General features: G+C 43.9%; 1 protein-coding gene and 1 long non-coding RNA gene across 2 annotated transcripts; one reads left to right on the plus strand and one right to left on the minus strand.

Annotated features, from left to right (window-relative positions):
• Window positions 1-550: 550 nt before the first annotated feature.
• On the minus strand, window positions 551-98651 carry PGBD5 (piggyBac transposable element derived 5). Its single transcript, XM_061404792.1, has 7 exons — window positions 97969-98651; window positions 41821-42248; window positions 36613-36747; window positions 16633-16813; window positions 13459-13656; window positions 3898-4003; window positions 551-2478 (listed from the first exon to the last, which is right to left on the minus strand). The coding sequence occupies exons 1-7, from the start codon at window positions 98300-98302 to the stop codon at window positions 2283-2285; spliced, it is 1578 nt and encodes a 525-aa protein (XP_061260776.1). The 5' UTR covers window positions 98303-98651; the 3' UTR covers window positions 551-2282.
• Window positions 98652-98721: 70 nt separating this feature from the next.
• LOC133240281 (uncharacterized) lies at window positions 98722-155027 on the plus strand. The gene is made up of 3 exons (XR_009734174.1): window positions 98722-99106; window positions 153259-153371; window positions 154467-155027. It is a non-coding gene; the product is annotated as an uncharacterized LOC133240281 (long non-coding RNA).
• Window positions 155028-288358: the final 133331 nt, after the last annotated feature.

The raw sequence follows: 288358 nt of genomic DNA on the forward strand, positions 1-288358 counted from the left end.
CGGGTCCCTGCAGGCTTTCCTAGTCAGTGCTGCCTGGCATTTTGTCCTCCTAGAAAGAGAAGAGAAATCCCTTTGAACCCGAGAGCTGGTGCTATCACAACAGGCTCCACCAGAAACCCAGCTAACCTGCTGGTCTCTCAATCATTTATCAGAAACCAGGTGGCCACCATCTCAAAACCAGAGCACCAATATGGCGTAATTCCTCTATAATTACTTGGTAATGTGAAGTCACCCACTGTTGGTCACAGCAGCACCTCTGGTGTTGAATGAGAATGACACACGGCCTAGCAGAGGACAGACCCGGGTGGAGGCAGGCATGATGTGTCTGATGGCAGAGGCACCTATCAGTACAACTAAGCAGTCACAGGACAGGGCATCACGTGCATTTCTACCCAACAGTCAACTGGATTTTTCTTCTAAACTGCTCTTGGTTCATGATACTAGAGTGGCAAGATCATATATACTGGATTATACAAGAAATCAAGACTCACAAGAGTGGCCTGGAGTTTTGTCTTTGACCTTTTAAACAAACGCACATATTAACAAAGAGTCAACATCTAAATAGACTTTTATTTTTTCTTTTACTTACTTGGACAGAAAAGAAAATTCATTAGCTTCCATTAGAGTCTCCCTAAGTGTTGGAAATGCATTAAACTCAGAAATAGTGGACCTTGTAGAAAAGCATCACAAATTAAAAATAGATTTCTCCATGTGGTAAAAGTTCTTTCAATCCAATTAAAGGACACGGCAAAGGTGTTTTGAAACACAATTTAAAATTTGGCCTACAATCCGTGGCATCGAATTAAAACCACAGGGCGAGGTGACATCGTGAACTGGGTACAGATACGGTGTGATCTGGAGCATGCTGCCAGCAACACTTGTGATTAACCGGTGACAACAAGGAAGAACATCCCAAAGCCTGAGTAGAGTAGGTTTGCATTTGTAAAAATAAGGGGGCGACATTAACTGGGTTGAAGGGAGATCACGTAACTTCAGAAATTACTCGTTTCTTATCTGTGGGGACAGCCAGACCAGCCGACCACCCTAGCGGAGGTCTCCCAGGGAGACATGTGAACCTTGGTTCAGAGAAGGCCCAGGTGTTCTGAGAAGTAAGTAGAGCCCTTGCTGCCAGCTGCTCATCACGGAGGCCTTTCAGGCTTGTGGTGAGCAGACCCCAGGCCCTGGGAATCACACCCAGCCAAGCTGTACAGGTGGGTCTGCCAATGCCCACCACACCACCACGAGGCGGGCAGTGAGGCTGGCCAGCACTGCCCAGTGACCACATGAGAGAGAGAGAGTGGTCACCCACAGAGACAATCTGTTGTCTCAGCCGTGCTGTGTATTTTCCAAGACAAGTAATTCTGCCGGTGACGGCGTCTGTGCAAAGCTCAGGCCCCCAGGCCCCCATGGTTTGATGGACACAAAGTACCCTTTCTGGCCCAGGTTCAGGCCAGGCCCGTGATCATGCAAGGAGCCACGACAGGGCGGGGTGAGAGGGTGAGGACAGAAGAGGGACATTGCCTTTTACAGAAGATCTTGAGCAACAGTAAGAAAATAACCTGAAGATATATCTAAAAATAAAAAACAGCGTCACACTTCACTGCCATTCTGTCACCGTCTTTCTCCCCATACACCAGCCACTCCGGGACAGGCAGGAGTGCCTCGTGCACACACCAGAGTGGCCCCACTCCCCATGCCAACACTGCCTTTCAGCGATGCCAGCCTGTGTTTTTTCTGCTACGAGCCCCGTTCTGAGCTGCCCACTTGAGGCAAACACTGGCAAACCCTCTGGGTTCCTACACACGCCCAAACAATCCCAGCTGGCTCCCTTCCCATGGCCTTCAGACACTGCGTGACCTGAACCACGTCGTGGACATCTTTCCTCTTCACCAGCTCATTCCATCCCTGGCGCCCATGATGGCAGCAGCCCTCCCAGGTCCCCTGTGCTGAACGGGCTCCCCATGGCCTCCACGGGGATTGTGAGGGTGCCCTGCCCTGCGCTGGTGGCACGGAAGGTCTGGCTCAGGGCCACACCTGCAAGGTGCTCACTCCAAGGTGGTGGCCACTCTCCGGAGGGAAGCCGTGCTCTTCTCTGTGTGGAAACCGGATGGCGCCACCCTCTGACCAGGTCCGTGCTGGCCCCTCCAGAGGCCCTGAGCACCCTGCCTGGACTGCGGCCACACACAGGGTGTCTCCGGGTCTCTGGCCGGCAGGTCAGACGTCAGGCTCCCCCGTCCCTCCCTGGACCTGGTCCTTACCTAGCCTGGGCCACGCCCAGGACATCAGAGGCTTGGAGAGGTATCCTCCAGGCCCAGCAGCTCTTGCACGAGTCTCTCACCGAACTGGGCCCGGCTGTACCTCTTCACGTGATAGGCGTCTGACATCTTGTACAGAATGTAGGCATTATTGACCGCTATGCTGACGGCAAACCAGAACACCTGCTGCCAGGTCTTGTTCGGTTTATGAGAAATGAAATACCTAAGAGGACAGAAGGGTAAAAAGGGCTGACTCAGATGGTGCCCAGGCACCCCGTGCAGGAGAGATTCCCAAAGGCCTCGTTGGGCTCAACAGGGTGCTGTCGGGAGCATGGGGGTGGGAATCAGGCTGGGGAGGGGGGAACAAGGCGGGGGGAGGGCAGCTCTCACTGAGGCTCAGGCATGTGAACTTTGCTTAAGATGAAAACAGTCCCTAGGAAGGGATCAGGTGTGAGGAGGCGGGCACCACAGGGGCCACTGAAACCAGGAGTCAGGCCTGTGTGGTGCGGCTGGAGCTCGGGAGGACGCAGGGCTGCGGGGCTTCCCTGTGTGGCACGTCCTGAGCCTGTGTGGTGTGGCTGGAGCTCAGGAGGACACAGGGCTGCAGGGCTTCCTTGCACAAGTGCCGAGTGTCCCGAGCCCCTCCTGCTGCGACCACCCGCAGCTCCTCACTCTTCTCTTCACCACCCCTCCTTCCCCCAGACGGAGGACAGCTGTCACCTCAGGAGAGCCTTCTCTGCTGGAGAGCCCCGCCTCAGGACCCACCCCTGTGCCGCTGTCCTCTGCATGCACGTGTGTCTCTGCACCCCAAATGCCGGGTACTGGAGGGTCGGCAACCTCAGCACCACTGAAGTGCCCAGCCAGGGCAGCCTGCGATGTCTGCTCCATCACACAGGCTGCCCTGTGAGCACCGCCCAGGCCAGTGAGCTGCCAGGCAGGCCAGGGCTCCAGGAAGACAGTGCAGTGACTCTGAGGGAGTGGGGCGCCCTCTACACCTGGGTTTTTCCAGGAGGCCCAGGTTCCTGCACTGCCCTCCCCACCAAGCAGCCTGGGAGACATCAATGACCCTCAAGGAGGGCTGAGAAAATGCCCACCGCCCTCTGGGTTAGTCTCGCCCTGTTTTAGATTGTGAGGTTCAGGCCCAGTCGTTAACAGGCCAAGGTTCAACAGCTCCCGATGTGGGCATGGGAGCTGCCTGGAGACAGCACTGGGGCATGAACACGTACACACACATGCGTGTGGTGCACACCATGTGTGCACTCATGATGATACCGTGCCTGAGCACACTCACACTCACACGTGAAATGACTAAGTAACCATGGCTCAGCCCAGTGACATGAAGGCCCGCGCCCCGTCTGCGGAGGGGACGCAGGGCAGGGCCCCAGGGACAATAGCGGGCGGGGTCGGCCCGATGGCGGACGTGGAAGAAGGGGAACAGACAGGGCCGCAGTGCAGGCGGCCAGGCGGTGGGAGGCGGGGGTGGCCGCGTGGCTGGGCCCTGGGGGGATGCCAGGCTGAGGGCTCAGGATTTCCTCTCTCAGGGTCTTCATCTGTCAACCCTGATAAGGGCAGCTGACCGCCCAGCAGCCCCCGCTCTCGGCGGTGAGGCCCCCGCGACGCTCACCGGCGCCGGCTCACTTACTTGCTGTACTTGTCGTCGTACTTGCAGATGTAGCTGAGGTGGGCGGCGAAGGCCTCCACGGCCAGGGGGCAGGGGATCTCCCCGCTCCTCCTCTTGATGATCACTCCTGCAGAGACAGGCGGGACATCCCCTCTGAGCCTCCCCTGCAGACCCCCATTCAGATCACGTTCTTCTCCATCCTGCCTGCTTGTCAAAACAGACAGCAGGGGAGAAGATGGGAAAAAACCACTATCAACAACATCACTGAAGCTTCAGGGGAGCTGAGGAAAACAAGGTCAGGTGAGCAAAGAACATGGAGCCACAGCACAGACCAGGGCAGGGCCCGCGGCAGATAATGGCGCAAAGGCGAGTGTGAGTGGAGTAGGGCTCAGCACCCGATGGAGCCCTGAGAGCAGAGAGGAGGCCAGGACTCACCGGCCCCCTCTTCCCTTCCCCAGGCTCCCACTCCTTCTGCCAGGTCTGAGAGCGGTGCGAGAAGGTGGCCACCTCCTGGCCCCCTGTCAGGGGGCCAGGGGACCAGTCCACCTGCTCTGCTCAAGGCAGGGTTCAGAAGAACCAGGAGCCACCTGACCCCAGGCTCCTCCATGCCTCCCGTGGACAGAACCCTTTACCCTTCACTGATCCTCAAATGCACTCTCTCACATGCCTTCAAACACCGTATAACTGAGTCCCAGGGCCATGACCAAAGTCATGGCAAGAGTGAAACATCCCACCGACCAGGAGTGAGAAGCAGAGAGAGATCAGTCAGCCCTCTCCAGCCTGCTGCCCAACAACCTGTCTTCTGAGACTCGCCCTGACTGGGGGGTGCCATCCACTGCACCCTCAGAGGTGATGTGTGGGCCGGAAGGATGGTCAAGTGTGGTGGGGGCTACACAGCATTTCCTCTGAGCAGCCTCCTCTGCAGCAGCACCATGTGGTGGAGAAGACTGCCACTGTTTCCAGGGATTAGTTCACAGGGCTGTGAAATGTTAGCGCTGCTTAAATAAATGTGAGTAGTGAAAGTCGCTCAGTCGTGTCCGACTCTTTGCGACGCCATGGAATATACAGTCCATTGAATTCTCCAGGCCAGAATAATGGAGTGGGTAGCCTTCCCTTCTCCAGTAGTTGAAGTAAAAATGGCTCGTCACCCTCTTCCTACTGAGGGACGGGCGGGAGACAAGAGTCACACAGGTCCATCTGCTGAGACTCAGCCCTAAACCAGAATAGTTTTTTTTTTTTTTTGTCTCCCATCCCTGCTCCCCAAATACTGACTTTCTGCACTGATGAAGTGTCTGGAGATCTTATGAGAGGCTGAGAAGCTCGCTCTGGAGGTGTGGGGGACGCTGGGGCAGCACCCAGGCAACACGCCTTCTAAAGCCTCAAGAGCTCAAAGGACCACGGTGCCCGTCCAGGGCCTTCTCCCAGTCAGAGGCTCCTGGGGCCCAGATCCCGAGAGAGGCTCTCTCCACAGAGACACTCTACTGCCAGGTGCCGCGGCCACACGCAGGTCCTCCAAGGCTGGGCTCTCCACCTCCACGGAGGGCGGTCTCTGTACAGCACCCTTCCTGCAGGGACCTGCCCTGGGCCTCTGCTCACTACCCAACCCCAAACACAAGTGAGCAAACACCCACACCTCACGCCTGGCCTGGATGCATGGCCTGGGGAGGCTTCCCATCACTGGCTCTATTTTAATTTGCCTGACTTTCAACTACAGCCTCCTCTGGGGCTAAAGAGGCCCCTTAGGGCTTCCCAGATCCATGTGGGTATGAGCAGGTCAGGCCGTCTGATAAAATCCCCTCCCTTCTCTCTTCCCAAAGGCAGGGGAAGCCTCGCTGTGAGGCAGCAGGGTCCCAGCAGGTTGGGCCCACTCTCCAGGGATGAGGGCGTGGTGCTGGCCGGGGCCCTGCAGTCCCTACCGGCTGCCCTCAGCACCGGCAGGGCGGTAGTTCCAGGGCTGCTCACCCAGGTGTGAGAGGCCTGCTCCTCTCCTCTCGGGGGAAGAAGGTTCCTCCCTATTCCTTCACACTTTTGAACTTAAATGAGAATTACAGCTGGAAAGAGGAGACTGGCTTCAAAATCCAGGTTTCTGTCAGTCTCTTTGAGCATTTCTCCAAGGTTATTACCAGTCCAGCCTCCTCCCTGGTGATACCTTAGATTTCAGATACTACTCAAGATGAAAAGGGTGAGACTGCAGCCCTATTAATATCCTTTTCTGAGGACTGAAAAACTTTAGACATTGGAAATATTGACAAGAGGTTATGTGATATTTATTGTCTCTGCTGACGTCATAACCAGGGATGATGTGTTCTCTCTGGGAGCACCCTTGTATGTCTGTGGCTGGGTGTGACCCTCTGCACATCTATATTCTAAGAGTTAACCTCTGTGACACTGTAGGTTCACGTGGGCCTATGACAGAACTACCTGTCTTCCTGTTGCAGGGGTCTGTCTCTCCACCTCCTCCAGGTTTTTTTCTGGCTGGGCTGACATCCTTTCTGCCCTTCTCTAAGTCTGAGCGAATGAGTCAAGACCTGACACACAGACCCGATGTCTGATATGCAGACATTCCACACCCACACGAGCGTCATGGACTCCGAACTCTATGGGCAAAGAGGGAGATGGAAGACTCAAAAAGGATTTGGTTCTTCTTGGGGATGACCCTGGGTAAATGACAGCATGTAACTTAAAGAGCCTGTGTACCCTCACACTGAAGACTGAGTGCTGAAGAATTGATGCTTTTGAACTATAATGTTAGAGAAGACTCTTGAGGGTCCCTTGGATTGCAAGGAGATCTAACCAGTCCATTCTAAAGGAGATCAATCCTGAATATTCACTGGAAGGACTGATGCTGAAGCTCCAATACTTTGGCCACCTGACACAAAGAGCCAAATCATTAGACAAGACTCTGATGCTGGGAAAGGCTGAAAGCAGGAGGAGAAGGGGATGACAGAGGATGAGAGGGTTGGACGGCATGACTGACTCAATGGACTTGAGTTTGAGCAAGTTCAGGGAGATGGTGAAGGACAGGGAAGTCTGGCGTGCTGCAGTCCATGGGGTTGCAATGAATTGGGACACAACTGAGTAACTGAACAACGACAGGGCTCACACTTTCTGAAAGAGGGCTCATTCTCCCTTAGAATCTGGAGTAAAGAATAATAAATCAATCCCTAAAATGTTCAGTATGAAAAGGCAAAAAGATATGACACTGAAAGATGAACTGCCCAGGTTGGTAGGTGGCCAGTATGCTACTGGAGAAGAGCAGAAAAATAGTTCCAGAAGGAAAGAAGAGGCTGAGCCACAGTGGAAATAATGCCCAGTTGTGGATGTGTCTGACGATGACAGTAAAGTCTGATGCTGTAAAGAGCAATATTGCATAGGAACCTGGAATGTTAGGTCCATGAAAAAAGGAATTGGAAGTGGTCAAACTGGAGATGGCAAGAGTGAACATCCACATTTTAGGAATCAGAACCAAAATGGACCCAAATGGGTGAATTTAATTCAGAGGACCATTATATCTACTACTGTGGGCAAGAATCCCTTAGAAGAAATGGAGTAGCCATCATAGGCAACAAGAGTCTGAAATGCAGTACTTGGGTACAATCTCAAAAGTGACAGAATGACCTCTGTTCGTTTTCAAGGCAAATCATTCAGTATCACAGTAATCCAGGTCTATGTTCCAACCATTAACGCTGAAGAAGCTGAACAGTTCTATGAAGACATACAAGAATTTCTAGAACTAACACCAAAAAAAGATGTCCTTTTCATCATAGGGGACTGGAATGCAAAAGTAGGAAGTCAAGAGACACCTGGAGTAACAGGCAAGTTTGGCCTTGGAGTACAAAATGAAGCAGGGCAAAGGCTAACAGAGTTTTGCCAAGAGAACACACTGGTCATAGCAAACACCCTCTTCCAACAACACAAGAGAAGACTCTACACATGGACATCACCAGATGGTCAATACCAAAATCAAATTGATTATATTCTTTGTAGCCAAAGATGGAGAAGCTCTATATAGTCAGCAAAAATAAGACTGGAAGCTGACTGTGGCTCAGATCATGAACTCCTTATTGCCAAATTCAGACTTAAATTGAAGAAAGTAGGGAAAACCACTAGACCATTCAGGTATGACCTAAATCAAATCCCTTACGATTATATAGTAGAAGTGACAAATAGATTCAAGGGATTAGATCTGATAGACAGAGTGGCTGAAGAACTATGGATGGAAGTTGGTGACATCATACAGGGGGCAGGAATCAAGATCATCCCGAAGAAAAAGAAATGCAAAAAGGCAAAATGGCTGTCTAAGGTGACCCTGCAAATAGCTGTGAAAAGAAGAGAAATAAAAAGCAAAGGAGAAAAGGAAAGATATACCCATTTGAATGCAGAATTCCAAAGAATAGCAAGGAGAGAGAAGAAAGCCTTCCTCAGTGATCAATGCAAAATAAAGGTAAACAATTGAATGGGAAAGACTAGAGATCTCTTCAAGAAAATTAGAGATACCAAGGGAACATTTCATGCAAAGATGGGCACAATACAGGACAGAAATGGTATGGCTCTAACAGATGCAAAAGATATTAAGAAGAGGTGGCAAGAATACACAGAAGAACTACACAAAAAAGATCATAATGACCCAGATAACCATGATGGTGTGATCACTAACCTGGAGCCAGACATTCTGGAGTGCGAAGTCAAGTGGGCCTTAGGAAGCATCACTATGAACAAAGCTAGTGGAGGTGATGGAATTCCAGTGGAGCTATTTCAAATCCTAAAAGATGATGCTGTGGAAGTCCTGCACTCAATATGTCAGCACATTTGGAAAACTCAGCAGTGGTCACAGGACTGGAAAAGGTCAGTTTTCATTCCAATCCCAAAGAAAAATAATCCCAAAGAATGCTCAAACTACTGCACAATTGCACTCATTTCACACGGCAGCAAAGTACTGCTCAAAGTTCTTCAAGCTAGGCTTCAACAGTACACGAACCGAGAACTTCCAGATGTTTAAGTTGGCTTTAGAAAAGGTAGAGGAACAAGAGATCAAACTGCCAACATCTGCTGGATCATAGAAAAAGCAAGAGAATTTTTAAAAAAAATCTACTTCTGTTTCACTGACTATGCTAAAGGCTTTGATTGTGTGGATCACAACAAACTGGAAAATTCTTCATGAGATGAGAATACCAGACCACTTTACCTGCCTCCTGTGAAACCTGTATGCAGGTCAAGAAGCAACAGTTAGAATGGGACATGTACAACAGACTGGTTCCAAATCAAGAAAGGAGTACGTCAAGGCTGTATATTGTCACCCTGCTTATTTAACTTATATACAGAGTACATCATGCAAAATGCCGGGCTGGATGAAGCACAAGCTGGAGTCAAGATTGCCAGGAGAAATGTCAATAACTTCAGATTCCCTGGTGGCTCAGGTGGTAAAGCGTCTGCCTACAATATGGGAGACTTGGGTTCAATTGCTGCGTCGGGAAGATCCTCTGCAGAAGGAAATAGCCACCTACTCCAGTACTCTTGCTTGGAAAATTCCATGGATGGAGGAGCCTGGTAGGCTACAGTCCATGGGGTGGCAAAGAGATGGACATGACTTACTGACTTCACTCTCTTCTTTCACTTCAGATATGCAGATGACACCACCCTTCTGGCAGAAAGCGAAAAGGAACAAAAGAGCCTCCTGATGAAGGTCAAAGAGGAGAGTGAAAAAGCTGACTTAACATTCAAAACATTCAAACAAAACTCAACATTCAAAAAAAGAAGATCATGGCATCTGGTCCCATCACTTCATCACAAATAGATGGGGAAACAATGGAAACAGTGACAGAATTTATCTTTTAGGGCTCCAAAATCACTGCAGATAGTGACTGCAGCCATGAAACTAAAAGACGCTTGCTCCTTGGAAGAAAAGCTATGACTAACCTAGACAGCGTATTAAAAAGCAGAGACATCACTTTGCTGACAAAGGTCAAAGCTATGGTTTTTCCAGTAGTCATGTATGGATGTGGGAGCTGGACTACAAACAAGGCTGAGCTCTGAAGAATTGGTGCTTTTGAACTGAGGTGTTGGAGAAGACTCTTGAGAGTCCCTTGACTGCATGGAGATCCAATCAGTCCATCCTAAAGGAAATCAACCCTGAATATTCATTGGAAGGACTGATGCTGAAGCTGAAACTCCAATACTTTGGACACTTGATACAAAAAGCTGACTCACTGGAAAAGACCTTGATGTTGGGAAAGACTGAAGGCAGGAGGAGAAGGTGATGACAGAGGATGAGATGGTTGGATGGTAACGCTGACTCAATGGACTTGAGTTTGAGCAAGCTCAGGGAGATGATGAAGGACAGAGAAGCCTGGCATGCTGCAGTCCATGGGATCACAAAGGTTAAAACTCGACTGAGTGACTAAACAACAAACTGTTCATAAGTAGTTACATGTTTTCTGAAATGGGAAATTCTGCTCATCTTTTAGAAGGGCATATATGTTCATAATAGAAGACAGTATAAAGCTGGCAAGCAATCTTTAGAACATAGGAGACTCTGTCATCTGGGTGATATTTAAAATAAGTAGGGAAAAAATAATTATTTGATCAATGGTTCGGGAACAGAGGTGGGGCTGCTTGGTCAACCAATCTTTGCCACTTATCAAAAAAAAATAGTAGCACCTTGACTGATGCCACATACCAAAATAAATTCCAAGTGCAAAGAGCACGAAATCACATTATAAAACAACCAGGTGAACTATTTACTTACCTGGCCTTGGGCCAGAGCAGGGGTTTTTTAAGCATGAGAACAAATAACATGGTTAACAGCAGTGCATGCCTGCTAAGTCTGATTCTGTGCGACCCTATGGACTGTAGCCCACCAGGCTCCTCTGTCCATGGGATTTTCCTGGCAAAAACTGGAGTGGCTTGCCATATCCTCCTCCATGGGTCTTCCCAGCTCAGGGACCGAACCCCAGTCCCTTAGGTCTCCCATATTGGTAAGCAGGTTCTTCACGACAAGTGCCACCTAGGAAGCCCCTCCACAGCTGTGCCGATGTGGAAATGAAAACCCTTTGAATGTTAAAAATACTGACCATAAATAAAAGCAAAAGGAAAACAAATGCATAAAAATACCTGCTATGGGCACAAAATCTTTCATAACGTGTCAAGTTCCTAAGACAAGTACTTCTAATGAAAAATTTAAAAGAACATGACAAAATCATTGAAAATCAGCTAATAAACACATGAAGAGATGTTCAACCTCACCAACAGTCATGGCAATTTATAGTTAAAATTTTATAGCATTTTCAGCCATCTTATTGACAAATTTAGAAAAGAAAACAAATACAGTGTTGGCACAGCAGGAGAAATCTCAGTCTCTTGTAACCACTGCAGTGGTAATAAGTACAGCCTTTTGGCACAGCATCAGAGTCTTAAAACCATTCAGACCCTTCGGCACAACCATTTAACTTTTAGATTTATCCTGAGGAAGCAATCAAAGATGTACCTGAAGATTTATCTATAAAAATCTTCACTATATCACTCTTCCTATTGTGAAAAAAACGATCATTAATAGGGAGCAAGATAAAGAATTATGACACAATCTAAGGATGAAATACTAGGTAGTTTTTAAAAAATCATCTTTTTGAAGCACAGCAGAAGGACAATCACACCAGAACTATCTCCATTAAGCAGCAAGGCCCTTGGATGGAACCAGGAAAAGGACTCCAAGTGGGGAGCATGCCGACATCAGAGCTTCTACTCTGTGAGCCCCTTGGCCATACCCAGGGTCTCCTCTCTCCCAGATGGGCTCACAGTGTCCACAGGCCCTAACGGGGCGGGGAGGGCTCAGGGGCTTGGAGGTGGGGGTCGGTCTGCAGCCAGGTTGTGGACACACACCTCGAGATTTTTAAGGGTGTCTAGGATTTGGAACTTCATGGTTAATAACAGAGAGCACACTTTAGAAAAGGAAAGAATCACTGAACTGAACACGAATACTCGTTTCAGCTTATTTAAAAACCAACCCTCCCAATTTTATTGTCTTTGCCCCTTAACAGCCTCCTGCCTCCTTCCCTTGGTCTAATTAAAGGGCTCTAGTCTTTGAGACTTAGGGTTTTCGACCCTATTGCAGGCTTTTCCCTAACGTTCCCAGATGCAGTCTTTCCTCTGCCACCTCACTGCACCAGTTCAGACATGGGCAATCTCCTGCTTTGGGACATCGCTTCAGAGGCCATCACTTAAAATAATTTGGTGGGAAGCAACTCCAACATCTTAGACCCACACCTTCCAAGCTACTTCCAGGAGATACCTTCCAAGAGATCCTCTGGTCCCGCCCCGAGGCCCAAGCCAAAAGACAGCAGAAGTCCAGGGCAATCCAGCCTTCAGCTGACAAGGGCAATTCCAAAACTCTCCTCTATGTGCCCTTGATATAGAACCTGATGGGTCGGCTTTTGCCACCCCCACCCCCACACCCCTGAGTGGGGTAACAACACCCATGTGCCTTGATTGTAACCTGCACTGAAATGTTACACGAGGTGTGTGTGGAGGTGAGGGATGGGGATAAGTGAACGAGAGATGCTAAATACCACACACACGACATATATACACACATACCACACACATGCATACACGCATAGCAATACACACACTACACACACACCCCTGAGTTCCTTGGCAGTGTTCCTTTAATAGTAAAGACTGCCATGCTAAGTTGCTTCAGTTGTGTCCGAATCTGTATGGACTGTAGCCCACCAGGCTCCTCTGTCCATGGGATTCTCCAGGCAAGAATACTGGAGTGGGTTGCCATTCCCTTCTCCAGGGGATCTTTCTGACCCACCGATCCAACTGGCGTCTCTTAACGCCTCAGGTTAAGGCGTCTCTTAACCTGCATTGGCAGGCGGGTTCTTTACCACTAGTACCACCTGGGAAGCCCAACAGTAAAGACAAAGATGTCTTAACGTAAAGGAACCCAAGGGACGTTTCAAGTACACTCCAAGTGAAAGGCACTCAGCTATGTCTGACTCTTTGCAACCCCGTGGCCTGCTCCTCTGTTCACGGAATTCTCCAGGCCAGAATACTGGAGTGCGTAGCTGCTCCCTTCTCCAGGGGATTTTCCAAACCCAAGTCTCCTGCAATGCAGGTGGATTCTCTGAGCCACCAGGGAAGTTGTAAGTACTTTTGTAAAGGGTCCCTTTGTCATTGCAATTTCCTTTTCTGCTGTTTAATAATGTTTGAGCTGTGGGTTCCCTTAAATACAAACATTGAAAGATAAGAATGGTTGACTTTTGTCCTCTTCCCATGAGATTAGATTTTTCAAAGAATCCTAAATGATGAAGCAATTATGTAAATGTTGTTCAACAGAGCCAATTATCACACTATGTATGACCTAGGGACCTACGGGGGAACTGCTCAGGTCATCTGCAAAGGCCAGCCTCATGGCTTCTCCTGATGTAACAAGTCCCCAGGTGCTGACAGCCTGTGGGCACAGGAGGGACAGCCTCCATGTAAGAGGCAGCAGGCATCACCCACTCCACGGCCTAGAGCTAAAGAGGGGCAGGGGTCAAGCCCAGCCTCCAGAGCCCCACCTGGGGCCCCCAGTATGCCCACCTTGCTGCACGGGCGAGTAGGCATTGGTCAGGAAGCGGAAGTGCCCCTTGTTGTACCAGCAGATCAGGGACATGCTCCCCTTCATCCGGATGCTGTGCTGGCCCCGGGCAGGTGGTGTGGCTGGGCTGCTTAGCATGGAGGGCGGCAGGCCGGTGCAGTCACTCTTCCTGGAGCTGAGCAGGCCACAACAGTAGATCCCTGTGGGTAAAGGGACCGCACAGCCTCAGGGCGGCTCCCCTGCTTCCCCAGGAGAGATGGGAAATTTTGGAGTTTTCATCCCAGATGTGCTGCCTCCCCCACACTTCTGTATGTATCTAAGATCACACAGAAGATCTAACACAAGCAGAGCATCGGCAGTAAGACAGCAGTTCTCACGGCCAGAGGGCTTGCGACCTGCCAGTACAGGGCTGAACCTGTGGACCCATTCTCCCATCTGCTTCTAGAACTTCTGAACTCACATGATGCACATGATCTCAGGCTCTTAGTTGGGCAGGCGGAGACGGGCATCATTAAACCCAAACCAGCTATGTACCCTACCCCTCTCACCAAGACTCGCCATCTGCAGGGCACTTCAGGAAGCTCTGCCTATGTGCAGCCAAGTGAAAGGCAGAGGGAGGAGTCATCACATGACATATGCTTTGTGGGGGTGGTGAGTGGTGGAGTTTTCTGGGGGAAGAGCTTGAGCAGGGCCTCTGAACCCTAGAATGTTGCCTGCAGCAGGAGCCCTGCAAGCAGAGACCAACCGAAATAAGGAGGCTTCTCCAAATTCTTCCAGGACTCGAGGTCTTTCCTGGTCCTCATTGCTCATGGCCCCCCCTTGGAAGCCATGGGGAAGCCCACTTCTCCCTATGCCCAGAGGAGACGTGAAGGGGCATTCTGACTAGAGACAGGGGAATGGTCTCCCCAGTGTCATGGGCATGAATTTCTGGTCACCTTCTGTGGTGGAAGGACTCTGATGATCTCCTGTCCTTCCGCCGCCTCAGTCAGACCCTTGTGGGGCACACCCAGTCTTGCTGCCCAAGAGAAGAGGGCTCCCCACAGCTCCCACCAACGGGATCCAAATACCCAGACTGCGAGATTTACAAACAAGAATCTGTCTTCAAAACAAGAAGAGAATTTAGATGAATGAGGATAACGTTTAAAATTGCCCACCAGGCTTGATGAACACAACCACCCAAAGAGCAGCTGCATTTTTCTAACAGAAGAAGAGAATCTAGCAGTGCACAAGTTTAGTTGTGAAAATAGCAATTCTCATGTGAATACTGTTACAAAGCGGTCTCCATGCGCCCAGGAGGCTCAGCCAGGCTCTCGGCTATGACTTCAACCCTGGCTGCCTGTCAGAATTTCCTGGGGTCACCAGACCAGAGAACGCAGAGTCCCTGCCCATGGAGGCAGCCATCCATGGGCAACGTGGAGACCACCTCCTCGCACGTCAGGCATTGCAGGGGAAGCCCAGGAGGTCATATGCGAGGGTTCACAGCCTCAGATGCTTCTAACAGGTAACAAAATCTTTGCTTTTGGAAAAACTCAAATTCCATGTCTAATTATTTTTTTCCACTAAAAGATTCTCCTCCATCCTCTAGTTCCCTGAGCGGGGAGGATCCTCTTCTTCCCAGAACACAGGCCAGCGGCCCAGGTCTCGGGGAAGCCTTTGGTGCCCCAACTCTGTACCTACCAGTCCCGCCAGGCCCACGCTATGAGAGCGTCCTAACAATACCATGTGACCCTCGGTCCAGGTGACGAGGCGGTATGAGGTGGCCTCGGGCCTGCAGGGCCCACGGAAACCATTAGCGCAGTTCTGGGAACCCTGGGGGTTCCACGCCATGCCCGTGACACTCACACTGGGAGCCGAGCAGCCAGTGGACACGGCAGCCCTAGTGCTCACCACGTGCTCTTACATGGGGACACTCGGCGCTGCGTTCATGAGCGTTGGGGCCAATTTTCTCCAACTTGACCTCCACGGCCCTGCTTCACAAAGTCTGATCTGTCCACACTGAATTCTCTCAACAATTAAACCCTGAGCCCTGCTGGAACCAGCGTAGTGAGGTACAGCCCAGGTTGGCAGAAGGAAAGCACCCAGGGGCTGCCTCATCACAGTCGCTGAGGCTGCAGGTTGGCAGCTGTGGGCTCCCCATTACTTGAGAGGGTTTGGTTTTAAGGCCAGACTTCAGATCTGTTGCTAAGCAACAGGTCTGCAATTTCAGTCTCTGGAGGAGCTGAGTGGGGGTGTTCTAGGTTTTTCTGAGTGGACGGAATATAAATCCCAAATGCAGGACCAAGTGAAGACAGATGCAGCCTGCCATGGGGCTCCCCGACTCAGCCGGGATCTGCTTCTATAGCCCCAGTTCTTCCAGAGCCATGGAAGGCTTGCTCAATTTTTCAACAAATGAACCAGGCATTTTAGCACTGAGGGGAGCTAACACCTTTCTGAGGCCCACTGTGCAGCTGCCTGTATTAATCCACACAATTCTCTGTCCAACTGGAAGGGGTGACATTACAGTTTGCAGAATGCAGAATTCAGACTCCCTAAGAGCCTTAGGAGAAGCTGTGCCTTGATGCTGTGGATTTAATATTTGTGCCCCACTCCCAATTCCTACGTCGAAAACCTAATGCCTGATGTGAGGTGATGGTATCTGGAAGTGGACCTTCAGGAGGTGATTGGGTCAGGAGGGTGGAGCCCTCATGGATAGGATTGGTGCCCTTATAAAAGAGGTGCCACAGAGTTCCCTCACCCCTTTCCCCACGTGAGGACACAGGGAGAAGTCTGCAGCCTCATCTAGCCATGCTGGCACCCCGTCCTGGACGTCCAGCCTCTGCAATTGTGAGCAATAAATCCCTGTTGTCTATGAGTCACTCACTCTGTAGCACTTTGTTACAGCAGCCCATAAAACACTAGCAAAACTCCTTGGATGGCCTGGCCTCATCACAAAGGACACGAAGAGGAGCACCCAGAAAACCTGTACCGACCTGTCCCCTAGACCACGAGCTTGAGACAGGTTTCCATCCACATCTCCTGGGCCCAGCAGGGCGGGCAGGCAGCAGGCCCTCAGGCTCAGGCCTCCTCGTCAGGCATTCTGGGGCCATGCTGCTCACAACACACCCGTACCCCCAGCCCCATCTCCGCACTTCTCCAGGGGGAGGGTCCTCATTCAACCCGGTCCCCACTTGACAAACCTTGCTTTTCAAACTCTTCAAACAGGGTCAGGCTGGTGATGCTGGGCCCGGTGAAGATGATGTAGTTCTTCCCGGCTGCGTTCCGGCACAGGCTCCTGGCCACCATGCTGTGCAGCTGGGGCTTGTTCTTCAGTGCATCCAGCCCATCAGGGCCACTGCCTTCCTTCAAGTGGACATAAATCTGCATCAGAAACACACAGGGGTCAGTGAGATCACAGCAGGACCAGGCTGGGGTCCAATTATTCAGGAAGCACAGGCTTTTGCCACCAGGCCAGGAATGTGGGAAAGTAACCCCCTTTCAGGCCATCTGTTCCACAGTCCCCACTGGCCCCGTCATCTCTGTGATCCACAGAGACTGCTCACTTCCTGGCTGCCCTGCAGCCCAGTGCCTCAGCCCAAGACTGCAGTTCGGACCTGCCAGAGTAGAGAAGGAAAAAGGTCAAATAGTTACAAGTAATGCATCTGGCCGCTGAGATCAAATGCAAACACATTCGCCTGTTCTGAAGCACAGAAGTCATGTTCACAGTAAACAGAAATAAAGGCTACTTCCCCTGTAAGAACGGATCTGTGTACTTTCTGTTTGCATACAGCTTTTTCATTTACAAAGCATGTCCACAGTTACCATAACCACTAGGTGGGCAGAAGGGGCAGCATTCACTTCATACTGCAGAGGGAGAGACGGGATTTAAAACCCATGTGACACCCCAGGACCAGCAAAGAGGACGTGCTGGAATTCAGTTCAGTTCAGTTCAGTCGCTCAGTCATGTCCGACTCTTTGCAACCTCATGAACTGCAGCACGCCAGGCCTCCCTGTCCAACACCAACTCCCGGAGTCTACCCAAACCCATGTCCATTGTGTCGGTGATGCCATCCAACCATCTCATCCTCTGTCATCCCCTTCTCCTCCTGCCTCAATCTTTCCCAGCATCAGGGTCTTTTCAAATGAGTCAGCCCTTCACATCAGGTGGCCAAAGTATTGGAGTTTCAGCTTCAAAATCAGTCCCTCCAGTGAACACCCAGGACTGATCTCCTTTAGGATGGACTGGTTGGATCTCCTTGCAGTCCAAGGGACTCTCAAGAGTCTTCTCCAACACCACAGTTCAAAAGCATCAATTCTTCGGAGCTCAGCTTTCTTTATAGTCCAACTCTCATGTCCATATGTGACTACTAGAAAAACCATAGCCTTGACTAGACAGACCTTTGCTGGCAAACTAATGTCTCTGCATTTTAATACGCTGTCTAGGTTGGTCACAACTTTCCGTCCCAGGAGTAAGTGTCTTTTAATTTCATGGCAGCAATCACCATCTGCAGTGATTTTGGAGCCCCCCAAAATAAAGTCAGCCACTGTTTCCACTGTTTCCCCATCTATCTGCCATGAAGTGATAGGACCAGATGCCATGATCTTAGTTTTCTAATGTTGAGCTTTAAGCCAACTTTTTCACTCTCCTCTTTCACTTTCATCAAGAGGCTCTTTAGTTCTTCTTCATTTTCTGCCATAAGGGTGGTGTCATCTGCATATCTGAGGTTATTGATATTTAGCCCAGCATCTTGATTCCAGCTTGTGCTTCCTCCAGTCCAGCATTACTCATGATGTACTCTGCATATAAGTTAAATAAGCAGGGTGACAATATACAGCTTTGATGTACTCCTTTTCCGATTTGGAGCCAGACTGTTGTCCCATGTCCAGTTCTAACTGTTGCTTCCTGACCTGCATACAAATTTCTCAAGAGGCAGGTCAGGTGGTCTGGTATTCCTGTCTCTTTCAGAATTTTCCACAGTTTATTGTGATCCACACAGTCAAAGGCTTTGGCATAGTCAATAAAGCAGAAATAGATGTTTTTCTGGAACTCTCTTGCTTTTGCCATGATCCAGTGGATGTTGGCAATTTGACCTCTGGTTCCTCTGCCTTTTCTAAAACCAGCTTGAACATCTGGAAGTTCACAGTTCATGTATTGCTGAAGCCTGGATTGGAGAATTTTGAGCATTACTTTACTAGTGTGTGAGATGAGTGCAATTGTGCAGTAGTTTGAGCATTCTTTGGCATTGCCTTTCTTTGGAACTGGAATGAAAACTGACATTTTCCAGTCTGGTGACCACTGCTGAGTTTTCCAAATTTGATGACATATTGACTGCAGCACTTTCACTGCATCATCTTTCAGGATTTGAAATAGCTCAACCGGAATTCCATCACCTCCACTAGCTTTGTTCGTAGTGATGCTTCCTAAGGCCCACTTGACTTCACATTCCAGGACGTCCGGCTCTAGGTGAGTGTGAGTGATCACATCTTCGTGATTATCTGGGTCCTGAAGATCTTTTTTGTACAGTTCTTCTGTGTATTCTTGCCACCTCTCTTAATATCTTCTGCTTCTGTTAGGTCTATACCATTTCTGTTCTTTATGGAGCCCATCTTTGCATGAAATGTTCCCTTGGTATCTCTGATTTTCTTGAAGAGATCTCTAGTCTTTTCCATTCTGTTGTTTCCTCTATTTCTTTGCATTGATTGCTGAGGAAGGCTTTCTTATCTCTCCTTGCTATTCTTTGGAACTCTGCATTCAAATGGGTATATCTTTCCTTTTCTCCCTTGCTTTTCGCTTCTCCTCTTTTCACAGGTATTTGTAAGGCCTCCCCAGACAGCCATTTTACTTTTTTGCATTTCTTTTTCTTGGGGATGGTCTTGCTACTTGTCTCCTGCACAATGTCACGAACCTCCATCCATAGTTCATCAGGCACTCTGTCTATCAGATCTAGTCCCTTAAGTCTATTTCTCACTTCCACTGTAAAGTCATAAGGGATTTGATTTAGGTCATACCCGAATGGTCTAGTGGTTTTCCCCACTTTCTTCAATTTAAGTCTGAACTTGGCAATAAGGAGTTCATGATCTGAGCCACAGTCCACTCCCAGTCTTGTTTTTGCTGACTGTATAGAGCTTTTCCATCTTTGGCTGCAAATTACTACACAATAATTACTGCTGGAATTACTACACAATAATTTTAAACCATGTCCCATGACCATCTTCTGAAGACATCATCTGAGACATAGATGCAGGGAAGTGGAAAGGGAGTTAAGAAGTGAGTGGTCCTCCCTACAGTTGACTGAACCATGAAGAATCACCACATGGGTATGAACTACTGTCCCCCTTTCTGAGTGCTCATGGTGCTCACCGTGCCTGTCACACAGCCCAGGGACCACAGCCAGCAGCTGGCGGGCAGGGAGCCTCACTCTGACTACCCTCTGAGGCACAGAACTGCTTAACGCAGGCCTGGCCATGCAGACTGAGAACAGCCGAGATGGGGCACAGGGAGGACTGCTAGGTCCCTGGTGCTGCCCTTGGCCAAGTGACCACAGATGATCTCTTGCAAAATACAGCATCTGAAGTTCCTGATGTAAAGGAAGAGCAGGTGGTGTGGGTCTGACTTTAAAAGCAGCTCATCCTTGAGGAATCATCAGGGAGTACTTGGCTTCCCCTCAGCCTTGGGGGTTCATGTTGCAGGACTTAACACTTCATTTTTGGGTGTTTATGCCTTTCCCACCTAGATTCCCAGAAGGAACCTCTGACAGACAGTAAGATGCTGAGGTGAAGAAGCTGGTCATCTCTGCCAAGCATCATGTGTGGCTGTGGCTAAGCAAGGACATTTCCTCAGAACCTGTCTTCTCTCCTTCAGCAAAGTCCAATCCTGCAGCCACCGCCGTAGTTTTCTGCACCAGTTATGACTCACAGGATATCCTGACACAACCACGCTGGGCACTCTGTTCCCAAACCCACCTCAGTTCAGTCACTCAGTCGTGTCAGACCCTTTGCGACCCCATGGACTGCAGCACACCAGGCCTCCCTGTCCATCACCAACTCCCGGAGCCTACCCAAACTCATGTCCATTGAGTCGGTAATGCCATCCAACCATCTCATCCTACATCATCCCCTTCTCCTCCCACCTTCAATCTTTCTCAGCATCAGGGTCTTTTCGAAGGAGTCAGCTCTTTGCATCAGTTGGCCAAAGCACTGGAGTTTCAGTTTCAGCATCACTCCTTCCAATGAATATTCAGGACTACTTTCTTTTAGGATGGACTGGCTGGATCTCCTTGCTGTCGAAGAGACTCTCAAGAGTCTTCTCCAGCACCACAGTTCAAAAGCATCAATTCTTCAGCACTCAGCTTTCTTTATAGTCCAACTCTCACACCCATACATGACTACTGGAAAAACCATAGCTTTGACTTTGTTGGCAAAGTAACATCTCTGCTTTTTAATATGCTGTCTAGGTTGGTCATAACTTTTCTTCCAAAGAGCAAGCACCTTTTAATTTCATGGCTGCAGTCACCGTCTACAGTGATTCTGGAGCCCCCCCAAAATAAAGTCTGTCACTATTTCCATTGTTTTCTCATCTACTTGCCATGAAGTGATGAAACCAGATGCCATGATCTTAGTTTTCTGAATGCTGAGTTTTAAGCCACTTTTTCATTCTGCTCTTTCACATTCATCAGAGGCTCTTTAGTTCTCTTTCTGCCATAAGGGTGGTGTCATCTGCATATCTGAGGTTTTTGATATTTCTCCCAGCAATCTTGATTCCAGCTTGTGATTCATCCAGCTCAGCATTTCTCATGATGTACTCTGCATACAGGTTAAAAAAAACAGGGTGACAATATATAGCCTTGATGTACTCATTTCCCTATTTGGAACCAGTGTGTTGTTCCATGTCCAGTTCTAACTGTTGCTTCCTGACCTGCATATAGGTTTCTCAAGAGGCAGGTCAGGTGGTCTGGTATTCCCATCTCTTTAAGAATTTTCCACAGTTTGTTGTGATCCACACAGTCAAAGGCTTTGGCATAGTCAATAAAGCAGAAATAGATGTTTTTCTGGAACTCTCTTGCTTTTTCCATGATCCAGCGGATGTTGGCAATTTGATCTCTGGTTCCTCTGCTTTTGTAAATCCAGCTTGAGCATCTGGAAGTTCACAGTTCACATACTGTTGAAGCCTGGCTTGGAGAATTTTGAGCATCACTTTGACAGCGTGTGAGATAAATGCAACTGTGCGGTAATTTGAGCATTCTACCTCAGGACAGTAGTTTTGTCCCACATGTCCCCTGGAAGGAAACCTTCCATCCACACACACCCGGGATTCTCAGCAGGGTATGGAAGGTGCAGTGCTGGAATCCCTCAGGCCCAACCCTGATGACACCCCACCTGGTTTCCAAAGTTCCCTGGAGAGATGGGGCAGCCCTGGCACACTCAGCCTGAGGCAGGCAACATTTCACAGGATTAAATGCAAAATCCTAAAACCAAGCTAAAAAAATTAACTGCATCTAGTACGGGATGCAAGAACTATGACTCAGCAAGAATATTAAAACAAGCAAAATACTAAACACTTGGAGATGGATGACTGCAGGCCTCAAATACCGTGACGGGCCTAAGTGAACATGTCTTGACTCCCATTAAAAACCAAGGTGGTGACCATCTCATTCTTCCCTGGTCACATCACGGTCGGTTCTCTGGGATGCCACACTTTCCAAGGTGTAAAGAGAAGGGTGGTGGTTGGCGTATTAGTTTTCTAGGGCTGCCATAACAAAGAGCCACAGGGAGGAGCCCAGAGGACTCCAAGAGCTCCTCTTTGGCTGCAGAGCTGTGTTTCGGAATGGTGATTACAATCTTTCTAGGGCAGAACCAAGATGAATATAAACAAACAGGTGGAAAACAGATCTGCTTGAATCAGAGCCCTTACTAACACTCAGAGCTATTCAAGCACTGAATGGGTGGCCTCAGACATGCTCCAGGACAAGCCAGCAGCTGCTTGGAAGGTCTGAACTTCTCATGCAGGAGGTGTATGTCATTGCCAAAGGATGGTTCAGAACCACACAGATGCCAAGTTCAGAGGCCCCAATAAAGTAGACATAAGACATCACCCCTCCTCATGAACCCACAACCCTTGATTCATGAGAGGATGCCTGGAGTGGGCAGGGCTAAATGTGGCCACCAGGGCGACCACCACCAGCAGAATAAACTTACCCTGCTTAAGTCCTAACAGCAAAGGGAACATTGCTTCTCTCCTGAAGCTAATGATAACCTGGAAAGAATCACATCTTTCTCACCAGCAGCTTTCCCAGCTGAGGTACTGGGTGAGCCAGAGCCTTACAAACTTGTCTCCAGAAATAAAGTCTGTTTTGGAAGGCAGGTTATCCAGGTTCTCAGATGTGAGATACCTACCTGCCAACGTCAGCCTCTGATTTCCAGACCAGACTTAGCCGCACAGACTAGTGTCCTCCCTTCTACCCCAACACTCTCTCTGCCCTCTTTGGAAGTGTGGATGTCCTCGGGGTTGGGGCTGGGAAAGGGTTGGCGTGCAGAGGCTGTTGGCACACAGAGGCCCCAGGCCCTGTGGAGACAATGCTGGGAAGTGAACTGAGTGTCTGGCCAGGGAACAGCGGATCCCGCCAGCCCAAGGGGCTGGCCACTTCTGCTCATCACACGCACCAAGGCATGTCAGAGAGGAACTGAAGGTAAGGAGGATGTCCTCACTCAGACTCGCTCATCAGGGCAGAAGAGGGCCCTTGCCAGTACTCAGAGCTGCGTGATGTCACTGAGGTTGGGTCACAAACTACCGCTCTGCTTCCTGTGCCATAGGCACAGCAACACATGGCACCACCAGGGCAAACGCCACCATCCCGCAAACAAGGCAGGGGCAGGGCTGTGTTGTGACTTGCAAGGGCCTTTTTGCTCCCATGGGCCTCGTCCTCTGTGAAAAACTATTTAAAATTACATTTTACAACTGCAGTGGCATAATTATATTAATATTACATATTAAAGCAATTTCTTCAACTTACAAGTTTTTATTTTTCTCCCCTTCTGATTTTGAGAGAAACAAAAGCATTGTCAGCCCATCAAATGTTATGGCCCTCAGCACTGGTCCTGCAGTGCTGTGGAGCCATCGGCCTGGGCGGTGGGGTGGAGGCAAGGAACAGATGAGGGGCGCCTGAGCCCAGCTGTGACGGTGCTGAGTCTGAGGTGCAGAGGGCCCTCCAAACAGAAGCCACAGGAAGAGGAAGGTGTAAACTGGAGAAGGTCAGGGAGGGTTAGCATGTGTGGGTGAGCGGGGCTGAGCCAGGCTCCTGAGGTCACCAGCACTTGGGGGCCTCCCATGGAGGAGGCGCTCACAGAGACCTGCAGGGGAAGGAGGGCAAGGAAACCGACCGGGATGGAAGGGATCAAGAAAGTCTAACAGCCTGGCTGGAAAACAGTGGCGGTCGTGGGGTGGGTACAGCCGGTGGACACTGCTGACTCCTCCGAGGTCATGGTGCTCAAGGCAGAACTAGAACAGAAATCAGTTTCTAACTACATAGTACTTATATATATATGTATAAATATTATATATAGGTTATATAAAAATATATATGTAGATTATATAAATTATTGTTTATATATATAAATATACAATTCTTTATATAAATCCAGCCTAATAGATGATTTCTACTTTCACACACACACAGCTGTCCTCTCCTCACACAACTTATTTGATGTTTCTGGACAGATATACACACTCAAATTTAGATATATTATACTCTTGCTCAGAGAAGGCAATGGCACCCCACTCCAGTACTCTTGCCTGGAAAATCCCATGGATGGAGGAGCCTGGTGGGCTGTAGTCCATGGAGTCACAAAGAGTTGGACACCACTGAGCGACTTCACTTTCACTTTCCACTTTCATGCAATGGAGAAGGAAATGGCAACCCACTCCAGTGTTCTTGCCTGGAGAATCCCAGAGACGGGGGAGCCTGGTGGGCTGCAGTCTATGGGGTCACACAGAGTCGGACATGACTGAAGTGACTTAGCAGCAGCAGCAGCAGCAGCAGCATACTCTTGCTGCTTTTTCACTGTGTAATGAGTCATCACAAGCCTAGTGGTTCACACAGCACCTACTTAAACCTGCTTCTGCAGGGCATGGGTGAGATTCTGTTCAGGATACCACAGTCAGCATTGCTGGCTACGTGTGCATGGTTCCCTGCTTGTATGAACTGGCAGAGGGGTCTCTCAGTCCCTAGAGGTCACTGCCCTCCCCTCCTGGGCCCCTTCCAGCCTCAAAGCTGGCAGTGGAGACTCTGTCTTGAGTTGAATCCCTTCTGTGCTTCCAACCTCTTTGCCAGGAAGAGGTTGCTCCTTTAAAGGCTCGCCTCATTAGGTCAGGTCCACCTGGGATCATTTCCTTTCTAAAATCAACAGATTCAGGGCCACAGTTATATCCACAGAATCGTATTCCCTCCACAGCAACACCCAGGTCAGCATCTGAGTGAAGCAGCGGGTGAGGCACTCCACATGGGGGCAGGATCTGTGGGCACCTTCAAGGTCCGCCTCCACCCATGGGGCTCACTGCCCAACAGCTGCGTGCCTATGACCACGGGCCCAAACACCATGGCTTATGAAGGGGATGCTCCCCCACCTCATAACTGTTAATAAAAGCAGCAGAGCGGTGGCAACATCAACTTTTATTCTCTGGCAAACAGATTGATTTCAATGTACAAGGATGCACATAAACCAGCAGAGACTCTCCCTACCGAAACACCCCACACTGTGAGGGCTTGCGAGTGTTTATTACTGCTGGGAACTCTGCTATGGTATAGTCTTTCTGTGTGTGTGTGTGTGTGTACATATGCTGACTATATTCTTAAATGGCTCTTTTTATATGTTGGAATTATAGATATTTTGAGATTTTTATGTTTTTGATGTTAAACACACAATCCAATTTAATCAAAAAAGACAAACTAAACATAATCATAGAAGAAGCACCCCCATCAGAACTACCCAAGCATAGGCCCATGTGGAACTCGACTGTTCCTGAGAGATCCCCCACCTCAGTCAGTGCTTATTAACATGCTGTGCATTAAGATCACGCCTGGAGGTGGCGACAGCCCCCACCTCCCCTGGAAATAACACACTTCTCCAGAAGCCATGACGCATCGTGGTATCACAGGACCGTCTCAGATGACTTAGCTTTGTTTGTCCACACAGGCAAGTCTGAACACTGGCAATTTCCCAGATTACAGCCAGCCTCTTTCCAAGGGGTACTAAGCTGCTCCATCAGGAGAAGCGGGGAGGTGCGGGGTCAGACATCTCCCTTTTCCTATTAGGAAATGTGGAAGAAGACTGAGACTGAAAACTGGCATCAATGTGAGCCCAAGGAGGGTCTTGAACTGTGGCACTCAGTACCAGAAGATGATGAGTTTAAAGTGAATATAAAACAGGATCTATATTTAAATAAGTAACAAAAACAGTAATGTCAAAAGTCTCAGCTGAGGGGTAGGGTTTTCAATGAAATGTCAACTGGGCAGTCAAAAAGTCACAAAAGGACTCAACCTGCCTGACAAGTGCCACTGGGTCAGCTTGGTCCAGCTCCCGCTGGCCTGAGTTTGCTCTTAGCTGGTCTAAGATGTGAACCTGTATCCCTGAGTGGGATGAATGAAAAAAAATCATAACCTTCTGTGGATTCTTACACCTACCACACACCATTGCTCTGACTGGGGAAGATAGGCAACTGATTGTGTGCAAACTTGAGGGCCTCCCTTAAATAATCTCGTCAGACCCCGAGGAAGGCAGCACTGGGCACCACACACCTCCATACGCTGTGCTGGGGGCTCCCAAAAGACAGTGCCCAGGACTCAGCACTCATTTAGATGTCTAACTGCTGCCTCTCCAGCTTTTCATAAAGTTCTCGCTCTCCATCCACCTATGCAGAGAGCATCATTACACTAGAACAGTTCCTCCTGCAGGGAGAGGCACAGGACAGCTCCCATCATCGTGCAAAATGGAATCTGCAGTAGAGACTTTTACTATCTGAGCTACAGCTTGTTTGGCAAGTGTCTTTAGAATAGCAAAATGTATTTTTCAGGTGCCAAGCTTTTCACTTTTCCTTAAAAAAAAAAGTTTTTCTGGCTCCTATGATTGTTAACTTTTTCATATACACATTTAGAAAGAGGGAAGAAAATTATTAATACATGGTATTACATTTTGTCCCATGATATTGTCACTGATATCATGTATTTTTTATTGTCATCATAACATAAAGAATCTCAGGAAACGTGGATTACAGTGGTAATACCTTGGGAGACGCCTGCACCACATGTCTGGCTATCTTAGCCTTACTTCCGAAACGCCCCAAGACCTCATGAGACAGGACCTAGTTCATCACCACTTTTCCCAAAAAAACACTGCTTAGAGCTGTGATCACTGATGGTCTCAAGGGTCATGAAGATGTACTGGCTGAAAATTCCACTAAGCTGTCACTGGGCTTTGCTGGTCATGACCACTGGTCCTACTTCTCCTGCAGAACAGAAGAGCATCGGGCTTCTCCACTGCTGGTGGGCAGCATATCTGGGGATGGGGAAGTCAAGTGTTAGGGACTGTAACCCTTTGCTTAAACTTTTTATTCATTAATGATGCAGAGCAGGTAGAGGGTGTAATCCCAGAAATGAGGAAATAGTACAAGAATGCAGCATTAGCACACCTGGAAACCACGCAGAATGGACACATGGAGACGGGTAGGGCTGTCACCTGTGGAGGGATGGCCATGCAGGAGAACCGCCAAGTTAAAGGTGCCCATTCACCACAAGAGGAACGGAGTCTGTCCAGGAGACTGGTGAGGGCACAGCCCTGGATTCAAGGAGCAAAGGCTCTGCCATTTACTGTGTGAGTTGGGGAGAGTTAACTGCTCTGAGCCTTGGTTTCCTCATTTATAAAGATAATAATACTCTGTGTACTTTGCAAGGCTATTATTGTTATGTGCAAGTTGCATACACAGAAATGATCTTTTTTATGGCAAAGCTTCATATCTGTGCTGTAACCTCTAGACACACATGGCTATTTTAATTTAAATTAACTAAAAGTTAAGAAAGATGAAGAATCCAATTCCTCAGTCGCAGTAGTCAAGCACTCAGTCTACATGAAAACAGGGGCTGCCAGGGTGGAGCAACAGATACAGGGCGTTTCATCATCATGGGAAGTTCTACTGGACATGCGGACTCACACCCTCTTTGGGTCATCAGCCTGGTTTTCCAGCAAAATCTCTATGACATCACTTCACTGACAGTTTTCACCACCAGTGTTTGCTCATGCTACCTTTCACCATGGCCACGGCCAAGAAGGGCTCACGTGCTGAGACTGCTCTCTGCCCCGTCTTCTCTGGCTACACCTGCAGCACTACACACCCTTACAAGGACTTTGCTTTTGTTTCATCCCAAAGCTCAGCTAATAGGTGATTCTGACTTTCAAAATGATGGATTGATGAGAAACTCTAATTCGAAAACATACACACATCCCAGTGTTCACAGCAGCACTATTTACAACAGCTAAGACAAGGAAGCACCCTAACTACCCACTCATAGATGCATGGATAATGTGGTGTACATATACAGTGGGGTATGGCTCAGTCATACAAAGAATGAAACAAGGCCATCTGCAGCAACATGGACGGACCTAGAGATGATCATACGTATCACTTCTATGTGGAAGCTAAAAATTTGATGCAAATGAACTTATTTACAAAACAGAAACAGACTTACAGACATAAACTTATGGTCACCAAAGGTGGGGAGAAGGATAAATTAGGAATTTGGGATTAGCAAACACTGCTGCTGCTGCTGCTAAGTCGCTTCAGTTGTGTCCGACTCTGTGCGACCCCATAGACGGCAGCCCACCAGGCTCCCCCGTCCCTGGGATTCTCCAGGCAAGAACACGAGTGGGTTGCCATTTCCTTCTCCAATGCGTGAAAGTGAAGAGTGAAAGTGAAGTCGCTAAGTCATGTCTGACTCTTAGTGACCCCATGGACTGTAGCCTTCTAGGCTCCTCCATCCACGGGATTTTCCAGGCAAGAGTACTGGAGTGGGGTGCCATCGCCTTCTCTGAACAAACACTACTATATATGAAATAGATAAACAACAAGGACCTACTGTACAGCACATGGAACTACACTCAATATAATAAACCGTAACTGAAAAGAATACGAAAAAGAATATATGCATATATTTAAATGAATCACTTTGTTGTTTACCTGAACTAACATGAACTAACACAAGTTTGCAAATCAACTCCGTATCAGTAAAACAACAATGGACTGGAGGAGCGACAGGTGGGCTCTTTGTACCCTTCTGAATATAGTTCCTTGGGGAGAGGCCCAGGGTGTAATCTGATCCAGTTAGGGTCTGATTCAGTTACTTGGCACTTAATAATTTCTTTCTTGTCTCTGCTTCCCTATCTGGTAAGGAGGGCTGGGCACACTAACCCCTTCAACGGACTGAGGAAATGGTAGTGCTAAGCCATGTGCTCATGGACACTGGGGTCTGTGACAGATGTACTGTGCCACAGCCAATCCCATCCTGGGACATAACCACATCTGACCTGCCCCAGACTGAGGCTGGCATCCCAGCCACTGCACAGTTAAACAGATGGGTAAATGTCCCGCCCAGTTTCTGACTCCACAAGCAAACTTCACTTGAGTTAATCAGTTTCATTCTGAGCCTCATTTTCCAAGTTAGTTTTAGGTCAGGAGTAACTCACTAGTACATAAAAAAATTAGAAGTTAAATAATAATTAAAAAAAAAAACCTTCAGTATAAATTCCTCAAATTCTTTCAACATGAAAAGTCTGTCTCAAAACAAGGGCGATCAGTCATAACTGGTGTTAGAACATCAATAACACAACAATGAAGCTGGGTAGGAACCAGACAGCCTGTGTGTAAATTCGGGGCCCCAGTCTCTGGGTCACAGACCAGTACCTCCTGTCAGATCAGTGGCGGCATTAGATCAGAAATAAAGTGCATAATAAACGTAATACACGTGAATCAACATGAAACCATCACCCCCACCCCTGGTCCCTGGAAAAATTATCTTCCATGAAATCAGTCTCTGGTACCAAAAAGGTTGGGGACCCCTGGGCTAAGAGTTCTCTCCCTGGGGACAGATCATGGCTCAGTGGCGGAGGGTGGGCTCCAGGGTTGGGAAGGCGGGGTTTAAATTCCAGGTCTGCCCCTTGAGGCTGAGACTTCGGACGAGGCAGAAAACCTCTCCGGGCCCCAGTTTCTCACCATGAAATAGGGGCAGGTGGTTATGAACATGAGGGATGCGTGTAGTGTGCCTGAGTGTGGGGCCTGGCTGGAGGCGAACACTCCACGTATGCAAACTGTCCTTTTCTGAACTGCAGAAGCAGCTCATAAACCACGGCTTAGACTGAAGGGAGGAGGGGCTTCCAGAGCTGCTGGCCCAGCCACACAAGGTGTGGGGCCCCTCATGGATACTTCCAGGGGCCCCTGGACACACCTAGTGCTGTATACGGGGCAGGCGGCAGGGTCCACTGGCCTGAGGTCTCCGTTTTGATTTCTGGCTTCTGAAGTTTACTCCTCCAGGGCAGGTGCACTCAATGAGCGAGAGACCGTGTTTGTCCAGAATGGTTCTACCCGACTCGGCACCCCGCACCTGACCCTCCAGAGACTGGCCTCTGATAAAGCTCCAGGTGGGGCCCCACGCTCAGCCACACCCACCTCTGTCAGCTGCCCTTCCCCTCACCGCCTCCCTCGAAAGGGACCCTGGGTCTCAACTGTCGGGGCAGGAGGCCTAGCTCAACACATTCAAATGGGAGAACTCGGCCTTTTTGATCATATCAGTTTTTGGTTTTGTTTTTTTTTTTTTTAATTAGGAGACTCTTTTCTTTTCCCCCCAAAGAGCTTCAGGGCTAAACAAATCCCCATAGGTCAGCACACCATTAACTACATGGTGGGTTGGTTTTTCCCACTGTGTTCTCAATCTTTCTGACACTACAGACAGAACAATAGTCTCTACGGAGATGGTCTCCTTTTGCACCCACAGAGGGGACACAAGGCTTCCAAGACAAGTGACCTCAGTGTCCCAGGCTGAGGACCCCAGCCACCTGTTGACATGACTCCCCTGAACTGGATATGCACCCTTCTGTATAAACCTCTCCTTTCACCCTCACTCAGCTCACTGGGAGTACAGACGAAGCTCACTGGGAGCTGCTGGCCCAGCAGGCCTGTGACACAAAGACACTCTCTGCAGTGCCCCACACGCCTCTGATCTGAACATGGCAGCAGTTTTGCAAAAAGAAGGCATCCAATGCGGTCTCAGAGCACAGAGCACTTGTGCCTGGGGAGCAAGACCATCTCAGTATTGTCAGAGCCTCATGTCACAAGTGATTTCCCGCATGCTTGTTCCACTGCTGTCAAAACATGGAGTCACACAGCCTAAAGCTCCTCTGTGGGATCTGTGAGGAGTACCCCAGGGTGTGGGCGCCCCAGAAGATGAAGGGCCTCCACCAGCCTTGAGGATTGTTCACTGTGGACAGAAACACACTGTGGGTTGCCTCGTTTTCCTGAAATGGACACTTCGAAGGCATGGAAATCCTCTTAGTGGGTGTCAGAGATGTCAACCGTGTTTCAGATGCTGCATTCACACATCCTGGCCCCCAGTGGGGTTTGGGGTGCCTCCTCCTCCTCTGAGGGGCTCCTGGGAACAGTGCCCACAGCATAGGGAGCCAGCCAGCACCTGAGCTCACATTCCTTCCTGCTCCCACCTATCAGCCTTGCGATTTGGGATAAAAGACTCAAGTCTCTTAAGTGTTCTCAGGTGTAAATAAGGACAGAAAGATACTGGTCAAGGCTGCATCCTGCTTGGAGGCCATGCTCAGCGCTGGCCTGCAGTGAGTAACCCTGGCTCCTGCCTGTCCCTTCAGTGTATGCTCTCATGGTCTGGTCTCTGCCCTGGTCTCTGCGCCCCAGGAGACGTTCTTAGCCCCACAGGTGCCCTCCAACAGCCTCACATCCCTCCAGGGTTGCATCATTCACACTGTACTTAGGAATATTTTTTTAACTGATATTTTAAGTATAGCTGAATTACAATGTTGTGTTAATTTCTACTGTAGAGCAAAGTCACTCAGTTATACATACACACACATTCTTTTCCATTATAGTTTATCGCAGGATACTGAATATAGTTTCCTGTGCTACGCAGCAGGACCTTGTTGTTTATCCATCCTATAACAGTTTGCACCAGATAATCGCAACCTCCAATCTTGCCCTTCTCTACCCTTCTCCCCCCTGGCACCCACAAGTCTGTCTCTGTGCTGTGAGTTCATTTCTGTTTCATAGAGAAGTTTTAGATTTCACATGTAAGCAATATCATATATTTGTCTTTGTCTGGCTTACTTCACTTAGTATGATCATCTCTAGGTTCATCCATGTTGCTGCAAATGGCATTATTTCACTCCTTTGGCATTATTTCACTCCTTTTTCTAGCTGTGTAGTATTCCATTGCCTTTATTCCTCATGAATATTTTTCATCTTCTGCCTCTCCTACGAGGGAGGCCATGAGGGTTCCATTCACCTCCAGGCCTTCAGTGCCCAGCACAACACTAATCCCATAAAGTGTGGTTAGAAAACAATCTGCACTTAGGTTTTCCTTCATAGAGGTCTTGTTTTCCTATCTTGTAAGCTTTTTGATAACTGGGATGTCTTTGACTTTAGAAGAAAAAAAAAAAAAGCTGGCAAACCCCTTAGGCTCTAGAGAGGCAAGGTTCAAGAAGCAGTCACGGTCCCTGCCCTCCGCGAGTTCAGAATCCAGGAGACCTGAGACACACACAGGCTGTGTGAGTCAGTGGCTAGCAGAAATCCCTCTGCAGTGGAAATGATAGGATGGAGACAAAGATATATTGAGAGAGTCCTATCCACCTATCAAGAGATATAGGTATTTATTTCAAGAAACTGATTGATTATGGAGGTTTGTTAAGTCCAAAATCTCAGGACAGCTGGCAGGCTGGAGACCCAGGTTAGAGTTGCAGTTCACATCCAAGGCCGTTTTGCTGGCAAAATTTCCTCTCCTTTCTATTTAGGCCTTCGAGTGATTTGATGAAGCCCACCCACATGACGGAGAGCAATCTGCTTTACTCAAAGTCTACTGATCCAAATGTCAATCTCATCTATAAATACCTCCACTGGGACATCCAGAATAGTGTTTGACCAACTATCTGGGTACTGTGACCCAGCCAAATTGGCACAAAATTACCCATCACACCCTCTGAGCCCTGCTCATGCCAGAAGGTAAAACCAGAAAGGCCAGGTTGGGAAAGAGAAGAGGAACAGGCACTCATGGGCATCCTGCAACACCAGCACTGTCTGAGTCTGATGCAGAGTTCCTGGGAACGCTACAGGTGACCAAAAGCACTCCTCGTGCATGGAATGAGGGTGATAGTGCTGGGACCAGGGGACAAGTACATACACTGTCCCGGCCCCTCACCTCCCGTTACTAGGAGTCCCACAGGCACAGCAGACAGAGCAGCCTGACGGGGGCAGTGTGACCAGTGCTGCACATTCGGTGGCCCCTCCCCCGAGCCGCAGCAGCATCCACGGTGCATCTGAAAGGTGCTTTGCGTGCAGGGAGCTCACTCTGTCTGTGCGACAGTGTATCGTTCCCTTACTAAGAGAGGTGCTCCCAGCTGTTCTGGATGATGATGAAGTTCTGGAAATGGATGGTGGTAATGGCTGCACAACACAGTGAGTGTACTTAATGCCACTTAATGGTCAATTTTATGTTATGTTTATTTTATCACAGTAAAAAAAAGATACGCTCCTTCAGAATAGACCCACATACACCACACAAATCTCACCCCCCACTCACATGACAACTTGCCAGGTTATCAGAAACCCAAAGGCCCACTCCTACAGGCAGCGGTCTCCATCACAGGGCAAAGTGGATGGCCTCACCTGGCTGCTCCTCAGCCCTGAGCGCTGCAGGCGGGCACTGAAACATGCTGATCTATTTCCCAGTGTTTGGTGCATGGTGAGACACCAAGATAGACATCTTGGAGCCAAGCACTTTGCAGTGAGCAGGCCTTCAGTGCAAGTCTACAAATGTCAGATGGGAGAGCAGGCCCACCACGAGTCAGACCCCACATACAAGGCTTCTGGAAGGAGGGCTAGAGGGGAGATCTGAGGATAGATGAGGTAGCACCACCTCACTGAGTGGGATGGCATCTCCATGAGGCATCTCCACTCTGTCTCTGAAGTGACCACACCTTCTCTGATGCCTTCTTTCTCCTGGGAACTTTTTACTCCCTGCCTCTTGCACTCCCAGAAGTGAAAGATATTAACTTGTTAATTTTCAGGATAATATAGTTAATTCCATCTCTTCTTCCACATACCTCCCTACAGTCTCTTCATGAGTTATATCACATAGGACTTTTAACCACTTTCATATGATTCCCCTTCAAATGAACTCAAGAGCAGTAGACATATAAGGTATTAAAAACACTGGGGTTCTTCTCGGCACTCTCCCTTTCAACAGCACTGTCTAGCTAGCTGTTTGCTTCCCTTCTTATGCAGGTGCCCTGTAGGGATGTACTCACTCATCTGAGGGTTGGAGTTGACCTTTACTGGGACCACTTGAGAAATCACTGACCAATCTGGAATACTTTTCTCACTTAACCCTTGGTCTGGAATCTTTCAAGTGGAGCTAATCACCTGGACTTACCTCAAAAGCAAGCAGTCCAGCCAGCACATCTTTCAGTCTTGGCTGAATGACATCATAAAGCCGAAGCCAGGCCTTGGCCTCCCCAGAAATACACCTGTAAATCCCCATCCCTTCCAGGTATCAGCTGAGTCCATGACAGGTGAAAATAAGAAAGTTACCTGGTCAGCTTTGCAGACCCTAGCTGGCAGGCCCCAGGGGAGTTCTGTTACTGTGTAACAGACAACCACGTTGCTCAGGGGCATGTGATACATGGCTCCAGGTGGTTTCCCAACTCCGTGATCCAGCCTGGACATTTGCTCACGGTCAGAGCAGAGAGGCCAGAGGAGAACCATGCACACCCTCTTTCCAGCCCCTTCACGTACCACGTCTGCTGCATCCCATCAGCCAGCCTCGGATCTGCTACCAGTGAGAGGATAGCAGGGGGCAGAGGGCCATTTGGGCAGCAGGCTGGCCACAGGCTCTTTAGGTTTAGCTGCTTGGATTCTCCAGTGGATAAAATCATTTAGAATAATTTATTTAACAAATTAAAATGAAGAAAACATGCTTGCATACATTACCCCATACATAATACTAAAAAAGTTAAATATCACAGAACTCTGCAGTGGAAGGGGCCTCACCGATTAAGTTACCCCACCCCTTTACTCTACAGATAAGGACACTGATATCCAGGGCAACTGGGAGTCAGCTTAGTTCACACAGAAAGCAGCAGAGCTCGGCCTCAGGACCTAGGAGGGGCCCCTGGACAGAGCAGCACTGAGCCACCTCATCTGGGAAACGTAGAGGGTGTAAGAACAGAGGAGATGCAAGTATGAAGGCTCAGGGGGTGGGAGGCACCCCCTGCCCCTCGCACCATGGCTGGATCTTCCCAGGCTACTGCCTAACCAGAGTTAGGGCCTGGGGAACCAAGACAAGGGTCAGGATGCTAAAAAGACCACTGTCCCCAGGCCACGTGGGTCCTCTGCAGGCAGAGGCGTCCCTCCCTACTTTGCTGCCACCACAGGCACCTTCATCTGGACCAGAGAAGTGGGGAGGCCAAGAAAGTCCTCACTCCACCTGCCACGAGACAGATGAAACAAGGGTACCTGCGCAAATGGGGCTTCCTGTTGCCTCGGCCATAGTGGAGGCAAGACCAAGAACGGGAGCTGCCAGCTTCAATTTTGGCTTCTAAATTCAAACCCTCAAGCTGCACAAAGCCTCCTAGAACCAGAGAGTTTTCGAAATAAAAGGAAACTTCAAGGTACCAATCCAAACCCTTTACTTTATAGATGGGGATTTTATAGATTTCATAGAAACTAGAAGGAAACTGCACACACAGAGAGAAGGAGACCTGAGGCCTTGCAGGGAATGGTCCTGACTCCTCGCTACTCATTAAATTTACAGTAAAAAGGAAATGGCACCAGAGGCACACAGAAGCCACATGTGAACATTCTATCAAAAGCCACACAGGCAGACTCCTAAGAAGGCAGAGCCATGATTTCACTGTCTGGCCGATGCTGCAGGCAACAGCACTCAGTAAGAATTTATTCAAAGAATGACTGAATGTCATACATACAGTGAAATGGACTCCCCAATCCCCAGAGCAGTGTCACCACATAGGATACCACAGAGTCGGCAGGTGCTGTGCAGGAACGGAAAGCCCAGGCGGTACGTCTGGAGTGGTTTCCACTCTGGGATGGGTCCCTGTGATAACAGTCTGCAGCCTGTAGGTGAGGCCAGCTGGAGACCCCAGGCCCAGCCTCACCTGAGGCCCTGAAGCCCAAGGGGAAGGTGGGCTGCTGCGGGGCACATGCACAGGGGCACATCCAGAGGAGATGCTCAGCTTAACCTTCCTATGACTCCTTCCCTGTGGGGGCAGGAGGTATGCCAACCCTCATGCCTTGGGCCTGGCGCTGCAGCCTGGCAGGGCAGTGAGGCGGGGTCTGCTTTGCCAGCCCCACTCCCTCCTATGTGCTCGGCCCCCTGCCTGCTCCAGGAGCTCAACGTCTGATGCTGTTCCTGCAGCAGAGCTTGGCCACCTCTTCCAAAACAGAAGAGCAGAGCAGGGAACAGGTGGCATGGCTGGCTCAGAAAACCATGCTCCTGAGGCCACTGCAGCCCTGAGGAGGTGTCCTCGGGACTGGAAGGGAGGACAGGGACCCGGTGTGGGGTGGGGGCCTTTCTGGGACATTACACGGGGTGCTCTCAAGAGTCACGGCAGCCACCTCTCTGCCCACTGTTCTGGTGAAGCCGCTGGCTTACACTGCACGTACTGAGCCCTGATCTGTGTTTACAGCTGTTATTTAATCAGAGGGGCTGGGGTGGGCATGAAGGAACATGCAGGGGACAGTGCCAGCTACCCCCATTCCCCTGCAAGGAAAAGAGCAGCCCAACCCAGCCTCAGCTGCAGCACCCAGTGAAGCGCAGTGACCAGGGTAAGTAAGCAAGTTCACTGGTTACCAAATCCTCCCTGCCCTCTGGGGCCGGCCCAGGGCTCACCTGGATGATGAAGCCGGTGGAAGAGCACTGCCGGACCCAGAGGCTAAATTTCCGCTTTTTCCTCTTCCGCAGCTCCCTCTCCGTGCACGTGGCAATGAACACAGGGTCCTCGTCAATCAGGGGTTCATGTAGCACCTGCCAGGAAAGGCAAAGCAGAGACTCAGGAAGGCAGCATGAGCTCAGGGGCTCATCAGATCTGGGCTCAAATCTAGTCTTTGCCTTTGATCAGCTGTGTGACCTTGGCTAAGTTACTTGATTTCTCTGATCCTGAGTGTCGCTGGGTCTCCTCAGTTGTCTACACCAGTGTTTGGGGGAGGATTAAGTAAGAAACTGTACGTAAGGCACTTAGCAAGTACTTAGTAAATGGAAATCATCATGATAGTTAGTTATTGGCATAAGGTCCTCAGTCCAAACTCTCACTTGGGAGAGGGACCTCCCAGCTAAACATGCCCACGGAGGGCAGCTGCTTCCTTTCAAGGAAGACCTTTCCACTGACGGATGTTCCAATTGCTCACTAACTGAAAGCTGATCTACATCTAACCTAAACCTACTGACCTGACTTCTACCCTGTGAGAAATGGAGACAAACACATGATTTCTTTAGGTTTTCTGAACAGCTCTCACACTAGCCCCTGACCTTCTTTTTCCCAAGTCAAACATTCTCTTTTTAAAAACCATTCCTGAAATGACCCAGTTCCCTTGTTGCCATGGCCTAGCCTCTGGCTCTCCCCCAGGTCATCATGTCTTTTCCGACATGGGACTCCCCAGGCAATTTTTAAACTCACTTCACCTCTTCCTGCTTTTTGATGGCATGATAATAGGACTTTTTTTTTTTTTTCAATTATAAGACAATGAAGCAAAAAGAAACGGCACAATAAAAACAGGTTCCAAGGGGGGTTAAAGTTCTGTTTTTGCAAGCTAAAGCTTTGAGGGAGACTTTTGGGTAAATTTTAGGAACCTGCTACACTTCCCTTCCAATCCAATTTCAAGCATACTTACAAACTGGTACGTATGTGTGTGGTTCAACGAAATGTATTGACAGAATGCTAGAAACACTATGATTCCAAGAATTCTTCACAACCCTCTGGATCAGGGGCTGGCAAACTGCAGCCCAGCCCACTCCGCACTGTAAATCAAGTTTTACAGGAGCCCACCGTGCCCTTCACCGATGTATTGTCGGTAGCTGCTTTCAGGCTACAAGCTCCGAACACAGACCACATGGCCCTCCAAGTCTAAAATACCTGGCCACTGTGAGCCAGTGGCACTCTCCATCAGGGCTTTTCAACTTGAATGAACAAACTAGTCACCTGGGAATCTTACTGAAATGTGGCTTCTGTTCCAGTAAGTTTGGGGCAGAGCCTGAGTTTCTGCATTTCCAACAAGCTCCCAGGTGACGTCAGAACGTGGCCTGATGACGGCAGAACAGAGATTAACACTCACCAGTTGTGACATGGGCAGTAGCCTTCCATTCTCCTATTACGTTAACTTGAATTCCACTTGAGAAATAACTGCCCTGCAGTGTTGGGTCTCTGGTGTGCACAACCAGCCCCTGCAGTTTTCTGTTGTTGGAAGCAGGAGCTGTTGAACAAGGCCTGCCTTGCCTTGAACTCATGAAGGGGAGGCTGGAGAAGCTGACCCATGCCCAGCTCCACGCGGCTCATCAAATATTCAAAGCCCATTTGGATCCACTCTAGAAGGATGGCCAAAAGTCCCACACATGGGCTGGGGGAGTGGTGGATGAGCAGAGTGGGGAAGATGAGGCCCTCTCCCAGCTCTTCAGAAAGCTGATGTCCTCTATTCCATCTGCATTTACCACAGCACAGAATCTATTCAAATTTATATTTCATAAGACGTTTCACCAAAGTAAGAGAGTCAGCAGTAGCTCCTGGCCTCCATGGCTTCTTCTCTTTCCCACCCTCCTTGCAGGAATGTGGAGCAGTCACAGTGCAGGGCAGGGCGCTCTACAGAGCTCCAAAAACTGCCTCCTCCCCGCCAGGCTGCAGGGGGCCAGCACCACCTCACCCAGTGCTGTGTCCTCAGGCCCTCCTCGTGTGACACGCTTGGGTGAGGGGCAGGTATTGGGCAGGGGAGACAAGGCAGTTGTGTACTTTCACAAGCCCTCCCCAGATCCTCCTCTAACTAACCTGCCCCCAGGCTTGAGAAGATGCGTTCAGTCTCCGCATTCAGTATCCGTGCATGAATACTCGTGCGTGGGCACATACCACAGCTGGGGACCCTCTGAAGACTTTGTAAACTCACCCAAAGGGTCAGATTTGCTGGAATAAAAAGGAGACTGCAGCGCAGAGGGTGTGTGTGAGGGTGCTGTGTGCTGAGGTCGGGTGTGTGTACGGTGGGGATGCAGAGCCACTCCTGGGAGTCGGGAACACACCAGCCACATGTCTGGTGGGGGTGGAACAGGGACTGTTCCCACTGGTCTCACAGGCAGAGTGAAGTCGCGTCAACAGAGCCCTGAGGCCTCAGGGGAGGTGAGCGGCGACTCGCAAACATACCTTCTCCTTGAATGGAATGTTTCAGAGCCAACCGGAAAGCCAGGAAAGCTTGAAAGTTTCCTTTGTTTCACTTAACAAAGACATATGTGATGCTGATGTTTCTGTGTGTAAGGATGAGGCAGAGAGGCTGAGCGTGTGCCCAGAGCCACCACCTCAACAGCCCATGTTGGTAGGACCCCAGCACATAGAAAGGCCCGAGGGTGCTCCACACACTGCATGCACACTTTCTGGTCTCATCCCCTTTATCTGATCCTGCTCCAGCCTCCTGACAGAGCTGGCTCAACAGGGGCCCAGAGTTGGGAGGAAGAGGAAATTCCAGGTGGTCATCAGCACATTGGAAAGCTGACCCCAGGGATTCTGACTTCCCCTCTGCCTCAAGTTCTATCTGTTGGGTGGTTTGTACTAGGTACTGTTTGCCCCCCAGACTCCCTTTCCACCTTCCCACCCTGCACTGGGGACTGGAGGCCAACCTCTTATAAACCACATCCCGGGGCCCTGCCCCCAGTGCCTGCCTTTTGTGGCTACAAGAGAGGGATGAACAAGAGACTGGGGCCCTGCCTGCCTGTGCCATCCGGCCCCTCAGGCTGAAGCCATCGCTCCCCCTCCTCAGCACTGTGGCTTCCCGCTGTTGCCAGCCCAGGGGATCGCCACCTTGATGATCCGCCTAAACCCTGAATGTCCACAGTCCCTGCTTCCAGTTCTCTGTAACTGCCCTTCTAGAACACAGCATTTGTTTCCTGCTGGGATCCTGACCACCACATAGAGCATGGGCTGGAAAATGGTAGCAACAAGAACAAATACATTTGTAAGTACAAAGGCAAAAAACTAAATAAAATTAAAAGAAAAGAAAAAAGCAAAGGGAGGAAAAAAAAAAAGAACCTGACATGACCAGAGAGCCACTCCCCAATCTAAAGCTCATGTCAGTCCCTCTTTTTTCAGTTTCATCAACTGGATCCAAAGAAAAGATGAGGGCAGCAAGAATAAAGTGACCACCTCTTCAGGGTCTCTGCTCACAGCCGTCTGCGGGCACAGGAGGGCAAGACCCAGGGGGGCAGCACTGCCCCATCACAGCACCCCTGTCTGGGGTGGGAGGGGGTGAGTCCACACAGCTCAGAATTTGCTAGTGGGTGCTGCAGGTGCCCACTGGCCAAGCAGACCCCACGGACACACACGCAGGTGGCCATGGGGATCGCCTGGGATGTAGGTCTCAGTGTCTGATGCTGCTGCTCCAGAAGGATCAGACAGCACGGGGTGGGGTCGGTACCTGGCAGGCACACAACAAACATGCGTATAATCACCAGTACAGCTCGTCTAGGGGCTGGAAGGGCCTTCGGCAGCCTCATCTTCAGGCTGTTAAATACCAATCACCTAAGGAGCTGGTTGGTTAACTCTCGAAAGACACTTAGGCTTAGCAAGCACTCAGACCTCTCCAGCAGCTCTTCTAATGTTTGACTCCAGTATGGTCAGAATATTGTTTTTTCCCCTTGCATCCCAGCCAATGTGTCTCTGGTTTGGCTCATTTTCAACCAAGCAAATATTCAGTGAAACAAACAAACAAAAAAACCATGCCCAGCCCTGTATTGGTCCTGTAGAGCCTGTTATGTAAGGCAGAGGTTGTGTCCCCTAAGACCCCACGTCTTGGTAAAGAAGGAAAGTGAGGGCCAAGATCAAACAGCATTTGCTGCCCTGTAAATAGCGGAAGGATTTGGAAAACCGGGAATCACAGGGGGCCCTGGAGCTGGGAAGCCTGCAAAGGCAGAGAGGGCATTATCTTCCCCACAGAAACCCCATGCTTTAAAGCTGTGCAGTGAAGATAGGATAGGAAATTTGGAGTATATCTCTAAGAGAACTGCAAAAAGAACTTGAGGCTCATTACAAAGGCCCTTAAGGAAAAGTGGGTGGGTAGGTAGATCTTTAAATGTACAAATGAAAGAGAAGTAAGATTTTTCTCTCCATATGAAACAAGTCAGAGGGAATTTGGCTCACTTAGGCCAGGAACCTCCTGATGATCTGGTTAGAGCAATCTCTGGGAAGAGTCACCCTGTCAGTTTACCAGACCAGCAGAGCAACTCTGAGGATGACTTCTGGAAGTTTGTCACCACAGCCAAATGCGACTGCCATAGTCCACTGGAGGCCAGGGCTAAGAGCCAGGAACTGAGAGCAAACACAGCACTGTTTAGGTAGTGAGGAAGGTGAGGGGCTGTGATGGTCAGGGTCACAGCTGACAGCTGGCTGCAACTCCCTCAAAGGCATTCACTCTCCATGCACGCCGGGTACCCAGCACTTGGGCCACTACCCTGGCCTGAGAACGCTGGACCCCAGCCTCCTTCCCTGCACCCCTAGAAGGCCGCTCACTTTCCTTCACAACCAGCAGATGAGCACGGTACTCAGAGAATACAAGAAAATGAACATTACCCTGTGCAAACCATAGCTGAGAAAGAAAGGATAATTAATGGAAAAGCAGGACGAGGAGAAAAGAGGAGGGAAACCCTCTTGGAGCAGAATGCTAAATGTGGTTTGGGGCTGTTCTTCCATCACCTTCCTCTAATCAGATGGGGACGGGATGGGCTGTGGCCACGCAGGGATTCCCCGGAAGTGACCTCGGGGTACAGGCAGGATGGAGGAAGCCACTGACTGACACCACTGCCTCCCTGCCCACTGCCACCCCGGGAGGCCCGGCCTGGGGCCCACGGCCTCACCTGGGTTTGGGAAGGCCTGAAGGCCGAATCGAAGCCACTCTGCAGGGAGTCCAGGAAGGGCTGGACCTTGTAGAGGCCGTGTGTGGTCTGGCTGGAGCGGAAGGCCACAACGTGGAAGTACTTGAGGATCTTCTCGAAGCGGGCCTGGCTCATGACCAGTGCAAGGCTGCGGTTGCTGTAGAAGCCGCCGCTCCAGATGCTGAGGACCGACTCGCAGTGGGAGGTGCTGGTGGAGATGACGTAGCCCAGGAACGCCTTCATCTCCGGCAGCGTCACGTCCACCCAGGCCCCGTCGCTCCCGAACCGCTCCTGGAACTTCTTGGCGTACAGGTTGGTCTGCACCACCATGTTCTTGAGGACGTTGTCAGGGACGAAGAGCTGGAAGAAGTCCATGGCGCTGGCGCTGGGAGGCATCTTCCGGGTGGGACCTGGACAGGCAGGCCAAGCGCTACTGCTACGGCCACCGCGTCCCCACACTGAGCCTCCGCCCAAGCGCCACCGCCCCCACCCCCACGCCCTCCCGGGAGGACCCAAATACCCATCCGGAAGCCGTCCTGCCCACCCTCCAGACAGGATACCTCACTGCTGCTCTCTGGGCCCCGTGTCCCCACCGAATCCTGCACACGCCTCCCCATCCCACCCTCACAGACCCGGCAAACCCAGAAACATGACCAGAAGAGAAAGACGCACAGGGGAGGGCAGTGGAGACCCAAAGACACGCTGAATTCTGAACAAAGAGCTCGGCACGTCTTTCTCGCTCTCATTTCCTTGTAAATTAAGGTGACTTTGGAATGCTTTTTACCACTTAGGGCCTGAAAGATTCCATTCAGGTGAGAGCAATTTATCAGGCACTCTCTACCTGGGTAACTCTAAATTTATTAGTAAATAAATCTGAAGGGGCTTATTTAATTTCACCAATTCAATAAAAAATAGTTTTTACAAATGCTGGGACAGTCTTTAGAAATACATACACACATACATACATCCTTAAGAAACATCACTTTCAACTCCAGGTAAACCAGGCTAACAGTATGTAGAGACTTAAAGGAGAAAGCGTTGCTTCCATTGCATCTGTATGTGCTGTGCTGTGCTTGGTCACTCAGTTGTGTCTGACTCTTTGTGACCCCATGGACTGTAGCCATCCAGGCTTCCCTGTCCATGGGGATTCGCCAGGGGATCTTCCCAACCCAGGGATCAAACCTAGGTCTCCCACATTGCAGACAGATTGTTTACCGTCTGAGCCACCAGGGAAGCCCTAATGATTTATAATAAAAGCTGTGCAAATTCTTCAGAACTTTAACCCCAGCCCCACCCCAACCTTTCTCTACTACTGATTTAGACAGCCTCTGAAAAACAACTTTTCTACAGCAAAATTAAGGCTGACAATGTACAGGAGACATCCTAGGTCTTACTAATAAGTTCAGATGGGCAGATTTGGGAGGTGAAATTCTAAATTTATTTCTCACTGACTGCACAGTCTTGGGCAGATTTCATCTCTCCTGTTCGTAAAATGGGCACAGTGAGAGCAGCCTCACTGGGCTGTCTGTGGGGCAGGATGACTGGAGGATGCAGGGAAAGCACTCAACACAGTGCCTGGCCCTATAGAGGTACCTATGACTAGGTAACCGCTACTGAGACAGTATCCACAGGAAGCCAGAGATGGCGGGCTGAGGGCTAGAGAGTGCTTTAGTTGTCCTCGTTTTACAGAAGAAGAAACCGAGGCCCAGAGAGCAAAGTGGCCACCATATCTTCTTTCACCAGTCATTTCTTAGAAGGGCTCCAGACAGTCCTGGTGCAACAGGCATCGGCCCAGGCTGACTGGACAGTGAGGCTGGGAAGACGGCCTCTGCTCCACAGCCACTCTGCTTGAAATAATTTTATTTCAGTGAACCTTATAGCTGCTGGTGGGTGAAGTCATAAATTATTCAGGGGTAGCTCTCAAAAAGGAGGAAAACCAGCATTTTAATTGCTACATCATGCTGAGTAAGCAGAATGAAATTTTCTCTTCCAAAAGTTATGTTTAAAGTCATTTTGCCTCCCAGGCCATTTCAAAATGAATTCACACAACAGACCCAGGCCTGGCCAACTGCTTAATGAAGAAACGAGGAAGCAGCAGACACACTCTGAACTATCTGACTTGATTTACGAGCAGCCTCTGTGGCTTTCTTCAGTAGTTGTGACTCTTCACGTGTGAAGTGTTGCTCTGGGCAGTCCCTGGGAGGGAAGGGGGTCAGGCACAGTGGGTCCCTGCCACCAACTAACAGAGCCCTGAAGGGGGGCAGATCCCCAGCCAAGGTGAGACTCCCTCACTTTTGATTCACTGACCAAGAGTTTTTCCAGGGATTAACTGTGCAGTCCTCCCATCAGCCCATTCTGCAGGTGAGGAAACAGGAGCTCAGGAGTGTGAGGACAAGCCCAAGGTCACCCACCACTGAGTCCTTACAGTGGTGACCTTTGACCCACAGAGCCCAGGGCCAGCCTAGTAGCCTGCTGCTGCCTGTGGTTACAAACCCCATCATCCTCTCATCCAAAGGGGACGTGGCTGTCTGCACCCAGCAAGCACACAACTCAAGCCAGATGCTTAGTCCTCACACCACAGGACCTCCCTCCGCCTCTGCAGTGGGCCGAGAAGGGTCCCAGAGCACAGCCAGGAGCAACTCTGGAGGGAAAGGAGACTCCACCATGCAAAAAGGTCAAAGTAGCATGGAGACGGGGGAGGGAGCAGGGAGGCTGTGGGTTGGGGCGAAGAGCACTGCCTGCCAGGCTAATCCTGGTGTCCAGCTAGTATACTGACACAGTCCTCTCCCCCTCCATGGTGTCACCATGCCATGCCTTAAGGCCCATCACCGCCACGAACCTGGTTTCCTCATCCTCCAGGGACCCAGGACCCCAGAGGCCCACAGACCAGGGGCACTGACAGTCACTCAGCAAAGCTCCACCCCCAGAGAGACACCCCAGTCCACCCCCAGCAAGGAAAACAACCTCAGCAGCAACTAGAAAAGCAGATGCCCCATTTGTAAAGGAGAATGTCACTCAAGGGTGGCAGGGAATATCACACTAGGGTGTCGTGGTCCCCTCAGCAATAGAATGGAGTAAGAGCGGTATTCGGTCCCCAGAAGTTCTCGATGTGGTGAGGGAAGCAAGCAGTGAAGAGTGACCAGGTGATGTCTGGCTGTGGGAGGCTGTGCCCACAAGACGACCCTGAATCCAGATCCTGGGGACAGGTCTGGGAGGCTCCCTGAAGGGGCCATGTGGGATAGGCTGTATGGGTGGAGAGGCATCAGCCTAGAGGGCTGGGGGTGGGGATGTCAGAGTCTTTCAGGCAGAGAGACCATCTCGTGCAGAGGCCCTGTGCCCAGAGCCAACGGCTCACATTTGGTGGACTGTGCAGGAGGGCGAGCAGCTGGAGGTGTCAAGGGGCACAGGGCCTGGGCTGGCCCCAGGGCTGGGCCAGTGAAGCACTGTTAGCATGTGGACCACACTTGAGGGGGTCCGTTGCTGCACATGGAGTGGGTGAGGTCTGGGGCTACTCCTGAAGTCACCAGTTCAGCAGGGATCTGGCAGAGCAGGTGGGTGGCCAAGGCATGCCCCTCTGTTGGCTCCTCACCCAGTGTCCTCCAGGTGTGCTGGGCGCAGCCAAGGACTACAGGTGAGTGAGGCTGTGGGGGGCCTGAGCCCAGGGTTGGAGGCCTCCTTCCAACAGCAGCCACATTCACTTCTCACTTTCATTTGTACAGGATAGGCAACGAAGGTTCATCCCTTAAATTGTGCCTGGACTGAAATCCCAGGTTCCCACTATTCCTCCCTTTTGCTCCTCCCTGCCAGTCCCCCGGTTATCTCAGTCAGAAACCTGAACCACCATGAACCCCTGGTCTCCTGCACCCCTTATCTCCCCCACAGCACATCCTGCCCCACCTCCACACTGTGCAACCAACCAGCCCCTGCAGCTCCCCTACGCACGTGGCTGCTGCCTCTGGCCTGAACAATGAAAACAGCCTCCCCCAAGGGCATGCCCCCTCCCCAAATAATTGATGGCAACAGGGAAATTATTTTAAAAACACAAACTGAACCACAATACTCCCCTGCTTAATGAAAATACCCTCATGCTTTCTCACTGCACTAAAAGGAAGACCACATTCCTTACAAAGCCTTTAGGGTCTGGGGCCCTGTGTGCCCTACCCGCAGACTCATCCTGGACCACTCTCCCTGCTGAGCAGGCACAGAGCTCACAAGCAGAGCTGGTGCCAGGCCTGGGTCCTGGCATCTCCTTCCAATGCAGGGCCTGCATCCCCTTGGCCTCCAGATTCATTATGCGTCCCCTCCTGTTGGCTTTCCTGCCCACCCAACGAGGCTTCTCAGTCTCAGCCCTCGCTGGGTCTCCCTCCTTGGGTGTATCAGCCTATGGGTGTTTTGTCAGAAACTCACCCTTGCTTTGTCTGCTCTGCTGCCCTGCCCTCAGAGGTCAAGGCTGTCATGTCGCCTTGCATCCTTGGAGCCCGCTACATGGTATGTTCAACACATTCCTGTTGAGGGTGGATGGAAAGTAAGTGGTGGAGGAAGGAGCCACGCTCACCAGGGAGGAGAAGCTTCAGTGCTGAGCCCCCTGGGCAGGGTCTGGTGTCAGGACCCCCATGCTGATGTGCCTGGCGGACAGGTCAGGTCAGCCAGGAGCTCCTGTGTGTAAGAGAAGACCTGAATGGGTGGGCAGGGCAGGATGGGGCTGGCACACCACTGGCCACACCTCCTCGAGGACACCAAGGCGGGGTGTCCTGGGTGGGCCCTGGGTGGAAGACACATGGTCATGGGCATGATGTGGGAGGGGGTGCATGACAGATACCCACCAGGTGCCCAGCTTGGGTGAGTTGGCTTGGGGTCTTGTTGGGTTTGACTTCCTCACTCTCTCCCTGAACTGAAAGAAACCGCTGGAGAACTCCTCTTGGCCCTTCTGCATCTTCTGATGTCTTTTTTCCCCCTCCCTGTCACAGCTGCTGGCCGTGTGACCTTAGGCGTGCCAGACAACCTCTCTGTGTCTTAAACTGAAGAACCACCCTAGAGTGAGGAGAAGTCAGACAATAGCCTGTCTTGCCCAGTCTGCCCTGAGGCCCACTGAGACGCAGGTCCCAGTGCCAAGGAAGCCGCTCCTGCTGCTCCCTCCCTCCACCCACTGCACCAAGCAGACCCAAGGCCAGTGGGCACCCCGCGTGTGGCACTGACCCCCACCTCCGCTCCATCTGGAAGAAAAGCCTGGCTTTGTGTGCTTTTGAAAGCACAACCTTTTAGAGACTGACGCTTTCATTTTGAGATGAGATTCTCATTTTGCACACACTGGCACTTTTTGGTACAGCTAGTCAGCAGTGTGGCAACACATATGAGAAACACAATATTTTAAATTAATGATTTAAAAATAATAAAATAACTTCTCTCCAGGCCAAATCAAACAGACATAAAAATATAACTGGAATGTCCTGCATTGTCACAAAAGTATCCCTCTTGTCTGAGACATGAAAAAAAGCTTAAGGCATGGGACTCTTCTGGTGGTCCAGTGGCTAAGACTCCATGCGCCCAATGCAGGGGACCTGGGTCCCATCCCTGGTCAGGGAACTAAGATCCCATATGCCACAAGCAAGGCCTGGTACTGCCAAACAGGCAAGTTTTGCCTGGAGTACAAAATGAAGCAGGGCAAAGGCTGACAGAGTTTTGCCAAGAAAATGCATCGGTCATAGCAAACACCCTCTTCCAACAACACAAGAGAAGACTCTACACATGGACATCACCAGATGGTCAACACCGAAATCAGATTGATTATATTCTTTGCAGTTGAAGATGAAGAAGCTCTATACAGTCAGCAAAAACAAGACCAGGAGCAGACTGTGGCTGAGATCATGAACTCCTTGTTGCTAAATTCAGACTTCAGTTGAAGAAAGTAGGAAAAACCACTGGACCATTCAGGTATGACCTAAATCAAATCACTTACAATTATACAGTTGAAGTGACAAATAGATTCAAGGGATCAGATCTGATGGACAGAGTACCTAAAGAACTATAGACAGAGGCTTGTAACATTGTACAGGAGGCCATGATCACCTGTGTGATTCTTTTTCGTGTTCCAAGAAAAGAGAAATGCAAAAAGGTAAAACGGTTGTCTGAGGAGGCCTTACAGATAGCTGAGATAAGAGAAACAAAAGGCAGAGGAGAAAAGGAAAGATATACCTATCTGAATGCAGTTCCAAAGAATAGCAAGGAGAAATAAGAAAGCCTTCCTCAGTGATCAATGCAAAGAAATACAGGAAAACAATAGAATGGGAAAGACTAGAGATCTCTTCAAGAAAATTAGAGATACCAAGGGAACATTTCATGCAAAGATGAGCACAATAAAGGACAGAAATGGTATGGACCTAACAGAAGCAAAAGATATTGAGAAGAGGTGGCAAGAAAACACAGAAGAACTATACAAAAAAGATCTTTATGACCCAGATAACCATGACGTTAGATAATCACTAACCTAGAGTCAGACATCCTGGAGTGCAAAGTCAAGTAGGCCTTAGGAACCATCACTACAAACAAAGCTAGTGGAGGTGATAGAATTCCAGTTGAGCTATTTCAAATCCTAAAAGATGATGCTGTAAAAGAGCTGCAATCAATATTCCAGCAAAGTTGGAAAACTCTGCAGTGGCCACAGGATTGGAAAAGGTCACTCTTCATTCCAATCTAAAAAGGCAGGTAATGCCAAAGAACGTTCAAACTACTGCACATTTGCACTCATCTCACATGCTAGTAAAGTAATGATCAAAATTCTCCAAGCCAGGCTTCAACAGTATGTGAACCGAGAATTTCCAGATGTTCAAGCTGGATTTAGAAAAGGCAGACAAACCAGAGATCAAATTGTCAACATCCGCTGGATCATCAAAAAAGCAAGAGAATTCCAGAAAAACATCTATTTCCACTTCATTGACTATGCCAAAGCCTTTGACTGTGTGGATCACAATAAACTGTGGAAAATTCTTAAGGAGATGGGAATACTAGACCACCTGACCTGCCTCTGGAGAAATCTGTATGCAGGTCAAGAAGCAACATTTAGAACCGGACATGGAACAATGGACTGGTTCCAAATCGGGAAAGGAATATGTCAAGGCTGTATATTGTCACCCTGCTTATTTAACTTATATGCAGAGTACATCATCTGAAATACTGGGCTGCAGGAAGCACAAGCTGGAATCAAGATTGCCGGGAGAAGTATCAATAACCTCAGATATGCAGATGACACCACGCTTATGGCAGAAAGTGAAGAGGAACTAAAGAGCCTCTTCATGAAAGTGAAAGAGGAGAGTGAAAAAGGTGGCTTAAAACTCAACGTTCAAAAAAGATCATGGCATCTGGTCCCATCACTTCATGGCAAATAGATGGGGAAACAATGGAAACAGTGACAGACTTTATTTTCTTGGGCTCCAAAATCACTGCAGATGGTGACTGCAGCCATGAAATTAAAAGACGCTTGCTCTTTGGAAGGAAAGCTATGACAAACCTAGACAGCATATTATAAAGCAGAGCCATTATTTTGCTGACAAAGGTGTATATAGTCAAAGCTATGATTTTTTCAGTAGTCATGTATGGATGTGAGAGTTGGACCAGAAAGAAAGCTGAGCACCAAAGAACTGATGCTTTTGAGTTGTGGTGTTGGAGGAGACTCTTAAGAGTCCCTTGGACTGCAAGAAAATCAAACCAGTCCATCCTAAAGGAAATCAGTCCTGAATATTCATTGGAAGAACTGATGCTGAAGCTGAAGCTCCAATACTTTGGCCATCTGATGCAAAGGGCTGACTCATTGGAAAAGACCCGGATCCTGGGAAAGATTGAAGGCAGGAGGATAAGGGGAAGACAGAGGATGAGATGGTTGGATGGCATCAACAACTTGATGGACATGAGTTTGAGCAAGCTCCGGGAACTGGTGATGGGACAGGGAAGCCCAGTGTGCTGCAGTCCATGGTGTCGTAAAGAGTTGGACATGACTGAGCGACTGAAATGAACTGAATAAGTAAAAAGAATTAAAAAAACAACCTAGAGGCCTGCTGCTGCTGCTGCTGCTAAGTCGCTTCAGTCGTGTCCGACTCTGTGCGACCCCATAGACGGCAGCCCACGAGGCTCCCCCGTCCCTGGGATTCTCCAGGCAAGAACACTGGAGTGGGTTGCCATTTCCTTCTCCAATGCATGAAAGTGAAAGGTGAAAGTGAAGTCGCTCAGTCGTGTCCGACTCTTAGCGACCTCATGGACTGCAGCCTACCAGGCTCCTCTGTCCATGGGATTTTCCAGGCAAGAGTACTGGAGTGGGGTGCCATTGCCTTCTCCGAACAGTCCATAAATCGGTGACACAGAAAACAGGCGGACCTAGTGTTGTCACTGACAGCTACAGCTACAACTGGTCTGCATCTTCAGCGGAAGTAATCATCCTGTCTCTGGCATTCTTCTTTCCTTCTCCTGGTGGCTGACATGCAGGGTAAGCCAGCTATTTGACAAACACCTGAAGTCCAAGTTTCATCTGCAGAACGTAGTCAGATGGCCACTCGAGAGTGCTAAAGCCTCCTGCCTTGGGGAACTTTTGTTCACCGCTAAGTGACGGGTAACAAACACAATTCACAGCTGGATTCAGGGGTCTCCATGCAGGGGTAGGGGTCTTGGGTGGGAGTCCTGGTTGTGCTCCCAACATCCCTGGATGTGTGGCTGGGGATGGGAGGATAACCTGCTCCATGCTAGTGGGCAGCAAGCCTCCCCCTTCTGTTTAGGTCTGATCTGCAAAGCTTACCAATGCATGAAATGAGCTCAGATCACTGCTGGTGCCCGCTAAATGGTGCCTTCCAAAAGAGGACTGTCGATGCTAACCATCCTCCACAGCCATCAGAAAACCTCAGAAACCTCGCCGGAAAACCCCAAGTGTAGCATCAGTCACGTAATGTATCAGCTGCAGGAGTTCCTTCAGGGACACACAACAGTAGACTCTGTGCATGCCTGTGTGAGTGCATGTGTATGCATGTGTGTGCAGGCTTCCTCGAGCTAATGTGGCACAGTGGCTGGCCAAGAAGTTGACAACAAAGAAAACAGTTTTGGAATCAGGCACCTGAGTCAGTGATGCTCATAGGAAATAGGTCATAGAATAGCAGTGTGCAGTCCCTATAGAAAGAGGCTAACTTGTGGACTAATAGAGACACTGAATCCATAACCTTGACCAGAAATCATGTGACAAAGCACTGGTACAAAGAGAAGGGATGACATGCTACCTTCAGAAACATTCACTGTATGAGGCACACACACACTTGTAAGAAATCGCATATCCCACAGAAAACAAGATTTACGTGTGATAGCCAACACCAGTGTCTTGACTTCAGAGCAGTCAACCTGCTCTGAAGCATCTCCTGGGTGTTCACTGCTGGGCAGAGGTGTTGTGATCACCTCCACGTGCACTGAGCTGAGGCAGCCACTGGGGGAGGAAGGATGGCAGCCCCCCCCCTCCCCCCAGGTGCCCTCCTGCAGCTCCCCTAGGTCCAAGGACCCACCGTGTCCTCTCTGTCTGGAGCAGTGGTTTTCTACAGTCAAGCTCATGTGCACAGACCATTCTTCAGACTCAGTGAAAAGAGATCAGGTCAGACGTATTTGTACAGGCAGAACAAGGAACTCTGACTCCTCTGACCAGATCTGGTGCTCGACATAAATAGTAAGGTAATAACAAGTCAGGAAAGGTTGTAAACTGTGTGCCTGGCACAGTGTTGCCACACAGCAGACTCAGATGTCAGCCAGACGAATCACAGATGTCACTGTAACTGCAGTCCCTTACTGGCAGAAACCCAAAGGCCAGGAGATGACAAGGCTATTCTGTGACAGTTCCTGTGTCTGTGAGTCCTGCCGTAGACACTACTGAGAAAGCGTGGCCCCGACTCCTTTCCCCACCCTCAACCAGGCCCACTCTTCCCCTCCATACCAGGCTCACTCTCAACCCCCAGGCCTGGACCAGGCTCATCCCACTGAGATCTTCTTCCACCAAACCCACAGCTTTCCCTTCTCCTTCGAGCTGAGGAGGGAGGTGTGTCTTAAGGATGGGCTTGTGTACAGCTGGGGCTGGGGTGGGGAGCTGTCCTGCTCTGGATTCTGTGTCTACCTGAACCTCCGGGAAACTGCTGTTTCTCTGGCATGCAGTTTTTCATTGGTAACTTGCTTCATCTCCCTTCCAAGACTAATGCAACAATAAGACAATGGTGTAAGTAATTTTGAGGAATATAAATAATCGTATTAGTGAGTCTCATATCGTGATTCTGAAATAGCTGCTGTCTAGCAAAGTTGAGGCCCTGGACTGGTCCCAGCTCCATGACTCGCCAGGCGAGTGACCTTGGGCCCATTCCTTAACCTCTTTGTCTTGGTCTGTTTGGGCTTCTAGAACAGAATACCACCGGCTGGGTGGCCCAGACAACAAAATGTTACTTCTCACAGTCTTGGAATCCAGAAGAGTGGGTCAGATCACGTGCAGGCAGATTCAGTGTCTGGCGAGGGCCACCTCCTGGTTCACAGGGGGTGTGTCTCCCAGCTGAGACCCCTGGGCCTAAGCACATTCCAAAGTCCCACTTCCTCACAGCATCACAGGGCAGGGATTAGGTTTCAGCACATGAATTTGGGGGCACAAGCGTTCAGTCTACAGCACTCTTTGAGCTGCAGTCTCTGTGTTGGCAAAGGGAAGATAACAGAAGTATGAAATTCACATTCGGGGTGAAGATGAAGTGGGGCAACGTATGTCAAGAGCCTCAGGTGCCTCTCACACACCTGACACCCAGAAATCGTGCATCATTACCTGCGGACAGCATCCCAGAACCCTGCATCCTGGCTCCTGTCCCTCTCCCCGGAGTTCATTTACTGGACGGCTGTCACAAAACAGCAGCTTTGGTGACCACATTTTGTATTTCATTTAGACGCTGTGTCTATTTTTCATAGGAGGCTATATTTTTAAGGCTATGCTTGGGTACAGAAAGGACAGAAGTGTTTTTCCCCACTTGGGGAGGACCTGGTGGGGAGGAGCCATCCAGGGCCCATCACCTCCAGTCCCAGTTCATGTAGGACGGCTGGCGAGGATGGGCCCCCAGAGGCTGTGTAAACTTCTTCCATCACTCCCCAGCTGCCCCTGCCACCACCACACCCACTGCAGCTCTTCATCTCCAGTCACACCAGGTTTGGGCCCGATCTCCACCCACCTGGGACACTGTTTCCTCCTCAGGCTCCTTCCCCAGACTTACCTCCTCCTGTTCATGAGGCCTCAGCTGAGCCCACTGAGGTCCCCAACTTGCCACCAGCCATGGCCAGTTCCAGCTAGCATGGTACCCCCGCCCCCAGAGCATTCCAGTCCCTCCTCCATCAAAGGAGACAGGAAGGAACCGTGCCATCAGGTGCTGGGGGAGAAGCAATGAAAAGAATGTCACCATCCCAGGCTTCAAGTGTGCCCTTGACAATACAGAAAACCCTGACGTGCTGCTGGAGGGTCTCCTTGGCATCAGGCACCACAACTAATGTGCAACTGGCCACACTGACCCTGCAACAGCCAACGAAGGAGGTGCTGGAACGCCCGTTTCACAGCTGCAGGAGCTTGGGCTTAGAGGAAGAACCCGCTCAAGGTCACCCAGTCTGGGGAAGAAGCAGCGCCCTGCCCCTCCGCCCCCACACATGGAACTAAGACTCCCTAGATGGCAGGTTGCTGTAGATGTGTGGTTGCTCATGACCCTCCACATACACGATGAAGCTCTGACTATGAAGATGGCTTTGAGGCGGGGCTGAGGCAGGAGGAAGGAGAGAAAACTGAAAGCTGACCACTGACAGATAACGTGGGTTTGGCAGGTCTTCTTTTGGCTGAAAGAAATTCTTAGAACTGAGTGTGCTGCAGGTGAAACGGCCCTTCCATGAAAGCTGTGGTGGGGGCCTGAAGGAGCGTAGCCAGAGGTCTGGCTGCTGATGTACACAGAGGGAATCATCGATGCTGTTAGGACACTGTCAGGGAAGTTAGGATGATTTTGCCACTTACAGTGACTCTCGGGGGAGAAGTTAACAGGAGTGTACGTGGAGTGTGCAGGCCGGGATCTCTGTCTGTTCCCTGTTGCACCTTTACCATCTAGAACACTGCTCACAGGAGGTGCCTAGCAGACACCATGAATGAGAGAATGAAAATGGAAGTGGATCTTTAGGATTTGAGGGCAGTAAGCAGGGAAGGTCAAAAGCATCCTGGGTTAGGGTTAGGGTACCCAGCAAGGAGATCAAACCAGTCCATCCTAAAGGAAATCAACCCTGAATATTCATTGGAAGGACTGATGCTGAAGCTGACACTCCAATACTTGGCCACCTGATGTGAAGAGCTGACTCACTGGTAAAGACCCCGATGCTGGGAGAGATTGAAGACAGGAGGAGAAGGGGACGACAGAGGATGAGATGGTTGGATGGCATCACTGACTCAATGGACATGAGTTTGAACAAACTGGGAGGTGGTGAAAGACAGGGAAGCCTGGCGTGCTGCAGTCCATGGGGTCACAAAGAGTCAGATGTGACTGATCAACAGAACACCACCTGACGAGGGAGACTGAAGACAAAGGGGCAGGTCTTGGAGCTAGGACCCCTTTCAGGCACCTGTGTGTGTGTGTGTGTGTGTGTGTGTGTGAGCACGTGTGTGCATATATGTCTGAAGAGGTGGGTGACCCGCACTGCCCAGACTGCACTTTCTCAGGATCCTAGACATGGGCCTTTGTGCTTACCTTCAGATGAGATCAAACACAGTTACAGGATACACATATTTTGTAAACGTCACACGGCAGCCTGCCCCCAGATGGTGGTTCGGAAGGTCAGATCTGGACTTCTGCTCCAAGGCCCAGCCCGACCTGAGCAGCAATATCAAGGGTGTGTGTGGACATGACAGTCATTACCTCAGCGATGGAAATGACACTGGGCCTGTGGGCAGGGGCGGGTGGGGACTGCTGGTCTGCACTCCTCTGACTGCTCCCTCCCCAGCAGGCAGCAGGCTCCGCCTGGTCCTTGCATGTAATGACGGGGAGGTGGGTGGTGCTGGACTCCCTCCCCGTGTCAGGACATGGGTGATAGCCCCCACCCTGGTTCTCTCAGGCACAAACCCTGCTCCCCCACCCCCCGCTCTCCTGGCTTAGAATCTCTGGTGCAGTCCATTACCTCCTTTAGAGACTTGCTGGTCACCTAAGGCCACACGGCCCAGGTCTGCGACCCCACACAGTCTTCTTCCTTTCCCACCAGCAGCCGCTCCGGATTTACTGTTGAGTGTCCGTGTGCTCTGGGGACAGGGTGGGGTGCTGCAGTGTAGGGAGCAGCAAGAGCACAGGGGTATAGTTTCTACTACCCTGGGACCCCACGGCGCACCAGACAGACAGATGGCAGGGGCTGGTCTCAGCACAGCTGGCTTAGGACACAAAAAGGCCCAAGGAGTCGCCTAGTCCTGAATGCTGATGAGGCCCATCCAGTTCCCTGCACACCCGTCCACACTGATGGGAGGAAGAGATAAGGAAAGGGGAGCTGGGATGGGCAATCAGACACCAAGGTGGTGGGAAGAAAGAGAAAGCCTGGGGAGGAAGTGAGGAGCACAGCCAGGGCTCCTGCTTCTTGGTGTAGAGGCTGGATGGGCATGGGCCAGGTCCTACGGTGCAGACACAGGAGGGCCGACGAGGGCACCAGGGCACCTCGGGCAGAGGCTGACCCCAACTCACTGGTCACCCCTTCCCACTGTTTACCCCATCTCCAGGACAGAGAGCACACCCATCTCACTTTCCTGTGAGGGAACAAGGACCAGAGAAGGTCCCTGTCACAGTGAGTGACCAGGGATGACTCTGGCCTTAAGCTTCCTAGCAGCCTCTCCGGCCACAGTTAAGAGCTCAGCTACACAAATCTGCCCAGGGGAACATTTATCAGTAAATAGAAATAAATCATGTTTATTCCACTTTACAAAGACACATGAGCCTGATGTTTGTGTGTGTGAGAAGGAGGTGGCCTCCATACGCAGCAAAGCTAAGACAGCATGTGCACATGCCCGAAGTTGCCCCCATGACAGCCATGTTGGTGGAACCCCAGTTGTGCTGCAGGGGTGACCTTCATGAAGGCTGGCTGCTGGGTCTCCAGGGCCTCCCTTCCCTTTGGGTCCAGATGGGGCTGGGCATCTGCAGACCCTGACCAGGGCCTGAGCCCACCCACCTCACAGGAGTTCCACCATCCCCTAAGCAAACCCACTTTCCAGCACCACTGCCCCGCTGACCCCACAGCACGAGCTCAGATGTCTGCTTTTTTAAACTGCAGTTTGCTTTCTAACACGAATGCTATTCTTGTCGGCCATCTTGTGGCAATGTTATTTTTTCCTCAGTTTTAAATCATGCAGTTTCAGGATCAGTTCTAAAGAAAATGTAGTCATTGGTAGCATGAAGTACCCAGATGAGATCCACTCTAGAAACCCAACTGCCAGGCATCATTGGCCCCTTTGCCCAGCGGCTGTCACCTACTCAGTCTCTGGCCACTGGAAAGACAGCTATCTAGGGCCTGAATTCTAAAGGATTCAGGGATAGTTAAGAAAATACTTACTCCCTGAGGTCAAAGGTGCCACCACCTAGCTATGCGTCACAGAACTTGAGAAAAGAAACCCAGAGCGATTTGCTAATTCCACAGTGTACCTAAGTTTGAGGTGTCCGGTATAGGGAGGGGACACTAACCTTAATTTAGAGCTGGTGATGTGCCTGCAGTGGCACCAGGGACTCGTGTGTGTCACCACCACATTTCTAAGGAAGTTTTATGGGTAAGGAAGGAGTAGTATCGTGAAGAGAAGTTGCTCAGTCATGTCCAACTCTTTGCGACACCATGGACTGTAGCCTACCAGGCTCCTCGGTCCATGGGATTTTCCAGGCAAGAGTACTGGAGTGGGGTGCCATTTCCTTCTCCAGGGGATCTTCCTGACCCAGGGATCAAACCCGGGTCTCCCACATTGTAGGAAGATGCCTTACCATCTGAGCTACCAGGTCCAGTTGTTCAGTCATAGCCCAAGAATGAGCCCAAGTGGCCTCATGACCCCATGGTGCTGCCCTGTCACAAAGGCATGCTGCTGCCAGGCCCCACGTGCCAATCAAGGCTGGGCACCAGCTCCTGGGGGATGCTGATGGTGGGGTGGGAGGCAGTAAAAGGTCCCACTGCAGGGCAGCCACCCCAGCCAAGGTGGTGACCTCTATCATCTCAGCATCTCCTAACAAGTGAGCAGGGCTTCCAGGAAGAAGGGCTCAGGGTGCACAGCAGCTGTACATCTAATAAGGAGCCCAGAAGAGCTCTCAGCTCAGCACACCTCTGTCATGTCACACCCTCCCCCACCACCCCCGGTGAGACGATGCCCTGACCATGTTCACACAGCAGTTTTGGAGCCACTGAGTTCTTTAGATTTCTTTCTTGGTAAAGGGTGCTGCCAACCCATGAGCAATGCTTGCTGCGGGTCCAGGTGGCCAGATGCAGGGCCACCATTATAAGTGATCTCCATTTTTAATACTTTTCTGAATGTGATTTCTAGAACTGGTGGATGTAATTAAATATATGGCCTTTAAAATTGGAAAAAGAACAGCAAATGATATTTTAAAGAATGGGCACTTGAGGTCCTGATGTCCTTCCAACCTTTCTTTCAAGGCAAAGGGTTGGCTTCATTTGCAGAACTACAGTGTGATTAGGGGGTTTCTTAGAATCCTTTCTACAACGATATTCTGTGCATCACAGCCTATCTGCCTGAAGCACCAACATCTACTTCTTTGACAGGAGGCCACATGAGTAGGAGTGAGGTTGAGGCCCAGGCCCCCTTTCTAGAGCCTGCGGCTCCCATGCCATGGCTAGCTGCCTTACAACACCCCCACAGGGCAGCAAGGGCAGAGGGCACTGGGCTAAGAGCCCTTCAGGTTTCCAAAGGCTTCCAGCCCCTTCCTCTTTGGGATTTCACTTCCCCTGATCCAAGTTTCTAAGAAAGAATAAGAGAGCAGATAAGCCAAAACACCCAGCTTACGGAAACTGAATGCAGTCCAGACCTTGGGGGTTGTGGGGGAGGGGGTAAATTTTTAATGAGGCTGGAAAAAATATAAGAAACCTCCCCTACTGCTAACATGGTAGTCGAATACTTATGTTTTCCTTTGGTTATAAATATTCCTCTTTGTAACCAAGGGTGTTGTTTGTCAAGACTTGGGGAAGAAAAGGCAGCCTGAGCAGATGTTGGCAAAATGCAAGCAAGAGCCCCAGCAGAAGGGGGTTATACCAATGAAGGAAGAGGTGCGGAAGCTCTCCCACCCCATACTCTCATCTTCCAATCAGCTGTGAGCTGCTCCCAAACTCAGGTTTGACATTTAAGCGAGGCTGACATCTCTACCCTGGGTGCTATAGATGCACCAAGGAGAAAACTCTCCCTCCTCCCAACCACTTACATGTGAGAAAGACCGATGGTCAGGCTTTGATTTTTCATCAGAGCTTTCCCATCCTGTTTGTCTGTTTTGAAAAAATATAGACAAAGAAGCCCACAATGAAATGGCAAAATATCCAGGAGGATGTGGGGAGACCTAAGAGCATCTCTCTTCCCTTTCCCAAACATGCACCAGTGTCAGAAGCTGTTGTGGGCGCTTCTACAGGAGATGTTTCTCATCCTCCCATGACCACCAGAGTTGACAGTGCCCTTCTGGCACCAGCAGCGTGGGTGTGCATCTGCCACTTGTTAGCTGTGTGTTAGCTGTGTGACCATGAATGAGATGCCTCCTCTGTGTGCCTAAGGTTACCTACCTCACTGAGGATTAAAGGAGTCACGACTTACCAGGATGCACTCAGGAACCAAGGGTCATTCCTGCTCTTGCTGTTGTTATTATTTTCATTGTCAAGCCATGGCCTCTCCATGTGATGTGGAATTAACGGGAGCAGGGCATAGTGCCATGAAATGTCCAAGGTGGAATGTGCAGACTCCTTCCTTTCTAAAGAGGTACCGTTCCCAGGAACACTTTACAGAGGAGGAGCTTCATGTAGTTTCATGAGGACAATTCGGTACAGGGAGCTTCCCACGCCACCAGGGAGGCCGGCAGCTCCCTGCCCCCACCAAGCCCTGGGCGTCCTGAACGTCTATGAGAGGCCGCACCTTCCTGCACTCGGCTCCATCCACCCACCAGGATTTTTACATTTTGAGTTTCTGGGTGACTCAGAAAATATAACCATCACCCAAACCAGCAGCTCCGTTTACAAGTGGGCAAACTGAGGGCGTGGGCCCTGGTCCCCACTCTGGCATCCCCTGGGTTCTGCGTAGTTGCCCCGGGCTGTCACTGTCATCATTCAATGGTCTGTTCACGTTCCTGTTGCTCAGAATTCTTATTTTAACCCCAAGGATCACTTTCAGCACACACTGCAGGGCAGGGCCTGCTCGCTGGGGTGGGCACCGGGGTGGGGGGCACTCTGACACCAGTGGGCAGAGCAGAAGGAGGGGGCTGCACATGGAGATGAACGGCCTTTGGCTGGCTTCACTACCTAAGAGCAGCTGGATGCTGGGCAAATATTTGCAGAATAGAGGGGTTGGACTAAGACCATCTAAGGTTCTTTCTGTCTCTTTAAAAAACAGCTGTTGTCCGCAGTCAAGAAGCAAGCCCTGTGAGATCTACAGCATGTTGCTCATTGGCTCCTTGGGGTGTGGGGGTGAGGAGTACGCAGGCGTAGGGGAGTGACAGCTAACAGATAAGGTGTTTCTTCTTGAGATGATGAAAAAATTCTAAAATTGATTGTGATGATGGTTGTACCTATCTATGAATATCCTAAAAACCATTGAATTGTACCCTTGAAATGGTTGAATCATATGGTAAGTAAATTACATCTCAATAAAGCTGTTATCCTCCAGGAAAAAAAAGAAGCAGGCCCTGACTTCATTGTTACTGCTCCCACTTTAACAAGGGAACATCCTCTCTCACTCACAGGACTGTCAGACATGAGCTGAACAGTTCTGAGCACAGCACCTGGTACAACCCACATGCTCAATGAACAGCAGCCAGTAAGGAAGGCCCTTCTCCCAGGGAAATCTTAGAGGTGAGCAGGAGCTGCCCTGCCTCCAGTATGAGGGCAGGCCCCCCAGCCCGGCAGCCCTTTCCTAACCGCAGGTGCACACAGACACCTGCAGTGGGAGGAGAGTCTAAGTGCACAGATGCAAGGTGCTGGCTTGGATCCCCATGAAGCAAATTTCTTGAGATAAACGGGGTGAAGTCTGCCTCCAACAGCAGAGAGGGACAAAAGTCCTGCAAAGGACTCAGTCTTGATTCTAAAGCTATGTGCTGCTGGGGCTTGCAGAAGTAGAGACAGGAAGAAGCAACGGCAATTTGTGTAAAATGCTACCACTGGTGAAGCCAGGCACATGATGAGAAGCAGCTGTGATGCTGATGATGCTAATGACACAGGAGGATAACCTGGTTCCGAGAGATGTAAAGCCCTCACGGGAGCAGCTCTGTCTGGGAGTGGATCTCTACCATAGACCCTGGCCGAGCACCGAGTTGACCAGTTCTGCTTCTGGCCCTGCCAAGTGTCCGAAAATGCACTGTAGGAACAGAACATGGGGGCTGCAGTCAGGCAGATCTGACCATTAGACAGAGCCTTGGGCAGGGTACATAACCCTTCACAGCTTTAGTCTCCCCATCTGTAAAATGGGGATGATTAGAATATCTGCCTCCAAGAGTAGCCACGAGGATAAAATTAAACACTGTGCTGAAAGCACAGCACAGCAGCCGGTATACACTAAATTTGGAAACAGCGTCAGCTACTGCTGTCAATGCTGCCTGCCAAACGCTGCCCTAGGGCACGTGCCCCCGGACACAGATGTGGTGATGAGACTCTAGGCTCTTTCCTAAAGACCAGTGAGGCCAGACGAGGCTGCATCACCACTCGACCAGAGTCTGAGGAGGAGGGAAGCTACATCCAGAGACTAAAAATAAAAGATGTAGACTTCTTATCAGGGCCTCATTCTGGCTGTTCATCCCAAGTCTAAGGCCAGGAACGCATCAGGAGAGCACATTACAGGATTACAAACACTTTCACTTTAGGGATCAAGAGCAACAGAAGCTGTTTTGGGGACACATTGTTCGGGCACATTGATTTCTGATTATGATTTTAAAGCACCACATGGGAAATGGTATCTGACTGCTTCCCACCTCCCACTGCCTCTCTGTAGGGACAGGGTCTAATATAGCACTAAGGAACCATATCACCTCCTGTGCCAGGATTGTAAGAAAACGGTCATCAGGTGGTTCTTTCACTGACCACTGACGAGATTTACTGTCAGGTTGATGCTGAGTGCAAAGAAAAGTAAAACACTGCCACCCCCGTTCCCCATGGTCATACCTATCATCCCCCTCCTCTTGGCATTCAAGACCCTCCCAGCCACCGGGAGCCACGTGGCTAGTTCATATCTGCTCGCCTACTCTCTGAAACATGCTTCATGGGAGTCTGAGAAGAAATGGCTCAGGGGCCCCACCTGGAGTCAGGAAAGCTGGGGCATGTCCTGATGGTGTGTGGTTCTCTGTAGAAAGGTGCTTCTCTCTTACCCTCTCTTTGAAAACCCCCTGCTCCTCACCTGCTCTATACAAACCCTGGGGGACAAATGTCCCCATAGAGCTCCTCACCTGCTCTATACAAACCCTGGGGGACAAATGTCTTCACCTGAGCTGTGGCCTGCCCTGAGCACAAGGCTTTCCTGCAGCCACCAAATCTCAGCATGGCCACTGTCCCGAAAGGGTTCAAGGCCATGGTGTCCATGTGGCATGAGGCCCACACACCTCTCCTTGGTCATCCTGAGCTAGGGCCAATTTTATCCTATGGCTGAGAGTCAACCCAAGGAGACGCCCAAGTTCCTCTGTGACAGCTCCCCAAAGATAGGAAAGCCCTGCCTGCCAGGCTGCCCGAGGACCAGCTGGGGGCAGGAACTCAGTGGGCAGCCCAGGCCCCACAGCCTCCAACACTCAGTCCAGCTCCCCACCCCTGCTCGGGGCTGACACCTCCATGGTGCCTCCGGCCCAGCCTGCTTGACCCCGGCTCCTGCCCATGGCCTCCACCTGTGTGCAGCACCGCAACCCCAGGGTCATTCCGGCCACCCGAGCCCTCCATCCAGCCCTGCCTCTTCCCAGGCAGGCCCTTAGCTTTCCCCAGCTCCACACCATGAATGCCTGCTCCCCTGGCCCCTGTGCAGCCCCCAGGCTGAGGCCACGGCCATTCATCAGTCTGCCAGCTCCTCTTCTCTGCAGTCACCCCACACCACTGCCCGACATGAAATGCCTACAGAGGACAGTTCACAACCCCCCTACGGAACTTCTCCTATTGTCTTCACCTCTAAAAACATCACTGTCTCCTCTGAATTCTCAGGCACTTTGTATCTGACTCATACACAGCTCTGTGCTGTGACCTCCACTGAGGATGAGACAGTGTCAGCCTCGGCCCTGCCTGGTGTGTCCCGTGAGCCCCAGGCCGGTCACCGGAACGCTGTTCAGCCCTGAGTGTTTCAGTGCAGAGTCACCTCTGCTGGGCAAGAAGGTGCCAGAAGTCCCCTGTTCATGGCCCCCTCGGGAACTCTGAATCTAAACCATACCGGTTCCTTACTAAGTAACTGAATCAGGGTCAAGAGAGGAAGGTACTCTCAGTAAGATGAGTTTATTATTGGCTCAGAAATAATGAATCCTGGAAATGAGGTTACAAGTAAGGTCATTTCAAAATATGACTGTCTCTTTTTTTGGCCATGCCTCTACTTTCCATTTAAAAATTTTAAAATATTATATAAAGGATACTCTATATACACACAAATATATATACGACCTGTCTGCTAGGCTACAAGTTTTACTTAAAAATTAAAAGTTCTTCCAGTTCCATGTTCTTAAAAAACCCAGCATCAAAAAACAGAAGAAAACAGTAAATGCATGTTTCCAAAGTTTGTTGAGGTTCTTCTGGGCCCCAAAAGTAGCAGGGACACATAATCTTGGCCTAGAGTTGGTCAGTCATAACTTTGAACTTCTTCTAAAGCAATGATTTTTATGCGGGTTTAAGGACAAAAGGCTCTAGAGTTATGCTGAACATTCTCCCAACTCAGGATTCCTCTCTGAAGATTCCTTCCTGCATTTGCAACATAATCCAATAATGAGACAAAATACCATATCAGAAATTGGAACTACATTTGTAACATATTTCAGAAAGATAATATCTAAACATATAAAGAGTTCTTACAAAACCAGGAAGAAAAATGACAACCACCTCAAAGGAAGACCCACAAAGAACCAAACAATTTACATAATCAAAATAAAATAATCATTTACTTATTAAAAAAAATAAGTAAATGAATTCATGTTTAAATACACAAGTAATCAGACAAATTGACCACTAGTGATGAGGTATTGTTTATTTTTCTAAAAAAATTTTTTTTATTTCTATTTTTTAATTTATTTTTTATTTTTATCATTTATTTTATATTTTTATCAAACTAGCAAAGATTTTTTTAAAAAGGATAACTGTCCAATTCTGCATGGGAAAATGGGCATGCATACTTCTGACAGGAGTGAAATTTGGCAACTTTCATCAAAGATTTTAAGGCGGGCCTTCTCCTCCACTGATATGTCCCAGGTATCAGGGAAACAAAGACATTTCGTATACAGGTGCTGATTATAAAAATGGAAATCTGTACAAACCCTATATGTTCAGATAATAAGAGACTAGATATGTAAATTATAGCACATTCATGAAATGGAATATTAGACACCATTTAACATTAGGTAGTTCAGTATATCTTTAACTCTAAAGTGCATTTTATTTTTTTATTTTTTTTTTAAGTGCATTTAAAAAAAATCACTGAGGATCTTGTGAGGATCTTGAAAATCTGCATTTCCAACAAGCTCCCAGGCTGCTCCAGGGACCACAGTTTTAGGAGAGAGGATATAGACACATAATTACTGAAAAACGCTTGTTTACCATCCATGTTAAATGGTGGGAAATCAGGCTATAAAAAAAAAGAGAGAGTATAAGCTCATCTTTAAATTAAAAATGCACACATACATCCAGGTGTTTGGAAAGATACTTACCAAAATGTGGGAAGGCTGGGTATTTGTCCTTTCGCTTATTTGTAATTTTTAACTTTCCCTACAACAACCAAGTCCCACTTGTGTATTCTAAAAGGGGTGGGTCAGAAATTGGCTCTGACTTGGTACACGGTGCCCATCAGAGATGCCCTGGACAATCTCCAACCTTTCTCATCCTGCCATCACTTCAGTGGAAGTCAAGCTTCCTTTTCCAAAATCCATTTTGCATCAGGAAGGGAGGTAGAAGTATTTTAAGGATTCATTTCATTTTTTCTGCCATGTAAAAGCCGAGGGTCTGGTTTTTTAAAATACTGCTTAATATTCTCCCTTGAAAAACAAGGTGATTACTTGACAATCCCCTGCTGTAGGAAGAAAACCTTGTAATTACCCAGCATCTGTCTCTCAAATCAAAGTCAAGGCTCCATAGCCTACTATGATTCAGCAAACAGGAGGGAGGGAGCTGTGGGAGCATCTACATCTAAATCCAGAAATACCACGTGCTGAAGACTAAAAATTCAAACCTGAGGCTGGGCATAACAGGTGAGAAAGAATGAAATAAAGCAATCTCCTTCACTTGGCACACTAGGCTGATGGGCAAAATAAAAGGCACAATTTTAACTGCCAACTTTGCAAAGAGCAAAGCTGAGTTCAGTGACTAAAATTGTGTTTACTCAACAACAGTCCTTTAACCAGAATAGGGAAAAGTGAGTATGCCCCGATGCCTAAAGAGTCAGCCAGGCTCTGGACTAGCATTGTTATTTCTGCAAACAGCTCTTCAGAGCAACGACTAAGCACTAAAAGGAGGAAGGAAGATAGGGAAGCGCTTCGGGGTACAGAGACATGTGTTAGGACATGAAACACTACTTCCTATAACCACAAGAAGGCCCATTTTTTGCGATGAGAAAACAGAGGTGAACCAGCTCCATGGCACAATGTGAGAGTCCAGAGGACATGAGATCCTGAGCTAAGGTCATAGGTAACCCTGCATGAGTCACTTATAGCCTCTCCCTTTCCATTTCTTTATTTGTAAAATGTGGATAATAAAACTGCCTCCCATTTTTGTGAAGCTGAATTGAGGGCACATATGGCAATTTTCTAGCAGAGTGCCCAGCACACGGTGGGTGCTCAGCAGATGGAAAGCGCTAGCAGGAGGGTTTACACTTGGCCCAGGACTCCAGCCCTACATGCCAGAGGGCAGATATGAACCCAGTCCTTCTCTCTTCAGAATCCCTACACACAGTCTCACTGCACTGAGCCTAATTTCCAAAATATACATCCCTCAACCCTCCTCTCCCTCCCAGTCTCCCACACCTCTTGTGAAACCTACATCTCACCAAATCATTCAGTCAAAATATTAAAAGTACTAACACATGTTCCCTCTTTGATTGCTTTGTTTTCTTGTTTCATTAATATGATATTCAATAATAATCTCAAACTGAATATAAATGGTTGCATGATTCAATGTTTCTCCAACTGTTATTTGCATTTCCCAGATCCTCTTTCCAAAAAATATTACCCCCCAAAATCAGGAGAATTCCTGTCCACACAGCAAACTGGTTTCTTCTAAGTCAAGAATTTTTTCAACAGCTTGACTGGACATGAAAGTATTTTTGCCTGGACAGACAAGGATGCCACCATTTCCCAGGTCCCGTCACCACTGTGGCTTGTTCCTAAAAATTACAGGGACTGAGCCTCACCTGCCATCAGAACCTTGCTGTCCCCATGCCTGGGTTTCCGCTCCCACTACTGCTCATCCAGGCAGCCCATGTGGCCTTGGATCCCCAAGGCATAAGCACGCCTGGTGCCTCCCACGAAAACGCGTTTCATCTGGGAAGCCAAAAACGGAGGAAAACGCCAGGTAAAGCCAGCTAATGACCAGGAGCGTGCATGCTGCCAGGCTCTGAGCAGTGAGCTTGCAAACATCCACAGAGTTCAGCCCCTTCAAAGGCAGGCCAGTTGTGGATACTGGCTCTGTGTTGCCCTCAAACTCACGCATGTGGGTCTCTCAAGAGATGGTGAGATGGCACAGGACAACTGGCCCAAAAGCTCCCCACCCCAGATTCCAGTCAGAGGAATTTTAATACAGGGCCAGCATCCTTGCAGCAAAGCAGTGTCAGCACCTGGCATTTAAAGAGTGCTTACCGCCCTGCATGTGCTTCCAAAACAGACTCATCTCCTCTGATGACCAACTGTCCGGTTTCCCCAGAATTGTCCTCGTTTTAGTGCTAAAAAGTCCTGGGTCCCAGGAAATCCCTCAGCCTCATGCAAACTTGGATGGCTTGTCACCCTGTAATCCTCAAGACAGCAAATGAATGAACCAACTTCGTGAGGTTGGGATGCTAGATCCCAGCAACCACAGCTCCACCGGCCATCACCGGCACAGCCTGTTCAGTACAGAATAAGCACTCACAGTGGGTAATCTGTGGGCCTGTACAGAAGAGCACTCACAGCTCTTCTCTTTACTTGATTACAATGAAAAAGCTCTCACTTGTGGAAAATCTTGAGATTTCATCACTCAGACTTTGGGTGAAGACACACCTTTGTGTCTTGATAAAAAGTAAAATGTTTAATACTTCAAAATGCTCAAGAAGGGAAAGAAGTCATTAGCATTAACATTAGACATAAAGATCCTACCAGATCTTTCTTAAATGTATTTTACCAGGCAGAGAGGAGGAGGGGAAAGCAATGCTTAGAAGAGGCTGAGGTCACATGGGACCTGGCCCCTAAATGTATCCTGGGCATCTCAGAGCGTTACAGTTTCCCTCACCAGCAGCCTGAAGTGGAGCAGACGAGAGATGCTCTTCATTTACTTTATATCTGCTCTCTGATCTTGAAGCAGTGCCAGGAGACATTCCGGACAGCAGTGCCTATTTCCCCAAGTCCCTCTGCTCCTCAGATGGGTTTACTTCACTGAGTACAGAAATGTGTGCAGAACAGCCACTAAGCTTGAACGTGATACAGGCACATGCCACTCTGCGGGTCAGGGGTCTGGGGACTGGACCCGCATTTCAACCAGCTCCTGGGTGGTGCCCAGCCTGGGAGGCGCCAGGCCGTGGGTTAGGGAGTAGACAGGAAACCGGGCTCTTCTGCCCCATGAATCACCTCTACCTGAAGCCTAAAATGATGACAAATGACCAAACATTTCCCCAATTCTATTCAAAAGCGGACTGATTCAGGTTTGGGAATGTAGGTGACTTAAGTTGCAGTGACCAAGTTCAGGGAACACAATGAGCACGATGTGCACTGCATTTCCTGGGGTTGACAGATGTTCCCTAAGGAATCTGTGAGGTGGGAGTTGACAGACCACAGGCAGAAAGGAAAAGACAGGCAATATGTCCCCACATGCCACAAGACCAACCCCTCAGCAGGTGCCTCAGGAATGAGACACAGTGGAGAACAGGCCCCTGAAAAGAGAACGTCAAAGTCATTTATAACAACACTGAGATGTGCTGACTTTTCTTCAAAAACTGTCCTGGGGCTACCTATGTGCAGGGTGGCAACCTTCTCCACCCAGGGAATGGCAGGGAGGAGCTGCAGCTTCCCCCCAGGTGTCAGTGAGTCAGGTTCCCAAGTGGGAACAAGAGTAGTCCCAGCTGGAGATAGGAACAGATGGAGCAGGGGCACCTCGGGCCAGGCCTCCTGTTCACCCCACCACCTAGGGAGACCAGGAGGACGCGGGCCCGAGGTGTGGGCACAGATGCAGGGAGCGTGGCCGTGCGGGCCTGGTCCTCCAGCTGGGATCCTCCCTGCACATCGGTACTGAAAGCTCCACAGGTCCAGGGCTTCAGTCAGGATTTCTGCTGCAGTGCGAATCCCTTGGAGATTCTACAAGAACGATGAAAATTCTCCTCATAAATATACACATGCACACTTATACCTAAAATGTTCCATAAAATGTGCAGGGTTCAAGGACTCCCCACACCCCATCTATGGACCTGTGGGCTCAGGTGTCCCTCATCTCTGCAGGCAGACAAGTGGGCTGCTTCCTTTCTTGGGCACTGCAGACACAGCACCTTCAGAAGGGCTGTGGAAATGCTCAAGCCCTGAAAAAGGTTTTACTGACTTTGTAACATAGAAGGAGGACTGAAAAACCCAACTCATAAATGGTTAGTTAAAACCCACAAAGTGTGGTGTTCTTTCAATTGGTTAACATCAACTCGACTTATATTACTTAGAATTCCCAGGGGATGTGATGTAAAGAATACTGCTACTGCTAACTGCTAAGTCACTTCAGTCATGTCTGACTCTGTGCAACCCCGTAGACGGCAGCCCACCAAGCTCCCCCGTCCCTGGGATTCTCCAGGCAAGAACACTGGAGTGGGTTGCCATTTCCTTCTCTAATGCATGCAAGTGAAAAGTGAAAGTGAAGTCGCTCAGTCGTGTCCTACTCTTAGCGACCCCATGGACTGCAGCCCACCAGTCTCCCCCGTCCATGGGATTTTCCAGGCAAGAGTACTGGAGTGGGGTGCCATTGCCTTCGGTGGAGAATACTACTGTGTCCCAAAGTGAGCTTACCTGGGCAGGAAGGTATCACCAACCTCTTTTATAAACAAGGATAGTGGTTCCAGGGGAGGGGTTGCTGCAAAAAATCAAGCACAGCCCTGGAGTTCACAATGACTGCCAGGCTGGGGTATTTTCAACTGAACATAAACAAAGCCCCAAACAGACGAGTGGGGCTTGTACGGACTGCACTTGTGTGGTGCAGAGGGGCCGCGTGCACCACAAAGAACGGATGTCCCTGGCTCCATCCATCACGGTGGCCACTGTTGCTTTATGCTGCCAATCCAGCCTACGATCATCTTCCACCTTTTACAAAAAGGTGACCAAGATGCTCCATCACTGATGCGTCTGGACATCCCCTAGTTCAGAACTGGCCACGGGCTGGTGTCCTAAATCCGCCTTAGAGTCACCCAGCGGAAGCCCAGACCCCGTGCTGAGCCCTCCCAGTGCCTCATCCTTCTCTCACTCTCTTTCGCTCTCTCTCTGCAGCAAATGACGTCAACCTACATTTGTTAGTGAGTGGCACTCCTGGCTGTCTCTGCCAGTGGTCTCTGACAGGGGAGGCCCAATCTAGCCTGAGGCTGGGTGTCCCACCCAGAGAGGCTCAGCGTCAGAACTGTGGGCATGTTCCTACGCTGTCCACCCTCCCTGCACTCAGGAAGTTGGGCTTGCTCATGGCTCAGTCACCAGGGGCCTGCTCGTCCGTGCCTGGTAGCAGGATTCAGGACCCGTCTCTCCACTCCCATTTCATAATGACGGGTCGGTGACTGGGCTCATCCATCAGGAAAGCCCGGGGCATATCATCGCTGAGGATGGAGTCTGCCCGAGTGTGTAACTGGGGGCGAGGGTGGAGCTGCTGCCAGCCTGCCAAAGTCACTGACAGGAGACATCTGGAACAAAGCAGAAGGCGGGTCGTTACCACAGCTCAAAGTGAGGGTCCAAGACAGGGTCCAGACTCACATATTTAGTCATCAAAATGTTTAAGAAGGATTCAGAAACTGCATGTGGTACTACAGTTTAGTAATTTTCCAATTTTGCCCCTTCATTTCTTCCCCAGGAAAAAAATGTTTGCTCTCTCCTTCACCATGTGACAGACACTTACAGATAGAGATCTTCTCAGATGGCAGCATTATAAAATGGTACATACTATGGAGTAACTGACATATGATGCTGGTATCAGCAAGAAGTGTAACATGCTGCACAAATGTAACACCAACTCCTCCCCATCGTCAACACCTGACGGGCTAAATCACAACACGCTTTTCGCCTTGTACCAGGACCAAAATGTGTGATGCTCAGAGGACAAAGGATAGTATTTGGTCATCCATAAAACACAGCTCCTGCAGTATCTGTGGGGGCAATTAACAGACTGTGCTATTTCCCAGAGAAACAAACCTCATCCTCACCATTTCTAATAGACAATAAATAGAACAGGCTTTACAATTACTAAGCAGCCCCAAATGCCTGGCAGTGATCTCATTTCACTACTAGACAGAACGAAGTCACGAATGACAGGCCTTTTCCTTCCAGGCTCCGCAGCAGCCTCAGGGAAGAGGTCGCAGGGAGCTAGACACAGGTGTCCTGCTGGGCATTTGCTCGTTTAATGATGTGGTTAGAAAGAAGCAGAAGATGAAATGAACTTTTCACAGGAAAATGCAGGATTGATGCTTCCTAGGACTGTGAAGCTTCATTCCCAGATCTCAAGCCCAAATGAAAATCTGACCTGCTTTGAATTTTCTCTTTTAAAGTGCCTGGGTGAGCTCCCATGGTGCTGAGTACATAGGAGCAGCTGGCCCTCCCCAGGCCTCAGTGCAGAAGTGGGGGCAGGAGGCAAGCGCTGGCCGCTGGGAGCAGGTGGGCGATCTGGTCCAGATTCTAGGACAGCTGCCCACAGGCTTTTCAATTTCATACACATCAGCAACAATTTGAAAAACAAGAGGGTACTTATACAGTCCGAAAGTTTATTTTGCCATAAGCTCCGTCTCCCCTCAAAAAAAAAAAAAAAAACTCAACCATTTTAACATTAAAGAAAAAGGACAAAGAATAAACTCTCAATCAAGGACACATTAGCTTCAAGAAACTATGACCCTATAGATTCTTCCTCTATACACTGTGGACCAATGGTAACTTCCCCATCGACCAGCAGTGGTTTGCAAGCTGGCACTTGGGAGTCCCCAGTGTTAGCAACAGACCCTGCTTCCTGCCACCATGAGTGGCCTTTCAGGCGGTTAGGGCACACCCACACACTGCCCTGCAGGGAGTTGCGTGGCCAAACCCAGCTCTTAAAGCTTAACCTCCCTGAGCCTCTGTGCTCTTATCTGTAAAATGAGGGATTTCCACTTATTTCTAATACAACAAGTGCTCAACACCTGACTCTGGGCTGGTTGCACAGGCAACAGCTCCTCTGCCCTTGGTTGTATCCAAGTCAGCTGCATTTCACAGGAACCCGGGAACGTGTGTTGGGGGGGTGCCCAGCTGGCTATTTTGAGCAAAGAGAACCCTATCTGCAGCAACATCAAAGCTGTGCATGGCATCCTGCCTCCCCTCACACTCCCTGGATCCTGAAAGCAGGGAGAAGGCAAGTGCCACTTACAACTGCCAGGGTCTCCCACCAAAGGGCTCAAGGCATCACTAGAAATAACTACAGCAGTAGAAAAAACTATTTCTGTGGTGTCTGCTGACTGCTGCAAGGTGTAGAGAGGAGAGGACTCAGGAAGGAACATAAACCCTGGACTTGGCCATAGGCACCTGATCAAACCCCCATTCCGCAGGCTCTGCCATGAAACAGGTTGGGGGGCAGGGCAGGTGTCCACGGGGATCAGCCCCGAAGAGCAAGCCCTGCAGGCTCCCACCTCTGCCCACACCCTGACCTCAGGGTGGGGCGGTCCAGCCAATGAGGCAGGAGGCTCTGATAACACAGTGCCATCTGAACCTATTTCAACTTAAAGCTTCAAGTGTTGTTTAATTCCAGGCAGCTCTTTTCCCCTCCAAAGTCAGTTAGAAAGCACACAGAGTTCTGTCACTCGCACTCACAGGAGCCCTGAAGGGCAACGTCACAGAGAAGGAGGAGGCTCGTGGGCTTCTTAGGGGACACGGGAGGGTCTGGTCATAGGCACAGACTGTCTGCTCCCAGCATCCGCCACAGACTGGGAATAGAGCTCAGAAAAGAGGAGCTACCCTCTAGGGGCCCACCCAGCCCGCTCTGCTTAGACACCCAGGTGTGCTACCCCCAGCCGTGGACTCCCATCCCGACCGGCACCCACAGCCCAGGCTTCTAGCCTCCTTTCTCTCCCACTCATTCAGTCTCCCCAGCTGGGCTGTGGATCCTCCATAATCCCTGACTTCTCTTATTCAGATCCTACATATGGCTCCCAAAAGAACCAGACCACATCCTTCTCCCAGGTTTTCAACAAAACATGCTATTATGTTTTATGTCCCTGGAGACCACTCACCCCTTGATCAGGACTATTCCTAAAGCATAAAGGTAAGGTACCCTTCCTGTCTGTAAACCAGGGCAGGTCAATTGCCCTCACCAGCTCCACTGTGGTTGTCCTTAAAACTTTCACAGGCCCACGCCCAACCCTGCCCTCCCCTGCATTCAGCAGCGGTGTTTCTTAGCAAGGGGGCGGAAGGGAGACGCTCCTTTTTGCCATTCCTTCTGCCCTCCCCTGTTTTCTGCCCACGGGCCTCTGCCTCTGAGGCCTCCCTCCCATTCACTGCCCCTCCCCAAGCACCTCTGCTCCCCTCACCTTCTCCTCCTCTCACCTCAGTTCTCCCAGCTCCCTGAGCTCCCAGCCCCGGTGGGCCCTCTCTCCTCAAGGCGGGCTCTCTATCCTAACGACTTGCAGGCCTGTGTCTGCCTTGGGGTGCTGCTGTGACTTCACAGCAGGGGCAGGTTTGGGGCACCCCCAGGAGCAAAAACAGACCCCATACTTGCCCCATTCCTCTTGGACTGTTAATGTCCACACGGACTCCAGGAAGCCCCATGGATGCTGAGGTCAGCACAGCTGAGGGGCATCATAAGAAGGCCCTGGGTGCACCTGGCCCTCCACCTTTTAAACTAGGAGAGAGCCCACCTGTGGGGTTATGTGAGGACCAGAGGGCTAGTGTAAGCATTAATAAGGTACTACGCATAAAACCATCATTCAAGGTTTAAAATCAGGAGGCTGCCATGAAACGTCATGCACCTGTGGGCCACAGAGGTTTGGAGTCACACCTCGGGGTCCTTCCTCAGATGACATCTGAGAGGCACACTGTTGCCACAAAGAGGGAGCTCCATTTGGTTTAGGCCAAATCGTCAGCTCTCTGTGGCCCAACTCCAGGAGCTGGGAATAGATACTCTCCTGAGATCTACAGCTACCCATACACACCAGTGCACTCACCCAAAACCTTCAGCCCCGCCGCCATCCCAGCTCTGGAAACTGCAGGGAAGGAGGGGAAGCTCAGCTTTCAAGTTGCTAACCTCACAGGCTAACTTGTCCAATTTAAGGTCAGGACACTGTTTTCCTAACTGTGGAATCTAAGCAAAAACTTGCCAACTGCATTTACATAGAAAAAGTTAAAAATTTGCAACATGAAGTTCTAAAGCAAAACACAAGCAATCATTTACAATGAAGTTCTCCTCTTACTCCCTCAAATTAATCCAGGCTTCAAACTCTTAGTTTTTTACACTGGAGGTGACATTTTCACAAAAGAAGATGAATCCTCAAATGGCAAACTAAGCAGCAGGGGATTAAAGAATATTTACCAGATTCATTCCAAGAATAATGATATAAAAATAATTTTAATTACGCAGAGATGTCACGCCATAAAAATAGCTCTAAGAGAATATTCTTTCAAAACCTCCTCCAGAACACATGGGTATCTGCACACACAGAGCTCAGTGGAGCCCTGGCCCTTCCGTTACGTGCTACAGAGCAAGTGACGACTAACACACGCAGAGAAGCTCAGGGTCCTCAAGGAAGAGCCAGTCTCCTAGATTCAGAGCTGGGTGACACTTTCCTTACGTCACCTGTCTTCTGCAGAGCTAAACCACAAGACACTGTCAGGAAGGGTTCAGCTCTAAGGCTGTGAGCACGTGAAAACACAGAGCTGGTCCTGGGGGCAGCCCGGGGACTGGGCTCCTCTTCAGAAACCAGTGCGTGCCCAGAAGCCCTCCCGAGGCCAGGGCTGCTCTGGAGAGGGAGTCCCTGTTTTCCACAGTCACCTTCACGCCGGAAAGGGCACATCTGGTCCCAGGGGCTCCCACAGGCCCCGAGCACAGTCCCAGCTGGCAGAGAGCTGAGTGGACACAGTGAGATACCGCATCTCAGCCCCGGGAGTGCAGCCTGCCTGCCTTGCTCTCTCATCTGCCTTTCACGCCTCCTTGCTGATGATCTGGTCAAACAAAACAAAGTACCACAGCCTAGGAGCCTTCCACAACAGGAACTTACTGTCTCTTAGTTGTAGGAGCTAAAAGTCCAAGGTCAAGGTGTCCGCAGGGGCGGTTTCTCTTGAGGCCTCTCTCCTTGGCCCCCAGCAGCCTTGCCCCTGTGTCCCCATGGAGCCTCCCTCTGTGTCCTGATCTCTTCCCAGAAGCGCCAGTCACGCTGGATGAGGGCCCAGCCTAATGATCTCACTTTAATGAAATCACTTTTTAAAAGACTCTATCTCTGAATACAGTCACATTCTGAGGCACTAGGACTCCCAACTAGAAGTTTTGGGAGGGAACATAATCAGCCCATAACAGAGGGAGGTGGGACCTAGCAGAGCCGGAGCTCAGGACAGGACTGGAATCAGACATCTCCCAGGAGTACAGACCATAAGCCCTCAGAGGGCAGAGCCAGCCTATGGCCTTTGTGCCCCAGCACCCAACTCCACTCCCAGGACCCCCAGTCCTGGATTTCCTGGGGCCGAAGCCCTTGTGCCTCAGTCCTGAGCACAGCCTCATCCAGGAGGATTTAACCCCCAGCAGTGGGCCACCAGGGAGTCCCCCAGCACCAATCTGTTGCAGAAACAGAAGAGGAAGGGCAGGCTGCACAGGGCTCTGATGAAAGCTTGAGATGAGGCCTGATTCTCTGCTAGACAATGGGGAAAGACCGATCCAAGAACACACAGAACCTTCTCCCCACAAAATTAATGACTCTTTCAAAGTCAATTCTGTTACTTGGCAACCCTGACAGGTTACAAAGGTGCACTTCACTAATTAGCAAGGACACACCAAGAGAGGGTAGACAGATTTAGCAAATTTAAATATAGGATGCCTAGTTCACTTTGAATTTCAGATAAAACACAGTAATTTTTTCATACAAGTATGGCCCATGCAATAGTTGGGGGAAATTGCTACTAAAAAATGAACAACGATTTATCTGAAATTCAAGTTGAATTGGCCTCCTGTGTTCTGTCTGGCAATCCTCCTCCAAGAGGACAGCCCTCCCAGCTTTGCTGATGCCCTCTCAGCATGTTCTCAGGTGCCAACTACTCAGAGAGCAGGAGGTCCTGCAGGGGATGCCTGGGGGCCCAGTCTTCTCAGGAGGGGCCCCAGCAGGGAGAATCCCTCACTCTGGCCCCTCTCCCACGGCCCCTCCCATGGGCCCAGCGATGCTGACATATGGCTCATCTAATAGAGGAAACGGTCAAGCCCACCTCCTTGACACCTAGAAACTCACCCATAACAGCCAACGTACACCAGGCCTTGTTCTCTGATCCTCAGATGGCTGTTATGAACGCCATCCCCAGTAACAACAATGTTAATGATGACCCACAGGAGGCAGAGGGGACACGACTGAAGGCTGCCAGGAGACCCTGCTTATGGCAGCTGCACCAACACCAAGGCAAGTTTGGGGGAATGATCTTTCTTCTGTCAACACTGCTGGCTATTCCTCCAACACTCAGCCCCCAAGGTCAGATCATTCAATCCACCAAGGCACAAAGCCAGTTCTAACTTCCAGACATATCCAGAATCTGAAGAGCGCATGGCCTCCACCCTCTACCACCTCTTGTCATGTTCCCACGTGGCCAGATACTACACCTACCCCAAAGCATCTCTTTGAAAGTAATGCCAGGCCAGGCTACTCTGCTAAAAACACCCCAAAGGCTCCTGGTCTCACTCACAGTTAGAGCCATGCCCCTATGAAGGTCAGTGAGTCCCCATGTGATCCATCTCCACTCCCTCCCTCTGGAACCATCCCCCAACTTGCTCTCAGCCCCTGGGCTTCCTCCCCTGCAGGCACACTTCAACCTTGGGCCTTACACTGGCCACTCCCCTCCTCCATGGGAAGGGTATCCCTGTCCCTCACCTCTGCTCAGAACTCAACTTCTCAATGGGACCTTTCTTTTCCACCCTGTGCAGCAGACCCCTGCCCCTCTCCAGCACCCCCAAGTCACCTAATCCTGTCCACTCTATCTTTCCCAATGCCTTCATTCTAGCATGCTATATATCTGTCCTGATTATTGCTAATTATCTGTGTCCCCTTCAAGAATGTGTATCTCACACAGACAGGAATCTGATGAATTCCTAAGAGCCTACAACAGTGACTGAGGCAGAAATGTGCTCAATAAACGCTTACTTCATCGTCCACCGCATGGCCACAGGAGACCAGGAGCGGGAAAAGGGCCAACACCTGCCGGTACCCTGTACATACAAGGCACCATGGAAGGGGGCCTTCCAAACGCTGTACACGCCAGGCAGGCTGAGGGGCCTCCACTGCATACATGGAGGGGTCGCTTGGCTACCAAGTGAAAAGGTTGGGGTTCTGCAGACATGGAAGCCAGGCGATTCCGTCATCACCTGAGAGGCGTGTGTTGGCTGCAGTTACCTGGGAAGCACACTGTCCCCTTCAGTAGTCACTCTGGCCCTCCCACCTGATACCTAATGGCTACCAGCACGGACGGCCCCATTCAGACTGCTGGGCAGGAATGTGCCACGTCCACCTTCAGGGAGGTTGTGTGGTGTGAGGAAAGGATGCTGGCCTAGGCCCTGGGTCACAGGCCACCCTCGGCTCTAGCCTTCCCCCACTGTGGGGTGCAGGCAAGCCCACAAGACATGGCCCTGCTCACAGCCTGCGGGGTATGAGAACACACAGTCCTCAGAATGCAGTAGGAGCTGAGTGATGGCTTGCCGGCACTGAGGTGGCTCTTGTCACAGGGGACTCCCGACTGGTCATGTGCAGGACCTCAATGCCCCCGACCTGGGGAGAGAAGGAAGAGCAGCAGACCCTCCACAGGCCAAGATCAAAGGCAGAGCGGAGCCATGGGGGTGGGAGAGGCTCCTCAGAGCCGGGGGGCTGCCACAGTCATGCCAGGGAGCTGCTGGGATTCAGCACTGGGTATTTTCCTTCTGAACATGGAGACAACAGCCAGATCCAGAAGGAAAAGTTTATAAAGTTTCACTCTCCCCTGACTTCCTGAGGGTTAAAGAAACTCTGAAAATGGGCCAGCATAAGTAACCAGGTTCCATGCTTCCTCATCTTCTGATCCAGGGTTTCTGCTGGCCCGGTGTCTCCCGAACTAGAGGTGCCTGGCTGCACTCACTCCCTCCAGCCACTGCCTGTCCCCCCAGCTGCATGGGCTCCTGGGTGGCACCCACAGAGCTGTGCCTGTGTCACTCCCGCTGCTCACGCAGCAGTGTCCAGGCAGCAAATGGTGCTAACACCTTGAGGCAGGAGAGGCAACCTGGACAGGAGCATGATACAAAGGGGGCTGGGGAAGAAGGGACCAGGAGCTGGAACTATAAGAGAGCAGGACCCCTGCCACCACAGTGCTTGTTAGGAGCGATGGAGGTGGCGGTGTCTGCCTCTGCGTTCAGCCAAAACCTCTGAATCCTCAGACATTCCCAGTCTTTGCTGAAAAAAGACATGTTTGTGCCAAGTTTTCCTAAATATATTCTACAATCACAGTTCTCGTGAGCAATACAGTCCAGGTGAACTGATTCTAAGTGAAACTGACATCCACGTGCACACATGAGTAGTCGCCCAAGAGGAAGTGAGCCTGGGGGGCCCACAGAAGCTGCCCACGTGGCCCAGCATTTCTCCTCTTTGTCCTTAAGAAAGGCCCAGGAAGGGTTCAGGGGACAGAGGTTGAGGGTAGGAGGGACTTGCTAAGGGTGAGACGCAGACACTTTACAAACATGTTATCCCTTCCCAGGAGGATCTAAGGATCTCCTGTGTCTCCATGTCACAGATTAGAAAACTGAGGCTCAGATTAATTTAGGTTGCCAAGTGAATTACTGGAGGTGGGAAGTCTGAGAACTCAAAATTTGGCTGGATTCAAAGCAAACTTGGGAATTTTGACTCAAAAATTCTTTACACTTTCAAACTTCAACCAACATTAAACCAGAAAGTACTTAGGCATCTGATAAGCCACATGACAGATGGTGACTCACAGGTTGGCTGAAGGTCACTGAACCCAACCAAGCCAGGACCAGAAAACCGCGGCTACCTCCTCTTGACTCTGAGGAGCTGATCTTTTCATCTCCACATAGAAAGTATAGAAAATAGGTCAAAATAATTTTAAGCTATCCTAAAAGCCTTTTATGCCAGCAAGAACATTTATGATGTTCTTCAGGGAGACTCCTCCCCATAATGGTTTCTTATCTTCATCCAAGCAACTACCAGACCAGGCACCTGTTAGAAAGTTTGAGGAATGGCAGCTCTGAACATCTATCTCATGGGAAAGCCAACCACCTCTCCACTGTTTCCCCCAAAGCACCCACAGGTTAATAATTGTGAGGACGCAGAGCAGTGCAGGACAGGAAGAGCCAATATTCCAGTGCGGGCTCACTGCGGGCCAGGCCTGCTCTCGAGGAAAGAGACCCAGTGGCCAAGTGAAACCCTGCTTCCAGCACTGCTGCTTATGGGGTAAGTAACTTCAACTCCCGAAGCCAGTTTCATCTGTATAGTGGGGATAACAATACTTATCCAAGCGTGTAAGAAAATAATTTAAATGCTACCCAGGGAACTTTCATTCTTTTCCTTGAGACAGTCTTCCATGTTTCTCTTTGAAAGGAGATGGTGTAACTCCAACTCTGCCCTACCTGTCCCCACTCTGCCTCTCCCTCACGGAGAACCACAGGCTCCTGGTGGAGGCGGGCCTGCCTCCTCCTTTTTCTTTCTTAAGCTGGAAAGACCACCCCAGAGTCCCAGGTACAGGAGGCCTGAGAACATCTGTGGACCCAGGAGGAAGGTCAGCCTTGCCTGTGTGCTCATCTAGATTCTCAGCTTCCAGAGGCAGAGAAACAGCTGGAAAGCAGGTGATGCTGCCTGCCCCTGAGCCTGAGAGAACAAGGTGGAGGTACTGCGGGTATCAGCTGTGGACATGGTGGGGCTGCCTTCTCTCCACCACCCAGGCCTGCCAGCTCCTCAGGGAGTCCACACACCAAGGCCCATAAGCCCACAGAGAGAGACAACCCCCTTCCAAGGGTCTCAGCACAGGGAGTACAGTGGTTCAGAATAAACAGAATACTCACCCGGGGAGACAGAGCTGCTGGAAGATGCAGATGCCAACTTGAATTTTAATTAAAATGGTAATAATAGCCCTCAATGAGATACAACAGCAACACACACAGGGGAGAAAAAAGATTTCCTATAAAACAAGATTTCCCAACTAAATAACTCATCAAAGAGAAGAAGGTGATCACAGATAATTCTTGAATCATTCTCAAGTCACTGATTCAGAAGATCAGGTCCAAGAAATAAAGCAGAGACCATAAGTAGGAAGAAATGAAGAGCATAGGGGACAAGCTGTAAGACTTCCAAAATACATCCTAAGACAGAGAGAGAGAGAGAGAGAGAGAAAAGGACAGATGAAGGACAGGCAGTATAGGGCACCCAGCTCTGGACATAAGTCATAAGACAAGAGCCATATGCTACCAAAGTTTCTGAATCTAAGGATAAAGAAAAAGAAAAAAGACTATTCTCTGGGCAGAACAAACTCATACCTAAAAAGGAAACAGAATATGGAGATGGACACAGACTGGCTGGACATCAGAGCTGCCTGGATGGTGGGATAACGTCTGGGCCCAAAGGACTTGAAAACAGTCCCCCAGGCATCAAGATAGAGGCTCCTCAGCTACTGAGATAAAATAAAAGGTCTTTGAAAATAAGAATTCAGAGTATATACTGCCAGGCGCCACATACCACAGCAGAGAAACACAAGGAAGGAAAAGTTCTAACAACAACTGGACCAGAACCAAGATTCCATGAAGTGAAAAACAGAGAAAACTGATGACTACGGAGGTAAATAAATGGTCTTGGCCTTGGCAAGGCTGAAGGCTGATGCCTGCTTCAATGTCATTTCTGACACCTCTGAAGTAATGAGTGGTCAATGTCATTTAGTTGTGTAGGTTCTCACCATGCCTAAGCAGTGTAATCATCTCAGTCACATGCACAGGACATGCAATTCAGATTTGTTATTAATGTCTGAGTCACTTTTACTACAATTAAGCATTCTAGATGTAACTCAGATTGAAAATATAAACTTATGTGCTTTCTATAGTGAAATTCTATAAGTTAAAGTATAAATGTAAATTATTAGTACAAGAGTAAAGTGCTGTAATAATTAAAGATCAGAATGGCTGACAATTTTATAATCAAAATGTAGTAAGGTTAAGAGCTTTCAAATACTTAAATCAAGGAACAGAATGACAGTTAACACAAATATTACAACTATATAGTCTTGATAACTTCGGAGAAGGCAATAGCACCCCACTCCAGTACTCTTGCCTGGAAAATCCTGGTGGGCAGCAGTCCATGGGGTCGCTAAGAGTCGGACATGACTGAGTGACTTCACTTTCACTTTTCACTTTTATGCATTGGAGAAAGCAATGGCAACCCACTCCAGTGTTCTTGCCTGGAGAATCCCAGGGACGGGGAGCCTGGTGGGCTGCCGTCTATGGGGTCGCACAGACTCGGACATGACTGAAGGGACTTAGCAGCAGACTTGATAACTTAGAAAAAAATTTTTATCCTTTAGAACTAATACTCATAAAGCTGAAGTAATGATGGAAGGCAGAAAAAGTTTGGATTATATCGTAATCTTTGTAGAATTATTTCATGCGTTAGCTTTCATAAGACTAAAGAAAACAGCCCTTAAGAATTTAACGTAAATTTATAATCATTCAATTTCATTCAGGCTATGAATATTCCAAGAAAAACTCTTTATTTGGGAATTTCTCACCTAAGGAAGATGTATTAAAATCACAAAGTGAACTCTGCCAGCTTAAAAATTCAGGAACAATCCTTAATTAAAAATTCCACAATCTTTCATGACAACATCCACAATAAATCACTTTCAATCTATTAAAAATAATACAGTACTAAGAAAAGAAAGTGGTACAGAAAAATTTTGTTTCTATCAGCCAAGTTTTAAAATTACCTTACAACAATGCCATTTAAGAGTGCCATTTCTTGCAGTTTTAAGTCTATGGAAACTAATGCTACACTCAAAGTGGCTGTGAAATGATTACCATATGGTAACTATCATTTTGAGTAGTTATTAACAGAAGATAAAGAACTGTTGAATCCCAAACTATGAATCCTTGTGAAGTTCCTCCTGGAAAATATGATACTCGAGATTTTTCCCCCTGTATTTATGTGTGGCAAGCGTTCCTTTCATGATACAAATCATTTCTTCAGGAAGATGCCAAAATCCATGCTCACATCCTCACATACCAAAATCTGAAGTGCAGCAGAAATTAAGAAATGATTTCTTATCATGAAAAAACCCACACTGGTCCACTGCTACATTCCTAGTTTTTCCTCAAGTGACAGCTGGAAGTAGTAGCAACTACAGTCAGAAATAATAGAAGTAAAAATTACAAGTGAGGCAAAAGCTGAAGTTTACTCCTAAAAACTACTCAAGAGAATACCTGTAAGCAGCAAACCAAGGGTTTAGTTCACGAGGTTTTGTCAATGACGTCGCATCATCTCACGGACTGACCAAGTTCTTAAGTCCAGGAGGTGGAACAGAAGGTAGCATGTCTTTACCTTCAAGAGCTACTACTTATACAAGGAAGGAAGGTGCACTGTCATGACCTAAGTCCCTGCGCTGGAGACACAACCACTCTGGCACTGCCCCAGCTCAACAGGAAGCAAATATCTCTTCATTTCACAAGTGTTTAGGGGCACAGCTTCAGGTACAGGAGAGTTGCCCAGAATATAAAATTACTATTCCTGTACTACACTGTCAACCCCCAGTATCCTGACACCTAAAATTTTTAACAAATTTAATTTGTTAAATTTACAAATTTAACAAATGCATTGTTTTAAAAAACAAAACTTCAGACTGAATCTTTATCCTAGAAGTTCATTCTACAATTGGCTTCAACCCTGCCTTAGGCAACTGTTTAGCCATTTGGACAAAATGGGCAAAAAATGTGAACAAACGTCTCTCCAACACACACATGCATAAACAGCAGTAAGCACCTGAAAAGATGCTCAACATCACCAATCATCAGGGAAAAGCAAATCAAAAACACAATGAAATACCACCTCCCATTCATTAGCATGGCTACTACCAAAAACCAAAAAAACAAATGCTGATGAGAATGTGGAGAAATTGAAACTCACATGCATTGCTAACAGGCACCCACCTTGTAAAATACTTTGTCAGTTCCTCAGAAAGCTAAACGGAGAGTTATCATGCGACCCAGCAATTCCACTCCTAGAGACATACCCAAGAAAAATGAAAACTATGTCCACACTAAAACTTGTACATGAAGGTTTTGGCTTTATTCATAACAGCAAACTGCCACAATTGATCTCGCTTCACATGCTAGCAAGGTAGTGCTCAAAATCCTTCAAGCGAGGCTTCAACAGTACATGAACTGAGAACTTCCAGATGTACAAGCTGGATTTAGAAAAGGCAGAGGAACCAGAGATAAAATTGCCAACATCCGTTGGAGCACAGAAAAATCAAGAGAGTTCAAAAAAAAAAACATCTGCTTCACTGACTACACTAAAGCCTTTGACTGTGTGGATCAAACAATCCGTGGAAAATTCTTCAAGAGATGGGAATACTGGACCAGCTTATCTGCCTCCTGAGAAACCTGTAAACAAGTCAAGAAGCAACAGAACTGGACATGGAACAATGAACTGGTTCAAAATTGGGAAAGGAGTGCGTCAAGCGTATATATTGTCACTCTGCTTATTTAACTTATATCAGAGTACATTATGTGAAATGCCGGGCTAGATGAAGCACAAGCTGGAATCAAGATTGCCGTGATATGCAGACGACACCACCCTAATGGCAGAAAGCCAAGAGGAACTAAAGAGCCTCTTGATAAATGTGAAAGAGAGTGAAAAAGTTGGCTTAAAATTCAACATTCAAAAGCAAAGATCATGGCATCTGGTCCCATCACTTCATGGCAAATAGATGGGGAAACAATGGAAACAGTGACAGACTTTATTTTCTTGGGCTCCAGAATCACTGTGGATAGTGACTGCAGCCATGAAATTAAAAGACGCTTGCTCCTTGGAAGGAAAGCTATGACAAACCTAGACAGCGTATTAAAAAGCAGACATCACTTTGCCGACAAAGGTCCATAGAGTCAAAGCTACGGTTTTTCCAGTAGTCATGTATGTATGTGAGAGTTGGACTATAAAAAAGGCTGAGCACGGAAGAACTGATGCTTTCAAATTGTGGTGCTTGAGAAGACTCTTGAGAATTCCTTGGACAGCAGGGCTTCCCTGGTGGCTCAGACGGTAAAGAATCCACCTGCAATGTGGGAGACTTGGGTTCGAGCCCTGGGTTGAGACGTCAGTACTTTTGCCTGAAGAATTCCATGGACAGAGAAGCATGGCAGACTACAGTCCATGGGATTGCAAAGAGTCAGACATGACTGAGTGACTTTCACTTTCATTTGGACAGCAAGGAAATCAAATCAGTCCATCCTAAAAGAAAGCAACCCTGAATATTCACTGAAAGGACTGATGCTGAAGCTGAAACTCCAATACTTTGGCCACCTGATGCAAAAAGCAAACTCACTGGAAAAACTCCTGATGCTTGGAAAGATGGAGGGCAAGAGGAGAAGGTGGCAACAGAGGGTGAGCTGGTTGGATGACACCATTGACTCAACGGACACGAGTTTGAGCATACTCCAGGAGACAGTGAAGGGCAGGGAAGCCTGGTGTGTTGCAGCCCATGGAGTCACAAAGAGTCAGACACGACCGAGCAACTGAACATTACAGCACAACAACATAATAGCAAAAGAGTGAAAACAGCCCACATGATCATCAACTGGTGAGTAAACATTGGAAACATTACACTAATTGAAAGAAACTAGTCACAAGTCACACATACTGTAGGATTTCATTTCCATGCAATTTCCAGAATAGGCAAATCCCAGAGACAGAAAGTAAATTCGTAGTTGCCGAAGGCCAGGTTTCCTTTGGGGATGATTCAAATGTTCTAAAACTGACCGTTTATACAAATTGGAAACATATGAAGCTCCACTAAACTGTAGACATAAAAACAGGTAAATTGTATGACCTGTGAATTTACCTCAGTAAAGCTCTTACCCCAAAATGCAAAGAATTTCTATGCGTAAAAAAATAAACAACTTGATCAAAACACCAAACATGAGGAAAAGGGAAAGAAAAAAGTGGACTGAATAATACTGAAGGAATGAAAGTGATGCTTGTTTGCCATGATTTAAGTGTGTACAGATTGATTTCTCCAACTAAAGAGTGTATCATGTTGTGTCAAAATATATGTCCACCTATATGCTGTTCATGAAACACAGGCAGATGGGGTTGGGAAGAACACACCAGGCAAGGAAGACAGCAGAAAATATGCCAAGGAGGAGAAAGCAGGAAAGACAAAACTAACAGCAAACAATCTGGACTTAAAATTAAGGCAAGAGGAAGAGGGGTGTTATTAAAGGCGCAGCTTAGTGGGGAGATATAAAAGGTGTTAAGTAAACATGCACCAAATAACATGGCAGACAAAGACTTAAAAATGCAAGCACCTGGTAAAAGTTCAGCTCTTCACATGGGAATATCTACTTGCCAGGAAAAACACACACACACACAGATGATAGGGAAACAGACACCCTTATTTCCCTCAAATTAAAAACATACATTTTTTATTACCTCTGTATGCCACATTTGTAAAGATTAATTTGATATTTGGCAAGAAAGAAGACCTTTACAAACCTTTCAAATTAAAGATTTAAAGGACAGTTCTTTGACCACAATCCAATAAGGAATTAAATGATCAAGTAACAAAAAAATCTTGACTACTAATAAATTAAGAAATATACACTTAGATCAAAGAGAAATTAAAAGGAGAACTTGAAATAAACCTTGAAAGCAACAGAAAGACAATACTTCATATTAAAACTTACAGAATACACCAGAAGGTACACTCTAAGGAGATTTCAGTGTCAAATGCCTTCAACACTAGAGATTTTTTTAAATGAGAAGAAACCATGAGGTTTAAATGAGAAGAAACCACCTAAACCAATTATAAAAAGACAGTTCAATAAATGAAAAGAAAGAAGTTATAACAAAGGTAAATTTTTAAATTAAAAAAATTACAGGGACAACTCAAAAGCTAATTTATTTTTTTTCCCACACTGTGCGGCATTTGGGATCTTAGTTCCCCAACCAAGGGTAGAACTTGGGCCCTCTAACCACTGGACCACCAGGGAATTCCCTCAAAGCTAATTCTTTGAAAAGACCAACAATATAGAAAGACACCTCACAGGCCCAATTAAGGGTAAGACAGAGAAGATGGGTGACAGGGGAGAGAAACGGTGGAGAAACTGAAGGAAAGGGCAGAAGGAAAGGAGGAGCTAGGGGAGAGAGGATGTGCAGAACCAGAAGACCAGACTGAGAACAGACACATAAAAGCAAGTACAGATTATAAAAGCAAATCAAAAAGAACCATTTTTCAAAATTGCATGGAATTTTGCATTTAAGACTAGGAAAAATAGATGATTTCTTAGGAAAACATAAATCATCAAAATGATTCAAGATGTGGTAAATTCAGAAGTAGGAGGACCAGACAGGTTCACAGCTGAGTTGTATCTGACACATATTTACACCGCTGAATGGCAGCAAGCAATTAAACAATAAACCAATTCACTTTATCAAGCTGCAGATGGTTTTAATACCCACATCTGAGAGAGATAAGAGGGGTAAACAATGAACAAATTTGGCTTATGATGGGTTAGTTACAGAAACTCTGAACTAACACCAGCAAACAACAGAATTCAGCCATCTATCAGAGAGACCAACCTGGATGTATTCCAGGGAAGTAAGGGACTCTCAGTACCAGGAAATCAATGAAATCTACCTCGTCAATAAATTAAATGTGAAAAAAAAAAAAAAAAAACAGAACCATACCAATAAATGCATTTTGATAAAAAATAAAGGCATTGGATAAAAGTTTAGCAGCTATTCCTTTTAAAATTAAGTAAGTGCAAAAAAGAAGGAAGTTATTGATGAAGTATTCTTAAATGAGAAGAGCATTAATAGAAAGCTATATAAAATGACCTTGTATTTGTTAAGCAATGACCCCTAAAATTCCTACACATGATGTACATTCACAAATGTGTTTGTGTATGAGCAACAAGGGCTTCCCAGATGGCTCAGTGAGTAAAGAATCCCCCTGCAATGCAGGAGATGTGGGTCCCACCCCTTGGGTTGCACGGCAACCCACTCCAGAATTCTTGCCTGGAAAATCCTGTGGACAGGGGAGCCTGGCAGACTACAGTCCATAGGGTCACAAAGAGTCACGACTGAAGCGACTGAGCACCCACACACCCACGAGCAACAAGTTGTCAACATGGACTGCACAGAGGCAGGCAGTGCTTCTAAAAAAATTTTAGAATTCTAAAAAGTTCTTTAAAAAGGGGGTAAAACAGGATTACAGTTAAAATTAGACAGTTCATGTGTATAATTTTTAAAAGACTGTACAGTACTAAAACTATCAAGAAAAGAAGTGTTCCTTTTGTTTTTAGCTCCACAAGTATCACTGGCCTTTTTTATTCCCAGTAACAAGTTTAGATACTGTCTTGTCAATATCACCTTTAACTGGACTCTCTAATGGAAGTATGTATTGGCTGCAGGTCAGAACTTAGGCACAGCCATGACTCTTCTATCCAGAGTGACTCTTTCTTGCCCAACTCCCGATCCTATCTCTGGGGGAGACACTGTGGAGCAGGGATCTGAACAAACCACCCCTGGCTTCCCTTGGTGCCATTCCCTGGTCACGTTTACTACAGCTCTGCAGAAGTGCTGATCCCGGCTGCTCCCTCAGCACCAGACACCCTTCACTAGACACCCTTCTTAACACAGCACCTACCACTCAGGCCCTAAGTATTTGAGCATGTCCCATCTTCAGCATTGGGTGCCAAGCTTCCTGTATCTACTTCTCAAGCCCCAGCTGCTAACACAGTGCCTGGCCCATCACAGGCCAGGTGAATTAAGTGTATTCAAAAGAAGATATGAAATCTGAACTCAAGAACTTTTCTTTGGGAGGATGTTCTGCTTTAGATTCCCAGCCAATTTTACTTAATCATTTTCCAGCCCTGCTGCCAATAACCTGCTGGAGTGAAAGAATGTTAGCACACCTCAGGGGCACATGGCTTTGGTTGGTCCTTTGGCAGCAGGGACAACGGGAACTGCTCTCAGGAGCCCAACAGGGCAACAGGGAGAGTACTTTGCTGACTGCAAAGACCAGATAGGATCTCATAATTGGGTGCCTGGAGCTGCCTTGTGGGAGGTGGTGCTTTGAATGCCAAGTTGGGACAGGTCCCCACTCCCTCCCAACAAAACAAAGCATCCCACACACCACCCTCAGGAGTCTGGGGTGTACCCTGGCAGCCACTCCAACTTTCTTCATGTAATCTGCCATCTCCCTGAATGTACTTACATCTTTTCAAAATCTATTTCTTCTCTGCCAAAGTTCCTGAAGATGAAAGTGTCTGTAAATGTAAGATATACAGTGTGGATTTACACTTGGTGATATTTACCTAAAATTCACCTATTTCAATCATAAAAGACTTCTCACTGTAGTTATCTCCAATTTCCAATTAAGTATACTTTTCCAGGGCTTCCCTGGTGGCTCAGAGAGTAAAGAACCTACCTGCAATGCAGGAGACTCAGGTTTGATCCCGGGTCGGGAAGAACCCCTGGAGAGGGAAATGGCAACCCACTCCAGTATTCTTGCCTGGAGAATTCCATTGACAGAAGAGCCTGGCTGGCTACAGCACATGGCGTCACAGAGTCAGACATGACTGAGCAACTAACACTTTCACTTTCACTTTCATACTTTTCCAGAGTCCCCTGGAATTCAGAATGCATGTCCCCTCGGATGCCATAATTGTGGACCAGTTCCCCAGCTAGCCAAGGAAATCAGATTGGCGATTTTGTTGAAATACACGAGTAATAAGAACAAACCAAAGAACCATTTTTATTTACCTCAAATGCTGGGGGCCAGGGAAGTAGGCATCATTACAGGCAGATGAAGAAGGTGTAGATTTTTTTTAATGTGAATTCTGAAGTGAAGGTGTGCTCACCACAGAACCTCAGAACCATTACTCAGCACACCTCACTAACTCAGCAGGGGTCCCAGGGATGCTGATTTAAGATGCTGATTCTCCAGTTCCCCAAATGTAGAAGGAGCCCAAACAAGCAAGCCCTTCACTAACCATTCTTGAAATGATTCCACTTATTTATATTTTTTTCTTCCAGGAAATCATCCTTTATCCTGATCCCTTATATTCTCTTTATAAGTCCATTTTCTAAACTTGAGAAAACAGGTCTCCTCCTCTTCTAGTTCTTCTAAAGTCATTAAATTTTTAATTGCCTTTGCCACAGAAGCCTTTTGGAGTTTCTGAAACATCAATATTGCATCCACCTACTGGCTTCCTAACCACCATCTCGGAGAGGATGGAGCCCAGTAGATACAAAAGCAGTAACTGCTTCTCCACTGATGTCTGTCACCCGCCTATGGGAGTCTCCCTCCATTCCCTGAGTCCCAGCTGAAGGCCCTTGACGGAAGAGGGGTCCTGGGGCACTCACAGGGTGCTGCACACACAGGGCTTCCAGGGAGGGCGGGGAGACCAGCTGGACAGGTTCTGAGGCCTCTCATTCCAGCTTCAAAGGAAGCCCCCCTGGATTTGTCCTGAGGTTTCTGGTTGCTAAAAAGTTTTGAAAATCTAAGCAGTATAATATCCATCATGTCCATTTTGGCCACATAGGAAAGAGTAGTTTGAAGGAATGAAAATCGGCTACCTGGAATGTAGCACCAGCTTCGTGCTCAACCGTGTGTCTTTACTGATTCTCAGTGCTAGGCTTCACTGGGCCCCCTGCCCAAGATCGCGGGGTGAGCACTCAACAGAGACTGGGCCTTTTACTCTGGGCGTGCTCGCTCTCCACCAGAAGCTGACCAGCAAGCCTCTTTCCAACCCCCTACTGCTTCAAAACATCAACGAGCAATTAATAACTGAGTCTAGAATGTCCAGTGCAGACAGATTACCTGCATTATTTCACCTGTTCCAAAGTTACAATGGGAACTTCACTGAGAGAATGCAAAGAACTCATTTTTTTTTTCCTCTAGGTTTTTTTCTTATAATTTCTCCATATGAATCCTTGTACAATCAACAAGAGCCCTACTGATTTGAATTAGCTTTTCCCCATCTATCTCTTTCCTTTAGCATCTGTGCAAATAGGATTCTGCTGGCTGCTGTAACCACCCACTCCCCCAGCCCCTGCCAAACGCATGATGGAGCAAACAAGAGAGAAGGTCATTTCTTCATAAATGTAGTCCACGGCAGATATGACTGATTCATGGGTGGCTTTGCTCCAAATGGTGATTCAGACACAAGGTTCTTTCACCTGGTGGCCCCAGTATCTCTGACACACCACAGGTCACCTTCCAGCTTCCCTTTCCAACACACTCCCCAGTCCAGAGTCCTGGTCTTCAATTTCTAGCTCCCTGCACAAAGTTGGGGAACAGTCACTCTTTGTTCTATCCTGCAGGGCAAAAGAAATCATCACAGTTTTCTGTGGGTATAAGTGATGATGGTGGTGATAAAGAAGACGATGATGATGATGGTGATAGTAGAGGGAGGCCCAGAGAAGCCTCCCTCCTGACCAGGCCTGAGAGTGGGGTCCACACTTTGTCTCATCTACCATTGCCCAGAACCCAGGCAGCCGCCCCTCTCACTGCAGAGGGGCTGGGAAATTAAGTGCAGCCAATGCCTGGGATAAAAGTCAACAGGTGAAACAGATCTGGAGAATGACAATGACCTTCAACTCAGAGCCTCCTACAAGAGACTTATTTTTAATTAGTTGATGTGATTGGCATAAATCATGGTGCACATGATGCTTGCTTATACCCTAATCAAAAGGACCAGTCCACCCTATGTCACTTAACCTCTCTGTGACTCAGTTTCCTTAAGTTAAAGATAGGAAAAATAATAGTATTAACCTCACATTGTTGTTTTGAGGATTACATAGGCTAGAAAGCGCTCAGGACACTATCTGACACATAGGAAGTGATACACAAGCGTTTGTTAAAAAATTAATGGAGCACGAGCAGCTGGCTCCCCCACAAATTCCTAACAGAGTCCTGGCTTAAAGGTTAATGAGGAAGTGGACAGGGTGTAGAAGCCCAAGGGTTGGAGAGTGCCCCAGTCTTCCATCCTGGATGGAAATCCCTGTAAAACACACTCCAGACTTGCTTTGGTGCCTTTCTGGGAAGAAACCCACTCCCTGTGAGTCAACCTATCCACACTTCCACAATTTGGATGTTAAAAAACACACAGGTCCTTGTAAACATTTATTCACTGATACCAATTTCCACGCCATTTAAAAAAATCTACTTCTGCATCCATCCATTCTTTTGTTCATCCAACAAAACTTGAGGAACTACTGTAGTGACCAAAACATCCAACATCTCAGACCTGGGAGAAAAATTAGCTTAAATGGATACTAAAAGGCACCTTAGGGAAGAAGGTAATTTTAGATTTTTGGAGGCAGTGACATTTGAACCAAGACCAGACCAGCAAGCAAGGGTTGCTATTCAAGTATTGAGGGGAAGAACATTCTAGGTGAGAGTCAGGCAGGCACAAAGGCTCCAAGATGAGCAGATTGAGTGGCTGGAGAGTGTTGCAGGACAAGGGTCCAAAGGCATGTGGAAAAGGAAGGCAGCTAGGAGGCCCTGTGCAGGACTCGGGGACTACCTTTGACTTGAAGGTTGAAGCCACTGAAAAGTTTTAAGCACAGGAGAGTGGATAAGCTCAGGTTTGTAAAGATCCCTCTTCTTCCAAAGACAATGGGAAGAGAGAGAGAGAGGGAGGCAGGGGGCAGGGCATCAACAAGACTGGAATCTGGGAACCCCAGCTGACAGAGGATCCAACGTCCAGACCAATGAGGGATGTCTCAGTTCTAAGCTGGAAGCAATGGCAAAGATGTGAGAAGTAAAAGGATTTTTTTTCTAATTGTTTTAATAAATTAATTAAATATACACTAATACTTACTACTACTACTACTAAGTCGCTTCACTCGTGTCCAACTCTGTGTGACACCATGGACTGCAGCCTACCAGGCTTCTCCGTCCATGGGATTCTCCAGGCAAGAACACTAGAGTGGGTTGCCATTTCCTTCTCCAATGCATGAAAGTGGAAAGTGAAAGTGAAGTCGCTCAGTCGTGTCCGATTCTTAGCGACCCCATGGACTGCAACCTACCAGGCTCCTCCATCCATGGGATTTTCCGGGCATTAGTACTGGAGTGGGGTGCCATTGCCTTCTAGGCATTTAATAAATTGAAAAAAGTATGGCCAGATACTCACAGTTCTGTAATAATTCTTCTTGGAATTCACATACAAGCGGAAGAAAGTTCTTTATACCATGTGCCAGTCTAGGCAGCATGTCCCTTTACATGACATGAAATTTTAGGTTTTCTACTGTTCTTATAGCATGGCATCTTCCCCCTCATTGGAAGCTAATACTATACTTCCCTTACCAATAAAGGTTTTACCACGTTAACTTTGGTTGTCATATTCCCTCTTCCTTTCTTAAAAAGACCCCAGTGCTTCTCCACGGATTCCGCCCTCTCTGAGCACTTATTTCTTGCTAAACCTGCTAAATTCCACTCCCTACAGGACCCAGCATCTATGCTGGAACTTAGTATTCAGATTCTGGCTACAGCTACTTGCAGTGGTAACAATTACAAACATCAAATTTCAAGACATTGTCACCAAGGCTGCTCAGCTGAAGGGAGAATGGGGCTGCCCTCAGGCAAAGATGGCTCACCTTCTACCCACCCCACCCAGCCTGTGCCCAAGTTGTTCCCTTGTTCAAGATGCCTTTTTCCTTCCTTTTCACCTGTTTCATTTTTATTCTTTAGGATGCAGCTCAGGGGTCACCTCTGCCAGAGGCACCTCCTCTTCCCCAGCCCAGCTGGATTAGGTGAGGCACCTCTAGAATCCCATCTAAATCCGTGTTTACCTTGATCACAGACTCTTATCTCATTTTCTTCACTTTGTCTCTCTTACTGGACCCCAGGAGACATGCCTTACTTACCGTTTTATCCCAGCAGGGTTCAATATGCCTGCTGGATTAATACATGGCACATTTCATACACTGCTGGTGGGTGTGTAAACTGGAAACCATCTGGCAGTATCTACTACAGCAGTGGTTCTCAACTGCAGATGACTGTGTTCCCCACTGGACACAGACAGTGCATGGTGGTATGTTTATCTGTCATGACTAGAGGAAGGTGTGCAGAGGCCAGGAGTACTGCTGAGCATACTCAATGCACAGGACAGCCTCTGCAACAAAGGGACCCCCAGCCCAGTGTCCACAGTGCTGAGGCCGAAACATGCGTCTACTCTATGACTCAGCAATCCTACTCCTAGGTACGTACACCCCAGGGAAACCGTGTATATGTCCATCACAAACAAGCACAAGAAGCCTGGTGGCAGCCGTCTTCATAAAAGTCCCAGACTGGAAACAGTCCAAAAGTCCACTGATGATGGATAACAAACTGTAGTATTTATACAATGGAATGCTACACAGCAAAATAAAAATAGATTGTTACATACATCTCAGGTATAATGATGAACTAAGAACCCAGACCAAAACAACAGGCAGAAGTAATTGATGGTGACAGAAATCAGAACATGGCTACCCCTGGGGCAGACAGGTACTGGCTGGAAAGGCTCGGAGGGATTCTCTTTCCCTGGGCCTGGGGGGCTGTACGGTCGTGCTGTGCATGACTCGTGCTGTGTGTATCACACCTCAGTGAGCTTTATCACAGGGAACACTCACTCAGGACCACACTGCCAGCAGGAATTACACACTGATTTGCTGCCTTAGAAGCCAGACTTTCTAACAGACTTCCTGGTACACTGCTGACCAGAGTCTAAATAGGTGCATTTCCAGAAGGCTGTTTCACAAATATTAAAAAAAAAGTTAAAATGTACAAAAATCCTCATTCAATTCGGTTTTGATCATTTTATGCTGAGGAATATATTAAAAGTGTGCATACAAACTTAAACTTCAAGAGTATTTATCACAGCATAAAAAGTACAAATGAATATTTGTAAACACAAGGGAGAGGGGCAATGAGCCCAATACCCACCCAAAGGGAACAGATTCTTTAAAAAACACATTTTATAATTTAAATGGAAAATGTTTACAATATATTACTTAGAATTAAAAAGCAGGTCACCCAATAACACATAACTTAAGATATATGAAGGATACATTCAAAGTGATAACTGTGATTATCTCTGAGTAATAGGAGATTATGGGATTTTTAAGTTTTATCATTTTTTTTCGTTTCTTCCTAAAATGAACATATATTACATATAATAAGAAAAAAATACACAATCATAGCTCTTTAAAAATAAGGGTGAGTTTTAGACTTTAAGACTTAGTAGACCACATTACACTCCCAGGGGCTGGTGTGTCCAAAGCCCTGCTCCATGCAGAGGAGCAATGACCTCCCTTGACAATGGCTCAGGGGCGCAGGGGTTAAATTAGAAGTGAGATAAAATCCTAGCTCTTCTGTTTCATTCCTCAATGGTGGGACTGGTTACACAAATCCATACCTGCATTAAGCCTCCTAGAACTATATATGCTTCCAAAAAAGTAAATAGTACATCCATGCATAAACATGAAAATAAATATAAATTTTTTTTTTTTACTGGAAAAAAGTCTAGATTAAAAACAAAACAACTCACTACCTTTCCTGAATTATCAAGTCTGAGTACTTAGATGGTGCTGATCACTTAGCCAAGGTAATCTTATTACCCCCAAGACTCTGGCAGAAAAGACCAACCTCTTTCTCTGAAAAGTGCAGAAGAGAACTTCTCCCACACAGAGTACCTGTGAAGATTCTTCAGTGCAATACTGCATGATAAAGCGAGTTATAGATGCACACTGTGTGTTATTATCCTCATCGTGAGCTCAAGTTTTCCCATCACAGGAAAAGACTCCTGGAAAAAGAGCAAAACGTCTCTCCCACAAAGCTCCCTTCTCTGAATTCTGTGACTGGAAACACCCTTCAGTATTAGGTAGGATTGCATGTGATTTATCTCACAGCTTACCATGATCTGAGCTCCTCCTGGAGCTACAGAGCTAAAGGTGGGAGCAGATGCTTACCTGACACGGGAGAGAGGGGTCCAGGATCTTAGCTCACAAATTCCATTACAATAGAAGGTATTGGTTTAATTCTGGTTTTAAGAAAAAGATGCTTCTCTTCCTTGTTAGTCAAAAAGATTCTAAACCAAATAAACCAACAACAAACTCAAGAGATAAGACATTTCACAGTGTTGATTTTCAAGGCAATATGTTCCTCCCTAGCTTCTCAAGGTCATACCTCCCCACTGAATGATGACTGATGGTGGCTGACATGGTACATGGGAAGAAAACTCCTGTGAAGTCCAACCTCTTATGGAAAGAGCAAGCTCAGACCCCAGCCTGCCACAACAAAGGACCCACAAAGCTGAACAGAAGGGTCCTGAGTGTCTGTGGATCTGCCCGTTCCTCTGCCTTGTCAGAGAGAACAAATTACTAGACTGCTCAGAAAGGGCAGGAGCCCCAAAGCAGCTGAATTTCACGCTGCTTCCAAAGAGTGAGTCTGCATGCTATGTTGGTTGTTTCCACAGTAGGCAGATGAGGCTGAGAGCTTGACAGGGACTGTCTTGGGGGAGGGGTGCCCTGCAAGGATAGGGGCTTGAGCCCCCAGTAACCACTTTCTGCTCCCAGGCTGACCTTCCATCCACACAGGGGTTAAAAGCCTGTCAGCCAGCCAGCGCAGCAAATGGAGGGAGTCCTTGTATTTAAATCTCATCCCAGGGGGATCCAGGAAGAGGGGAAAGAAGAGAAGGGGGTGTGAGGGAGAGGACCTTCCCTCCCATAAGTGCCAGCTGCACTTCTAGGGAGCCTGATCCAGGAAGCTAAATACACTGGGTAAAAAACAGAAGGAGGAGGCTGAGGAAACCAGAACAGCTTGAAGGGCAGTTAGGAGTCTCAACCGTAACAACAGAATGCTCCCACCACCTCCTCACTCTGCAACCTCAGTCTCCCTACTGTGTGCTCTCCTTCCATGGGACCAAAGGCAGCTTTGAATGCAGATGAAAAGCACAATGGTGCCCAGTGTCTCTCTCTCCTACACAGGGACTCTCTGAAAAGGGTTCTAGGTTATCAAGAGGGTCCCCAGACATCAGTCATAATTTCCTTCTGATAGAAGAAACCACACTCAGCACAAGCGATATACATTTACAATTAAGACAATCACATGCGTATACGCTATTTCCATACATGTATTGTTTTGTTTGTCTGTTTTTATAGCAGGAGGCAAGCAGGAAACCTGTTCCATGAGTCTAGAATCCTCTGCTTTCCTCATCTGAGTCTAGCAACAACAGCAATTTCTATTAGGGGTTTTCTCTGATGAGCGCTGATTACAAATCAAAATGTCACCTTCTTGCTTGGTCCTCTTCCCACCAGATCACCCCAGTGAGACCCATCAATAAACTGGGAACCAAAGATGCAGGGAAATGCAGCTTGCATTCCTGGACTTGGGGAACACACTCTGGCTGGAGGGTCTTATCTATTGGACTTGGTAAACTTCACAGGTTGACCCTCTTTGCTCTCAGGGTGACCTGGGTGCAGCTCTCAAGCCTCTTAACACACATCTGTTTCCATACCACTAAGACACAGGGATTTTTTCTGACCAGCAGCATATTTCTGCATCTATTTTCAGCCCCCATAAATCATTTCCATTGTTTTAGGGAACCTGAATTCTTGCATAATAAACCATCAACCTCATCCCTCTACCACCACCCAAATTTCCCTCAGGGAGAAGTGCTGCAAAAAGAAAGAAAATTCTGAAATAGAGCTGCGCTCCTACACAAAATAGGAAAACAAAACTAGGTATAAATAGCATCAAATAACCACTGCTGCTGCTGCTGCTAAGTCACTTCAGTCGTGTCCGACTCTGTGTGACCCCATAGACCAGGCTCCCCGGTCCCCAGGATTCTCCAGGCAAGAATACTGGAGTGGGTTGCCATTTCCTTCTCCAATGCATGAAAGTGAAAAGTGAAAGTGAAGTCACTCAGTTGTGTCTGACTCCTAGTGACCCCATGGACTGCAGCCTACCAGGCTCCTCCGTCCATGGGATTTTCCAGGCAAGAGTGCTGGAGTGGGGTGCCATCGCCTTCTCCGCAAATAACCACTAATGTCTGGTTAAAGTGCTTGACTGCGATTCTCAGATCTAGGTGTGAACTCAGTAGACATCTGAAGGAAGCAGAATTTAAACCTAACACCAACTGCTCTTCATGACCGTTTAACTGCTGCAGTGGTAAATTGCTCTGCTGCAGAATTTCTCCCATTTATAGGTTACTAAGAACCCACTCCAGTATTCTTGCCTGGAAAATCCCATGGACGGAGGAGCTTGGTTGGCTACTGTCCATGGGGTCGCAAAGAGTCAGACATGACTGAACTACTTCACTATCACTATCACTAAAAAACATAATATTGCTTTAAAAATGTTAACCTTCTCAAACCAGCCCTCACAAATCTTATTCATAACCAGGCTTAACTTAACTTCCCTATTTTCCCCAATACAGAACGCTATAATCCGCTCAAGCAGACATACATCTCAGGTGTTCTGAGATCAAAAACTGGATCACAGACATTACAGCATATGGCCTGTCAAATCAGGGCTCTGGGCAGGTACAATTCTTAAGAGCCAACAGGAAATCAGTTGTCTGGGGCTGGAAGAAGGTATGACACTTTGGAAAATATAGGGGTGGAAAAGGATTATACAGTGTGATGTGACTGAAAACTCCCAAACTCTTAATCAAAGCCCAGATAAGAAGATGCTTTTAAACTGACCCACCCCAAACACTGTATAGCTAACTTGGACTCTGGAAGCCCAGCTGTAGCTTAGTAAATTCACACTGCAGCCAGCCTGCTTAAGGTTTGCAGACCTCCCTGCTGAGAAGCCAGCCAGCCCTACCAGCAGGCTGCATCGTGATGCCTTATCCCACCCAGTTCAGGACCAGCCGGGAGTCCCTCGAGCCTGTCCTCCTATGTGCTGTGTTCTCCACTGGTTGAACAATCATCAGGGAAAGCGGCAGGAAAAGTTGCATAACGCCCAGCATCAAGCCCACTGCAGCCACTCCCTGGTCATCAACATTACAAGCTGCAAAGTCCATCCATAAAAATAGTGTGCAGAAACAAGGGACTGCCACAGAAGACCAAGAAGGCCGCAGAGCAAGAACAAAAGCATCAGAGGACAAGTGGGAATGGCGGGCCTCCACCTCCCAGAGAGGACAGAGGCTGCTGAGCTTCTGAAGGGAAAGTGGAGATATCTTAAAACCAACTCCCCAAAAGGAGGCAGCAAAGAGGATCTCAGGCAGCAGAGCTGCCAGCCTTTCTCCGACCTTCTCCAGCTGGTCTATGACCATAGCAATAAGCAGGAAACACGTGAAAGCTCCTTCTGTTGAAGCAAGTGCCTTAACGCTGCTAAACTGATCATTTCACTCTTCCCTGTTTTTCACAAGAGATCCTGAATGGCAAGACACGGAAAGTTTCTCTGATTAACTGAAGAAAACTAAAGTCCAGTGAAGACGCCACTGGTAACCTTTCAGCTTCGCTCCATCGGCTACCTGCCCCACACCTAGCATCTGGGTAAGCTTGCTCTGGAGCCAGCCAATACAAAATGACTCCCCCAGTCCCAAGACACGTCAGGTTTCCAGTATTCCTTCAACTAGTAAAGTCTAACTCACCCCTAAGGAGAGACCCTACAGGTGTGATTGGCTTCCGTTGCAGGACGCGGGGACACCTTCTAGCAAGTGAGGGAAGCACCCCCCAACCCACGTCCTCGCCAGCCGCAAAGTGCTGCCGCGGCCTCGCCTCTTCCTGTCCACCCACGAAGAGTCGGCGGAGCCCCCGCACGCAGCCTCGCTAGCACTTTAGAGCCCTGCTCCTGCAGCCTCGTGTGTTTCCTGAAACGCACAGCTGCCACCCGCAAGCCGGCGGGCGGAGCATCTGGAATTCTCGCGCCGGGGCAGCCTGGCCTCCCCCGGGCCGCGCCTTACCGCCAGTGTCTTCGAAGCGCGGGGGCGGGCGGTCCCGCAGTGTGGAGCTCCAGCCCGCGCCAGCCTCGTCCTCCTCCGACTCCTGCGCGGCGGGGGCGCCAGGCGCCGGGGAGCCGGGGCCCCGCGCGGGGCCGGGGCGCTCGGGTTCGTCGTCCGAGGAGGCAGCCGAGGAGGAGCGCGAGGCGGCCGACGTGCTGTAGAAGGGATTCCCGCCGCTGTCAGGGCCCGATTCGCCAAACACGTCGTCCGAGATGTGCAGGCTCTCGTAGCGCGCGCGGGCCGCCTCGAGCAGCGCCGGCGCCCTCCTCCGCGCGGCCCCGCCGCTCTCGGCCATGGCCCCGGCCGCCGCCCGCGCGCCAGCCCCCCACAGCGCCTCCCAGCCGCACGCGCCGGGCCCGGGGCCCGCGCCGCGGCCCGCCGTCCCCCACCACCGCAGCCCGCAGCACAGTGCCCGCCGCCCCGCGCCCGGCCGGCCCGCCGTCTTGGCCGCCGCGGGCCCAGCGCCCGGGAAAACGCCTCGGAGCTCGGGCGCCGCGGACTGCGGGCCGCGGCGGGAGGCAGGGGTTGCGGCCCGGACCAAGCGCCACCGCTCCAACCGCCGCTGCGTCTCCTAGGCGCCCGCCGCGTACCCGCGCGCCCTCCCAGCGGCACCCTGCGCTCCCCTGCCGACCTTCCCGGGCGCGAGCCGACAGAGGCGGGCCCCGCCTCCTCGCACTTCTAGCCTGCCTGCCAATCGGGAGCCAGGCCCGGACGGGGCGGGAGGGGCTGGGCGGGTCTTGCGCCAGGGACGCCCACCCGTCCGCCCCGCCGAGGCTGGGCGCGGTGTTGCGATCTAGCACTGCTAGCGGGCAGAGGCGGTGAGTCCGGGGGGAGGACGGCTGCGGCTACGGCCGGTCCCCTCGCTTGTAGGGACTCGCCTCCCGGGACAGCCACCACAGGCCTCTCGCTGCCCTCTGAGGGGAAGGGAGGAACCAAAAGGTGGAAGGGAGACGCAGTGTGCTCTTCCGCCGCTCAATCCTGCTGACGGTGCGCGGACCCTCCGCGCTCTGGTTCCCTTCCGCAGTCCGCGCCTTGAGGCGGGCGCCAGGGAACTGTCCGTCCCATTGGTTCTGAATCAGGCGCTACGGAAACGCTCCAGGTAGGCGAAGAGTCACAGTTTCCTGGCTGCTACCCATGGGTCACGGTGGGCTGCGCCGCTTGCTCTTATAAATACAGGGCTGTCTGGCTTCAGGGAACCTTGTTCCAATTAGGAGCCAGCCTCACCGGTCCATTTCTGAGGTCAGATGCTCACTCAGTCTCCTTTTAACATCCCTGTAATTTGAGAGTGGCAGCATCTGGAGTTAGGTAGACAGTCATTCGTCATCGTTCTTCACATTTGACATCTTTTAAATAAAAATAACCAACATATTGATTATTCTAACAACACTATTTCAGTGTCTCCTTACCTAACACATTTGAAACACAATCATCTGTTAAAATGTAGCACAATCACCTGGACATAAGTGCTTTGATAAATAGAACAGAAAGATTCCAACTGCCCCTTTTCCTTGGGCAGGAGTGTGTGGCTGTCATCCTGTTGATAGTGGTGCATATGATCATTCTGTCTTGTTTTCTTGCTCCCCTCTGCCTCCCACAAATAGTGCAATAAGTCACATTGATGGTAATTGGTCCATAAAGTCACTATTGCTCTGAAATAAAATAAACCCATGGCAATGTCAGGGCTTACAAACCCAACTGGGTATTAACTAAATAATTATACAAAATGGAAAGGCATGTTGCTATTTATAAGAATGCATAAAGAATGAAAATGTGGGGACCATTCTGCCACCAACAGGCAGGCAATTCCATTCTTGACCTCTCATCCCAGTCCCCAAGATTCCTCTTCCCAAACCAGAGCCACTGTATAGGCAGAAATTCATGATAATCACCAAAAGACAATATATTAAAAAGGAAGGGATTCACATCACATTGTTTGCTACATGATTGATTCTTTCAATTTCCTTAGAAGAATTATGCCACAGAAAAGAAATAATTTCCAGCATATCTACGTACTGTGCCAACCAGCCAAAACGTTTGAAGAGGGTATGTACAGTTTCTCATGCTTACCACAAAGGGTCATGTGAAACATAGATTGAAGGTGCAGGGAGCAAAATAAGACTCCATACTTCACGTGCAAATTCTGAAATTAGAAATTGTCTAAGACTCCTGCAAGATTTCATGTTATCTGTTAAAAATAATAGAATGAGATCCAGAGAGTTGGATTCTATAGGGAAGAGTTTCTTCTCTTCTTCAGGGCTTCTCTGGTGGCTCAGACAGTTAAGAATCTGCCTGCAATGTGGGAGACCTGGGTTCGATCTCTGGGTTGGGAAGATCCCCTTGAGGAGGGCATGACAACCCACTCCAGTGCTCTTGCCTGGAGAATCCCTATGGACAGCGGAACCTGGTGGGCTACAGTCCATGGGGGTCACAAAAGTCAGACACAACTGAGCGACTAAGCATAGCACAGTTAAAAATAATTGAATGGGATCCAGAGAGGCATACTCTATAGGAAAGAGTTTCTTCTCTTCTTCAGGTAGCCAGTGAAAAAGTCAGCAGCTAAGGTAACTTGTGTGTTTTTAAAACAATAAATTGCTTTGCTGCCCATAGGAAGCACAAAACTGAGCAATGACAGTTACAAGCATGGACACAGTCTTCTACTGTCCTTAATCTGCGTTTGTATGGTGCTAATCCCAAGGAGCCTTTGTGCTTCCTAGGCTCAAAGTGCTTGTAGCTCACACAGCACATGACAATGGAAGAGGATTACATGGTCACAAAAGACTGGGAAATCAAACTGTTACCCCAAAGCTTGTCAAATAAAAATTAGAGGACTACTCCAGTTTAGAATCACTGTTTAGCATGTTACATTGTTTAACCCAGTTAAGTAAAGACCAAGAAAAGTATAAATATTCCAACCTTTTAAGACAGGTGGCTGCTTCTCATTGTGGAGGGAAGAGAGGAAATGGAGGAAAACAACTGGAAAATAAAAGGCAAAAAAGCTTCCCCATCTACCTGGCAACTTCCTAGTTGATGCTACCATGATGATTCCACATCATTCACTTTTATAATTAATGTATTTGTGAGGATAATTACAAAACCAACGTTACACTAAGATCTTTTAATTTGGAGTCATTTGAAAACATCTTCCAAGTAATATAGCTTCATAATATAATTAAGTAATTTTAGGTTAATATTGAGCTTTTGGTTTATAGTCTTCTTAGTGAGCTCCAAATTGCAAAAGCAATTCATTTGTGTAGTAGATTCCTTAGGATTTGATTTGTTAAACCAGGGGTTTATACTTTTAGGTACCTGGGGCTAATAGCTGTATTTCTCCTTTCATGGCATAGTACAATTTTGTTGTATGTATCTCTACAAAAGAAAAAATACTACCACTTAAACTATGATACAATGTTTCCTTTTCTCTAATAATTTAAATTTAAACATTGGAAAAAAATAATTGACAACTGTTTAGATTATCAAATCTAAACACAGATACATATTTTTATCACGTATCACTCTAATGAACACATAAAAATATGGTAAAATAATGGATTAGCATTTTCCTAAAACTTCATCTTGCTAGGGACTTCCCTTGTAGCTCAGCTGGTAAAGAATCTGCCTGCAATGCGGGAGACCTGGGTTCAATCCCTGGGTTGGGAAGATCCCCTGGAGAAGGGAAAGGCTACTCACTCCAGTATTCTGGCCTGGAGAATTCCACGGACAGAGGAGCCTGGTGGGCTACAGTCCATGTGGTTACAGAGTCAGACACAACTGAGCAACTAACACACATACTCCAGTATTCTTGCCTGGAAAATTCCATGAACAGAGAAGCCTAGTGGGCTACAGTCCATGGCGTCTCAAAGACTCAGACATGACTGAGAGACTAACCACTGCCCGCTCCCCCCACCACACACACACATTGGGTTGGCCAAAAAGTTTGTACATTCAAATAGAAGGGGAGAAGAGAAACAAATAAACATGTAATATATCACTTGTTGGTAAAGGGTAGTAGATGGACAGTCATTATGGTGATTGTGATGATTGTGGTGGAATGGGTGTGTGTGTGTGTGTGTGTGTGTGTGTGGTGGGGTGTGTGTGTGTGTATGGTCAGAGGACATTGCTCTGATAAGAAGACATTGGGCAGATCCTTAAGAGCAAGTCCAGTGCATGCAGGAAGAGGATACAAGTGCAAACCCCCAAGGTGGGTGCACACTAACTATACTCAGTTAACACTAAGGAGGCTGGTGCAGCTGAGGCAGAGTGTAGGAGATGAAATCGGAGAGGAAGTTGGCTGTTAAATCTTGTAAGACTGGATTTTATTTTGAGTGAAGTGGGGAGCCACTGGAGAGCTGAAAGCAAAGAAATAACAAGATCTGACTTGTGTTTTAGATAGATCACTCTAGCTGCCGAGTGGGAAATAAACAGGAGCAAAGCAAAGGTGGAATCCTAAAGACCAGTAGAAAGGGGTGTTTGGACCAGAATGGTAGTGATGGAGGTGATGAGAACTGATCAGGTTGAGAATATATTTTACAGGTAGAACCCACAGCTTTTACAGAAGAGTCAAAAGTGGACAGTGAAAAAGATAACCCTGTATGTGAGACAGCAAAAGAGACACCGACATATAGAACAGTCTTTTGGACTCTGTGGGAGAGGGAGAGGGTGGGATGATTTGGGAGAATGGCATTGAAACATGTATAATATCATATATGAAATGAATCGCCAGTCCAAGTTCGATGCATGATACTGGTTGCTTGGGGCTGGTGCACTGGGATGACCCAGAGGGATGGTATGGGGAGGGAGGAGGGAGAGGGGGTCGGGATGGGGAACACGTGTATACCTGTGGCGGATTCATGTTGATGTATGGCAAAACCAATACAATATTGTAAAGTAATTAACCTCCCATTAAAATAAATAAATTTATATTAAAAAAAAAGAAAAAGATGGGTCAAGAATGATTCCATAGTTTTTTGCTTGAGCTACTGCAAGAGCACTAGGATTAGAGAAAAAAAAAATAAGAACTTGGTTGTGAACATGTTGGATTTAACATATCTAAGTGGATCTGGAAAGTAGGCAGTTTAAGAGAAGAATCGAGTTCAAGGATCAGGTCTGGATTGGAGGTAAATGTTGGCATCATCAGCAGGTAGATGGTAGATGGACGAGATCACCCAAGGATTAGAAAGTCTGAGAGCACACTCATATTTAGACACGAGGGAAATGAGAAGAAACCATCAAAGGAGACTGAGAATTCAGAAAACGGAGACACAGCAAAGTTTTAGAGGGTAAACATGTATTCCAAAGAAGAAATAATGACCAAATGCTGCTGAGAGATCTAGTAAGATGAAGGCTGAGAATTAACCACTGGGTTTGACAATGGAGGGGTGGAGAGGGGGAGGGTGAAACTGTGATTGGAGTGGATTTTAGAAAATGGGAAAAGAAATTTGTGTATTGAGAAAAGACCAATTTTGAGGAGGAATTTTACTGCAGAGAAAAGGGAAGTGACCGAGGTGGCTTTTGGGGACTGGAGAAGAGATTTCTTAAAATCAAGAGATGTTTGAATAGTGGTGGGCATGATTCAGCAGAAAGAATACAAGAGAGATGCTGGTGAGAGAGGGAGTGATGACAAACAAGGCCCTAGTTGGCTTGAATGGTGACGGGCTGGAATGAAGAAGCAGAGGTGTTGGCCTTAGTTCAGAATGAAGTGGAGTAAAGGCCCCATGCAGGTAGATTTGGTGGGAATCTGTGGCTGTTTTTTCTTTACTGATTCAGTTTTCTCAGTGCAGTCATCAGAAGGGTGATTAGCTTGATCCTCAATCCTGACTGTACATGAGAGTCACCTGGAGATTTTTAAAAGCACGTTCATATCCAGGTTCCCTGTTCTACACAATTAGAATCTCTGGAGGTGGGGTATGGATACTGGTGCATTTTATCATCTTCCAGGTGATTCAAAGGTGTGGCCAGAGGTAAGGATCCCTGGGTGAGGGGTTTGAGGAAAGAGATGTGAAACAGTTCTCCAGAAGAGTGGGGACTCAGTCAACTAGAGAAATACACTTGGATTTGTGGTAGAGAATTTAACATGAAACCTGCTAGCATGGTTGTATTTTTCTCCAGCTATGTTCAGCTGCCAAGGAGAGACACGGGGTCAAACAACTATTGGGTTTTACCCAGGTGGGATTTTGCAAGGTGTGTACAGTGAAGGGTGACAGCACAAGAGAATGATTTTAATGATAGACCTGGAATCTATCAAGTGAGAATTTGGAGAAAGATTAAAGGATATTAAAAAGGAATTAAATGGCTTTTTAATTATAGAAATTTTTTTCTCTTCTAAGTGGTTTAGATAATTAATATTTCCACAAAGTAATTCAAGGCAGCTAAATCCCTGCAAAGGATCACAAACAACTCTGATTAGTATTTCAACCTCCCTTTTATTTGAAATAAATTTTTTCATCAAATGAACACATGAGACATTTAGAATAAAGGAAAAAACAAAAACAAAAAAACTGGAAGTTAGTGAAAGGTTGTTGCTGAACATTTCATTAGGATTCTTGGCTTCCAGAGGAGAAGAATTCAATCTGGGGCCAGAGACAGGGCTTGATCTCTCAGAGCTTTTGTGTAATCAAGTTTTATTAAAGTATAAAAGGATAGAGAAAGCTTCTGACATAGACATCAGAAGAGAACAGAAAGAGTACCCCCCTGTTAGTGTTAGCATTGGAGTTATATACCTTTTAAGTAGTTATTGCAATAAATCAAAAGAATGTCTGGAGGTTGTAAAGATCTTACTAGACCCACTCCCATAATTTACATTTTAAGATAACAGGATTAGCCAGAGATTTTCAGGAAGAGGAAACTGTCCTCAAGCAGGATACATTGTTGTTGTATAATCCTTAGTACAGAGTTTAAACTGAGTTGTGTAATTGACTAAGATTAAGGAATGCGATGGCACCCCACTCCAGTACTCTTGCCTGGCAAATCCCATGGACGGAGGAGCCGGGTAGGCTGCAGTCCATGGGGTCTCGAAGAGTCGGACACGACTGAGTGACTTCACTTTCACTTTTCACTTTCATGCATTAGAGAAGGAAATGGCAACCCACTCCAGTGTTCTTGCCTGGAGAATCCCAGGGACGGGGGAGCCTGGTGGGCTGCCGTCTCTGGGGTAACACAGAGTTGGACACGACTGAAGTGACTTAGCAGCAATGAATGTAGAGAAAAAAAAAAATTTTGTCCTTTTCTCCTTCTTGTGAATTCCAGACCCTTATCTCCACTTCAAGAGCCCCAGACCTCTTTTTCCTCCTTGGGGACCCTGGACTTCTTATCAATCTGCCTAGGAATTAACTCTCTCATTAACTTTTCATGTTCTTAGAAAATAGTGTCACTTATGAAGTCAGGGTTGAGTCCGAAGCCCATTCCACAGTTTTGTGCTATTGTCTAGTGTCCTTTCCCTTCTCCCTTGGTGACATTTTCCCTCTTAGCACATCCAACACCCCACCCCACCCCCCCCCAAACACACACACCTGTTCTACCAAAGAAAGAGATCTGATATGAAGACCGTGCCTGAAATTCATTTGCTTTTAGAGGAGAAACTGTAGTGAGAGGTTGGTGTTTAACACAAGATAATAGATCACTTAGTAGTAGAAACTCAGATATGCTGAGAAAGAGGGAACGATGATCCTTGCAAGAGAGCGGACCTTCTCAGTGTTGCTAAATTCACAAACCTATAGCTGGCACTGATGCAACTCAAAGTGTAAATTGGAATTTGGGGGTCAGATTCTGTCTGGATTATTGAAGTGATACTTTTTTATAGACTTGGATTACTGTGATATTGAATAATTTGCCTTGGAAATGAACAGAGATCATTCTGTGATTTTTGAGATTGGATCCAAGTACTGCATTTCAGACCCTTTTGTTGACTATAATGGCTACTCCATTTCTCCTAAGGGGTTCTTGCCCACAGTAGTAGATATAATGGTCATCTGAGTTAAATTCACCCACTCCAGTCCATTTTAGTTTGCTGATTCCTAAAATGTCAACATTCACTCTTGCCATCTCCTGTTTGACCACTTCCAATTTGCCTTGATTCATGGACCTGACATTCCAGGTTCCTATGCAATATTGCTCTTTACAGCATCGGACCTTGCTTCCATCACCAGTCACATCCACAACTGAGTGTTGTTTTTGCTTTTGCTCTGTCTCTTCATTCTTTCTGGAGTTACTGTCCACTGATCTCCAGTAGCATATTGGGCACCTACCGACCTGGGGAGTTCATCTTTCAGTGTCCTATCTTTTTGCCTTTTCATACTGTTCAAGGGGTTCTCAAGGCAAGGATACTGAAGTGATTTGCCATTCCCTTCTCCAGTGGACCTCATTTTGTCAGAACTCTCCACCATTACCCGTCCGTCTTGGGTGGCCCTACACGGCATGGCTCTTAGTTTCATTGAGTTAGACAAGGCTGTGGTCCATGTGATTAGATTGGTTACTTTTCTGTGATTGTGGTTTCATGCTGTCTGCCCTATGATGCCCTCACCCAGCGCCTACCTTCTTATTGGGGTTTCTCTGACCTTGGACGTGGCATATCTCCTCTTTGCCACTGGCCGCTCCAGCACCAGGCAGCCACCACTCTGCCGCTCCAGTGCCTGGAATCAAGATTTCTGGGAGAAATATCAATAACCTCAGATATACAAATGACACCACCCTTATGGCAGAAAGTGAAGAAGCACTAAAGAGCCTCTTGATGAAAATGAAAGAGGATAGTGAAAAAGTTGACTTAAAGCTCAACATTCAGAAAACTAAATCATGGCATCTGGTCCCATCACTTCATGGGAAATATATGGGGAAACAGTGAAAGACTTTATTTTGGGGGGCTCCAAAATCACTGAAGATGGTGACTAGCCATGAAATTAAAAGATGCGCTTGCTCCTTGAAAGAAAATCTATGACCAACCTAGACAGCATGTTAAAAAGCAGAGACATTACTTTGCCAACAAAGGTCTGTCTAGTCAAGGCTATGGTTTTTCCAGTAGTCACGTATGGATGTGAGAGTTGGATTATAAAGAAAGCTGAGTGCTGAAGAATTGATGCTTCTGAACTGTGGTGTTGGAGAAGACTCTTGTGAGTCCCTTGGACTGCAAGGAGATCAAACCAGTCCATCCTAAAGGAGATCAATCCTACGTGTTCATTGGAAGGACTGATGTTGAAGCTGAAACTCCAGTACTTTGGCCACCTGATGTGAAGAGCTGACTCATTGGAAAAGACCCTGATGCTGGGAAAGATTGAAGGTGGGGGGAGAAGGGGACGACAGAAGTTGCGATGGTTGGATGGCATCACCGACTCCATGGACATGAATTTGAGTAAACTTCGGGAGTTGATGATGGACAGAGAGGCCTGGCATGCTGCAGTCTTTGGGGTCGCAAAGAGTTGGACATGACTGAATGACTGAACTGAACTGATGTTGTCGTAGACTTGGTGTTAAAGCACCTCTGTCCCTCAGGCTTCTTACAGTGAGAAGGATCAGAGGATGGCTCTTACAAGGCTGTCTGTAAAAGGCCAGGCACCTGGAAAACCACTCAGCGGACCTGAAACTAAGTAGAATGTCAAGTACCTTCTAATTGTAGGAGAAAGAAAAGAGAATTACAAGGGGAAACACTCTTGTCAGGGGCCCCTTTGAATTTTCTGCAACTTCCCATTACTTCTCTATCTGCATTTGCACTAATCTTTTGTAAGCATTAATGTCAAAATTAATAATGCCCTTGGTTACAGTGAATGATTCAATTATCAAAAATACTTTAACATTTCTTCTAATTGCTAAAGCAGAAGAACTAACAGAATTTAGATTTTCAACAAGTTTTACACAAGAAGGATTTTTCACTTCATTCTAATTAGGTCAACACAGATATCACTTTCCCATAGCATCCAAAGCCATTGATATTTTTCAGAGATAACTTTGGTTCTTTTAGAAAGCTAAAGAAAATGGAGGTCCATAAAAATGATAATCAACTCTGATGTGTGCCTTCTGTAAGCCAGGAACTGTGCTAAGGGGTTTGCCTGAGGATCTAATTTAATCCTCAGGACAAATCCTGTAAGGTCACCATTTTCATTTTTTATTAAAAAAATAATAGTTTACCCTTTAATGTACATTCCAGTTTATTAACACAAAATAAGGCAGGCATTCTTTAGATGTTCAGTAATATTTAAAGTAGCACATTATTTCTATTTTTCTTACAAAATATCAGTACAGAGTGTTTCTTTGAGTCACAAAATAATTTTTGTTATATCAAAAAAGACATATTGAATATATACAATGGAATATTATTCAACCATAAAAAGAAGGAAATCTTACCATTTGCAACAACATGAATGGATCCCAAAGGCACAGTCCTAACTGAAATAAGTCATACTGGGAAAGACAAATACTGTATGATCTCACTTATATGTGGAATCCTAAAAAAACAAGCAACAAACAAAAAAGGCAAAAAAAAACCAAAAACAAACAAAAAAAAACAGTAGCACCTGAATTTATAGAGACAGAGAACAGAGGCAGGGAGTTGGGAGTGGGTGAAACAGGTAAAGATGGAAGGTGGTCAAATGACACTAACCTCCATTTATAAAGTAAATACGTTCTGGAGAGGTGATGTACAGCATGGCGACAATAGTTAATAATACTATGTTGTATATTTGAAAGTTTCCAAGAGAATAGTTCTTAAAATTTCTTGTAAAAAGATTATAACTATGGAAGACACAGCTAATGCTAAGAGAGATGATTTTCCACAGCCATACAAGTAGTCTATCCACGATGGAATCAGAATTAGAACTCAGACCATCCAATTCCCAGCCAAACTAAGTTTTTTGACTGTCCCCTTCTTGAACCCCACTTCCATTTGGGGATAAGCAGCAGTATCTAAACCACAGTGGCTGTGCATGAGGGGGTGACTGCTGGCTTCAATTATTTATATCCAGGGCTGCCTCATATGTTCTGCTCAGCTCCTTTCTCTGCCCAGGAAAGTATCCATCCTCAAAACCATCAGTATCATTGTTCAGAAATGAATTAAGCTTTAGGGTCACACACAGTGTACTGTGTCATCCGTATTTCTTTCAGAAAACTTGAATAGTGTTTACTGTCAACAAGAGGAGTGATGAGAGGCAGGGAATGTTAAGAAGGACTACTAGAAGGCCTACCTTAGTGATCCAGTGACTAAGACCCCATGATCCCAATGCAGGGGGCCCTGGTTCAATCCCTCATTGGTAAACTAGATCCCACATGCCTCAACTAAGACCCTACACAGCCAAATAAATAAATAGGTTTTTAATAGAAGCACTCCCAGAAGTATTTTTGGACCAGTAAATGATCACTAGTCCTTATGTTATTCTTGTAGTCATTTTGCTGCTTCTTGAAATATATTAATTTGCCCTAAGATCGCTTGGCCTCTCACAATAAAAGCTCTCAAGATGGATCAACATGTTAGCCCATATGCTGTGTTTCTGCAGCTTGAATGTATTTCTCAGGCCCTTTCCTGAACATACTGTTGTAAGAGTGACAACTGGGCAAACATGTGACAAGTGACAGTATCATGTGGGAGGGCAACTAGGACACTGGCAGGAAGGAGAAGCCAGTGCTCCCTACCAACTTGAGCTTTTCCAAGGAATGCCTGCACACTGCATGGCTGAGACCTCTGCTCTCAGACTCCTGACCAGCCAGGACCAACAGGGCTCTTTCTAAGGACCCTAAGTTTGGCCCAAGAAGAAACACCAGTCAAGACTTCCCCTGCCTTCATCTTCTGGCTTTGTCTCCCTGGCCAGAGACTCACCCCAAGCACCCATCTGCACTTCTAGACTGAGGCAAGAGGCCATACACTGAGTGTATCATGTTAGGCAACTGATTGGACTTCACTGAACCTTGACTGTAACATCTGAAAGGTGGGGATGTATAAGGACTAATTAAGACAATGTCAAATTGTTATCATGGAGTTGAGAAAGATCTCTGGAATGCAATGCATTCCATCTTATCAAAATAGAGGGAAAAAATCATATTTTAAATGGAGCTTCCTGATGACTCAAGTGGTAAAGAATTTGCCTACAATTCAGGAGATGCAGGAGATGTGGGTTCGATCCCTGGGTTGGGAAGATCCTCTGGAGGAGGAAATGGCAACCGATTTCAGTATTCTTGCCTGGAAAATCCCTTCAACAGAGGAGCCTGGCAGGTTACAGTCCATAGGTCACAAATAGTCAGACATGACTGAACACACACATATTTTAAATAATATTTGTATTTTATATTTATATATGTAAATGCTGAAATATGTATGGGGCTTCCCAGGTGGCATAAGTGGTAAAGAATCTGTCTGCCAATGCAGGAGACACAAGAGGCATGGGTTCAATCCCTGGGTCAGGAAGATCCCCTGGAAGAGGAAGTGGCAACCTGCTCCAGTATTCTTGCCTGGAAAATACCAAGGACGGGAGAGCCTGGTGAGTTACAGTCCATGGGGTCACAAAGAGTCAGACACAACTGAGTGTGCACCCACCATAGTACTGTGTATATATGTAAATGAACATGTAAATATGCTATATATATATATTTATATTTACCTTGAGATGCAGCGCTACTCTCTTGAACAATGGAAGAGGGGCAGGCTTTTGTGGTGATTCACCAAACAGTTTGACTCAATAGAAAGCCAGCCTTACACCACATTATAGGAGAAAGCCTGGGGGTTGGGAGGGCGCTGAAAACGCTGAGTGAAGAGAGTCAATGTGTTGGAAAAACACCACCGTAGCAGTAAAGCGTTAGGAAAACATTAGAAAAATACCAACCCACCAAAGCAGTAAAGCAGTAAAACATATTTCTTTAGTTCTGACTCTAGTCTCCAAAGCCTGAAGGTCCTTGGGGAGGGGCAACAGAGAGGAGGCAGCCTAGAATTCACAGTGGGAAATACTTGCGATTGCACATGGCCCCACCTCCCAAAGACCCTATCCCCAGAAGGCCCCACCCTTGGAAGGGGCCACACTAGACTCGGTGCTCTGCTGTCCCTTGAAATTCTCAGTAATTTTATTTTTGAACTTGTATTTTGTGAGTGAAGTGGATGGGACAGCAGAGCACATGCGTGAGCCACTGCCCTTGTTCTTGTCAGCGGTTACCTCATTAGCACAGAGTGGTCACCCTGCCCGTGAGCACAGCATTGAAGTGGACATGCCATGCTCAGTGAAACTCAAAGTGAGTCATGTCTATGAACACCCATGCTTTCCCTACCCTTACCCTGCAAACCAGAACTTTAAACACAGAAAGGAGACAAAGGCCTTCTTCGCACAACCAAGCACACTTCTCACTAGTGATATTCCTCTGGGGTTTGTATTAGCCACACAGTCATGTTAGACTCTTTGAGACCCCATGGACAAGCCTACCAGGCTCCTCTGTTCATGGAGTTCCCCAGGCAAGAGTACTGAAATGGGTAGCCATTCCCTTCTCCAGGGGATCTTTCCGACCCAGGGTTTGAACCTGTGATGCCCATGTTGCAGGCATATTCTTTACCATTTGAGCCAGCAGGGAAGCCCCAAGAATACTGGAGTGGGTAGCCACTATGGTAACCAACCACTAAAGTTGAAAACAGGGACCTGGTAGGAAAAGAAAAGAAAAGCAACCCCTTGTTGCTGACCATTCAGCTGCTCCTTATCCATCAGCAAGCTGAAGATAGGAGGGTTGGTAGCAGATGTGTGTATCAAATGAAAACAATGGAGCTTGTCTTATGCAGAATTTCCACAGCTCTGAGAACAAGACACTTGTGCACCTACCAGGTATGAGATAGGAACTGTAAGTCCACATGCAAATGATTTAAAACTGGTGTCATCCAATATAAAGATAAATAGTAAAACTCATGCTAATAATTAAATTTTTATTTATTTAGAATGACATTAAATAGCAAGAAACACCATCCACAACAAGTCAAGGAGAGACCATGAAGGACTGGAGCTTTATATTTTAGTAGTAGTATCTTTAACCAAAATCACTTTGGATGGTGACTGCAGCTGTGAAGTTAAAAGATGCTTGCTCCTTGGAAGAAAAGTTATGACCAACCTAGAGAGCATATAAAAAGAAGAGACATTACTTTGTCAACAAAAGTCCATCTAGTCAAAGCTATGGTTTTTCCGGTAGTCATGTATGGATGTGAGTGTTGGACCATAAAGAAAGCTGAGCACCGAAGAATTGATGCTTTTGAACTGTGGTGTTGGAGAAGACTCTTGAGAGTCCCTTGGACTGCAAGGATATCAAACCATTCCATCCTAAAGGAAATCAGTCCTGAATATTCATTGGAAGGACTGATACTGAAACTGAAGCTCCAATACTTTGCCCACTTGATGCAAAGAACTGACTCACTGGAAAAGACCCTGATGCTAGGAAAGACTGAAGGCAGGAGAAGGGGACGACAGAGGATGAGATGGTTGGATGGCATCCCCAAATTGATGCACATGAGTTTGAGCAGACTCTGGGAGTTGCTGATGGGCTGGGAAGCCTGGCGTGCTGCAGTCCATGGGGTCGCAAAGAGTTGGACACGACTGAGTGACTGAACTGAACTGAACCTTTAACGAAGCTCTGTTTATGCTTTTGAATGAAAGGGCCAATATTTTCATGATGCACTGTGTCTGCAAATTATGTAGTCAGCCTTGGGAACAACTGTGCAGTGTCTGTAAAGGCACAGTGGGGAAATGTCATGAACCCCCTGCCCTGACACAAGCTCCCCAAAACTGAAGCCAAATTTTAGGGTAGGAAGGGGGAATCCTCAAATTGAAAGAGACCATTTCTGAAACACAGCTGTATTTATTTGCTCTGGCTCCCATAACAAAGACCAGAGACTGGGTGGCTTAGATATTTATTTTCTCATAGCTCTGGAGGCCACAATTCTAAGATGAAGGTGTGAGTAGGATTGATTTATTCTGAGGTTTCTCTCCTTGGCTGTTCCATGGCCATCCTCTCACTGGGCTATCAGATGACTGTCTTGTGGACTATATTATCTGTATCCTAATATCTTCTTATCATATTGGATTAGGACCCACCCTAATGACTCCATTTTACATTAATCACCTCTTTAAAGGCCCTGTCTCCAAATGCAGTCACATTCTGAGCTCCTGGGGCTTAAGGCTTCAAACATGTGAAAGTGGAGTGACACAGCTGATCCCATGACAACTGGCAAAATTGGATTTAAAACCGAAATTTACGCTTTTAAAAAGAAGCAAAATCATATTTTTTGTGCCCCTCGATTGATGGACTGAGATGTATTTGCAGCCTTGCAGGGTTCATACTTTGAATTGAACAATAGTGCTTTGATGTAATTCCACACATCTGCAGTTGAAACAGACCCAGAGGCTTCCTAATTTGGGATTTGGCCTCTTTCTGTTCAGTGGCAACAGAGACCTGGGGCTTTTCTTTTGTTCTAGCAGAAAATCAACAGGAAGAGGAATCGAGCACTGGTGTTTGTTTTTAATCAAATTCTGTTCAGCCGTCCAAACCTAATTAAGCTCTTGGCTTCATAGAGGAGGGATGACATGTCATTGGTCACAATGTAGTTTTTTACTATTTGTGTTATTTTTAAACACAAGAGACAAGATTTATCTTAGCTCAGATTGGGTAGGTTAAACAACAGACATATATTGCTGATAGTTTTGGAGACCGGGAAGTCCAAGATCAAGGTAGCAGCAGATTCCAAGTCTGTCTGAAGGCTCGCAGCTGTTTCATAGTGGCCATCTCCTTGCTGTAACCTCACCTGGTGGAAAAGGTGAGGGATATTTCTAGATTCTTGTTTATGAACACACTAATCCTTTGCAGGCAGGCTACACCCTCATGACACAAGCACCTCCCCAAAGTCCCCCCTCCTAACACCATCACCTTGGGTGTTAGGTTTCAACTTAGGAATTCTAGCGAAACACAAGCATTCAATCTATAGAAGGATTCATACTACCTCATTCTCTTTTAAACAGAGAGGATTTCTCTACTTTGTCTTCCTTGAGAACGTTTTTCCCAGGGAAAATCCTGAAAAATTTAGAAAGGATTCAGAAAAAACCCACTGACAACTGGCTGAATTTATCCTAAAACAGATTAATCTTAGGTATCTGGGCAGTAAGACTTTGTTTTAAAGTCATCTCAAATTATATTTTGTTATCATGAGTAATAACTGTTGTTTTTGTTTAGTTGCTCCATCGTATCCAACACTTTTGCGACTCCATGGACTGTAGCCCTCCAGGCTCCTCTGTCCATGGAATTTTTCAGGCAAGAATACTGGAGTGGGTTGTCATTTCCTTCTCCAGTGGATCATCCCCACCCAGGGAACCCGTGTCTTTTGCATTGCAGGGGGATTCTTTACTGCTGAGGCAGCAGGGAAGCCCAATAATGACTATAGTAGCAATATGGTACATCAGAGCTGCACAGTCTCAGCATCTTCACGGCAGCCCAATGATGGTCTCAGTGTTCTCATCTCCAGGCTAAGGACGAACTCTAAGTCCTGGGAGAAGTCACATGACTCCCTAAATCACATCCCTACCAAGGGACCTGCACTCACTTTAATTCCATAGCCTGTGTAAAGGGGGACAGCAAACCAGCAGGGCCACTCTTTCCCCCACACTGTGGCCATGAGTGCCTGAGTCAGGGATGAGGTCTGGATGTGGCATCAGGAGTGTTTCAGGAAACAAATGTGGTGGCAAAGGGGCTCAACTGACTCCAGAATGAACATAGGGAGCCAGGACTTCTACTGCTGCACTAAATTACTATGTGCATTATAAATAATATACAAAAGATAAACATTTAAAAGGATAACATGAAAATTAAGCACAAAATTTTAAAAACTTCTAATATTTTCTTCCTGCTCTGTACTAGACTATCTTTCAAACCTCACTTTGGAGAACACTTTTTAAAAGAGAGATAGGGCACTTTTATTTTTACCATAAAATCCCAGGATTAATATTGAAAGTCTGAAAAGAGCTTGCTTTTTAAAGAAACACACCGGTTGAATGTAGAAAGAAGCCAGTCAGTTCCTGGCCTGACATCCGTGATGCAGCATCCATCAGAGTCTCAAAGCTGCAGTTCTCTGACCAGACCGCTCCCCACTGACTTGCCAACTCAAAGCTTTAAAAACTTATTTGGCCACAGCAATCAGAGCAGAAAAAGAAATAAAAGGAATCCAAATTGGAAAAGAAGAAGTAAAACTCTCACTGTTTGCAGATGACATGATCCTCTACATAGAAAACCCTAAAGACTCCATCAGAAAATTACTAGAGCTAATCAATGAATATAGTAAAGTTACAGGATAGAAAATCAACACACAGAAATCCCTTGCATTCCTATATAATAATAATGAGAAAATAGAAAGATAAATTAAGGAAATAATCCCATTCACCATTGCAACGAAAAGAATAAAATACTTAGGAATATATCTACCTAAAGAAACTAAAGACCTATATATAGAAAACTATAAAACACTGGTGAAATAAATCAAAGAGGACACTAATAGATGGAGAAATATACCGTGTTCATGGATTGGAAGAATCAATATAGTGAAAATGAGTATACTACCCAAAGCAATCTATAGATTCAATGCAATCCCTATCAAGCTACCAACAGTATTTTTCACAGAGCTAGAACAAATAATTTCACAATCTGTATGGAAATACAAAAAACCTTGAATAGCCAAAGCAATCTTGAGAAAGAAGAATGGAGCTGGAGGAATCAACCTGCCTGACTTGAGGCTCTACTACAAAGCCACAGTCATCAAGACAGTATGGTACTGGCACAAAGACAGAAATATAGATCAATGGAACAAAATAGAAAGCCCAGAGATAAACCCACACACCTATGGACACCTTATCTTTGACAAAGGAGGCAAGAATATACAATAGAGAATAGACATTCTCTTTTAACAAATAGTGCTGGGAAAACTGGTCAACCACTTGTAAAGGAATGAAACTAGAACACTTTCTAAAACCATACACAAAAATGAACTCCAAATGGATTAAAGATCTAAACATAAGACCAGAAACTATAAAACTCTTAGAGGAGAACATAAGCAAAACACTCTCCGACATGAATCACAGCAGGATCCTCTATGACCCACCTCCCAGAATATTGGAAATAAAAGCAAAAATAAACAAATGGGATTTAATTAAAATTAAAAACTTCTGCACAACAAAAGAAACTATAAGCAAGGTGAAAAGACAGCATTCAGAATGGGAGAAAATAATAGCAAATGAAGCAACTGACAAAGAATTAATATCAAAAATATACAAGCAACTCCTACAGCTCAATTCCAGAAAAATAAACAACCCAATAAAAAAAATGGGCCAAAGAACTAAATAGACATTTCTCCAAAGAAGACATACAGATGGCTAACAAACACAGGAAAAGATGCTCAACATCACTCATTATCAGAGAAATGCAAATCAAAACCACTATGAGGTACCATTTCACGCCAGTCGGAATGGCTGCGATCCAAAAGTCTACAAGCAATAAATTCTGGAGAGGATGTGGAGAAAAGGGAACCCTCTTACACTGTTGGTGGAAAAGCAAACTAGTACAGCCACTATGGAGAACAGTGTGGAGATTCCTTAAAAAACTGGAAATAGAACTGCCATACAACCCAGCAATCCCACAGCTGGGCATACACACCAAGGAAACCAGAAGGGAAAGAGATACATGTACCCCAATGTTCATCGCAGCACTATTTACAATAGCCAGGACATGGAAGCAACCTAGATGGCCATCAGCAGATGAATGGATAAGAAAGCTGTGGTACATATACACAATGGAGTATTACTCAGCCAAAGAATACATTTGAATCAGTTCTAATGAGGTGGATGAAACTGGAGCCGATTATACAGAGTGAAGTAAGCCAGAAAGAAAAACACCAATACAGTATATTAACGCATATATATGGAATTTAGAAAGATGGTAATGATAACCCTGTATGCGAGACAGCAAAAGAGACACAGATGTATAGAACAGTCTTTTGGACTCTGTGGGAGGTGGGGGGTGGGGGATGATTTGGGAGAATGGCATTGAAACATGTATAATATCATATAAGAAACGAATCGCCAGTCCAGGTTCGATGCAGGATACAGGATGCTTGGGGCTGGTGCACTGGGATGACCCAGAGGGATGGTATGGGGAGGGAGGTGGGAGGGGGGTTCAGGATTGGGAACACGTGTACACCCGTGGTGGATTCATGTTGATGTATGGCAAAACCAATACAATATTGTAAAGTAATGAGCCTCTAATTAAAATAAATAAATTTAAAGAAAAAAAAAAAACTTATTTCACTTAAAATCAATATCATCACAAAATTCTTTTAGCCATAACTGCTTCCAATATCAAAGTAAGTGTTTTTGGGCTCCTTCCAACAAAACAAAACTGACAAACCAACCTTCAGTAATTTTACATTACTTTGTAAAATTAAAACACTGTTAATGTTAGATACTGGCTAAGTTTAATGTTTTGAAGTTGATTTGTTGTTCATAGCTTCCAGAATTGGTTTGCAAAAAACAGAATGGTATTTTGAGTTCCCAATTTAAATCTATAAGTATTTTTGTTGTAACACAAATAACTTTTAATAGCTAGTATTTGTTATAATTAAGAAGCCCCAAAATATTGCTTAAAATAAGAAATTATTACCAAATGGTCCACTAATTGTATTATAGCAGTTACTTTCAATGATATGGAAATTTTGTTGGTCTGTAAATTGCCTATTTTTTACATATATTAATATATTAAATAAATATATTATTATATAATAAGTATATTAAATATATTAAATAATTATAAATATATTTTAACATATTTTACATATTTTTACATATATTAAATAAATTTATAAGTATATTATTATATAATAAATATATTAAATAATATATTAATATAATAAATAATATATTAAATATATATTATATATTATACATTCATACATGTGAAAAATAGGCAATTTATAGACCAACAAAATTTCCATACCATTGAAAGTAACTTCTATAATACAATAAGTGGACCATTTGGTAACAATTTGGTCCACTAATTGTATTATAGCAGTTACTGTGGCCACAGGACTGGAAAAGGTCCATTTGCATTCCAATCCCAAAGAAAGGCAATGCCAAAGAATGCTCAAACTACCGCACAATTGCACTCATCTCACATGCTAGTAAAGTAATGCTCAAAATTCTCCAAGCCAGGCTTCAGCAATATGTGAACTGTGAACTTCCAGATGTTCAAGATGGTTTTAGAAAAGGCAGAGGAACCAGAGATCAAATTACCAACATCTGCTGGATCATCAAAAAAGCAAGAGAGTTCCAGAAGAACATCTATTTCTGCTTTATTGACTATGCCAAAGCCTTTGACTGTGCAGATCAAAATAAACTGTGGAAAATTCTGAAGGAGATGGGAATAGCAGACCACCTGACCTGCCTCTTGAGAAACCTGTATGCAGGTCAGGAAGCAACAGTTAGAACTGGACATAGAACAACAGACTAGTTCCAAATAGGAAAAGGAGTACATCAAGGCTGTATATTGTCACCCTGCTTATTTAACTTACATGCACAGTACATCGTGAGAAACGCTGGGCTGGAAGAAGCACAAGCTGGAATCAAGATTGCCGGGAGAAATATCAATAACCTCAGATATGCAGATGACACCATCCTTATGGCAGAAAGTGAACAGGAACTCAAAAGCCTCTTGATGAAAGTGAAAGTGGAGAGTGAAAAAGTTGGCTTAAAGCTCAACATTCACAAAACGAATATCATGGCATCTGGTCCCATCATTTCATGGCAAATAGATGGGGAAACAATGGAAACAGTGTCAGACTTTATTTTTTGGGGCTCCAAAATCACTGCAGATGGTGACTGCAGCCATGAAATTAAAAGACGCTTACTCCTTGGAAGAAAAGTTATGACCAACCTAGATAGCATATTGAAAAGCAGAGACATTACTTTGCCAACAAAGGTTTGTCTAGTCAAGGCTATGGTTTTTCCAGTGGTCATGTATGGATGTGAGAGTTGGATTGTGAAGAAAGCTGAGTGCCGAAGAATTGATGCTTTTGAACTGTGGTGTTGGAGAAGACTCCCGAGAGTCCCTTGGGATACAAGGAGATCCAACCAGTCCATTCTAAAGGAGATCAGCCCTGGGTGTTCTTTGGAGGGAATGATGCTGAAGCTGAAACTCTAGTACTTTGGCCATCTCATGCAAATAGTTGACTCATTGGAAAAGGCTCTGATGCTGGGAGGGATTGTGGGCAGGAGGAGAAGGGGATGACAGAGGATGAGATGGCTGGATGGCATCACCGACTCGATGGACGTGAGTTTGAGTGAACTCCAGGAGTTGGTGATGGACAGGGAGGCCTGACGTGCTGCAATTCATGGGGTCGCAAAGAGTCGGACACGACTGAGCGACTGAACTGAACTGAACTGAATTGCTTTAAAGTTTTATGAACACTAAGTTAACATAATATCAAACACTTACAGAAGCCAAATCTAGGAAAAAATAAGGAGAAGGCAGTGGCACCCTACTCCAGTATTCTTACCTGGAAAATTCCTTGGACGGAGGAGCCTGGTGGCTACAGTCCATGGGATCATAGAGTCGGACACGACTGAGCAACTTCACTTTCACTTTTCACTTTCATGCATTGGAGAAGGAAATGGCAACCCACTCCAGTGTTCTGGCCTGGAGAATCCCAGGGACGGTGGAGCCTGGTGGGGTGTTGTCTATGGGGTCGCACAGAGTCGGACACAACTGAAGCAAGCTAGCGGCAGCAGCAGCAGGAAAAAGTAATTTGAGCCCAGAATGCTATTATGCTGCACATGTGCATGGAATACACAATAATTTAAGGAAGCATACTTGAAATGTATTCTGGGACATTGCATATCCCTTCTGTACCTTATTTGTATTTTGAAATTGTACAAAAACTCGCTAATCGCTAATCCATTTTCCATAAACCATTTAAGAATTCATTGATGCACCATCAGTCTTGATGTACCATCACTTCTGAATACTTTATTACGTATTTCCTGTAAATGAGAATATTGTCCCCCACAGCCACCACAAAAGCATCAAATTCAGGAAATTTGCATGGATACAAGTCTACCATTTCACCCACAGATGCCATTCATGCGTGTGTGCTCAGTCACTTCAGCCGTGTTCAACTCTTTGCAACCCTATGGACCACAGCCCACCAGACTCGTCTGTCCATGGGATTCTCCAGGCAAGAAGACTGGAGTGGGCTGCCATGCCCTCCTCCAGGGGATCTTCCTGACCTAGGGATTGAACCTTCATCTCTTGCATCAGTTGTCCTGATAACCCACGACGGGATGCAGGTAGGTGTCAGTCTGTTTCTTTCAAACTGAGACAGTCCTCGGTCTTTCCTTCACTTTCAGGACCTTGATACTTCTGAAGATTACAGGTCAGTTATGTCCTTGAACGTTCCTCAGTTTGGGTTTGTCTGATGTTTCCTCAAGATTGGATGCAGGTTATGCGTCTTTGGCAGGAATAACACAGAAGTGAGGCTGTGCTTTTCTCACTGCATCCTAGGAGGTGGCATAGGGTTTTGACTTGCCCCATTACAGGTAGTATCATCTCTGATCACTTGATTAAAGTAGAGCATACATTTCCCCCCATTGGAATTCAGAATTATTTTAATATGATGAAAATATCTCATTCCTCATCAAGCATTTATCGTTTATTTTTTGTATTTGTATGGATGTACATTTTCCTGTTTGTTTAGTGGAATGCAATCTGTTACTATTTGATGTTCATGTTGTCCCCAATCTGACCAGTGGGGGGACCCTTCAAGCTGACTTCAGTGTTCTTTCGACATGTCCCATCATTCTTGCAGCATTTCTACACAGCAACATGTCCCAGGTTTGTACTTTCCCTGCCCAGTCTTAGAATCAGTTAACTTCTCCTGGAACCTTTAAATGGAGAAAGCAATAGAAGTCAAGATCTGCACCCTAGATGTGCTTGTTGATATTGAGATGTCATTGTTTCTGAGCGATTTAGTGAACAGTATATATGAAAGTGTTAGTCGCTCTGTCACGTGTGACCCTTTGCAACCCCATGGACTACAACCCTCCAGGCTCCTCTGTCCATGGAATTCTCCATGCAAGAATACTGGAGTGGGTTGCCATTTCCTTCTCCGAGGGATCTGCCCAACCTAGGGATAGAACTCAGGTCTCCTGCATTGCAGGCAGACTCTTTACCATCTGAGCCACAGGGGGCTCTGCTATGTACATATACACATGTAAGTATGTCAGTGTACACATGTTTCTGAGCATGCAAAAACATTTCCATTTGTAGTTACTTCTATATAGCTATACATTTTGAACTTGAGTTCATATAGTTCTTTCAATCCCGATTCAATACACAGGTTTAATTCTAGGCCTTTTTCTCTTTCTGTATTTGTAACTACCTTCTCCAAATCTGAGAAATCTGAATTCCATTATTCTTAATATACTAACATGGTTTGATCAGTTCCCCTGTTAAGAGCCAATATTGCATCTCCCCTGCCTGACATCATCCTCACCTTATGGTGGCTCATGTTCTCTGGGCTGTGCCACCTCACTCACATGGACATCCTCTTTGGCCTATTCAGACTCTGAGAGCAGCCAAGCTTTCCTCCAAGGGGACTGTCTCTTTCCCTCGTGCACTGGGCTGCTACCCTGACACACCCCATGTGGGTCAGAGGCCCCACACCAGGCTGCCTCAATAGAGAGACACTGTCTTCACTCTGTTTAGGCTGCAATACCTCGTATCAGGTTCTCCACATTCTTTAAACTTGGTAGGAAATGCACATTTACCAAACATAAATTTGAAATATTGGATATGTGGTGGGAAAGTTGAGCTGATGCCTTCATGCCATGAAAAGTCAATTAGAAACTGTACATAATTTTGTTTTAGAAATTCTCAATATCCAATAAAGACTTAAACTCTGGATTTTAGCCAAAGGTATACTTTTTCAAACTACTTTTAAATGTATTTGTTTAGGACTAATTTGGTGTGGTGTCTGAAGAAAAATTAATGTAATTAGCATAGAGTTATAGGAACTAAAATTCCATGTACATTATGATCCTGAAAGCATTGCAGGAATTCAGAAATATTTTGAAGAAAAACAAAGAGGTGGCATTTATACATTTTTTTGAAGTATAGCTGATTTATGATTTACAATTTAGCAAGTTTATTCATATTTATGTATGTATGCACACACATAGATGCATATACTTTCCATTACATATACATGGATATATATATCATATATATATCATTTCCATTTCATATTATTTCCCATTATGCTGTATTATAAGCTATTGAATATAGTTCCCTCTGCTATGTGGTAAGACCTTATTGCTTATCTCTTTTATATATAGTGGAGTGTATCTGCTAATCCCAAACTCCTAAATTATCTCTTCCCCACCCCCTTTTCCCTTTGCTAGTCATAATTTTTTTTTAATGTCTGTGAGTCTGCTTCATAAATATCAATAACTTATCGTTTATCTGTTTCATAAATATCAATAATGTCATCTGTGTTATAGGTTATATTCTATATATAAATAATATCATTTTTACTTAATAAAAATGATATTATTTTTTATTTAATATCAGTTTTCATTTTTCTCTTAATATGGTAATCTCTTGGTCCATCAATGTTGTTATAAATGGATTTTTTATGGCAGAGTAGTATTCCATTGTATATATGTACCACATCTTTTTTATTCATTCATCTGTCAATGGGCATTAGGATTGCCTCCATGTTTGGCTATTGTAAATAGTGCTGCTATGAACATATATCTTTTTGAAGTGTAGTTTTGTAGTTTTGTTTGGATATATGCCCAGGAGCAGAATTGCTAGATCATATGCAGCTCTATTTTTAGCTTTTTTGGGAACCTCCATACTGCTTTCCAAAGTGATTGCACCAATTTACATTCCCACCAACAGCGTAGGAGGGTTCCTTTCTCTCCACACCTTCCCCAGCATTTATTATTTGTAGACTTTTTGATGGTGGCCATTCTAACTGATGTGAAGTGGTACCTCATTGTAGTTTTGATTTGCATTTCTCTAATAATTAATGATGTTGAACATCTTTTTATGTACCTGTTGGCCACCTGTATATCTTCTTTGGAGAAATGTCTATTTAGGTTTTCTGCCAATTTTTTTGTTTGGTTGTTTGGTTTTTCTTTGTTGTTGTTATTGAATCATATGAGATGTTTGTATATTTTGGAGATTAAGCCCTGTCAGTCACATCATTTGGAAATATTTTCTCCCAGTCTATAGATTGTTTTTTCATTTTGTTTATGGTTCCTTTTGCTGTGCAGAAGTTTATAAGTTTGATTAGGTCCCACTTGTTTATTTTTTGGCTTCTATTTCTGTTGCCTTGGGAGACTGATCTAAGAAAACTTTGGTATGATTTATGTTGGAGAATGTTTAGCCTGTGTTTTCCTCTAAGAGTTTTATGGTGTCATGTTTTTAAGCCATTTTTAGTTTGTTTTTGTGCATGGTGTTAGGGTGTGTTCTAACTTCTTTGGTTTACGTGCAGCAGTCCAGCTTTTCCAGCACCACGTGCTGAGGAGACTGTGTTATCTGCATTGTATATTCTTGCCTCCTTTGTCAAAGATTAATTTTCTGTAGGTATGTAGGTGTATTTCTGAGCTTCCTCTTCTGATCCATTGATCCATGTGTATGTTTATGGGTCAGTACCACACTGTTTTGATTACTGTAGCTTTGTAGCATTGTCTGAAGTCTGGAAGGGTTATGCCTCCAATTTTGTTCATTTCCCTCAGGACTGCTTTGGCAGTTTTGGGTCTTTCATAGCTCCTTATAAAGTTTAGGATTATTTGTTCTTGTTTTGTGAAAGATGTCATGGGTAATTTGGAACAGATAACATTATATCTGTAGGTTGCTTTGGATAATATTGTCATTTTAACAATATTAATTCTTCCAATCCAATAGCATGGGATATCTTTTCATTTCTTTTAATCATTTTCAATTTCCTTTATCAATGTTTTATGGTTCTCAGCAAAAGGAGGTTTTCACCTCCTTGATAAGGTTTATTCCTCAGTAATTTTTAATATGATTTTAAGAGAAATTATTTTTTCACTTTCTCTTTCTGATATTTCATTGTTAAGTGTAAAGAAATGCAACTGATTTCTGAATGTTAATCTTATATATTGTTACCTTGCTGAATTCATTTATCAGTTCTAGTAATTTTTGTATGGTGTCTTTAGGGTTTTCTATATATAATATGATATAATCTGCATATAATACAATTTTACCTCAAAGAGGTAGCGTTTATAAAATATATATTATTGATGCTAAACAACTTACAGATCCCCTACACTGATGAAAGAAACATTAGAAAGGGTATACTGAAAACTCATTTAATCACCAAATCCTGTAATCATCCCAACTATCAGTTCAGTTCAGTTCAGTTGCTCAGTAGTGTCCAGTTCTTTGTGACCTCATGGACTGCAGCATGCCAGACCTCCCTGTCTATCACCAACTCCTGGAGTTTACCCAAACTCATGTCCGTTAAGTCGCTGATGCCATCCAACCATCTCATCCTCTGTTGTCCCCTTCTCCTGCCTTCAATCTTTCCCACCAACAGGGTCTTTTAAAATGAGTCAGTTGTTTGCATGAGGTGGCCAAAGTATTTGAGTTTCAGTTTCAATATCAGTCCTTCCAATGAACACTCAGGACTGATCTCCTTTAGGATGGACTGGTTGGATCTCCTTGCAGTCCAAAGGACTCTCAAAAGTCCCAATTATATTATCCCCAACTATAATCCAAAATTAATTTGAAAGTGAAATTCTTTTTTCCTATATTTACTACCATAGTGCTATCTTTCAAAGACAGGTTTATGACACTCAGTATCATGACCTTCTCAGTGATTCAGATGACATGTATTTGAGAATGATAATGACTGTGTAGTACTGTACTATGTAATTTATGAAAAAATATGTTTGACATATATAAGCAATATGATATTGATGAATATCAACAAAAGAGCAGCTAAAAGCCTCAGGTTACTTTCTAAAATCTATATGGCATCTGTTAGTATATTTTAATATATTTGCAGCAATAGCTTATCAGATGCCTTTCTGCATGCTTCTGTAGCTTTCAGGATATATTTAACTCTGCCAATACAGTTTCTCAGAATTAAAGCTTATTTTAAAAGACTCAAAGCCTAAAATGTCACAAGACAGGCAGGCAAATGTAGCAACAATTTTCCCAGGTCACAAGGTATTGGGACAAGTAAGCATTATCATGAAAGCAAGATATTGAGTGTAATCATTTTATGGTCTGGTGACCTTGAGTTTCTAATTAACTATGATTACATTTTCCATAATTTTATATTCAATAAGTGAGTTTACAAAAACCATATAGGTTGACATTATTTCAATAATTATTAATACTGAGAAACTAATTTAGGAATTAGAAGTTTCTACCTATGAAAAAAGCTCTTTTCTGATTTACTGAGAGGTGTCATGAGAGCCCACATCAGCCTGGTGGCCCCCAGCTCTGGATATTGTGACCTCCACAGGAGAGAGGGAACCTCCACTTCACCTCTTACTATCTTTAGGTCAGAGGGAGCTATATTTTGACCCCTGAGTTTCAATTTTCCCTCAGCTTATAGAAATTTCCCTCACCCACCTTAGCCTGGAAAATTACTGCTTAACCTGTGGGTCATGGATTCATGTGCTTCCCTTAGGGTCCTCCAAGACTTGGAGGCCAGTCTGCAGCTCTTGGTCTCTGCTCCCAGACCACCCTGTGCTTAGTTAGCAACTATAGGAGAACCTTTCCTAAACGTGCTCCACGTCAGGGCTGTGGCCTGATACTTCTGAGGGCTGCTCAGAAGTATCTGAATTGCAGAAACGGAATGTAGTTATACTAACACACTGTTAATTGTGTATGTGAAATTCCAATTGAACTAGGCTCCCTCTTGTTTTGTTGCTGGTGTTTTTATTGTTGATGTTTGCTAAATCTGGTGACTGGATTCTCCATGGCAGAGAGTAGTGTATGAGTGGCAGGGAGGCTTTGGAGATTCTTGGTAAACTTGCTAGATTCTGAGAGAACCTGCCTGAAAGATGGAAAAAAAGATATGGAAATAATAAGATGGTTTCCCCCTAACTCCTCGTAACAGGAAGCCTACTGTAATTTATTTATTTATTTATTTTTTGCTTTTTATTTTTTTTAATTTTATTTTTAAACTTTACAATATTGTATTAGTTTTGCCAAATATCGAAATGAATCCGCCACAGGTATACCCGCATTCCCCATCCTGAACCCTCCTCCCTCTTCCCTCCCCTACCCTCCCTCTGGGTTGTCCCAGTGCACCAGCCCCAAGCATCCAGTACCGGGCATCGAACCTGGACTGGCGACTCGTTTCATACATGATATTATACATGTTTCAATGCTATTCTCCCAAATCTCCCCACCCTCTCCCTCTCCCACAGAGTCCATAAGACTGATCTATACATCGGTGTCTCTTTTGCAGTCTCGTACACAGGGTTATTGTTACCATCTTTCTTGTTTTGTTGCTGGTGTTTTTATTGTTGTTTGCTAAATCTGGTGACTGGATTCTCCATGGCAGAGAGTAGTGTATGAGTGGCAGGGAGGCTTTGGAGATTTTTGGTAAACTTGCTAGATTCTGAGAGAACCTGCCTGAAAGATGGAAAAAAAGATATGGAAATAATAAGATGGTTTCCCCCTAACTCCTCGTAACAGGAAGCCTACTGTAATTTATTTATTTATTTATTTTTTGCTTTTTATTTTTTTTAATTTTATTTTTAAACTTTACAATATTGTATTAGTTTTGCCAAATATCGAAATGAATCCGCCACAGGTATACCCGCATTCCCCATCCTGAACCCTCCTCCCTCTTCCCTCCCCTACCCTCCCTCTGGGTTGTCCCAGTGCACCAGCCCCAAGCATCCAGTACCGGGCATCGAACCTGGACTGGCGACTCGTTTCATACATGATATTATACATGTTTCAATGCTATTCTCCCAAATCTCCCCACCCTCTCCCTCTCCCACAGAGTCCATAAGACTGATCTATACATCGGTGTCTCTTTTGCAGTCTCGTACACAGGGTTATTGTTACCATCTTTCTTGTTTTGTTGCTGGTGTTTTTATTGTTGTTTGCTAAATCTGGTGACTGGATTCTCCATGGCAGAGAGTAGTGTATGAGTGGCAGGGAGGCTTTGGAGATTCTTGGTAAACTTGCTAGATTCTGAGAGAACCTGCCTGAAAGATGGAAAAAAAGATATGGAAATAATAAGGTGGTTTCCCCCTAACTCCTCGTAACAGGAAGCCTACTGTAATTTAGATGAAACCACTTTTAAATTAGTTTGGAGAGACCCCACCTCTTTTCTTCAGCCCTTAATTTCTTCATGTGTAAAATCAGGGGATTTGGGCACTGTGGACCTCTCTCCACACACATGCACATAGCAAAAACTAGGTACATTTTCAGTGGGTCACACTCCCTGCTTGAAGGCCTTCCTTGGCCCCTGGTCAGGGCTCCCCAGACCATCTGGACTAAACTCTTTGGGCCTTCCAGCCATGAGATCATCATTCTGTGTCTCTCATCCTGCATAAGGAATAAGAAACCAATGTGCAAAAACAGAAACCCATGAAGCTCCTTGCAGATGCCATCCTGGAATACTTTTGTCAGATGATGTCAAAGGTCTCACTAATGTTGACCTATTAGTTCCTGCACCTCTCCCCCTCTGATAGGTCAAAAATGTTTCTCTGTATGCTGCTTACAGATGAAACAGAGTCATCAGAGGAGAGGAGGACCTGTCGGGATTCAGAAGAATTCTCTAAGCATCATATCCTACTGGACCCCTGTTTCCATCTCTTTTGAAGGGATATGAGACATAAGACAAAGCAAAATTCCCTGAAACAGTGGGCTCAGAAGTGTCTGCACAAAACTCCCTCAGAGACAACTTGGCTGGACCATCCAACATGATATTGAAACTGGGAGAAAACACTGCCTGGGGACTGTCAGTGGGAGAGAGCAAGGTTGTGTGAAGTTGTTATGAGAGTAATGACACAGAGCAATAGTTGCTGCTTGTTGAGCACTTGCTCTGAAGGCAATGTGCCAGGCACCAGCTTCATTTTTTCATTCAGTGAAGAAGACAACCTATCCTCACCCCCATTTGATGGAAGCGGAAGCTAAGGCTTAGAAAGAAAAACCTTTTTTAAGGCCACAGAGACTTCATAATATTCACTTAAATCCATAAAATACTATATTTGGCACTGACAGGATGGAGAGAAATTAGGGTCCTATATCTCTATTCTTTAATTCCAATAAGATTCTGTGATACCAAACCCCCAGGAAAACTTGAAGGCAGAAGGCAGATCTGGGGACCTGTCAGTTTCTGCAGGAGAGGAGACTCATCTCACAGCCTGAGACAGAGCTGCCATCCCACTAACCTGGCTGTGTCACCACACCTCTCAGGGAAATGAGTTGAGGGACCCACATCAAAGATGTCTCAGCTACATAGGATCCCTGGAGCAGTTCCCACTTCAGAGTGACAGAAATCATTACACAGGTCAATAATGCAGAATCAACCAAAAATTACTTTCATTTTTGACAATAGTAAAATGACAGCACCAACAGATTTCAAACCTTTAACAGACATTTTCTTTGAAAATCAAAATGCCAGTTTTTAAAGGCTTTTGTCAACAAGCAACTTCTATCATTCACTTCTTTAAGAAAAAATCTGAAGTTTAGGGAACAGATTTTAGAAATTAGTTTTAACCTTGCCGTTATCTAAATCGACTTAATTTGACCCAGTTTTCCTTTGTGTCAAGGTCAAAAGCACTTGTGGTCTTATAGACTGAATTTTTCCATCTCTATTTTTCCTTCTGAACAGAGGTATGTTCAGAAAATTGCCAACAGACATAAAAGATGGCCAAAACCTTGCGTGAGTTGGACCAAAGCAATTGGGATGAAGAATTGTCTTATTTTTCATAGCAAGACAGAGAACTAAGATGCTGAACATATTATATACGCTATCATACTTAATCTTGACAGAAATTTTGTCAGACAACCACTATGTTCTTTATATTGTGTATGTTTTTTTTTTTAATTTTAGAAAAACAAACATCTCCAAATTGTTATATCATTGAATAAATATTAAGGCTCAATCAACAAATATTTATCAAGGACTACTAAATAGAACAAAATCTCTGCTGTTAGGAACAACTAGTTGGGGAAGACATAATAAACCAATCAATAGTTAAAAGCAAGATGTGAAGTGATGATAAGAGCTGTAGAGAAAAATTAAGTTCCAAGGAGGGTTAAGAACATCTGGCTTGTGCACAATTAATATTAACTATTCTCATTAAAATAAAAAAAGGGAACTGGGTTCTACTTCTTTTGTGACTCAGAAGACAGCTCTGTGGATTTTGCAACAGGGAGATGGTTTAGTGGCCTAAACAATAAGTCGAGCTTCAATATCAGTAAATCATAAGACCTCTTAGTTGAGAGTCATTCTGGCCAGTGGACATAGAAAAAGTGTTATCAACCATCCCAGATGAGCTTTGGATTCTGGAGTCAGACAGTCTGGGCTCAGATTCTGGCTTGTCCCTTACTGGGTGCTCTTGGATAAGTTATTACTTTCCAGTATCAATTTTCTTATTTGCAAATACAGATGAGTGCTATCCTCATAGAATTATAAGGACAAAGGATACAATTCTTGTCAATTGCTTGATACAAGACTGAGACATGGTAAACATTCAATTAACGTTGGTTGCCATTCATTTTAAAAAAGGTGCATTTTTGTTTCTTATGTACCTACTTGAGAATTTGATATATCCTGTATTTCTCCAAAATGTCCAAATGTTCCCTGAAATTTGTATTTCTGTGTTCATGACTGGCTTTGAATCACTGCCTCTGTAGTAATTTGAGATCATTTCTGTTTTACCTCTTATGGTGTGTTTCTCTTCTCTGTGCTGACTCAGATATGAAATGCAGCCCCTATTTCTGGATTTCCCTCCAAAATCTTGATTTCACACAAAGCAATTAGGAATAGCAGATATAACTATTGGGATAGAAAAATGAAGTCAATTTATTTGCTAGCACCCAAAAGCCTTGAAATGGCCCAGACCACATGGAATTAGATATTTGGCTCTAGAGCATAGTCCCTCTGAGGCATGCCATCTGCTCTGTCTTCTGTCTTCTTTTCCTTCCATTACTCTCCTCCCCTTTGCTCTTAGCATCCCTCCACCCCAAATCTCTGTTCATCTCTCCCCAGAGTAGTTTGATTGTCTCATTTGTTTTCTGTTCTCTGAAACCCAGTCTCTTCCACCAAGCAGCTTTTTTTTTTTTTTTTAAGGTAATTAATTTTTTTTTTTAATTTTATTTTATTTTTAAACTTTACCAAGCAGCTTTTCAACAGACTTTTCCCCCAGGAGAAAGTTTTATGGTAGTTGCACTTGGTAAACAACATTTGGCTAAAGGTATTTCATTCATGCTAGTTTTCCTCAAGTGTGAGATGAGGTGTCTAATTTTTGATGGGGATTGGCATTTCCCCAGTCTGAGAGCCCATGCTTTCTCAGAAGAGGTGACATCTCAGACCCTTGACTTGGCTTTCTGACCAGTGAAAGAGAGATTCAGGGTCTGCGGGGCAACACATGTGCTTTTTCTTCCCTCCGTCTCCTCTTGCCTGGCTGGGGGCCATTCTCAGGGCATGGTGCAGGGCAGATGGTAAGGGCCCTGCTGGCTGTACGGTCTGTTCTGCAGAAAGCTGCTCCAGCCCTGAACTGTGTTCTTGGGCTCTCCTTGTAAATCTCAGCTTCTTTTCTGCATGTTCCTTTCAAAGGAAGACTTTGGGATTTTTTCATGCCTTTTAGAAAATTGTATTCTGTTCTTTTGGTATTTTATAATTGGAATTAGGCCTTGCAGCTTAATTGTTCTTCTCTTACTTTAGTCCTCTGTAATTGCCATACTTTCTAATTTTATTTTCTTTTAAAATTACTTTTAAAAATTCTCTTTCCTTCAGTTCAGTTCAGTTCAGTCGCTCAGTCATGTCCGACTCTTTGTGACCCCATGAATCACAGTACACCAGGCCTCCCTGTCCATCACCAACTCACGGAGTTCACTCAAACTCACGTCCCTTGAGTCGGTGATGCCATCCAGCCATCTCATCCTCTGTCGTCCCCTTTTCCTCCTGCCCCCAATCCCTCCCAGTATCAGAGTCTTTTCCAATGAGTCAACTCTTAGCATGAGGTGGCCAAAGTACTGGAGTTTCAGCTTTAACATCATTCCCTCCAAAGAACACCCAGGGCTGATCTCCTTCAGAATGGACTGGTTGGATCTCCTTGCAGTCCAAGAGACTCTCAGGATTCTTCTCCAACACCACAGTTCAAAAGCATCAATTCTTTGGCACTCAGCTTTCTTCACAGTCCAACTCTCACATCCATACATGACTACAGGAAAAACCATAACCTTGACTGGATGGACCTTTCTGGCGAAGTAACATCTCTGCTTTTGAATATGCTGTCTAGGTTGGTCATAACTTTCCTTCCAAGGAGTAAGCGTCTTTTAATTTCATGGCTGCAGTCACCATCTGCATCGATTTTTTAGCACCCCTGCCCCCAGAAAAAAAACCTTAGTCACAAATCTAATAAAATATGTACAAGATCTATATGAGAGAAGCTACAAAGCTCTGACAAAAGAAATCAAATAACTAAATAAATGGAGAGACTCCATGTAAGATAACAAGGTGCCAGTTCTTCCCAAGTTGATCTATAAGCTCAATGCAATTCCAGTAAAAATTCCAGCAGGTTACTTTGTGGAAATCAACAAACTGATAACTAACATTTAAAATTTACATGGAAAGGCAAACACCCAAAACAGCCAACACAGTATTAAAGGGGAGGAACAAAGTTGGAGGATTGACATTATTTGACTTCAAAACTCACTATAAGCTACAGTAGTCAAGACAGTATAGTACTGACAAAAGAATAGGCAAATGGATCAATGGAACAGAAAAAAATAGCACAGAAATAGATCCACACAGGGATAGTCATTGATCTTTGACAAAAGAACAAAGCCAATTCAACAGATAAAGGATCATCGTTTCAACTAACGGTACTGGAATAACAGGATATATACATGAAAATAAATGAATTTAAACACAGATCTTATACCTTTCACAAAAATTAACTCAAAATGGATCACAGATTTAAATTTAAAATGAAAAACTGTGAAAGTCATAGAAGATAACACAGGAAAAAATGCAGTTGGCTTTGGGCTTGGCAATGTTTTTTAATATAAAAAAGCCCTGTTATGAATCAGTGAGCTAAAATGGATTGGAATGGGCAAATTTAATTCAGATGACAATTATATCTACTACTGTGGGCAAGAATCCCTTAGAAGAAATGGAATAGCCCTCATAGTCAACAAGAGTCTGAAATGATGTACTTGGGTGCAGCCTCAAAAATGACAAAATGATCTCTATTCATTTTCAAGGCAAACCTTTCAATATCACAGTAATCCAAGTGTATGCCCCAACCTCTAATGCTGAAGAAGCTGAAGTTGAATGGTTCTATGATGATGCACAAGACCTTTGAGAACTAACACCCAAAAAAGGTGTCCTTTTCCATCGTAGGAATGCAAAAGTAGGAAGTCAAGAAATACCTGGAGTAACAGGGAAGTTTGGGCTTAGGGTACAAAATGAAGCAGGGCAAAGGCTAACAGAGTGTTGCCAAGATAATGCACTGGTCACAGCAAACACCCTCTTCCAACAACGCAAGAGAAGACTCTACACATGGACATCACCAGATGGTCAACACTGAAATCAGATTGATTATATTCTTTGCAGCCGAAGATGGAGAAGCTCTACACAGTCAGAAAAACCAAGACTGGGAGCTGACTGTGGCTCACATCATGAACTCCTTATTGCCACAGACTGACATTGAAGAAAGTAGGGAAAACCACTAAACCATTCAGGTATGACCTAAATCAAATCCCTTACAATTATACAGTGGAAGTGACAAATAGATTCAAGGGGTTAGATCTGATAGAATGCCTGAAGAACTATTGACAGAGGTTCGAAACATTGTACAGGAGGCAGTGATCAAGACCATCCCCAAGAGAAAGAAATGCAAAAAGGCAAAATGGTTGTCTGACAACACTTTACAAATAGCTGAGAAAAGAAGAGAAGCTAAAGGCAAAGGAAAAAAGGAAAGATATACCCATTTGAATGACGAGTTCCAAAGAATAGCAAGGAGAGAGAAGAAAGCCTCCCTGAGTGATCAATGCAAAGAAATAGAGGGGAAAAATAGAAAGGGAAAGACCAGAAATCTTTTCAAGAAAATTAGAGAGCAAGGGAAGATTTCATGCAAAGCTGGGCACAATAAAGGACAGAAACAGTATGACCTAACAGAAGCACACGATATTAAGAAAAGGTAGCAAGAATACATAGAAGAACTATACAAAAAAGATCTTCATGACCCAGATAAACATGATGGTGTCATCATTAACCTAGAGACAGATATCTTGGAGTGCAAAGTCAAGTGGGACTTAGGAAGCATCACTACAAACAAAGCTAGCGGAGGTGATGGAATTCCAGTGGAGCTATTTCAAATAGTAAAAGATGATGCTGTAAAAGTGCCACACTCAATATGCCAGCAAATTTGGAAAACTCTGCAGTGGCCACAGGACTGGAAAATGTCAGTTTTCATTCCAATCCCAAAGAAAGGCAATGCCAAAGAATGCTCAAACTATCGCACAATTGCACTCATCTCACACACTAGCAAAGTATTGCTCAAAATTTTCCAAACAAGGCTTCAACAGCACATGAACTGAGAACTTCCTGATGTTCAGTCTGGTTTTAAAATAGGCAGAAGAACCAGAGATCAAATTGCCAGCATCCATTGGATCATAGAAAAAGCAAGAGCTTTCCAGAAAAACATCTACTTCTGCTTTATTGAATACACCTAAACCTTTGATTGTGTGGATCACAACAAACTGTGGAAAATTCTGTTTTGTTTTTTTTTTTAATTTTTAAGTTTTAAGTGGAGGTTAACTACTTTACAATATTGTGGTGGTTTTTGCCATGCGTTCATATGAACCAGCCATGGGTATACATGTGTTCCCCATCCTAAATCGCCTCCCACCTCCCTCCCCATCCCATCCCTCTAGGTCATCCCAGTGCACCATCCCTGAGCACCCTGTCTCATGCATCGAACCTGGACTGGCAATCTACTTCATATATGATAATATACATGTTTCATTGCTATGCTTTCAAATCATCCCACCCTCGCCTTCTCCCACAGAGTTCAAAAGTCTGTTCTTTACATCTGTGTCTCTTTTGCTGTCTCGCATATAGGGTCATTGTTACCATCTTTCTCAATTCCATATATATGTGTTAATATATTGATGTTTTTGGTGTTATTGGTGTATTGGTGTTTTTTGCTTACTTCACTCTGTGTAATAGGCTCCAGTTTCATCCACCTCATTAGAACTGATTCAAATACATTCTTTTTAAAAGCTGAGTAATATTCCATTGTGTATATGTACCACAGATTTCTTATCCATTCATCTGCCGATGGACATCTAGGTTGCTTCCATGTCCTGGCTATTTTAAACAGTGCTGCGATCAACATTGGGGTACATGTATCTCTTTCAATTCTGGTTTCCTCAGTGTGTATGCCCAGCAATGGGATTGCTGGGTCATATGCCAGTTCTATTTCCAGTTTTTTAAGGAGTCTCCACACTGTTCTCCATAGTGGCTGTACTAGTTTGCATTTCCACCAACAGTGTAAGAGCGTTCCCTTTTCTCCACACCCTCTCCAGCATTCATTGTTTGTAGAATTTTGGATAGCAGTGATTCTGACTGGCAAGAGATGTACCTCATTGTGGTTTTGATTTGCATTTCTCTGAAAATGAGTGATGTTGAGCACATATAGATGGCTAACAAACACTTTTCATGTGTTTGTTAGCCATCTATATGTCTTCTTTGGAGAAATGTCTGTTTAGTTTTTTGGCCCATTTTTTGATTGGGTCACTTATTTTTCTGGAGTTGAGCTGTGGGAGTTGCTTGTATATTTTTGAGATTAATTCTTTGTCAGTTGCTTCGTTTGCTATTATTTTCTCCCATTCTGAAGGCTGTCTTTTCACCTTGCTTATAGTTTCCTTCATTGTCTAAAAGCTTTTAAGTTTAATTAGGTCCCATTTGTTTATTTTTGCTTTTATTTCCGTTACTCTGGGAGGTGGGTCATAGAGGATCCTGCTACGATTTACATCAGAGTGTGTTTTGTCTATGTTTTCCTCTAGGAGTTTTATAGTTTCTGGTCTTACATTTAGATCTTCAATCCATTTTGAGTTTATTTTTGTGTATGGTGTTAGAAAGTGTTTCTAGTTTCATTCTTTTGCAGGTGGTTGACCAGTTTTCCTAGCACCACTTGTTAAAGAGATTGTCTTTTCTCCATTGTATATTCTTGCCTCCTTTGTCAAAGATAAGGTGTCCATAGGTGCATGGATTTATCTCTGGGCTTTCTATTTTGTTCCATTGATCTATGTTTCTGTCTTTGTGCCAGTACCATACCGTCTTGATGACTGTAGCTTTGTAGTATAGCCTGAAGTCAGACAGGTTGATTCTTCCAGTTCCATTCTTCTTTCTCAAGATTGCTTTGGCTATTAGAGGTTTTTTATATTTCAATACAAATTGTGAAATTATTTGTTCTACTTTTCTGAAAAATACCATTGGTAGCTTGATAGGGATTGCATTGAATCCATAGATTGCTTTGGGTAGTATACTCATTTTCACTATATTGATTCTTCTGATCCATGAACATGATATATTTCTCCATCTATTTGTGTCATCTTTAATTTCTTTCATCAGTGTTTTATAGTTTTCTATATTTAGGTCTTTTATTTCTTTATGTACACTTATTCCTAAGTATTTTATTCTTTTCATTGCAATGGTAAATGGAATTGTTTCCCTAATTTCTCTTTCTGTTTTCTCATTGTTAGTGCATAGGAATGCAAGGGATTTCTCTGTGTTAATTTTATATCCTGCAACTTTACTGTATTCATTGATTAGCTCTAGTAATTTTCTGGCAGAGTCTTTAGCGTTTTCTATGTAGAGGATTATGTCATCTGCAAACAGTGAGAGTCTTCTTTTCCAACCTGGATTCCTTTTATTTCTTTTTATGCTCTGATTGCTGTGGCCAAAACTCTCAAAACTATGTTGAATAGTAGTGATGAGAGTGGGCATGCTTATCTTGTTCCTGACTTTAGGGGAAATGCTTTCAATTTTTCACCATTGAGGATAATGTTTGCTGTGGGTTTGTCATATATACCTTTTATTATGTTGAGGTATGTTCCTTCTATGCCTGCTTTCTGGAGTATTTTTTATCATAAATGGATGTTGGATTTTGTCAAAGGCTTTCTCTGCATCTATTGAAATAATAATATGGCTTTTATCTTTCAATTTGTTAATGTGGTGTATCACATTGATTGATTTCTGAATATTGAAGAATCCTTGCATTCCTGGGATAAAGCCCACTAGGTCATGATGTATGATCTTTTTAATATGTTGTTGGATTCTGTTTGCTAGAATTTTGTTAAGGATTTTTGCATCTATGTTCATCAGTGATATTGGCCTGTAGTTTTCTTTTTCTGTGGCATCTTTGTCAGGTTTTGGTATTAGGGTGATGGTGGGCTCATAGAATGAGTCTGGAATTTCCTGGAAGAGTTTGAGTAAGGTAGATGTTAGCTCTTCTCTAAATTTTCAGTAGAATTCAGCTGTGAAGCCAGCTGGTCCTGGGCTTTTGTTTGTTGGAAGATTTCTGATTACAGTTTTGATTTCTGTGCTTGTGATGGGTCTGTTAAGATTTTCTATTTCTCCTGGTTCAGTTTTGGAAAGTTATACTTTTCTAAGAATTTGTCCACTTCTTCCAATTTGTCGATTTCTTTGGGCATATAATTGCTGATAGTAGTCTCTTATGATCCTCTGTATTTCTGTGTTGTCTTTTGTGATTTCTCCATTGTCATTTCTAATTTTGTTGATTTGATTCTTCTCCCTTTTTTTCTTGATGAGTCTGGCTAATGGTTTGTCAATATTATTTATCTTCTCAAAGAATCAGCTTTTAGCTTTGTTGATTTGGGGTATGGTCTCCTTTGTTTCTTTCACATTTATTCCTGCCCTAATTTTTACGATTTCTTTCCTTCTACTAACCCTGGGGTGCTTCATTTCTTCTTTTTCTAGTTGCTTAAGGTGTAGAGTTAGGTTATTTATTTGATTTCTCTCCTGTTTCTTGAGTTAGGCTTGTATTGCTATAAACTTTCCCCTTAGCACTGCTTTTACTGAATCCCATAGATTTTGGGTTGTTGTGTTTTCATTTTCATTCGTTTGTATGCATATTTTGATTTCTTTCTTGATTTCTTCTGTGATTTTTTGGTTATTCAGAAGTGTGTTGCTTAGTATCCATATGTTTGTATTTTTTTTCCTGTTGTTGACATCTAATCTTACCACATTGGGATCAGAAAAGATGCTTCAGATGATTTCAATTTTTTTTAATTTTCCAAGGCTAGATTTACGGCCAAGGATGAGATCTATCCTGGAGAAGGTTCCGTTTGCACTTGAGAAAAAAGGTGAAAGTCATTGTTTTAGGGTGAAATATCCTATAGATATCAATTAGGTCTAACTTTCTAACTTTATATTATTTAAAGTTTGTGTTCCTTTTCAAATTTTCTGTTTAGTTGATCTATCCATAGGTGTGAGTGGTGTATTAAAGTCTTCCACTATTATTGTGTTACTGTTAGTTACCCCTTTCATACTTGCTTGCATTTGCCTTGCATATTGCAATGCTCCTATGTTGGATGCATATATATTTAGCATTGTTATATCTTTTTCTTGGATTGATCCTTTGATCATTATGTAATGTCCTTCTTTGTCTCTTTTCAGAGCCTTTGTTTCAAAGTCTATTTTATCTAACATGAGTATTGCTACTCCTGTTTTCTTTTGGTCTCCATTTATGTGAAATATCTTTTTCCAGCCTTTCACTTTCAATGTGTATGTGTCCCTTGTTTTGAGGTGGGTCTCTTGTAGACAACATATATAGGGGTCTTGCTTTTGTATCCATTCATCCAGTCTTTGTCTTTTGGTTGGAGCATTCAACCCATTTACATTTAAGGTAATTATTGATAAGCATGATCCCATTGCCATTTACTTTGTTGTTTTGGGTTTGAGTTTATACACCTTTTCTGTGTTTCCTGTCTAGAGAAGATCCTTTAGCATTTGTTGGAGAGCTTGTTTGGTGGTGCTGAATTCTCTCACCTTTTGCTTGTCTGTAAAGCTTTTGATTTCTCCTTCATGTTTGAATGAGATCCTTACTTGGAACAGTAATCTGGGGTTGTAAGTTTTTCTCTTTCATCACTTTAAGTATGTCCTGCCATTCCCTTCTGGCTTGGAGGTTTTCTATTGAAAGATCAGCTGTTATCTTTATGGGGATCCCCTTGTGAGTTATTTGTTGTTTTTTCCCTTGCTGCTCTAATATTTGTCCTTTGTGCCTGATCTTTGTTAATTTGATTAATATGTGTCTTGGGGTGTTTCACCTTGGGTTTATCCTGTTTGGGACTCTCTCAGATTCTTGGACTTCCGTGGCTATTTCCTTCCTTATTTTACAGAAGTTTTCAATTATTATCTCCTCAAGTATTTTCTCATGGCCTTTCCTTTTGTCTTCTTCTTCTGGGACTCCTGTGATTCTAATGTTGGAGCATTTAACATTGCCCCAGAGGTCTCTGAGGTTGTCCTCACTTCTTTTAATTCTTTTTTCCTCTCTGCTTCATTTATTTCCACCATTCTATCTTCCACCTCACTTATCCTATTTTCTACCTCAATTATTCCACTGTTGGTTCCCTCCAGAGTGCCTTTGATCTCATTTATTGCATTATTCATTATTGATTGACTCTTTTTTATTTATTCTAGGTCCTTGTTAAACTTTTCTTGCACCTTCTCAAACCTTGTCTCCAGACTATTTATCTGTAATTCCATTTTGTTTTCAAGATTTTGGATCATTTTTACTATCATTATTCTGAATTGTTTTTCAGGTTGACCCCCTATCTCCTCCTCTTTTGTTTGGTTTGATGGGCTTTTATCATGTGCCTTTACCTGCTGAGTATTTCTCTGCCTTTTCATCTTGTTTAGGTTGCTGTGTTTGGGGTGGCCTTTCTGTATGCTGAAGTTTTGTGGTTCCTCTTTATTGTGGAGGTTCCTCCCTGTGGGTGGGGTTGGATGAGTGGCTTGTCAAGGTTTCCTGGTTAGGGAAGCTTGCTTTGGTGTTCTGGTGGTTGGAGCTGGATCTTTTCTCTCTGGAGTGCAATGGTATTTCCATTTGTGAGTTTTGAGGTGTCTGTGGGTTTGGTGTGACTTTTGGCAGCCTGTATTTTTGTGCTATGGGTTATGTTCCTGTGTTGTTAGAGAATTAGCTTGGTATGTCTTGCTCTGAAACTTGGCTCTTGGATGGTGCTTGGTTTCAGTGTAGGTATGGAAGCTTTTGAATGAGCTCTTGTCGATTAATGTTCCCTGGAGTCAGGAGTTTTCTGGTGTTCTCAAGTTTTGGATTTAAGCCTCCTGCCTCTGGCTTTCAGTCTTATTCTTACAGTAGCCTCAAGACTTCTCCATCCATATAGCCTGATGATAAAACATCTACGTTAATGGTGAAAAGATTCTCCACAATGTGGGGCACCCAGAGAGGTTCACAGAGTTATATGGAGAAGAGAAGAGAGAGGAGGGAGATAGAGGTGACCAGGAGAAGCAGAGGGGGAATCAAAAGGGGAGAGAGAAATCTCAGTTCAGTTCAGTCGCTCAGTCATGTCCGACTCTTAACGACCCCATGAATCACAGTACACCAGGCCTCCCTGTTCATCACCAACTCCCGGAGTTCACTCAGACTCACATCCATCGAGTCAGTGACGCCATCCAGCCATCTCATCCTCTGTCGCCCCCATTCTCCTCCTGCCCCCAATCCCTCCCAGCATCAGAGTCTTTTCCAATGAGTCAACTCTTCGCATGAGGTGGCCAAAGTACTGGAGTTTCAGCTTTAGCATCATTCCTTCCAAAGAAATCCCAGGGCTGATCTCCTTCAGAATGGACTGGTTGGATCTCCTTGCAATCCAAGAGACTCTCAAGAGTCTTCTCCAAAACCACAGTTCAAAAGCATCAATTCTTTGGCACTCAGCTTTCTTCACAGTCCAACTCTCACATCCATGATAAATTCCCTATTTGCTCTCCACAGTCTGGAACACTCAGAGAGGTTCATGGAGTTCCACAGAGAACAGAAGAGGAAGAAAGGAGATAGAGGTGACCAGGAGGAGAGGAGGGGAGTCAAAAGGAGAGAGACCAGTCTTGCCTGTCGTCAGTTCCCTAAGTGTTCTCCACAGCCTGGAACACCCAAATAGATTCACAGAGTTAAGTAGAGAAGAGAAGAGGGAGGGAGGAGATAGAGGTGACCCTGGGGGAGAAAAAGGAGGGTCAAAGGGGGATAGAGCAATCAAGCTAGTAAATCAATCACACTTCTAAGTAAAAATGGGTACTGAAGATTGGATTCTTAAAGGTACAGAATTGATAACAGATACCAAAAAACGAAGATTAAAAATCTAGAGTAGAGGTCACACTCTCAAAATACAATATTAAAAAAAAAAAGCAAAATCACAAAAGTTATTTAAAAGTATATAAAATTTGCTTTAAAAATAGGGTCTTTTCTTTGCAAGGCAATACTAGGTTTTAAAAGTGAAAATTAAAGGATCAGTAAAGAACTTAAAAATTAAAAAATGATAATAGTAAAATATATCTAGGAATTTGTCTGGAGCTGTTGAGGGCAGTGTGGGATCAGTTCAGTTTCAGATAGTTCCTTGTTCCAGCTTATAATTCTTCTCAAGGTCTATAGGTCCATTCCAATGTAGCCAATGCTAACTACAGGGTTTTAATCTGTTGCACCTGTCACTGCGAAAGTGGTTCCCTCGTCTTTGTTTATTTTGACTTCCTCTGTTTGCAAGTCTCTTCAGTACCTAAGTTCAGCCCTCACACAAGGAAGTGAAGGTGGTCATTTATTTAGGCTCACTTGTTCAGTTGTGCTGCGGGGAGGGAGGAACACTGCAAACAAATATCACTGGTGTGTGGGGGGAGTGCCCACAGTGCCTGGGCCAGACTGGGTTTGCTCACGGTGTATGTGCTTTCCCGGTGTACACTGCTCAGGCTCCAGGTTGCTCTGCAGGGGAACTGTCTAAGGCAGGCCTTCGGTTGCGTGCATTTCCCAGGTCTAAGCCACTCAGGATCAGGTTCTCAGGTATTCCACAAAGGCACAGATTCAGTTATTCCTGAGTTTTGTGCCCTTCCCAGGTCCGAGCAGCTCAGGCCACTAGGTGCTTAGGAGCGCACTCTCCCCAGGTAGGGCAGTGGTTTCCTGGGTGTCCAGCAGGAGAGCTGTCTCAGGTGTGCCATGTGTCTCCGCTGGGGAGCTGATCTCTGTCTGAGACCCTCTTGCTGAATGTCAACCGTCCAGGATCCCAGGAAGACTTGGCTAGCAACTGGGAGCCTTCTCGCAGTTTGGTAGAGGATGCCATCTCTGGGGCCTTTTGCCCCTTGCCTTCCAGCTCTGGCTGTTGCCCACCTGCCTCCCGCCTCTGGTGGGGGATGGGCTGGTCCACGGGCAGCTAGGTCTCCTCTGGTATTCGTTAAGTCCTTTGTTCTGGGACCCGGCCCGGCAGTGCCTCAGGTTAGAGCTTTTCGCGGGAAAGTTCTCTCTCTCTCTCTCTTTTCCTTAATTTTTTTTTTTCTTCTCTCTCTGGCTATCCCGTGGTTTGGTTTGCTATCTCACATTAGCTTCCTCAGATTGGCCTCAGGGCATTTAGGCCCGGTCCTTACCCTAAGCAATGCAGCCCACTCCTCCCTGTTCAGCCCCTGCTTGCTGGTGGCGGACGCTACCATCTGAGCTACTTCTCTGCTGAGAGTTGCAGTTAGGCTTATAATCTGTGGGTTTTATTTATTTATTTTTTCCTCCTGGTTATGTTGCCCTCTGAGATTCCAAAACTCCCCACAGATCCGCCAGTGAGAGGGTTTCCTGGTGTTTGGAAACTTCTCCTCTTTTATGACTCCCTCCCTGGGATGGGTCTCCATCCCTAACTCTTTTGTCTCTATTTTTATCTTTTGTATTTTGTCCTACCTCCTTTCAAAGACAATGGGCTGCCTTTCTGGTTGCCTGGTGTCCTCCACCAGCGTTCAAAAGTTGTTTTGTGGAATTTGCTCAGCGTTCAAATGATCTTTCAATGAATTTGTCGGGGAGAAAGTGGTCTTCCTGTCCTGTTCCTCCATCATCTTAGAACCAACCACCCTATGGAAAATTCTTAAGGACATTGGAATACGAGAGCACCTTACCTGCCTCATGAGAAATCTGTGTGCAGGTCAAGAAGCCACAGTTATAACTGGACATGGAACAGCAGACTGGTTCCAAATTGGGAAAGGAGTGCATCAAGGATGTATATTGTCACCCTGTTTATTTAACTTACATGCAGAGTACATCATGAGAAATACTGGACTGGTTGAAGCACAAGCTGGAATCAAGATTGCAGGAGAAATATCAGATACCTCAGATGTACAGATGACAGCACTCTTATGGCAGAAAACGAGGAGGAACTAAAGAGCCTCTTGAGGAAAGTGAAAGAGGAGAGTGAAAAAGCTGGCTTAAAACTGAACATTCAGAAAACTAAGATCATGCCATCTGGTCTCATCAATTCATGACAAACAGATGGAGAAACAATGGAAACAGTGAGAGACTTTATCTTCTTGGGTTCCAAAATTACTGCATATGGTGACTACAGCCATGAAATTAAATGATGCTTGCTCCTTGGAAGAAAAGCTATGACAAACCTGGACAGCATATTGAAAAGCAGAGACATTACTTTGCCAACAAAGATCCATCTAGTCAAAGCTATTGTTTTTCCACTAGTCATGTATGAATGTGAGAGTTGAACCATAAAGAAAGCTGAGAGCCAAAGAATTGATGCTTTTGATCTGTGGTGTTGGAGAAGACTCCTGAGAGTCCTTTGGACTGCAAGAGATCAAACCAGTCAATTCTAAAGGAAATCAGTCCTGAATATTCATTGGAAGGACTGATGCTGAAGCTTAAACTCCAATATTTTGGCCACCTGATGTGAAGAACAAACTCACTGGAAGAGACCCTGATGCTGGGAAAGATTGAAGGCAGGAGGAGAAAGGGATGACAGAGGATGAGATGCTTTGAGTTTGAGCAAGCTACAGGAGTTGGTTATGGACAGGGAGGCCTAGCATGCTGCAGTCTTTGGGGTCACAAATAGTCAGACATGACTGAGCTACTGAACTGACTTGAACTCATAAAAATTAAAAACCGCTGTTTTTTGAAAGACCCTGTTAAGCAAATGAAAGACTACTGACTAAGAGAAAATATTTTCAAGATATGTGTCTGAAATGAAATGGTGTCCACAATACACAAACTGAACAGTAAGAAAACAATCCAACTTAAAAATGAGCAAAAGATCTAAGACTTTTGGAGTAGACTTCTGACAAAAGAATACATACTTATGGCAGTATGCATATGAAAAGATGCTCCACATCTTATATCATATCCCAACAATGAGATACTGCTCAGTTCAGTCGCTCAGACATGTCCGACTCTTTGCGACCCCATGGAGTGCAGCATGCCAGGCCTATCTGTCCATCACCAACTCCAGTAGTTTACTCAAACTCATGTCCATTGAGTCGGTGATGCCATCCAACCATCTCTACCTCCGTCGGACCACCCCTAAATTACTCTGTTTTAAAGTCAATTAGAATAATCTTCTCTCTGTGGTTATGCCAACAGTTCAATATACAGTTAGACTTGAATTTCATTCTACTTTAGATTTTTAGGGGTTCATATTTAAATTTGTTTCATAAAACATTAACATAGTTTCAAAATTCACTCTACAGAACAAGTTGTATTCAGAGAGGTGTAACTTTTATCTCTTTTTTTTCCATCCTGTTTCTTTCTATCCCTTAGAAATAACCATTCTATTTTGTCTTTTAGTTTATCCTTTCATGTTTTATTTTAATATAAAGGGACATACTTAATATCCACCCAATGGTTACATAATATATAGATTTCCTTCACCTTGCTTTTAACAGGGTATGGGGACATATTTAACAGCAGGATACAAAGGCATGTTTCATTCCTTTTTTAAGTGAACTGCATGGATACATCATACACAACCACTGTATTCAATCAGTTTCCTGCTGTTGGACAACTGGGTTATTTCCATTCTTTTGGTATCACAAATAGTGCTACAGTGGATACTCCTGTGAGTGCTTCCTTTCATTTTGCTGTCTTTGAGATATATTAATAGGAACAGGATTGTTTTATCAAAGAGTAAGTGCACATGTAATTTTGCTTTCTTCCACTGGGGAATTTTGTATATTGATTTTATCTAGAAGGCTTGTTAAACTCTCTCATTAATTAAAATAACTTATTAAAATAACTTGTAACATTATAAAATTTCTATTTCTACAATAATATTGTTAGCAAATTATCACAGTTTTACTTCTCCTATTACATATTTATATCTTTTCTTTTTTGCTCATCCTAGCATATCCATTAAAATGTTGAATGGAATTGTTGAAAGGCAATTACTTTTGTTCTTAATTTTAAAATAAGTGCTTTCAATATTGTACCACTAGTTATGATGTTTATTACAAAATTTTTAGATGCTCAACAATAAGTTATGGAACTGCCCTTCTCATTATAGTTTGCTGAGATATTTTACCATGATTAGAAATGAAATTGTATCAACTGTTTTTCTGTACTGTCAAGATAATCATGTAGCTTTGTGTTCCTTAATTTATTATGATGAATTTAATAAATCAATTTTTCAATATTTTTAAAATTTTTGTTTATTTATTTTTATTTTCAGCTGTACTGGGTCTTCATTGCTTTTCTCTAGTTCCAGAGAGCAGGGGCTACTCCCTAGTTGCAGTGCACAGGCTTCTTATTGAGGTGGCTTCCATTGTTGTGGAGCATGGGCTCAGTAGTTTTGGCTCCTGACTCTAGAACACAGACTCAGTAATTGTGGTGCACAGGCTGAGCTGCTCTGCAGCATGTAGAATCTTCCCAGATCAGGGATCAAACCCATGTCTCCTGCACTGCAGGTGCATTCTCTACCACTGAGCCATCAGGGAAACTGCAATTTCTTAATATTAAACTAACCTTTTATTCCCAGGATTAGACCTTTCTGGCCATTATTCTTATATATTGCTGAATTTCATTTGTTCTGCTGAGGTTTTTTTGCATTTACACTTAGGAGTGAGATTGACCTACAGTTTTACTATCGAATATTATTCTTAATCAGGTTTTGGTACTAAAGTTGTGCCCCACAAGTGAATTGGGGATTTTTTCCCCTCTTTATATTATATGGCAGTTTAAATAATTATTCCTGAATATTTGGTAAAACTGGTGGTGAAGCCAACTGGGACTGGTGTTTTCTTTGAGAGACTATCTTTAAGCCACTGATCCAATCATCTTAATCATTTTAAGACTGTTCATCTTTTCTATTTCTTTTTGATAAACTGCATTTTAAAGGAATTTATGCAATTCATTGATTTTTTAAAATATATTGGCATAAAGGTGTTAATCACATTTTCTTATCTATTTTATTTCAGCAACATGAATCCCCTTTTCTTTTCCAGTATAAATCCCTCAGGACTTTGTTCTCTCTTTCTCTTAGTAAATCTCAACAAGTGTTTTCTGTGCATTTAATCCTTTCAAAGAGCTAATCTTTGGTTTTATTGATCCTAAGGCAAGTTTGTTTACTTTATTGTTACCCTCTACTTTATCATTCCTTCCTTATACTTTCTCTGGGTTAATTCTGTGTTCTTGAAGTTAAGTTGGCTGTTTATCTCATTATTTTAGATACTTCCTTTGTTGTTGTTAACACCTAAGCTAATAGAGTACTATTTTGGCAGTCCCACAAATTTGGTATGGGCATTTTCACTATTTTTTTTTTTTTGGTCTAAATATTCCTCATTTCCATTATAATTCTTCTTAGACCAATGAGTCATTGAAGTCTATTTTAAATGTCTAAATGTATAATTTTCTATAGATTTTTTGTTGTTACTACTGTTATTACTGTTCTTTAGTATACTGTCTGATGTCAACCCTTGTAAATTTGATGAAGGTAGCTTTGTAACCTAGAAAAGTAGTTAAATTTTGTGAAGGCATTCTATATGTGCCTGAAAAATATGTATTTTCAATAATTTTGAGATATAATATATTATATATTATTTACATCAGCTTCCCTGGTGGCTCAGATAGTAAAGAATTTGCATGCAATGTAGGAGACCTGGGTTCAATCTCTGGGCCAGGAAGATTCCCTGGAAAAGGGAATGACTAACCATTCCAGTATTCTTGCCTAGAGAATTCCATGGACAGAGAAGCCTGGTGGGCTATAGTCCATGGGGTCACAAAGAGTCGGACACGATTGAACGACTAACATTGTCACTTTTTTCTTTATCTACATACTTATTAGTATTTGATTTGCTTAGTATATCAATTATAGCTTGTCAATTATGATTATCTACAGAGAGAAATATTAAAATCTCCCATTGTTAAGGGGCTTCCCTTGTGGCTCAGCTGGTAAAGAATCCACCTGCAATGCAGGAGACCTGGGTTTGATCCCTTCTGGGAAGATTCCCTGGAAAGGGGGAAAGGCTATCCACTCCAGTATTCTGGCCTGGAGAATTCCATGGACTGTATAGTCCATGGGCTCACAAAGAGTCGGACACAACTGAGCCCCTTTCACTTTGTTAAGATGAATTTTTATATTTGTTCTTTCAGGTAAGTCAATGTTTGATTTAGGTATTTTGAAGTTAAATATGAATTTCAAACAAATTCATTCTTAAGCATTGAAACTTTCAGCGTCTTTAACACCAATAAATCTGTAGCAAAACTTATTTTTTTTAAGTCTACTTGTCAGCTTTTGGAGGGTTAATGTTTACCTAGTTCATGCTTTTTCAGTCACAGACTATGAAACATTTAAATCCTTGTGTTTTAGGTATACCTGTTGTAATCGGTATATGCATAGAGTTCTTTTAACTCAGGCTCATACTCTCTGCTTCTCACTGTAGAGTTTAATCATTTTATGTTTATTACAGTTACTGATATACTAGACTTGGAGTCATTACTATAATCTTTTATGTGCTTTTATTAGTCTGCTTTTTCCTGTTTGTATTTTCCTCCATCTTTAAAAACTTTTTTGCCTTCTTTTGGAATGATGAAGGATTTTCTACCCTCTCATTCATTTTTTTTTTCCTGTCTACTTAATTTGCAAATTATATATTTTTATAGAACTCCACTGCATGGATGTATCATAGTTTATTCAACCAGTCAACACTGATGGTGACTTCAACCAGTCACCCACTGATGGGTTGTTTTCAGTCTTTTGCTTTTATATATAGTACTGCAATAAATAGCCTTTTACCATTTCTGTTTCTTTCTTTTTTTTTAGAATGGTTTCTTGTCTTATGATAGCTGCCCTAGATCTTCAAATACATGTGCATAACTTATGAAGACTAAAATTAAACAGCATCTTTAACCTCCTCTTGAATAATAGAAGGATTTTAAAAATCTTTAGTAACAATCAACATTCTTCCGAATTACATTTCATGTTATTCAGAACTTTAATATGCCACTGTTTTTGACCTATAAATCAAGTCTTATTAATATTATTTTGTATAATAAACACACATTAGATTTACCTACATATTCATCATTTTCTATACCATTTTTCCTTGTATAACAGCCCTACCATTTGCTTCGATTCCATTTTAGAACCCATGAGTTTCCTTGAATTGAAAATTGGTGTCCTTCCACAATACTGGAAAATTTTTGATCCAAAGTTTTTAAAAATATGGCCTAATTGCCTCTCTCTCTTGCTGGCTCTCTGTTAAGACATGTTACACCCTATTAGTTTAGCCTTCCTATTTCCATCTCCCCTTCCAAATTTTGCTACCTTTTCCCTACTAAGCTGCATTCTGGAAAGTGTCTTTAACCTATTTTCAAGTTCACTAAATTTCTCTTTTTCAGTTCAGTTCAGTTCAGTTCAGTTGCTCAGTCATGTCCGACTCTTTGCGACCGCCATGAAATGCAGCACGCCAGGCCTCCCTTTTCATAACCAACTTCCAGAGTTCACTCAAACTCATGTCCATTGAGTCGGTGATGCCATCCAGCCATCTCATCCTCTGTCGTCCCCTTCTCCTCCTGTCCCCAAACCCTCCCAGCATCAGTCTTTTCCAATGAGTCATCTCTTCGCATGAGGTGGCCAAAGTATTGGAGTTTCAGCTTCAGCATCATTCCTTCCAAAGAACACCCAGGACTGATCTCCTTTAGAATGGACTGGTTGGATCTCCTTGCAGTCCAAGGGACTCTCAGGAGTCTTCTCCAACACCACAGTTCAAAAGCATCAATTCTTCGGCACTCAGCTTTCTTCACAGTCCAACTCTCACATCCATACATGACCACTGGAAAAACCATAGCCTTGACTAGACGGACCTTTGTTGGCAAAGTAATGTCTCTGCTTTTGAATATGCTATCTAGGTTGGTCATAACTTTCCTTCCAAGGAGTAAGCATCTTTTAATTTCATGGCTGCGGCCACCATCTGCAGTGATTTTGGAGCCCCAAAAAATAAAGTCTGACACTGTTTCCATTGTTTCCCCATCTATTTGCCATGAAGTGATGGGACCAGATGCCGTGATCTTAGTTTTCTGAATGTTGAGCTTTAAGCCAACCTTTTCACACTCCTCTTTCACTTTCATTAAGAGGCTTTTTAGTTCCTCTTCACTTTCTGCCATAAGGGTGGTGTCATCTGCATATCTGAGGTTATTGATATTTCTCCCGGCAATCTTGATTCCAGCTTGTTCGTCTTCCAGCCCAGCGTTTCTCATGATGTACTCTGCATGTAAGTTAAATAAGCAGGGTGACAATATACAGCCTTGATGTACTCCTTTTCCTATTTGGAACCAGTCTGTTTTTCCATGTCCAGTTCTAACTGTTGCTTCCTGACCTGCATATAGGTTTCTCAAGAGGCAGGTCAGGTGGTCTGGTATTCCCATCTCTTTTAGAATTCTCCACAGTTTATTGTGATCCACACAGTCAAAGGCTTTGGCATAGTCAATAAAGCAGAAATAGATGTTTTTCTGGAACTCTCTTGCTTTTTCGATGATCCAGTGGATGTTGGAAATTTGATCTCTGGTTCCCCTGCCTTTTCTAAATCCAGCTTGAACATCTGGAAGTTTACGGTTCACGTATTGCTGAAGCCTGGCTTGGAGAATTTTGAGCATTACTTTACTAGCATGTGAGATGAGTGCAATTGTGTGGTAGTTTGAGCATTCTTTGGCATTTCCTTTCTTTGGGATTGGAATGAAAACTTTTCCAGTCCTGTGGCCACTGCTGAGTTTTCCAAATTTGCTGGCATATTGAGTGCAGCACTCTCACAACATCATCTTTCAGGATTTGAAATAGCTCAACTGGAATTCCATCACCTCCACTAGCTTTGTTCGTAGAGATGCTTTCTAAGGCCCACTTGACTTCACAGTCCAGGATGTCTGGCTCTAGGTGAGTGATCACACCATTGTGATTATCTTGGTCATGAAGCTCTTTTTTGTACAGTTCTTCTGTGTATTCTTGCCACCTCTTCTTAATATCTTCTGCTTCTGTTAGGTCCATACCATTTCTGTCCTTTGTTGAGCCCATCTTCACATGAAATGGTCCCTTGGTATCTCTGATTTTCTTGATGAGATCTCTATTCTTTCCCATTCTGTTGTTTTCCTCTATTTCTTTGCATTGATTGCTAAGGAAGGCTTTCTTATCTCTTCTTGCTATTCTTTGGAACTCTGCATTCAGATGCTTATATCTTTCCTTTTCTCCTTTGCTTTTTGCTTCTCTTCTTTTCACAGCTATTTGTAAGGCCTCCCCAGACAGCCATTTTGCTTTTTTGCATTTCTTTTTCTTCAGGATGGTCTTGATCCCTGTCTCCCATACAATGTCACGAACCTCATTCCATAGTTCATCAGGCACTCTATCTATCAGATCTAGTCCCTTAAATCTATTTCTCACTTCCACTGTATAATCACAAGGGATTTTATTTAGGTCATACCTGAATGGTCTAGTGGTTTTCCCTACTTTCTTCAATTTAAGTCTGAATTTGGCAATAAGGAGCTCATGATCTGAGCCAGAGTCAGCTCCCAGTCTTGTTTTTGCTGACTGTATAGAGCTTCTCCATCTTTGGCTGGAAAGAATATAATCAATCTGATTTCGGTGTTGACCATCTGGTGATGTCCATGTGTAGAGTCTTCTCTTGTGTTGTTGTAAGAGGGTGTTTGCTATGACCAGTGCGTTCTCTTGGCAAAACTGTATTAGCCTTTGCCCTGCTTCATTCTGTGTTCCAAGGCCAAATTTGCCTGTAACTCCCGGTATTTCTTGACATCCTACTTTTGCATTCCAGTCCCCTATAATGAAAAGGACATCTTTTTTGGATGTTAGTTCTAAAAGGTCTTGTAGGTCTTCATAGAACTGTTCAAATTCAGCTTCTTCAGCATTACTGGTTGTGGCATAGATGTGGATTACTGTGAGTGATATTGAATGGTTTGCCTTGGAAACGAACAGAGATCATTCTGTCGTTTTTGAGATTGCATCCAAGTACTGCATTTCAGAGTCTTTTGTTGACCATGATGGCTACTCCATGTCTTCTAAGGGATTCCTGCCCACAGTGGTAGATATAATGGTCATCTGAGTTAAATTCACCCATTCCAGTCCATTTTAGTTCCCTGATTCCTAGAATGTTGACATTCACTCTTGCCATCTCCTGTTTGACCACTTCCAATTTGCCTTGATTCATGGACCTAACATTCCAGGTCCCTATGCAATATTACTCTTTACAGCATTGGACCTTGCTTCTATCACCAGTCACATCCACAACTGGGTGTTGTTTTTTCTTTGGCTCCATCGCTTCATTCTTTCTGAAGTTATTTATCCACTGATCTCCAGTAGCATACTGAGCACCTACTGACCTGGGGAGTTCCTCTTTCAGTATCCTATCATTTTGCCTTTTTATACTGTTCATGGGGTTCTCAAGGCAAGAATACTGAAGTGATTAGCCATATCTAATCTTCTTGTTAATCCTTTTGAGTTTTCCTTTCATTTACTGCTTTTTAATTTTGAGTGTTCTTTTAAAAAACAAACAAAAAACTTTTAGTCATTTTGTGTGATCTGTTGTTGTTAACTTGTATTTTCAAGCTTTCTTTGTGTATTTTTTTCTACTGTTTCTTTTTTCAGTTGGCCTTCACACATGTCACCTTATTTGTTGTAGATTTTGTGATTTTTGTTATGAGCAGCTTATTTCCTTGAACCATTATATCTGGAAATTTTTTGAGTGCTCGGCTGATGTTAATCCCATCAAAAAGGATTTACATTTACTTTTCACAGTAGGCTGAGGGTACTACCAACCTGGGACCACCTTAAATAAAATTATCTACTTTTAATTTTTAATGGCTACTGAGCTTATTTGAATTTAGTAAGAAAACTTGTATAATATCTTAAAGTTATGTATTTCCAAGGGAGTGTCTTTCATTTTCCAGCTCTGTCTGGATAAATAAGTTTCTTTGCTTTACTTTTTAAGATTTATTTCCGGTTCACCCTAAAGGTTATAATCGCAGGCCTTTCGGGTTCCAGTCTTATGCAGATTTCTCTCTAGGTGTGGTCACCAGGATTTTCATCTGCCCTGACATCTATGTGCTCAACAATGAAGAAGCTCAATCATTTTCAACAGAAAACTTCAAAATGAAATCTAGCTTTGTTTTGAGTCTCTGTGGATTTCTTATTTTGGTTCTGTCTCAAGCGAGTATGTGCTCCTCGGTTTTTGTCTCATCACAACAAAGATTTGGAGTGACGGACATTAAAGCCCCCTCAGCGTGTCACAGCTCTCGGGTCTTGTACAGACCATGTTACAGCTCTCAGGTCTCGAACAGACCATGTTATAGCTCTTAGACAAATCAGTGTTACAGCTCAGTGTTACAGCTCTATTTTATTTAAAAGATAGCAGGAAAATCCATCTTTGAGGCTTGAGGGCATGTCAATCCAAAGACATGAAGAGAAGAGCGCCCCAGCGCACAGGAGAGAGACAGAGAGAGAGAGCCCTTTGGCTCCTCTTTTTATGTTTTTTCTTCCCTCTGGGCCTGCCCTATGCAAATTGGGCTTAGTCAGGAGTGCTTTTCTACCTGAAGTCCTCACTCCAGTCCTTGGACCTTCGTTTGACCTTCCTCTGTTCTATTTTCATGGGCTTTTCCCTTCCTTTTCTTTTAGCCACTGCCATTTTGGACTCCTTTTCCCTATTCTAACTACCTAACAGTTCCATCCATCAATGCATTTAAAAGGAAAAATGTAATATTTATTCAACAATGTAGTCATTTCAATCAGAAGAGTTGAACAAGGTGCCCAAACTGCCTGATTGCCAGAAACATGTTTGGTTTTGGTTTTGACAGAAACTCTTTGATGACTCTAGGGCTAAAGACAAATAATGCTGGGGTGACCCATAGAAAACTACTCACAGTCCACCTCTCCTCTGTGACAGGCCCCTTAGATGAAAGTCAGAACAATGAATTACCAATTTATAATAAATTACTAACAGGGGCATTCCTGCATGTTACCAGGCACTGATGAAGGTGCCTCTTCTAAGTGCTTCTCTTGAGGAAAGAGTGGATTGCTTTTGCATGAAAGTTAAGGAAATCTAATAAAACTCCTCCACCTCTAAGATGAATTTTTCAGGACCATTTCAAAATGTCCGAAAGAGAATGATATCCAGGTTTACAATGAGTCTTTAAAGCAATAGCTTAGCTGCCAAAAATAGCTCAGAGCATTTTGAATCCTAGTTACTGTCTCTCCTGAGACTCTGTGTTGTAACTGTTTGCAACTTGAAGACCATGATTTATTCATTCCCCCAATATTGTGAGAACTAAAATGGACTGAGCTCATACAAAATGCAGATGTCACTGCACTTTAATTACACTTGCCTCTGTGGTTTCTATTGGGAAGCACAAGCCCACAGATGGAGATTAGAAAGATCTGGGCAGTAGCAACAATGAAATACTGTGACCTAAGATTGAAGTGAGTTTTAAAACACACACAAAGAAAAGGGGGAAACATGATCAGAACAAACTTGGCTGACATTAATATTTTTTTCTCCCCTTGAAGAATCTTGCTTCAGACCCCATGGGGGATGTTCCTCACAACTGCAGGTGGAGGAAGGAAGGGTTGTGTTAATTATTTCACAGACAATGTGTCCTTCAAGAAACTAGAAGAAGCTGGTGAGTATTTCTAAAGACTTCTTAGAGGCACTAAGCTAGCTCCAATTCATGGAAAATGTCGTTTGCTCTAGAGATTAGGCTACATCTCTTTTTTGGGGAAACATGGCTTATTTAAATGAGATACCCAAAATGAGATTGCATCCAACTCGCCCTTGATACTAACATCCACCTACAGACTACAGCTCACATTGCATGATTGTCAGAGATCATTTCTGAGCCACACACACACACAAGAAAACCAACAAATACCCAAAATAAAATCCACACAAACTATTAGAAATAACTTGAGGAGGCCACTACAGCACCACTTTACCCTGAGACCTTCCAGACCATAGTGGTTCAAATTTTGTGACACCTTGAACTAATTTTTTCTCATCAGTTAGCTCCTCTACATAATGGTACCTAAACATCACATAAGGTCTTGGAGCTGAACACATGCAAAGATAAAGCCTGTACAAATGCTGGTTGAGATAAAGCATGTATATTTATAAAATCATGGCTAAATGAATTTTAGAAATGGAATGTAGAATGCAGAACAGCAAGAATTCCATGCCTAGAATGAATAGGCCCAAAGTGCACTCCTTTTTTACTCTTGATTCCACTGGTATCTCCTTTTCAAGTTACAGTGTCCACACATCATCATAATAAAGAGTGGGAGTATAACAGCTTGAATCTCTTTGCTCTGTTAGAGTAAGGGATCCTGGGATGGGCTGTGGCCTTTAAGGGAGGCACAGGCCCTCAAACCAGAAATTCACATTTATCAGACAGCCCTCTCCTTTAGAGATTCCTTTATTCAGATGTTAGTGTTTTGGAGGAGTATTTATTAACAGGGATGGTGATGGGGAGAGGTTGCCCCTGGAGGAAACCTGACTAACTTTGCCACCAAATCCCAAACTAGTCTGTTTAAGCACTGTGCCCCCTTCTCAGAGTTAGGGGACCCTATCCTATGACTTCAGCACCTGGTCATGGACCGTGGTGGTTGTCTTTCCCAGAGCCAGTTATGGGCTGGCTTGTAACCTAATAGGTTAGGGGTCTCAAACAATTCAATGCATCTGGATGATGGGAACTAGCTGAACCAATCATACCTTCTTTCAGGGCTTCCAAAAATGAGACAGACATTAGAAGAGCCCATTTACAAGCAGCAGCAGGAGCAGAAGAAACAGTGATGTGGAGGAGGTGATTCACAACTTCCTCTGTGAGGAAAAAGGAACCACGGAGGCCTGAGGTGTCCCCAGGGCCACTAGCCGGCTGTAAAAGCCACTGCTGATCTGGAATGGTGCCTCAATCTTGAACATTTGAAATTGCTTCTACTCCATTGTTATTTTTAGTAGAGTTGTTTCTTCAAGAAAATTGCTCCCTGATCTTGTCTCTCCCTTGCTCTCAGACTATGTGCATGTTTTAACACATTTGGTCATGATAGTCTACTTTTCTTAATCTTATAGTTGTTACTATACTGTGAAAAATGGAAAATTTGAGTATGTCGGTTGTATGATCTTACAATGTAAATTACTGAGACTTGCAATGCAACAGCTTATCAATCCTTGAAGATATTTTTATTTGATATCTTCTTATGGAATTCTTGTCTGCAAATCTTAAGCTGAAAAGTCACTAGAAATCTGTTTAGAAATGAATTAAAAATTACATTGCTTTTTTTTTTTGCTATGTGCACTAAGAATTGCTGTCAAATTGTCCATAAAGTCTGTGTACTGATTCTCAAAACAACTGATAAAATCTTTATTGTGAAAGGAAAAAAAAAAAAAAAGGATCTGAACAGGCACCTCATGAAAAAAGACATACAGATGGCACATAAACTCGTGAAATGATTCTCAACACCATTTGTTACTAGGGTACTGCAAATTAAAAAATGATGAGATACTACTTCACACCTATTACAAGGACTAAGAATCCAGAAAATTAACAACACTGGCAAGGTTGCAGAGAAATTTTCATCCATTGCTGATGGGAAGACAAAATGGTACAACCTTTAAATGACAGCTTTGTATTTTCCTATAAAACTAATTTTACCATATAATTTAGCAATCTCACTTCCAACTGAGCTGAAATTTTATGTCACACAAAAACCTGTACCTGAATATTTATAGCATCTTTATCCATAATTGTTAAAAACTAGAAGCAACCAAGATGTCTTTCAAGACAAATGTATGAATAAACTGTTACACCCTAAAATGGAATATTATTCAAAGATAAAAAGAAATGAGTTATCAAGTCCATGAGAAGACAGAGGAGACAAATTCATATCACTAACTGAAAGAAGTCAATCTGAAAAGCCTAGGTACTGCATGATTCCAACTATAGGACATCTGGAAAAGGCAAAGCTATGGAGACAGTAAAAAGATCAGTGGTTGTCAGGGGTTTAGGGTAGGAATTATAGCAAATGCCCCACACTAAAGTCAGAGGTTGTTACTAGGGGCAACTGTGGGGTTCTCTTTCATAAGTGAAGTGAAGTGAAGTGAAGTCACTCAGTCGTGTCCAACTCTTTGCAACCCCATGGACTGTAGCCTATCAGGCTCCTCCATCCATGGGATTCTCCAGGCAAGAATACTGCAGTGGGTTGCCATTTCCTTCTCTAGGAGATCTTCCCAACCCAGGGATTGAACCCAGGTCTCCCGCATTGTAGGCAGACGCTTTACCATATAAGCCACCAGGGAAGCTCCTCTCTTTCATATACTGTAAGCAATTTAGTAGATGTCAATGCGAATGACTGCTGGCCACAGACACAAGAAGGATTTTTTCCCCCAATGGGAGTATAATTGATTTCTTTTCACCACAAAAGAAGCCAATTTTGCATCTATGAAACAAATTAATGTTAATACTGTATATGTTGCCTCTATATATATCTGCCCTTGGACTTTTTCTTATAATCAGCTGAAACCAATTTATGTTTCTCAGGTAGTAAGCAAAATTAGCTCTCTGATATTTGTTCACTTTATATTAATATGAAGTCATGATTTAATATTTTTAAATGAACCCATTAACAATTCTATAATAAATTGATATACAAAAAATTGGCTTAATATAACTAAAACATAAAGTTTGCTCATGAAAACCTTTGTATGTTAAGCTGTAGGACTTAGATGTCATTACATGTGTGATAAAAAGACTTATTAAGAAGTTGGGGGTTGGTCCTAAGATGGTGGAGGAATAGGACAGGGAGACCACTTTCTCCCTGACAAATTCATCAAAAGAACACTTGAACGCTGAGTAAATTCCACAAAACAATTTCTGAATGCCAGCAGAGGACATCAGGCCCCCAGAAAAGCAGCCCATTGTCTTTGAAAGGAGAAGTCTTGAGGCTACTGTAAAAATAAGACTGAAAACCAGAAGCAGGAGGCTTAAGTCCAAATCCTGAGAACACCAGAGAACTCCTGACTCCAGGGAACATTAATCGACAGGAGCTCATCAAACGCCTCCATACGTGAACTGAAACCAAGCACCACCCAAGGGCCAACAAGTTCCAGAGCAAGACATACCATGCAAATTCTCCAGCAACACAAGAACATAGCCCTGAGCTTCAATATACAGGCTGCCCAAAGTCGCTCCAAACCCACTAACGTCTCATAACTTATTACTGGACACTTCATTGCACTCCAGAGAGAAGAAATCCAGCTCCACCCACCAGAATACTGACTTCCCTAACCAGGAAACCGTGACAAGCCATCCGTACAACCCCACTCACAGCGAGGAAACTCCACAATAAAGAGAACTCCACAAACTGCCAGAATACAGAAAGGACACCCCAAACATAGCAATATAAACAAGATGAAGAGGCAGAGGAATACCCAGCAGGTAAAGGAACAGGATAAATGCCCACCAAACAAAAGAGGAAGAGATAGGGAATCTACCTGATAAAGAATTCCAAATAATGATAGTGAAAATGATCCAAAATCTTGAAAACAAAATGGAATCACAGATAAATAGCCTGGAGACAAGGATTGAGAAGATGCAAGAAAGGTTTAACAAGGACCTAGAAGAAATAAAAAAGAGTCAATATACAATGAATAATGCAATAAATGATATCAGAAACACTCAGGAGGGAACAAATAGTAGAATAACGGAGGCAGAAGATAGGATTAGTGAGGTAGACGATAGAATGGTAGAAATAAATGAATCAGAGAGGAGAAAAGAAACGAATTAAAAGAATTGAGGACAACCTCAGATACCTCTGGAACAATGTTAAACGCCTCAACCTTCGAACCATAGGAGTCCCAGAAAAAGAAGACAAAAAGAAAGACCATGAGAAAGTACTTGAGGAGATAATAGTTGAAAACTTCCCTAAAATGGGGAAGGAAATAGCCACCGAAGTCCAAGAATCTGACAAATTCCGAAACAGGATAAACCCAAGACAAAACACCCCAAGACACATATTAATCAAATTAACAAAGATCAAACACAAAGAACAAATATTAAAAGCAGCAAGGGAAAAAACAACAAATAACACACAAGGGGATTCCCATAAGGATAACAGCTGATCTCTCAATAGAAACTCTTCAAGCCAGGAGGGAATGGCAGGACATACTTAAAGTGATGAAAGAAAATAACCTACAGCCCAGATTACTGTACCCAGCAAGGATCTCATTCAAATATGAAGGAGAAATCACAAGCTTTACAGAAAAGCAAAAGCTGAGAGAATTCAGCACCACCAAACCAGCTCTCCAACAAATGCTAAAGGATCTTCTCTAGACAGGAAACACAGAAAAGGTGTATAAACTCAAACCCAAAACAACAAAGTGAATGGCAATGGGATCATACTTATTGATAATTACCTTAAACATAAATGGGTTGAATGCCCCAACCAAAAGACAAAGACTGGCTGAATGGATACAAAAGCAAGACCCCTATATATGCTGTCTACAAGAGACCCACCTCAAACAAGGGACACACACAGACTGAAAGTGAAGGGCTTGAAAAAGATATTTTATGCAAATGGAGACCAAAAGAAAGCAGGAGTAGCAATACTCATGTCAGATAAAATAGTCTTTGAAACAAAGGCTCTGAAAAGAGACAAAGAAGGACATTACATAATGATCAAAGGATCAATCCAAGAAAAAGATATAACAATAATAAATATATATGCACCCAACATAGGAGCACTGCAATGCGTAAGGCAAATGCTAATAAGTATGAAAGGGGAAATTAACAATAACACAATAATAGCGGGAGACTTTAATACCCCACTCACACCTATGGATAGATCAGAAATTTCTGTAAACAGAAAATTAACAAGGAAAGACAAACTTTAAAAGATACATTAGACCAGCTGGACCTAATTGATATCTATAGGACATTTCACCTCAAAACAAAGAATTTCACCTTTTTCTTAAGTGCACACGGAACCTTCTCCAGGATAGATCACATCCAGGGCCATAAATCTAGCCTTGGTAAATTCAAAAAAATTGAAATCATTCCCAGCATCCTTTCTGACCACAATGCAGTAAGATTAGATCTCAATTACAGGAGAAAAACTATTAAAAATTCCAACATATGGAGGCTGAACAACACGCTGCTGAATAACCAACAAATCACAGAAGAAATAAAAAAAGAAATAAAAATATGCATAGAAACAAATGAAAATGAAAACACAACAACCCAAAACCTGTGGGATACTGAAAGAGCAGTGCAAAGGGGAAGGTTCATAGCAATACAGGCACACCTCAAGAAACAAGAAAGAAGTCAAATAAATAACCTACCTCTACACCTAAAGCACCTAGAAAAGGAAGAAATGAAGAACCCCAGGGTTAGTAGAAGAAAAGAAATCTTAAAAATTAGGGCAGAAATAAATGCAAACGAAACAAAAGAGACCATAGCAAAAATCAACAAAGCCAAAAGCTGGTTCTTTGAGGGGATAAATAAAATTGACAAACCATTAGCCAGACTCATCAAGAAACAAAGGGAGAAAAATCAAATCAATAAAATTAGAAATGAAAATGGAGAGATCACAACAGACAACACAGAAATACAAAGGATAAGAGACTACTATCAGCAACTATATGCCAATAAAATGGACAACTTGGAAGAAGTGGACAAATTCTTAGAAAAGTATAACTTTCCAAAACTGAACCAGGAAGAAATAGAAAATCTTAACAGACCCATCACAAGCACAGAAATTGAAACTGTGATCAGAAATCTTCCAGCAAACAAAAGCCCAGGTTCAGGCGGCTTCACATCTGAATTCTACCAAAAATTTAGAGAAGAGCTAACACCTATCCTGCTCAAACTCTTCCAGAAAATTGCAGAGGAAGGCAAACTTCCAAACTCATTCTATGAGGCAACCATCACCCTAATACCAAAAACCAGACAAAGATGACACAAATAAAGAAAACTACAGGCCAATATCACTGATGAACATAGATGCAAAAATCCTTAACAAAATTCTAGCAATCAGAATTCAATAACATTAAAAAGATCATACATCATGACGAAGTGGGCTTTATCCCAGGGATGTAAGGATTCTTCAATATCCGCAAATCAATCAATGTAATACACCACCTTAACAAATTGAAAGATAAAAGCCATATGATTATCTCAATAGATTCAGAGAAAGCCTTTGACAAAATTCAACATCCATGATAAAAACTCTCCAGAAAGCAGGAATAGAAGGAACTTACCTCAACATAATAAAAGGTATATATGACAAACCCACAGCAAACATTATCTGCAATGGTGAAAAATCGAAAGCATTTCCCCTAAAGTCAGTAATAAGACAAGCATGCCCACTCTCAACACTACTATTCAACATAGGTTTGGAAGTTTGGGCCACAGCAATCAAAGTTGAAAAAGAAATAAAAGGAATCCAAATTGGAAAAGAAGAAGTAAAACTCTCACTGTTGGCAGATGACATGATCCTCTACATAGAAAACTCTAAAGACTCCACCAGAAAATTACTAGAGCTAATCAATGAATACAGTAAAGTTGCAAGATATAAAATCAACACAGAGAAATCCCTTGCATTCCTATATACTAATAATGAGAAAATAGAGAAATTAAGGAAACAATCCCATTCACCATTGCAATGAAAAGAATAAAATACTTAGGAATATATCTACCTAAATAAACTAAAGACCTATTTATAGAAAACTATAAAACACTGGTGAAAGAAATCAAAGAGGACACTAACAGATGGAGAAATATACCGTGTTCATGGATCAGAAGAGTCAATATAGTGAAAATGAGTATACAACCCAAAGCAATCTATAGATTCAATGCAATCCCTATCAAGCTACCAATGGTATTTTTCACAGAGCTAGAACAAATAATTTCACAATTTGTTTGGAAATACAAAAAACCTTGAATAGCCAAAGCAATCTTGAGAAAGAAGAATGGAACTGGAGGAATCAACCTGCCTGACTTCAGGCTCTATTACAAAGCCACAGTCATCAAGACAGTATGGTACTGGCACAAAGACAGAAATATAGATCAATGGAACAAAATATAAATCCCAGAGATAAATCCACGCACCTATGGACACCTTATCTTTGACAAAGGAGGCAAGGATATACAATGGAGAAAAGACAATCTCTTTAACAAATGATGCTGGGAAAGCTGGTCAACAACTTGTAAAAGAATGAAACTAGAACACTTTCTAACACCATACACAAAAATAAACTCAAAATGGATTAAAGATCTAAATGTAAGACCAGAAACTATAAAACTCTTAGAGGGGAACATAGGCAAAACACTCTGTGACATACATTACAGCAGGATCCTCTATGACCCACCTCCCAGAATATAGGAAGTAAAAGCAAAAATAAACAAATGGGATCTAATTAACCTTAAAAGCTTCTGCACAAGAAAGGAAACTCTAAGCAAGGTGAAAAGGCAACCTTCAGAATGGGAGAAAATAATAGCAAATGAAGCAACTGACAAAGAATTAATCTCAAAAATATACAAGCAACTCCTGCAGCTCAATTCCAGAAAAATAAAAACCCAATCAAAAAAACAGTGTGGAGATTCCTTAAAAAACTGGAAATAGAACTGCCATATGACCCACCAATCCCACTGCTGGGCATACACACTGAGGAAACCAGAATTGAAAGAGACACCTGTACCCCAATGTTCATCTCAGCACTGTCTATAATAGCCAGGACATGGAAGCAACCTAGAAGTCCATCAGCAGATGAATGGATAAGAAATCTGTAGTACATATACATAATGGCGTATTACTCAGCTATTAAAAAGAATACATTTGAATCAGTTCTAATGAGGTGGATGAAACTGGAGCCTATTATACAGAGTGAAGTAAGCCAGAAAGAAAAACACCAATACAGTATACTAACATATATATATGGAATTTAGAAAGATGGTAATGATAACCCTATATGCAAGACAGCAAAAGAGACACAGATATATAAAACAGTCTTTTGGACTCTGTGGGAGAGGGCGAGGGTAGGATGATTTGGGAGAATGGCATTGAAACATGTATAATATCATATGTGAAATGGATCACCAGTCCAGGTTTGATGCATGATATAGGATGCTTGGGGCTGGTGCACTGGGATGACACCAGAGGGATGGTATGGGGAGGGAGGTGGGAGGGGGTTTCAGGATGGGAAACATGTGTATACCCATGGGAGATTTATGCTGATGTATGGCAAAAACCAATACAATATTGTAAAGTAATTATCCTCCAATTAAAATAATAAATTTATATTAAAAAATTAAAAACAAATAAAAAGAAGAAGAAGTTGGAATCCAGACAGTGACAGGACACACTCTGTGTCATCTCCATGGAGATGAGCCTGATGGGACCAGACTGGAAGCAGGACAGCCAGGTAAAAAACCACCTTCAGAGTTCAAGTGAGAGATGACAGGGGCTAAATTTGAGATGTTGTGTATATGGGGTGAGGATTGTTTAGCAAGATTTGATAACTGATAGCAAAACAGTGTCAGACTTTATTTTTTTAGGCTCCAAAATCACTGCAGATGGTGATTGCAGCCATGAAATTAAAAGACGCTTACTCCTTGGAAGGAAAGTTATGACCGACCTAGATAGCATATTCAAAAGCAGAGACATTACTTTGCCAACAATGGTCCCTCTAGTCAAGGCTATGGTTTTTCCAGTAGTCATGTATGGATGTGAGAGTTGGACTGTGAAGAAAGCTGAGTGCCAAAGGATTAATGCTTTTGAACTGTGGTGTTGGAGAAGACTCTTGAGAGTCCCTTGGACTGCAAGGATATCCAACCAGTCCATCCTAAAGGAGATCAGTCCTGGGTGTTCATTGGAAGGCCTGATGTTGAAGCTGAAACTCCAATACTTTGACTACCTCATGTGAAGAGTTGACTCATTGGAAAAGACCCTGATGCTGGGAAGGATTGGGGGCAGGAGGAGAAGGGGACAACAGAGGATGAGATGGCTGGATGGTATCACTGACTTGATGGACATGACTTTGGGTAAACTCCAGGAACTGGTGATGGACAGGGAGGCCTGGCGTGCTGCAATTCATGGGATCACAAAGAATCAGACATGACTGAGCAACTGAACTGAACTGAACTGAGTGGGCTTCCCTGATAGCTCAGACAGTAAAGAATCCATCTACAATGTAAGAGACCTGAGTTCAATTCTTGGGTTGGGAATTTCCCCTGGAGGAGGGCATGGCAACCCACTCCAGTATTCTTGCCTGCAGAATCCCCATGGTCAGAGGAGCCTAGTGGGCTACAGTCCATGGAGTCATGAAGAGTCAGACCAGACTGAGAGACTAATACAACCACAACCAGGATGGGCAGAGTGAGAAAGATCTAGTGAACACCAAGTTCCTGAGTTCTGTAAGCAGGTGGAGTTGACATTGGAAATGTAGCAGGAGCAGTGTCTTGGGGCTATGCAGGTGATGAGTCCCATTTCACACAGGCCTCAGGTGAGGTGGTTTGGGACTCCCAGGTGGAGAGGTCCAGAAGGCAGCTGTGGACAGTGGTCTGAAGCTCGAGGGAGAGGTCAGAGCTGGGATCATATGAGACCAAGTGAATGGGAACAACAGCCCAGGGAGAATGAAGATGCTGGGCCAAGCCACCTCCCACTAAACACTAACATTTAAGAAGCAGATGGAGAAAAAGCTATCTATGAAGGAAACCAAGAAGGGACAGTCAGAAAAGTAAGTAGGAGGAGGCAAGTAAGAGAGGATTTCCATAAGAATGGAGGGATCAGGAATGTCTAATGCTGCAGATAAATGAAGCAATTTAAAGAATAAACACATGCAGGCACTCCCACTGCTTTGGACAATATATGGGGCCACCAAGGGACCAGTTCTGTGAATGAGAGATGAGGATTTGTAGGGTCAAATTTGCAGGTCTTTGGAGGAAGCTTTAATTTGAGAACAAGAAAACAGTGAAAATGTGACTGAAGGCAGAGCCAGAGGAGAATTTATGGGTGGAGAACCCACTGGAAGTAGGCAAAAGAGAATCCAGGACTCAAGAGAAAGAAAGGTCTTAGGACACATGTGCTCTGACCTGCAAGAGAGGATGGGCAGAGATGAACCCAGCCTGTCCATCAGGAAGTGGGACAAAGAGGAAAGTTAGATGCAATTACCTCAACTTTCTGGATGAAGTCAGGGGCAGGATGGGGCAGAGTTTGAATGTGTAAGGTAGAGCTCCTCAGGGAGCTTAAGGAGAGGGGAGTTGCAGCTGTCACAGAAGGACGCTGAGGAGGATGGATTGAGCATCAATAAAGGGGCTCATGGAGCATTTGCTGTGCAGTGGATGCAGAGCCTGACTACAAAGCAGAGGGACACAGATGACTCACAAGGGTTCACTGTCCAGGGTTGAGGCTTACTTGAGCAGGGGCAGCTGGAAACCATCAGGGCCAAAAAGAACAGGAATTTAGAGGGAGGCTGGAAAGGAAAGGTAAACTGTGGGGACTCTGGGGTGAAGACTGAAGGCATCTGCCCTCTGTGATAAGTACTTCAGAGGACAAACCTCCCTCAGAGTATGAGTTTGTTTTATGAAAGAGTAGAAAGAGCACTCGGAGAAGGCAGTGGCAACCCACTCCAGTACTCTTGCCTGGAAAATCCCATGGACAGAGGAGCCTGTTAGGCTGCAGTCCATGGGGTCACTGAGTCTGGCACGACTGAGCAACTTCACTTTCACTTTTCACTTTCATGCATTGGAGAAAGAAATGGCAACCCACTCCAGTGTTCTTGCCTGGAGAATCCCAGGGACGGGGGAGCCTAGTGGGCTGCCATCTATGGGGTCGCACAGAGTCGGACAGCAGCAGCAGAAAGAGCACTAGACAGGGTCAGGAGGGCATGGGCCTCCAGTATAACTTTGGGAAAATCCCTTAAACTCTATTTCAGCTGTGTCCTCTGTCTTATGAGGGCACTGGACTAGACAGCGCCCATCCAAGGTTTCCCTGTGCTAGTTGTTCAGTCATGTTCAACTCTTTGTGACCCCGTGGACTGTAGCCCGCCAGGGTCCTCTGTCCATGGGTATTCTCCACGCAAGAACTGGAGTGGGTTGCCATGCCCTCCTCCAGGGGGATCTTCCTAACTCAGGGACTGAACCCAGGTCTCCCACATTGCAGGCAGATTTTTTACTGTCTGAGCCACCATGGAAGCCCAAGGATACTGGAGTGGGTAGCTGATCCTTTCTCCAGGGGATCTTCCCAACTAGCAAATAGCAAGTAGCCTGGTATTTGTGTTCCACCGGGTATTTAGTGGTGAGTTTTCAGTATCTCAGGTCCTCTCTATGCTCTTTCTTACTGGAAAACTACCAGACTTCTGCCCAGTCCTTGGTCTTCCCAACAAGTCTTATCTCCAGGCACCCTTCTATCCAGTGCAGTCTCTAGCTTGGCTTAAATAACCAAGTAGTTGTTCGTTCCATGGTTTCCACTTGTGTTTCCAAAACCAGATCACCTGCATTGCCGGGGGGTGGGGGGGTGGGGAGCAGATCTTCCCCACACAACGGCTGCACGTTTGCAGTGGCTGACTTGGGTCAGCCAGTTAGATGCCCTCTCACAGGGTGATCAACTTTGTTTTGATCACAAAACATAATAACTCCTATCAGTCTCATTTGTGTTTCTTCCCCTTAAACATTTTCTTAAATTTAAAAAGTTGTGGTTAAATATGCAAAACATGAAATTTACCATTTCAGTGTACATTTCAGTGACATGAAGTGCAGTCACACTGTTGTGCAGCCATCACCACCATCCACCCATAGAACCTTTTCATTTCACCAAACTGAAGTTCTGTCCCCATTAAACACTCCTTTTTCCTCCTGCCTCCAGGCCCTGACCATTCTACTTTCTGTCTCTGCGACTTTGTGCCTCACATAGGTAGAATCACACAGCATTTATTCTTTTGTGACTGGCTTGTTTCACTTAGCTTCACACCTTCAAGCTTCATCCACATTGTCTCATGGGTCATAATTCCTTCATTCTTAAGGCTGAATAATATTCCATTGTGTGCATGCATCACATTTTGTTTATCTATTCATCTGTTGATGGACATTTGGGTAGCACCTGCCTTTTGGCTATTGTGAATAATGCTACCATGATCCTTAAGCCTGCTTTGCTTAAATTGAAAATGTAGGATAAAGGAAAGAGAAATACAGTATATGTGAGTGTCAGTCGGACAGGAGCTGCTTACATCTCTGTGTAGCAAGAGGGTTTCTCAGGTCAGACCACATCAATGATTGGCTTGGAAAAGCTGACTGCTTGGCTGAGGGACCATTTGCTGTATTCCCTCAGCCTTCTGGATTCTGAGAGGGTGGGTGGAAGGGCAGCCTGGCTGGCACTCATCCTGCATCTGTAGGAATTTGCTTCTTTCTGCATTTGTAGAGGTTGTGCAGAAATAGCATAAAGCAGAAATAATCCCTGTGCTTTCTGGCACATCCTTTCCTGCCCACAGAAATGTTGTGTCCACGAAGGGGGCTTTGTGTATAGTGGGTGCTTAGAAAATTTGTGAAGTGATTGACTGAACAACCAATATATTCTCTGACTAGGGAAACTGACCCACATGGAGGAGTCAATGCATGAATATACAAGGTTGATTCTGTACTGAACCCCTTAGCTGACAGCCAGGAGGAGAAAAGGAAATACCTGATGGACAATTCAACACTCAGGTGATCCCTCCCCCAATTATTGGTACTTATTATTGCTATCAGCGTTCTCTTTAATGCCTTTTTGAGAATAAGATGTTATATGTATTTTCATTCCAAGTGTCTGAAGGGATCATAAGATGGCTTCGGTGAGAAGTGGTACAGAGATGTCTTGTGATAAGCGTCTCCCTGCAGGAAAAGAAGGAACCAGCACTTACTGGGTGCTGTGTCCAGCCTAGTGGGTGAGAAAGGCCTGAAACGGAGGCAAGGCATAATGAAAAGACAGATACATATAATTTGGCAAGCAGGGAATCAGGGGGTCCTCCTGCTCTCCATGGCAAGAAGACAAAATGACTCCTTTCACCCTGCACTTTTATTGGCAGAAGTTATGTGAAATCATTAGGGAATAGCTATACTGGTGAGTTTGATCAGCACACCATAAAGAGGGAGTAAAGTTAAGGCTCTGCTGTTGATCAGGAACATCTTGTTTTGTTTCCATGTGGATGGACGCAGGGACAGGCAGTGAAGTGGAGCAGAGAGCTTGTCCTGCCCCCAAGAATGTCCCTTCGGCATGCTTACAAAGAGAATCACAAGGGCACAGTTTTCCACGCCCTCGAGTCATGGGGCAGATTCTGGTCTCTGCTCTGCCAGGCTGCTACAACTGGGGTTCTGCAATGTGAGAGGTACTGGCTTGGTTCACGGTGTTAACTTTTGTCACTGGGTACAGTTCTGGGGTGTGGGTGTGAGCTACCCTTGAGGAAAACTGAGAACCAAAAGCAGATCTTTGAGAGACTGTGGAGCTGGGCTTTGCTCCTAAGGTCAGCTCAAAGTAGGTGTGGGGAAAAAAGCCAGCTGGTGTGACTGTGGAGGTATGGAGCTTGATGCACTCGGCATATTCCACAGCCTGGCCTCAGGGGCTGATGGATAGATTGCAGAGCACATGCCTCTTCCTCCTCCTGGTAGGCAGGTGTGCAGCCTGTGGTTGGAAAGCCCTGGTAATGGGCAGTCAGAGGCTGTGGTGCCATAGGGCCGATGGGCAGCACCAGACTCCAAAGTTAGTTGATGAATGTCATGAATTTGCATATGAACAAAGCCAAGGTCCTCACCATCTAGGTCAAAGGGATGTATTGGGACCAAAAATATTTCTAAAGCCCCAATCCTTTCTGTTGTCAGGTGGTAGAGTAGTATCACGAAAGATGGAGAAATGTCCTTTCTCCTGATTGTTCAGAGATTTCGTCTCATTCTGAGACTTAGGCATCTTATGATTCATAAATCTTTCCCACGAGTACCAAATTTATTCTATATATTTTCAGATTTTTCTTGACCTCTAGGAATCAATCATATTAAATAGATCTGCCCCAAATCCCATATTGATGGCTAAGAAATGGTAATAATATCCATCCACTTCTCTCCATCTCACCACTACCAGCCTAGTACCAGCTATACTGCTCTCTGAACTATATCATGGCAGTGTCCTCCAACTAGAGTCACCATCCACTCTGGAAACCTGCATTTGGCTCCAAACTGATGACTGAATGATTTTCTAAAAATGAATATCTGATTGTGTCTTTCTCCTGTGAAAGCCCTTCATTGACTTTCCATTGCTCAAGAAGATAAAGACAAGTTCCTTGATGTGCCTGATGAAACCTGGCATGTTCTGGCCCCACCATCTGCTCCTGCCTCACTGCCCAATGGGGTTCCTTATTCTTTGAGGCCCAAGAAACTGGTCTTCTTTTATTCCTTTGTATTTACCAAGTTCTCATCTGCCACAGGGACTTTGCATATGCTATATTTCCTATCTGGAGCCATCTTCCTCTTTTTATCTAATTAATTCCTAGTGATCTTGCCTTAATGATCACTTGCTCAAGGAAGATTTTTCTGATGTCTATAACAAGATCAAATCTCCCCATTATAGATTTTCATAGAACCATGAGCATTTATACTTAGAAATAGTTGCAATTATATATTTATTTGTATTGTTTTAAATTGGTGTTTGTCTCCCTTCCAAAGTTGGCTCCATAAGGGAAGAAATTATATTGCTTTTGCTCATCACTATATCCAAATGCCTGCCATTCACTCAACAAATATTTACGGTGTACCTGTAATGTGCCAGGCATGGTTCAAGTGCTAGAGATACTGGGATAAGCAAAATAGACAAGGTCCCTCTCCCCATAGAGTCTGATTTTTAGCACATCTTAGTCTACTAATACTTCAGTTGAGTTCAGTTCAGTTCAGTCACTCAGTTGTGTCTGACTCTTTGCGACTCCATGAACTGCAGCACTGCAGGCCTCCCTGTCCCTCACCAACTGCTGGAGTCTACCCAAACCCATATCCATTGAGTCGGTGATGCCATCCAACCATCTCATCCTCTGTCATCCCCTTGTCCTCCCACCTTCAATCTTTCCCAGCATAAGAGTTTTTTCAAGTGAGTCAGCTCTTCACATGAGGTGGCCAAAGTACTGGAGTTTCAGCTTCAACATCAGGCCTTCCAGAACACCCAGGACTGATCTCCTTTAGGATGGACTGGTTGGATCTCCTTGCAGTCCAAGGGACTCTCAAGAATCTTCTCCAACACCACAGTTCAAAAGCATCAATTCTTCGGTGCTCAGCTTTCTTCACAGTCCAACTCTCACATCCATACGTGACTACTGAAAAAACCATAGCCTTGACTAGATGGGCCTTTGTTGGCAAAGTAATGTTTCTGCTTTTGAATATACTTAGTTGGTAATAACTTTCCTTCCAAGGAGTAAGCGTCTTTTAATTTCATGGCTGCAATCACCATCTGTAGTGATTTTGGAGCCAAAAATTAAAATCAGCCATTGTTTCCACTGTTTCCCCATCTATTTGCCATGAAATGATGGGACCAGATGCCATGATCTTAGTTTGCTAAATATTGAGCTTTAAGCCAACTTTTTCACTCTCCTCTTTCACTTTCTTCAAGAGGCTCTTTAGTTCTTCACTTTATGCCATAAGGGTGGTGTCATCTGCATATCTGAGGTTATTGATATTTCTCCCAGCAATCTTGATTCCAGCTTGTGCTTCCTCCAGCCTAGCGTTTCTCAAGATGTAGTCTGCATAAAAGTTAAATAAGCAGGGTGACAGTATACAGCTTTGACGTATTCCTTTTCCTATTTGGAACCAGTCTGTTTTTCCATGTCCAGTTCTAACTGTTGCTGCCTGACCTGCATACAGGTTTCTCAAGAGGCAGGTCAGGTGGTCTGGTATTCCCACCTCCTTCAGAATTTTCCACAGTTTATTGTGTTTCACACAGTCAAAGGCTTTGGCAAAGTCAATAAAGCAGAAATAGATGTTTTTCTGGAACTCTCTTGCTTTTTTCATGATCCAGCAGATGTTGGCAATTTGATCTCTGGTTCCTCTGCCTTTTCTAAACCCAGCTTGAACATCTGGAAGTTCATGGTTCATGTATTGCTGAAGCCTGGCTTGGGGAATTTTGAGCATTACTTTACTAGTGTGTGAGATGAATGCAATTGTGTGGTAGTTTGAGCATTCTTTGGCATTGCCTTTCTTTGGGATTGGAATGAAAACTGACCTTTTCCAGTCCTGTGGCCACTGCTGAGTTTTCCAAATGTGCTGGCATATTGAGTGCAGCACTTTCACTGCATCATCTTTCGGGATTTGAAATAGCTCAACTGGAATTCCATCACCTCCACTACCTTTGTTTCTAGTGATGTTTCTAAGGCCCACTGGACTTCAAATTACAGCATGTATGGCTCTAGGTGAGTGTGAATGATCACACCATCATGATTATCTTGGTTGTGAAGATCTTTTTTGTACAGTTCTTCTGTGTATTCTTGCCACCTCTTCTTAATATCGTCTTCTGATAGGTCCATACCATTTCTGTCCTTTATCGAGCCCATCTTTGCATGAAATGTTCCTTTGGTATCTCTAATTTTCTTGAAGAGATCTCTAGTCTTTCCCATTCTATTGTTTTCCTCTCTTTCTTTGAATTGATCAGTGAGGAAGGCATTCTTATCTCTCCTTACTATTCTTTGGAACTCTGCATTCAGATGGGTATATCATTCCTTTTCTCCTTTGCCTTTCATTTCTCCTCTTTTCACAGCTATTTGTAAAGCCTCCTCAGACAACCATTTTGCCTTTTTACATTTCTTTTTCTTGGGGATGGTCTTGATCCCTGGCTCTTGTTCAATGTCACGAACCTCCATCCATAGTTCTTCAGGCACTCTGTCTATCAGATCTAATACTTTGAATCTTTTGTCATTTCCCCTGTAAGGGATTTGATTTAGTTCATACCTAAATGGTCTAGTGGTTTTCCCTGCTTTCTTCAATTTAAGTTTGAATTTTGCGATAAGGAGTTCATGATCTGAGCCACAGTCAGCTCCCAGTCTTGTTTTTGCTGACTGTATAGAGCTTCTCCATCTTTGGCTGCAAATAATATAATCAATCTGATTTTGGTATTGATCATCTGGTGTTGCTTCAGGTTAGGGAATGGTATAGTGAATGGAAAGGTATATGAAGAGAGCTTTCTAGAGTGATGGAAATGTTCTATATCTTACATATATAATTGCTAGAATTCATTGAACTGATCACTTAAGACTTTTAAATTTTATTGTATGCTAGCTAAATTAACTGGAGAAGGCAATGGCACTGCACTCCAGTACTCTTGCCTGGAAAAATCCCATGGATGGAAGAGCCTGGTAGGTTGCAGTCCCTGGAGTCACTAAGAGTTGGACACGACTGAATGACTTCACTTTCACTTCTCACTTTCATGCATTGGAGAAGGAAATGGCAACCCACTCCAGTGTTCTTGCCTGGAGAATCCCAGGGACGGGGGAGCCTGGTGGGCTGCCGTCTATGGGGTCACACAGAGTCAGACACGAGTGAAGTGACTTAGCAGCAGCAGCAGCTAATATAACAAGTAAACAGGGAGTGGAGGGCCTTCTTGGTGGTCCAGTGGTTAAGACTCTGCACTCCCAATGCAAGGAGTCTTACATGACTCTCTGCAACCCTAGGAACTGTAGCCTGCCAGGCTCCTCTTTCCATGAGATTTTCAGGCAAGAATACTGAAGTGAGTTGCCATGCCCTTCCCCGGGGGATCTTCCCAACCCAGCGATTGAACCTGCATCTCTTATGTCTCTTACATTGGCAGGCTGGTTCTTTACCACTAGTGCCACTTGGGAAGCACATGCTGCAAGTAAAGATCCCACATGCCACAACAAAGATTGAAGATCCCATGTGCTGTAAGTAAGACTCAGCACAGCCAGATACATAAATAAACATAAATATTAAAAAAGGAATTAGAAAAGGAGGGTGGGAGGGAGACAGGCAGGCAGGTGGTCTGGTCAGAGAATCTTGAGTAGCTGTGCATGCCTGGAACATTGGTCCAGTACAGGAAAGGGGAAGGAGGGGAATCCTGCCCCTGCTCATGAGGACGAAGATGACTGAATTTTTTCTTTTCATGGAGTCAGAGAGGTTGCCTGAGTGATCCTCAGTTCAGTTCAGTTCAGTCGCTCAGTCGTGTCCGACTCTTTGCGACCCCATGAATCGCAGCACGCCAGGCCTCCCTGTCCATCACCAACTCCCGGAGTTCACTCAGACTCACATCCATCGAGTCAGTGATGCCATCCAACCATCTCATCCTCTGTCATCCCCTTCTCCTCCTGCCCCCAGTCCCTCCCAGCATCAGGGTCTTTTCCAATGAGTCAACTCTTCGCATGAGGTGGCCGAAGTACTGGAGTTTCAGCTTTAGCATCATTCCTTCCAAAGAAATCCCAGGGCTGATCTCCTTCAGAACGGACTGGTTGGATCTTCTTGCAGTCCAAGGGACTACAAAGGTGAATTCCCTTTGTACCTTAGAAAGTTTCCCTTGATGATAGATGAGATTTAGGCAGTTTGGCATCTGCAACAACTGGGGGCTGCTACAGAAGAGAATTTGGAGATTCTAGTTGGTTACAGTGGCACATGCAATGTTATTTTTAACCCCTCAACAGGAGGGAGTAGCATTTCTCTGGTTGCTAGGGAAATTGTGTTCTTTGCAATTACTTATGCTAAGTGATTACTTAGGATACTGGTTCCTAATTTTAAAAGTCTTATGGGAAAGAAAAGTCTTAGGGAAACTAGAAAGCTTTATAAGTCTGAACTGGTATGTCATGCTAGGACTGTATACCTGCTAAAATGTGGTTACTTTTCTCTTAATGTACTCATGGGTGACTGTCATCATAGCAACAACAATCCTAGACAGCACTGGGTCATTAATGGAGGACTCTTGCTAGTGAGGTGATGGAGGCCAGTTCAGGAAGCTTGGTTCAGGACTGCAGGCAAGTGTTAGAATGGATGGGGTGCACTGGTAGCCCCTGAAGTGCCAGGACACAGGGTGGAGAAGTTGTGGACTGAGGGGTCATCTGACAAGAGCATAGGATTTCTGCCAGCCTTTAATTGCTACCTTAAAAAATTCTGCATCCCTCTCAGCATTAGACCAAAGTGCAGTGTGGTTTCTTGGGCATAGTGAACTAAAAGTGCATGTTTGTCAGATGAAAGGCATTTCATGGAAGCAGTGAAAGAAGAACTCCAAACTGCTCCTGGCTCTATAGCCTGCAATTGGAACTCTAACTTCTCCATCCCCATCTCATAGTGCAGGCAATTGGCCTAAATCTTTTATGAAGTGCTACTAAGACACAGCTTAGCCCACCCTTCTCTCACATCCACCTCTAAAAATACACAGGACCATCTCTGGCAAAGCACAAGGCTGTGTCTTGGCATCCCTGATCCATCTCAATCCAAATGTAGTGTTCTTTCCACTTCACTGCTGGAAAGCCACTTTAGGCAGCTTGTCAGAGGCCATTTGGGGCTTCCCTTTGTTTTGGCCTTCACCCTGTTTGTGTGAGTAGGAATGGGTGGCAAACCACCTCTCTCTCTCCATCCTGCTTCAGGCTATCCCCCCTCCCCAATGCAGGTCAGAAGAGAGCCTTTAGAAATTATCCAGACCAGAAAGTTTCATTATTTTTCCCTGTCAATATCACACATGATGGATGAATTCCACATGCTTGACAGAATTCAATGGATGCACTTAGATTTTGATGGAGCAGCAAGAACATTGAGGGAAAAGTCCCTGCAATGATGCACAGTCAAGAGGACCATCCTGGGTACCACACGGAAGGATGGTTACCTTGGTGCCAGGCAGGGGCTGCAAGGTATGCTTCGCCACTCCACTCCATCTCTCCCACTCTCTGCTGCTGCTGCTGCTAAGTCGCTTCAGTCGTGTCCGACTCTGTGCGACCCCATAGATGGCAGCCCACCAGGCTCCCCCGTCCCTCGGATTCTCCAGGCAAGAACACTGGAGTGGGTTGCCATTTCCTTCTCCAATGAACGAAAGTGAAAAGAAAAAAGTGAAGTCGCTCAATCATGTCCGACTCGTAGCGACCCCATGGACTGCAGCCTACCAGGCTCCTCCGTCCATGGGATTTTCCAGGCAAGAGTACTGGAGTGGGGTGCCATTGCCTTCTCCCACTCTCTATGTACTTTAAATGGGGAAAGTTGGTGTAAATTTATCTTGAGGTAATCTGAAATCAACTCTAACTCCTTTTGCACTAAATCATCCACAGATCTTACTGATGACCGAAAATCACTGAACCATCATCTGCTCTCACCCCCTGATACCCATGTGTTATTCCTGCCATCCTCTTGAGCCACTTTACTTTGCAGCTTTGTCCTCTTTTCCATCCAAGCAAGCTTTGCACTGTTCAAAGATATGGAGGAGAGGCACCCAATCTACCTAGAGTTATGAAGCATTGATTTGCAGAGAGAGAGAGATTTAGTTGTTTGCCCCATCCCTTTCTGTAGAAAGTAGACTTTTGGTGCCCATCTCAACATCAGCTCAGAAGAATCAAGATGTGTGGACTTTGATTGCCTACACATTTTGTCCAGCATGTCCTAGAGTATGAGCATGAGGGTCTCCACCACATGCATCCCTCACAACTGCAGAGTCCTCCCATGTCCCACTACACCAAGGATGTATGGGTCCTCCTTGGAACAGTAGCCAGAAGCACTCGTTTTTCAAGGAGATTGAGGGAGGGAGGTGCCCCAGGAGAGGAGAACAAGAACCTTCTAGAAGGCAGGCAGGCCAGGGCTTCATATTTAATCAGAGGCAGCACTCTGTCCTCTCCACTTTATAATTTTGAGAGCCATAGCTCTGGAGACCAGGAGAAGTGCAATGAATTTATTTTTAAGTTTTTTTTTTTTTTCTCTTACTGTGTTCTTATCTGGAGAACTGTGAAACCCTGGATTACGTGGGAAACGTCATCCAGGGTGGTTCCCAGTGCAAACCTGTTTTCCAAAGAGATTCAAGACTGCCTGACTTTCAGGGGCAGGTGGGGAAAACATGACACTCTGGCCAGGATGACCTGTGTCAGCTGTGACCTTGCAGAGATGATTTTATGACATTATGAATCTAGCTAGAGTGTAAGTATTAGCACCTGGGGAGATTGTCCCTACCATCCCATGAGGGTCAGTGAAGTTCTCTGGAAGAGGGCTGTGTCCAGAGAAGAATTAAATTGGGTTTGATGCAACTAAGAAAATTTCCTTCAAGGCCCATGCAGAAAATAAGCCTTTATTTGTTATTTTGTTTTGTTTTCCTCCTCTTTCCAGGGTTACAATATCCTGGGTGCCCTCCTCCCAAGAGAAATAGAGAAAGCTCAAAGGGTGGAAAAAATGAGATTTGGAGAACCCTCCAGGCTTGGTGCTCCTCCGTATGGGTCCAGCGAGACAGAAACATTTAGTTTGGATGCTACGTTAAGTGGAGAGGCAACCTTATAATGGGCGCAGAGGAATAAATCAAATAAAATAATAAGTCAAGCAGTTACCCAAGTGAAACAGGCTTCCAACCCTGCATATTAGTGAGGCTTTTAGTTTAAATGGGTGTGTTTAATTGAGCAGTGTTGTTTCATATTGGGAGCTGGCGGAATTATGGTGATTGTATTGGGATCATGCCCAGATGATATTTGACTGTATTACCTTGTGCAAACAGAAGTGGCCAGCAGAGTGAAGGAAGCCCTGAGATGCGGTGAAGGATGCTGAGGTTAACAGCGGGGGAAATAAACTCAGGTCCCAGTTGTTTCACACTGTTGGTGAAAGTACAGGTCCTGGAACTAGATTGCTGCCTTTGCATCCAGAGATCCAGAAGAACAGACAGAGGAGGGGCTGGAAAAGCCTCAAGGGAGATGGAGAGGAGGAGCAGAGTGACAGGGACACAGGTCACCTGAGCAGCAAGATGCTGTAGCATCAATCAGCATATATTTGTCTATCTCTTTCTATGAGACCTAAAGGTGGGGTGAGAGGGTGTGTGGATCCCTAAGAGGGAAGGAAACAGGAGTGAGAAGCTATACAAATTACACTGCTTGACACTGCCCCCTCCCTTGCCCCACCTAATATGGAAGGATCAGGCCTGTGTATGACAGCACAGGGCGGATTTGTATACTTGTCGCATTAGTGATATAGATAGTAAGTGCTTGCTGGCAGTGCTTTTTCAGAAGGAAAACATGCCTAAACAACTTAATGGAATTTACAGTAAAAGTAAGCTGGAATGGCATTTCAGAATCTTATGTTTGACAGTATGATACAAATTAATAAAATATAATATTCAAATCAAATAATGAAATATGCTATTATTATGCATTTTATGTCACATATCTAATAAAAGAAAATGTATTTTTCCAGGTGCTTTTTAAACATCAAAGGCTTCCACTTTTCTGGGTGTTCCCCCTCAGGGTCAGCACTGCCAGGAAACTCAGGAAAATCAGACAAGGCAGGGCAGGATCCAGTGGACCATAGTCTCTGACACCAGGTAGCACACTCACCTTGGAGGATGGGAAAGTGCTTCAAATATTCACTTGAAGAGTGGAGAGCCTTTTAACTGAACCAGAGAGTGGAGAGTCTTTTAACTGAACTGGGTAGTAGCATGGAGAACCTCAGAAGGGGACCTTGAAGGTCTCAGTCTGATTGACTTAATGAGGGACTGGTGAGGGAGGCATTGTAGAAGGAGACCTTTGTGGTACTGAGAAGAATTTCAGAGATGAGAAGAGCTGGGAGTGGCAATCTTTGTGCTGTTACACCAATTCAGCTAGAACTATCTGGAAGAGATTTTTCTCCAGGCAAATCACAGGGGAAGATTTTGACAGAACCTTAGATTTTTAAAGTCAAAATGAATTTTAAAGATCAACCATTTCAACCTGTTCATTTTACAGATGGTGAAACTGAGACCCCAAATGGTGAAGAATCCTGCATATATTTGGAAGGAATAAAATAAGGCATTTAGTTCCCAGTAAAGAGAGGTCAACCTCACTAATATCTGAGTGTTCTCGCTTCAGTCCCCAAGCAAAGAGGGTAGCAGCCCTTTCCTTTTGGTGTCCTGATCCACATCTCCCTCATGCCCAAGGGTGTTGTGGTGGTTTATGGCTGCAAATTCTTGGGCACTCCCCCCATGGTGAGTCAGAGTCTCTGTCCTCTCCTTGTAAATTTGAGCAAGCCTGTGACTATCTATCTACAGAATGGCAGGAGTAGCCAGATCATGAATGGTCATGCTGTTTCCACTTCACCAGGACACTTGGTTTTAGAGCCCAGGGGCTGCTCTGCTGTGGAAAACCTGGGCCCATGGGGAGTCCCCTGTCAGTTGCCACTGGCAACAGCGCTCACTGAGCCCAGCTTTCCTGTATACCCCACCGAGGGGAATGCCCAGCAGGGAAAACTTCAGTAAGAGAAGGCATTCAATGCACATCCCAGTCCCAGCTACGGAAGTCTTCCCTGCTGAGGCTGGTCCACTGGGAGCAGAGACAAGCCATCCCATGAGCCTTGTCAGCATCCCCAATGCACAACATTGACAGCACTGAGAGCCCTGTGTTGGGCTAATGTGCTAGAGCATATGTGCGGCAGTAGCAGTGTAGGTTGGCTCAGTTCTGGAGGGGATTTTGGCAGCAGTGTGAAGAATCATAGATAAATTCTATACACAAAGATGTTTATGGGCAACAGCAGAGAGAAGGGATGTTCAGCCCTTGCTGTAAGTGCGTTAATTGCTTTACAAATATTTCATTTGGTCATCCTAATGGCCTCTGGAGAGGATGATTTTTACAGATGGAAACCGATTCTGAGATCAAGTCACAGTTGCCCAGGGTCCCATGGTGACAACTGCCAAAGTCCAGACTTACTCTGGCCTGGCAGTGCAATGCTCAATATTCCCGCCACCACACTGCCAGCCTTTAGTGGGCTCTGTGTTGGCTATGTCTCATATTTATGTTTGAGAACTGGAAACAAACCCAAAGCCCAAGAGTATGTTATAGTATTGTGCTGTGTGTGCTTAGTTGTGTCCAACTCTTTGCAACCCCATGGACTGTAGCCCACTAGGCTCCTCTGTCCATGGGGATTCTCCAGGCAAGAATACTGAAGTGGGTTTCCATTTCCTGCACCACTTCCTTAAAAAATAGTGCAGCTACAATGTTATGTGCCAGCCTGGATGGGAAGGGAGTTTGGGAGAGAATGGATATATGTGTATGTATGGCTGAGTCCCTTCACCTGAAAATATTACAGCATTGTTATTTGGCTATACCCCAATACAAAAAGTTTTTCGTGTTAAAAAAATTAAATTAAAAAAATGCAGCTAAACCAGCACAATTTTAGCAAAGCTTCCTGGCTTGTCCTGTCCTATAAGTTAATATAAGTATGTTATGCTTTCCCTTGTGGCTCAGCAGGTAAAGAATTCGCCTGCAATGCGGGAGACCTGGGTTCGATTCCTGGGTTGGGAAGATCCCCTGGAGAAGGGAAAGGCAACCCACTCCAGTATTCTGGCCGGGAGAATTCCAGGAACTATACAGTCCATGGGGTCACAAAGAGTTGGACGTGACTGAGCGACTCACTTTCACTTTCACCCTTTCCTCTTAAGATTGTGGGGTTTTGTTTGTTTGTTTGTTTAATATCTGTAGGTGGGATCCCACCTAGAATTGTGTATTATTCCTATGGGTAATATCTTTTTCACTTATTATTTATCAAAGCATGAAGAAGTTGAGCATTCCATTTGTACCATTCAAGTTCTGAGCAGCAAGAGCTCATTATATAATTGAAGAAAAGATTTCTTAATAAATAACTAACAGTGAACATTCATCCAGCTAAACACAGAAAATCTTTCAAAAATTGTAATTAAAAGAGAGAAAACTGATGTTTACTTTGATCTTTTTTTAAGTTTATTTATTTTAATTGTATAATTGAAGAAAAGATTTCTTGATAAATAACTAAGGGTGAACATTCATCCAGCTAAACACAGAAAATCTTTCAAAAATTGTAATTAAAAGAGAGAAAACTGATGTTTACTTTGATCTTTTTTTTTAAGTTTATTTAATTGGAGGCTAATTACTTTACATTGTAGTGGTTTTGCCATACATTCACATGAATCAGCCATGGGTGTACATGTGTTCCCCATCCTGAGCCCCCCTTCCACCTCCCTTTCCATCACAACCCTCTGGGTCATCCCAGTGCACCAGCCCTGAGCACCCGTTCTCATGCATTGAACGTGGACTAGCAGTCTGTTTCACATAAGATAATATACATGTATCAATGCTATTCTCTCGGATCATCCCACCCTCACATTCTCCCACAGAGTCCAAAAGACTATTCTATACATCTGTGTCTCTTTCGCTGTCTCGCGTATAGGGCTATGGTTACCATCTTTTTAAATTCCATGTATATGCATTAGTATCCTGTATTGGTGTTTTTCTTTCTGGCTGACTTTACTCTGTATAATAGGCTCCAGTTTCATCCACTTCATTAGAACTGATTCAAATATATTCTTTTTAATGGCTGAGTAGTATTCCATTGTGTATTTGTACCACAGAATTCTTATCCATTCATCTGCTGATGGACATCTAGGTTGCTTCCATGTCTTGGCTATTATAAACAGTGCTGCGATGAACATTGGGGTACACGTGTCTCTTTGAATTCTTGTTTCCTCAGCGTGTATGCCCAGCAGTGGAATTGCTGGGTTGTATGGCAGTTCTATTTCCAGTTTTTTAAGGAATTTCCACACTGTTCCCCATAGTGGCTGTACTAGTTTGCATTCCCACCAACAGTGTAAGAAGGTTCCCTTTTCTCTGCACCCTCTCCAGCATTTATTGTTTGTAGACTTTTGGATCGCAGCCATTCTGACTGGCGTGAAATGGTATCTCATTGTGGTTTTGATTTGCATTTCTCTGATAATGAGTGATATTGAGCACCTTTTAATGTGTTTGTTAGCCATCTGTATATCTTTGTTGGAGAAATGTCTATTTAGTTCTTTGGCCCATTTTTTGACTGGGTCGTTTATTTTTCTGGATTGAGCTGCAGGAGTTGCTTGTATATTTTTGATATTAATTCTTTGTCAGTTGCTTCATTTGCTATTATTTTCTCCCATTCTGAAGGCTGTCTTTTCACTTTGCTTATAGATTCCTTTGTTGTGCAGAAGCTTTTAATTTTAATTAGGTCCCATTTGTTTATCTTTGCTTTTATTTCCATTACTCTGGGAGGTGGGTCATAGAAGATCCTGCTGTGATGTATGTCGGAGAGTGTTTTGCCTATGTTCTCCTCTAGGAGTTTTATAGTTTCTGGTCTTACATTTAGATCTTTAATCCATTTTGAGTTTATTGTTGTGTATGGTGTTAGAAAGTGTTCTAGTTTCATTCTTTTACAAGTGGTTGATCAGTTTTCCCAGCACCACTTGTTAAAGAGATTGTCTTTCTCCATTGTATATTCTTACCCCCTTTTGAAAGATAAGGTGTCCATAGGTGCATGGATTTATCTCTGGGCTTTCTAATTTGTTCCATTGATCTATATTTCTGTCTTTGTGCCAGTACTACACTGTCTTGATGACTGTAGCTTTGTAGTATAGTCTGAAGTAAGGCAGGTTGATTCCCCCAGTTCCAGTCTTTCTCAAGATTGCTTTGGCTATTCGAGGTTTTTTGTATTTCCATAAAATTGTGAAGTTATTTGTTCTAGGTCTCTGAAAAAGACCGTTGGTAGTTTATAAGGATTGCATCAAATCTATAGATTGCTTTGGGTTGTATACTCATTTTCACTATATTGATTCTTCTAATCCATGAACATGGTATATTTCTCCATCTGTTAGTGTCCTCTTTGATTTCCTTCACCAGTGTTTTATAGTTTTCTATATATAGGTATTTTGTTTCTTTAGGTAGATCTATTCCTAAGTATTTTATTCTTTTCATTGCAATGGTGAATGGGATTGCTTCCTTAATTTCTCTTTCTGTCTTCTCATTGTTAGTGTATAGGAATGCAAGGGATTTCTGTGTGTTGATTCTATATCCTGCAACTTTACTATATTCATTGATTAGCTCTAGTAATTTTCTGGTGCAGTCTTTAGGGTTTTCTATGTACAGGATCATGTCATCTGCAAACAGTGAGTTTTACTTCTTCTTTTCCAATTTGGATTCTTTTTATTTCTTTTTCTGCTCTGATTGCTGTGGCCAAAATTCCCAGAACTATGTTGAATAGTAGCGGTGAGAGTGGGAATGCTTGTCTTGTTCCTGACTTTAAGGGAAATGCTTCAATTTTTCACCATTGCAGATAATGTTTGCTGAGGGTTTCTCATATATAGCTTTTATTATGTTGAGGTATATTCCTTCTATGCCTGGTTTCTGGACAGTTTTTGTTTGTTTTTAATCATAAATGGATGTTGAATTTTGTTAAAGGCTTTCTCTGCATCTATTGAGATAATCATATGGTTTTCATCTTTCAATTAGTTAATGTGGTGTATTACATTGATTGATTTGCAGAATTTGAAGAATCCTTCCATCCCTGGAATGAAGCCTACGTGGTCATGATGTAATATATTTTTAATAAGTTTTTGTATTCTGATTGCTAGAATTTTGTTAAGGATTTTTGCATCTGTGTTCATCAGTGATACTGGCCTGTAGTTTTCTTTTTTTGTGGCATCTTTGTCAGGTTTTGATATTAGGGTGATGGTGGCCTCATAGAATGAGTTTGGAAGTTTACCTTCCTCTGCAGTTTTCTGGAAGAGTTTGAGTAGGATAGGTGTTACTTCTTCTCTAAATTTTTGGTAGAATTCAGCTATAAGCCATCTGGACCTAGGCTTTTGTTTGCTGGAAGATTTCTAATTACAGTTTTGATTTCCATGCTGGTGATGGGTCTGTTAAGATTTTCTATTTCTTCCTGGTTCAGTTTTGGAAAGTTGTACTTTTCTAAGAATTTGTCCATTTCTTCCAAGTTGTCCATTTTATTGGCATATAGTCGGAGAAGGCAATGGCACCCCACTCCAGTACTCCTGCCTGGAAAATCCCATGGACGGAGGAGCCTGGTAGGCTGCAGTCCATGGGGTCGCTGAGGGTCGGACGTGACTGAGCAACTTCACTTTCGCTCTTCACTTTCATGCATTGGAGAAGGAAATGGCAACCCACTCCAGTGTTCTTGCCTGGAGAATCCCAGGGACAGGGGAGCCTGGTGGGCTGTCGTCTATGGGGTCACACAGAGTCGGACACGACTGAAGTGACTTAGCAGCAGCAGCAGCAGTTGCTGATAGTAGTCTCTTATCATCCTCTGTATTTCTGTGTTGTCTGTTGTGATTTCTCCACTTCCATTTCTAATTTTGTTGATTTGATTCTTCTCCCTTTGTTTCTTGATGTATCTGGATAATGGTTTGTCAATTTTATTTATCATCTCAAAAAACAAGCTTTTAGCTTTGTTGATTTTTGCTATGGTCTCTTTTGTTTCTTCTGCATTTATTTGTGCCTTAATTTTTAAGATTTCTTTCCTTCTACTAACCTGGGGTTCGTCACTTCTTCCTTTCCTAGTTGCTTTAGGTGTAGAGGTAGGTTATTTATTTGACTTTTTTCTTGTTTCTTGAGGTAAGCCTGCATTGCTACGAACCTTCCCCTTAGCACTGCTTTTACAGTGTCCCATAGGTTTTGGGATGTTGTGTTTTCATTTTCATTCGTTTCTATGCATATTTTGATTTCTTTTTTGATTTCTTCTGTGATTTGTTGGTTATTCAGCAGCGTGTTGTTCAACCTCCATATGTTGGAATTTTTAATAGTTTTTCCCCTGTAATTGACATCTAATCTTATTGCACTGTGGTCAGAAAAGATGCTTCAAATGATTTCAATATTTTGAATTTACCAAGGCTAGATTCATGGCCCAGAATGTGATCTATCCTGGAGAAGGTTCCATGTGCACTAGAGAAAAAGGTAGAATTCATTGTTTTCGAGTGAAATGTCCTATAGATACCAATTAGTTCTGACTAGTCCATTGTATCATTTAAAGTTTGAGTTTCCTTGTTAATTTTCTGTTTAATTGATCTATCCATAGGTGTGAGTGGGATATTAAAGTCTCCCACTATTATTGTGTTATTGTTAATTTCCCCTTTCATACTTGTTAGCATTTGTCTTACATATTGTGGTGCTCCTATGTTGGGTGTATATATATTTATAATTGTTATGTCTTCTTCTTGGATTGATCCTTTGATCATTATGTAGTACCCTTCTTTGTCTCTTTTCACAGTCTTTGTTTTAAAGTCTATTTTATCTGATATGAGTATTGCTAGTCCTGCTTTCTTTTGGTCTCTATTTGCATGGAATATCTTTTTCAATCCCTTCACTTTCAGTCTGTATATGTCCCCTGTTTTGAGATGGGTATCTTGTAGACAACATATGTAGGGGTCTTGTTTTCGTATCCATTTAGCCAGTCTTTGTCTTTTGGTTGGGGCATTCAACCCATTTACGTTTAAGGTAATTATTGATAAGTATGATCCTGTTGCCATTTACTTTATTGTTTTGGGTTCGAGTTTATACACCCTTTTTGTGTTTCCTGTCTAGAGAATATCCTTTAGTATTTGTTGGAGAGCTGGTTCGGTGGTGCTGAATTCTCTCACCTTTTGCTTGTCTGTAAAGCTTTTGATTTCTCCTTCATATTTGAATGAGATCCTTGCTGGGTACAGTAATCTGGGCTGTAGGTTATTTTCTTTCATCACTTTAAGTATGTCTTGCCATTCCCTCCTACCTGGAGAGTTTCTATGGAAAGATCAGCTGTTATCCTTATGGGAATCCCCTTGTGTGTTATTCGTTTTCTTCCCCTTGCTGCTTTTAATATTTGTTCTTTGTGTTTGATCTTTGTTAATTTGATTAATATGTCTTGGGGTGTTTCACCTTGGGTTTATCCTGTTTGGGACTCTGTGTTTCTTGGACTTGGGTGATTATTTCCTTCCCGATTTTAGGGAAGTTTTCAACTATTATCTCCTCAAGTATTTTCTCATGGTCTTTCTTTTGGTCTTCTTCTTCTGAAACTCCTATGATTCGAATGTTGGGGCGTTTAATATTGTCCTGGAGGTCTCTGAGATTGTCCTCATTTGTTTTAATTAGTTTTTCTTTTTTCTTCTCTAATTCATTTATTTCTACCATTCTATCTTCTAATTCACTAATCCTATCTTCTGCCTCTACTTAGTCTACTATTTGTTGCCTCCAGAGTGTTTTTGATCTCAATTATTGCATTATTCATTATATATTGACTCTTTTTTATTTCTTCTAGGTCCTTGTTAAACCTTTCTTGCATCTTCTCAATCCTTGTCTCCAGGCTATTTATCTGTGAATCCAGTTTGATTTCAAGGTTTTGGATCATTTTCACTATCATTATTTGGAATTCTTTATCAGGTAGATTCCCTATCTCTTCCTCTTTTGTTTGGTTTTGTGGGCATTTACCCTGTTCCTTTACCTGCTGGGTATTCCTCTGTCTCTTCATCTTGTTTATATTGCTGAGTTCGGGGTGGCGTTTCTGTATTTTGGCAGTTTGTGGAGTTCTCCTTATTGTGGAGTTTCCTCATTGTGGGTGGGGTTGTATGGGTGGCTTGTCAAGGTTTCTTGGTTAGGGAAGCTTGTGTTGGTGTTCCAGTGGGTGGAGCTGGATTTCTCCTCTCTGGAGTGCAATGAAGTGTCCAGTAATGAGTTATCAGATGTCAATGGGTTTGAAGTGACTTTCAGTTCAGTTCAGTTCAGTTCAGTCGTTCATTCATGTCCGACTCTTTGCGACCCCATGAATCACAGCACGCCAGGCCTCCCTGTCCATCACCAACTCCCAGAGTTCACCCAGACTCACGTCCATCGAGTCAGTGATGCTATCCAGCCATCTCATCCTCTGTCATCCCCTTCTCCTCCTGCCCCCAATCCCTCCCAGCATCAGAGTCTTTTCCAATGAGTCAGTTCTTCACATGAGGTGGCCAAAGTACTGGAGTTTCAGCTTTAGCATCATTCCTTCCAAAGAACACCCAGGGCTGATCTCCTTCAGAATGGACTGGTTGGATCTCCTTGTAGTCCAAGGGACTCTCAAGAGTCTTCTCCAACACCACAGTTCAAAAGCATCAATTCTTTGACACTCAGCCTTCTTCACAGTCCAACTCTCACATCCATGCATGACCACAGGAAAAACCATAGCCTTGACTAGATGGACCTTTGTTGGCAAAGTAATGTCTCTGCTTTTGAATATGCTATCTAGGTTGGTCATAACTTTCCTTCCAAGGAGTAAGCGTCTTTTAATTTCATGGCTGCAATCACCATCTGCAGTGATTTTGGAGCCCCCAAAAATAAAGCCTGACACTGTTTCCACTGTTTCCCCATCTATTTCCCATGAAGTGATGAGACTGGATGCCATGATCTTCGTTTTCTGAATGTTGAGCTTTAAGCCAACTTTTTCACTCTCCACTTTCACTTTCATCAAGAGGCTTTTGAGTTCCTGTTCACTTTCTGCCATAAGGGTGGTGTCATCTGCATATCTGAGGTTATTGATATTTCTCCTGGCAATCTTGTGGGCAGCCTATATATTGAAGCTCAGGGCTGTGTTCCTGTGTTGCTGGAAAATTTGCGTGGTATATCTTGCTCTGGAACTTGTTGGCCCTTGGGTGGTGCTCGGTTTCCGTGTAGGTATGGAGGCGTTTGATGAGCTCCTGTCGATTAATGTTCCCTGGAGTCAGGAGTTCTCTGGTGTTCTCAGGATTTGGACTTAAGCCTCCTGCTTCTGGTTTTCAGTCTTATTTTTACAGTAGTCTCAAGACTTCTCCTTCTATACAACAATGTTGATAAAACATCTAGGTTAAAGATGAAAAGTTTGTCCACAATGAGGGACACCCAGAGAGGTTCACAGAGTTACATGGAGAAGAGAAGAGGGAGGAGGGAGTTTGAGGTGACCCAAATGAGATGAGGTGGAATCAAAAGAGGAGACAGCAAGCTAGCCAGTAATCACTTCCTTATGTGTACTCCACAGTCTGGACCGCTCAGAGATGTTCATGGAGTTATACAGAGAAGAGAAGAGGGAGGACGGAGACAGAAGTGGCCAGGAGGATAAAAGAGGGGAGTGAAAAGGAGAGAGACAGATCCAGCCAGTAATCAGTTCCCTAAGTGTTCTCCACCGTTTGGAGCACACAGAGATTCAGAGAGTTGGGTAGAGAAGAGAAGGGGGAGGGAGGAGACACAGGCGACCTGATGGAGGAAAAGGAGAGTCCATAGGGGGAGAGAGCAGTCAAGCCAATAATCTTGCTCCCAAATAAAAATGGGTACTGAAGATTGGGTTCTTAAAGGTACAAAATTGATAACAAATACCAAAAAGCAAAGATTAAAAATCTTGAGTAGAGGTTGGATTTTCAAAAATACAATATTAAAAAAAATTTTTTTTTAAAGTCACAAAATTGTGTGTGTGTGTGTGTATATATATATATATATAGTTTGCTTTAAAAAAATAGGGGGTTTTTTGCAAAGTAATAGTAGATTATAAAAATGAAAAATAAAGGAGTAATGGAGGACTTAAAATTTTAAAAATTTAAAGAATAAAAAAAAAGAATGATCGTAAAAATAGTAAAAATGTATCTAGGACTTTCTCTGGTATTGTTGTGGGCAATGTGGTGTCAGTTCATTTTCGGATAGTTCCTTGGTCCGGCTTATATTTCTCAAGATCTATAGGCCCCTTCCTATGTAGTCAGTACTAACTACAGGGTTTTAATCTATTACATCTGTCACTTCCAAGGCGGTTCCCTCTGTTTTAGCTTCTTCTGTTTGCTGGTCTCTTCAGTGTCTGATTTCCGCCCTAACACAAGGGGGCGGTGGTGGACACTTTTTTTAGGCTCACTTATTCAGTCACGCTGTGAGGAGGGAGGTACGCTGCAAACAAATAACACTGGCATGTGTTTGCAGTGTCTCAGCCTCACTGGACCTGCCCCCGCTCAGGGCGTGTGTGCCCTCCCTGCCCACACTGCTCAGGCTCTAGGTTGCTCTGCCAGGAACCATCCAAGGCCGGCCCTGGGCTGCCTGCACCTCCCGGGTCTAAGCCACTCAGGTTCAGGCTCTCGGGTAGTCCTCAATGGTGCAGATTCTGTTGGGCCTGCGTTTTGTGCCCTTCCAAGGTCCGAGCAGCTCAGGTGATGAGGTGTTTGGCGAGCGCAGTTGCTGCGACTTATCGCCTTCCCCGTCCCTGACGCTAGGTTTTCTGGGTGTGCAACTGGTGCACCTTCGCAAGTGGATGTCCAGAAACCCAAGAAGTCTTAGTTAGCAAAGAAGCCTGCTTGCAGTTTGGTAGATAATGTCTCTCTGGGGCTGCAATTGCCCTCTTCAGGCTCTGGCTGCCTGTCACCAGAGGGGGATGGTCTGCAGCGGGCTATCTCTGTTCAGTCCTTTGTTCTGTGAGTGGGCCTGGCAGTGTCTTAGGGCTTTGCACATGGTAGCTATCCCACAGTCTGGTTTGCTAGCCCAAGTTAGTTTGGTCAGATTGCCCTCGGGGCATTCAGGCTCGGTCCTTACTCTAAGCAATGCAGCCCGCGCCTCCCTGCCCAGCCCCCGCTTGCTAGTGGCGGGTACAGGGGTCTGCGCTGCTTCTCCGCTGGGGAAGTTACTGTTGGGCTCATAATCTGTGGGTTTTAATTATGTATTTATTTTTCCTCCCTGTTATGTTGCCCTCTGTGCCTCCAAGTCTCGCCACAGACTCAGCAGTGAGAGTGTTTCCTGGTGTTTGGAAACTTCTCTCTTTTTTAAGACTCCCTTCCCAGGACGAAGTTCCATCCCTATCTCTTTTGTCTCTTTTTTTGTCTTTTATATTTTTTCCTACCTCCTTTTGAAGACAATGGGCTGCTTTTCTGGGTGCCTGATGTCCTCTGCCAGTATTCAGAAGTTGTTTTGTGGAATTTACTCAGCGTTTAAATGTTCTTTTGATGAATTTGTTGGGGAGAAAGCAGTCTCACCATCCTATTCCTCCACCATCTTAGGACTGCCTCGCCGGTCTTGTTTTTGCTGACTGTATAGAGCTTCTCCATCTTCGGCTGCAAAGAATATAATCAATCTGATTTCAGTGTTGACCATCTGGTGATGTCCATGTGTAGAGTCTTCTCTTGTGTTTTTGAAAGAGTGTGTTTGCTATGACCAGTGCATTCTCTTGGCAAAACTCTATTAGCCTTTGCCCTGCTTCAGTCTGTGTTCCAAGGCCAAATTTGCCTGTTACTCCAGGTGTTTCTTGACATCCTACTTTTGCATTCCAGTCCCCCATAATGAAAAGGACACCTTTTTTGGGTGTTAGTTCTAAAAGATCTTGTAGGTCTTCATAGAACCGTTCAACTTCAGCTTCTTCAGCGTTACTGGTTGGGGCATAGACTTGGATTATTGTGATATTGAATGGTTTGCCTTGGAAACGAACAGAGATCATTCTGTCGTTTTTGAGATTGCATCCAAGCACTGCATTTCAGACTCTTTTGTTGACCATGATGACTACTCCATTTCTTCTAAGGGATTCCTGCCCACAGTAGTAGATATAATGGTCATCTGAATTAAATTCACCCATTCCAGTCCATTTGAGTTTGCTGATTCCTAGAATGTCGACATTCACTCTTGCCATCTCTGTTTGACCACTTCCAATTTGCCTTGATTCATGGACCTGACATTCCAGCAGTATTGCTCTTTACAGCATTAGACCTTGCTTCTATCACCAGCCACATCCACAGCTGGGTATTGTTTTTGCTTTGGCTCCATCCCTTCATTCTTTCTGGAGTTATTTCTCCACTGATCTCCAGAAGCATACTGAGCACCTACTGACCTGGGGAGTTCCTCTTTCAGTATCCTATCATTTTGCCTTTTCATACTGTTGATGGGGTTCTCAATGCAGGAATACTGAAGTGATTTGCCATTCCCTTCTCCAGTGGACCACATTCTGTCAGACCTCTCCACCATGACCCGCCTGTCCTGGGTAGCCCCACAGGGCATGGCTTAGTTTTATTGAGTTAGACAAGGCTGTGGTCCGTGTGATTAGATTGACTAGTTTTCTGTGAGTATGGTTTCAGTGTGTTCGCCCTCTGATGCCCTCTTGCAATACCTACCGTCTTACTTGGGTTTCTCTTACCTTGGATGAGGGGTATCTCCTCACAGCCACCCCTCCTTACATTGAACGTGGAGTAGCTCCTCTAGGCCCTCCTGTGCCTGCATAGCCACCACTTCTTGGGTGGGGGGTAGCTCCTCCCTGCTGCCACCCCTAGCCTTGGGCGGGGGGTAGCTCCTCCCAGCCACCGCCCCTGACCTCAGACGTGGAGTAGCTCCTCTCGGTCATTCCTGCACCGTCACATCCTGGTACTCTCGGGCACTGCCCCTGACCTCGGACATGGGATAGCTCTTCTTGGCCACACTTGTGTGCTGTCACAGCTGCCTTACATACTGCAGTGCTCCTATGTTGGGTGCATATATATTTATCACTGTTATATCTTCTTCTTGGATTGATCCTTTGACCATTGTGTAGTGTCCTTCTTTGTCTCTTTTCACAGCCTTTGTTTTAAAGTCTATTTTATCTGGTATGAGTATTGTGTTTCCTGATTTCTTTTGGTCTCTATTTGCATGGAATATCTTTTTCCAGCCCTTCACTTTCAGTCTGGGTGTGTCCCTTCTCTTGAGGTGGGTCTCTTGTAGACAACATATATAGGGGTCATGTTTTTGTATCCATTCAGCAAATCTTTGTCTTTTGGTTGGGGCATTCAACCCATTTACATTTAAGGTAATTATTGATAAGTATGATCCCGTTTTCATTTACTTTGTTGTTTTGGGTTCGAGTTTATACACCTTTTCTGTGTTTCCTGTTTAGAGAAGATCCTTTAGCATTTGTTGGAGAGCTGGTTTGGTGGTGGTGAATTCTCTCACCTTTTGCTTGTCTGTAAAGCTTTTGATTTCATCTCCATATTTGAATGAGATTCTTGTTGGGTAATCTTGTTGGGTAACAGTAATCTGGGTTGTAGGTTTTTCCTTTCATCACTTTAAGTATGTCCTGCAAAGATCAGCTGTTATCCTTATGGGAATCTCCTTGTGTGTTATTTGTTGTTTTTCCCTTGCTGCTTTTAATATTTGTTCTTTGCACTTGATCTTTGTTAATTTTATTAACATGTGTCTTGGGGTGTTTCGCCTTGGGTTTATCCTGTTTGGGACTCTGGGTTTCTTGGACTTGGGTGACTACTTCCTTTCCCATTTTAGGGAAGTTTTCAACTATTACCTCCTCAGGTATTTTCTCATGGTCTTTCTTTTTGTCTTCTTCTGGGACTCCTATGATTTGAATATTGCAGTGTTTAACATTGTCCCAGATGTCTCTGAGGTTGTCTTCGTTTCTTTTAATTCTTCTTTTTCTCTCTCTCTCTCTCTCTGCCTCATTTATTTCTACCATTCTATCTTCTACTTCACTTATCCTATCTTCTGCCTTATCCTATTTTCCTGTTGGTTGCCTCCAGGGTGTTTTTTTTTTTTTTAATCTCATTTATTGCTTTACTCATTATATATTGACTCTTTTATTTCTTCTAGGTTCTTGTTATTCCTTTCTTGCATCTTCTCAATCCTTGTCTCCAGGATATTTATCTGTAACTCCATTTTATTTTCAAGATTTTGGATCATTTGTACTATGATTATTCTGAATTCTTTCAGACTCCTTATCGTCTCCTCTTTGGTTTGGTTTGGTGGGCATTTATCATGTTCCTTTACCTGCTGAGTATTTCTCGGCCTTTTCATCTTGTTTAGATTGCTGTGTTTGGGGTGGCCTTTCCGTATTCTGGCAGTTTGTGGTTCCTCTTTATTGTGGAGGTTCCTCACTGTGGGTGGGGTTGGACGGATGGCTTGTCAAGGCTTCCTGGTTAGGGAAGCTTGCTTTGGTGTTCTGGTGGGTGGAGCTGGATTTCTTCTGTCTGGAGTGCAACGAAGTGTCCAGTAGTGAGTTTTGAGATGTTTATGGGTTTGATAACATCTCAAAACTCACTACTGGACACTTCGTTGCACTCCAGACAGAAGAAATCCAGCTCCACCCACCAGAACACCAAAGGCCTGTATATTGAAGCTCAGGGCTATGTTCCTGCATTGCTGGAGAATTTGTGTGGTATATCTTGCTCTGGAACTTGTTGCCTCTTGGGTGGTACTTGGTTTCAGTGTAGGTATGGAGGCTTTTGGATGAGCTCCTATTGATTAATGTTCCCTGGATTCAGGAGTTCTCTGGTGTTCTCAGGCTTTGGACTTAAGCCTCCTGCTTGGTTTTCAGTCTTATTGTTACAGTAGCCTCAAGACTTCTCCATCTATACAGCACTGATGATAAAACATCTAGGTTAATGATGAAAAGTTTCTCCACAGTGAGGGACACCCAGAAAGCTACACAGAGTTACATGGAGAAGAGAAGAGGGAGGAGGGAGATAGAGGTGACTAGGAGGAGAAGAGGGGGAATCAAAAGGGGAGAGAGCAAGCTAGCCAGTAATCAATTCCCTATGTGCTCTCCAAGTCTGGACTCCTCAGAGATGTTCCCGGAGTTACACAGAGAAGAGAAGAGGGAGGAAGGAGGCAGAAGTGACCAGGAGAAGAAAAGGGGGAATCAAATGGAGAGAGACAGATCCAGCCAGTAATCAGTTCCCTAAGTGTTCTCCACATCTGGGAACACACAGAGATTCACAGGGTTACGTAGAGAATAGAAGGACAGGGAGAAGATAGAGGCGACCTCGTGGAGAAAAATGAGAGTCAAAAGGGGGACAGAGCAATCAAGCCAGTAATCTCTCTCCCAAGTAAAAATGGGTACTGAAGATTGGGTTTTTAAAGGTACAAAATTGGATAACAAATACCAAAAACCAAAGATTAAAAATCTAGAGTAGAGGTTAGACTCTCAAAAATACAATATAAAAAAAGACAAAACAAAGTCACAAAAATTATTTAAAAAAAAAAATATATATATATATATATGAAGTTTGCTTTAAAAATAGGGTCGGTTTTTTTTTTTTTGCAAGGTAATAATAGGTTATAAAAATGAATAATTAAATGAGTAATAGATGACTTAAAAAATTTTTTTTAATTTAAAAATGATAATAGTAAAAATTTATCTAGGAGTTTCTCTGGAGGTGTTGAGGGCAGTGTGAGGTCAGTTCAGTTTCAGATAGTTCCTTGATCTGGCTTATACTTCTCAAGCTATATAGGCCCCTTCCAATGTAGTTGGTGCTAACTACAGGGTTTTAATCTGTTGCACCTGTCACTTCCAAAGTGGTTCCCTCTGTTAATTTTAGCTTCTGCTGTTTGCTGGTCTCTTCAATGTCTACTTTCCTCCCTGACACAAGGGGGTGAAGGTGGTCACTAATTAGGTTCACTTGTTCAGTCCTGCTGTGGGGAGGGAGGAACACTGCAAACAAATATCACTGTCATGTGTGGGGAGCGCTCACAGTGTCTTGGCCACACTGGGTTTGTCCCCACTCATGACGTGTGTGCTTTCATGGTCTACACTGCTCAGGCTCCAGGTTGCTCTGCTGGGAACTGTCTGAGGCGGGCTTTGGGTTGTGTGCACTTCTGAGGTCTAAGCCGCTCAGGTTCAGGTTCCTGGGTACTCCACAAAGGTGCAGACTCGGTTGGGCCTGTGTTTTGTGCCATTCCCAGGTCTGAGCAGCTCAGGCAACCAGGTGCTTGGCAAGCGCAGTCTCCCCCAGGTGCGGGGTGTGTCTTATCGCCTCCCCCGTCCCAGCTGCTCAGTTTTCTGAGTGGCTGCAGGCACATCCCTCTCAGATGTGCTATGTGTCGCTTCTGGGGAGCTGATCTCTGGCTGTGACCCTCCCAGCGGATGTCAACCATCCAGAATCCCAAGAAGTCTTGGTTAGCAACAAAGCCTGCTTGCAGTTTGGTAGAGGATGTCTCTCTGGGACTGAGATTGCCCCTTTTTGGCTCTGGCTGCCCCCTGCCTGCCTGTCTCCAGCGGAGGATAGGCCAGTCCACAGCCTGCTAGCTCTTCTTTGGTATGTGCTCAGTCCTTTGTTCTATGAGCGGGCCTGGCAGTGCCTTAAAGTAAAAGTGAAGTTGCTCAGTCGTGTCCGACTCTTTGCGACCCCGTGGGGTGTAGCCTACCAGGCTTCTCCATCCACGGGATTCTCCAGGCAAGAATACTGGAGGGGGTTACCATTTCCTTCTCCAGGGGATCTTCCCGACCCAGGGATCAAACCCGTGTCTCCCGCATTGGAGGCAGACGACGCTTTAACCTCTGAGTCACTAGGGAAGTCTTCAGGTTAGTGCTTTAGGTTAGGGCTTTTTCGTGGGATAGTTCTCTCTCGCTCTCTTTGTTTTCCCTCTCTCTCTCTGGCTATCCCACAGTTTGGGTTTCTATCTCATGTTAGTTCCCTCAGACTGCCCTCAGGGCTTTCAGCCCAGTCCTTACCCTAGGCAATACAGCCCAGGCCTCCCTGTTCAGCCCCTGCTTGCTGGTGGCAGCTGCGAGTGCAGGGAGTTGCCATTAGGCACATAATCTGTGGGTTTTATTTATTTATTTTCCCTCCCAGTTATGTTGCCCTCTGAGATTCCAAAACTCCCCACAGACCTGCTGGTGAGAGTGTTTCCTGGTGTTTGGAAACGTCTCCTCTTTTAAGACTCCCTTCCGGGGACAGATATTCATCCCTACCTCTTTTGTCTCTCTTTTTATCTTTTATATTTTGTTCTACTTCCTTTTGAAGACAATGGGCTGCCTTTCTGGGTGCCTGATGTCCTCTGCCAGCATTCAGAGGTTGTTTTGTGGAATTTGCTCAGCATTCAAATGTTCTTTTAATGTATTTGTGGGGGAGAAAGTGGTCTCCCTGTCCTATTCCTCTGCTATCTTAGGACTGCCTCCTACTTTGATCTTTAAAAATCTGTTACCCTTGCCCTTTTAGTGGCCTCTGGTATTTCTGTATCGCTCTAAAATGTTATAATAGATTAGAGTTGTGAAATAGTCTTGGCTTTTAAACCAAATATTTTTAAAGAATTTTTTTAGTGTAACCAACACAAAATTATCTTGTTACCTAAGAAGACTATTCTTTGCATTTCAAAAAAAAATTTTTTTAAGATTTTAATTTCCCATTTTATAAAATTTTGCATTCATATTTCTTGGAATTTCTAATTTTGTCATTTTGCCTACATAAAATTGTATGTATTAAAAACCAATATTAATAATATTGATATTATTAAAATGAATTTTGTTTCTAGATACTTGTAGCTAAAGCCTAGTAGAAGTCTAAAGTACAGGTAAAATATATTTCCAAAGAATGTCTGTCACTTAAAAGACCAAATAAATATTTTTTGTTTAAAAAAATTAACAGATTGCTAGAGATTTTAAGAATTATCTTGGTTGTTAAATTATAAATCCTCATTTTTTGAATGAAATAACTCACAACCCACTTGCTTTATGCAGCAGGTACCTTCTAGATAAGTTACGTGTATGGAGCTTTGTAAATTGTTTTCCCATTGACAGTATTGACATTTTTTCATTTAAAAAAGGGAGTCTGTGGTATGATGAAAATTATAAAAGTAAAAACGTCTTGATAAAATCTTAGCTATGTTCTATTGTGTATTATATTTCATCTTTGCTGCCACTAAAATAAGATTAAACAATTTAAAAAATGCAACTGGGTTGCAAAAGATAAATTTGAAGTCCTTTCAGATGCAATAATAACAATACAGAAGAGTGTTGATGAAAATAGTGAAACAGAATTCTATATAGGCCTGTGTACGGACAGAGAAATCACTGTGGATGGTGACTGCAGCCATAAAACTAAAAGTTGCTTGCTCCTTGGAAGAAAAGCTATGACAAACCTAGACAGCATATTAAAAAGCACAGACATCACTTTGCTGACAAAGGTTCGTGTGGTCAAAGCTATGGTTTTTTCAATAGTCATGTACAGATGTGATAGTTGAACCATAAAGAAGGCTGAATGCTGAAGAATTCATGCTTTTGAACTGTAGGGCTGGAGAAGACTCCTGAGAATCCCTTGAACAGCAAGGTGATCAATCCTAAAGGAAATAAACCCTGAGTACTCATTGGAAGGATTGGTGCTGAAGCTGAAGCTCCAATACTTTAGCCACCTGATGCAAGGAGCTGACTCATTGGAAAAGACCCTGATGCTGGGAAAGATTGAGGGCAGGAGGAGAAGGGGGCAAAGAGGATGAAATGGTTAGATGGCATCATCGACTCAATGGACATGATTTGAGCAAACTCCAGGAGATGGTGAAAGGCAGGGAAGCCTGGTGTGCTTCACTCCACAAGGTCACAGAGTTGGACATGGCCAAGTGACTGGAACAACAACAACATGAAAGAGAGACATAGAACCTTTTATGTGAAAGGTAAGTTTTAGTTGCTTATATGGGCTGAATTGTCTCCCAAAGTACATATGTGGAAGTATTAGGCCTCAGGACCTCAAAATCTGTGTTTGAAGATAAGGTCTTTGAAGAGGTGATTAAGTTAAATGGGTTCCTTAGGGTGGACCCTTGGACTTCCCAGGTGGTGCTAGTGGTAAAGAACCCACCTGCCAATGCAGGAGATGTAAGAGATGTGAGTTTGATCCCTGGGTCGGGAAGATCCCTTAGAGGAGGGCATGGCAACCCACTCCAGTTTTCTTGCCTGGAGAATCCTATAGACAGAGGAGCCTGGCCAACTACAGTCCATAGGGTTGCAAAGAGTCAGACACAACTGAAGCGACTTTGCATGCACCCCAATAAGACCAGTGTTCATATAAGAAGAGATTTGGACTCACAGAGGGCAGACCATGTGAGGACAAAGGGAGGAGATGGCTGTCTACACACCAAGGAGAGGGGTCCCAGGAAGAGCTAACACCTTAATCTTTTACTTCCAGCCTTCAGAATTGTGAGACAATAAGATTTTATTGTTGAAGCCATCTGTCTGTGGTATCTTGTTATGGCAGCCCTAGTAAAGCAATACAGCTAACACTGTAGAATGGTTTAGTTGTTTAAATTCAAATTGAACCAGGAATCTACCAAGACTCTTAGCCTCAGTGAAGAGCCTTTTTGTGACATCACAGGAAAGGATGGTCAATGCCTCTTCAGGTATTGGAATAATGTTATTGTTTATGAGTTCATTGCAGCAGCCCAGAAGTCACAGGGGTTAAATCTAGGGGGTGTTGAAAAATATGACAAGAAAGGCTCAGTTGAGTTCAGTTCAGTTGCTCAGTCATGTCTGACTCTTTGCGACCCCATGAATCACAGCACGTCAGGCCTCCCTATCCATCACCATCTCCTGGAGATCACTCAGACTCACGTCCATCGAGTCAGTGATGCCATCCAGCCATCTCATCCTCTGTCGTCCCCTTCTCCTCCTGCCTCCAATCCCTCACAGCATCAGAGTCTTTTCCAATGAGTCAGTTCTTCACATGAGGTGGCCAAAGTACTGGAGTTTCAGCTTTAGCATCATTCCTTCCAAAGAACACCCAGGGCTGATCTCCTTCAGAATGGACTGGTTGGATCTCCTTGCAGTCCAAGGGACTCTCAAGAGTCTTCTCCAACACCACAGTTCAAAAGCATCAATTCTTCGGTGCTCAGCTTTCTTTACAGTCCAACTCTCACATCCATACACAACCACAGGAAAAACCATAGCCTTGACTAGATGGACCTTTGTTGGCAAAGTAATGTCTCTGCTTTTGAATATGCTATCTAGGTTGGTCATAACTTTCCAAGGAGTAAGCGTCTTTTAATTTCATGGCTGCAATCACCATCTGCAGTGATGTGGGAGCCCAAAAAAATAAAGTCTGACACTGTTTCCACTGTTTCCCCATCTATTTCCCATGAAGTGAAGGGACCAGATGCCATGATGGTCGTTTTCTGAATGTTGAGCTTTAAGCCAAGCTTTTCACTCTCCTCTTTCACTTTTATTAAGAGGCTTTTTAGTTCCTCTTCACTTTCTGCCATAAGGGTGGTGTCATCTGCATATCTGAGGTTATTGATATTTCTCCCAGCAATCTTGATACCAGCTTGTGCTTCTTCCAGCCCAGCGTTTCTCATGATGTACTGTGCATAGAAGTTAAATAAGTAGAGTGACAATATACAGCCTTGACGTATTCCTTTTCCTACCTGGAACCAGTCTGTTGTTCCATGTCCAGTTATAACTGTTGCTTCCTGACCTGCATATAGGTTTCTCAAGAGGCAGGTCATGTGGTCTGGTATTCCCATCTCTTTCAGAATTTTCCAGAGTTTATTGTGATCCACACAGTCAAAGGCTTTGGCATAGTCAATAAAGCAGAAATAGATGTTTTTCTGGAACGCTCTTGCTTTTTCCATGATCCAGTGGATGTTGGCAATTTGATCTCTAGTTCCTCTGCCTTTTCTAAAACTAGCTTGAACATCTGGAAGTTCACGGTTCACATATTGCTGAAGCCTGGCTTGGAGAATTTTGAGCATTACTTTACTAGCGTCTGAGATAAGTGCAATTGTGTGGTAGCTTGAGCATTCTTTGGCATTGCCTTTCTTTGGGATTGGAATGAAAACTGACCTTTTCCAGTCCTGTGGCCACTGCTGACTTTTCCAAATTTGATGGCAAATTGAGTGCAGCACTTTCACAGCCTCATCTTTCAGGATTTGAAATAGCTCAACTGGAATTCCATCACCTCCACTTGCTTTGTTCACTAAGGCCTACTTGACTTTACATTCCAGGATGTCTGGCTCTAGGTGAGTGATCACACTATCATGATTATCTTGGTCATGAAGATCTTTTTTGTACAGTTCTTCTGTGTATTCTTGCCACCTTTTTTTAACATCTTCTGCTTCTGTTAGGTCCATACCATTTCTGTCTATCGAGCCCATCTTTGCATGAAATGTTCCCTTTGTATCTCTAATTTTCTTGATGAGATCTCTAGTCTTTCCCATTCTGTTGTTTTCCTCTATATCTTTGCATTGATCGCTGACGAAGGCTTTCTTATCTCTTCTTGCTATTCTTTGGAACTCTGCATTCAGATGCTTATATGTTTCCTTTTCTCCTTTGCTTTTTGCTTCTCTTCTTTTCACAGCTATTTGTAAGGCCTCCCCAGACAGCCATTTTGCATTTTTGCCTTTCTTTTCCATGTGGGTCGTCTTGATCCCTGTCTCCTGTACAATGTCATGAACCTCCGTCCATAGTTCATCAGGCACTCTACCTATCAGACTTAGTCCCTTAAATGTATTTCTCACTTCCACTGTATAATCATAAGGGATTTGATTTAGGTCACACCTGAATGGTCTAGTGGTTTTCCCTACTTTCTTCAATTTAAGTCTGAATTTGGCAATAAGGAGCTCATGTTCTGGGCCACAGTCAGCTCCCAGTCTTGTTTTTACTAACTGTATAGAGCGTCTCCATCTTTGGCTGCAAGGAATATAATCAATCTGATTTCGGTTGACCATCTGGTGATGTCCATGTGTAGAGTCTTCTCTTGTGTTGTTGGAAGAGGGTTTTTGCTATGACCAGTGCATTCTCTTGGCAAAATTATATTAGCCTTTGCCCTGCTTCATTCCATATTCCAAGAAAGGCTACTTGCTATCAAAAGCACTCTATTATTTCTTCGTTTGAAAATCTGCAGAGATTTACGAAATCTGTGAAAATTTCTATTTTGGGTGTTGTTGTTTCCAAAGGCTCAGCTGCTCTCCTTTAGCTGGTGTGTGTGTGTGTGTTGGGGAGGGGGGAGGTGGCCTGTGGGAAGAGGGATTGGACAGGAGATGCACCCAGCCAAACTACAGCGGTTTCTCCCTCTTCTAATCACCTTCCCCATGGCCTCAGGCTGTGTGTGATGTGTGAAATCAGCTGGTTATAGGTTCCCTTCTCTCAAGGGGAATGTGAATTTTACACTGATTTTTACCTTCTCTTCAATCTGATCTCAATCCCTCTAAGCACCCAGGTTCCTGCAGGGCCGTAGGTCCACAGAGCTTGGCCCTATGACGGGAAGAGAACAAATATTAATGCCAAAATGTCTTAAAGTTCACCTACCTATGGGAATGGTCTCAACATGATGTGGAATTGTCCATTAAAATGAACCAAAACAAAAGGTCTTTCTAAAAATGACATTGGAATCATTCTGGGGAGGGAAAGCAGGCTCCAGGAAATGACTGCAACCCGAACCTTTCCCTTTGCTCCCGTCTCAGCAGGCTCAGGGGACAAGGCCAACCAGTGGTGCGTTTTCCCTCCCAAGGGTCGCTGTGGCTGCTTACCACCCCAACTCACTAGGACCTGTGGGAGGAGGACTGTGGGCTATCCACATGTATCCTCAGTACGATACTGGCAACAGTGGTCAGTGAATGAATGGACCATTGAATGAATGTCCCTGACCCATATGCCAGCTTGCTCACTCTAAGAATACCACAGCCAGGGAGACTAGGCTTGCCTTCTAACCCAGCTTCACTGCCAGGCTTGAGCTTGTTTTTGTGAGATACTGTGTGGTTTTCCCCAATGCTCAGGGAGTTTCCAAAGTTCAAGGAGTGAATACTCTGTAAATGATACAGCTGCTGCCTGAGCCACACCCCCAGTCCCTGGCCTCCAGGAGGTATTTCTCTATGTACCCTTTCTCTCCCCTCCCATCTGGGATTATGTATCAGACTGCTCATGGTCCACTGTGGTGGGGAAGAGGGTCCTTGGGCAGAACTTACCTGAATCAAAGGAGTAATAAAAACAAGGAAGCCATAGTGGAACTTTGCCATCAAGACATAAATGAGCTTATTTCTCATTTCAACAATTTATAATGGCTACTTTAATTAATCTGATAACAAATGCTCCACTGAGAAAGCTAACTACTTTAATTCTCAGAGCCTTGGCTTCCTTATTCATAAGAAGGAACAAACCTTGCCTTAGTTTTGTGGTGAGAATAAGAGAATGGGATTGCAACTACTTTGTAAACTGCAGATCATTATGCAAATAGAAATAGTAATTATTATCATATGAAGAACTCACTGCTTTTGATCTTGAAAAAACCTAGGGTGCATATGAAGAAAACGCCTTCATATTTTTAATTAACTGATATTTTAAAAACTAATTGAAATGCCTTGGTCTTTCTTACTTTTTAAGACTTGATTACTTGGAAAGGGGCATTGGTGTCATTGCAGAAGCCGAAATGATGGAACTGAATTCCAAGAAGAGACTGACATGTGGTGGATGATGACTACCACTACAGATGGTGGTTGGAAAGCTGTAGCCAATCTGAGTTCACTGCTTTGGCAGACCCTGCCAACCTGATGACAAGTATAGAGGTCAGGGTCAAGAGCTCTTTAGGGTTGTGGGGACAGAGCAAGCCTTAGGCATCCATCTTGTGTTGATCAGTCAGGGAACAGGAAGAAAGTGGGAGCAAATGTCATTGATAATGCTGTGACCAATGGTCTGAAGGACTGAGGCCAAAGTTGAGGGGAGCATTCAGTAAATTAATACACTGTGAGTGTTTTAATAAAGGTTTTATTATCATTTTGGTAATAGTAAGACCACAGATCAGAAGATGATTGCCACTGAAAAGATAATTTGTTGCTGATGATTCCCAAAAGGAGGGGGTGAACCATGCCATGAGAGAAGGGTACATGGAGAAGTTCAAGGGTGGTCAGGAGGCAGATCAAGGAAGAAACATGGGCATGAGCCTTTGCTGTGGTTTCTGGGGGAAGGAACAGGTGAGGCAGAGTGAGCAGGGCAGAACTGGCTAGCTTGAATCATTTCAGGACTCTGGAGCATAGGCTCTGCCCCTGGTCCTCTGGTACCTGGGGCAGAAAAAGAAAACATTAATACAGTGGGAGTATAACTTTTTATTAGAGAGGATAAGGAGAAGTCCTGGAGAAAGTTGCAAAGAGGAAATGGCAGAGGAAGGGTTTCCGAGATGAAGTCACAGCCCAGCCACTGTATCTGCTCCCTATGACAAGGCTCAGGCACCTCCACGCAGCAACCAGCCCAGCTGCCTGTCATTTGTCCAGGACTGCTGTTTGGAAGCAGAATGGGCAGAAGCAGGACATTTAATGTGACCATTTTGATTAAGTGGCCCTTGACTCTTGAGAGTCCCTTGGAATGCAAGGAGACCCAACCAGTCCATTCTAAAGGAGATCAGTCCTGGGTGTTCTTTGGAGGAATGATGCTAAAGCTGAAACTCCAGTACTTTGGCCACCTCATGCGAAGAGTTGACTCATTGGAAAAGACTCTGACTCTGGGAGGGATTGGGGGCAGGAGGAGAAGGGGACGACAGAGGATGAAATGGCTGCATGGCATCACTGACTCGATGGACGTGAGTCTGAGTGAACTCCGGGAGTTGGTGATGGACAGGGAGGCCTGGCGTGCTGCAATTCCTGGGGTCACAAAGAGTCGGACACGACTGAGTGACTGAACTGAATTGAACTGAACTAATAGAATATAAACACATTTTTGTGTTTATTGCCAGTAAGACTTCAAACTTGTGCTAAGGCATATTTTGAGTGCAAGTGAATTAAAATTGTGTGGCTGCAACAACTTCTACATTTTTAAAAACTAGAATCTGAATATAATTTATGGAATTTTAAAGCTAGAAGTATCCTAAATATCGCATCATCCAAACCCATCTTTTGTTACACGAGGAGACTAAGGCTCAGAAAGGAATGCATGTGGAATGCACTAATGCATGTGGAATGCATTAAAATTTTCTACTAATAATTGCAGCAGACAAACTTGACACTTACCCCACCTCCAGCCCCATTTCATCTGACAAGGCTTGCAGGGTGAGGGGAGAGGATCACCAGAGGATGAGTAAAGACAACTACTCTTCCCACTATTTAATAAAAATAAACCTGAAAGTGTAGTGCTTTTAAAAATTATGTAACAATTCATTTATTTTATTTTTTGGCCACACTGTGTGGCTTTTTAAAATTTTATTTATTTTAATTGGAGGCTGATTACAATATTGTAGTGGTTTTTGCCATACATTGACATGAATCAGCTATGGTTTACCTGTGTTTCCCATCCTGAACTGCCCCCCCCCCCTCCACCACCACCACTTCCCGCCCCATCCCATCCCTCTGGGTCATCCCAGTGCACCCATCCCTGAGCACCCTGTCTCCTGCATCAAACCTGGACTGGCAATCTGTTTCACACAATGGTATATTACTCAGCCATTAAAAAGAATACATTTGAATCAGTTCTAATGAGGTGGATGAAACTGGAGCCTATTATACAGAGTGAAGAAAGCCAGAAAGAAAAACACTAATACAGTATACTAATGCATATATATGAAATTTAGAAAGATGGTAACAATAACCCTATATGTGAGACAGCAAAAGAGATACAGATGTATAGAATGGTCTTTTGGACTCTGGGAGAAGGCGAGGGTGGGATGATCTGAGAGAATAGCATTGAAACATGTATATTATCATATGTAACAATTCATTTAGATGAATTACAGAAAATTTTAAAGTGAGGAAAACCTTTTTATGTATGTCACCAAAGTTTAGGGAAAAAGGTGATATATATGATGATGATGGAGATTTAACCACTGGAAGTAGGGAGTTGTCACCTTTATAGGTGCCCAGCATCCAAAGCCCCTTGTCTCAAGGGGAATCCTTTGTTGTGAGTGACTTAGTAAGAGGCTCTAGTTTTCACTATGAGAGCCAAAGTGAATCTCATCCTTTTCCCCACACCTTTGGAACCTGCTGCAGACACATCTCCCAGACATACCCCTCATTCTCTTTGGACCACTGGGCTGCTTAGTGATCACTGGGTGCCAAGACATGGGTCTATTTGACCCCGAGTCACACAGGCGTGGCTCATTCAGTCAAGACTGGCTTCACAATAAAGCCAACCTTGTGTGACTTGATTCTCCCATCATAGCAGGAAGTCTGTACCTCCCCTTGGCTGGGAGCATAGGTATAATTTGCTTGAAGAAGCTCACCGACTTCTGAGGTCAAGATGCTCCCAACTGGAAGAGCATTCAGTGCCTTATTAGGGAATATTTTCCTTTGTGGCCTCAGCCCCTCACCGTCTGCCCTCAGGGCCTCACACAGAAGCCACTGGGAGGCACAGTGCCCATCAAACATCTTGGGGACCTCTGGTCATCTCCAGGATAGCCCAGCTCATGGTGCAAGGAGAAAAATGCAAAGTTTCATCACATCCATAAAGTAGCATGCAGAGTATAGTATTACTTTTTGTTTAACACATACACATATGTATTTACATAATCCTAACCCTTGAAAGTCTATTGTAAATTGAAGAAGATCTGTGTGTACATATATACATATACATTTAGAAAAACAGAAAAGCATCTGGAAGTGTATATAAAATATATCTGTTAAAGAATCTATCACTACACTTCTTTATCCTTTTTAAATTTTGTCTCAAAATGTTTGCAGGTATTACTTTTATAAAATAAAAAATGTATACATCTGTTTTCATCTGGGTGAAACACAAAAGTTTCTTCTTAGCTTCCTAAACTGGTCAGAGTTTCCTTACACCCCAACCTTGCAACCCTTCTGGCCAACATGGGTGCCCCAGTGCTTATTGCTCACCTGAAGGAGGTGTCACTGAGGAAGGAGGTGGGAGCTGGTCACCTTTACACCCTTGACTCATCCCTTCAGTTTCTTCATGTGGTGAAGGTGTTTGAACACAGGCTGCCTGGAAAACTGAAGCTCCTGAAGAGGAAACCTGCATGAGCCCAGAGACACAGGTGCAACTCTGGATGTGCTCTGCCTAGGCTGCTCCTGGCCATGGACATCAGTGCTGTCCAAGACAGCAGTGGAGCAGATGGAGCCATGGCCAGAGGTGGTCATCATCAGTCAAATGCTAGCCACATGTGAGGAGCTCCCTTGTACATCTGGGAAATGAGGAGGACTTCATAGGATTATTGCAAAGTCAAATGAGACAATGTACACTTAGTATGGTTTATAGCATGTAGGTGATTAATAAAAGTGAGTTGTCTTTGGCTAACTTGAGAGGAGTGGAAAATACATAGCATTGGCTAGTATTTGAAGTATCAAATGCTCACGTGCTTCTAGGTGGAGTGCCAGTTGGCATAGCCACTTTGTAAGATTGATAACACTTACTGAAGCTGATGATTCTCCATGACCCAGAAATTGCATTTATAGGTGCAGACCCAACAGAAATGCATACAAATGTGCACCACATAAGAATGTTCAAAACAGTGTGATTCATAATGGCCCAAACCTGAAAACTATTTAAATGCCCATCAATAACAGAATGGATAAATAGTTTGTGACTTATTCCCATAATGGAATACCCCCACAGTGTCCAAGCTGAACAATCTATACCCACAGAGAACATGATGACTTGTACACATACTGAGTGAAAGAGCCAGACACAAATGGTCACATCACATACAAAAGTGGGTGAAGCAAGCCAGGTGTTCACAGGCCATCCCATGAGGGGCCATTCGTGCTAGGGGAGGTGTTAGGGATGAGGTAAGCCGAGGTGGGGGGCTTCTGTTTCTTGATGTAAGTGCTGGTTACACAGGTTGTAAAGTTTATCAATTTGTATGCTTATGGTATATGCACATTTCTAGATATATTGTAATTGTAATACAATTGTATATTGTGTTGTAATTCAATAAAAAAAAATTTTTTTTAACTTCCCTGATAGTTCAGTTGGTAAAGAATCTGCCTGCAATGCGGGAGACCCCAGTTCAATTCCTGAGTCCAGAAGATCTCCTGGAGAAGGGATATGCTACCCATTTCAGTGTTCTTGGACTTCCCTTGTGGTTCAGCTGGTAAATAATCCACCTGCAATGTGGGAGACCTGGGTTCGCTCCCTGAGTTGGGACGAACCCCTGGAGAAGGGAAAGGCAATCCACTGTAGTATCCTGGCCTGGAGAATTCCACTGACAGTCCATGGGGTCACAAAGAGTCGGACACAACTGAGTGACTTTCACTTCACTTCACTTCATGGTTTAGAAGTTTAAACAATCATTTAGTTATTACTATATTGCTACTGGTTGGAGTTCAAACTGAACTCAGATTCAGCTGCTCATCACTCAAAAGTCATCACTCTTTGCTCGAGAGAAACAGTTGGTGGAAAAAGAAACATGCTTTATTCATGAAACTAGCAACCTGGGGAGATGGCAGATTAGTGTTCAAGTCATCAGCCAGAGGACAAGAGCTTTTAAAGGAAAGCTTGCAGGATGTGCAGGGGGCTGCATCCAGAGCAGCACAGTCAACTCCAACAGTTATCTAGAACCTGACGTGCAGGGGTCTAGTCAGCACCGTCTTGATTTTTTTTCAGTGCAGTTAATCTTTGATTGCATGGTCAGTTTGTCCTCATTTTCTTGAGGCCAGTTCTTGGCATTGTACAGGCTACAGATTCAGAACTGCTCAAGATGGGGCAGCTTTTGTCATGACTACAGTCTGGTCATCATGCAGTTAGCTTTTCCCCTCTGGTGGTGGTTTTAATGTCTGCAAAACAACTCCACAGTGTGCACCACACACTGGTATCTATGTCTTCTGGGAGGGACTAAAGATTCTGTGACTGCTCTATGGCCAATTCACTGTTTAGATTTTACCAGTTCTCCAGGCCTAACTGTACCTTTGTCACTCCATGTCAGTTCTTAATTCTTGAGCCAAGGTTTTGGGCAAGACCTAGGAGACGAAAACTTTTTTCTGTGAACAAGAAACAGGGCACATGGAGTGACTTTTGTATTTGGGAAGTCTCCACAGGGTCCTGCTTGGTTTCATTACCAGTATTGAGTTAGAAATTGTAGGCAGTTAGTGTAGGAACTCTGAGACCTCAGCCTGTTTCAATAAACATACAGTTCCATTAACCTAAAACTATACCCTTTGTCCTGAATTCCTGGCTCTCAGAGGAATGTGTCCTTAGTTTGATAACTATTAGCACTCAGATTCAGGAAAGGGTAGTAATTAATTAAATTCTGTTCCATATGCCTGAGGGAAAAACAACTGGTGATCATTAACCTTTAGCCCATACATCTGGCCCATTGTAAAATGGTTGACGGTCATGAGAAAATGTTGCAGAATGGTGACTTAATGTCTAAGAAAACTAAGAATCTGAGAATCAAAAGAAGCCATAAAAATGTCACATTAAACATTGTGACCTTTAAGCTGATTGGTTAAAAATGACATATGTTAAAAGTAAGAACCAATCAAAATGTACAAATTATTACTAGTAAGGATATAAACTGCTGTAAGTCCTGCCTTTTCATGCACTTCACCCCCTCTCAGTGTCTATGCTGAGAGCTTTGTGCTTTCTTTCTCTCTGAAATAAATCCCATTTGCTTGTTACAGTGAGTGTTGGCATGTATGCAAAGTTCATTCTTTGGCTCTGCAAATAAGAACTCAGATTCCCATTTCAGTATCATCTGGCTCAGGGTAGGACAACAGGCTTTGTCCTGTGGAGACATTCTTTAGCATTTCACCCAGTTCAGTTACATAGATGTCTTCCAAAGGAGACTAGCTGCTTTGGGGTGATAAGTACAGGTTATTTGAGAGAGACAAGAGCTGTCACATTTGACCATCTCAACCCTGTGGCCCCAGGATACAGAAGCCCAGTCTGGGCAAGGAGAGGGCTGAGTGGTTGGGTGCTTGCCCTGCCTTCCCTCAACCCCTCTGGCTGGGAAACACTCTTTAGGCAAATGGTGCTCCATAAGGGGTCTGCAAAATGCTAGATTTCACCAAGTTTAAGGGAAACCAGGAATTTAAGACTAACAAGAAAGATGGGTGACCCCTAAAGTGACTCATCCCCTGAAACCCAGCAAGAACTTGGTGGGCTGTCCCATGACTATGCTTTGGTTGAAGAAACTTAACTTAAAAAGGGAAGCTGATTTTCCGCTTTACAGAAGGCTGGCTTTTCTCTCCCCTCCCCATTCCTCTTCCCTCCCAACCCCCAGCTGGCTAAATAAATGGGGCAGCAGACCCTCAAATCACGGTAAAATCACATCATTATAAATAATTCTATTTTTTATTAAACTTTTTTTCCTTTATATTTGTTTGGTATGTCAAAGTCTTTGGTAACACTTTTTGTGAAATTTCAGGAGATTTCAACTTATTAAAGGAAAAGAGAAATGCCCTATGTCTTGATGATAACAGGACTCGAAGAGAAATGGTGGCTTGAAAAACCAAAGGGAAAATGTTGGAGATATTTTCTTATACAAACTTTTAAAAGCTCAAGAATAACATCAACAAGTAAAGTGCACAAATTAGAAGTATGTTTTGAGGAATTTCCACATAAACAGCATCTGAATCAATTATTATCACCGTAAGCCCCTCATGGATCCTGTAGTCCCATGCATACCCTTCAATATCATGGATTAATTTTGCTTTGCATTAAAATTTAAATTAAAATTTGAATCATCCTGAATATATTCTTGTGTGACTTTTTTTTTTCTTCTCAATGTTATGCTAGTGAGATTCATCCATATTGTTTCGTGTGGCAATATTTTGTTCATTTTTATTGTAGGAAAAAGAGTGTATTTTAAACAATCACCCTTGTACACAGCCTCATTTGGAGAAATACTTCCCCAGATCCAGTCATCCTATTCCATTCCCACACTCTTGGAGTAAGAAGTCAACACAGATACACAGCCATCCTATTCCATTCCCACACTCTTGGAGTAAGAAGTACAGAAAAGTAAAAAGTCATCCCTCAAAAACCAGAGCAAGGTTCAAATTTTAAGTTAACTGAACTCAAGAGCAATTTTGTGACCCCTGGGTGGAGCATCTGAAGTAGTGACTACAGTTCAAAAACTGATTTTTCTCCCACAGAGTCAGCAATACCAAAATCCTTGAGGAAAGACATACGTATGTGTGTGTGTATCTGTGTGTCTGCCTGTCTATGTCTGTGTATGACTGTGGTATGGTCTAAATGTGTCTACCCCCCAGATTCTTATGTTGAAACCCTAACCCCCTGTATCTCAGAATGTGACTGTATTTGGAAATAGGGTCCTTAAAGAAGTAGTAAAGTTACAGTGAGGCCAACAGGGTGGACCCTAAATCAATGTGACCGATGTCTTTCTAAGAAGAGATTAGGATACAGAAACACAGAGGGAGGACAGTGCAAAGAGACACAACAAGAAGATGGTCATCTGCCATCCAGGGACAATGACCTTAGGAAAAGCCACCCCTGCCCACAGGCTGATCTTGATCTTGTACTCTGACCTCCAGAGCTGTGAGTAAATAAATGTGTGTTGTGTAAGCCCCCCAGGCCCAGTCTGTACTTTCTTATGGCAGCCCAAGCACACCAACACTGTGTGTGTGTGTGTGTGTGTGTGTGTGTGTGTGTATAGTGCTGTGTGCAGGAACAGGCGGCAGCAGGGTGACCACACTCCCATGGCTCCCTTGGGTGAAGGCCCCCGAACAACCCCACCTTGTCCCCTCCTTCCCTCACTGCCTGGACAGGCTGGCCCAGCTGAGTCCATCTGAGTGGCAGCTGTAACAGACGTGAGGCCAGGGAGCCCCTCTGGGAGGATCTGAGAGGGAGGTCAGTCATGAAATAGCAGGAAAGCCTTGTCCCTGCAGCTCAGAGCAGGTGGGGCAGGGCTACTAAAAACTAGGCTTAAAGGAAACAAAAGATACTTAATGCATCTCCATTCAAAAAATAGGAAACAAAACTTGGGCAATTTTCCTCATCACCAAATCCTTTGATAAAGTGCATCAACCAATATAATTTTTATCCAAATTTTGAGTCCCTTTGAGAATAGCCACTGAGGAGAAGGGCAAGTGGACTCACGTTGGAGGTGCTGAGTGTCAAAGATCCTGACTCATAAAGAGGGAAGAGCTAGGAGTAGGGGGGAAAATTGGCTTTCCTCTGACACCTTTATGTGGCCATGAACCACCCTGGTGCTTGTGACTGTGTGTGTCTACAGGAGTTCTGTGAAACAGCTTGGGGGTCCTTCCAGCAGCTCTGCTTTCTGAATAAGCAGCAGAAACCCCACTGGGCTCAGCCACTTGGGATTGAGAAGCATTTTTGTTTCCTGCTTAGGGTGGGCTTCAGATGGGTAAAAACCCCTGTAAAATTGGGATCTTATCTAGTGTTGAGAATTATGAAGTGTGCTCTCCTCTGTATTCCTACAACCTCAGGATCATCTATACTTCCATATCTGACCATCAGGAAAGTTTTTGTACTGCCTGTGTGTGCATTCTGTAAGGTCTCATGGAGTAACAAGATCTTTTAAAAGTAGTTGTATGTTTTGAGTTGATGCCCAGTCTAAACACCGATGACACCAAATGCTGGTGAAAATGTAGAACAACGGGAATTCTATTAAACTAAACATACATCTGTGCTTTGATCCAGCAGTCACTCACCCAATGAGTTGATGGTGTATGTCCACACAAATCCTGCACGTAGTTGTTTGTAGTAACTTTATTCTTAATTGCCAAAACCTGGAAGCAACCAAGATGTCCTTCTGTAGGTGAATGGATTAACACACTGTTGTTACACCCAGGCAAAGGAATCTACTTGGCACTAAAAAGAAATAAATCATCAAGCCATGAAAAGACATGGAGGAAGCTTAAATGCATATAATCAGTGGAAAGAAGTAAATCTTGAAAGGCTACACACTGTATAATTTCAACTATAATAATGACATTCTGAAAAAGGCAAAAGTATGGAGACTAAAAAAATCAGTGGTTGGCTGGTGTTGGGGGGAAGGAGAGATGAATTAGCAGAGCACAGAGGATTTTTAGGGCAGTGAAACTATCCTATATGATACTATAATGATGGATACACATCATTACACAATTATCAGACCCATACAACATATGTGATGAGGATGTGTCATTGTAGTTCATTGACTGCAGCACATGTACCACTCTGATGGAAGATGTTGGGACTGGGGAGTCAGGGGATGTGTAGGGTATATGGAAACTCTGTACTTTCTGCTCAATTTTACTGTGAACCTAAAACTATTGTAAGAAATAGTCTACATAAATAGATAAATAAAAGTAAAAAGTGACAGGAGAAATCATACTATGGAAGGAAATTACAGCCTAATTTTAGTCAAACTAAGGAATAAGCAAAGCTGTTGTGATCTGGTGGCAGTGACAGGGGGCAGTGGCAAGACAGGGTTCCTGGCTGTAGAGATGATGGTCATCTGATTTGACAAGAAACCACAAAGGGAGAACATGAGGAACCCACCTCTGAGCAAATGAAACCCCCCTAATTCTCATGAAGGTGTCCATGATGCTGTGTGGGCTAAGGAATGCATAAGCCTGACAAATTTGGTTCATTGAAGGAAATGTGACTTTCCTCTGAAAATACAGAGAAAAGGAGAGACAGTGAAGGGAAGAAGAGATTAGACAAGCAGAAACACAGATGGGACTGGGCCCATTAGAATTATGCTAGAGAGCAGAAAAGAGAAGGGCAAGAAAGTGTAGGCAAAGGCAGAGAGTAACATGAAGGAAATCCATTTTAAGCCTATAGTCCTACTCTTAGAAATTCTGAAGATAAGAATAGACTATATTGGTAAAGAGATTTAATTATCTAAGCAATCTTGTGAAGTGAGAAAGCTATTACTATATTTCATCAAATGTAAGATTCCAATAATTGAAAATGCTCATCATTTTAGTGCTATAAAGAAAGAAAAGAGTTGCCAGTTAAACCAAGACACTGTTTTACTTTTCTCTTGCTTCAAAACAAATGAGGAAATTACCCCAAAACTTAGTGGTTTATGACGATTACCATTTGGTGGTATTTCACAGTTCTATAGGCTGACTGTACTCATCTGGGTAACTATCCCTTGGGATTCCCATGTGGTACACTCAGATGTCAACTGGGCTTAAGGTATCTGAAGGTTTGATGGGCTGAATATTTGAGATGGTTCCCTCACATGCCTGAAAGTTGATGTAGGCTGTGGACAGGGACCTCAGCTGGGCCTATTGACTAGAGCATTGTGTATGGCTCCACATGAGGCTTGAACCTCTTTGCAGCATGGTGGCTGTGCTCCCAGAGGGATCATCCCAAGAGTAGTGAAATGACCTAGGAAGAAGTCAGAAGGTTCTCATTATGTAGCCTCAGAAGCCCCAGAGCAACACTTCTGATGCCTGCCATTGGTCCCCAGACTGAAGACAAGAAGAATTAGCCCTCCATCTTGATACAAGGAATGACATGCATACAAAAGGGTGAAGGACTTGACCATCTCTAGCTACCATAGTCACTACCTTAAAGGTTGATGTGGGGGAAACACACATGGATCACACCAGCCTCTCACTGCTGTGTGATATCAATCATCTACTCAAAGGGATTTTGTAATTTCTCCCAATTCTCTTTGGTTGGATGAAAGGAAAGACTTTACAGAAACTATAGTATAAAATGTAACACAGCTTTTACTGTGGACATCTTCATTAGTTAGGATCTGTGGAATACTGGCTTGTTGCTTTGCAAGAGTTGACTAAAAAAGATATACAACTTGAGAGTTGTGAGTTAAGTTTTAATGGGGCAAAATGAGGACTGCAGCCAGGGAGGCAGCATCTCAGAGAGCTCTTAGAGACTGTTCTAGGCAGCAGTGGGGAATTAAGTTCAGTCACTCAGTTCTGTCCAACTCTTTGCGAACCCAGGGACTGCACCATGCCAGGCCTCCTTGTCCATCACCAACTTCCAAAGTTTACTCAAACTCATGTCCATTGAGTGATGGACATCCAACCATCTTATCCTCTGTCGTCCCCTTCTCCTCCTGCCCCCAATCCCTCCCAGCATCAGAGTCTTTTCCAAAAAGTCAACTCTTCTCATGAGGTGGCCAAAGGACTGGAGTTTCAGCTTTAGCATCATTCCTTCCAAAGAAATCCCAGGGCTGATCTCCTTCAGAATGGACTGCTTGGATCTCCTTGCAGTCCAAGGGACTCTCAAGAGTCTTCTCCACCACCACAGTTCAAGAGCATCAATCTTCGGCGCTCAGCCTTCTTCACAGTCCAGCTCTCACATTCATACATGACCACAGGAAAAATCATAGCCTTGACAAGATGGACCTTTGTTGGCAAAGTAATGTCTCTGCTTTTGAATATGCTATCTAGGTTGGTCATAACTTTCCTTCCAAGGAGTAAGCGTCTTTTAATTTCATGGCTACAATCACCATCTGCAGTGATTTTGGAGCCCCCAAAAATAAAGTCTGACACTGTTTCCACTATTTCCCCATCTATTTGCCATGAAGTGATGGGACCAGATGCCGTGATCTTAGTATTCTGAATGTTGAGCTTTAAAGCAACTTTTGCACTCTCCTTTTCCACTTTGACCAAGAGGCTTTTTAGTTCTTGTTCACTTTCTTCCATATGGGTGGTGTCATCTGCATATCTGAGGTTATTGATATTTCTCCCAGCAATCTTGATTCCAACTTGTGCTTCTTCCAGCCCAGCGTTTCTCATGATGTACTCTGAAGATAATTTAAATAAGCACGGTGACAATATACAGCCTTGATGTACTCCTTTCTGTATTTGGAACCAGCCTGTTGTTCTACGTCCAGTTCTAACTGTTGCTTCCTGACCTGCATACAGGTTTCTCAAGAAGCAGGTCAGGTGGTCTGATATTCCCATCTTTTTCAGAATTTTCCAGTTTATTGTGATCTACACAGAGTTTATTGTGATCTACACAGTCAAAGGATTTGCCATAGTCAATAAAGCAGAAATATATGTTTTTCTGGAACTCTCTTGCTTTTTCCATGATCCAGCGGATGTTGGCAATTTGATCTCTGGTTGAACATCTGGAAGTTCACGGTTCATGTATTGCTAAAGCCTGGCTTGGAGAATTTTGAGCATTACTTTACTAGCGAGTGAAATGAGTGCAATTGTGCGGTAGTTTGAGCATTCTTTGGCATTGCCTTTCTTTGGGATTGGAATGAAAACGGACCTTTTCCAGTCCTGTGGCCACTGCTGAGTGTTCCAAATGTGCTGGCAAATTGAGTGCAGCACTTTCACAGCCTCATCTTTCAGGATTTGAAATAGCTCAACTGGAATTCCATCACCTCCACTAGCTTTGTTCGCAGTGATGCTTTCTAAGGCCTACTTGACTTCACATTCCAGGATGTCTGGCTCTAGGTCATTGATCACACCATCATGATTATCTTGGTCATGAAAGTCTTTTTTGTACAGTTCTTCTGTGTATTCTTGCCATCTCTTCTTAATATCTTCTGCTTCTGTTAGGTCCATACCATTTCTGTCCTTTATTGAGCCCATCTTCACATGAAATGTTCCCTTGGTATCTCTAATTTTCTTGAAGAGATCTCTAGTCTTTCCCATTCTGTTGTTTTCCTCTATTTCTTTGCATTGATCGCTGACAAAGGCTTTCTTATCTCTCCTTGCTATTCTTTGGAACTCTGCATTCAGATGCTTATATCTTTTCTTTTCTCCTTTGCTTTCGCTTCTCTTCTTTTGACAGCTATTTGTAAGACCTCCCCAGACAGCCATTTTGCTTTTTTGCATTTCTTTTCCATGGGGATGGTCTTGATCCCTGTCTCCTGTACAATGTCACGAACCTCTGTCCATAGTTCATCAGGCACTCTATCTATCAGACCTAGGCCCTTAAATCTATTTCTCACTTCCACTGTATAATCATAAGGGATTTGATTTAGGTCATACCTGAATTGTCTAGTGGTTTTCTCTACTTTCTCCAATTTAAGTCTGAATTTGGCATAAAGAGTTCATGATCTGAGCCACAGCCAGCTCCCGGTCTTGTTTTTGCTGACGGTATAGAGCTTCTCCACCTTTGGCTGCAAAGAATATAATCAATCTGATTTCAGTGTTGACCATCTGGTGATGTCCATGTGTAGAGTCTTCTCTTGTGTTGTTGGAAGATGGTGTTTTCTATGAGCAGTGCGTTCTTTTGGCAAAACTCTATTAGCCTTTGTCCTGCTTCATTCCGTATTCCAAGGCCAAATTTGCCTGTTACCCTGCGTGTTTCTTGACTTCCTACTTTTGCATTCCAGTGCCCTATAATGAAAAGAACATCTTTTTTGGGTGTTAGTTCTAAAAGGTCTTATAGGTCATCATAGAACCGTTCAAATTCAGCTTCTTTAGCGTTACTGGTTGGGGCATAGGCTTGGATTACTGTGATATTGAATGGTTTGTTTTGGAAACGAACAGAGACCATTCTGTTGTTTTTGAGATTGTATCCAAGTACTGCATTTCAGACTCTTTTGTTGACCATGATGGCTACTCCATTTCTTCTAAGGGATTCCTGCCCACAGTAGTAGATATAATGGTCATCAGAGTTAAATTCACCCATTCCAGTCCATTTTAGTTTGCTGATTCCTAGAATGTCGAAATTCACTCTTGCCATCTCTTGTTTGACCACTTCCAATTTGCCTTGATTCATGGACCTGACATTCCAGGTTCCTATGCAATATTTCTCTTTACAGCATGAGACCTTGCTTCTATCACCAGTCACATCCACAGCTGGGTATTCTTTTTGTTTTGGCTCCATCCCTTCATTCTTTCTGGAGTTATTTGTCCATTGATCTCCAGTAGCATATTGGGCACCTACTGACCTGGGGAGTTCCTCTTTCAGTATACTGTCATTTTGCCTTTTCATACTGTTCATGGGGTTCTCAAGGCAAGAATACTGAAGTTGCTTTCTCATTCGCCTCTCCAGTGGACCACATTCTGTCAGACCTCTCCACCATGACCTGTCCATCTTGGGTGGCCCCACACGGCATGGCTAGTTTCATTGAGTTAGACAAGGCTGTGGTCCGTGTGATTAGATTGACTAGTTTTCTGTGATTATGGTTTAAGTGTGTCACTTCAGTTGTGTCCAACTCTATGTGACCCTATGGACTGTATGTAGTCTGCCAGGCTCCTCTGTCCATGGGATTCTCCAGGCAAGAATACCGGACTGGACTGCCATGCCTTTCTCCAGGAGATATTCCCAACCCAGGGATTGAACCCATGTCTTTTATGTCTCCTGCATTGGCAGGCAGGTTCCTTACCACTAGCACCACCTGAGAAGCCTGTTGTCACCAGGTAAAGTGGTGGCTCTGAGACTGAGAAGCTGAGCACATCCTTTGAGGCTGGGGCAAAATCTGTTGTTAACAATGACCAAGGAAAATGGACAATGGTAAACATCCTAGATTTTCAGGTGAGACCCTGAAAAGAAGAGTGAATCAGATAGAGACCAGGTCTCATAAATGCTGAAGTTCAAATCATCTTAGCCCTGAATTATTTTATTTTATTTTAATATAAATTTATTTATTTTAATTGGAGGTTAACTACTTTACAATATTGTATTGGTTTTGCCATACATCAACATGAATCTGCCACGGGTATACACATGTTCCCCATCCTGAACCACCCCCCTCCTCCACATCCCTCCCCATACCATCCCTCTGGGTCGTCCCAGAGCACCAGCCCCAAGCATACAATATCATGCAACAAACCTGGACTGGCGATTTGTTTCTTATATGATATTATACATGTTTCAATGCCATTCTCCCGAATCATCCCACCCTCTCCCTCTCCCACAAAGTCCAAAAGACTGTTCTCTACATCTGTGTCTCTTTTGCTCTCTCGCATACAGGGTTTTCATTACCATCTCTCTAAATTCCATATATATGCATTAGTATACTGTATTGGTGTTTTTCTTTCTGGCTTACTGCACTCTGTATAATAGGCTCCAGTTTCATCCGCCTCATTAGAACTGATTCAAATGTATTTTTTTTAATGGCTGAGTAATACTCCATTGTGTATATGTACCACAGCTTTCTTATCCATTCATCTGCTGATGGACATCTAGGTTGCTTCCATGTCCTGGCTATTATAAACAGTGCTGTGATGAACACTGGGGTACACATGTCTCTTTCAATTCTGGTTTCCTCAGTGTGTATGCCCAGCAGTGGGATTGCTGGATCATAAGGCAGTTCTATTTCCAGTTTTTTAAGGAATCTCCACACTGTTCTCCATAGTGGCTGTACTAGTTTGCATTCCCACCAACAGTGTAAGAGGGTTCCCTTTTCTCCACACCCTCTCCAGCATTTATTGCTTGTAGACTTTTGGATCACAGCCATTCTGACTGGCCTGAAATGGTACCTCATTGTGGTTTTGATTTGCATTTCTCTGATAATAAGTGATGTTGAGCATCTTTTCCTGTGTTTGTTAGCCATCTGTATGTCTTTGGAGAAATGTCTATTTAGTTCTTCGGCCCATTTTTTGATTGGGTCATTTATTTTTCTGGAATTGAGCTGCAGGAGTTGCTTGTATATTTTTGAGATTAGTTGTTTGTCAGTTGCTTCATTTGCTATTATTTTCTCCAATTCTGAAGGCTGTCTTTTCACCTTGCTTATGGTTTCCTTTGTCTTGCAGAAGCTTTTAATTTTAATTAGGTCCCATTTGTTTATTTTTGCTTTTATTTCCAGTATTCTGGGAGATGGGTCATAGAGGATCTGCTGTGATTTATGTTGGAGAGTGTTTTTTGCCTATGTTCTCCTCTAGAAGTTTTATAGTTTCTGGTCTTATGTTTAGATCTTTAACCCATTTTGAGTTTATTTCTGTGTATGGTGTTAGAAAGTGTTCTACTTTCATTCTTTTACAAGTGGTTGACCAGTTTTCCCAGCACCACTTGTTAAAGAGATTGTCTTTAATCCATTGTATATTCTTGCCTCCTTTGTCAAAGATAAGGTGTCCATAGGTGCGTGGATTTATCTCTGGGCTTTTTAAAGTCATACCCCTTAGTCAGTTGCTTGTTGCAAGCACAAATGAATGAAAGCTAGAATACTGAGCCTCAAAACAGTTTTCATACAAAGTGCAAAAAGTACAAGAAGAGACCAAAAGCCAAGAGAAAAAAAATCACACAATAGAAACCATGACATAGGGGATACAGATATGGAAATGATTAAAATAAGACTTTAATGTAAATATGATTTATATGCTCAAGAAGTTTAAAAACAGTGTGGAATATTTAGCCCAAATAAATGCAAATACAAAGGGTAAAATGAAAATTTTATAACTAAAAATAATAATTAAAATTAAGTACTCAATGAATAGGTTTAACAGCAGATTAGACACACCTGAAGAGAGAAATAGTGAATTGGAAGACAAGCCAGAATAAAAATAGCCATAGAGGATTATGAAAAGACAAGTCAGTTTTTAAAATACAGAAAAGGACATAATAGTCATGTGGTTTACAATATACAAATAAATTCAATCACAGAAGAAGGAGGATAAGGAGGAGGAGAATGATGAATGTACCTATAAAAATATTTTAAAAGATAATAACCAAGGACTTTTCAAACCAAAGAATAACATCAAACCACCAAAGTAAGAAGGTCTATGTAACCTCAGCAAGATAAATACAAAGAAAGCCACGCAGGCAATCACACTCAAACTACTGACAACAAAAGACAAGGTCTTTAAAGACCTTTAAAGCATGTAGAACAAAATCAAGATCTATTTCCTTGAAAGAGGCAATGGTAAGAATGACAGTTGATTTTTCACAAAAAATAATGGAAATAGAAGACAATGTCATGAGACACATGTACCCCAATGTTCATCGCAGCACTGTTTACAATAGCTAGGACATGGAAGCAACCTAGATGTCCAACAGCAGATGAATGGATAAGGAAGTTGTGGTACATATACACAATGGAATATTACTCAGCTATTAAAAAGAATGCATTTGAATTGGTTCTAATGAGATGGATGAAACAGGAGCCTATTATACAGAGTGAAGTAAGCCAGAAAGAGATACACCAATGCAATATATTAACACATATATATGGAATTTAGAAAGATGATAGTGATGACCCTATGCACAAAACAGCAAAAGAGACACAGATGTAAAGAACAGATTTGTGGACTATCTGGGAGAAGGCGAGAGTGGGATGAATGAGAGAATAGCATTGAAACATTTATATTACAATATGTAAAACAGATGATCAGTGCAAGTTCAATCCATGAAGCAGGACACTCAAAGCCGGTACTCTGGGACAACCCAGAGGGATGGGGTGGGGAGGAAGGGTGGAGGGGGATTCAGAATGGTGGGACACATGTACACCCATGGTTGATTCATGTTGATGTACAGCAAAAACCACCACAATATTGTAAAGTAAGTAGCCTCCAATTAAAATAAATAAATGAATTTTAAAAAGAGAGAAGACAATGTCATTCTTCAAATTGCTGAAAGAAAATACAGCCAAGCTAAAATTCTAATCTCAGTGAAATTAACTTTTAAAAATAAAAGTCAAATGAAGATATTTTAAGACACATATTCATACACATACTAAAAGAATTAGCCAAAGCATATACTAAAGGGAGTCTTCAGGCCAAAGGCAAATGCTTTCAGATAGAAGTTAACTATGGAAAACAAATGTAGATAAATGAACACTTACTCTAACAATAATAATGTATTGTAAGATTTAAATATGGAGAGGTAGAAATAAAATATTCAACAACAATAGCATGAAACACAGAAGGATAAATGTTAGCATCATCCAGGAAGTGATGAAATTAACAAGTTAAAATAATTTTAATAAGTCAAGGGTGAATATTAATTTAAGATAATCACTAAAGGAAAATAAAAGAATGTATATACAACGAGCTGTTAAATGAGGATCCGTGTAAAAGTGTGTAATCTAATGAAGCTAAGGAATATAATAAAAATCAAGGACCATGTACAGCAAGTATAAACTGTCTGAGGATTTACTTAGTAAAGAACTCACAAAACCTCTATAGGGAAAACTTTGACAAAAGGCAGAAAAAAGTATGTGACTACACAGATAGATAGACCTTCTATGCTCTTGAAAATATGTAAAAGTTCAGTTCTACTCCCCAAATCAGTAAATTCATTGCAATCTAATAAAAATGTAAGCTGGTTTTTTCATATATTTGGTAAACTTATTCTTAAATTTACATGGAAGACTAAAGGACCATGAAAAATACAGTTGACTTTGAACAACAAGAGAGGGGAGGCTTGCACTGCTAGATATTGAAGCACACATTTTGGTAATAGAAATCGTCTGTTAAAGGTCCAAGAACAGACAAAAGGCATCAGTGAGGCAGAAAGAAGTGCTCAGAAACAGGCTCTTGAGAGCTTAATACATTTCAGAAAAGCTGTCACAGATAGTGGGAAAAAGACAGATTAACTCAGTAGCTCCATGAATAAAATAAAACCAAACTGAACCCTACATGATATTATAAATAGGGACCCCTACAAATAAAGGGGCTTCCCAGGTGGCACAGTGGTAAAGAATTCACCTGCCAATGCAGGAAATGCAGAAGGGGATCCGCTCCGTGGATCAGTATGATCCCCTGGAGAAGGAAATGGCAACTCACTCCAGTATTCTTGACTGAAAAAGTCCATGGACAGAGAAGCACTATATGCTGCTTATAAGGGATCACTTTAAATAGCAGACTGGGGGCTCTTGTTAATCAGCTGAGCCATGATTCTGCAGCCCAAACCTCCAGGGCTCTCCTTTTCCTGACCGTTTTCCAAATCTTGTCCTCTGGCCTCCTGTGGATTCTGTATTCCTGTCTTGCATTTCCAATAATCTCATTTTTATATAATATAGCCAGACTCGTCATCTGTTGTTTGCAATTAAAAAGAAAGAAAGAAAAAAAAAAAACTCTATTAATGCGTTTCCAGAAGTCTGGTCTTTGATACACATACCACAACCACTTCCCCTTGCCACTCGCTGCCATCCAGGAAAGATTGTACTGATTTCCTGTTCTTCTCAGCCTGGTATTAGAAAATTGAAGGGGTGGCCAGTGAAAGTGAAAGTCACTTACTCGTGTCTGACTGTTTGTGACACCATGGACTGTAGCCCTCCAGGCTCTTCTGTCCATGAATTTCTCCAGGCAATAATACTGGAGTGGGTTGCCATTCCCTTCTCCAGGGGATCTTCCTGACCCAGGGATCAAATCCAGGTCTCCTCCTGAATTGCAGGAAGATTCTTTACCACCTGAGCCACCAGGGATAACCTTTTTCTGATTTAAAAAATAAAGAAGTCCCTGTCCTTTTATTCCCAGGAGGTTCTGCTTTGGTTCAACACAGTCCACAAAATGCCTGGACCTATTTACCTATCACTAGGGAAGAACTTCCCTCTCACTTTCAGGCATTCCACTCTCTGTGTCTCTGCTATAAACACTTTGTTCTATAGCATCTTCATCTTATTTGAATCCCCTTCATCCACTTATTTGATTTTGAACTGAGGAAAAAGCTGACAACTTCGGTTGCAAACCAAAAAGATGGTCCTATTGAGCAGTCACACTCAGCGCATGCTCCTTCTGTAAGCTTGGTTCCTGAATGAAGTCTGGGGTGGGCAGGGACAGAGGGTGGGTAACTGTTTAATTGACAGTTTGCAAAAAGGATGTTCTGCAGACAGAAAAATAACAGCCAGTGGTGATGCTATTTGGACCATGTTTTGTTTTGTTTTAACTTAGCAAACAATTAAAAGCACGTTTTAAAAATCCAGATTTTTGACATCATGAAAAACCAAGGCTGTAACAACACAAAGCCCACAGTCAGGCATGTCATCACCAGTTTGCCTCAGTTCTCAGCACTCCCTGTTACCACCCTGCACTGGGGCAGGTGTCAGTTGGTATTCATCTGCTACTCCTGCTGTTCTTTCTGAATTAAAGGTGGAAAGGGTCATTTGTGTGAAAAAGAATGAGGGAGAATATATCAGCAGGGCTGTTTAGTGGTTGGAGACTCTGTGCTGCACACAGAGGGCAGCAACCAAGCTGGCCTGCCGTGCCATGCCCCAGTCAGGCACTGGGCTGCACCATCCCTAAGGGGAAACATTTTCTAATCTGCTCAAAGCCTTCATATAGGCTCCTAGAAGCAGGGCATGTATTATCTGCAGTGTGTGTCTGTGCTGAAAGTATCAAATTTAACCAGCTTTGTTTATGTTGCCTGGCCAGTTCCTATAGACATTTGAATTTGCATTCTTGGTTTATTTCTTTTACTCCTACTGTTTCAGGAGCTACAAATTTCATAGGATTTTCAAGACAACCTAGAATATGAGGAAAAATTTCCCAACTAGGCATTGACAAGATGACGTCTTTTCTCTTATTACAAATACTATAAACAGATTTTGTTCCCCCACCCCTCGCCCCTGTCCTTTGTATTCTCTGGATTATCTGCTTACTAGAATATTCCACATTCCCATTTCTTGGCCTTTGCCAGTGCTCTTTCCCCATGTGAAGTGAGCTTATCATCCACTACCCCATCCAGATCTTGTCCACTCTAAAGGTGTTTTGCCTGCAGAGCACCCTTCCACGGAGCAGCAGTATGGGGGATACTGTGGTTTCCACCTCAGACCCCCATTGCAGGGCCCATGTATCTATATCTTAGAGTCAGGAATGTCAGCAACTGACAGTTCACAGCTGCTTCTCAGTCACAGGGAACAGCCTTGCCCATGGTCATGTCCCCTCCCAGAGCTGCCTTGCAGCAGTGACTCACTGATACAGAATTTTCTAAAGCGTTACCTGAGACTTCAGTGCATCTGCAGGGTGGTGGCTTCTCCCTGTGCTAACCCTGCCTTTGTCACCTCCCAGGTATCTTTGCTGAGAGCACCTGCAGAAAATCTTCAGCATAGTCCGGTTCTGAGTCTGTTTCCAGAGTGTTCCATCTATGGCCATTGGCACCAGATATGGTGGTAGGGAAGTAGACTTCTTAGAGTCATTTCAGTGGGACCGTAGACTTGGATCATTCAGAGCAGAGTTGGCCGCAAATCACATCACCAGTGGTAAGAAAAATGCTGCAGAGATGCAGCTGTTATAATTCTCACCAGAGGTAAACTGGGCCGGGATCCACCAGGGTGAAAAAATGGTAGAAATAAGGACTATGGAATTGGATGACCTTGTGACCTAAGTGACCTTGATTCACTGATGAAAGATAATGGCAGTCAGGGTGATTAACTACCAATTCAGAGCAAAATGTGAAAGAAAAAGTTTCTTTGCAGCATTTCAGGGAACTTTAATCAAAGGTATGGCAGAGATGGTAGAGGAAGGTATCACAAGGCTCAGAGACATGGGCATTCTAGGATGGACAGACTATGTAAGGCTAAGAATCCAGACCTGACTGTGTCCTGTGAAAGGCCTGGAGGACACCTGTTTACCAAAACTACAAGGATTTCCTGAAGAGGGTCCAGCATTGCTGAGCTCAGCAAAGGTGTCTTCTGTCAGCCAGAGTTGATGTTAGAAAAAGGAATGATAGGATTCTGAAATATGAGATATTTCATTATCACCATCAGAAGCAAGATGGGTACAATGATTACAATGAGGCAGAAGGCTGAAGACAGTACTGGAGCTGCTATGCAGAGAGCTTAAGAGCTGATTCATAAAACATGATGTTCTCAGAGGTGAGACAAATAGCCACCCAACAAGGGTGTGGCTTAACTTACGAAATGGAAAGAAATCAAGGATGGATGGTTGGAAGGCCAAGGCAGTTTTCCCAATACAAAGTCAAAATCCTTTGCCCAGTTTTTGGGCCTGAGCCAGTTCTCAGACCTGGAACCCAGTGATTGAAGGAGAGGACTCTTCAACAATGCAGCAAATGTATTGAATAGTAATTGCCCCAGTGTATCCATTCAGATTTTGAAGAAAAACAGAGAATATAACATAACATAATGTAGCACAATGGAGAGAGAGATTTCAAGGATTTCAGTCATTTCACTTGTACAATTAGGGTGACTGGCAAGTCTGAAATCGATAAGGCAGGCCAGCAAACTGAAAATTCAGGAAAGAGTCAATGTTGCAGTTTTGAGGAAAATGTCTTTTTCTTTAGAAAATCTTGGTCTTTATTCTTAAGACCTGCAACTGATAGAATGAGTCCACCCACATTATGGACTCATATCTGCTTTACTCAAAGTCTACTGATCTAAATGGTTGTTGTTTAGTCGCTAAGCTATGTCCCAACTCCTTGAGACCTTATTGACTATAACCTGCCAAGCTCCTCTGTCCATGAGATTTCCCAGGCAAGAATAGTGGAATGGTTTGTCATTTCCTTCTCCAGAGGATCTTCCCTACCTAGGGATTGAACCCACGTCTCCTGCTTGGCAGGCAGATTCTTCACCACTGAGCCAAATACCTTCATTAGTGTTTGACCAAGATATGGGCACCATAGCCTATTCAAGTTGACAAGTGAGATTATCCACCACATCAGGCCTTCTCCCATGGGATCTACTGTCATTCACTCAGAACACTGAGGAAAAAGGGAATTTCCAGCTCTTCCAAAGGTCTGGATTGACATGGCTATCTAGGGTCCTGGGCCTGGTATGTCTTACAAGGGGCCCATTGGGAAGTCATTTTCCTGGTTCCTAAAAAAAAACTGGAATGGACATTCTTGGTAGGTGGCAGAACCGTCAGGTTAGTTCTTTGGCCTGTAGGCTGAAAGGTATTAAAGTAGGAAAGGCCAAGAAGAAGCTCTCACCATCCTCCCCCAGTCCAATGCAAGATAATAAGTTAAAAAAAAAAATGCTGTATTCCATGGATTAGAGCTAAATTCAAAAACATAATGAGTGCAGAGGTGATGGTTCTGTGATAAGGCAGAAACTCACCAGTCTGGCCTCTGCAAAAAATCAGTGGATCATGGCCAGTGACAGTGGACAATCAGAAACCTAACCAAGGAGCAGCACCAAAGTGCAGTTGTTGTGTTAGACACGATGTGTCTGCTTGACAAACCTCCAGAATGTGATAGTGGCCACTGACCTGCTGAGGGAGTTCTTGTTCAATCTATTCAGGAGAAGGATCAGAAAAGGTTCATACTCCCATGGCACAGACAACAGTGTACATTTCTAGTCTTGCCCAGAGTTATACTAACTTTCCTGTTTTTTGTCAGAATGTAGTCCAGAGGGCCTTCTGGACATTCTACAGAGTATCACACCAGTCCACTATATCAATGGCATAATGTTAAGTAGACCAGATGAGCAAAAATTGGCATTGGAGGATGAGATGAAACATTCACTCCAAAAAGTGGGAGAAAAATTATAGGTGGATTTCAGTCCTCTCCCCCATTTCAGTGCCCTCCAAAGTAAAAGACAAATGGTTACATCTCACACCTCCCACTATTAAGTAAGTGAAATGTCTGGTAGGCCTCTTGAACTTCTGCAGGCAGCATATTCCATAGTTGGAAAGATATTCTGACCCATTTACTGGGTAATAGGAAGTATATGGGCTTCCCTGGTGGCTCAGGGGTAAAGAATCTCTCTTGGCATGCAGGAGATGCAAGAGATGTGAGTTTGATCCCTGGGTAAGGAAGATCCCCTGGAGGAGAAAATGGCAACCCACTCAAGTATTCTTGCATGGAAAACCCCATGGACAGAGGGGACTGGTGGGTTCCATAGGGTAGCAAAGAATTGGACATGACTGAGCAACTGAGCATGCACACAAGCAGCTTGTCAAAAATAGATGGCAGCTGCACTCTTTAGGGGTGGCTCTGAAGAAGCCACTGAATTTATGAAGGAAAATTCTCCAAGGAGTAGACATCCAGGCAGAATACCTGGTCACCCAATTGTGGGAAAAGAAGAGGACCAAAATTAGAATAGCCCGAGAGTCATGGGTAATTGTGTGTGATCCTTCTGGTTGGTCAGGGCCTGGAGAGTTGGGAACAGGGACCTCTGGATGGAACTATAAGAAACATCACATATTAATGTTCACTTAAGAGTGTGCACCATGGGTAAGGCTCCAAACAACAAGCTAGGTAGAATCAATCAGTAAGTTTATGTCAGCCACTCCAAAAGCTGGTACAAAGGTTTGGATGAACAGAGTAGCTCCATGGCAGAGATGAAGGTTATACACGGGCCCAACAGCAAGAGCTTCCACTCACTAGATCTCATCTAGATACTGATACTGTCAAATATACACCCTGCCAGCAGTGGGGGCCAACACTGAGCACCACCCCTTGAGAAGACCAACTGTCCACTTGGTACAATTGAGTTGACTGGAAGGACATGCAGTATCCTGGGTTTGCCTTTCCTGTCCATGGGAACTTGGTCATTATTTCATCCATTTACAAAAGATTCTGTAAACATTATTCCAAGCCAAGGGATTACTCTACAGAAAAGAAAGTATGGCCATGGGCACAAAGAATCCACTGGTCCTGTTACAGACTGCATCACCCAGAAACTGACAGCCTGAGAGTGAATGCTCTCAAAGACATACTCAAAGACATACCTTGTAGATGACACCCTGTAAGGATGGGTTGTCATCCTCCAGGATGCATATATAACCTAAATCAATGACCATATGGTGTTGTGTCCTCTTGGGACTAAATAGAAGTGGCTGCATTTACCAATACTCTCAGTGACCACTTTGGGAGTTCAGGCTTCCCCTCTTCATTCCTTTAGGGTCTGAGGGCAAGGGAGTCACCATCCTGGCAGGGATTGTTGATCCTGGTCATCAGGAAGAGGTAAAGCTGGTGTTACACCAGAGAGCAGAGAAGAACACATTTAGCCTTCAGGTGATTGACAAGTGTCTCTTGGTGTTTCTACATCTAGTTTTAATGGCAAATGGCCATCAGAAGCAGTTGTCTGAGGAAAGCATAGTACCCAGTATCTCAGTCCCTCAGGATTGAAGGTCTGGGTCATCATGACAGGCCACAGCCAAGGATGCATTAAATCTAGAATGGGATGAGGATAATAATTGTCAGTTGTAACCTCAAAAGCAACCTACAACTGAAAGGTTGTTGCTGAACGAAAAGAAGCTGGGATTCTTGGCCCCCAGAGGAGAAGAATTCAATCCAGGGCCAGAGACGAGGCTTGATTGCTCAGAGCTTTTGTGTAATAAAATTTTATTAACGTATAAAGGAGATAGAGAAAGCTTCTGACATAGGCATCAGAAGGGGGCAGAAAGAGTACCCCTCTGCTAGTCTTCAGCGGGATGTTCGGAGAAGGCAATGGCACCCCACTCCAGTACTCTTGCCTGGAAAATCCCATGGATGGTGGAGCCTGGTAGGCTGCAGTCCATGGGGTCACTAAGAGTCGGACACGACTGAGTAACTTCACTTTCACTTTTTATTTTCATGCATTGGAGAAGGAAATGGCAACCCACTCCAGTGTTCTTGCGTGGAGAATCCCAGGGACGGGGGAGCCTGGTGGGCTGCCATCTATGGGGTCGCACAGAGTCGGACACGACTGAAGTGACTTAGCAGCAGCAGCAGTCCGTTAATGAAAGAAAGGAGTGTCTTAAAACTCAGAATGTGTAATAATTTATAATCAAGTATAATCTGCAAAAATACTGAATCACTGTAGTGTATACTTGAAGCTAATAGAATGTTGTAAATCAACTATATTTCAATTTACATAAATAAATAAATAACTCATTCTGAAAAAAAAAAAAAAAAAAAACTCAGAATGGCACCAGGGCCCTCACTCATAAGATGCATTTTGGGATAATCTTGGCACCATTCATCCCAGGCCATAAAACCATTGACTTGAATCTTGTAGAAGGGCGGATTACCATACAAATAGTTTTGTTTACATAGATTAGGGGAACAATATCTGAGTATAACATACTGGTTTGTCAAATAGGTTCTGAGCCATTAGGCAGAACCGACTTGAAGACAGAGACTGGGGTAAATGCATAGTACATTAACATAGCTTAAGACAAACATTTCCATAAGAAAAAGGCATTGGTTAATTCAAGGTTTGAGAACAGTTAACTTCAGGTGAAACCAGGTGTCATTATAGCAACTTAGTATTTTAAGAGAAACCTCCTTTTAAATTTGTATAGAGAAGAAAAAAAAATCCCTAGTTTGTTTCCTCCTGCCGCTTAAGACAGAGAAAAATGTCTGACACTTGCAGCCTATTTCCTCCATTTGGAGACCCCTGGCCTTCCTGCCTGTTACTCTCTCACAACCTTCTCTTGTAGATTTCCATCAGTACAAGACCAACCAAAATTCTGGAGCAGCTATTCCCTTTAAGGGACAAATTCATTATAAGAAACAAGTAGGTCTGAGCTGTGCAAGGAATAGACAGTCCTATGTGCTCTGGTGCCTTCTTTCAGTACGGTGAACCTATCCCCTGATGTCTAAAAATATCAGCTGCTGATGGTTCATAGTTGTGTCCATCACTGAGCATGACCCTTGGCTTCAGAGATCTGAAGGTTACACCTTATCCTAGAGAAATGACCCAAAACAATGGGGACACAGCGGCCTGGCCCTTTTTTCTCAGCTTGGGACAACTCTTGTAACCAAATGAGGTCATGCGGACCCCTACTTGGGTCCTAGTCTGGCTGAGGCCCCCTGCGTTGGTGGGGAACGTTCTTTTACTTTTGGCGTTTTTGCAACCAGAAGCAAAACCGAATCAAAGTAGAGTAAGCTTTATTAAATGGGCCAGTGGGAACTTAGCTCACAAATCAATTTCTCACTTGCAGAATAATTAAGGGTAAGATTTCAAGGGCAAAGGTAATGGAAGGGTGGTATATACATTGGTTTTCTAGAAATAGTTCCCAGTTCCTCTGGGAACTGGAGTTCCACCTCTTTTCTGCCCTTTTATGGTCCTTTAGCATATGGGCTTGAAGCAAGTTGAACCATTGTGGTGCAAACAGGCAGATATCTTACTCAACCTGATCGTTTGGTGGCAAGGTAACAGGGAACCAACATCATCAGCTGTCTGGTTTCAACGTGCTTTGGGTAGCAGTTAACTAACTTCTTCCACTTAGTGGAAGGGGTTTCAGTGTCTGCAAAACAGCTCAAAGGACATGGCTCAGGAGGAGCTAAAGGTCCTTGGCTTTGCTTAATGATTGTTATTTTTATTTTGCCTTGCTAGACTGTTTTCCTTTATTTTTACGTTTTCTAATTTTTCTGATTAAATTGATTCTTTGGAACTCGGGGAAGGCTTTAGAGGCTAAAATTTTTCTACAGACAAGAGGTAGATGGACAATATGGTTGGGGGAAAGGTCTATCCAGGAAGGCCCCATAGAGTTTTACACTCTCAACTCCAGAGCTTCCTAGAGGATCAGTCAAGGCCTCAGTTTAAACCCCTGCCCAGTCCTGCTTTCTTTTCTTCCCATACATGTGTCCCAGGAGAGGTCCAATAAGACTTTGCATGCAGCTTCCTCTTGCAGGGTCCTATTCCAGGGAAGCTAACCTGCCACAAACAATCGTCTTCTTGGAAAGGAACCCTCACTGACACCACCCCCACCCAACCCCCACCTCCAGCTGCAGTCACAGGAGCCAGCAACCAACCACAGCATGCTGACCCTGCCACTCTAGGGCAAGGTCATTGCCTCCCATTGTGGAGAAAGACAGTCTACAATAAGTGAAGCAAAAATTAAAGAAAGAGTTTTGATTTAAGTCACTATTGGGGGTATCCCAGATGCTCTAGTTCCTTTTTTCCTTAGATATATTTGTTTAGTTTTCTTTGAATTCTTGTAAAAGGGTTGAGGGATTTGTGGTTGATTAAGGAAAAAAGTATGATTAGGAGAGGCAGTAATGTACAAGCTTTATTGGGTGGAGCTCAGACAGACAGAGTTGTGTGGGAGGGAGAGCATGAGACCAGAGATGAGAAGGGGAAAGGGGCAGGAAATTTTGGGAAAGAGTCAGATGAACTCACATATCTAGGTTGCATTGGTCAGCAGCCAAACAGGGTCTCTAGCTCAGTGAGGTCTGAAGGGCTTCATCAGCTTCTTATGATCAACGGTTCTTTTGTGCCAATGGCAGTGATGTGGGATGAGATTTCAAGGGGGATGCAAAGTAAGCTGCTTCTAAATAGCTAAAAATATTCTCCTTTGGCTATCTTAAAATAACCAGATGTGTAAAAATTTGAGCTTGGTGTCGATGGACTTTGAGCTAACAGGTCTCAACTTGCAGTGAAGAAATAAACAACTTAGGGGACAACACACAGGGCATCTTTGACTCACAGAACAAGTAAGGTCTAATCTATCCTTTTTAAAACATAGTGGATTCATGTTGATGTATGGCAAAACCAATACAATATTGTAAACCTCCAATTAAAATAAATAAATTTATATTAAAAAATAAATAATAAATTAATTAATTAAAACATAGATAGCCCTTTGGTGCTTCAGCTGGCTTGAGTTGAAGCTCTGACAGTTGCAATCAACTATTAGGTCCTGTCTGATACAAAAGCCTACTCTAATTATTCCCATATTTATGAAGCTCTGAGTGATGATAGATTCCCTTCCCTGGTTGCTGAGGGCCATGAGCGCACACTCCTTAGTGCACTGTTCTGTCATCATTATTCTTTCATGGTTTCCTGTTTTGTCTTGCCCAGCCTCTCTAGCTGGTGAGCTCTCTGAGGTCGAGGCCTGGCAGATGGCCTATTTTTCTCAGGACCCTGGTGCCTGGAGTTGCCTGGCAGCAGCACTTTTTCCCTTTTCCCACACTTAGGAGTGACCCCTTCCACCTCCTTCCCTCAGATTAGCCAGCCTGAGCATAGGCTTCATTCACAACAGGAGAAATGTGAGATCCTGAGCTGACCCCAAAGGCTGCCTCAATTGCCAAGGTCTTCCACAGTTCTCACTCCTTCATGTATTTTCTTATTGTCAGCTCCTGAGTGCTCATAGACGCCTGAGACTTTGGGCCACCTGCTTTGTTTAGCTCTCTTAAAGGAGATGCCTGGTACTGCAATCAATCATAAAAAAATAAAGCCTGATTTGAGAATCAGGGGTCCTGATTCTGGTCCTGGCACTACGTGATCTCGGACAAGTCTCTTGGGTCCTCAATATCTCGGTTTCCCCGTCTCAGCACTGCTAGTAATCATAAACACGTGATCCATGCTTCCTACATGTCAGGCACAGGCACTGAGACTGTCTCGTGTGACACAACGATGTGATAAGAAGCCATGGGGACTCCTGGGCTTAAAAGTCAGATGCAACTTGCCTGATATCACATGCCAATAGCTTCCTAAATCTGGGGCGAGGTGTTGGATGGCCTGTGCCTGGAACCCACACTGCCTCCTGAGAGCTCTACTCTCCCATCTTCTCCAGCTGGACTCACCCAGACCCCTGTCTCCAAACTCTGCACACAGTGACCACTGGTCAGCTCCCAAAGGCCTGATTGTCTGAGAACCCTTTTGGACTCATGATATTCTCACTGAGCATCAGACAAATTTGTGAGGCTTTAGGCAAATCATTGTGTCTGAGCTTCCTCCCAGGAGACTCAAAACATTAAAGAGGTGATATTTAAAATGGGTTTGGCTACGTGCTTATTCTGTTGAGAAGAGTGTTATTTCAGGGAATGGATATGATAGACACTTTGTGATGCCTGTGGAGGCATATTTAAAAACACATGTAATAAAGAAGGTTGGAAAAAAGTAATGAGTGAAATAAAATGGGTTTTGGAGGTGCTGTGGAGAATAGAGCTACAGAACATCCAGAATCACCCCATCATTTATTGTTATTTAGCCGTTTCTCTCGGCCCTACCCATTTCAGTTGGGTGGACCTGTGTACAGGGAGTGATCTGGGCTCTGGGTTGGGGGAAGGTGCTGGACAGGGGTTGAGCTTTCTACATTCTTCAGAGCACTGACAGAGAGGCGTATTTTTGGAAGATGCATTGGGACAGCAACCTCCTGAGTCCGTGAGAGGACGTTTTTTTCTTTTGAAAACACTTCTTTAATGTCTCAGTGTTCTACTTTCCCTGGAACTGAGCAGCTGCTGCCTTTGAGAAAAGCTATAAATAGACCTTAGCTGGTTTGAATAAATAATGCAGCAGAATGAGCGTGGGGAGGGCCAGGTGCGCTGGGCAGCCCGACGTGGCTGGGGGTGAACAAGGCCTGGGAGAGGAGAGGACATCCCAAGCCCAGCTCCCCAAAGCCAAGGGGCCCATGGGGGGAATGTCAAACAGGAGCCCAGGACCCTGATGCCTCTCTGCCTGAGTGACAAGCGTCAGGCAGAGGGAGGGCGTTGTGGCTGCCCCAGTGGCTGCCAGAGCTGCTGTTGCGGTCTCTCACCAGAGGGCCAGGTGTGCAGTGGGTTCTGTTGGCTCTCTGCCTCTGGGCTGTGCATGCACAGTGGCCACATTTGAAAGGTGCCTTCAGGCATCCAATGGCTCCTCTGGGGTTGTGATTCTGAGTGTTCTGAGCTGTAGGGATGAGTCCCTTCCTGGAAAAGATAAACAAGATTATCTGATTATCTCCTGGTTCCAGGATCCTGATCTGGAATGTCAACACTTCTGCAGCCCCTCCTCCGTTTGGATCTCTGAGCTCCTGTCTCTGTTTCCATCAGCGCTTGAATGTTCTGTCCTCATCGTTTTCTCATCCATGATTTGAGAAGCTAACAACATGTGGAGAGCTTGCTTCTGGCTTGAAGTATCCTCAGCCTGGGACACAGAGCAGCCTTATGCTCTGAGGTTGGGTTGAGTCCTCAGGGAACTCAGGGACTTCCAGGCCAGGCTTCCTCCTGCCTGCCTCTGCTGGGGAGGCAGGGACGGCCTTCCCAGGTGGGCAGAGGCCTGGTACAAGCTCCCTGTCCCCCAGGCATGCAGGGAAAGTATGATAGAATTCACGCTGCTACCAGCACTGCCCAGGACATATGAACATTTTTGTCTTCTGTCTCCATAGAACTCCTGTACTGGACTTTCTGTCATCTGTGAGGAAAAGCAAACAAAAAGGTACTCAATATCCTTAGTCATCAGGGAGATGTAGATAAAAACTAAATGAGATGCTTCTTCACACCCACTAGGATAGCTGGAATAAAAAACACAGACAATAACAAGTGTTAACAAGGTTGTAGAGAAATTAGAACTCTCAAATATTGCTGCTAGAAATGTAAAATGATGCAGCCACTTTGGGAAATGGTCTGGAATTTCCTCAAAAAATTAAACAGAGTGTTAACATATGGCCCATATAGTCCACTCCTAGGTATGTACCCAAGAATTGAAAACATATGTTCACACAAAAACATGTACTTGAATGTTCATGACGTAATGATTCATAATTGCCTCAAAGTGGAAACAACCCAAATGTCTATAAGCTGATGAATAAACAGAGTGGTATATTAGCCACCAAAAGGAAGAAAATCCTCACATATGCTGCAACATGAATGAATATTGAAAACGTTATTCTGAGTGAAATAAGCCAGTCACAGAAGAGTACATATTGTAATAATACCATTTATAGGAAATGTCCAGAATAGACTAGTAGCTGCCAGAGGCTGGAGAATGGGAAAAATGGGGAATGACTGTAAGTGAGTATAGGGCTTCTTTTGGAGTGAGGAAAATGTTCTCGAATTAGATATGGTTGCACAACTTTGTAAACAAACTAAAGCCCATTGACTGGTACACTTTAAAAATATTAATTTTATGATATATGAATGTATCTCAGTTAAAAAATGTTTATGCTACTCGAATTCACAGAATCATTCACCAAGCATTTTTTTTTAACATCTGTTATGTTCCTTGAATAGTGTGGCCAAAACCTAACACATAGTAGGCACTCCAAAATATTTGTTGACTGGGTGACTGTGCTTAACCCTAGGAATAAAGAGATAATTAAGATATGATTTCCCAAGAAGCCATAAAAAAATGTGTAGCATATTACATGTCACGCTATTTCATTTATATAAAATTATATGAAATGCAAATTGAACTATAGTGATACAAAGCAATGGAAACAGTCACAGACTTTATATTTTTGGGGTCCAAAATCACTGCAGATGGTGACTACAGTCATGAAATGAAAAGACACTGGCTCCTTGGAAGAAAAGTTATAACCAACCTATACAGAATATTGAAAAGCAGAGACATTACTTTGCCAAACAAAGGTCAAAGCTTTGGTTCTTCCAGTAGTCATGTATGAATGTGAGAGTTGGACTATAAAGAAAGCTGAGTGCTGAAGAATTGATGCTTTTGAAGTGTGATGTTGGGGAAGACTCTTGAGAGTCCCTTGGACAGTGAGGAGATCAAACCAGTCCATCCTAAAGGAAATCAGTACTGAATATTCATTGGAAGGACTGATGTTGAAGCTGAAACTCCAATACTTTGGCCACCTGATGCAAAGAACTGACTCATTGGAAAAGACCCTAATGCTGGGAATGATTGAAGGAGGGAAGAGAAGGGGCAACAGAGGTTGAGATGGTTGGATGGCATCACCGACTCAATGGACATGAGTTTGAGTAAGCTCCAGGAGTTGGTGATGGACAGGGAAGCCTGGCGTATTGCAGTCCATGGGGTTGCAGAGTTGAACACAACTGAGCAACTGAACTGAACTGAACTGAACTGATACAAAGCAGATCCGTAGTTGCCTGGGGATGAGGAAAAATACCGAAGAGACGTGTGAGGGATAGATTACAAAGACACACTAAGAAACTCTTAGTAATGTTTATTTACCTTGATTGTGGTGACTTTTGTGCGTGTGGAGAGAACACCTTTATTGCATCCTATAAGTTTTGGCACATGTTTTTTCATTTTCCTTTGTTTTGAGGTACTTTTAAAATTCCCTTTTGATTTCCTCTTTGACTCAACAATTGTTCAAGAGTGTGTTGCTTAATTTCCCTATCTGTGAACTTTCTCATTTTCTTGCTGTTATGAATTTCTAGTTTCATTCTGTTATGGTCAGAAAATGTACTTTGAGAGACATAGAACTTCTTAAATTTGTCAAGGTTTGTTTTGTGACCTAACACATGGTCTATCTTGGAGAATGTTTCATGTGTGCTTGAAAAGAATGTGTATTCTTCTACTGTTCTGTGGAAAGTTCTATATATGTCTGTTAGGTCCATTTGGTCTATAGCATTGTTCAAGTCAGTTGTTTCTTTACTGATTTTCTATCTGGGTGTTCTATCCATTATTATAAATGGGGTATAGAAATCCCTTATTATTATTGTACTGCTGTCAACTTCTGCCTTTGGATCTGTCTATATTTGCTTTATATATTTAGCCTATGAGTGCCTTTCAGCCTATGAGGGTCTTTAAATCTAAAGTGAGGACTTCCCTAGCAGTGCAGTGGACAAGAATCCTGCCAATGCAAGGGACACAGATTTGATCCCTGGTCTGGGAAGATTCCAAATGCCATGGAGCAACTAAGCCTATGGGCCACAACTACTAAGCACACACTCTAGAGCCCACAAGCCACAACTACTGAGCCTGCGTGCTGCAACTACTGAAGCCTGTGTGCCTAGAGCCTGTGCTCCACAACAGGAGGAGCCACTGCAATGAACAGTAGACTCCAGTTGCCGCAACTAGAGAAAGCCCATACAAAGCAGTGAAGACCCAGCATGGCTAAAAAGAAATTAAAATTTAAAAAAATCTAAAACAGTCTTCATTGGAAGGACTGATGCTGAAGCTGAAGGTCTAATACTTTGGCCACCTCATGTGGCCATTGGAAAAGACCCTAATGCTAGGAAAGATTGAAGGCAGGAGGAGAAGGGTGTAACAGAGGATAAGATGTCTGGATAGCGCCACCAACTCATGAGTTGATGACAAACTCATGACATGAGTTTGAGCAAACTCTGGGAGATAGTGAAGGACAGGGAAGCCTGGCATACTGCAGTCCATGAAGTCACAGAGTTGAACATGACTTAGCAACTGAAAAACAATCAACACTAACAAAGTGAGTCTATTGTAAACAGCTTAATATTGGATCTTGGGTTTTTCTGCCTTTTTTTTTTTTTAAATCCATTCAGCCACTCTGCCTTTTGATTGGGGAGTTTAATTGATTTATATATAAAGTAATATAAAAGTAAGATGACATTATTGTCATTTTGTTCATTGTTTTCTCTCTGTTTTGGAGTTTTGTTCCTCTCTTTCTTGCCATATTTCTTTATTATTTGATAATATTTTTTGTAGTGGTTTGCTTTGGTTCTTTTCACTTTATCTTTTGAGTATCTGTTATAATTTTTCCCCTTGTGGTTAGCTTGAGTCTTGCATAAAATATGATATAACCATTTATTTTTAATTGATAACAACTTAGCTTCAATTGCATACAAAAAACTCTCCACTTTCACTCCCTCTGCCCCAATTTTGTGTCCTTGTAGTCAGTTTGTTTCATTTTGTATTGTGTATATATTAACACATTTTTATCTTTAACTGATATATTAGAATTAAAAGTAATTATGCCACTACTATAGTGTTATATTCACCTGTTTGTATACATTTTACCTTGACGTTTACCAATGAGATTTATGCTTTCATATGCTTTTTCATTGCCTTTTATCATGCTTTGATTTCAACTTGAAGAACTCCCTTAAACATTTCTTATAAGGCAGGACTAGGGGTGACAAAATTTCTCAGTTTTTGTCTGTCTGGAAAAGAGTTGAACTCTTATTCATTTCTGAAGATTAATTTTGCCAGGTATAGTATTCTTGTTTGGCAGTTTTTTTCTTTCAGTACTTTGAATATATCATCTTACTCTCTCCTGTCCTGCAAGATTGCTGTTGTGAAATCTGCGGATAGTCTTAACGGGGTACCCTTATATGTGACAAGTCACTTCTCTTACTGCTTTCAAATTTCTCTCTTTATTCTTGACTTCTGACAGCTTGATTATATTAACAATGTGCCATGGTGTAGTCTCCTTTACTTGTTTGGGACATTTTTGGCATCATGGGGGCTTCCCTGGTAGCTCAGACGGTAAAGCGTCTGCCTACAATGAGGGAGACCTGGGTTTGATTCCCAGGTTGGGAAGATACCCTGTAGAAGGAAATGGCAACCCACTCCAGTACTCTTGCCTGGAAAATTCCATGGATGGAGTAGCCTGGTAGCCCATGGATCACAAAAAGTCGGACACGACTGAGCAACTTCACTGGTTCACTGAAGTTCCCAGGTGGTGTTGATGCTGTGAATCCAGCGACTTCACTTTCACTTTCACTTTAGTATCATGAACCTGAATGTTCATTTCCCTCCCAAGTTGTGGGAAACTTAAGCTATTATTTCTTTAAATAAGCTTTCCCACTTTCTCTCTCTCTTTTCCTTCTGGGATTCCCAAATGTATATATTGGTTCTTTTGATGAAGTCCAATAAACCCCATTGGCTGTTTTTACTCTTTTAAGTCTTCTTTTTTCCTCTGACTGGACAATTCCTATAATTTCTCTTTAAATATGCTGATTGTTTCTTCTGCTTGACTGAGCCTACTGCTCTCTATTGCATTTTTCTATTTCATTCATTTTATTCTTTAGCTTCAGAATTTCTGTTCAGTTCTTTTTTATGATTATCATTTCTTTCTTCAACTTCCCATTTTGCTCATGTGTACTGTTTCCCTGACTTTTCTGAGTTGTCCACGTTCTCTTGTAGCTTGCTGACCTTCTTTAAAACAATTATTTTGAATTGTCAGGCATGTTATAGATCTCCATTTCTCTGGGGTTGGTTGTTGGAAAATTATTTTGTTCTTTTGGTGGTGTAAGTTTCTCAGATTTTTTAAATCTTACTGTATTCTTGCATTGCTGTCTGTGCATTTGAAAGAGCAGTTATGTCTTCTAGACTTTATGGTCTGGCTTCAATGGGGAAAAGATCTTTCATCTATGAGTGGGTTTGATGGCACCAGCTGGGTGGGGTACAGCAGTTCCAGCTAAAGTAGGTGCTGTTGTGGCTGTGGTTCCAGAGGAATGCAGCAGGAAAGATTTTGGGTAGCTCCAAAGCTGAGAACAGCATTGGGGAAGGCTGCAAGGGTCTTCACTGTCCAAGGTTGGGAGTGTCTGCAGTGGTGGCAAGGCCTGCTGGAGTCCTCAGTGGTGAAGCCACTGGGATCCTTCTGCTCCTCTTTTCCTCTGAAAGGGGTAGTCACAGCCAAGAAGATCCCTCTTGGTGCTAGGGTGTAGGGTGCATGTGCAAAGTAGCTGCAGAGGTCCAGGGTGTGGGAATGTGCAAACTGGCAGTGGCACCAGGGTCTGTACTCTTGAGTGTGAACTTTTTTTTCAGTCTACCTATCCTGCGGAGAAATGCTCATATAGGAAATTACTCACCTGACAGATGGAGAGATATCCATATCCTTTCCCCTTAACAACTTAAAGTCCTTATCAGCAATGTGCCTTGGAGGAGAGTTTCATCCTCATCACACAACATGGGCTCTGGATATATACATTTTTTGTCATTTTTGTGAGTCATGAACAAAGTTTCTAAAATAAGGTTCTGAAATAAATAGGCCATTATAAATACTAAGATTGATTTTATGAAGCACCCTGGATTTGTTACTGTTCTGAAATCTGCTGATGGCACAGAGTGAAGCCTTTTGTTCTGCTTTCAGTTAAGAAAATCTTGTTATCCATTTATAATATGCTTCACTGAATAGAATATGACTCAGGGCCTCCCAAGCTCACACTTCCCACGTGCAGCTCAGCATGACATTCAAAGTATTTAACAATCAGCAGGCACGAAGCAGTAACCAAGCACATGGACACTGACCAGCATGCCAGACTAGTGTGTATCACTTGAATGTCACTTCCACTTAGTACTAACCTGTGGCCTCACTTTTAGACTGAAAAGGTAAAACAATTTATAGATATCAAAAGGCCTTAACCCAGAAACTCCTATAACTGCAGTTTTGCATGTGAATTAAGACATAGCATCTCTAGAAACCTTTACCTAAGAGAAAGGATAAAGTAAGTGAGAAAGTCAAAGACATTTTTGTTACAAAAAATTATTTCACTACCAAGTAGCTTCCTAAAATAATGAGATAGATGATGGAAAATTTGTTGAAAGGAAGAGTAAAGAAGAGTTGATGAAAATTACTTTTTATTCTATTTTAAATTCATCTTGTTTTATTCAAATATATTTAAAGCATTTACAGGGAAAATAAGTGGTCTCTTTGGTTAGTTGCTTTTAAGAAGTTGTAAGTAGAAGCAGTTTGGTAAAATATGAGGCCCATAACCTAGTAAAGAAATCTTTCTCAATGCTAAAATAAGCATTATTTGACGGTAAGGGAAATAGAAAGACATGCAGAAGAGGTGACACAATGATTACAAAGTGGGGGAGGGGTGGATAAAATATCCTACACACACCATCTGTGTGCTGTGTATAGCAAATACTGGGATGAGCACTGAAAGCAACCCACAGATTTCCATGTGCATCACTACAGAACCAGCCTAGTTTCACAGTGACTTCAAAGTGGGGGGTAAAATGTCTGATCACAGCTGACTTGATGCCTCCCTGCCCCTCCTCAGCTCATCCCCATTCCAGGCAAGATGAGTACATGGACAGTGAGGGGACCTGGCAGAAGTCACATGGCAGCTGTGATTGGTGTTTTGGAGGAGGAAGGAACTCTGACTCAAGGGTAAGACAGAACAAAATTTTGGAACTGATGATAACTATCTAGAACATAGTCCCTCCTTTTACGATGAACATTCCTCTTAAGTTTTTGATACTGACCATTCATGCTTGTGCAGTAAAGGGTTAAATCAGCAGCTTTGGAGTGTTCAGACCCTGCACATTCCAAATCTTCTAGCTCTTGACTGGCTCCTGGGAGATGAGATCCAGACTCTTGGAATATGCTCCCTGATAAGGCTGTTTTTGTGTACCTGGAGTTTTGGGATCTTCCAGAAAGTCTATGCTAACAGCATGATGTATGGTGGGGTCCTTGAGCCATGCCATATCAGTTTGAGCTCTGGGGTAGCTAGACACTAAGAACTAAGGTCAGTTCTGTGGGCACTCCATGCTTATGTGACAAAATCCCCATAAGAACCCTGTACCCCAAGGCTGGGGAGCTCCTCTAGTTGGCAGCACCCCTTACGCATTGTCACACATCATTGCTGAGAGAAGTAAGTGCTATCTACACAAATCCAGGGAGAGAGAACATCTGGAAACGTGAACCTGGTTTCTCCTGGACCTTACCCCCTCAGTCTTTTTCCCTTTGCTGTTTGTAATCTGCATCCCTTCATTGTAATAAACTGTAACTGTGAGTATAACAGCTTTTCTGAGTTCTGTAAGTCCTTCTAGTGAATCATTGGCAAGCCTTCTTTCTGAGGGTGGTCTTTTTATTTAACTTGAAGATAGTCTTAGGGACCTCTGCCTGCAACATGGTTCTCGCAGAAACTCAGACCATCTTCCTCCAAATAGCCTCAGACTGTAAAATACATTGCTTTCCACCCCTGTCATCCAACTTACAGTCCTTCTAGATGGTCTCTGTGTCTTGAAAAATCCAAGATGAGCACCTTCCAGGCCCGGCAGCTTTTGTACCTTGTCTCATGAGATCCTCGTCTCATTCCCAAGTATAATAGTGTGATGCCAGGGCACAATGTCCCCACTGTGTTCACCCAATGTGTCAGGCAGACAGCTTCTACTTTGATTTTCTGGTTTCACTGAAGTCTTACCTCTCCCACAAAATGGAACCCAGCCCTCATCATCAGTCAATGGTTAAAGCCCAGATCATGTTCTTACTTCTTGGCTCCCATCTTGGCTAGAGCTGAACCCTCTCCTCCTTGGCCCCAGGGGCCCCCACACCAGACAGACTGCCCTGATCCAGGTTCTGGCCTAGTTCAGTGTCTCCAGGTCACTGCCATGGTTGAAACTTACCCAGAGTCCCACCTTTGAAACATACTGAATCAGGAGCAGAAAAGAATAAACCTCAAAACCACATTTTCCAGCTGACTGTCATCTGTACTTTGGCCTCCATCTGTAGAAGACAAAGCACTGTGCCCTTTGTTCCTGGGGGACTGGGAGTTCTAAGCAGTAGGTGAGTGTTGTATCCAGTCTGTGTAGCTCACTTGCGCAGCCACGTCAGGCCACCCCTTCCCTTCCAACTGAGGCTTGTCTCCCACACATTGTTCAGGTCTGGGTTTGTGTGTTGTAATTCCTCAGGGAAAGCTTTCCTGTGCTTCATTCTAGGTCTGTGGCTCTTGGTCTATGCTTCCATAAAATTATGATCCTTTGCTTCAAAGAGTTCAGCTGTGTTTGTAATTACCGGATTAATGTCTGCCCCCTGCAGACTGTGGGCTCCACGGATGCTACCTCCCTTTGTGCTCACTATGTATCCAGGACCTAGTACCATGCCTGGATCATAGTAGGGCACTTGAGACTAAGAATGAGGTGTATGAACCATGCCACAGTCATCTTGTACTTAAAAAAAAATATGACAATGTTTTCTTCCATATATGTAAACTCAGTCTTCATGAACTTTTGCTCTTGTAATTTGGTCACCTGTTCACCAAGATGGTTGCCAAGGTAACCCTTGTACAACCAGAAAAAAAGTAGCCTTGCAGGAAACAGGTGTGCAGGCATGTGTGCATCAGTCGTGCTCCTTCTCCACACTGACCATGGAAGGGAACAGAGCTAATTCTGGAGAGCAGCGCAGACAACCAGAGAAAATGAGCTTGGAAAAGTGGCTGGGAAAATTCTGATGTGTGCTACAACAGGGATGGATCTGGAGTGAAATGAGCCAGACACAAAAGAACACACACCATAGCATTCTATGGATATGAGCTATTTGGAGGAGGCGAATTCATAGAGACAGAAAGGCGTCTGTCTCATGGTGGTTGCTGGGGCTGGGAGGGGGAGGGGGAGTTGTTGATGTGTAGTTACAGTGTGGGAAGATGAGAAAGTTCTGGAGATGGGTGGTGATGATGGTCACACAGCAGTGTGAATGTACTTAACGCCGCTGAATTGTACACAAAAGAGTAAACTGTGTACAAATTTTCTAGTTGGAAAATTTTATGTTATATGTACTTGCTGCTAAGTCGCTTCAGTTGTGTCTGACTCTGTGCGACCTCATAGATGGCAGCCCACCAGGCTCCTCAGTCCCTGGGATTCTCCAGGCAAGAACACTGGAGTGGGTTGCCATTTCCTTCTCCAATGCATGAAAGTGAAAAGTGAAAGTGAAGCTGCTCAGCCGTGCCAACTTTTAGAGACCCCAGGGACTGCAGCCCACCAGGCTCCTCCATCCATGGATTTTCCAGGCAATAGTACTGGAGTGGGTTGCCATTGCCTTTTCCTATATGTATAACCATCATAAAATAAAATGAAAAAAAAAAAGATGAAGAGATTTTTCTAGTTAATCAGAAAGCAATTGATACATTCTTGTTTAAATACTGTAACCAAAGAAGGAGAAATTCCATAAAGACACAAAGTGGGAAAATGTGGCCCATGAGCAACAGTTAGGGGGTCTGCCTGTGACAGGCTCAGGGACACCTTGGTCCAGTGCAGCAGTGGTTGAGGATCGAATGTGTTTATGTTTATTTAATCTTGTCCCATAAAGTGTGAGTGGAGAGTCCCTGCTTCCTTTGGAGCATCTCTGTCAGGGTTCTGCACAGAGACATATATCAGGACAACCAGTTGACACTGTGAGGAACACTTTTCCAGATGCTGGAGGAAGGGAGCAGCACGTGCACAACACCTGTTCTGCACCTCAGTTTCTTTGCTCTTCACTGATCCTCTGACACAGGAAGCATGCCCATGACCTATCTCAGGAAGTTAGGAGAAAGAAACGTCTGGAGGTTACACTTTGCAAGAGGGAGAGACAGACAAATCTACTTAGTGCTATCAACTGCTACTGCTAAGTCACTTCAGTCGTGTCCAACTCTGTGTGACCCCATAGACGGTAGCCCACTAGGATCCCTGGTCCCTGGGATTCTCCAGGCAAGAACACTGGAGTGGGTTGCCATTTCCTTCTCCAATGCATGAAAGTGAAAATTGAACGGGAAGTCTCTCAGTTGTGTCTGACTCTTGGCGACCCCATGGACTGCAGCCCACCAGACTCCTCCGTCCATGGGATTTTCCAGGCAAGAGCACTTGAGTGGGGTGCCATCGCCTTCTCCAGGGCTACCAGCTCCAACCTGAAAGGGACAGCGCAAGTCTGCTTCATGGCTTTCCTTTACAAACACAGCTGAACCAAAGTGTGAGACAACTCCCTCAGCACCCCTCCCACTCTGTGACTCCCAGACCCTCCTTCTGTGGAGGAGATCCACTCTTTCCTTGGCTGGTGATGTGGGATCCATGTAATTCTGGAGATTTGCTGTAAGAGGAGCTCCAGTGCCAAGATATTGGGCTGAATATCCCCAGGAAAAAATGGTTCACTTGGAGAAGCTGGAAGGGAATCTCAGAAAACAAACATGTTTAAGCAAAAGGCAAAATTCCCCATGTCACACCAAGCCCTCCTGTCTCTCTGCCTAAACTTGTGGCCAGGTGTCAGGCCATGCAAGTGGTCATGGTGCTGCTCTTTGATGAGAAGAGAAGGTGTGGCAGTTGGGAGAAGGGGGCCTGCTCTTTCCTACAGAACCTTCTTCAGGACACCACCTCTGGCAGCCAAATCCTAGTCCAGTGATCTCCATCCTTACAAGTGACATCATACAATCCCCTCTGACTGGAGCCAGACTGGTCATTGAGTTCCCTAAGTTACTGCAAGACCCCACAGGGCCACAACTTCTGGCAGAGGGGACTTGATACAAGCTCCAGAATCTATGTTTCTCCACCATCGCTCTCCAGAAACACTCATGCAGATGCTGTTTTTTCCAAGCAAGGAAAAGGAGCTGGTTTGACTAGACTAGGGACAAAGGTTGTCAAAACAAGTCAGGCAACTTTCTGTAACACAGAGACTGGACACTGCCAGCTACCACTGGCTGGTGGCAGCAGCCACAGTTCATGCTGCCATGGCAGCAACAAGGGCAGAAAGCAGCTGAGGAAGTTGGACCAGAGCCTTGGGCTGGGTGGCTGGGTGATGTGGGTAGGACCTGCAGAGAGCTGGCTCATCAGTGAAGGGCTGACAGGGATCAGAAGTTTGGGCTGAGGCAGGGAGCTGGGTGCCTGAGAGAGAGGGGCAGGTGGTCTGTGGGACCAGCCAGCATGGTTGTGCTGAGGTGGGGTGACTTTGGATCATGCAGAACTGGGAAGCTCATTCATTGTAAAAAAAGAGTAAAAGATGTTCAATGTCAAAAATTCAAACAAGAAAGAGGTACGAGAGTGAGACTAAAAGTCCCTGCCTTTCTCTTCCAGCAGTATCTCCTCTCTCCCCAGGATGCCCACTATGTACACCACCTCTCTAATCTTTTCTCTGGGTATTTGGAAACATGCAGACTTCTTTCTTCCGAATCAGATGTCACATGAAATACTACATCCCTTTATTATCATTATTTTAGTCAAATTAAATCTGGATTCAAGCCCCAGGACTTTCCTACTTCCAGAGTGGCAAAAACTTCCCAGAGTCCTGTTCTGGCCATGGAGTTTACCAGCTGCTGGGTGAGGCCACAGGGTCCCTTGAGGTCTGCTGCTTCTGCTGATATTGGGTCTTGGAGGCAGAGACACTGGCATCTTTGACAACCAGATACTAGTTCCCTGGATCCAGCCCCACAGGGCGCATCAGGTTTTACCCTCACTGAGGTTTGCCACCATTGGGGCAATATCAAGTCTTCCTCTGGGCCAAAATCCCTACCTACTGCTACTACTGGAGGGAAATATCTGACTTGTTCTTGATAAGGCATTCCCTCCCTCTTACCTTCAAACCCTAGTATAATCTCTTACCAAATGTGTTGACTTCTAAGGACCTCTATTTTCTACCTGCAAAAATCACTAAAGCAAGAAATTACTAACCATCTAAGTGCCCTGAAGTAGGGAGTAAACTGAGAACAATGCACAAAATATTGATAATATAACACACCCACGGAAATATCACAGGATTACAGAAATGGGTCTCACTGTACATATTCTAAAGTTCCTTCTTTCACTGAAGAATATATGAGACATATTTCTTTGCCAGTATATTTAGATCAACATTCCCTTTTTTAAACTGAGCAGTATAGTATCCCATGATTTATTCAGCCATTTCACAGTTAATGGAGATGTCAGTTTCCCTTCAAAATCCCCACACTATCAGTGCCACACTTGTACTCATATCTTTAAGGGCACATGTGCATATTTCTGTAAAAGAGAACCTCAAAAGTGGAATTAATGGATTACTAGATTGCTAGTTTGATGGCATATGCTCTTTATATTAAATAAATATTGCCAACTTCTTAAAGATACTGAACTAGTTTATACTTTCATAGGTTCTAAGCACACCAGTTTCTATACCTTCTCACCAATCTTGATCATTATCAGTCACTTTTTTTTCTAATCCATTTTGTGGGTGAACAATAGTGTTTCACCTTATTTTGTTTTGTATTTCCCTGCTTACTGGAGAAGTTGAGCCTCTTTTGAAGCTTATGGCCATGTCTATTTCTTCATGATCTTCTCCTAGCTTTAACCTAGTAGTTAAAAAAAAATTCTTTTCTTATTGATTCTAAAAAGAATGACTTTTCTGTTTCATGAAACTAAAACTTTGTCTTATGTAAGTTACAATTTTTTATTCCAGTTTGCCATTTACCTGTCAGCTTTATTTGTGGTCATAATTCTGAGTTACCTGATAAAGGGTGGGAAAAATCAGTAAATATTTCAAAGCTCCATCAGTAATTTTAGTCAGCTAAGAGCCACCAGTGAAAGAACAAAACACACAGGGACTGGGAACCAGAGAAAGTTTCCAGGTGTAGCTGAATTAGTGAGCAACCTCAAGTCACTGAACTGTAAAGGTAAGGCCACTTTTTTACCAGCCCTACAACCTCCCTAGTTTTGTCTTACTTTCATTTTCAATCACCATACAGAGGCCAAAGGGAATTACAGGTTTCTCTCCAGCCAGACACCCTTCAGTGGGACAGCATCACCCTTCTAATAAAATGGAACCTTTTTCACCTGACTCCATAGGTCTTGCCTGATCTAGTCCATGTCTATTCGACTTCATCCTAAGCCACTCCCCCACCCCCTCCACTGTCCCCGCCCCGCATTGCCTTTGCTCACATCAGTCATTTCTTCCTGTTCATGCAGGGTCTTTGCCTCTGCTGCACCCTCCTCTCACCACCCCCCTCCCACTCCTCACTGGCAAAGTGAGCTCCTTCTCTTCTCTCCTTCACAGCCCAGAAGAGATGTCTAAAAAGATTACCCCTGATTATTCTCCACTCTGCCCATCACAACTTGTCATTATTTAATGCACTTGTTTATTTTGTTTTGGAAGCAAGTATTCCCTCTGACCTATGTACTCCATGAGGGGGCCACCAGGATATTCCACTGCCTGGCACATTTCTTAACACATAGAGGTTATTTTATCACTATTTGTTGAATGATCCAGTTACAGATCAGCCCCACCAGTGTTTTCTCCAACTTCAAGCCCTCCCCTTGGCCTAGAACAACAACTGAAGAGAAGAGGACAAGGCAGGTCCCTGACACTGTCCTCTCCTGTGGATCATGCCTCTTGGTCTCCCAGGTCACAGGAGACTCTCAAAACTGGTGGGAGCCAGGGCCCCTGCTACTGCTTGGAAGTATTGCAGCCAGCCATCACTCTCTCTTCCCCTCAACCCCTATTCACAGCACCTGGACTCTGCTATCCAGGATAAATAGCTCCTCTTCCAGCTCAAATGGCCTCCTTTCACTTTCTACATATCAGAATATAGGGAAGGAGGGGAGGCTGAGAACTTTCCCCAGAAGCATTTTGTCACCCTTCTGAAATTTTCTTAAAGCCCCAATAGAGCCAGGCATAGTATCCCCTCAATTTTTCCATTTCAACCACTATTGGGTAGGAGAACTCTAGGCCAGTTTGGAGGGTCCAGATGCAAGACCTTTGCTTTGGTCTTTTCAGCAGCCCTAGACTCATTGAAGGGAGTAACGGGGTGCCTGGTCTCAGAGAGAGACATCCCACGGTGCTTGGTTATGGGCAGAGCGTCTGCCCAGCATCAGGGTGCAATTGCCCTGTCACTTCAGGTTGTTTAACATGCCAGTCTTGCCTGTGACGAGTTGTCACATCTTTTTACAGTGACAGCATGCAATCCATCCATCTGAAAAACAGGAATTTTACATCCAGAGGAATGCTGAGAAAATTGACCACCAAATCCTGCTGGCCACACCTGGTCCAGCAGAAATTCTTGGCTGGGAGATGGCATTGGCAGGTAAATCTACACATTGCCTCCAGAGGACCAGAAACAAGTTGTAGACATGATAATTGGAAATTTGTCCATTGACCTGAGGCTTTTCCTATTAAATCCTGGGTCTTCTGAGAAGGACTTCCATATAAGAAAGCCAAGGTTTGCTTTTTAGGATGTAACCTCTGAAACACTAATCATTCCCCTTTTACTTAAGGCCAGTAGATTTCCTGGCATAATTCACAAGATTGCCCAGTCCCCAGGAGATTAAATGTTAATTACCTGGAAAGGTCTTAGGAATATAGGGTTTGTACAGTAGTGATTCATACCAATAACCACTTCAGCTTATTTCCAAAACTGTCACACAGTCTTGGGGAAGCACAACACAAATGTCACCAACACATCCTGTCCCTCCTGCACGCCTATACCACCACCTGTTAAAACCTTCCTTAGATTAGCTACTCTACAGCCCTTCAGTGGGGTTCTGGAGAGGGTCCCAGCTAGGCCTTGGGTTATCCTGTGCCCCACTGTGGATAATGTCATCACTCTCAGGACCCTGCCCCCAAACTCCTGGGCTCTGGTTGGTCATGGAATTTTCTGCTTTAAACCTAGATCCAGTGCATTGGCTAAAGAAAAATAACTTTACTGAGGCCCATAAAATGCATTTTTTTTTCATTTGAATTACCTATGTTATTGAATAAAAGGATTGAAGGAGAAATCTGGGAATGCTTATTCGCCACTAAAATGTCAAAGTTCTGCTTCCTGTGAGAAGCAATAATGAGGAAGCAGTTTTGCAGGGTTTCATACTGAAATTAGGTCTGGACTCTCCCAGCATTGGGCTGACTGGTCATAGCCTTTTCCAGCTTTCCCTGTGTCTGTGCTTAGTTGCTCTGTCGTGTCAGACTCTTTACAATCTGATGGACTATAGCCTGCCAGGCTCCTCTGTCCATGCAGTTTTCCATGCAAGAATACTGGAGTGGGTTGCCATTTCCCCTCCAGAGGCTTTTCCTGACCCAGGGATTGAACCCGTATCTCCTGCATTGGCAGGCAGATTCTTTACCACTGAGCCACCTGGGAAGCCCCACTGCTTCCCCTTATTCTCTTGGTAATCATATCCACCCACCCTTGGAGTCAACCATTACCTGAAGAAGATGGTTATTATGACTCAAGCTCTTTATTTTCAGCCCAAACCTTTCTAGATCTCTACCTAGATGTCCTGTGGAAACATCTCAGCAAGTCCAAAAGACCTCATCATCTAAGCCTTTGGGATCTGCCACCACTACAATCATTGCCTGAATTCAGACCCTCCACCATGGGCTCATTTTTCTTTCTCCATTACCACCCCCCAGCACCCTCCCTATCTCATTTACTGTACCCCGCCATGGTGCAGCATCCTAGCCCCTTGATTTCACGATGGGTGGGATCTTTGTCTTCCCTATCACCCTTCTCTTCTGCTGGGAGCCCTGCCAGGCATTCTGTGGCTGCCTGGGACATGCACACTCCCATGTCCCTCCCCTGGGTCAGAGGTCACTCATATAGAATGGGCACACAAAGCTAGCTGGGCTACCTGGATGCCTAACCAGGATCCAAATTGGGCCACAGAAAGATGATTCATGGTGGAGGGAAGTGTAAGGATGAAACTCTAGAGAATTTCCCTACCATGAAGAGGACATGAGGACAACATGTAGAGTCAGGAGACAGAATATCATCTTGGGAATATTTACATTTTTGAGACTCAGATATGTTTCTGCCCTTCCTCTGACTTGCTTGCTGAGCTTGTCCCTAGAATCTGTGAGCCTAAGCTACTTGTAGTGGTTTTTTGTAGGTTTGTGTGTTTGCTTGCTTTAGGGAGGAGAGTTTGTTGTAGAAAGAGATGGGAATACCAGACCACCTGACATGCTTCTTGAGAAACCTATATGCAGGTCAGGAAGCAACAGTTAGAACTGGGCATAGAACAACAGAATGGTTCCAAATAGAAAAAGGAATACGTCAAGGCTGTATATTGTCACCCTGCTTATTTAACTTATATATGCAGAGTACATCATGAGAAACGCTGGAATGGAAGAAGCACAAGCTGGGATCAAGATTGCTGGGAGAAATATCAATAACCTCAGATATGCAGATGACACCACCCTTATGGCAGAAAGTGAAGAGGAACTCAAAAGCCTCTTGATGAAAGTGAAAGAGGAGAGTGAAAAAGTTGGCTTAAAGCTCAACATTCAGAAAACGAAGATCATGGCATCTGGTCCCATCACTTCATGGGAAATAGATGGGGAAACAGTGGAAACAGTGTCAGACTTTATTTTTTGGGCCTCCAAAATCACTGCAGATGATGACCGCAGCCATGAAATTAAAAGACGCTTACTCATTGGAAGGAAAGTTATGACCAACCTAGATAGTATTGAAAAGCAGAGACATTACTTTGCCAACAAAGGTCCGTCTAGTCAAGGCTATGGTTTTTCCTGTGGTCATGTATGGATGTGAGAGTTGAACTGTGAAGAAAGCTGAGCACCGAAGAATTGATGCTTTTGAACTGTGGTGTTGGAGAAGACTCTTGAGAGTCCCTTGGACTGCAAGGAGATCCAAGCAGTCCATTCTGAAGGAGATCAGCCCTGGGATTTCTTTGGAAGGAATGATGCTAAAGCTGAAACTCCAGTACTTTGGCCACCTTATGCAAAGAGTTGACTCATTGGAAAAGACTCTGATGCTGGGAGGGATTGGGGGCAGGAGGAGAAGGGGACGACAGAGGATGAGATGGCTGGATGGCATCACTGACTCGATGGATGTGAGTTTGAGTGAACTCCGGGAATTGGTGATGGACAGGGAGGCCTGGCGTGCTGCGATTCATGGGGTCGCAAAGAGTTGGACACAACTGAGCAACTCAACTGAACTGAACTGAACAGCCAAAAGAGGAGAGAAATGTTTGATTTGTCCCCCATCTGCTCCCTATCCTGCCCCAGCACATACATGGTGCCTGGCATATATTAAGTACTAAGTATCCTTCCCAAGTGCTTGTCTTTCCCTCTGGAATAGTACTTTGAAGGCATAAAGCTATGTCTTATTTGCATACCACATGCTTCCCAGGTGGTGGTAGTGGTAAAGATCTCCCCTGCCAGTGCAGGAGACATAATAAGTGCAGGTTCGATCCCTGGGTTTGAGCAGCTATTTGCATTATGCTGGCTTCCCTTGTAGCTCAGATGTTAATGAATCTGTCTGCAGTGCAGGAGACCCAGGTTTGATCCTTGGGTCGGGAAGATCCCCTGGAGAAGGAAATGGCAACCCACTCCAGTATCCTTGCCTGGAAAGCCCCATGGACAGAGGAGCCTGGTGGGCTGCAGTCCATGGGGTCACAAAGAGTCGGGCATGACTGAGTGACTAACACTTGCATTATGGTGAAAATCTTGTACATGTTTTCATATAAAGTGTTTACTATTTTTTATTCCTGAAATGCATATTAAACATGCAAGCTACAAAAGTGAGAAAGAATATTAAAGTAGTATCCCTGGGATGGGAAGATCCCCTGGAGGAGGGCATGGCAACCCACTCCAGTATTCTTGCCTGGAATACTAATGGACAGAGGAGCCTGGTGAGTCCATAGGGTCACAAAGAGCCAGACATGACTGGAGGTACTTAGCACATAGCACAGAGTACCAAGGACACTGCTTGATAGTGGTCAAGAATGTTTACTACTCTTGTCTTAAAGAAAGGAAAAGAGCTAATGTGGAGTAGCGTGTCAGTAATAGAAAAGAGGATTGACTCAGAGCAGTATTTGATAGTAGAATCAACTGACTCAATGAGTCATTATGTGTGGTACAAATAGAAAAATCAGCAGACCTTCTGATTTCTGGCTGCCTGGCTTAGGTTGCTGTATGGATAGTGGTGGCCTGCACTGTGTAGAGAGCACAGGAGAGAAGCATGTTTCTTCTCCTTCTCTCAAGATCCCCTGTGCTTCTCTTTGAGCCCAAGGAATTTTCCACCACTCCCCACTGTACCCTAGAAATATAACTGCAGCCATCCTCAGGAACAAGCACCTGTGAACACCTGTTCTGTTTAAAACAAGAGTAGCTATTTTTGAATTCCTATTAATTAAAAATCAACTCACACATTTCAAATTATTAAAATTCTAAAAATGAACAAAGGTTTCTTATTTAACTAAAATTTGACTAGGAAATGGTGGTTTTAAATGTGAATGTTCAAGCTTTTATCAAATGAACAATGATAAATTAATTTCATGCACTTAAGATGCAGACTCAGTCCCTGAGATATGGGGCTAGAAATGGGGCTGCTGGCAAGTGAGGGTGTGGACAGGTTCCTGCTATGGTGTAGCTATGATTGAAACCCATAATTTCCCCATATTTAGAAAATATGAATCTTCCTGGGTGTGTTATCTATCTTTGTTTCCATCTGTCATTTGAGGTCCTTTGTAGATAAGTCAAGCTGTCTCATATGAACAGTGCGTGAGTGCTCAGTCGCTAAGTCAAGTCATGGCTGATGCTTTGTGACCCCAGGGACTATAGCCCGCCAGGCTCCTCTGTCTATGAGATTTTCCAGGCAAAAATACTGGGGTGGGTTGCCATTTCTTTCTCCACATATGAACAGTATCAATGCTAAAATGAAAAATAACCATAGGCTGAAAGGAAATTAAGGCTGTGTCAAGGTGTGTGTGTTTGTGTGTGTGTATGTTTGTGTGATGAGAAAGAGTGGACCAAGAAGAGACTTCCTTTTCCCAGTCATTTGTGGAAATCTATTTCAGGTGAACTGGAACAAACTGTGAGTTCTGGCCTTGGGCAAAATCTCTATTTGCAGTCAGCAAATTAATTGATGGCACCTTAAAATGGGTTGGCCTTAGCTGAATCAATGTCTGATGCGCAATCTTTCCTTAGATCAATTTCCCACTGAGGATCCTAGGTGGAAACTAACTGAAGGAGTGGATGACTGAAAAGACTGAATTTTTCAGTCCTCTCATGCATTCATTAAATGTTCATTTAAAGAAAAGACAATATTCTTACAGACCAGCTCTTTGCATTATGAGGAAAGTCTTGTACATGTTTTCATACAAATATAAAATGGCTACTATTTTAAATTCTAAAAATATTTCTTAAACATACAAGCTACAAAACTGTAAAAGAATTTTAAAGTAGTATTTTGGGGGTTGATGCCACGCTTTGGTAAGATTAAAGGGTAACCCTTTCCATCCCTTCAATTTTGAGGCAATTTTTAAAACCCTCTTTGGCACACAGCTGAACTCAAACTGTCCTTCTAAGACCTGGAGACCCAGAGGCTAGAAACGAAATTATTTCTGCCTTAGAGAAATGAATAATCACATAAATGCACAAGGAGATTTGTATAAGGATGATCTTTGCTGCATTTACTTAGAGTAGCCAAAAAAAAAAAAGAAAGAAAGAAAGAAAACAAACACTGAAAGTCAAATAACTGTAAATCCTAGGGGAATGGCTAAATAAACTGCCTTAAGCTATCAGGATGGCAGAGTAGAAGGACACACACTTGTCTTCTGCGAGAACACAAAAGTCACAACTAGCTTCTGAACAACCATCAGAGGAAAATGTTGGATCCCACCAAAAAAAGATACCCCACACCCAAGAACAAAGGAGAAGCCCCACAAGGTGGTAGGAGGAGTGCTGCTGCTGCTGCTAAGTCGCTTCAGTCGTGTCCGACTCTGTGCGACCCCACAGACGGCAGCCCACCAGGCTCCCCCGTCCCTGGGATTCTCCAGGCAAGAACACTGGAGTGGGTTGCCATTTCCTTCTCCAGTGCATGAAAGTGAAAAGTGAAAGTGAAGTCGCTCAGTCATGCCAACTCTTAGCGACCCCATGGGCTGCAGCCCACCAGGCTCCTCCATCCATGGGATTTTCCAGGCAAGAGTGCTGGAGTGGGGTGCCATCGCCTTATCCAAGGAGGAGTGCAATTGTGTTTAATATCTCAGACCCGCCAGAGACCTTGGAGGCTGCAAACAAAGCCTTGTGTGCACCAGGACTGAGGGGAAAATGCTGTGACACCCCACAAGAGACTGAGCCAGACCTGCCTTTCAGTGTTTGAGTGTCTCCTGTGGAGGCATGGGTTAGCAGTGACCTGCCACGGGGACAGGGGATCTGGCTGCAGCAGACCTGGGAGGCGCAGCATGTGGCATAAGTCTTCTTGGAGGAGATCACATTTAGTACCACTATAGAGCCACTGAGCAGACAACCCACAAACTGGAGAACAATTATATCCAAGAAGTTCTCACCCTGTTGCAAAAGTTCTAGGGCTCACAACAGATTTCCTAGCCTGGGGATCACACAAAAATACTGAGAACCCTCAGGGAAACAGACTTTTGGAGGGCACAACAAAAGCTTGTCCACACCAGGACCAGGAGAAAGGAGCAGTGACCCCACAAGAGACTGAGCCAGACTTGCCTGTGAGTGTCTGGGAGTCTCCAGCAGAGGTGTGGGTCAAGTGTCCTGCCAGGGGTTCAGGGGCGCTGATCAAAGCAGTCCTGGGAGCCTCCTTTTGAAGGAGGTCGCCATTACCACCATTACCCCATGGTTTGGCCTAGGGAAAACTACAGGGAGGGAAATAGCCCTACCATCAGAAGAAAATTGGATTAAAGACTTACTGAGCATGGCCTTGCCCACCAGAGCAAGACCCAGTTTTACCCACAGCCAGTCCCTCCCACCAGGAAGCTTCCACAAGCCTCTTAACTTCATCTATCAGAGGACAGACAGAATGAAAACCACAATCACAGAAAAGGAAACAAAATGATGACTTGGATCACAACCTTGTCTAATGCAATGAAACTATGAGTCATAGTATTTAGGGCCACCCAAGATAAGCAGGTTATGGGGGAAAGTTCTGACAAAAAAAAAAAATGGTCCACTGGAGAAGAGAATGGCAAATCCCTTCAGCATTCTTGCCCTGAGAACCTCATGAAGAGTATGAAAAGGTAAAAAGAAATGACACTGAAAGATGGAGCTCCCCAGGTCTATAGGTGGCCAATATGCTACTAGAGAAAAGCAGAGAAATAGCTCCAGAAAGAATGAAGAGGCTGAGCCAAAGTGGAAACAACACCCAATTATGTCTGGTAGTGAAAGTAAGGTCCAACGCTGTAAAGAACAATATTGCATTGGAAACTGGAATGTTAGGTCCATGAATCAAGGTAAATTGGAAGTGGTCAAACAGGAGATGGCAAGAGTGAACACCCACATTTTAGGAATCAGTGAATTGAAATGGACTGGAAGGGGCGAATTTAATTCAGATGACCTTTTATATGTACTACTGTGGGCACGAATCCCTGAGAAGAAATGGAGTAGCCCTCACAGACAACAGAAGAGTCTGAAATGCAGTACTTGGGTGCAATCTCAAAAATGACAGAATGATCTCTGTTCGTTTCCAAGGCAAACCATTCAATATCACAGTAATCCAAGTCTATGCCCCAACCACTAATGTTGAAGAAGCTGAAGTTGAATGGTTCTATGAAGACATAAAAGATGTTCTAAAACTAACACCAAAAAAAAGGTGGCCTTTTCATCATAGGGGACTGGAGTGCAAAAGAAGGAAATCAAGAGATACCTGGAGTAACAGGCAAGTTTGGTCTTGGAGTACAAAAGGAAGCAGGATAGTACAAAAGGAAGTCAAAAGGAAGGCTAATAGAGTTTTGCCAAGAGAACACACTGGTCATAGCAAACACCCTCTTCCTACAACACAAGAGAAGACTCTACATATAGGCATCACCAGATGGTCAGTACTAAAATCAGATTGACCCCTAGAGGAGGGCATGGCAACCACTCCAGTATTCTTGCCTGGAGAATCCCCATGGACAGAGGAGCCTGGCAGGCTGCAGTCCATGGGGTCACAAAGAGGCAGACATGAGTGAGCGACTAAGCACAAAGCACAGATGTGTTTAGAAAATACAAACCTTGTGAAAAGACAGCTTTCAGAATGGGAGAAAATAATAGGAAACAAAGCAACTGAAAAAAGAATTAGTCTCAAAAATTACAAACAGCTCATGCAGCTCAATACCAGAAAAATAAACAACCCAGTCAAAAAAATAGGCCAAAGAACTAAACAGACATTTCTCCAAAGAAGATATATAGATGGCTAACAAACACATGAAAAGATGCTCAACACCACTAATTATCAGAGAAATTCAAATCAAAAGCACAATGATGTACCATCTCATACCAGTCAGAATGGCTGCTATCAAAAAGTCTGCAAACAATAAATGCTGGAGAGGGTATGGAGAAAAGGGAACCCTCTTACACTGTTGGTGGGAATGCAAACTAGTACAGCCACTATGGAGAACAGTGTAGAGATTCCTTAAAAAACTGGAAATGGAACTGCCATATGACCCAGCAATCCCACTGCTGGGCATACACACTGAGGAAACCAGAGTGGAAAGAGACACATGTACCCCAGTGTTCATCACAGCACTGTTTACAACAGCCAGGACATGGAAGCAACCTATATGTCCATTGGCAGATGAATGGATAAGAAATCTGTGGTACATATAAACAATGGAATATTACTCAGCTATTAAAAAGAACGCATTTGAGTCAGTTCTAATGAGGTGGATGAAACTGGAGCCTATTATACAGAGTGAACTAAGTCAGAAAGAAAAACACTAATACAGTATATTAACACATATATGTATAATTTAGAAAGATGAGAATGATAACCCTATATGTGAGACAGCAAAAGAGACTCAGATGTAAAGAACAGACTTTTGGACTCTGGGAGAAGGCAAGGGTGGGATGATTTGAGAGAATAGCATTGAAACATGTATATTACCATATATGAAATAGATGGCCAGTCCAGGTTCAATGCATGAGACAGAGTGATCAGGGCTGGTGCACTGGGACTACTCTGAGGGATGGGATGGGGCGGGAGTTGGGAGGGAGGTTAAGGATGGGGGACATATGTATACCCATGGCTGATTCAAGTCAATGTATGGCAAAAACCACTACAATATTGTAAAATAATTAGCCTCCAATTAAAAAAAAATAAATTTTTTTAAATGTAAAAAAAATAAAATCAGATTGATTGTTTTCTTTGCAGTCAAAGAAGGAAAAGCTCTATATAATCAGCAAAAACAAGAGGGGGAGCCAACTGTGACTCAGGTCATGAACTCTTTATTGCAAAATTCAGACTTCCATTGAAGAAAGTAGGGAAAACCACAGGGCATTAAAGTATGACCAAAATCAAATCCCTTTTGATTATACAGTGGAAGTGACAAATAGAGTCAAGGGATTATATCCGACTGACAGAGTGCCTGAAGAACTATGGTTAGAGGTTTGTGACACTGTACAGGAGTCCGTGATCAAAACCATCCCCAAGAAGAAGAAATGAAAAAAGGTAAAATAGTTGTTTGAGGAGGCCTTACAAATAGCTGAAAAAAGAAGAGACGCTAAAGGCAAAGGAGAAAAGAAAAGATATGCCCATCTGAATGCAGAGTTCCAAAAAAGAGCAAGGAGAGATAAGAAAGCCTTCTCAGATGATCAATGCAAAGAAATAAAGGAAAACGATAGAATGAGAAAGACTAGAGATCTCTTCAAGAAAATTAGAGATACCAAGGGAACATTTCATGCAAAAATGGGCACAGTAAAGGACAGAAATGGTATGAACCTAACAGAAGCAGAAGATATTAAGAAGAGGTGGCAAGAATACACAGAAGAGGGGGAGAACAAGATGGAGGAGGAGTAGGTGGATGTGGAGTACATCTGTCTCCACAGATACATCAGAAATACACCTTCAGACACAGAAGTGCTTGCAGAACACCAGCTAAGAGCAGACAGGGGTACCTGACTACTGGAAAAGAATATATAGAACCACACAAAACTCAGTAGGACCAAGGAGCTAGGGGGAAAAACAGGAGTGTCAGTAGGACCGGACCTGCCCTCAGCAGGTGGGGGAACTGAAGCAGGGGTCTCATCCCCACTTTGGGGTAATTGTCTGGGTCAGAGGAGAAACATTTAAAGCTAAAAGTGAAACAACTTATCTATGGCAGCCTAAATGGAATGAGAATCAGTCCTTGCCACAGCCATACGTACCCGTGATAGGGACACAGTTCCCCTTGAAGGGGCAGCAGCTGGGAGCTGGAGCGTAGGGATTGTGGAGCAATCCCAGCGTGAGGGCTGCTGTTGACTGCAGAGAGACAGACCAAGGGAAGTGAGGGAGGAGATTGTGGTGGGAAATGCCTATGGAGGAAAGCCAGGTAGCCATGGAAGCAAGGCAATACTGCTGAGTCATGCATAGAGGGTGAAGCCATTACCATAGCCTCTCTCTCCCCACAGACCAGCAATGGCAGCTGAACATTAGAAAGGCTGGCCCATCAAGTGCCTGACACACCGAACTACAGAGTAGGACCTCCACCCAGGGTGCCCCTTTAAGTGTCCGATGCATGGATCTACAGAGTAGAACCCCAATCAGGGGGGACCCCTCTATATGCCTGATGTGCCAAACAATAGAGAAGGACTCCGCTCCCCTACCCCAGGCAAGGGAGCCCTCTAAATGCCTGAATGGGCAGAGCAGCAGAGGAAGACTAGCCAAAGAGTCTTTCTGACCACCAGCTACCAGAGGCTTGAAAAAAGACTATGATAGGGCCATAACACCTGTGGTTGACCACCAGGGTCCCCACAACCCAAGCAGCTGCTCCACTTCATGCTCAACCCTCAGTGGGGCAGAAATGCCACAGGCAAAAAAGTCCTGTATCTATGCATGAGGGGTTGCTTCAGTAGTGTCCAACTCTTTGCAGCCCTGGGGGCTGTGGCCTGACAGGCTTCTCTGTCAGTGGGGTTTTCCAAGCAAGAATAGTGAAGTGTATTGCCCAACACTGGTTTCCATACTCTTCTAGAACATTATATTTCCTGCTACCCTAGCCACCAACTCCCCCGAGTACCTGGTCTGCCAGATCCCTGCGACCCAAGCAGCTGCACCACCTCTACACCTGGCCCTCACTGAGGCAGACCCAAGTCCTCCAGGACAGCCTCAGGAGCAAACCGCAATGGATGACCCACAGGCAGAGATGGAAATAAAACCACAATTAAAACCCAGGCACAATGTGGCTAAAGAAGAAGACCCAAAACCTTCCCACCAGCTGTACAAGCTGCGGATTAAATCCACATGATCAGCTAGGCAGACGCTGTGTCTACAGAATATATAAAAGGACATGGAAAGCTCCTACAAAAATAAGTTCATTCGTTCTGATAGCTGTGAACATTGGAAGCAAGAACACACAGGAGTAGGACCAGATTAGAGTCTAGCTGCCCCCACAGCAGGTCCAGAGACCAGCGCAGTTTTGGAAGGCACCCTAGGGGGACGAAGTGGACTGTGATTCCCAGCAAGGGAAAGGATGCTGACAGCAGTGACTCACGAAAAATATTTACTATTCTTATATTTTGACTAGTTCTGCAGTTTCTTTTGGATTTTTTTTTCTCCTGTTGTAGTTGTTGATTTTATTAACACTGAGTGAGTGAGTGAATTTGCTCAGTCGTGTCCGACTTTTTGCGACACCATGGACTGTAGCCTACAAGGCTCCTCTGTCCATGGAATTTTCCAGGCAAGAGTACTCGAGTGGGTTGCCATTTCCTTCTCCAGGGGATCTTCCTGATCCAGGGATCGAACCCAAGTCTCCCGCATCACAGGCAGACGCTTTACCATCTGAGCCACCAGGGAAGTCTTATTAGCACTATGGAATCTAATTAAGCTTTTGAATTTGTTTTTTTTTTTTTAATCAGACTTTTTATTGTTATAAACCTCTGCCTCTATGTTGGCCTTTTGCATTTCAGTGGAGTTTTCCTTTTTGTTTTTTCCTTTTTTTTTTAATTTTAATTTTTAAAACATTTTTTTTTCTACAGTTATTCCTTTGCTTGCTTTTCCTACTGTTCTTTTCCCTTTTCAGTTAGTCTTTAACATATATAAATCTTCCTTATCTACCTCTGTTTAACTTTGCATATCTATTCTTTCTTTCTTTCCTTTCCTTTCACCATATTTGTTTTGTTTTCATTGCTTTATTCCCCACTTGTCACTTTGCTTTAGTTTTGTTTTACAGTTTGTGCTTAGTTTTGTTTTTAACTGGTAGATACCATTTTTGGTTTCCTTTGTTCACTGGGTCAACCTATTGTACTATATTTTTGTTGGACTGTTTTGATTCTGCTTATGGTATATATATATATGTGTGTGTATATTCCATTATTTTCATTATTATTTGCTTGATTTTGTAACCGCCATTTGTCTAGGGTTCATCTTTGGTTCCTTATTTTGAGGTATTTGTTTTAATCTCACTTAATGCCATAACAAACCACTTGTGGAATCTTTGTTCCTGACCAGAGATCAAGCCCTGAACCTTTGGGTTGGGAGCACTGACTCCAAGATCCTAGACTACCAGAGAACTAATCCTAGGGAGTATCAAATAGTGAGAACATCCACAAAAGAAACCAACTGAGTACAAGACCAAGCAACACCAACCACCAGTAGCACCCTGTGAAGGATGCCTCATCCAAACAACAAACAAGACAAAAATACAAACCAAATCATCAGCAGACAGGATTACCACCTCTCAGCCCTGTGCATCAGAGGAAAAAAAAATAGATCTCAGAACAAATCTCACCCTATAGGAAGCTTACACAAACCACTGGACCAACCTTAGGAGGATAGAAACCAAAAGGAAGAAAGAATTCAACCTTGAAGCCTGGGAAAAGAAGATCTCAAACAATGTTTTAAAAAACATAAAGAAAAGGCAGAGAAATACTGCACAAATGAAGGGACAAGCAAGAAACACAGAAGTCCAAATAAATGAAGAGAAAACAGGCAAACTACCTGAGAAAAGAATTCAGAATAATGATAGTAAAGATGATAAAAAAAAAAAAATCTTGAAAACAGATTAGAGAAAATGCAAGAATCAATTAACAAAGACCTAGAAGACTTAAAGAATAAACACACAGAGACAACATAATTATTGAAATTAAAAATACTCTAGAAGGAATCAATAAGAGAATATCTGAAGCAGAATAATGGATCAGTGAGCTGAAAGATAAAATAGTGGAAATACAGCTGAAGAGTAGAATAAAGTAAACAGAATGAAAAGAGCTGAGGGTAGTCTCAGAGACCTCTGGGACAATATTAAATATACCAACATTTGAATTATAGGGGTCCCAGAAGAAAAAGAGAAAAAGAAAGGATATGAGAGAATTTTTGAAGAGATTATAGTGAAAATTTCCCCAACATGGAAAAGGAAATAGTCAATCAAGTCCAAAAGGTGCAAAGAGGATAAACCCAAGGATACAGGATAAACTCAAGGAGAAATGCACCAAAACACATCCTAACCAAACTAGCAAAGATTAAACACAAAGAAAGAATATTAAACGTAACAAGGGAAAATCAACAAGTAACATACAGCATGTTAAACATAGATTTAACAGCTGATCTTTCAGCAGAAACTCTGCAGGCCAGAAGGGAATGGCAGGATATATTTAAAGTACTGAAGGGAAAAATATACAGCCAAGATTACTCTACCCAGCAAGGATCTCATTCAAAATTGATGAGAAATCAAAAGCTTTTCAGACAAGCAAAAGTTAAGAGAATTCAGAACCTCCAAACCAGCATTACAACAAATGTTAAAGGGACTTATATAGTCAGGAAACATGAGAAGAAAAAGATCTACAAAAACAAACCCCAAGCAATTAGCAAAATGGAAATAGGAACATATATATCAATAATTACTTTATGTGTAAACGGATTCAATGCTCCAACCAAAAGACACAGACTGGCTGAATGGATACAAAAAAAAGACCCATATATATGCTGCCAACAAGAAACCCATTTCAGACCTACAGACACATATAGACTGAAAGTGAGGGGATGGAAAAATATATTCCATGCAAATAGAAAGCAAAAAAAAAAAAAAAGCTGGAGAAGTAATCCTCATATCAGACAAACTAGACCTTAAAATAAAGAATATTACGAGAGATAAGGAAGAACACTACATAATGATCAAAGGATCAATCCAAGAGGAAGATATAACGATTGTAAATATCTATGTACCAAATATAGAAGCACCTGAATAAGACAAACAGTAACAGACTTAAAAGGAGAAACTGACAGTAACACAATAATAGTAGGAGACTTTAACACCCCATTCATATCAATGGACAGATCATTAAGACAGAAAATTAATAAGGAAACGCAAGTCTTAAATGATACATTAGATGAGATGGCTCTAATTTATATCTTCAGAACATTCCATTCAAAAGCAGAAAAATACACCTTCTTCTCAAGTGCACATGGAACATTCTCCAGAATAGACCACATCTTGTGTCACAAATCAAACATCAGCAAATTTAAGGAAACTGAAATCGTGTCAAGTGTCTTTTCCAACCACAAGGCTATGAGACTAGATATCAATTACAATTTTTAAAAAAACTGTAAAAAAACACAAACACATGGAGAATAAGCAACATATTCCTAAATAATGAACAGGTTACTGAGGAAATCAAACAATTCCTAGAAACAAATGACAATGAAAACATAACAATTCAAAACCTATGGGATGCAGCAAAACCAGTTCTAAGGAGGAACTTTATAGCAATACAATCCTAACTCAATAAACAAGAAAAATATCAAATAGACAGCCTAACTTTACACCTAAAACAACTGGAAAAAGAATAACAAACCACCACCACCACCCCAAATTAGCAGAAGGAAAGAAATCATGAAGATCAGAACAGAAATAAATGAAAAAGAAATGAAAGGAACAATAGTAAAGATTAATAAAACTAAAAGCTGGTTCTTTGAGAACATTAACAAAATTGACAAAACTTTATCCAGACTCATAAAAAAAGAGAGAGAAGAATCAAGTCAACAAAATTAGAAATGAAAAAGGAGAAGTTACAATGGACAATGCAGAAATACAAAGGATTATAAGAGATTATTATGAACAACTATATGGCAATACAATGGATAACCTTGAAGAAAAGGACAGATACTTAGAAAAGTTCAATCTTCAAGGACTGAACCAGGAAGAAATAGAAATTATGAACAACCCAGTTACAAGCACTGAAATCGAAGCTGTGATTAAAAATTTCCCCAAAAAACAAAAGCCGAGGACCAGATGGCTTCACAGGTGAATTCTATCAAACATTTAGAGAAGAGCTAATGCCTATCCTTCTAAAAGTCTTTCAAAAAATTGCAGAGGAAGGACCACTTCCAAACTCAATCTACAAGGCTACCATCACCCTGATACCAAAACCAGACAAAGACAACACAAAAAAAGAAAACTATAGGCCAGTATCAGTGACAAACATAGATGCAAAAATTCTCAGCAAATTTTTAGCAAACAGAATTCAGCAACATATCAAAAAGCTCATATACCATGATAAATTGGGCTTATTCCAGGGATGCAAGGATTCTTCAATATATGCAAATCAGTCAATGTGATACACCATCTTTAAAAAATTGAAAGATAAAAACCATATGATCATCTCAATAGATGCAGAAAAAGTCTTTGACAAAATTCAGCACGAATTTATGATTAAAACTCTTCAAAAAATGGGCATAGAAGGAACCTACCTCAACATAGTAAAGGCCATATATGATAAGCCCACAGCAAACATGATTCTCAATGGTGAAATTTGGGCATTCCCCCAAAGATCAGGGACAAGACAAATGTGTCCACTTTCACCACTACTATTTAACATAGTTTTGGAAGTCCTAGCTACAAAAATCAGAGAAGAAAAAGAAATAAAAGGAATCCAGATTAGAAAAGAAGAAGTAAAGTTCTCACTGTTTGCAGATGACATGATCCTCTACATAGAAAACCCTAAAAATACTATCAGAAAATTACTAGAGCTAATCAGTGAATTTAGCAAAGTTCAAGGATACAAAATCCATACACAGAAATCACTTGCATTCCTATATACTAACGACGAAAAATTAGAAACAGCAATCAAGGAATCAATCCCATTCATAATTGCAACAGAAAGAATATAATATCTAGGAATAAACTTACCTAAGAAAACAAAAGAGCTGCATACTGAAAATTATAAGATGCTGATGAAAGAAATCAAAGATGACATAAACAGATGGAGAGATATTCCATGTTCCTGGGTAGGAAGAATCAATACTGTGAAAATTACTATATTACCAAATGGAATCTACAAATTCAATGAGTTCCCTATCAAATTACCAATGGCATTTAGAATAGAACTAGAACAAAAAATTCCACAATTCATATAGAAAGACAAAAGACCCCGAATAGCCAAAGTAGTCTTGAGAAAAAAGAATGGAGCTGGAGGAATCAACCTTCCTGATTTCAGATTATACCACAAGACTACAGTAATAGTACTGGCACAAAAACAGAAATATAGACCAATGGCACAAGATAGAAAGCCCAGAAATAAACCCATGCACCTATGGGTACCTTATTTTTGACAAAGGAGGCAAGAATATACAATGGAGCAAAGAAAACCTCTTTAACAAGAGGTGCAGGGTAAACTAGACAGCTACATGTAAAAGAATGAAATTAGAACACTTCCTAACACCATATAAAAAAACAAACTCAAAATGGGTTAAAGACCTAAATGTAAGACCAGAAACTATGAACTCTTAGAGGAAAACATAGGCAGAACACTCAATGACATAAATCAAAGCAAGATCTTCTATGACCCACCTCCTAGAGTAATGGAAATAAAAACACAAGTAAACAAGTGGGACCTGATTTTAAAAATCTTTTGCACAACAAAGGAAACTATAAGCAGGTGAAAAGACAACCCTCAGAATAGGAGAAAATAATAACAAATGAAACAGCTGAAAAGGGATTAATTTACAAAACATACAAGCAGCTCATACAACTCAATACCAGAAAAACAAACAATCCAATCAAAAAGTGGGATAAAGACCTAAACAGACATTTCTCCCCAAAAGACATACAGATGGCTAACAAACACATGAAAAGATGTTCAACATCACTCACTATTAGAGAAATGCAAATCAAAACTACAATGAGATATCACCTCACACTGGCCATAATGGCCATCATCAAAAAGTCTACAAACAATAAATGCTGGAGAGGATGTGAAGAAAAGGGAACCCTTTTGCACTGTTGGTGGGAATGTAAATTGATACAGCCACTATGGAAGATGGTATGGAGATTCCTTTAAAAACTAGGAATAAAACCACCATATGACCCAACAATCCCACTCCTAGGCATATACCCAGAGGAAATGAAAATAGAAAAAGACACATGTATCCCATTGTTCATTGCAGCACTACTTATAATAGCTAGAACCTAGATGTCCATCAATAGATGAATGGATAAAGAAGTTGTGGTACATATACACAATGGAATATTACTCAGCCATAAAAAGGAATGCATTTGAGTCAGTTCTAATGAGATGGATGAACCTAGAGCCTATTATACAGAGTGAAGTAAGAGAGAAAGAGAAAGATAAATATTGTTTACTAACACATATATACAGAATCTAGAAAGATGGTACTGAAGAATTTATTTGCAAGGCAACACTGGAGAAACAGACATAGAGAACAGACTTATGGACATAGGGAGAGGAGAGGAGAAGGTGAAATGTATGGAGAGAGTAACATGGAAACTTACATCACCATATGTAAAATAGATAGCCACAGGAATTTGCTATATGTCTCAGGAAACTCAACAGGGGCTCTATATCAACCTAGAGGGCTGAGATGGAGTGGGAGATGGGAAGAAGGTTCAAGAGGGAGGGGATATATGTATACTTAAAGCTGATTCATCTTGAGGTTTGACAGAAAACAGCAAAATTCTGTAAAGCAATTTTCCTTCGATTAAAAAATAAATAAATTTAAAAGAAAAAGATTACACAGAAGATGTATACAGAAAAGAGCTTAATGACCCGGATAACCACGATGGTGTGGTCACTCACCTAGAGCCAGACATCCTGGAGTGTGAAGTAAAGTGGGCCTTAGGAAGCATCACTATGAACAAATCTAGTGGAGGTGATGGAATTCCAGCTGAAGCAATTCAAATCCTAAAAGATGCTACTGTTAAAGTGCTGCTCTCAATATGTCAGCAAATTTGGAAAACTCCACAATGGTCACAGGACTGGAAAAGGTCAGTTTTCATTCCAGGCCCAGAGAAGGATAATGCCAAAGAATGTTCAAACTACTGCACAATCGCAATCATTTCACTAATTGTTAAGAAAATGTAAATCAACCCTGCAATGAGATACCACTTTACACCCATTAGGATGGCTACCATAAAAACAAAACAAAACAAAACAGAAAATGAGTGTTGACCAGTACATGGACAAATTGGAGCACATGTAACGTTGTTGGTGGGAAGATAAAATGGTGCAGCCACAATGGAAAACAGCATGGCAGTTCCTCAAAAAATAAAAAATATAATTACCACATGATCCAATAACTTCATTCCTGAGTATATAACTGAAAAATTCAAAGCAGTATTCCAAAGTGATAATTGTACATCCATGTTCATAGCAGCATTATTCACAACAACTAAAATGTGGACATGTAAGTATTCATCAATAATTGATGAGATATGCAAAATGTGGGGTATATATACAGTGAAATATTTTTCAAACTTAAAAAGAAAGTAAACTCTGACACATGCTATAGCATGAAAGAACCTAGAGGATATTCAGTTCAGTCACTCAGTCGTGTCTGACTCTTCGCCACCCCATGAATTACAGCACTCCAGGCCTCCCTGTCCATCACCAACTTCCAGAGTTTACCCAAACTCATGTCCATAGAGTTGGTGATGCCATCCAGCCATCTCATCCTCTGTTGTTCCCTTTTCCTCCTGCCCCCAATCCCTCCCAGCATCAGAGTCTTTTCCAATGAGTCAACTCTTCACATAAGGTGGCCAAATTATTGGAGTTTCAGCTTCAACAACAGTCCCTCCAAAGAACACCCAGGACTGATTTCTTTTAGGATGGACTGGTTGGATCTCCTTGCAGTCCAAGGGACTCTCAAGAGTCTTCTCCAACACCACAATTCAAAAGCATCAATTCTTGAGTGCTCAGCTTTCTTCACAGTCCAACTCTCACATCCATACATGACCACTGGACGGACCTTTGTTGGCAAAGTAATGTCTCTGCTTTTCAATATGCTGTTTATGTGGGTCATAACTTTCCTCCCAATGAGTAAGCGTCTTTTAATTTCATGGCTGCAATCACCATCTGCAGTGATTTTGGAGCCCCAAAAATAAAGTCTGACACTGTTTCCACTGTTTCCCCATCTATTTGCCATGAAGTGATGGGACCGGATGCCATGATCTTCATTTTCTGAATGTTGAGCTTTAAGCCAACTTTTTCGCTCTCCTCTTTCACTTTCATCAAGAGGCTTTTTAGTTCCTCTTCATTTTCTGCCATAAGGGTGGTGTCATCTGCATATCTGAGGTTATTGATATTTCTCCCAGCAATCTTGATTTCAGCTTGTGCTTCTTCCAGCCAAGGGTTTCTCATGATGTACTCTGCATATATAAGCTAAATAAGCAGGGTGACAATATACAGCCTTGATGTACTCCTTTTCCTATTTGGAACCAGTCTGTTGTTCCATGTCCAGTTCTAATTGTTGCTTCCTGACCTGCATACAGGTTTCTCAAAATATAGGTCAGGTGGTCTGGTATTCCTATCTCTTTCAGAATTTTCCACAGCTCATTGTGATCCACACAGTCAAAGGCTTTGGCATAGTCAATAAAGCAGAAATAGATGTTTCTCTGGAACTCTCTTGCTTTTTCAATGATCCAATGGATGTTGGCAATTTGATTTCTGGTTGCCAGTGGCAAAATCAAATATTGTATGATTTCACTTATATGAGGTGCTTAGAGTGGTCAAAATTATACAGACAGTGTAGAGTGACAGTTTCCAGGGTCTGGACTTGAAGAGGGATGGGATTTATTATTTAGTAGGTATATGGTTTCAGTTTTACAAGATGAAAAGAGTTATAGAGATGGATGGTGATGATGGTTGCATAACTTTATGAATACATTTGTTTTTCAGTCGCTAACTCATGTCCAACTCTTTTTGACCCCAGGGACTGCAGTATACCAGGCTTCCCTGTCCTTCACTATTTGCTGATGTCATCCAACTATCTCTTTCTCTGTCACCCCCTTCTCCTCCTGCCCTCAGTGTTTCCCAATGAGTCTTTTCCAATGAGTCGGCTTTTCGCACCAGGTGGCCAAAGTATTGGACCTTCAGCTTCAACATCAGTCCTTCGAATGAATATTCAGGGTTGATTTCCTTTAGGATTGACTGGTTTGATCTCCTTGCTGTCCAAGGGACTCTTAAGGGAGTTCTTCAGCACCACAGTTGACAAGCATCAGTTCTTCAACACTCAGCCTTCTTTATGGTCCAGCTCTCACATCCAATATGACTACTGGAAAACCATAGCTTTGACTATATGGACCTTTGTTGGTGAAGTGATATCTCTGCTTTTTATTTATTTATTTATTTTAGAAGAAAATGGTTTTTTTTTTTAAATTATTTATTTTACTTGGAGGCTAATTATGTTACAATATTGTATTGGTTTTGCCACCATCAACATGAATCCGCCACGGGTGTACACATACTCCCATTCCTGAACTCCCCCTCACACCTCCCTCCCCATACCATCCCTCTGGGTCATGCCAATGCACCAGCTCCGAGCATCCTGTATCATGCATCGAACCTGGATGGGCGATTCGTTTCACATATAATATATATATATTTCAATGCCATTCTCACAAATCATCCCACCCTCACCCTCTCCCACAGAGTCCAAAAGACTGTTCTATACATCTGTGCCACTTTTGCGGTCTCGCATACAGGGTTATGGTTACCATCTTTCTAAATTCCATGTATGCATTCAGTTCAGTTCAGTCGCTCAGCCGTGTCCGACTCTTTGCAACACCATGAATAGCAGCATGCCAGGCCTCCCTGTCCATCACCAACTCCCGGAGTTCACTCAGACTCACGTACATCGAGTCAGTGATGCCATTCAGCCATCTCATCCTCTGTCGTCCCCTTCTCCTCCTGCCCCCAATTCCTCCCAGCATCAGAGTCTTTTCCAATGAGTAAACTCTTCGCATGAGGAGGCCAAAGTACTGGAGTTTCAGCTTTAGCATCATTCCTTCCAAAGAACTCCCAGGGCTGATCTCCTTCAGAATGGACTGGTTGGGTCTCCTTGCAGTCCAAGGGACTCTCAAGAGTCTTCTCCAACACCACAGTTCAAAAGCATCAGTTCTTCAGCACTCAGCCTTCTTCACAGTCAAACTCTCACATCCATACATGACCACTGGAAAAACCATAGCCTTGACTAGACAGACTTCTGTTGGCAAAGTAATGTCTCTACTTTTGAATATGCTATCTAGGTTGGTCATAACTTTCCTCCCAATGAGTAAGAGTCTTAATTTCATGGCTGCAGTCACCATCTGCCGTGATTTTGGAGCCCCCAAAAATAAAGTCTGACACTGTTTCCACTGTTTCCCCATCTATTTGCCATGAAGTGATGGGACCGGATGCCATGATCTTCATTTTCTGAATGTTGAGCTTTAAGCCAACATTTTAGCTCTCCTCTTTCACTTTCATCAAGAGGCTTTTTAGTTCCTCTTCACTTTCTGCCATTAGGGTGGTGTCATCTGCATATCTGAGGTTATTGATATTTCTCCCGGCAATCTTGATTCCAGTTTGTGCTTCTTCCAGCCCTGCATTTCTCATGATGTACTCTGCATATAAGTTAAATAAGCAGGGTGACAATAGACAGCCTTGACGTACTCCTTTTCCTATTTGGAACCAGTCTGTTGTTCCATGTCCAGTTCTAATTGTTGCTTCCTGACCTGCATACAGATTTCTCAAGAGGCAGATCAGGTGGTCTGGTATTCTCATCTCTTTCAGAATTTTCCACAGCTTATTGTGATCCACACAGTCAAAGGCTTTGGCATAGTCGATAAAGCAGAAATAGATGTTTTTCTGGAACTCTCTTGCTTTTTCCATGATCCAGAAGATGTTGGCAATTTGATCTCTGGTTCCTCTGCCTTTTCTAAAATGAGCTTGAACATCTGGAAGTTCACGGTTCATGTATTGCTGAAGCCTGGCTTGGAGAATTTTGAGCATTACTTTACTAGCGTGTGAGATGAGTGCAATTGTGTGGTAGTTTGAGCATTCTTTGGCATTGCCTTTCTTTGGGACTGGAGTGAAAACTGACCTTTTCCAATCCTGTGGCCACTGCTGAGTTTTCCAGATTTGCTGGCATATTGAGTGAAGCACTTTCACGGCATCATCTTTCAGGATTTGAAATAGCTCAACTGGAATTCCATCACCTCCACTAGCTTTGTTCATAGCGATGGTTTCTAAGGCCCACTTGACTTCACATTCCAGGATGTCTGGCTCTAGGTCAGTGATCACAACATCGTAATTATCTGGGTCGTGAAGATCTTTTTTGTATAGTTCTTCTGTGTATTCTTACCACCTCTGCTTAATATCTTCTGCTTCTGTTAGGTCCATACCATTTCTGTCCTTTATTGAGCCCATCTTTGCATGAAATGTTCCCTTGGTATCTCTAATTTTCTTGACGAGATCTCTAGTCTTTCCCATTCTGGTGTTCCTCTATTTCTTTGCATTGATAGCTGAGGAAGGCTTTCTTATCTCTTCTTGCTATTCTTTGAAACTGTGCATTCAGATGCTTATATCTTTCTTTTACTCCTTTGCTTTTTGCTTCTCTTCTTTTCACAGTTATTTGTAAGGCCTCCCCAGACAGCCATTTTGCTTTTTTGCATTTCTTTTCCATGGGGATGGTCTTGATCCCTGTCTCCCATACAATGTCACGAACCTCATTCCATAGTTCATCAGGCACTCTATCTATCAGATCTAGGCCCTTAAATCTATTTCTCACTTCCACTGTGTAATCACAAGGGATTTTATTTAGGTCATACCTGAATGGTCTAGTTGTTTTCCCTACTTTCTTCAATTTCAGTCTAAACTTGGTAATAAGGAGTTCATGATCTGAGCCACAGTCAGCTCCTGGTCTTGTTTTTGTTGACTGTTTAGAGCTTCTCTATCTTTGGCTGTGAAGAATATAATCAATCTGATTTCAGTGTTGATCATCTCGTGATGTCCATGTATAGAGTCTTCTCTTGTGTTGTTGGAAGAGGGTGTTTGCTATGACCAGTGCATTTTCTTGGCAAAACTCTATTAGTCTTTGCCCTGCTTCATTCCGTATTCCAAGGCCAAATTTGCCCGTTGCTCCAGGTGTTTCTTGACTTCCTACTTTTTCATTCCAGTCCCCTATAATGAAAAGGACATCTTTTTTGGGTGGTAGTTCTATAAGGTCTTGTAAGTCTTCATAGAACTGTTGAACTTCAGCTTCTTCAGCGTTACTGGTTGGGGCATAGACTTGGATTACCATGATATTGAATGATTTGCCTTGGAAACAAACAGAGATCATTCTGTCGTTTTTGAGATTACATCCAAGTACTACATTTTGGACTCTTTTGTTGACCATGATGGCTACTCCATTTCTTCTGAGGGATTCCTGTTCGCAGTAGTAGATATAATGGTCATCTGAGTTAAATTCACCCATTCCAGTCCATTTAAGTGTGCTGATTCCTAGAATTTCGACATTCACTCTTGCCATCTCTTGTTTGATCACTTCCAATTTGCCTTGATTCATGGACCTGACATTCCAGGTTCCTATGCAATACTGCTGTTTATAGCATTGGACCTTGCTTCTATCACCAGTCACATCCACAGCTGTGTATTCTTTTTGCTTTGGCTCTATCCCTTTGTTCTTTCTGGAGGCATTTCTCCACTGATCTCCAGTAGCATATTGGGCACCTAACGACCTGGGGAGTTCTCTTTCACTATCCTACCATTTTGCCTTTTCATACTGTTCATGGGGTTCTCAAGGCAAGAATACTGAAGTGATTTGCCATTTCCTTCTACAGTGGACCACATTCTGTCAGATCTCTCCATCATGACTTGCCCGTCTCGGGTTCCCCCACGGGCATGGCTTAGTTTCATTGAGTTAGACAAGGCTGTGGTCCTAGTGTGATTAGATTGACTAGTTTCCTGTGAGTATGGTTTCAATGTGTCTGCCCTCTGATGTCCTCTTGCAACACCTACTTGGTTTTCTTACTTGGGTTTCTCTTACCTTGGGCATTAGTATACTGTGTTGGTGTTTTTCTTTCTGGCTTACTTCACTCTGTATAATAGGCTCCAGTTTCATCCATCTCATTAGAACTGACTCAAATGCATTCTTTTTAATAGCTGAATAATACTCCATTCTGTTATATGTACCACAGCTTTCTTATCTATTCATCTGCTGATGGACATCTACGTTGCTTCCATGTCCTGGCTATTATAAACAGTGCTGTGATGAACACTGGGGTACACGTGTCTCTCTCAAATCTGGTTTCCTCAGTGTGTATGCCCAGCAGTGGGATTGTTGAGTCGTATGGCAGTTCTATTTCCAGTTTTTTAAGGAATCTCCACACTGTTCTCCATAGTGGCTGTACTAGTTTGCATTCCCACCAACAGTGTAAGAGGGTTCCCTTTTCTCCACACCCTCTCCAGCATTTATTGCTTGTAGACTTTTGGATGGCAGCCATTCTGACTGGTGTGAAATGGTACCTCACTGTGGTTTTGATTTGCATTTCTCTGATAATGAGTGATGTTGAGCATCTTTTCATGTGTTTGTTAGCCATCTGTATGTCTTTTTGGAGAAATGTCTATTTAGGTCTTTGGCCCATTTTTTGATTTGGTCATTTATTTTTCTGGAGTTGAGCTGTAGGAGTTGCTTGTATATTTTTGAGATTAGTTGTTTGTCAGTTGCTTCATTTGCTATTATTTTCTCCCATTCTGAAGGCTGTCTTTTCACCTTGCTAATAGTTTCCTTTGATGTGCAGAAGCTTTTAAGTTTAATTAGGTCCCATTTGTTTATTTTTGCTTTTATTTCCAATATTCTGGGAGGTGGGTCATAGAGGATCCTGCTGTGATGTATGTCAGAGAGTGTTTTGCCTATGTTCTCCTCTAGGAGTTTTATAGTTTCTGGTCTTACGTTGAGATCTTTAATCCATTTTGAGTTTATTTTTGTACATGGTGTTAGAAAGTGTTCTAGTTTCATTCTTTTACAAGTGGTTGACCAGATTTCCCAGCACCACTTGTTAAAGAGATTGTCTTTAATCCATTGTATATTCTTGCCTCCTTTGTCAAAGATAAGGTGTCCATATGTGCGTGGATTTATCTCTGGGCTTTCTATTTTGTTCCATTGATCAATATTTCTGTCTTTGTGCCAGTACCATACTGTCTTGATAACTGTGGCTTTGTAGTAGAGCCTGAAGTCAGGTAGGTTGATTCCTCCAGTTCCATTTTTCTTTCTCAAGATCGCTTTGGCTATTCGAAGTTTTTTGTATTTCCATACAAATTGTGAAATTATTTGTTCTAGCTCTGTGAAGAATACTGTTGGTAGCTTGATAGGGATTGCATTGAATCTATAAGTTGCTTTGGGTAGTATACTCATTTTCACTATATTGATTCTTCCAATCCATGAACATGGTGTATTTCTCCATCTATTAGTGTCCTCTTTGATTTCTTTCACCAGTGTTTTATAGTTTTCTATATATAGGTCTTTAGTTTCTTTAGGTAGATATATTCCTAAGTATTTTATTCTTTTCATTGCAATGGTGAATGGAATTGTTTCCTTAATTTCTCTTTCTGTTTTCTCATTATTAGTGTATAGGAATGCAAGGGATTTCTGTGTGTTGATTTTATATCCTGCAACTTTACTATAATCATTGATTAGTTCTAGTAATTTTCTGGTGGAGTCTTTAGGGTTTTCTATGTAGAGGATCATGTCATCTGCAAATAGTGAGAGTTTTACTTCTTCTTTTCCAATTTGGATTCCTTTTATTTCTTTTTCTGCTCTGATTGCTGTGGCCAAAACTTCCAAAACTATGTTGAATAGTAATGGTGAAAGTGGGCACCCTTGTCTTGTTCCTGACTTTAGAGGAAATGCTTTCAATTTTTCACCATTGAGGATAATGTTTGCTGTGGGTTTGTCATATATAGCTTTTATTATGTTGAGGTATGTTCCTTCTATTCCTGCTTTCTGGAGAGTTTTTATCATAAATGGGTGTTGAATTTTGTCAAAGGCTTTCTCTGCATCTATTGAGATAATCATATGCTTTTTGTTTTTCAATTTGTTAATGTGGTGTATTACATTGATTGATTTGCGGATATTGAAGAATCCTTGCATCCCTGGGATAAAGCCCACTTGGTCATGGTGTATGATCTTTTTAATGTGTTGTTGGATTCTGATTGCTAGAATTTTGTTTAGGATTTTTGCATCTATATTCATCAGTGATATTGGCCTGTAATTTTCTTTTTTTGTGGGATCTTTGTCAGGTTTTGGTATTAGGGTGATGGTGGCCTCATAGAATGAATTTGGAAGTTTACCTTCCTCTGCAATTTTCTGGAAGAGTTTGAGCAGGATAGGTGTTAGCTCTTCTCTAAATTTTTGGTAGAATTCAGCTGTGAAGCCGTCTGGACCTGGGTTTTTGTTTGCTGGAAGATTTTTGATTACAGTTTCAATTTCCGTGCTTGTGATGGGTCTGTTAAGGTTTTCTATTTCTTCCTGGTCGAGTTTTGGAAAGTTGTACTTTTCTAAGAATTTGTCCATTTCTTCCTCGTTGTCCATTTTATTGGCATATAATTGTTGATAGTAGTCTCTTATGATCCTTTGTATTTCTGTGTTGTCTGTTGTGATCTCTCCATTTTCGTTTCTAATTTTATTGATTTGATTTTTCTCCCTTTGTTTCTTGATGAGTCTGGCTAATGGTTTATCAATTTTATTTATCCTTTCAAAGAACCAGCTTTTGGCTTTGTTGATTTTTGCTATGGTCTCTTTTGTTTCTTTTGCATTTATTTCTGCTCTAATTTTTAAGATTTCTTTCCTTCTACTAACCCTGGGGTTCTTCGTTTCTTCCTTTTCTAGTTGCTTTAGGTGTAGAGTTAGGTTATTATTTGACTTTTTTCTTGTTTCTTGAGGTGTGCCTGTATTGCTATAAACTTTCCCCTTAGGACTGCTTTTCCAGTGTCCCACAGGTTTTGGGTTGTTGTATTTTCGTTTTCATTCGTTTCTATGCAAATTTTGATTTCTTTTTTGATTTCTTCTGTGATTTGTTGGTTATTCAGCAGGGTGTTGTTCATCCTCCATATGTTGGAATTTTTAATAGTTTTTCTCCTGTAATTGAGATCTAATCTTACTGCATTGTGGTCAGAAAAGATGCTTGGAATGATTTCTATTTTTTTTTGAATTTACCAAGGCTAGCTTTATGGCCCAGGATGTGATCTATCCTGGAGAAGGTTCCATGTGCGCTTGAGAAAAAGGTGAAATTCATTGTTTTGGGATGAAATGTCCTATAGATATCAATTAGGTCTAACTGGTCTATTGTATCGTTTAAAGTTTGTGTTTCCTTGTTAATTTTCTGTTTAGTTGATCTATCCCTAGGTGTGAGTGGGGTATTAAAGTCTCCCACTATTATTGTGTTATTGTTAATTTCTCCTTTCATACTTGCTAGCATTTGTCTTACATACTGTGGTGCTCCCGTGTTGGGTGCATATATATTTATAATTGTTATATCTTCTTCTTGGATTGATCCTTTGATCATTATGTAGTGACCTTCTTTGTCTCTTTTCACAGCCTTTGTTTTAAAGTCTATTTTATCTGATATGAGTATTGCTACTCCTGCTTTCTTTTGGTTCCTATTTGCATGGAAAATCTTTTTCCAGCCCTTCACTTTCAGTCTGTATGTGTCCCCTGTTTTGAGGTGGGTCTCCTGTAGACAACATATGTAGGGGTCTTGTTTTTGTATCCATTCAGCCAGTCTTTGTCTTTTGGTTGGGGCATTCAACCCATTTACGTTTAAGGTAATTACTGATAAGTATGATCCCGTTGCCATTTACTTTATTGTTTGGGGTTCGAATTTATACACCATTTTTGTGTTTCCTGTCTAGAGAATATCCTTTAGCATTTGTTGGAGAGCTGGTTTGGTGGTGCAGAATTCTCTCAGCTTTTGGTTGTCTGAGAAGCTTTTGATTTCTCCTTCATACTTGAATGAAATCCTTGCTGGGTACAATAATCTGGGCTGTAGGTTATTTTCTTTCATCATTTTAAATATGTCTTGCCATTCCCTCCTGGCTTGAAGAGTTTCTATTGAAAGATCAGCTGTTATCCTTATGGGAATTCCCTTGTGTGTTATTTGTTGTTTTTCCCTTGCTGCTTTTAATATTTGTTCTTTGTGTTTGATCTTTGTTAATTTGATTAATATGTGTCTTGGGGTGTTTTGCCTTGGGTTTATCCTGTTTGGGATTCTCTGGGTTTCTTGGACTTGGGTGATTATTTCCTTCCCCAGTTTAGGGAAGTTTTCAACTATTATCTCCTCAAGTATTTTCTCATGGTCTTTCTTTTTGTCTTCTTCTTCTGGAACCCCTATGATTCGAATGTTGTAGCATTTAATATTGTCCTGGAGGTCTCTGAGATTGTCCTCATTTCTTTTAATTCGTTTTTCTTTTATTCTCTCTGATTCATTTATTTCTACCATTCTATCTTCTAATTCACTAATCCTATCTTCTGCCTCTGTTATTCTACTATTTGTTGCCTCCAGAGTGTTTTTAATTTCATTTATTGCATTATTCATTATATATTGACTCTTTTTTATTTCTTCTAGGTCCTTGTTAAACCTTTCTTGCATCTTCTCAATCCTTGTCTCCAAGCTATTTATCTGTGATTCCATTTTAATTTCAAGATTTTGGATCAATTTCACTATCATTATTCGGAATTCTTTATCAGGTAGATTCCCTATCTCTTCCTCTTTTGTTTGGTTTGGTGGGCATTTATCCTGTTCCTTTATCTGCTGGCTATTCCTCTGTCTCTTCATCTTGTTTAAATTGCTGAGTTTGGGGTGTCCTTTCTGTATTCTGGCAGTTTGTGGAGTTCTCTTTATTGTGGCTTTTCCTCGCTGTGTGTGGGTTTGTACAGGTGGCTTGTCAAAGTTTCCTGGTTAGGGAAGCTTGTGTCGGTGTTCTGATGGGTGGAGCTGTATTTCTTCTCTTTGTTCAGTCGCGCTGTGGGGAGGGAGGGAGGGATGCTGCAAACAAATAACACTGGCGTGCGCTCGCAGTGCCTCAGCCACACTGGGTCTGCCCCCGCTCACGGCGCGTGTAGCCTCCCTGCCCACACTGCTCGGGCTCTAGGTTGTTCTGCCGGGAACAATCCGAGGCTGGCCCTGGGTTGCATGTACCTCCCAGGTCCAAGCCGCTCAGGTTCAGGCACTCGGGTAGTCCTCAGAGGCGCAGACTCAGTTGGGCCTGAGTTTTGTGCTCTTCCCAGGTCTGAGCAGCTCAAGTGATGAGGTATTTGGCGAGCGCCAATGCTGCGACTTATCGCCTCCCCGCCACTCGGTTATCTGGGTGTAAAACCGGCGCACCTTCTCAGGCAGATGTTAACCGTCCAGACCCCCAAAAAGTTTTAGTTAGCAAAGAAGCCTGCTTACAGTTTTATAGATAATGTCTCTCTGGGGCTGCGATTGCCCCCTTCCGGCTCTGGCTGCCTGTCACCGGAGGGGGAAGGTCTGCAGCCGGCTCTCTCAGTTCAATTCTTTGTTCCGTGCGCGGGCCTGGCGGTCTTAGGTTAGGGCTGGCTTTTCGCGTGGTAGATATCCCACAGTCTGGTTTGCTAGCCCAAATTATTTCGCTCAGATAGTGCTCAGGGTATTCAGGCCAGATTCTTACTCTAAGCGATGCAGCCCGCGCTGCGCCTCCCTGCCCAGCCCCCGCTTGCTAATGGCGCGTGCAGGCGTCTGCACTGCTTCTCCGCTGGGGGAGTTACTGTAGGACTCGCAATCTTCGAGTTTTAATTGTTTATTTATTTTTTCTTCCTGTTATGTTGCCCTCTGTGCTTCCAAAGCTCGGCACAGATTCGGCAGTGAGAAGGTTTCCTGGTGTTTGGAAACTTCTCTCTTTTTAAGACTCCCTTCCCGGGACGGAACTCCGTCCCTCCCTCTTTGTCTCTTTTTTTGTCTTTTATATTTTTTCCTACCTCCTTTCGAAGAGTTGGATTGCTTTTCTGGGTGCCTGATGTCCTCTGCCGGCATTCAGAAGTTGTTTTGTGGAATTTACTCGACGTTTAAATGCTCTTTTGATGAATTTGTGGGGGAGAAAGTGTTCTCCCCGTCCTACTCCTCCGCCATCTTGGCTCCTCCCAATGTCTTTATTTTTTAATATGCTGTCTAGGTTGGTCATAGCTTTTCTTCCAAGGAGCAAGGGTCTTTTCATTTCATGGCTACAGTCATCATCTGCAGTGATTTTGGAGCCTGGAAAAATAAAGTTTTTCAATGTTTCCATTGTTTCCCTGTCTATTTGCCATAAAATGATGGGACCAGATTCCATGATCTTAGTTCTCTGAATGTTGTTTTAAGCCAACTTTTTCACTCTCCTCCTTCACTTTCATCATGAGGCTCTTTAGTTCTTCACTTTCTGCCATAAGAGTGGTGTCATCTGCATATCTGAAGTTATTGATATTTCTCCAGGCAATCTTAATTCGAGCTTGTGCTTCATCCAGCCTGGCATTTTGCATGATATACTCTGCATATAAGTTAAATAAGCAGGTTGACTTATGTACTCCTTGATGTACTCCTTTCCCGATTTGGAACCAATCTGTTGTTCCATGTCCAGTTCTAACTGTTGCTTCCTGACCTGCATACAGATTTCTCAAGAGGCAGGTCAGGTGGTCTGGTATTCCCATCTCTTTCAGAATTTTCCACAATTTATTGTGATCCACACCGTCGAAGACTTTGGCATCGTCAATAAAGCAGAAATAGATGTTTTTCTGGAACTCTCTTGGTTTTTCCATGATCCAGCGGATGTTGACAATTTGATCTCTGGTTCTGCTGCCTTTTCTAAAACCAGCTTGAACATCTGGAAGTTCACCGTTCATGTACTATTGAAGCCTGTCTTGGAGAATTTTGAGCATTACTTTACTAGCGTGTGAGATGAGTGCAATTGTGTGGCAGTTTGGACAGGCTTTGGCATTGACTTTCTTGGAGATTGGAATGAAAACTGACCTTTTCCAGTCCTGTGTCCACTGCTGCATTTTCTGGATTTTCTGACACATTGAGTGCAGCACTTTCACAGCATCATCTTTTAGGATTTGAAACAGCTCAACTGGAATTCCATCACCTCCACTAGCTTCACATTCCAGGATGTCTGACTTAGGTGAGTGATCTCACCACCGTGGTTATCTGGGTCATGAAGATCTTTTTTGTATAGTTCTTTTGTGTATTCTTGTCACCTTTTCTTAATATCTTCTGCTTCTGTTGATTTCAAGTTGTGTGTGCTCAGTCGTGTCTGACTCTTTGCCACCCCGTGGACTGTAGCCCATCAGGCTCTGTGTCCATGGAATTTTCCAGACAAGAATACTGGAGTACATTGCCATTTCCTTCTCCAGGGGATCTTCCTAACCCAGGGATTGAACCTGCATCTCTTGCATTGGCAGGTAGATTCCTTACCACTGAACCATCTGGGAAACCCTGCTTCTGATAGATCCACACTATTTTTGTCCTTTATTGTGCTCATCTTTGCATAAAATGTTCCCTTGGTATCTCTAATTTTCTTGAAGTGGTCTCTAGTCTTTCTCATTCTATTGTTTTCATCTATTTCATTGCATTTATCACTGAGGAAGGCTTTCTTATCTCTCCTTGCTATTCTTTGGAACTCTGCATTCAAATGGGTATACCTTTCCTGTTCTCCTTTGCCTTCAGATTCTCTTCTTTTCTCAGCTATTTGTAAGGCCTCAGCAGACAACTGGGAAGGAAATGGCAACCCACTCCAGTATTCTTGCCTAGAGAATCCTGTGGACATTGGAGGGAGACTGGTGGGCTGCTGTCCATAATGTCACACAGAGTCGGACAAGACTTAAGTGATTTAGCATGCATGCATGCATTGGAGAAGGAAATGGCAACCCACTCCAGTATTCTTGCCTGGAGAATCCCAGGGACAGAGGAGCCTGGTGGGCTGCTGTCTATGGGGTCGCACAGAGTCAGACACAACTGAAGCGACTTAGCAGCAGCAGCAGCATCAGACAACCATTTCACATTTTTGCATTTCTTTTTCTTGAGGATGGTCTTGATCGCTGCTTCCTGCGCAATGCCATGAACCTCTGTCCATAGTTCTTCAGGCACACTGTCTATCAGATCTAATCCCTTGAATCTATTTGTCACTTCCACTGTATAATCGTAAGGGATTTGATTCAGGTCATACCTGAATGGTCTAGTGGTTTTCCCTACTTTCTTCAATTTAAGTCTGAATTTGGCAACAAAGATTTCATGATCTGAGCCACAGTCAGCTCCCAGTCTTGTTTTTGCTGACTGTATAGAGCTCTCCATCTTTGGCTGCAAAGAATATAATCAATCTGATTTAGGTTTTGACCACCTGGTGATGTCCATGTGTAGTCTTCCCTTGTGTTGTTGGAAAAGGGTGTTTGCTCTAACCAGCATGTTCTCTTGGCAAAACTCTGTTAGTCTTTGACCTGCTTCATTTTGTACCCCAAGGCAAAATTTGCCTGTTACTCCTGGTAGCTTTTGACTTCCTTCTTTTGCATTCCCGTTGCCTATAATGAAAAGGACATCTGTTTTGGATGTTAGTTCTAGAAGATCCTGTAGATCTTCATAGAACTTTTCAGCTTCAGCTTCTTCAGCATTAGGGGTTGGGGCATAGACTTGGATTACTGTGATATTGAAAGGTTTGCCTTGGAAACGAACAGAGATCATTCCGTCATTTTTGAGATTGCATCCAAGTACTGCATTTCGGACTCATGTTGACTATGTGGGCTACTCCATTTCTTCTAAGAGATTCTTACCCACAGTAGTAGATATAATGGTCCTCTGAGTTAAATTCACCCATTCCAGTCCATTTTAGTTCACTGACTCCTAAAGTGTCTCCCTGGGACCAGTGGTAGAAAGCACAGAAAACTAAAGTCCACCAGGAAAGATCAGAGGATAGGGGGTGGGATCAAGACTGTCATGGTGGGAAGTCTTGATCACTCTGTTGGGTTCACCTAAGCTATAAATGTTGTCTTTAGAACTACCTGTTGCAGTGTCTTTAATGTTAACTTTCAGCAGGCAAGCTGTTTATTTGTGTACTTACCTCCCCATCCCCTCCACATTATGATAGGACAGTCTGAATGCAGCTTTAATTTTTAACACCCTGGGAGCTACTGACCACTGGGCAACCCTGGACAAGTGACTTATTCTCTGTCCACTCGGGTCATTACAACCACTCTCCTTCTTTCTCCCATGGAATAGCTAATATCTGCAAAACATAAATCTTTTGGAGATTAAGGTGCTGCATTTTAAAAAATATGAAGCCCCAATACTTTGGCCACCTGATGCAAAGAACGTGACTCACTGGAAAAGACTGTGATGCTGGGAAAGATTGAAGGCATGAGGAGAAGGGGATGACAGAGGATGGGATGGTTGGATGGCATCACCAACTCGATGGACATGAGTTTTAGCAAGCTCTGAGATTTGGTGATGGACAGGGAAGCCTGGCATGTGGCAGTCCATGGGGTCACAAAGAGTCGGACAGGATTGAGCAACAGAACTGAACTGAGACATTGAATATAAAAAACTTGAGAGAAAATTTGAGGCCTTGAATAATGTTATTTTTTCCCAGAGAGGATTAGATTTTATGCTGCAGACACATTGGAGTAGATCTCATATTAAAACAGTTAGGGGCTGAGTTGATTGGAAGCTGGGCTGCCTTAATCTGGTGAAGGCAGGTTTATTTCCAGATTTACCTTCCTTCCATGGTATCATTTTTGTAGTCCCAGTTGCAGGGCATGGAGTTTAATTAGGGCCTCTCTTCTTTGGTCAGTCAGTCAGTTCAGTTCAGTCACTTAGTTGCAGAAGAATTTTCCACCGTTTGTTGTGATCCACACAGTCAAAGGCTTTAGTGTAGTCAATAAAGCAGAAGGAGATGTTTTTCTGAAAGTCTCTTGCTTTTTCAGTGATCCAACAGATGTTGGCAATTTGATCTCTAGTTCCTCTGCTTTTTCTAAATTCAGCTTGAACATCTGGAAGTTCTCAGTTCATGTACTGTTGAAGTCTGGCTTGGAGAATTTTGAGCTAGCGTGTGCAATGAGTGCAATTATACAGCAGTTTGAACATTCTCTGGCATTGACTTTCTTTGTGATTGGGATGAAAACTGACCTTTTCCAGTCCTGTGTGGCTACTGCTGAGTTTTCCAAATTTACTGGCACATTAAATGTAGCACTTTCACAGCATTTTATTTAGGATTTGAAATAGCTCAACTGGAATTCCATCACCTCCACCATCATAGTGGTGCTTCCTAAGGCCCACTTGACTTCTCCAGGATATCTGGCTCTAGGTGAGTGATCACAGTATTGTGGTTATATGGGTCATGAAGATCTTTTTTGTATAGTTCCTCTGTGTAGTCTTACCACTTCTTCTTAATATCTTATACTTCTAGAGGTCCATACCATTTCTGTACTTTATTGTGCCCATCTTTGAATGAAATGTTCCCTTATTATCTCTAATCTTCTTGAAGAGATCTTTAGTCTTTCCCATTCTATTGTTTTCCTCTTTGGTGAGTCCTAATAATTGTCTCTCTTGTCCCTGTGAAAGTGATGAAAGCCCTGCTCAGCTTCTCAGCTAAAAGTTGTTTTTTCTTTTAGTTTCTCAGCCTTTAGGTGCAGCATTAGAACCAACACATGGCAACAGAGGCAAAGTAGTGCCCAACATTGGCTGCCTCAGAGCGATACTGTGTCTTACTAGACAAGGTAGAGGTTCCCAGTGGCCAGTGGTAATTGCAGTTTTAACTTACAGCAGATCCACTCTGTGGTTGTTCCTCCAGTGTTTGAATACTTAGCAACAAGGACCATTACAATAGGAAATGCTAAGGCACCCCTTATCCCTAGGCGCTTCCAGTACCTTCTCTGTAGTCACAGAAATTCCCTTCGTTGCTTAAATAGTAAACCGGAAGCAGTATCCCTGGTGGAACTGCCAAGCTTAGTACCACCATCAAAGACTTGAAAGGAGGTGATACCTATTATATCCTCACTTAACTACCTATTTAGCCTGTACTGAAGCCAGACGGATCCTAGATAATCACTGTGGACCATCCTAAGCTCAATCAAGTGTGAAACTCCAATTACAGCTGCTGGCACCAGTGTAGTATTTTTACTGGAGCAAATCAATATAACTCATGGCACTTGATAAACTGCTAAAAGACAGTATAAACTGCATTTGTTTTCCTTTCTTATTGTATACCTGTGTCTATCAGCAGTTACTAACCATTTTATTCTTTATCTCCTCCCCATTTTTGTTTTTTCTATACAAGTTGTTGGAAGTTAACTTTGTAATGTAGTCTTGAGGTAACAGGCTATTTCATGGGGATTGGGACTGAATTTGAAGATTAATGAATGAAGCTGGCAATGAATACAATAACTGTTAGAACTGTGTATCTCCTCATTTGGGGGAAGGGTGAGAATTTCTCTTGTATGAAGAATGGCTCTGTCTTGTTATGTATGTTAGGTAGAAATACTGAGAGTTGAATGTGTGCAGAAGGTGCCTGGGGAAGCTGAGGGGTGGGTGTCCAGACATCTGCACCACCTCTCAGCTCCCTAGGCGCCGCCAGTGCCTGCTCTGCAGAGCCTGGTCCAGAGACTGGTCTCTGGACCAGGCTCCCTAAGGTTCCCTCTCCATCAGTAGAGGATGCTGGAGGGAAGCCTCTCTTCTTGGTTATGGCTGCTGTTTTGTCTTTTCTTGCTCCTGCTGCTCTAACTATCAGTGCACCTCTTCAGAGACATGAGCAGTGCTCTGCTCCAATGCACACCCAGCATGTGAGCCCCTTGGAGACTCTGAAATCCTGGTTGGGGCCCAAGGACCATCTCTTTGGTCCTCCTGACACAGACACTGCACTTCAGGCCTTCAGATTGCAGTGGGCCTCCACTCCCTCTCGGTGCCCACCTCCAGCCTTGGTTCACTCGTACCCCAGAGGCCTGTTTCTTGCTCACTGGGTGACCAGAGACTCTCTCAGGCCCAGCTGCCCAGCACACTTCTCTGCCATTCAAGAGGCTGCAACCAAACCTCCAGTGAGGAGAACCCTTCCAAGTTGTCCTTCTCAGGGGACGCTTCCTCAACTCTAGGACACACTCTTTCATTTTCTTTGCATCTTTACAGTTATTCTCCTATACACATTGAATAAGTCTTTCTATTAAACTTCCTGTTTTGGGGTTACTCTGTGGTTTCTGTCTCCTGATTGGACCCACACTGATCATGTGGGGGAGAGAAATCATGTTGGGGAGCCCCAGATGTTAGCTGGGCACTGGGTCTGTCCACCAGTTTACCCAAAGTGGAATAGAGCCAGTGTGCTCCAGGAGGGATGGGACTGAACAGAACTGTAGTGGATAGATCTCAGCATGTGGAAAATTTAATTGAAAGTCATGTGGAGGGCATTGGGAAATTTTACATATACATGTATAGAATCTTAAGAAAATGAAAATGTATTTGGTCATTTGGAAACTTATATTGTGAGGCTGTGGAGAAAGTGAGAAGAACTGGGTATAGGTACAAAAAAGCCTAAGAAAATTAAAATGATATAATTGTTAAATCCAAACTAACAATTACTTATAAAAGAAAGGAAATACAATCACAATATGATTCTTGGATATGAAGTTAACATTTATGAAGTAATAATTATAATAGTTTAATAAAAACTGTGATATGCCTGTGATTAAAAGGTTCAGTTCAGTTGCTCAGTTGTGTCCAACTCTGCAACCCCATGGACTGCAGCACGTCAGGCCTTCCTGTCCATCACCAACTCCCATCATTTACTCAAACTCATGTCCATTGAGTTGGTGATACCATCCAACCATCTCATCCTCTGTCATCCCCTTCATAGGAGATGGGAAACAAAGTGGGGACAGAGTGGTATTAGAAGCCAAATCTTTCATCTAATGTAATTAAAAATTCAATAGATAATATTCAAAATCAATAAGAAAAATTTCAATCTAGCATAAAAGTAAGAACATAAAAGCTAAGCATCAGAAAACACAAGTAAGATGAAGTAATAAATATATGCAGAGGGATCTAATACTTCTTTGTTACAATTTGACATTTAATTAATATTTTAACTATGTTCATGCATTATATAAAATTGTTTCTGGGAAAATATTTATTTCAGTGGAAAGATAAGATTCTTTGGCTAAGGGACAGTGAAGAGCAGGCAATCCTAGAGGTTTGAAAGGTCCCTGAATGTAATACTAACAATACTTGTGCAATTGATCTTGGAAGAAAAGGGACTGGTACCTAAAGAACAAGTATAGATGCCCAGAAAGCAGAGCTCTGAACCAGGAGTTCTAAAGGTGGTGTGGAAATGATGTAAACAGTTTGGCAGCAAGCACAAAGAGAAAGGACAGTTCAGACACACAAGAAAAACAGCAGTACAGAAAAGGTCACAGTTAGCTGGGCTTGTTAATTAAAGAAAAAACTAAAGCAAACTCAAAGGATTTTGAAGCTTGTTTTGTTTAGTTTAATAACTTAAACAATGTAAAATGATTCTCCAACTAAGAGAGATCATTCAAGAGGACACATTATGTAGAGAGGTTGAATGGAGACAACACAGAACACCACGTACCCAGGCATTTGAGAGAACACAGGCAAGGGGCCTCCACAGTGGAAGGACTCAGTCTAAGTGTTTGAAATATTAATGTGCACATCACCTTATATCTTCTTAAAATGCAGATTTCATAAGTCTGAGAGGCACCCTGAGATCCTGATTTTCTAACAAGCTCCCAGATGATGCTATCTTCTGAGTAGCAAGAGTGAAAGTCACTCAATTTGGCCTTGAAACAAATCACTTAAAAAAAATAGCATGATGAATTGACTGGGAAGGGCCAGAGTCTAGGAATCATGAATGTACAGTTCACACGGGGCTGGTTCTCACTCAGTGCTGAGGGAAGACTGGCCTGTGTGTGCCCAAACCCTAGAGAATCTAGTCTTGTGAGCAGAGAAGGCACCTAAGAAAGCTGAGAAACCAGCAAGAATCTTCACACAGACTGTAGTGTCAGGGAAGAAGAGGCCTGGGGAGCTGCAGAAGAACAGGCCAGCCCAGCAGCAGTACTGTCAGTGAGCGTGGCCAGGTCAGTTACCAAGAATTACTTTGGAAGCATCTCTTCTCCCTCTGATGACTGGTAGACAGGTAGGTCTGGAAAGTGCACTAGGACTTTGGCAGTTTTTCATAACATGCTTGTGGACTGTGTAAAGAAATATGGATTACATGCTATTTACAATTAAGAGGAGTAACCACTAGTTTAATAACCATCCTCAAAATGTTTTGATTAATTGACTGATGTTGACTTAGAGGAAGGCTTCCAAAACCCTGTGGGCAGGTCTTTCATGTTCATCATTACTACTCATGATTGACATGAAACTAGATGCAGGCAGTGTATATCAGGAGTGATATACACTGCATATCAGTTGTACATTTGGTTGCAAGTGACAACCAAACAGGTTTTAGCAAAAGAACATACTGCCTTATCAGTTTTTTAAATTTTGTTACAAATTTTACTATCTCAATCATTTTAAAATGTATAGTTCTGGGGCTTCCCTGGCGGCTCAGATGGTAAAAAAAAAAATCTGCCTGCAATGTGGGAGATGAGGGTTCAGTCCTTGGTTTGGGAAAATCTCCTGGAGAAGGAAATGGCTACCTACTCCAATATTCTTGCCTAAAGAGTTCCATGGACAGAGGAGTCTGGTGGGCTACAGTCCATGGGATCTCAAAGAGTTGGACACAACAGAGCAACTAACACTTTCACTTTCAGTAATATTAAACACAAACCTAGACAGCATATTAAAAAGCAGAGATACGGAGGTAGTCCTAAGATGGAGGAGGAATAGGACAGGGAGACCACTTTCTCCCCAACAAATTCATCAAAAGAACATTGAACACTGAATAAATTCCACAAAACAACTTCTGAATGCTGGCAGAGGACATCAGGCACCCAGAAAAGCAGCCCATTGTCTTCGAAAGGAGACAGGAAAAAAAAAAAAAAGATAAAAAGAGAGACAAAAGACGTAGGGATGGAGATACGTCCCAGGAAGGGTCTTAAAAAAGAGAGAAGTTTCCAAACACCAGGAAACACTCTCACTGGCGACTCTGTGGCAAGCCTTGGAACCACAGAGGGTAACATAACCGGGAGGAAAATAAATAAATAATTAAAACCCACAGATTACGTGCCCAATGGTAACTCCCAGTAGAGAAGCAGCACAGATGCCTGCATCCACCACTGGCAAGCAGGGGCTGGACAGGGAGGCATGGGCTGCATTGCTTAGAGTAAGGACCAGGCCTGAATGCCCTGAGGTCAATCTGAGGGAACTAACCTGAGAGAGCAAATCAGACTATGGGATAGCTACCCCACGAAAAACCCTAACCTAACACACCACCAGGCCCGCTCACAGAACAAAGGACTGAGCAGAGCTAGCCAGCTGCAGACAAGCCTATCCCCCTCAGGAGACAGGCAGGTGAGGGCAGCCAGAGCCAGAAGCGGGCAATCACAGCCCCAAAAGGCATTATCTACCAAACTGCAAGCAGGCTTGTTGCTAACCAAGACTTCTTGGGATTCTGGACGGTCAACATCTGCCTGAGAAGGTCCGCCGGTTGTATGCCAAGAAAACCGAGCGGCACGGACGGGGGAGGCGATAAGTCGCAGGGATCGTGCTCACCAAACACCTGGTCACCTGAGCTGCTCGGACCTGGAAAGGGCACAAAATTCAGGCCCAACCGAGTCTGCGTCTCTGAGGAGTATCTGAGAACCTGAACCTGAGCTGCTTAGACCTGGGAAGTGCATACAACTCAGGGCCAGTCTCAGTTAGTTCCCAGCAGAGCAACCTAGAGACTAAGCAGTGTAGACAGAGAAAGAGCACACGCCGTGAATGGGGGCAAACCCAGTGTGGCCAAGACAACAGGAGCACTCCCCACAGACCCCAGTGTTATTTCTTTGCAGCGTTCCTCCCTCCCCACAGCACGACTGAACAAGGGAGCCTAAAAAAAGTGTCCACCACCGCCCCCTTGTCTCAGGGTGGAAATTAGACACCGAAGAGACCAGCAAACAGAAGAAGCTAAAACAGAGGGAACCGCCTTGGAAGTGACAGGTGCAACAGATTAAAACCCTGTAGTTAGTACCAACTACATAGGAAGGGGCCTATAGATCTTGAGAAATACAAGCTGGACCAAGGAACTATATGAAAATAAACTGACCCCACACTGTCCAAAAAAACACCAGAGAAAGTCCTAGATATATTTTTACTATTATCATTCTTTAATTTTTTAAATTAAAAAAAAATTTAAGTCCTCTATTACTCCTTTAATTTTCGTTTTTATAACCTACTATTACTTTGCGAAAAAAAGACCCCATTTTTTTAAAGCAAACTTCATATATATATTTTTTTTTTAAATAATTTTTGTGACTTTTTTTCTTTAATATTGTATTTTTGAAAATCCAACCTCTACTCTAGATTTTTAATCTTGACTTTTTGGTATTTGTTACCAATTTTGTGCCTTTAAGAACCCAATCTTCAGGACCCATTTTTACTTGGGAGTGAGATTACTGGCTTGACTGCTCTCTCCCCATTTGGACTCTCATTTTTCTCCACCAGGTTGCCTCTATCTCCTCCCTCCCCCTTCTCCTCTCTACCCAACTCTGTGAATCTCTTTGTGTGTTCCGGACTGTGGAGAACACTTAGGGAACTGATTACTAGCTGGATCTGTCTCTCTCCTGTTGATTCCCCTCTTTATCTTCCTGGCCACCTCTGTCTCCTTCCTCCCTCTTCTCTTCTCTGTATAACTCCGTGAACATCTCTGAGCAGTCCAGACTGTGGATCACACATAAGGAAGTGATTACTGGCTAGCTTGCTCTCTCCTCTTTTGATTCCCCCTTGTCTCATCCTGGTCACCTCTGTCTCCCACTTCCCTCTTTTCTCCATGTAACTCTGTGAGCCTCTCTGGGTGTCCCTCACTGTGGAGAAGCTTTTCATCTTTAACCTAGATGTATTATCAACAGTGCTGTATAGATGGAGAAGTCTAGAGGCTACTGTAAAAATAAGACTGAAAACCAGAAGCAGGAGGCATAAGTCCAAATCCTGAGGACACCAGAGAACTCCTGACTCCAGGGAACATTAATTGACAGGAGCTCATCAAACGCCTCCATACCTACACTGAAACCAAGCACCACCCAAGGGCCAACTAGTTCCAGAGCAAGACATACCATACAAATTCTCCAGCAACACAGGAACATAGCCCTGAGCTTCAATATACAGTCGGCCCAAAGTCACTCCAAACCCATTGACATCTCATAACTCATTACTGGACACTTAATTGCACTCCAGAGAGAAGAAATCCAGCTCCACCCACCAGAACACCAACACAAGCTTCCCTAACCAGGAAACCTTGACAAGCCACCCATCCAACCCCACCCACAATGAGGAAACTCCACAATAAAGAGAAACCCACAAACTCCCAGAATACGGAAAGGCCACTCCAAATACAGCAATACAAACAAGATGAAGAGGCAGAGGAATACCCAGCAGGTAAAGGAACAGGATAAATGCCCACCAGACCAAACAAAACAGGAAGAGATAGGGAATCTACCTGATCAAGAATTCCAAATAATGATAGTGAAAAGGATCCAAAATCTTGAAATCAAAATGGAATCACAGATAAATAGCCTGGAGACAAGGATTGAGAAGATGCAAGAAAGGTTTTACAAGGACCTAGAAGAAATAAAAAAGAGTCAATATATAATGAATAATACATTAAATGAGATAAAAAATACTCTAGAGGGAATGAGCAGTAGAATAATGGAGGCAAAAGATAGAATAAGTGTGGTAGAAGATAGAATGGTAGGATAAACGAAACAGAGAGGGAAAAAGAGAAATGAATTAAAAGAAATGAGGACAATCTCAGAGACTTATGGAACAATGTTAAAAGCCTCAACATTCGAATCATAGGAATCCCAGAAGAAGACAACAAAAAGACAGACCATGAGAAAATATTTGAGGAGCTAATAATTGAAAACTTCCCTAAAATGAGGAAGGAAATAATCACCCAAGTTCAGGAACCCAGAGAGTCCCAAACAGGATAAACCCAAGGCAAAACACCCCAAGACACATATTAATAAAATTAACAAAGATCAAACACAAAGAACAAATATTAAAAGCAGCAAGGGAAAAACAACAAATAACACACAAGGGGATTCACATAAGGATAACAGCTGATCTTTCAATAGAAACTCTTCAGGCCAGAAGGGATTGGCAGGACATACTTAAAGTGATGAAAGAAAATAACCTACAGCCCAGATTACTGTACCCAGCAAAGATCTCATTCAAATATGAAGGAGAAATCAAAAGCTTTACAGACAAGCAAAAGGTGAGAGAATTCAGCACCACCAAACCAGCTCTTCAACAAATGCTGAAGGATCTTCTCTAAACAGGAAACATAGAAACGGTGTATAAACTCGAACCCAAAAGAACAAAGTAAATGGCAATGAGATCATACTTATCAATAATTACCTTAAATATAAATAGGTTGAATGCCCCAACCAAAAGACAAAGACTGGCTGAATGGATACAAAAACAAGACCCCTACATATGTTGTCTACAGGAGACCCACCTCAAAACAGGGGACACATACAGACTGAAAGTGAAGGGCTGGAAAAAGATTTTCCATGCAAATAGGAACCAAAAGAAAGCAGGAGTAGCAATACTCATATCAGATAAAATAGACTTTAAAACAAAGGCTGTGAAAAGAGACAAAGAAGGTCACTACATAATGATCAAAGGATCAATCCAAGAAGAAGATATAACAATTATAAATATATATGCACCCAACACGGGAGCACCACAGTATGTAAGACAAATGCTAGCAAGTATGAAAGGAGAAATTAACAATAACACAATAATAGTGGGAGACTTTAATACCCCACTCACACCTAGGGATAGATCAACTAAACAGAAAATTAACAAGGAAACACAAACTTTA

This window comes from Bos javanicus, chromosome 28 (assembly GCF_032452875.1).
Source record: "Bos javanicus breed banteng chromosome 28, ARS-OSU_banteng_1.0, whole genome shotgun sequence".
Lineage (NCBI taxonomy): Eukaryota > Metazoa > Chordata > Mammalia > Artiodactyla > Bovidae > Bos > Bos javanicus.

Bases quoted from the DNA above. Each gene is read 5' to 3' on its own strand.
- PGBD5 (XM_061404792.1), bottom strand. From the start codon at position 98,302: ATGGCCGAGAGCGGCGGGGCCGCGCGGAGGAGGGCGCCGGCGCTGCTC. The intron at 42,249-97,968 runs GTAAGGCGCGGC...CTGCCTGTCCAG, and splicing joins GCGCTTCGAAGACACTGGCG to GTCCCACCCGGAAGATGCCT. The intron at 36,748-41,820 runs GTGAGGCCGTGG...CTTTCCTGGCAG, and splicing joins TCAGGCCTTCCCAAACCCAG to GTGCTACATGAACCCCTGAT.